A 288358-nucleotide genomic window follows, 5' to 3' on the forward strand; every position below is an offset into this window, starting at 1 on the left:
TGTAAATTTAAATAATTTATTTCCTGTAGCGGGTTGTGGGTTTATAGGGGAATAGGGTGGGAAGTAATTTAATTATAATTAATTAAATATGTAAATTTAATAATTGGTAGTAATATTTAATTAATTGTTAATTAAAAATATGTGTTAATTAATTAAAATGTAATTGGTAATTAATTTAATTTAATTGATTAATTGCTAATTATGTTAAATTAAAGGGGTATTTTTAGGGTTCAGGGTCAGTTTTTGGTTTTTGGGTAAAGGGGTATTTTTAGGGTTCAGGGTCAGTTTTTAGTTTTTGGGTAAAGGGGTATTTTTAGGGTTCAGGGTCAGTTTTTAGTTTTTGGGTTAAGGGGTATTTTTAGGGTTCAGGGTCAGTTTTGGGTTTTTGGGTAAAGGGGTATTTTTAGGGTCCAGGGTCAGTTTTTAGTTTTTGGGTAAAGGGGTATTTTTAGAGTTCAGGGTCAGTTTTGTGGTTTTGGGTAAAGGGTTTTTTTAGGGTTCAGGGTCAGTTTTGGGTTTTTGGGGTACAGGGGTACAGTGTAAAAATAAAGTAAAATTAAATTTACATTAATTTAATTTAATGAAATGAAATTAAATTAAATTATATTAAATTAATTTTAAATAATTTAAATTATAAAAATTATTATATACTTACCAATACTTACGTTGTAATGGTAGTGCGTTGTAAAAGTTGCGTTGTAACGTCATATATCCACTGTTGCACTCCTTGGAGTGGGAATAGTAATTTTAACCCCTACGCTATCCAACGCTTTCCCTACTGTTGCACCCACTGGAGTGGGAATAGTAATTTTTACTCTTTTGTATTTGTACGTTAATAATATTGGCTATTATTTAATAAAATTTTGTTACTATATATATATATGTTTTAAGAAATATGATTAAAAAAATATTCTTTTTTTACTTTCATTAATTATTTAATTATTAAAAGTTATTTTAAGTATTGTTAAGTATATTTTAGTAATTAATTTTTTATATTAATGTAATTAAACATTGTTTTTATTAAAGTCGATATTTTTTACAACTATATATTTGTAAACGATATTTTTAACTCGATATTTTTGTACTTACCTGTTTGTAGATAGAAACTCGATATTTTGTCTCTCGATATTTTGTCAACGATATTTTTGCTGGTCGATATTCTGTCCCTCGATATTATTTCAGTGATCCAACTGGAACATCAATCCGCCTACCCGACAGGTAACACACAAACCAAGTCACCTCCTCATAAAAAACCCTTCACTGGATAGCTTCTGTAATGCTTCAATCTTTATTCCGCATCCTCATTTGTGCAAGCCAGCACCTGAGAACTCATTGGATTCATCAGTCCCAGCAACTTCAATACCCCAGTGGCAGGAGGGCTTAATATTGTAGTGTAGTTCCTATATTCCCAATAGGCTCTGCGCATTGGAATAATATATCCTATAGATGTGACATAGGACTTATGTCTACTAGGTCTCTATCGAATATATTAAACTTAATTGTGAGTACCAGCTAGATCAGAGGTCACTAGAAACGTTCTCAAATTCACAAGAAGGGAATCGTTTCTGACAACCGCATAAACATGACAACTTTGTTTCCCCAAGATAAAACTGATCTTCAGAGTCGTGGAAACAATAGATAGATATTTTACTCAGTCATTCGTGCATGCTTCGTTTCATCAGAGGTGCAGAGAAAATAGAAAGACGGACGTTTTCAATAAAAAGTATTTATTGAACAGTCTCATGCAGAAGAAATGAACTGCTACAATCGTAATACTGATTGTAAAGTATAATGCGTACAGCAAGAAGAGTATTATAAAATAATACTGTAAAAGCATGGTATGGTTTCTAAGTCATAAAATACATACATAAATAAATAAAGACTAAAAGTACTCAACTGGTGCTTCTCAGTCATTCGTGCATGCTTCGTTTCATCAGAGGTGCAGAGAAAATAGAAAGACGGGCGTTTTCAATAAAAAGTATTTATTGAACAGTCTCATGTAGAAGAAATGAACTGCTACAATCGTAATACTGGCTGTAAAGTATAATGCGTACAGCAAGAAGAGTATTATAGAATAATACTGTAAAAGCATGGTTTCTAAGCCATAAAATACATACATAAATGAATTAAGACTAAAAGTACTCAACTGGTGCTTCTAAAATACGCCTACCCCGATGTACCTAACCCAAGTCTAGCACGAGGGAAGTAGTAAGTGTGGTGTAGCATAAGTTTAGTATTCTTTTGCCAAGAATCTATCCAAGATTTCTCTTAGGGTCAAATCAGCTCCGTACCTTGGCTTAGAATGAAGGAGGTCTGGTATCTCTCTGTCTCATGTAAAATCAGTCTTGACACTGTTCCAATAGGAACAATCCAAGCACAAACTACCAAGCTAGGCCATCCCTGAGCTGGAACACAAGCAACCAAGATCGGTTTCTCCCCGATTGAGACTCATCAGTTGGGTGAAGTTTGGTTCCGCTGGCACAGTGAGCACAGGACCCAAATCTGGGCATACCCTTCCCACTTAGCACAATATAAGTACTGACTGTAGTTGCAAGGGTATGCTCATACATGTGTACCATGCTCACTGCACCACTGAAAAAAGCTACACCCAACTGATGAGCCTCAATCACGGCAAAACTGGTTTTAATTTTCTTGTGTCCAGGTTCAGAGAAGATCTGGCCTAGCAGTACGGGCTGGACTGTAGGGTCAAGGATGATTTGCATATGGCTGGGTCTTAACTGAGGTGGCATGTTGGGCAACATAATGATGGTTTGTATTGCTATCCTAAGTGACTGCCTGTGGTTAGGCAAATTGTAAGCTTTCATCTCATTACCTCTTTTGTGTTAATGATATGGGGTGACTTGCAGCCAAAGATCAGCGTTCTGTGTAAGGTTGGCACAGCTGACATAACCAGCCATTCGGACCAGAGATATCGCTGTGGGAGTGTGATGGAGATGAGTAGTATTTGGTGGACTCAGTGGAATGTGAAGCTCTCCAGGCGGCAATGTAGGCAGAGTAGAGAAGAGTGTCTGTGGGGCTCAGCAAAGAAAGTCATAAAAATGTGGAAGTTCAAATAACTGACAAAACAGTTCATTGAGCAGAGTGTCAGGGGGGCTCAGCAAGGAAAGTCATAAAATGTGGAAATTTCAAACAACTGGCAAAACTGTACATTGAAGGCTTATTTATTTAGAATCTCTCAGTGGAGACCTCACAGCATAGAACCAGCTTTGCTCTTACGGTCAATTATCGACAAAAGTTGACCCTGAAACAAGGGATAATAACAAAGGTAAATAATAGGACATAACTCACAAGACATAAACAGAGCATGGGAATACCAATGTAACCACAAGCACTCAAGGACACAAGACAAACACATAAAGAAAACATCTAGACTTAAAACAAGAATGACATGCTGCAACACAGTGGCCTTAAGGCCTAATTACGAGTCTAGTGGTCTGAGGACTGCAAGACTTACTGGGCTGCGCCGGAGCCAGCCCAGCCACTGCCACACCGGTGCTCCGACTGTCCAATTACAACTTTGGCAGTTGAATCACCATTGCACCACCTTGGTGGTGCAGTGGTCAGGGGCTCAGCAGTATGCTGGTGGTGTCGCAGCAGCACTGTCATGCATATTACGAGTTTCAGGACTGCCAGTGGTGTCAGGGAGGTCTTTACTCCATGAAAAGGCTGGCGGTTCTGAAACAAAGGAGGCCCTACAGGACCCCCATTTGCCCATGTGAATTGGGATGTATACAAGGGGGCGCAACTAGTGCCCCCATGTGCATGCACCCTAGGTCCTGCACGGCATGATCTTTACAGCCCATGACATGCAGGAACTATTTTTGATGCTTCCATTGTGGTGCCCATTTTCAGAGGCAATATCGTGGGACCGCCGAAAAAACTTGCCCAACATCAGGAAACTCGTAATCTGGCAGGCAGTGGACATGTGTTTGGAGGTGTGGAAGCGGGCCACCGGGTGGCGGTCCACTCCTGCACTGCCAAACTCGTAATCAGGCTTGATGTCTTTTGTGCTTGTGTGTTTGTGTAAGCATGTCCCTCAATAACCCCTCCTTAAATGTTCTTAAATCCCTTCCATTTAGCTGGAGGTATTCCCCATTTTCCAGCCAGTTCCTCTTGCCCATCCCCATTCACAACAAAAGTTAATACTTACGTTGGCAGAGATCACTGCCATCTCGGTAGAGATCTCAGCACAGAAAAGATAGGAGAGGTGGATAAAGAAATATCCAGCAGTAGGTTTGTGAATTGCATTTTGTACTACAGTAGTACTGTAGTGCTACATCATGTACTAGAAATTGCAGTTTGTAAATCGAGTCCACTCTATCTTCCAGACGATATGTTTACTAATGATGTTGTCACATAATTTACTTCATAGCTTTCTCTCTCCATAGACAGTCAATGTAAAACTTATCCGGCATTTGGGTATTTCCCTTTCATCAATATTTCAATTATGAGTTATAATCTTTGTACCAGTAATAACACATTTTCTACATTTCTGCAAAACAGGTTGTAACTACTCAGTGTATATCAAATGTTTTAAATCTTTAACTTGAACATTTGGAAAGAAACAGTCTGTAGCTAAAGCCAGATTTCAGCATAGAGGCTCTCCATTTCTAAACCAGAGAGCAAAAATAGATGTCAATATTTCATCATCAGTAGGGCAGTCAATTAACACATATTTCGCGGATGGTTACCTAAACCTAACCACAATGTTTCATAGCAACCATCTTTGATTGCAGTTCCAAAGAGAAAATCCTCATGGACAAAAAGGCTGCAGCGCACCACATATTGTGCCTCCAGAATTCACACATGGACACGTATTTCTCTTTAATGTGTGCTTCAGAGACATCAGTGGCAGTTTATTGAAACTGAAAAGCAAAAAACATGTTTTTTCAATGTGAATAAAGGTATTTGCAGATTTTTCACTTTGTGGTATATTCCATGTTAAACCAATTAGATTATCACATCATACCACACTAAAAGTCAAAGAACTCAATTCAAATAGCACCATGTTTCATTCTCATAAAAGTCGAAGACCCACTTTAATGCGTGAAAAGAAAAGCGCAAAGGCCAAGACATCACTCGCAACTAAAAGTTACTTCCTTGCAAAATTTCAATTACTTTCCAATTTTCTAATTTACTCTTCAATATATAAATTATCAGTATAGCCCATTTCGCAATAGTGGATTATAGCAAATCAGTTTTCATAGTAGCAGACGTTTTCCGGAGTTTCAATTAACTCAAATCTATTTGAAGTTCATCATTTCAAATATGGAGCGGTCCCCATAGAATTGTCTCATCCAACCCCAGCCTGGCACAGTCACGTCCATGTTCTCCAGTTAATATTAATAGAAGACAGTGCTACCTCATCCCAAAAACTATTTCTTTAAAGGTCACCAAGGATGCAAATGAATGTGTAATATCTATGGTTTTCGTTTAACACTGGTACTGAAGTACTATGGAACAGAATTTCACGCAACACAAAGTAGCAAGATACATTGCTGTGCTGTATGAAAGGGAGAAGGCAGGAATGCACCATATCTACCAAGATGTGTTACATTACGGTCCTGTGCCTAAACTGGGGAACAATCTGCAGGCTAGTGGTAGTGCAGAAGTCCTTGCACCTTGGACCAAGTGTGCCTTTGTTACAGGCAGAATGTATTCGTACAGGAAGGGGCACCTTTGAACAGAAAAGCAATCCTTAGATGCATTTACCTCTTTCTAAGAAAAAAGGAAACAAGGAAAAATGAAGATATATCTCCTTGTTGCATCTCTGGTGAGAAGGCGTATGATTCTGAAGCATTCCCAGGTCTACCAGTGTTAATAAATCTGGGTATGCTTCAAAATACATGAGTGGATGCATGGGATCACCGATGCTTCACCCCAGTAATGCACTCACCACGCAGATTAACGCAAGGTAGTCACTTGCGCTGTATTATGCTACTCAGGTTTTACCAATCCACTCAGTGAGTGGTCTTGCGTGTCTTGGTAAATCTCATTCTAGGTTTTGTGACACCATGCATCCCCTTACGTGGCACAAGGGCAGCACAAAATCTTTATAAATATGTGCCATGCTACTCTAATTGGTTAGCCAAGCTCAGCCCCCCCCTTTGAGTACCTAACTTGGCAGTGGTGGCATGGTCATGTAGTCAAGGCTTATTCCAGCAGGTGGTAATCACTTGGAAATCATATGACACAGTAACCACATATTAAACAGTAAATATCCACCCTGCTTAATACCTCATACAAATAATAGTTCTTTATTTACATATGAGAATAGCCATAGTAAGAAGCTTTACAGAAAAGCATATAGCACTGACAACTTCTTGAGCCAAGGTACACCCCAAGCATTATTCTGGATCTTAGAAAGCACTATCATAAAATAACTGAAATCTCTGAAGGATGAAGGTTAGGATGTGTAAACTGATCTTAAACTATGAATATGACTCACTCATATTACACTGCAGTGACCTATGCTCCGAATGGCATCAAGTTTATTAACAGAGGATTATGAGTTACCTTGCAGGCAATTAACCCCTTCGCTGCTAGACCTTTTCCCCTCCTGTGCTAAGCCATTTTTTGGCAATTTGGATCAGTGCGCGGTTTGGCCCCTGTAACCTTTTGACTACATGAGGTATCCATGCCAAATTTGCATCCTTTTCAACATCATGGGGATTCTAAAGATACCCAGGGTTTGTGGATTCCCTTGGAGGGGTCCCAGAAAGTAATCAAAATACAGTAAAAATGTTGGTTTTTTTCAGAAAAATGGGGGAAATGGGTTACAAATGAAAACCTCTGGGGTTTTCCCTGCAAATGTTATCAAAAAAGGGTTTCTGGGGCTGAAATCAGTATTTTCTCAGCTTTTAGGAAATGACAGTCTTTTGTCAGAGAACCAACATTTTTCACACAGTTTTGGCATTTTTCTGGGACATAGCCTATTTTTGCTATTTTTAGTGCTTTCAACCTCCTTCCAGTTACTGGTAGAAATAAGTTTGAACGCAATAATGGATCCTGGAAAGCTATACATTTTAGAACAGTAGACAACATTCTGAATTTAGAAAGGGGTCATTTGTCTAAATCCATGAAGGTTTCTTTATAGAAACTAACAGTTAAATATTGGAAAAATTGAAATTTAGTTGAAAAAAACAGCCTTTTGTCTCAACGTTTTCACCTGTAACTTCTTGTAATTTTGTCAGCTGTTTGAAAGCAATATACAGTTACATCCGGTAGACCTTCCTGGTTGTGGGGATATACAGGACTTGTAGTTTTGCCAAGAACCCGACGAACCCAAAGCCAAAAACTGAGCAGTAACTTGCAATGGTTTTTTATTATGTACCGGGTATAGAGCAATTATTCTGGGAAAATGTATACATGGAAAAATCGGTATGAAAAACACCTATGTATTTCTGAATTGGGGACAAGTTATAGAGTTTAGAAACAGTATATATTTCCACATTTTCAAAATTGGGAATACTCATTCTAGCATGAGAAATAATGGTCATTTTTCAAAATGATTTTTTTTTTACACAATGTCTTTCATTTTGAAGGGCGAAATGCATGAAAACTCAATAGGTAATAACAGTTGATTTACAAATCTGAATTACCATAAGTCTCCCGATAGAAACTGTACCTCACTTGTGTTGGTCAGCCTTGTGCCTGCGACAGGAAACGGGGCACAAATGCAACGTGGTCATACCTCTATTTCGCAGTTAAAAATTGACCCTTTTTTGGCAAAGTGCCTACTTGTAGTTTTTGCACCCTAGCTCTGTCGGCACCTAGGGAAACCTAGCAAACCTATACATTTCTGAAAAGTAGACACCCTGGGGAATCCATGATGGGATGACTTGACTGCTTCACACCAGGTTCTGTTACCCAGAATTCCTTGCAAACCTAAACAAGTGTACAAAAAAACACAATTTTCCCATATTTCTGTGGTGGAAACTTCTGGAATCTGAGTGGATCCACAGATTTCCTACCATTATGCGTTCCCCAAAGTCTTCTGAGTAAAATGGAACCCCACTTGTGTGGTTCGGCCTAGTGCCTGCAACAGGAAACAACGCAAAACGCAACGTGGTCACACCTCAGGGACAAATGACCATGTTTTGGTAAAGTGACTAGCTGTAGATTTTGAACCCTAGCTCTGCCGGCACCTAGGGAAACCTAGCAAACCTAAACATTTTTGGAAAGTAGAACCCCAGGGGAATTCAGGATGGGGTGACTCGACTGCCTCCCACCAGGTTCTGTTACCCAGAATCCCTTGCAAAGCTAAAAAATTGACAAAAAAACGCATTTTCCTCACATTTCTGTGGTAGAAAATTCTGGAATCTGCGTGGATCAACAAATTTCCTCACACCCGCGTTCCCCAAAGTCTTCTGAGAAAAATGGTACCTCACTTCGTGGGTCTGCATAGTGCCTGCCTCAGGAAATGGCGCAAAACGCAACGTGGTCGCACCTCAATTTCGCAGTGAAAAATGGGCCTTTTTTGGCAAAGTGCCTACCTGTCATTTTTTAACCCTAGCTCTGCCGGCACCTAGGGAAACCTAGCAAACCTATACATTTTTGAAAACTACACACGCAGGGAAATTCAGGATGGGGTGACTCGACTGCCTCCCACCAGGGTCTGTTACACAGAATCCCTTGCAAAGCTAAAAAATTGACCCAAAAAACGCATTTTCCTCACATTTCTGTGGTGGAAAATTCTGGAATCTGCGTGGATCAACAAATTTCCACCCACCCCGCGTTCCCTAAAGTCTTTTTGAGAAAAATGGTACATCACTTGCGTGGGTCTGCCTTGTGCCTGCGTCAGGAAACGGCGCAAAATGCAACGTGGTTGCACCTCAATTTCGCAGTGAAAAATTGGCCTTTTTGGGCAAAGTGCCTACTTGTCGTTTTTGAACCCTAGCTCTGCCGGCACCTAAAGAAACCTAGCAAACCTATACATTTTTAAAAACTACACACCCAGGGGAATCAAGGATGGGGTGACTCGACTACCTCCCACCAGGTTATGTTACCCAGAATCCCTTACAAAGCTAAAAAATTGACCAAAAACGCATTTTCCTCACATTTCTGTGGTAGAAAGTTCTGGAATCTGCGTGGATCAACAAATTTCCTCACACCCCGCGTTCCCCCAATGTCGCCGGAAAAAAATGGTACCTCACTTGCGTTGGTCTGCCTAGTGCCTGCATCAGGAAAGGGCGCAAAACACAACGTGGTCGCACCTCAATTTCGCAGTGAAAAATGGGCCTTTTTTGTCAAAGTGCCTACCTGTCGTTTTTGAACCCTAGCTCTGCCAGCACCTAGAGAAACCTAGCAAACCTATACATTTTTAAAAACTAGACACCCAGGGAAATTCAGGATGGGGTGACTCCACTGCCTCCCACCTGGTTCTGTTACCCAGACAGGAAACGGCGCAAAATGCAACGTGGTCGCACCTCAATTTCGCAAGTGAAAACTAGCCCTTTTTTGGCAAAGTGCCTACCTGTAGTTTAAGTTTTTGAACCCTAGCTCTCCCGGCACCTATGGAAACCTAGCAAACCTATACATTTTTTAAAACTAGACACCCAGGGGAATTCAGGATGGGGTGACTCCACTGCCTCCCACCAGGTTGTATTACCCAGAATACCTTGCAAACATAAACAATTGGCAAAAAAATGCATTTTCCTCACATTTCTGTGGTGGAAAGTTCTGGAATCTGTGTGTATCAACAAATTGCAACCCACCCCGCGTTTTCCAAAGTCTTATGAGAAAAATGGTATCTCACTTGCCTGGGTCTGCCTAGTGCCTGCGACAGGAAACGGCGCAAAATGCAACGTGGTCGCACCTCAATTTCGCAAGTGAAAACTAGCCCTTTTTTGGCAAAGTGCCTACCTGTAGTTTTCGAACCCTAGCTCTGCCGGCACCTATGGAAACCTAGTAAACCTATACATTTTTGAAACCTAGACACCCAGGGAAATTCAGGATGGGGTGAGTCCACTGCCTCCCACCAGGTTGTATTACCCAGAATCCCTTGCAAACCTAAACAATTGGCAAAAAAAACGCATTTTCCTCACATTTCTGTGGTGAAAAGTTCTGGAATCTGTGTGGATCAACAAATTTCCACCCACTCCGCGTTCCCCAAGGTCTTCTGAGAAAAATGGTACCTCACTTGCGTGTGTCTGCCTAGTGCCTGCATCAGGACACGGCGAAAATGCAACGTGGTCGCACATCAATTTCGCAGTGAAAATGGGCCTTTTTTGGCAAAGTGCCTACCTGTCATTTTTTAACCCTAGCTCTGCCGGCACCTAGCAAACCTATACATTTTTTAAAACTAGACACCCAGGGAAATTAAGGATGGGGTGACTCAACTGCCTCCCACCAGGTTCTGTTACCCAGAATCCCTTGCAAATCTAGAAAATTGACAAAAAAACGCATTTTCCTCACGTTTCTGTGGTAGAAAAGTTCTGGAATCTGTGTGGACCAACAAATTTCCTCACACCCCGCGTTCCCCAAAGTCTTCTGAAAAAAATGGTACCTCACTTGCATTGGTCTGCCTAGTGCCTGCATCAGGAAAGGGCGCAAAACACAATGTGGTCGCACCTCAATTTGGCAGTGAAAAATGGGACTTTTTTGTCAAAGTGCCTACCTGTCGTTTCTGAACCCTAGCTCTGTCGGCACCTAGAGAAACCTAGCAAACCTATACATTTTTAAAAACTAGACACCCAGGGAAATTCAGGATGGGGAACTCCACTGCCTCCCACCAGTTTCTGTTACCCAGAATCCCTTGCAAAGCTAAAAAATTGACAAAAAAATGCATTTTCCACACATTTCTGTGGTGGAAAGTTCTGAAATCTGTGTGGATCAACAAATTTCCTCCCACTCCGTGTTCCCCCAAGTCTTCTGAGAAAAATGGTACCTAACTTGCGTGGGTCTGCCTAGTGCCTGCGCCAGGAATGGGCACAAAACGCAACGTGGGTGCACCTCACTTTCGAAGTGAAAAATTGACCTTTTTTGGCAAAGTGTCTACCTGTAGCTTTAGAACTCTAGCTCTGCCGGCACCTAGGGAAACCTAGCAAACCTATACATTTTTGAAAACTAGACACCTAGGGGAATTCAGGATTGGGCGACTCCACTGCCTCCAACCTGGTTCTGATACCCAGCATCCCTTGCAAATCTAAACAATTGGCAAAAAAACGCATTTTCCTCACATTTCTGTGGTGGAAAGTACTGGAATCTGTGTGGATCAACAAATTGCAACCCACCCCGCGTTCCCCAAAGTCTTATGAGAAAAATGGTATCTCACTTGCCTGGGTCTGCCTAGTGCCTGCGACAGGAAACGGCGCAAAATGCAACGTGGTCGCACCTCAATTTCGCAAGTGAAAACTAGCCCTTTTTTGGCAAAGTGCCTACCTGTAGTTTAAGTTTTTGAACCCTAGCTCTCCCGGCACCTATGGAAACCTAGTAAACCTATACATTTTTGAAAACTAGACACCCAGGGGAATTCAGGATGGGGTGACTCCACTGCCTCCCACCAGGTTGTATTACCCAGAATACCTTGCAAACATAAACAATTGGCAAAAAAACACATTTTCCTCACATTTCTGTGGTGGAAAGTTCTGGAATCTGTGTGGATCAACAAATTTCCACCCACTCCGCGTTCACCAAAGTCTTCTGAGAGAAATGGTACCTCACTTGCTTGGGTCTGCCTAGTGCCTGCATCAGGAAACGGAGCAAAATGCAACGTGGTCGCACATCAATTTCGCAGTGAAAACGGGGCTTTTTTGGCAAAGTGCCTACCTGTTGTTTTTTAACCCTAGCTCTGCCGGCACCTAGCAAACCTATACATTTTTTAAAACTAGACACCCAGGGAAATTAAGGATGGGGTGACTTGAGTGCCTCCCACCAGGTTCTGTTACCCAGAATCCCTTGCAAAGCAAAAAAATTGACAAAAAACGCTTTTCCTCACGTTTCTGTGGTAGAAAATTCTGGAATCTGCGTGGATCAACAAATTTCCTCACACCCGCGTTCCCCAAAGTCTTCTGAGAAAAATGGTACCTCACTTGCATGGGTCTGCCTAGTGCCTGCGTCAGGAAAGGGCGCAAAACACAACGTGGGTGCACCTCACTTTAGAAATGAAAAATTGACCTTTTTTGGCAAAGTGTCTACCTGTAGTTTTGAACCCTAGCTCTGCCGGCACCTAGGGAAACCTAGCAAACCTATACATTTTTGAAAACTAGACACCCAGGGGAATTCAGGATGGGGTGACTCCACTGCCTTCAACCAGGTTCTGTTACCCAGCATCCCTTGCAAACCTAAAAAATTGGCAAAAAAAACGCATTTTCCTAACATTTCTCTGGCGGAAAATTCTGGAATCTGCGTGGATCAACAAATTGCCACGGACCCCGCGTTCCCCAAAGTCTTATGAAAAAAATGGTATCTCACTTGCCTGGGTCTGCCTAGTGCCTGCGACAGGAACCGGCACAAAACGCAACGTGGTCGCACCTCAATTTCGCAAGTGAAAACTGGCCCTTTTTTGACAAAGCGCCTACCTGTCGTTTTTTAACCCTAGCTCTGCCGGCACCTAGCAAACCTATACAATTTTTAAAACTAGACACCCAGGGGAATTAAGGATGGGGTGACTCGACTCCCTCCCACCAGGTTCTGTTACCCAGAATCCCTTGCAAAGCTAAAACATTGACCAAAAAAACGCATTTTCCTCACATTTCTGTGGTAGAAAGTTCTGGAATCTGCGTGGATCAACAAATTTCCACCCACCGCGCGTTCCCCAAAGTCTTCTGAGAAAAATGGTACCTCACTAGCGTGGGTCTGCCTAGTGCATGCGTCAGGAAACGGCACAAAACACAACGTGGTCGCACCTCAATTTTGCAGTGAAAAATGGCCCTTTTTTGGCAAAGTGCCTACCTATTGATTTTTAACTCTAGCTCTGCCGGCACCTAGGGAAACCTAGCAAACCTATACATTTATGAAAACTAAACACCCAGGGGAATTTAGGATGGCATGACTCTACTGCCTCCCACCAGGTTCTGTTACCCAGAATCCCTTGCAAAGCTAAACAATTGGCAAAAAAACGCATTTTCCTCACATTTCTGTGGTGGAAAATTCTGGAATCGGCGTGGATCAACACATTTCCACCCACCCCACATTCCCCAAAGTCTTTTGTGAAAAATGGTACATCACTTGCGTGGGTCTGCCTTGTGCCTGCGTCAGGAAACGGCGCAAAATGCAACGTGGTTGCACCTCAATTTCGCAGTAAAAAATGGGCCTTTTTTGGCAAAGTGCCTACCTGTCGTTTTTTAACCCTAGCTCTGCCGGCACCTAGAAAAACCTAGCAAACCTATACATTTTTAAAAACTAGACACCCAGTGGAATTAAGGATGGGGTGACAAATCTGCCTCCCACCAAGTTCTATTACCCAGAATCCCTTGCAAATTTGTAAAAAAAAACAAGTTTTCCTCAAGTTTCTGTGGTAGAAAGTTCTGGATTCTACGTGGATCAACAAATTTACTCACACCCCCGTTCCCCAAAGTCTTCTGAGAAAAATGGTACCTCACTTGCCTGGGTCTGCCTAGTGCCTGCGACAGGAAACGGCGCAAAATGCAACGTGGTCGCACCTCAATTTCGCAAGTGAAAACTAGCCCTTTTTTGGCAAAGTGCCTACCTGTAGTTTAAGTTTTTGAACCCTAGCTCTCCCGGCACCTATGGAAACCTAGTAAACCTATACATTTTTGAAAACTAGACACCCAGGGGAATTCAGGATGGGGTGACTCCACTGCCTCCCACCATGTTGTATTACCCAGAATACCTTGCAAACATAAACAATTGGCAAAAAAACACATTTCCCTCACATTTCTGTGGTGGAAAGTTCTGGAATCTGTGTGGATCAACAAATTTCCACCCACTACGCGTTCACCAAAGTCTTCTGAGAGAAATGGTACCTCACTTGCTTGGGTCTGCCTAGTGCCTGCATCAGGAAACGGAGCAAAATGCAACATGGTCGCACATCAATTTCGCAGTGAAAACGGGGATTTTTTGGCAAAGTGCCTACCTGTTGTTTTTTAACCCTAGCTCTGCCGGCACCTAGCAAACCTATACATTTTTTAAAACTAGACACCCAGGGAAATTAAGGATGGGGTGACTTGAGTGCCTCCCACCAGGTTCTGTTACCCAGAATCCCTTGCAAAGCAAAAAAATTGACAAAAAACGCTTTTCCTCACGTTTCTGTGGTAGAAAATTCTGGAATCTGCGTGGATCAACAAATTTCCTCTCACCCGCGTTCCCCAAAGTCTTCTGAGAAAAATGGTACCTCACTTGCGTGGGTCTGCCTAGTGCCTGCATCAGGAAAGGGCGCAAAACACAACGTGGGTGCACCTCACTTTAGAAATGAAAAATTCACCTTTTTTGGCAAAGTGTCTACCTGTAGTTTTGAACCCTAGCTCTGCCGGCACCTAGGGAAACCTAGCAAACCTATACATTTTTGAAAACTAGACACCCAGGGGAATTCAGGATGGGGTGACTCCACTGCCTTCAACCAGGTTCTGTTACCCAGCATCCCTTGCAAACCTAAAAAATTGGCAAAAAAAACGGATTTTCCTAACATTTCTCTGGCGGAAAATTCTGGAATCTGCGTGGATCAACAAATTGCCACGGACCCCGCGTTCCCCAAAGTCTTATGAAAAAAATGGTATCTCACTTGCCTGGGTCTGCCTAGTGCCTGCGACAGGAACCGGCACAAAACGCAACGTGGTCGCACCTCAATTTCGCAGTGAAAACTGGCCCTTTTTTGACAAAGCGCCTACCTGTTGTTTTTTAACCCTAGCTCTGCCGGCACCTAGCAAACCTATACAATTTTTAAAACTAGACACCCAGGGGAATTAAGGATGGGGTGACTCGACTCCCTCCCACCAGGTTCTGTTACCCAGAATCCCTTGCAAAGCTAAAACATTGACCAAAAACCGCATTTTCCTCACATTTCTGTGGTAGAAAGTTCTGGAATCTGCGTGGATCAACAAATTTCCACCCACCGCGCGTTCCCCAAATTCTTCTGAGAAAAATGGTACCTCACTAGCGTGGGTCTGCCTAGTGCATGCGTCAGGAAACGGCACAAAACACAACGTGGTCGCACCTCAATTTTGCAGTGAAAAATGGCCCTTTTTTGGCAAAGTGCCTACCTATTGTTTTTTAACTCTAGCTCTGCCGGCACCTAGGGAAACCTAGCAAACCTATACATTTATGAAAACTAAACACCCAGGGGAATTTAGGATGGCATGACTCTACTGCCTCCCACCAGGTTCTGTTACCCAGAATCCCTTGCAAAGCTAAACAATTGGCAAAAAAACGCATTTTCCTCACATTTCTGTGGTGGAAAATTCTGGAATCGGCGTGGATCAACACATTTCCACCCACCCCACATTCCCCAAAGTCTTTTGTGAAAAATGGTACATCACTTGCGTGGGTCTGCCTTGTGCCTGCGTCAGGAAACGGCGCAAAATGCAACGTGGTTGCACCTCAATTTCGCAGTAAAAAATGGGCCTTTTTTGGCAAAGTGCCTACCTGTCGTTTTTGAACCCTAGCTCTGCCGGCACCTAGAAAAACCTAGCAAACCTATACATTTTTAAAAACTAGACACCCAGTGGAATTAAGGATGGGGTGACAAATCTGCCTCCCACCAAGTTCTATTACCCAGAATCCCTTGCAAATTTGTCAAAAAAAACAAGTTTTCCTCAAGTTTCTGTGGTAGAAAGTTCTGCATTCTACGTGGATCAACAAATTTACTCACACCCCCCGTTCCCCAAAGTCTTCTGAGAAAAATGGTACCTCACTTGCGTTGGTCTGCCTAGTGCCTGCATCAGGAAAGGGCGCAAAACACAACGTGGTCACACCTCAATTTCGCAGTGAAAAATTGGCCTTTTTTTGGCAAAGTGATTACCTGTTGTTTTTTAACCCTAGCTCTGCCGGCACCTAGGGAAACCTAGCAAACCTATACATTTTTAAAAACTCTACACCCAGGGGAATTTAGGATGGGGGACTCCACTGCCTCCCACCAGGTTCTGTTACCCAGAATCCCTTGCAAACCTAAAAAATTGACAAAAAAATGCATTTTCCACACATTTCTGTTGTGGAAAGATCTGAAATCTGTGTGGATCAACAAATTTCCTCCCACCCCGCGTCCCCCAAAGTCTTCTGAGAAAAATGGTACCTCACTTGCGTGGGTCTGCCTAGTGCCTGCGTCAGGAAAGGGCGCAAAACACAACGTGGGTGCACCTCACTTTAGAAGTGAAAAATTGACCTTTTTTGGCAAAGTGTCTACCTGTAGTTTTGAACCCTAGCTCTGCCGGCACCTAGGGAAACCTAGCAAACCTATACATTTTGAAAACTAGACACCCAGGGGAATTCAGGATGGGGTGACTCCACTGCCTCCCACCAGGTTCTGTTACCCAGAATCCCTTGCAAAGCTAAAGAATTGACAAAGAAATGCATTTTCCACACATTTCTGTGGTGGAAAGTTCTGAAATCTGTGTGGATCAACAAATGTCCTCCCACCCCGCGTTCCCCAAGTCTTCTGAGAAAAATGGTACCTCACTTGCGTGGGTCTGCCTAGTGCCTGCGTCAGGAAAGGGCGCAAAACGCAACGTGGGTGCACCTCACTTTCGAAGTGAAAAATTGACCTTTTTTGGCAAAGTGTCTACCTGTGGTGTTTTAACCCTAGCTCTGCCGGCACCTAGGCAAACCTAGCAAACCTAAACATTTTTGAAAACTAGACACCCAGGGGAATTCAGGATGGGGTGACTCCACTGCCTCCAACCAGGTTCTGTTACCCAGCATCCCTTGCAAACTTAAAAAATTGGCAAAATAAATGCATTTTCCTCACATTTCTGTGGTGGATAGTTCTGGAATCTGCATGGATCAACAAATTGCCACCCACCCCACGTTTCCCAAAGCCTTATGAAAAAAATGGTATCTCACTTACCTGGGTCTTCCTAGTGCCTGCGACAGGAAACGGCGCAAAACGCAACATGGTCGCACCTCAATTTCACAGTGAAAACTGGCCCTTTTATGGCAAAGTGCCTACCTGTAGTTTTTGAACCCTAGCTCTGCTGGCACCTAGGGAAACCTAGTAAACCTATACATTTCTGAAAACTAGACACCCAGGGAAATTCAGGATGGGGTGACTCCACTGCCACCCACTAGGTTCTGTTACCCAGAATCCCTTAAAACCTAAAAATTGGGGAAAAACGCATTTTTCTCACATTTCTGTGGTGCAAAGTTCTGGAATCTGCGTGGATCAACAAATTGCCACCCACCCCACGTTCCCCAAAGTCTTATGGAAAAAATGGTATCTCACAGCACTTACCTGGGTCTGCTTAGTGCCTGCATCAGGAAACGGCGCAAAATGCAACGTGGTCGCACCTCAATTTTGCAGGGAAAAATGGGCTTTTTTTGGCAAAGTGCCTTGCTGTCGTTTTTTAACCCTAGCTCTGCCAGCACCTAGAGAAACCTAGCAAACCTATAATTTTTTTTAAAACTAGACACCCAGGGAAATTCAGGATGGGGTGACTCGACTGCCTCCCACCAAGTTCTGTTACCCAGAATCCCTTGCAAACCTAAACAATTTGGAAAAAAATCACATTTTCCTCACATTTCTGTGGTGGAAAGTTCTGGAATCTGCGTGGATCAACAAATAGGATCTCAGTGACGACACAAATGTCCTACCACACAGCGTTCCCCTTGTTCTCCCGAGTAAAATGATACCTCACATGTGTGGGTGGGCCAAAGGCCTGTGACTAGGATGACCCCAAAACAGTCGAATTCTCGGTGCTTTCTAATAAATACCGAATGCTACAATTCTTTAAAAATACATTTTTGGCCTGTTCTGCTTTGGCCCACCCACACAAGTGACGTATCATTTTACTCGGGAGAACAAGGGAGCACTGAGTGGTAGGACATTAGTGCCAGCACGGAGATCCAAGGCAAAAATGTATGGAAAAGTTTTTTTTTTAACCAAATTTTAAGGTTTGCAGGGATTTCTGGGTAGGAAAACATTGGGGGACCCACTCATGCCATACCTCGCTGGACTTCCCCGGGTGTCTAGTTTTCAGAGCTGTTTGGGTTTGGTAGTTTACAAAGATGGCCACCGAGCACGGGGCAAAAAACTCAGGTGCCCCCCCCAAAATTAGGTCATTTTGCTATAGTTAATATTTAAGTCGCCAGCGTACAATTTGGGCCTTTTCCTGTTGCAGCCACTATGCCTACCCACGCAAGTGAGGTACCATCTTTATTGAGAGACCTGGGGGAACGCTGGGTGGGAGGAAATTTGAGGATCCATGCAGATTCCAAAACTTTACCACACAAAAATGTGAGAAAAAAGCGTTTCTTTTTGCAAAACTTGAGCTTTGCAGTGGATTCTGGGTAGGAGAGTGATGAGGGACCCACGCAAGCCATACCTCGCAGGAGTCCCCCGGGTGTCTAGTTTCCAGAAATGTATGGGTTAGGTAGGTTTCCCTACATGGCTGCCGAGCCCCGGCCAAAAACTCATGGGAATCCCCTTGCAAAACCAGTTTGCTTTGTGATAGGTCATTTTGATGTTGCCTCATTAGGTTTTGGGCCCTTGCCTGTTGCGGGTCCTTGAATCACACACGCAAGTGAGGTACCATTTTTATCAGGAGACCTGGGGGAACGCTGGTTGGGTGGAAATTTGTGCGAGCCCAGTGATGCCACACTTTTACACACAAAAATGTGTGATTTTTTTTTTCACCTACATTTAAGGTTTGCTAGGGATTCTGTGAAAAGGAACGTTGGCGGATCCTCGCAAGCCCTACCCCCTTGAAAGCCCCCGGGTGTCTCCTATCCAGAAATGTGTGGGTTTGCTAGGTTTCCCTAGAAGGCGACCGAGGAAGGAGTGAAAAACCCATGTGACCCCCCTAGCTAAACCAATTCGTTTTGACAAAATTAGTTGTTTACTTGTGCAGCGTGAACATTTGGGCGCAATATGGCAAGGAAAATATGACGGACATTGTGAGTTTTGCAGGATATTGTGGACAAAATTAATTGTTAGATTTCACCAGAGAGACATCACCGTGTACTCCCATGGGTTTTCAACAATGTCTACAATTGGTAGGTTATTCGTAGTTGGAATGTACACCTTGGCAGAGAGACTAAAAAAAACAAGATCCCTGCACAGCCATCTATTCCTCAAACACACACACATACTGGTTGGATTTGGCACGAGGGTGAGTGATGGTTCAGTATATATAATTTTATTAACAAGAGATTTCACAAAAACGAAATGCACTGTCAATTACATGGACAAAAAAACTGAACCAATGACTCGCAGCTCGTGAGCCGTAAAGCCACTTCAAGGCACCAATCGCTTTACAGGACATTCACACACCTTTCATACCTGACACACAGAAGACCATTCACACCACCAGGCACAAAATTAACACAACACAACATTTACAAAAAAGTGACAAGGTGCGCCCTGCTTAAAAAAAAACTATTACTACACAGACATCAAGTCCTCAAACACACACACATACTGGTTGGATTTGGCACAAGGGTGAGTGATGGTTCAGTATATATAATTTTATTAACAAGAGATTTCACAAAAATGAAATGCACTGTCAATTACATGGACAAAAAAACTGAACCAATGACTCGCAGCTCGTGAGCCTTAAAGCCACTTCAAGGCACCAATCGCTTTACAGGACATTCACACACCTTTCATACCTGACACACAGAAGACCATTCACACCACCAGGCACAAAAGTAACACAACACAACATTTACAAAAAAGTGACAAGGTGCGCCCTGCTTAAAAAAAACAATTACTACACAGACATCAAGTCCTCAAACACACACACATACTGGTTGGATTTGGCACAAGGGTGAGTGATGGTTCAGAATATACCATTGTATTAGCAAGTGATTTCACAAAAAGTGAAATACACTGTTAATAACGGAAAGGACGAGAAACTGAACCATTGACTCACAGCTTGTGAGCTGTAAAGCGACGACAAGGCACCAACCTCCTTACAGGCCATTCATACACCTTTCATACATGTGACACATACAAAATATTCACACCGCCAGCCGCGGACCCATCACATTACTACACTTTCACCAGCAGACAACGCCAATCAAGGGCCCATCACTTTCACATGTTCACATTCCTGACACAGCAACTACACAAACTCATGGATTGCATGGAGTGGCGCTCAGCTAGCACTGTGTGTAGTAACCAGCATTAAGTCACTTCCCACATACCGCCAGCCGAGCACCAGTCCACGCACACCACCAGCCAAGCACCAGACAACACACACCGCCAGTCAAGCACCAGACCACCAGACCGCCAGCCAAGCACCAGTCCACACACACCACCAGGCAAGCACCACTCCACACACACTGCCAGCCAAGCACCAGTACACACACACAGCCAGCCAAGCACCAGTCCACAGACACCGCCGGCCAATCACCAGTCCAGGCACACCACCAGCCAAGCACCAATCAGAACACACCACCAGGCAAGCGCAAGACCACACACACCGCCAACCAAACACCAGACCACGCACACCACCAGCCAAGCACCAGTCCACACACACCACCAGGCAAGCGCCACTCCACACACACCGCCAGCTAAGCACCAGCCCAGGCACACCACCAGCCAAGCACCAATCCCAACACACCACCAGGCAAGGGCAAGACAACGCACACCGCCAACCAAGCACCAGACCACGCACACTGTCAGCCAAGCACCAGTCCACTCACACTGCCAGCCAAGCACCAGTCAACAGACACCGCCAGCCAAGCACCAGTCCACAGACACCGCCAGCCAAGCGCCAAACCTTGCACACCGTCAGACAATCGACACCACACGCAAACCAACATCATACTTTAGTTTTTTTTCAATATAAATAAAAAACAAAAACAAATTTCAAATTGATACAAATTTACTAACACACCAACTAAAACTAAATACACTGCACAAAAGCAAACTTTGAAACCGAACAAAAAGTTTTAAAGAATAGAGACCAGGCAGTTCACTTTACCACTCATGGATGCTCCCAACAACTACTTTGCGTGTGGTACATTCTAAAACAAGCAGGTACGCACAGCCCAGGGTTAGAAGGACAGTCAGGCAGTACATACGAACCAAAATATAACAAAAGGGGGGAGAGAGAGAAAAGTGGATCCAGTCTCCCTAGGCATCATGAATAAACAAAATAGAATCCACTTGGAGGGTGGCAGTGGTCCCTAATGTGATGGGGAGCACACAGTGTTGTTTAAATGCCCCTCACACACCAACAGGCCCCTTGGTGTCATGCTTCATCATCGGGGCCTTCGCACCCCTCTACGGGATGTGGCGTGCTGCGACAAACGACTACGTAGGAGCACTTGGTAGTGAACTATGTGAGGGTGTGTGTATAATCAAGGGTGTGAGTGAGGTGAGGTGAAAAAGGTGAGTAAAAAATACCTGGCACACAGGAAACAAATATTTATTCTATCCTTGGCTGGTATTAATAAAAGGTGCAGATTCTGGTTGAAAAAATACGTGCTAGGGTATATCAACCATTAACAGTGTCAATATGTTTCGGAGCACAAGGCTCCTTCTTCAGGACGAGGATATGCACTATTATCCTCACCTTACTCACATGAAATGTGAAAGTGTTCGAAAAAGTTAATAAAAATTCAATGTGTAATGTACCTATCAATGTTTATATGAAAAGGTATGTTCGTTGCGCCCAATTGGCGTTTGAAAAAATTTATGTTCAAAAACTCGGAAGGCCTCATGAGCCTATGCGTGGTATTGGGGGTATCTCTCTTCGTTGCCCAGTAAACAACGGTGACTGCATGGATCAATCTCCTGCCTTCCCCTCAACGCTGCTCCGGAGCAACGAAGAGAGATACCCCCAATACCACGCATAGGCTCATGAGGCCTTCCGAGTTTTTGAACATAAGTTTTTTCAAACGCCAATTGGGCGTAACGAACATACCTTTTCATATAAACATTGATAGGTACATTACACATTGAATTTTTATTAACTTTTTCGAACACTTTCACATTTCATGTGAGTAAGGTGAGGATAATAGTGCATATCCTCGTCCTGAAGAAGGAGCCTTGTGCTCCGAAACATGTTGACACTGTTAATGGTTGATATACCCTAGCACGTATTTTTTCAACCAGATTCTGCACCTTTTATTAATACCAGCCAAGGATAGAATAAATATTTGTTTCCTGTGTGCCAGGTATTTTTTACTCACCTTTTTCACCTCACCTCACTCACACCCTTGATTATACACACACCCTCACATAGTTCACTACCAAGTGCTCCTACGTAGTCGTTTGTCGCAGCACGCCGCATCCCGTAGAGGGGTGCGAAGGCCCCAATGATGAAGCATGACACCAAGGGGCCTGTTGGTGTGTGAGGGGCATTTAAACAACACTGTGTGCTCCCCATCACATTAGGGACCACTGCCACCCTCCAAGTGGATTCTATTTTGTTTATTCACAGTACATACGAACCTCCTTCCGCAAACCTCTTCTCCAAAAGACTCTACATCTCCGACTGGGAAAGTCTTTTGAGGATGTAGGAGGAATTTGATCAGGAAAGTGGCGATCTTTCAATCTGGCAGCATCCTCCACCACTCCAACTCTAGGAACACTTGCCTGTTCCACTAAAACAAGGCTGCCTATTACAGACTCCTGAAACTTTACAAAAGTCATCTTTGACTGAGGACAAGATTGCTAGAACACAACAAAAGCATTAAAGGTTGCCAAGTGGAAAAGATGGATAGCCAACTTCTTGTACCAAATGTAAGCCTTACGAAGAGCAGCATACGGTTCCAACCTCTGATCTACTCTGTTAACACCACCCATGTGCCTATTATAGTCTAAAATGCACACAGGTTTGCCAGCTTCTGCAACCTGACCCCATACAGTCACCGGTTCAGTGCTTTCATCATGTATGGAAGTCAACATGTAGACATCTCTCCTGTCTGAAAACTTCACAGCTGAAAGCTCCTCACAATGCAATGCACTGCACTGTCCCCGAGCAAGCTTTTGACAAATAAGTTATTTTTGGAAACCTTTACGGTTAGAGCGGATTGTGCCACAAGCAACAGTGTCCACTTTGGCCAATTCCCTGAACAACCGCACACCAGTGTAGAAGTTATCTACATAAAAATGATGGCCTTTGTTAAAAAATCCCCTACCAAGTTCCCACACAATTTTCTCAGTCACTCCAAAAGTGGACGGACAACCAGGGGGTTTAATCCTGGATTCCTTACCGGTGTACACCCTGAAATTAGAGACATATCCAGTCCGACTGTCACACAGCATATACAGCTTAATTCCATAGCGTGCCCTCTTACTAGGAATGTATTGACTAAATACCAAGCGGACCGTGAACAACAAAAAAAAGACTCATCCAATGCAATTTCTTTCCCAGGAGCAAAGATCTCAGGAAATCGATCAACAAAGTGATCAATAACCAGCCTAATCTTGAAAAGACTGTCACAATCAGGATGATCTTGTGGCAAAGCTAAACCACTATCGACAAAATGCATCATCCGAAGCTGAAGCAAATACCTATCATGACTCATGACTGCCGGAAATATAGCAGTTGCCATCAAGGGACTAGTAGACCAATATGAAGCCATTGATGGTTTCCTAAGCAAGCCCATCAAAAAAGTTAAACCCAAAAACGTTTTCATCTCTTCCAAATTTGTGGGAGTCCACCGGGTAGCTCTAGCGTGGAGCTTAAGGCTGGCACTGTTCTCCCTCAAAAACTGTTCTACATACAAATTAGTCTGCTCAACAATCTCTGCCAAAAACACATCATCCATAAACAACTGAAAAAAATCATTTGGCAAAAAGTTTTCAGTGTTCACCCTACACCCTGGAAAACCAGTAAAGTCTGGCAATGCCGGCTGCACCATGCCTGGGGCAACCCAGAGGTCAGAACTTTCAACGGGAAGACTCGCAGCCCCCTGCTGCCACCCAGCTGCCTCTTGCCTCACTATACCAACAGGAAGTCTTGCAGCACCAGGCTGCACCCCAGATGCCTCTTGCCGCACTATTGGCACAGCAATGTCCTCCTCTAACACAGGCACTTTATCCACACCAAGAGTATCTTCATCATCAGACGATGCCATGTGGAGAGAAAACTCACTACCAGAAACTTCACCTCCCACCTCTGCCTCAGAATCAGAGGCAGTCTCTGGACCATGGTCAGAGGAAGAATCAAAAAGCATTCCAACAACTTGCTGAGCAGTAATCCGGCCGCTAGCCATTATCTTTACTAAGAAAGGAGACTGCACAAACAACTCAACAACCAACACTGTGCAAAGTAGGTAAAAAATGTGTGCCTTTATCACAAAGATCTATATACTGAAAAACTATACAATTCACTTAATAGAGACAGCTACACTCACCAGCACCTACTCTACAAAGACACAGCAAATAGTCAACAATATCCAACTAGAAAGAAGAAAAAAAAACATAAATGTACAGAAAAAAAATACACATCAAGCACAAATGCAAAACATGTTTTACAATCACAAAAAACAGAAGCCAAACATACTGGTATTATTACACACTTTGCAAAAAACACATTTACAATAAAATAGTACAAAAAAGGTCTCTTACCAAACACATGCAACTACACAAACAGCAGAACCACCAGTAACGAAACCGCACACTCCAACAGTCTAAAGAGCAAAATCCTTGAACAAAAACAAAAAAAGGGAAAATTAAACATTACACTTTACAAGAAAAACAATTCATATTATAACAAGCTATGTCATAGGCTATGTCACTACACAAATGGGGTAGAAAGGCTGATTACACATAAACAAATATATGTCCCCTGGAAGCAAGCACAATATTTATTTTTACATCCCTGGCACTAGTGGTCTGGGGCCAGAAAAGGCCCAAAAAATCAGGCTGTCTGTCCCCAGGGGGTATATATTTTCAAATTGGGCCCCCAGGAAGCGACCCTTGCCCAAGAGGTCGTTTCCATTTAAAACTCAAAGAATTCCCTGGTGTCTAGTGGGGTTTTCTGCCCCTCCTGGGAGCAGAAAGACAAAATTAAAAAACCAATCTGCCCCCAGAGGGGGCAGAATATACTTTAAAAAAAATGTGGGCCCAAGGAAGCGACCCTTGCCCAAGGGGTCGCTTCCGATTTTACAACAACAAAAAAATTCCTGGCTCTAGTGAACTTTTCTACCCCCTGGGTTCAGAATCGGCCAAAAAAACGGCCAATCTGTCTCTAGGGAGGGCAGAAAAGTCTGAAAATAAATTTGCCCCCTTAGGAACCGACCCTTGCCCAAGGGGTCGCTTCCAATTTTCATAAAAACAAATTCCCTGGCTCTAGTGGGTTTTTCTACCCTCCCCCTGGGTTCAGAATCGGCCAAAAAAATGGGCGATCTGTCCCCAGGGAGGGCAGAAAAGTCTGGAAAAAAAATTGCCCCCTTAGGAAGCGACCCTTGCCCAAGGGGTCGCTTCCGATTTTGAATAAAAAGAAAATCCCTGGCTCCAGTGGGCTTTTCTGCCCCCCTCGCCCCCCCCCCGGGTGTAGATCGGACAAAAAAATGGCCAATCAGCCCCAGGGGGGGGGCAGAAAAGTCTGAAAATGTATTTGCCCCCCTTAGGAAGCGACCCTTGCCCAAGGGGTTGCTTCCTGTGCACACATTTCATCTAAAAAACAAATCCCTGGTGTCTAGTGGGGCATTCCTGGTGCACGATCGCGACGCTGTGCGCGACCGTGCACCAGGAATGCCCTGCATTGTGACATCAGGGGAGAGGAAACACTGTTTCGTCCCCCCCGAGGCCTCAAGGCACTGAAAAACGGGCCCCCCGCCCCACCGGAGGCCAAAACCTACCTCCTCTCGCTGGACGTGCTGGAAAGAAATGGCTTCCAGCGCGTCCAGCACTTCCTGATGATGTCGGTGTGCGATGTGCGCGCTGACGTCATCAGGAAGCGTGGGGGGCCCGGGGGTGGCAGCGGAAACTCTTCAGCTGCCACCCCTGCTTAACGATGCCCCAGGGGGGAGCGCCAGCGCTCCCCCCGGGGGCTGTGCTGATGAGGGAGCGGTTCCGTCATTAGTACAGCCCGACCGATGCTGATGACGGAACCGCTCCTTTATCAGCATCGAACGGGTTAATAAGTATAATGTGTAGAGAACACTAGAGTATATAGGGTCTGAACCAATGATTTGGGGCCTGCGGCAAAGCCCAGTTGCAGAATACTCACAATTGAAATAAGGATCCCAGACCACAGAACCGTGGGGAGGTGCTTGTCAATACATTGGAAAATACAAATAAAGTCTTCAGTCAATGACTGTCCGGTATAACATTGTTTTCTGCTCCAGTGGTAGCAAAGGGAAGCACCTCCCTAAACCGTTCAATAATTGTGCTCCACCAGTCATGTGGGAATCAGGGGGATGAGAAACCACCTCACCCTGAGCCCTGAAGTGAGCTGAACCCAGAGACCCTGATTCTCCTCCTACTGGCTGATGTTCACCCCTAAAATGAGTAGGTGGGAACTTAAATTGACTGAGGGCTGTGGCAGTCCCTGCCTCACAGCTGTTGCATCCAATTTACATCTGCTGTGCAACCTGTATCTTAGTGTATAAGCCCCAGTAGCTGCTCTTCACATACCTTGGCCTCTCATCTCAGTCCACAAACCTTTTCTTTTACCCTAAGTCCAGAAACCTATTATTAATATTTTTATGACCTCCTAACAGCTCCGAAGACAGAGATTTGCAGTAAACAAAACTCTCTGCCACATCAGCCCTAGATAGGTACAGCTTCACTTGGATAGGTGGTTACCTGGGAATACAACACACCCATCCCATGACCAGCTACAGCCTCAGAGATGCATGTGTACTTGTGTGTGTGTAGCTTTGGGTTACTATCCTTGTAGGGATTCAGGTGTGACAACACACTCACATTGCTGGGGACTTGATTGCACTGTGGGGTACTGAACCCAACTCCCCACAAGGTAATGTGTTCAAAATAATAAAAAACTATTTCAATAACATCTGTGCCAATTTGTACAACTTAAAAAAATTGCCTTGTGGAGACCTGTGTTTCACCATGTGTGTTTATATCTGTGCTCAGCCCTACTGCTGTAGACAGGAGGCATCCTTAAAGACACCAAGGATTTTGAACACACTTCAGTAATATCATCTACCAGTCAGCTGCTAAAAGGGCAGTCATTTTGAAATAAAGTAGCATAAACATGAGTAAATAAATAAATCAAGTGAATTTCTATTTTCCTCAATTTCAAAAATGTTCACTTTGTGTTACTTTGATGCATAATTGTAAACATGTCTGTCCATATGTTTTGCATTGCAAGCACTTATGCACAGATGTAGGTCAGCATTCTAGTTTTTACCCACATTTGACCATAAAAAGACACGCTGGTGTGGCCGTGCAGTAGATGTGCGCAGGAGGCGCATGCAACGGGCGCGCCAAAGGCAAGCCCGTCTGCGCCCGTCCACGCACCAGCTGCACACAGCGCCAGCCTTGCTAACCGATTGGGGAACAAAGCGATACAAAAGGGGATGATGGACGGAGTGTTTGAGCAAATCAAACACTCACCCCCAGTCAACTGATCTGGGTTTAATCCATCACCATTCTTTAGCCCACTCAGCCACCCCATTTCAGACATGGCTATATGCAAATCAGTCTGACCCTGTGCCTCATGGGAACAGTCCAGCCCGAACTGCCAAGCCATGTCTTCCATGGACCGGAAACAAGCATCCTGGGACCGGTTTCGGATTCATAATCCTCATCAGCCAGGCTATCTTGAGTCCAGTGGCCAAGTGAGCAAGGGACTCACGTCTGAGCATACCCTGCCACACTTAGGGTGAACAAAGCGATACAAAAGGGGATGATGGACGGAGTGTTTGAGCAAATCAAACACTCACCCCCAGTCAACTGATCTGGGTTTAATCCATCACCATTCTTTAGCCCACTCAGCCACCCCATTTCAGACATGGCTATATGCAAATCAGTCTGACCCTGTGCCTCATGGGAACAGTCCAGCCCGAACTGCCAAGCCATGTCTTCCATGGACCGGAAACAAGCATCCTGGGACCGGTTTCGGATTCATAATCCTCATCAGCCAGGCTATCTTGAGTCCAGTGGCCAAGTGAGCAAGGGACTCACGTCTGAGCATACCTGCCACACTTAGGGTGAACAAAGCGATACAAAAGGGGATGATGGACGGAGTGTTTGAGCAAATCAAACACTCACCCCCAGTCAACTGATCTGGGTTTAATCCATCACCATTCTTTAGCCCACTCAGCCACCCCATTTCAGACATGGCTATATGCAAATCAGTCTGACCCTGTGCCTCATGGGAACAGTCCAGCCCAAACTGCCAAGCCATGTCTTCCATGGACCGGAAACAAGCATCCTGGGACCGGTTTCGGATTCATAATCCTCATCAGCCAGGCTATCTTGAATCCAGTGGCCAAGTGAGCAAGGGACTCACGTCTGAGCATACCCTGCCACACTTAGGGCGAACCAAGTGATACAAAAGGGGATGATGGACGGATTGGGGAGGCATTTGGCAGCTAACAAAGGATATCGCCATGCTAGTTATACAGGCAAAGAACTTCGGGATATAGGTGAGATTGGAGGTGTGGTGGGAGAATATAAGCTTGAGGAGACTTTGTCAGAAGGGATATCCTTATGTGTGGTCTGATTAACATTAGATCCTTGTCTAAGCATCACTTGGAGTCTCAATTGTTATTGGAAACTCAGGACCTGGATGCACTGTTTATGACAGAAACATGGACACACCCTGACTCAGATTTTGAGCCAGGGCTTGCTTGTCCACTGGGATATAAAGTATTCCATAAACCGCAAATTAGTGGCAGGGGAGGTGGAGTAGGGATTATTTTTAAAGAGGTATGGAACTTTGCCCCAATGGATATTGATGAGCTAGAGGGCATTGAACTATTAGGATTTTCGGTGAAGGATCCAAAGGGACATGTGGTGATGTATGCTATAGGCCTTCTGGGGCAGTCAGCCCTCAACAAAAGCAGGCACTTATTGAGGTCCTTAGTGATATGACAATTACCCACTCTAAATTGCTCATCTTGGGAGACTTTAACTTGTGGTTATATGGGAATCTGGACTCAGGCTGCAATAACCCCCTCTAATCCTGCAAAAGCCTAAACCTGCAACAATGAGTCACAGAGCCAACACACAAGGGAGGACATGTACTAGATTTAATTTTCTCCAAAAAGCAGGTGATAGGAGCAGTGGACATCCTGCCAGTGGGTTGGTCCGACCACCAACCGATTACATTTAGGGTACATAACACTAGGATGTACATCTCGACCACTAGTGTTGTGAGGACTTTTCTGAGTAGGGACTGGAAAGGGCTCCTGAAAAAGGCAGCAATATCCCCTGTATTTTCCCCTTAATGGGTGCTTTGGTGTAGACAAGCAGGTGGAAGAGAACTGTGCGGCCCTCTGTGAACAGATACACATTAGACTGGACCAGACTGCCCTTTAAAAAGCCATAAAAAACAGAAAGACTTTCAGCCCCATGGTATAATGAAAAACTAAAAAACTTGAAACAGAGATGCAAGCAGGCAGAGAGGAAGTGAGAAAGGTCTATGTAGACGAGGATAAAACCGTCTGGAAGGCGGCAATAGTTAATTACAAAAAATAGGTTTTTATAGCAAAAACAGTGTACTTTGCAGACACCATTTTGAAAGCGCCTAACAGCACTAGAAGTATTTTTAAAATAATGAGTGATATCGCCAACCCGGATTGTTCTAAAAACAAGATTCATCCTATTCAGGATCTCTGTGATAGACTAGCGTCCTATTGCGAGGACAAATTCAGAAAAATCCTTGATGGACTCAAAATGGGCAATATGATTGAGGCAGAAGATCACATTGGTAGCGGTAGAAGTTCAATACATGCAAAAAAGACCAGATGGGCAGGGGCGGAGAACCTGAGCTCCTTAGACCACTTTGGGATACTCTTGGTGGAGGAATTTAATAGAGTGGCGCTAAGTATCTCCTCAGGATCACCTATGGACCAACTACCACACAAAATTTGGAAGGATTTGGGTCTAGAACCTTTCCCAATACTCCAGCAGATCTATAATCAATCCTTGACTACTAAGCATGCTCTACTAATTCACAGAGGAGGTGACAGAATGAAGAGATTACGGAAACGGGAGTCCCGGTACATAGTAGACATGCAGACTAAGGTCCCAGGGGGTCTGAATAGTGGGGAGAAGTTGGCAGTCCATTTGGGCAGTTGAGGAAGCAATAGGCAGGCACTGTGAATTAGTAGAGCATGGGAGAATATATACTGTGCAACTTGCTCTAAAATGCGATTGAGTAACACTCTTGTTATTGACTTTGGTTTTCGTTAACATATATATTTTTTCAATATTTGGGGATCACGTTTTTTGAAATGATGTAGTGTTGAAATAATGATTGGATTGGATCAGCGACCCGCTGATAGATCACTCATATATTTTAAACAGTCTGGGTTGTACTTGATCAATTGAGAATTGTATTCACTTTGAGGGGTTGGGGCAACCTTTAGGGGTTGCCATAGCCGATCCACGGCAAGAATAGAACATGACTAAATTGTCACTGTCGAGCAAAATATCTGAATATGACTGGACTATATAGCATTATAAAGTAAAATGAAGATATATGTTATGCTCAATGTGATGTAAGCATTTTCATGATACTTGCAACATGGCGCCCATCATTGTGCGACGCGCTGAATGCCCCTCGTTTGTTTTGATTATGTAGTGTCTGTTATTAAGATGGCGCCGCACAGCGCGTTACCTTTAGACACTGAGGAAGGGAGTTTTCCCGAAACGTGTCTGTCTTTAAAATAAAATATTGCTTTTCTGAAATTCCCGTGGGTGCTGCTTTCCTTCCCGAGGATTTGGAGAGGATATGTGAGCTGTATATATATATATATATATACATATATATATATATATATGTATATATATGTATATGTAAATGTATTACTACTGGCGGTCGCCGGTAGGTAGTTATAGTTAGACCTAGTTTCCATATGTGGAATAACTTTGGCGCCGGTTGACGAATCATCGCAAGAAGATGGGGCACTTTGCTCTGCTCCTATCCTGAAAGTTTCGGAGTGATTCGTCAAGCGGGGGCCAAGAAAAAAGGGGGTCCCAAAACGTGTTTTCCCCATGCAATTTTCCATAGGGACGTTTAAGCGCAGCTACAGCCCGAATTGCTGAACGGAATTACACCAAATTTGGCAAAAAGGCAGAGTTTGGTTCACAGATCACACTTTTTGTTAAATGGTGTAAATCTGTGTAGTAGGTCCTGAGAAAATCAAAAGTAAAATCATGGATATATCTATGGGCGCAGAGGGTACGCGTATCGTCCGAGGATCGAGCACGAGCTGCATGCTAATTGGCTGTCAACTGTCTGTTGACACTCCAAACCAGGAAGTGTTGGCAGCCATCTTGTCTCTCGGTAGAACCGATGCACAAGAAAACTGAAAAAGAAATGCTTAAAAGACGCAAAGGGGGCAGGGTAGAAATACCCTGACCCTCTATGCCTGCTCAGGGGGTCCCACATGGACCCCCAAGGCCAAATAAATCGTGGGATACACGTAGGATACGCGTATTGCGTGGAAAAAAATGAAGCCTGCTTTTTTTTAGGGGGCTAAATCCCAGGGGCAATGTATTTCATTATAATGGGGGCCCAGATGGGCCTCCCAGCCCCGGGGACCGCCTCCCCCGGGGCTTCCCGGGGCTTCTTTTTTTATAATAAAGGGAGGCCCAGATGGGCCCACCAACCCTGGGGACGGCCACCCACCGTTGCTTATGTATCTGGGGGGCTGACGGCCCCCCCCAGCCCCGGGGACTGCCCCCCCCGGGGCTTCCGTACTTTTAAATTAAAAAACTTGTGTGGGGGTGCTCAAGCCCCCTCACACGCCCCTGGGAGCGCCACCTCCCCCGGGCACTACGTTTTTAAATTGGGGGGTCCGTGACAGACCCCTCAGCCCCAGGGACCACCACCCCCGGGGTTTTTAAATGTTAGGAGGGGGCTGCATGGCCCCCCTCTTGGAGTCTTGTGGTGCCCCTGGGGACCGCCACTCCCCAGGGCTGGCTCCTGCAGTGTCCCGGGATGCCTACTCCCAGGACACTGTAGTTTGCTATGGTTTTTAGAAGAAAGAGCAGGAAACCTGCTCTCTCTTCCAAAAACCAAAGACTATTGCTTTTCTACATGGGGAGCAGCATGTTAGCTGCTCCCCAAGTAGAAAAGCAATGCCTGCTCCCGCTGGACTCGGGGAGCCGGCAGGAACCGTAAGGGGATTGGGGACCCCCCCACGGTCCCCAACAAAGAGGGCCAGCCCCTGGGGATGGGGTCCCAGGGGCTACAAGTGGCCACGCCGCCCCCCTCCCCATTTTTTTATATTAAAAAAAGGGGGCAAGCCCTGGGGCACTAAATATTTAAATTACGGGCAGATTATTTTTTGGGGGTGGTATAATTAGGATACGCTTATCAAGCGCTGTGCTCAGCGCGACCTCCGGTGTGCACGCGTTAGGTACGCGTATCGTACCGCGTATGCTGCTCGATTTCTAAGGCGTCCGGTATACGTATCCAAGCCAGAAAAATAAAAATATTTTTGAGATATCTATCAGGCTTTTGTGTTTAGATGTTGGGTGGCTCTAAAACGAGCCCTTGTGTTTATTGAGAGATTTTAGTACCTACAAGTAAGTACAGATGCAGAGTCTAAAGTTCAAGAGGACTCAGGGGCATATTACCAACAAGTAGCGATATTTATCGCTAAATAGGCTTAGCGATGATTTTTTTATCGCTGAGCATCGCCGGAATTTATCCCTGAGATAACGTGGATTAGGATGTACCATATTGGTGAACTTTAAGTTATACTTATTTTTATTCAGTTCAATCACAAACTTGTTGGCTTTGTTCTCCGTTCCCTTCCAAATACAAAACATGTCATCTGTAAACCTCACAGAGAGGACAACATTCAGGGAAAAGGCACGGATTTTACTGGCCACCTGCTCCTCCCACCAGCCAAGGTACAAACCTGCGTAGCTGGGGGCGAAGCAGGTTCCCATAGTTGTTCCCTGGGTTTGGCAATAGACAACATGATTGAATAGAAAGTAATTATTAGATAAACAGGTTTCGATCATAGACAGTAGCATTTTTGTATGTTTCAAATACATTAACTCACGTTTTTTCGAAAAGTGATTTGAAGCCTTAGTTCCTAACTTGTCTGGGATGCAAGTATAAAGACTATTGACATCTAATGTCATGAGCAGCATGTCATCTGACCAATGCACCTGATCAATTACATTCAGGAAATCTCGAGTATCTTGAATATAGGATGGCGGAGAATGTACAAAAGGCCTCAAGAAATAGTCGATATATTTCGATGTGTTCTCATATGTACTGCCTATTGAGGAACTGATAGGGCGGCCTGGAGGGATGGGGTTATTCTTATGTATCTTAGGCAATAAATACATGACTGGCAATTTGGGGTTATTCACAGCGTAAATATTTATACTCATCATCGGACAGCAACTTATCTCGCTGCCAGTTCAATAACCTGGCTTGAAATTACTTTTCTCATAATTGAGTCTGTTGCTAATCTGGCAACTTTCAGTATCATCCAACTTTCGTTTGCCCTCCTCCAGATACAATTGCCTCTGCCACACCACCACGTCTCCGCTCTTATCTGATTTCTTTATGAATATCGACTTATTGTCTTGAGGTTTATATATATATATATATATTCACTGAAAAAACCATAGGTTATAGACCATATATAGTTAGGAATTTGCATTTACAAAACCTTGAAAATTCACTGAAAAAACCATAGGTTAGAGACCATATATAGTTAGCTGGACATTTTATTGACATAAAACCAATGAAATTCCATATATAGTTAGTTGCACTAACTATATATCGCGCACCCGCAATCCACTGCTGATGATGTCACATATTACATCATTCATGACATGGTCAGTGACATCACTGATGACATCACTGATGACATCTCAAATGACATCACTGATGACATCACTGATGACATCTCAAATGACATCACTGATGACATCATCTAGTGTCTGTGTGTTTTTGTAAAGTTTAAATATGTTTTACATATTGAAGAATGAGTGGATGTATGGAAGACTGAGTGTGTGTGTGGCTGGCTGGGAGGTGTGTGACTCTGTGCATATCAATGTGAACTTGTATCAGTGATTGTATAAGAGAGTAAGTATGTGTTAGTATATGTGTGAAAAGTATGGTGTTCTGTGTTTAACTGTATAGATGAGGAAATCGAAGTGTGATTGATTCTTCACAGGACTGACTAGGTGTATGAGTGCATATGATAGTGTTGTAATAATGAGTGACTGTATGCATGAGTGATTGTATGGGTGAATGAGTGAATGTGTGTGTAGACGTAGGAATCAGTGAGTGCGTATGTAGTAACTGGTATTGGTGTGTCATGATGTCATCAGTGATGTCATTTGAGATGTCATCAGTGATGTCATTTGAGATGTCATCAGTGATGTCATCAGTGATGTCACTGAAGTATGGTGTTCTGTGTTTAACTGTATAGATGAGGAAATGGAAGTGTGATTGATTCTTTACAGGACTGACTAGGTGTGTGAGTAACTCCATGGATGAGTGGCAGTGTGTGAGTGTCTGCATAGGTGTATGAGTGCATATGATAGTGTTGTAATAATGAGTGACTGTATGTATAAGTGATTGTATGGGTGAATGAGTGAATGTGTGTGTAGACGTAGGAATCAGTGAGTGCGTATGTAGTAACTGGTATTGGTGTGTCATGATGTCATCAATGATGTCATTTGAGATGTCATCAGTGATGTCATCAGTGATATCATTTGAGATGTCATCAGTGATGTCATCAGTGATGTCACTGACCATGTCATGAATGATGTAATATGTGACATCATCAGCAGTGGATTGCGGGTGCGCGATATATAGTTAGTGCAACTAACTATATATGGAATTTCATTGGTTTTATGTCAATAAAATGTTCAGCTAACTATATATGGTCTCTAACCTATGGTTTTTTCAGTGAATTTTCAAGGTTTTGTAAATGCAAATTCCTAACTATATATGGTCTATAACCTATGGTTTTTTCAGTGAATTTCATTGGTTTTTTAAAAGCTAATATCTATAGCTGTAAAATATATTCTTTATTACGTGACGTATCACGTAGCCACGTGAGACGCCTCATGGCGCGTCGCATAGCCGTGACGTATCGGCTCTGCAACGCAAACAAAACCCGTAACGTAAGCGTGCCGGAGCACGCTTACAGATATATATATATATTTTAACCTTAATTAGACAAAATCCACACGTGCACATATCTTGAGGCCTTGCAAAGGCACATCAAACAAACAGTCCCTACAATTTTGCCAAGTTTGCTGGAAATCTATTCCCTTAATTTTTTTTTACTGTTTCTCTTGGTTTTCCCCTTGTTACGCTTACCGGGACGCTACCCGGTACGCGAACCGGACGCTCCAAAAACACAAGATGGCGGACTCCCGTTACGCTGCCGGTTAGCTGCCCGGTTCGCGTACCGGGAAGCGCCTCTACCGCGAAAAATCGCGGGGGACTTTAATATCCCCCTCATCAATCCTAGGGGGTCAGGAGGGGTTTACCTTGCCCCCTTTCCTTCATTTCCCCCTTCTTTTTTCACCACATCTTGTCTCTCGAACCTACCGAGAGACAAGATGGCGGCCGCTCCGGACTGTTTACAATGTTGACAGCTACGCTGCCGGTTAGCTGCCCGGTGAGCTGCCCGGTGAGCTGCCCGGTGAGCTGCCCGGTGAGCTGCCCGGTTCGCGTACCGGGACGCGCCTCTACGGCGTAAAATCGCAAAAAATTTTTTTTATTTTTTTTTGCCCCGCGGGGCACTTTAATATCCCCCTCATCAATCCTAGGGGGTCAGGAGTTGTCTACCTTGCCCCCTTTCCTTCATTTCCCCCTTCGTTTTTCACCACATCTTGTCTCTCGATCGTACCGAGAGACAAGATGGCGGCCGCTCCGGACTGTTTAGAATGTTGACAGACACCGGAGAGCCAATCAGCTTCACTTCGCGAAGTTCCGTTACGCGTCAGGTACGCGAACCGGGGCGCTAACCGGAGCGCTGTCACAGATATATATATTTTTTTAAACGTTAATTTCTCAAAATCCACTGGAGCACATATATTGAGACATAGCAAAGGCACGTCGGGCAAACCATATCTACAATTTTGCCAAGTTTCATGTAAATCTATTCAGCCGTTCGAGCTAAAAGTGAGTCCAACCGCCCTATGGAAAAATTTATGGAAAAAACGCGTTTTGGGACCCCCTTTTTTCTCGGCCCCCCCTTGACGAAACCCCCCCCAAATTTTCAGGGGCTGCTCAGAAACAAAATGTGCCATTTTCCTGAAAATTTCAGCCAATTCCGTCCACAAACGCCAAAGTTATTAGACATAGAATTTTCAGAAATCCCATAGAGAAAAAATCCTAACTATATATACCCACTGGCTATCGCCAGTAGGTAATATACATATATAAACATATATAATCTGCATATCTATATAAATATAAATGCATGCATACATATACATATATGCATACATATGCATGTTATTTACATGAAAGTTTTAAAAACACTAATAAAAGCAAAGCTAAAAAGCCACCTCATTACAAACAGAATGGCTTTAACTTAAACGAGGGCGAGATCTATTGCATTAACAATGCTTGTTTACTTTGGTTCTACCAAGAAGGCATTCAGATGTGTCACACATTTGCCATAAATTCTGAATGTTAGCACTCTAGTTGCTCATTAGATCACTGTAGTAAAGCTAGTGCTCACCAGGGAAGTCTGCTGCTAATCATGGTTTGCAGCCATTTTCCCGCATTTTTTATCCCGCAGACTTTCAGTCCGCATACCATTATCCCGCAAGGTCATTGACCTCGCATACCATTATCCCGCATTGTTTCAAAATGCATGTGCATTTATCGCGCATGCTTTTACAAAGAATTACGTTTTAAAGGCATGTATGGTAAATGCATTTGCGTTGTGAAAACCACGATGACGAGAGAGGTAAGTGGGTTTGTGTTAATTTTTTCGTGGGTTAGTGATTGTGTAGTGTAGTGTAGTGTTGTGTAGTGTAGTGTTGTGTTAGTGTAGTGTAGAGTTATGGTGGTTGTTTAGTGTAGGGTCATGCTGGGGGTAGTGTTTTAGGGTTTAGGGTTGTGTTGTAGTGTTTGCGTAGTGTAGGGTCATGCTGGGGGTAGTGTTTTAGGGTTTAGGGTAGTGTTGTAGTGTTTGCGTAGTGTAGGGTCATGCTGGGGGTAGTGTTTTAGGGTTTAGGGTTGTGTTGTAGTGTTTGCGTAGTGTAGGGTCATGCTGGGGCTAGTGTTTTAGGGTTTAGGGTAGTGTTGTAGTGTTTGCGTAGTGTAGGGTCATGCTGGGCGTAGTGTTTTAGGGTTTAGGATAGTGTTGTGTTTGCGTAGTGTAGGGTCATGCTGGGGGTAGTGTTTTAGGGTTTTGGGTAGTGTTGTAGTGTTTGCGTAGTGTAGGGTCATGCTGGGGTGTAATATTTTAGGGTTTAGGGTAGTGTTGTAGTGTTTGCGTAGTGTAGGGTCATGCTGGGGGTAGTGTTTTAGGGTTTTGGGTAGTGTTGTAGTGTTTGCGTAGTGTAGGGTCATGCTGGGGGTAGTGTTTTAGGGTTTTGGGTAGTGTTGTAGTGTTTGCGTAGTGTAGGGTCATGCTGGGGTGTAGTGTTTTAGGGTTTTGGGTAGTGTTGTAGTGTTTGCGTAGTGTAGGGTCATGCTGGGGTGTAGTGTTTTAGGGTTTTGGGTAGTGTTGTAGTGTTTGCGTAGTGTAGGGTCATGCTGGGGGTAGTGTTTTAGGGTTTTGGGTAGTGTTGTAGTGTTTGCGTAGTGTAGGGTCATGCTGGGGGTAGTGTTTTAGGGTTTTGGGTAGTGTTGTAGTGTTTGCGTAGTGTAGGGTCATGCTGGGGGGTAGTGTTTTAGGGTTTTGGGTAGTGTTGTAGTGTTTGCGTAGTGTAGGGTCATGCTGGGGGTAGTGTTTTAGGGTTTTGGGTAGTGTTGTAGTGTTTGCGTAGTGTAGGGTCATGCTGGGGGTAGTGTTTTAGGGTTTAGGGTAGTGTTGTAGTGTTTGCGTAGTGTAGGGTCATGCTGGGGGTAGTGTTTTAGGGTTTAGGGTAGTGTTGTAGTGTTTGCGTAGTGTAGGGTCATGCTGGGGGTAGTGTTTTAGGGTTTAGGGTAGTGTTGTAGTGTTTGCGTAGTGTAGGGTCATGCTGGGGGTAGTGTTTTAGGGTTTAGGGTAGTGTTGTAGTGTTTGCGTAGTGTAGGGTCATGCTGGGGTGTAGTTTTTAGGGTTTTGGGTAGTGTTGTAGTGTTTGCGTAGTGTAGGGTCATGCTGGGGGTAGTGTTTTAGGGTTTAGGGTAGTGTTGTAGTGTTTGCGTAGTGTAGGGTCATGCTGGGGTGTAGTGTTTTAGGGTTTTGGGTAGTGTTGTAGTGTTTGCGTAGTGTAGGGTCATGCTGGGGGTAGTGTTTTAGGGTTTACGGTAGTGTTGTAGTGTTTGCGTAGTGTAGGGTCATGCTGGGGGTAGTGGTTTAGGGTTGTGTTGTAGTGTTTGCGTAGTGTAGGGTCATGCTGGGGGTAGTGTTTTAGGGTTTAGGGTTGTGTTGTAGTGTTTGTGTAGTGTAGGGTCATGCTGGGGGTAGTGTTTTAGGGTTTAGGGTGGTGTTGTAGTGTTTGCGTAGTGTAGGGTCATGCTGGGGTGTAGTGTTTTAGGGTTTTGGGTAGTGTTGTAGTGTTTGCGTAGTGTGGGGTCATGCTGGGGGTAGTGTTTTAGGGTTTAGGGTAGTGTTGTAGTGTTTGTGTAGTGTAGGGTCATGCTGGGGGTAGTGTTTTAGGGTTTAGGGTAGTGTTGTACTGTTTGTGTAGTGTAGGGTCATGCTGGGGGTAGTGTTTTAGGGTTTAGGGTAGTTTAGTTGTTTAGTGTATGCTAAAGGCATATTCAATCTAAAAGTTTTCGTTATTTTAATTTGCGGCCTAATAGTACATGCGGGATTTCGTCATATATTCGCTAATCATACTTTCTATGGCAAAATGAACCCCCTCATTTTGTTCCTTTTTAAATTAAATGTTTTAAGAGTTACCACTTTATTCCAATCAAGATGGCTTCATGTGTGCCATACCTTTGTAATAAGTAGGACTGTTAGCACTCTAGTTGTTCTTTAGAACACTCTGGGACATTCTGTCATTGGGCTATAGTTGGGCTACATCTGGCTGATATTTGGGCTACATTTGTTTTTTTGTCTCTGGTGGCCATCTTTGGGCTACATTGGGCTACATTGGGCTACATTGGGCTACATTGGGCTACATTTGGGCTCCAACATATATATAGCCCAATGTAGCCCAATATATATTTTTCAAAGTTAATTTTCGTAAAAACCACTGGAGCCTATATCTTGAGACATAGCAAAGGCACATCGGGCTACCAGTCCCTACAATTTTGCCAAGTTTGGTGTAAATCCATTCAGCCGTTCAGGCTAAAAGTGAGGCCAACCGCCCTATGGAAAATTGCATGGGAAAAACACGTTTTGGGACCCCCCTTTTTTCTCGACCCCCCCTTGACGAAACCCCCCAAATTTTCAGGGGCTGCTCAGAAACAAAATGTTCCATTTTCCTGAAAATTTCAGCCAATTCTGTCCTCAAACGCCAAAGTTATTCGACATAGAATTTTCAAAAATCCCATAGGAAAAAAATCCTAACTATATATACCTACTGGCTATCGCCAGTAGGTAATATATATGTGTGTGTATATATATATATATATATATATATATATATATATATATATGTGTGTGTGTGAGTATATATATATATATATATATATATATATATATATATATATATATATATGTGTGTTTGTGTGTTTCACCAGTAGGTAGTTATAGTTAGGACCTATTTTCCATAGCAAATCCACAACATTTTATTTGGAATAACGTTGGCGCTGGTTGACGAATATTCGTGAAATTTTCAAAACTAGTGGGGCGGTCCGGTCCGTTCCTATCCTGAAGTCTTGGGTTGATTCATGAAGCGGGGCTGAGAAAAAAGGGGGGATCCCAAAACGTGTCTTCCCCATGCAATTTTCCATAGGAACCGTCCATTCTGGCTACTGCCTGATCTGTTGAACGGAATTACACCAAATTTGGCAAAGAGGTAGTTCTTGGGTCAGACTCGTGCCTTTTGCTTAAATGGTGTAAATCTATTCAGTAGTACCTGAGAAAATCACAATTAAATGTCCTTATATATCTACGGCAGCGCTGGATCCGCGCATCCTGAGCGCACCCTAAGCGCACCGTCCCAATCAAGCGCTGAATGCTAATTGGCTTATATATAAACAAAAGGGGTATACCCAAATGACCCTTTAATACCTAGGTATGGGACGTAGTTTTATACAAATAAAAAGGTATCAAATGAAACAATACTCAACACTATTTTTCTGTCAAGTGGTTGTAAACATTCGAAACCCGGAAGTGTTGGCAGCCATTTTGTGCCTTTGTAGAAGCGAGGGTCTAGAAATCAGTGGAATTAAGTGTTCAAAATGTTTAAAGGGGGCAGGTTAGAAATATATGGACCCTCTAGACCTGCTTAGGGGGTCCCACAAGGACCCCTAGGGCCCTACCAAATTTTTATTTATTTTAAAACTGAGAAATGTGCGCACGAGTGCGTTGATCCGCCGTAAAAAAAATACAAATGAAGCGCGGGCTCCTGTGTTTGTTTAAAAATTAGGTACCTGGGGGGCCAAATCCCAGCGTCTAAAATATTAAATTTGACGGGGGTCCAGATCGGCCCTGTAGCCCGGGGACCGCCATCCCTTGGTGCTACAAAATTAACGGGTGGGGGGGCCCAAAGGTACTCCCCTAGTAAAATACTTGTCTCCCTCTAAGCCCTGGTGATCACCACCCTCAGGGGCTTTTTATATTGTGGGAAAGGGGTGGCGTGGCCCCCATTCTGGAGCAGTCGAGGGCCCTGTGGAACACCACTCCCCAGGGCCGGCTCCTGCTGTGTCTTGGGGTGCGTACCCCGGGGATACTGCTGTTTGGTATGGCATGGCAGAAGTCGAAGTTCCCGCTCTGTCATAGCAAACTTGAGGGCATATTAACAAGGGCTATTTTGTCGTATTTTTAAAAAAAGGCAAAAATGTGGTGAAAATTATATCACCTTTTTTACTGTTTAGGCGTATATACAAGGTTTGGGACCGTGGGTGGAGCCCCAATGTCTCTATGGTCCTAGCCAGCTCCCCGCGTCCTTCTGAAGCCGCAATTACTTTTCCACATGGAGACCTGCTAATATGCAGCTCCCCGTGGGCAAAAGATATCTGCTTTGCATTTTAAAGAGTGAGCAGGTTTCCATGTTCTCTCTTTCAAAATCCAAACCAAGGGGTAATTAAAAGCATTTTTTCTACGAAATGATCTCACGCCTAACAATGAAGTAACAGGCCTTAGAAACAAATCATCTTTTTGGCCGCCACTGAATACCATTTCCAAAGTGGTGATAACTTTGAACACACAGTGTTATTAGCCCTTCAGGACATGAAAAAGAAAAGAAACTATGTAGAACAATCCATCTCTAAAGTACAAAGGACAGCATTGACTACATTAAGAAAGATTCTTAAATCATAATGAAGCTAGCGGCCAAAGGCGGGGCAATTATTGTTTTGCCCATTGAAGATTATAAAGCAGAAGGGGAAAAACATATATTAAATAAGGTATTGTACCCAAAACTTCAAGGAGTTCCACAAAAGAATTTCATGGAAAATTACAGAAATACTAAAACAAAGTTTTGATCAAGGCATCAATGGACCAAAAGAATAGGAGTTTTTGAAAAACAAATCCATATGTACCAGTACTGTATATACTTTCAAAAGTGCACAAACATCAAACAGCCTCCACCTCCCAGGCATCCAATAGTTTACGGATGTGATTCTGTGCTTAAACCTATAGCCAAGTACATAGACAGATTTTATAAGAAGTCCCTTATAATGTAAGAGGCACCATGGATTTCATCAACAAGGTGGAAGGCCTAGATATTTGTACTCAAAGCCAAAGACTTGTCACGTTTGACGTTGTTTCATTGTATACTCAGGTACCTCAAGTAGATGGACTGGTGGCAATTGAATCGTTTTTGGACACTAGACCTAGACCACATCAGGTTCCTACAAAGTCCATCATGGAATTAGCCAGATAAAAAAGAACTATTTTAAATTTGGTGAAGACTTTTTCTTCCAGGTAACAGGGACCGCCATGGGCTGTTCCTTTGCACAGGAGCTAGCTGTTTTGTACATGGCTAAATTTGAAGAATATTACATTTTTTAGAATAATCCTTTTCAAAATCAGATTTCCAAATGGGTATGATTTATCAATTATATTTTTTTCATTTGTACAGGACAAGAAGTACTACTCCATCCATTTCATTGTTGGCTTAATGAAAGGACTTCTGATATTAATTTCAGTTTACATCAGGATTCCTCCAAAATCACATTTCTGGACATGGAAGTGATCATATCAAATGGACAACTAAGGACTACATTACATTCCAAGCCAACAGACAGAAATAAGGCCCTGCACTATTTAAGTCATCATCCTCGAAGTCTCCGTGATAATTTGTCATTTGGCCAATCATTAAAGATCAGGGGCCCGATGTAGGTAGGCCGTTACCGATCGGTAACGGCCGAAAATACCGATTTAGGGCCCTTACCGATCGGTATACTGGCATTGAGATGTAGGGCTAAAAAAAAAGTACAAATCGGAGCCAAAACCGAATCGGAATGATTACCGAATGTAAAAGAATCCGATACGTACATACCGAAAATCGGATACTGTACGAATCGGTAACACACCGAATCGGATGCAAACACCGAATCGGTGCATGTACCGAATCGGTAGTGACACCGAATCGGACATAAGCCGATTCGGTGCATGTACCGAATCGGTAGTGACACCGATTCGGACATAAGCCGAATCGGTGCATGTACCGAATCGGTAGTGACACCGATTCGGACATAAGCCGAATCGGTCCATGTACCGATTCGGTAGAGACACCGAATCGGACAGAAGCCAAATCGGAGAACCTACCAATTCGGTAGAATCACCGATCGGGAAAATCCCCGCTTCGGACAGATGGGGAGATGTAGGGAGGCACAGAAACACCGATTTTGGCTCAAAATCGGTAGAATCCACTCGGTAATTACCATGGATTACGATCAGGTGGTAACCAACTCCAACCCATAAAAACAGCCCCAAAATGCATTGCAACTTGCAGGATGGCAGCTTTTTATGTCATAGCGAGGCGGCTACGGCTACAGCAGCAAGGAGAGAGGGAATGGCAAAGAGAGGAGCAGGTATACAGACAGCGTATCACCCTGGTCATGCTGACAGATGCAGAGATCCTACTGCGGTACAGGCTGGACTCAGAGACCATCACAGACCTCATTAGGGACCTCCAACCCCTGTTGCAGCACCCCACCCCAAGGGCACACGCAATCCCTGTGCAGGTGCAGGTGCTATGCTGCCTACACCTGCTGGCGTCTGGCAGCTATCAAAGTGTAGTCGCTGTGGCAGGAGGGGTGACCCAGAGCAGCCTGTCAAGGTTCTTCCACAAGTTCCTTGATGCCATGATCCAGAGGATGGCCCACTACATTTCCTTCCCTGCAACCCAGGCAGAACTGGTACAGACCAAAGCAGACTTCTACCAGATGGCAAGATTCCCCCACATCATTGGCTGCATAGACGGCACACACATTCCGATTTGCCCACCATCTGACACAGAATACATCTACCGCAATCGGAAGTCCACTCACACCATCAACGTACAGGTGATCTGCAATGCGAAATGCACCATCACAGACCTGGTAGCAAAATTTCCGGGTAGTACCCACGACTCCTACATTTTCCAACAGAGCGGCATCTATGCACGGCTGATGGCTGGGGAATTTGGAGAAGGATACCTCCTAGGTGAGACACATCATCAGCCCCCCATAACCAAAAACAGCAAAGTGAAATACATGTATGCATGTAAGTAATTTTACCCCTTTTCCTTCTAGGCGACAGTGCATATGCCCTCCGCTCATTCATTCTCACCCCCTACCTCAACCCCTCTACACCCAGCCAAAGGAGGTATAACCGTGCCCACAAAAGCACCAGGAATGTTGTGGAAAGGACATTCGGCATCTGGAAAAGCAGGTTTAGATGCCTGCACAAGAGTGGAGGTGCAAGGCAGTATACCCCCATCACCTGTTGCAAAATCATAGCTGTCTCTGCAATGTTACACAACCTTGCGGTGAAGAAGGGCACTGAGGTGGAGTTGAGTGACTACGAGGACCATGATGACGACGAAGCTGTGCCACTAACACAGCCAGCTGGGGTGTGTACGCCAAGTGATGGCAGATATAGACGTGAGGAGATAACAGCAAACTATTTCTGAGTGAGTACAAATGCACAGACAGGTGAATGGTTGTGTTGAATAAGCAATTTTTAATACTGTTGCTACACAGTTACTGCACTGATGTGCAACAAAAAAAAGGTGTAATAGCAATGAAAACAAAAGTCTAGGGTCCAGGTTGCCTCACCCGCCCTTGCTAGGCTATTTCTTTGAGCGCTTTACAGCCCCACTGTGGTGTCCCTCACCCCCTTCAGAATGACCAGCGGCATCTGCGGAGCGCCTGGTGCTCCTGCGTGGCTCTGACGCAGCGCTGGCCGGGCTGCTGCGGCTGCTGCTGTCCCCAGCATCCCCCAGGTCCAGGGCAGGATTTGCGGCAGTGGTAGAGATGATCAAGGCCTCCATTGCTGTTGTGATGCGGGCCATTCCCCTTGTCAAATCTGCGGTATTTTGTGCCAGACTAGACTCCATGTTGGCACCGCGCTGACAGAGTTGTGCCGTTGCTGCAGCAAGGCGGCTTATGGAGCGGTTCTGCACCCGGGCATCCCGCCTGCGCATCACCTCTTGCTCCTCCAGTCTGCCACATAACTGTGTGATGGCAGTGGTTAGCCTGCCTAAACCTGCTACTGCCTCCTTGTTGGAATCCACAAAGGCCTGAAATCCTTTCACCATTTCCCCCATCTGCAGGTTGTGCTGCAGGAGCTGGCGTTGGCATGCCATGATGGATTTCGCCTGCTGCCTTTGGATCTTCACCATATTACCTTCGAGGCCCCGGAACACACTGGCCTCCCGTGCTGGTTCTGCAGTGGTGGGAATGGCACGGCGCCGGGTACTGCTGCTGCCCGCCTGCTGAGTGGGCTGGGGTGCCACTGGTGGGGGTGTGGTGCTGGCCGGGGCCTGAGCCCCTGCTCCCAGGACAGGGTGTACTGGAGCCACAGTGGCAGGAGCTGGTGTAGGTGGAAAGAGCTCCCTTGTCGGAGAGTTCTCTGGGGAGAACTGCAAGGGGGGTGTGCTTTGCATTAGTGGGGAGTGAAGTGCATCAAAGTCAATTGCCAGGTCTCCCTCAATACCCAGCCCTATGGTGTTTTCCTCCTCCTCCTCCTCGGCAGCCTGACTCGTGCTTGGCCCTGCGAGTGCAGTGGTAGATGGTGCTGCTGCCTCCTTTGGCAGTGGTTGTCCGCCTGATGGAGCCCCTAGGTACAAAGAAGCATTTGTAAATAGTGTGCCGATGTATTACAGTCAGTACAATTAAAGCATTCCACATGTCCTAGCATCTCCGTAGAATGTGTTCCACTGTTTCATGTCTTGTGATTCTGCACTGCCATATTTTGATACCTTCTGCTGACTGGATGTACCATGATGCTTGTCTCTTGTATGTTGGTTACAGTACTGTGCTGGGGTTTGGCTATGCATTGTGTCTAATGGGGAGGTGTCTGGTAGGGTGTGTCCTGATGCGCATGCCTCTTACCTGTAGCTGTAGCTCTGGCTGAGCTGTCCAGGGTCCCAATTCCGGTCACGCTCTCCCTCTCAATGGTGCTGGAGACCAGTTCCTCCAGCTCGGTGAGGGGTGGCGCCGGGTTCCTGCCACCACCAGTGACTCCAGCCTGCTTCTGGATCTCTGCCATCTTCCGTTTGGTCAGGCTGCGGATGTCGTAGAAGCGCTTCTTCAGCTCATCCAGGGACCTGGGGGTGACACCCACAGCGTTGACCTTTTGGGCGATTTCGCTCCAGAGCCTCCTCTTGGTGCTGTCTGGCACATTGAGGGACAGCTTTCCGAATAGCTGCCGGTGCACCCTCACCACCTCCTCAACCAACACCTGCAGCTCGGTGCTGCTGAACTTAGGCTTCCTCTTCTGGCTGGACTTCTGGCTCTCACTCTGGTTTGCCATCTTGCTCTGAACAGTTCACTACCTCCTACTCCCACTGCTGCTAACTGTGACTGCTCAGCTCAGGCTGGCTCTCCAGAAAGTTCTTAATTGGCTGCACCTGCCAGGGTTGCCACTCCCTGTTTGGGTGGGGGAGGGGGAGCCACCTCATTGGCTGAAGCGGCTTTTACCGAATCGGCTGTATCCGAATCGGATATTACCGAATCGGTATCATCCGATTCGGATTTTACCGATTCGGTTTCTTCAATGCATTCCTATGGGCTTTTTGGCCATGGGTGTGTTTTCATACCTCCGATTCGGTAATTGCCGATTCTGATTTTACCGACTCGGCTATTTCCGATTCGGTGGTAGCCGATTCGGCTAGTTCCGATTCGGTGGTAGGCGATTCGGTACTTTCCGAATCGGTCCATGCCGATTCGGTACGTACCGATTCACATTACCGATGCCGACCGATTCCCTATTATTTCGCTGTTTGTTTGCTACATCTCGTTTTCCGATTTCAGAATACCGATTCGGCCCGCCTCGGTATTTTGAAATCGGAAATTCCCTTTTACCTACATCGGGCCCCAGATGCAGTAAATCAAATTATTTTTTTCATGCCAACAATCTGATTGATAAGTTGAAAGGTGGTGGATATCTCTAAAAATTGTTGAAACCTTCAATGAAGAGATCTTGCTGAACTCGGTGAGAGGAATTATTACTCAAAAAAGAACAGTCCAAAGTCAGAACGCCTAGTGCTTTTATTGACGTTTTGTACTAAAACTAACTATCCTAAAAGGATTATCAACCAAAATTGCCATTTGATTTCTAATTTAGATCAATCTTTCACAAAACCACTATTTGGCTAAAAAACTAGCACAATATAGGAAGTCATATAGTCTGTGCATCATTCCTGTCAAAACCACCAAAACGTACTTTAAGACAACTTTGGAACCTTCTGCCAATTGAAGGACATCACAAATGTGGAACGTGCATCTGTTGCAACCAGACGATAGAGGGATCTGAATTTATACGCAAAAATGTAATTTGGAAACACAATACTTTTACAAATTGTAAAGCTAAAAATGTCCTTGTGGCAAATTATATATTAGAAAAACAAATCAAGAAGTGAGTCAAAGGATAACCCAACAGAAATAACGGATTGGAAGAAAATATCCTACAGCTCCCTTGGTCAATCATTGCATTACTCAAAAACCTTCAGGAAATAATTTACTTTGGCCTGTGTTGTCAGTAATCTGTCCAGATCCTCGTGGTGGAGATTTTGAAAGACGATTGATTCAGAGAGAAGCTCAAGAGAAGATCTTGGCTGACTATATGCGTTGTCTGGGGATAGAGGATACAGCGTTAGATCACTTCCAATCCTTCCTGGCTAAAAGAGTACATACTGCGACGATGGGCAAGTTTACATCTAGGCCTTTCTCCCTGCCTTGTGGAGTTGCCCAGGGATCAGCATAGAGTCCAACACTATTCATCCTTTATGTCACGCCACTTTCGACAATTATCAAAAATGATGGTTTCCTCCTGGCGTCTTGATGACACCAAAATTGTGGTGTCACTGGCAAAACCTGAAAGTAACTCTGGCATGGCATTCAGAACATGCATGAGCAATGTGAGCAAGTGGATGGACAACAATTGCCTTAAATTAAATTAAGCTAAAACTGAGGTAATCCTCTTTGGTAACAACCCCTCATTTTGGACGCCGAATCGGTGGCCACCTGAATTAGACTCAATTCCTCAACCCTCAAACAAAGTAAAAAATGTAGACGTCCTGGTAGATAAAGAACTGAAGTTCAAGGACCAAGTAAATAAAACTACATCAGCCTCATTTTGCTCCTTAAGGCTTATAAAAAAGATAAAATATTCTTGCCTCCTGAACTTCTGAGAACTGCTAACATTGCATTGGTACTTACAAAGATCGACGATTGCAATAGTCTCTATCTTACTCTTCCAGCGTGTCTCGTGAAGAGGCTTTAGACGTTGCAAAAGATTGCTGCCGGTTTCATTTTTAAAATTCCTAAACATGAATCGGCTAGATGATCCATCAGTAAACTACACTGGTTGTCAGTTAGACAACAATGTAGGTTTAAGACTCTCCGTCTGGCCTATAAATCATTGCATGGACTGGGGCCAGCCCACTTCAAGGAGAAACTCAAATGGTACTTCCCATTGAGGACGCTTCGCTCAGGCTCTGCCATGAACCTGACTGTTCCCCTATTTAGGAGGAACAACTGGGGTGGGAAGAGCTTTCTCAGGTCCACAGCTGTGCTCTGGTATAGCCTACCACTGACATTAAAATCTGCTCCCTCTTTACTTACTTTAAGAAAGGCCTTAAAGACCTGGCTTTTCATGCAGGATTAGAAGGCATCTGGTCATTGGCCTGACTCGCTTCTGACATCTTCTGTAGCTATCCTCGTTTTCTATAGTGCCAAGATGCCCCTGGGCATAAGTTGCTCTTTATTAATTATATTCATTCATATTAATTCATTCATCAAATTGTTACATTTAATATGGTAAAAATGCTTTAAATGAAATGACTGAAGTTCAAAATCTAAAATCTTATACACCTAGTTGCTCCCCAGTTTGACCTAGATTTTATCTCTTACAAAACTTGTGACTAGTTCAACAATCACCAGAAAAACGGATCAATCAAAATACAGTAGAGGTCTTGCATTTTGTTGTGACACAGATCCCAAAATGCTCGAGCTCCACTTGAAATAGTACTGTAATTTCTGTATAAATAAACAAACGGCGAAGGCTTGACATATAAACCACAACTCCCAGAAAGCCATGCATGAGCAACATTATGTACGACTCAACATTGTAGCACCATCGTATCTGGAAAGTTAAATAACACTGTTCCTATTTCATAAATTAAACATCCGGCAAAGGTATCCAAAAGAAAAGTACTAATCCCAGAATGCCATGCATTCGTAACATCGTATATGGTATACATGGCAGCACACAATTTATAGAAAATGCAATTGGAGTGTGTTGTTTGTGTCATGCCAACAATGATTTATTGATTGTGCAACGCGTGAAGTTGATTATTGATCATATCTTTGTTTTGGGTTAAATTGACCAAGAAGAAGTGCCGTTCTAAGGCTGTGGAGTAGCAAGCAAGTCAACTGTGCGGAATAGAGACACTGCGAAGAAGACTTCCATTAGGGAAAATAATTCAAAAGAAGGTATGGACTGTGGTCTAACTTTTTACATAACAAATAACACAATACCATGTTTTATCCACATACCAATAACAAAATATTAATGACAACTATTTCACGATCGTGCTCTGGTTTTTGCAAAAGTGAACCAGTGGTTCAACAGCCACATGGCTCTGATGGTTACAGCAACTCACAGAAATGATTGCATTTGGGATTTTGGATAAGAGAGGAGTTTTTTGTCGCCTATGCATATTTTGATGATTGCTTGATTTTTATTTCAGAATTGTTTTTGATAAAAGTAGCTTTTTGACTATTGCAGGTTCATTACAAGGTTATTTCAGAATGGATGCCTCCCCATGTGGATGCTTTTAAAAGATAAAAAAAGCCTCCTGTGATAAAAGTGAGTCATTTTGCAGGTGATATTCGATGTTTTTTCCTATCAATTTCAGTTTAGTTAACAAAATTGGGTGCCATTTGCATTGTTGCAGGATGAGCCCTGGCTGATTAATGGGTTTAGTATTACCTACAGTTAGGGTTAGTCCTGCAGTGAAAGTTGACATGAGACTAATCTTAAGAGGTAATGTGTTGAGTGGTTGGATACGTAGCGTGTGTTCCTTCACATATTGGCATATGCAGAAAAAGTTACCAAAAGAGTTTTTATTTACTATTTCACAGTGCTCAAATATTTTGAGTCCTGAGGAGAACACCCCCAAAAAAATAAAGGGTTTGACACGCTTCAACAGTTGGTACACCAGACAAGTACATTTCAAAGAAGTACCACTGGACCTTAGTGCCACTAGAATTATAGGAGTTTCATAGAGACACTGTTTGGTCATGGCCGACTCTATTAGGAGCTAGAAATTTAAGAAAATACAGTAAGCTCCTTAAGTGCATTTAAAAAGTCAGAACTTAGTCTCAAGAAATTCTTTGTATGACAATTTTTTGTGGTGAATTGTCTAATTATATTGTTGGGTTGAACATGTGCGATGCTGGTCAGATGACCGTCCAACCGGCATCGTGTCGGAATGGAAACCGACCGACTTGTAGTCAGCTGTTTCATCCAACAAATTTGGATGTGACTGCCCATGAGGCAGTCGTAAACATCCATTTTCCTAATGCGGCTTGCACAGCATGCGGAATAAGGCTGCTGCACAGCTCCCATTGGGAAAATGGAGGTTTACAAACATCCATGCATCATGAGCCAGACACCATGTGGTACCTGGCATGCAGGGTATCGATGTTTTGGGGGGCACCACAAGTGCCCCCCTGGCCTCTTTGTGGAGGCAGGGGTGAGATGGGGCTCTGCTAGCAGCCCCCAAAGCTCATTTCTGACACCCTTTCAATGAAAGTCAGACCGCCATTGAAAGGCTGCCTGAAATGTGCATCGTAATCCCTATGGCAATGCCTGAGCAGGTACCGCCCCATTGCAGGGTATTACTTTCTTCCCACTGCCCTGACGGGCTCCTGAAGCCTGTCTGATAGGCAGCGGTCTGTCCCTCCGCCCCATGCCTCCAATGGCTGCATCATAATGTGGTGGCTGTACAGCATGCAAAGATAGCGGACGGATCGCAACCAACAGGCCCTGGGTTGCAATTCGACCCACATCGTAGTATTTTTTATTTATTATGTACATACATAAAACTGTTCTCTGATTGTGTTTGTTTTGTATAAGTAAAAGCATTGAAATTGCTTGTAATTTTGTCTAATAGATTATTTAAAAAAATCCTTTCAAAATTGATTAAGTAAATGGTGATCACAATAATTAAGGTGTAATCACAAATGGAAGAAAATGTGTGAGAATATGTCCTACTGGCATTTTTTTTTTTTATGTTTGATTGGGTCTCGCCTTAGTGACTATGGGCCCAAACATGTAGAGTTTGTACACTTTCTAAAAGTGGCATTAATAAAATAGTAATGAAAATTCCACCTTTATCAATAAGCAGGATTTATCACCACTATTCCAAATATACCATATATGGCACTGCTACCTCTTTCAGATCAAGAATTGCCACTCCATACCTATCAGGGAATTCCCAATGCAAATCTTTGAGAGGAGCAGCACTCACAGCAGTAAGAAAGCAAATAGGCTGTTTGTCATTCCCAGGACATGCCACACAACAAAAACACATGTCCTCCCTTTTACCTACACAGCACCCTCCCCATAGGGCTACCTAGGACATACCTTAAAGGTGACATATGTATTAAAAGATAGTTTCAGGCTTATTGAGTAACTTTAAATGCCAAGTTACTGTGGCAGTAAACTGCGCACACAGGCCCTGAGTGGCAGAGGCCTGAGACAGGTTTAAAAGCTACTTCTGTGGGTGGCGCAAGCAGCACTGGAGGTCCACTAGTAGCATTTAATTTACAGGACCTGGATATCTAGGATACCACTGTACAAGGACATACAGGTAAATTAGATATGCCAAACAGGTGTAGACCAATCATACCAAGTTAAAAGGAGAGAGCACATGCATGCTAGCACTGAGCAGCTGTGGTAAAGTGTCTAGAGCCCTAAAGCCAACATAACCAGGTTGGAACAAATACAGGCGGAAGGCAAAACATTTGGGAATAACCCTGCAAAAAGGGCCAGATCCAACATTCACTGCTTTATGCTTACTCTTTCCCCATTTCTTGCGTGCTTTTTCCTTGCTGCCCCCTCATTTTCACTACGTTCTACTTGCTTTTCCCCTGTTTTTTGAGTGCCTTCTTCTTGCTTTTCCCTCATTTTCACTGGCTTTGCCTTGCTTTTTCCCCGTTTTTTATTGCCTTTTCCTTGCTTTTCCTTTGTTTTTACTGCTTTCTCCTTGCTTTTCCCCCATTTTTTGAGTGCCTTCTCTTTGCTTTTCCCTAATTTTTGGTGCTTTCTCTTTGTTTTCTTGTCTTTTGAGTACCTTCTTCTTGTTATTCCCTTATTTTCACCACTTTCTCCTAGCTTTTTCCCCTGTTATTGAGTGCCTTCTCCTCCCTGTCCCTCGTTTTCACTGCTTTGTCCTTGTTCTCCTATAAAGACCTGTCTGTTCGAATGAGCCTCCAGTACCTGCAAGCGCCTGGAAACCCTGTTGGGTGATTAGCCATGCTTTACAAATCCATATTTATGGATATGATCAGCAATATTGATTCTCAGCCCACGTGCAGTAAGAACCCCATCAAATTGCAGACTAAGGCATGTAAAAATGAAAAAAAAAATAGACCGCAGACATTTTACATCTACGCACCTAAGATCAAGAAAAACACCGCTTTATCCTTCAGGACGGACTAAGGCTCAAATTTATGAAAGAGTTGAGGACTCACTTCTTTAAAGAACACTACATCACAGTGCAATAACAGTCTGAACCCCAGCTTCCTCTCCGATAACTAATTGACTATACCCTTGTCTTTGTCCATACTTTGTGGATAGCATCGCACTATAGAAATACTATATACACACAGGGTCGGCTTTTGGGATAGGCAAGCTGGGCACAGACCTGGGCCGGCTACAGATAGAGAGGGGCACATACAGATCACATTCCACCAAGGTGCCATTAATAATGCCTCATGGGCAGTCTCATCCAAATTCGTTGGATGAAACAGCTAACTACAAGTCGATTGGTTTCCATTCCGACACGATGCCGGTCGGATGGTCATCTGACCAGGATCGCAATTAGGGCCTACATGTTCAACACAACAATACAATTGCAGGCAGCAGTTCCTTTAGCTACCTCTGGAGTGCAGGTTCTATTCTTTAATTATCCTCCTCCTATTACCTTTCCCCAACGCCCCATTTATTCTCCTTCACCCCCTTCCCATGGACTCTCAACTCCAGTTTAGCAACTGAAAAGGTGAACATGGTGTGGGTACAAGGGTTAAATGTGTGTCCCCTGGTCTGACGTATTCAGGCAGGACTGACCTAAGAGCACAAAAGGGCCTCCACCAGGATCACCAATGGGAGGGGGGAGTTAGGGAAAGGGTGGGGGAGAAGGATCAGATGGGGCAGAAAATGTAGTTGTGCACAGAGAGCTATCTGAGGAAAGGCCTGCCCTGTATACACATATACATGCATTTGTTATAGTTTCTAGCCATTGAGTCTGTTACACTGCTGTTTTATTTTTTTCTGAGAAACATGACTACATGTGTTCCTACTGATTGACACTATTTGAAAATGTGAAAAAATACAAAAATATTCTAGACAATTCGATTTAGATAGCTTTAAAGGCAAGGCTACTCAATCAAAGATAAAGGTAAACGTCTAAGAAGCTAATAAAGGCGTTGTCGAAACTGGAAGTGTGCAGACAACTTTTTTTCCAGTATAACAGCAGTATTATTCATTACCCATTACTCATTAGGTATTTCTATGGTTGCAGTGTATTGGCTCTATATTGCATCAGGGCTGCTCGACAATTATTTCCGTGTTTGTAGAGCCTGTGGGGAAAAGCACATCAGAAAATAATTTAAAAGATTGCAATTCTTTCCTTTATTAAGCTGGTGCCTTTCTCACGCGTGTTTCTATTACCGCAGTTTCTGCACGACAACACCTATTGTTGTGCACCTATGCTGATTACTTGCATTATTATATATGAGATACGTGCCGTATGAAAGAAATATGCTAATTAGAGCCCGTTGCTGCTTGCAGAAAAAATAGCTCTGTGAAATAAGGAAAAAAAGCTGTAATGAGCCAGCCATTCAAATTTGAATGACATATGCAATTTAGCGATGATCAAAGAAAAAAAAAACATGATAAATGAGTCTGTGATTTATTCTTTGTTTAAGAAGGGGTGAGATACTTTTGAGCACCGTAAAGCTGCCCTAGAGGTTTGTCCTTAGAATATCTTATCTGATGTGTGACATAAACAGTTCAACACAAATTAAAAGGAGAAAAAAACAGCGATTTAGCAAATTGGTATGCTTAGTGACACATTGGATATTTATGAAACGGAGATGAGAAATCTTTGGCCTGCTCTATACAGGGAACCAACCAATTAAAGGTGAGGGGGGATTACATAATCAGCTAGTGAGAGGTGACCTGGAACGGCGTTTAATCCTCTACATTTCCTTTGATATCCTTGCGTTAGAAGCCTAATTATCGCCAGTTTTGCTGATACTGAGAGCAACACTATATCAAGCAGTGAATCTTAAGTTAAGAGGGTATTTTGTTTTCTAATATGTAGGCAATGCCTTTATACTGTATGACTGTTTCTGTCTATGTTTTAGCCGCAAGCTATGGAAATAACTTTTATCACTAGTTTCCTGGCATCAAAGGGTCCGACTTTGGCTCCGTATCCACTCTTAAGTGTGTACTTTCACTTTTTTTTTTAAAGCTCAGATGAGGTTCTGTTGCTTGACATAAACTGAGCCAAAAAGTGCTTCTTGCTGTCAGGAATGTTAAAATGATTCCAACTAGATCTATTATGCCCAATTACCCGGAGACAGAGACATAGGGGCACTGGAGGGGGCAAAGGTAGACCTGTGAGTTGACTAGGCAGCTGACAAATAGGGGAGAGTGACAGAAACGAACTCGAACACGGACATTGAGACAAACAGGGGCCAACCAAGGACACGAGGACAAAGTGGAACATGCATCGCACAGGGGATCAAAGAGGCACCCATAGGCATCGGGACTGAGACAGTCATTTGGCTGTCCTATGATTAGACCAGGGACATCTTAAGGATTTTTGGGGCTCTGGGCCAAAAGTAATGTGGGGGGCCTTGCACGGAACAGCTTTGAATTCATGATGCATTTCAGCTCTTTCATGCCCAGGTTACTGACAGTGCACAAGTACACTGGTCCACATTCTAATTATGTTCACATTTAATAATCAAGCATAGTGAGGTGTGTTTGAAATATTATTATACAGCAGCTGCTTACTAATAATATTGTTGCTAATCTTTGTGACCTCCCACTCATTTTTCATGTTTGAGGTTCAGTTTTTTTAAAAGTTTGATTTATTGAAAGATAGCAAAAGAAACCAACATCAATAAAAGTGACAAAATCCATTCTATTTAACAATAAAATGATTAAATAACATAAGAAGAAAATATAGTAATTAACTTTATACCTATAGATAAAGAAGAGAAAAATATTTTGGGAGAACAAAAAGGGGGAAAAGGGGAGGGAGGGAGGCACAAAAGGGGGAGGGAACATAAGCTATCAATATAAAAAGTTAGAACATCATATAACTATACAGATAATATATCATTGTAAGCATGGCAGTGAATGAAAAAGTGAAGAGAATACTGTAATAAACTTTCAATAATTAAGAAGAATCAATTAAACAGACAAGCCTAAAAAGGCAAAGCGAGCAAAATTAAGGTGGTTTTCGAACTTCACCAGATATATTTTTAAGGGCAATAAAAGAGGAGGCAAATTGAGATAAATAAGTTGTTCAGGGGAGTCATAACAGATCTATTTTAATTGCTAGGGGTATGGGAGAAACATAAGTAGTATCTAGTCTGTGATGAAAACAAACTGCATTCCACCATGCTCTAAAGGTGACCTTATTGGCCTGTTTCCAATTGGAAGTTATTAAATGAAAGGCAATAGCTATTAATAAATCCAAACGTTTAAAACTTAGTGGTGTTTGAGGCCATTGGGGAGATGGAGTACCTAAAAATATACTTGTAAAGGAAAAAGGGATTTGGACCTTAAACATTACCTAAATGAGGCAGCAGACTAATTGCTAAATCTCATGGATTGAGGGACACTCAAATAACATATGTTTTAAATCTGCAGTGGGGCAGGGACTGGACCAGCATGCACAGGATGAGTCTGATGAAAAAAACATAGGGGAGAATAATAATCTGTGGTAAATGAAAAAAGGGTTTGTGTGATATTTGCAGCTCGAGAAGTCTTATGGAGTGTACACCAAATGTTATCCCAAATAGCAACAGGACACTCTTGAGAAAAGTCCTTTTCCCACATCCTCTCAGTTTTTGATTTAAGCCTTTCTGAGGAGAGTAGTAAACATAATTAAATTTTAGATGCTGAAGGAAAACCTTCTAGAGTTGAGAGTAGAGATTCAGGAGATATAGGAGAGTCAGGAGAAGTAGGTAAATTTGGGAGAAAATGGATGAGGGAAAGATGGAGAGCATTATATCGTGATCTAAAGGATGGCAGTAAAGAAAATTTAGATTTAGATATAAATTGTGAAATCCAGCATAAGCCTCTAGAATGCCATGTTTTCCAATATATAGAGCAGTTACGAATCCGTAATGATTTATGATGCCAAATAGGTTGATTATGAAGGGAGGTAATGTAGCGATATGATGAAAAAACAGGGAAGATAAGAGTTTACGAAAGTGAGAAATGACCGAAGAGCGCAAAGAAGCAATTTTGACAGTAAAAGTTAAAATTTCTTGAAAGCCAAAAGGAGTAATAAGATCTTTTTCTAATTGTAGCCAGAGAGGTGGATGTAAGGGAAGCTCCTTAGAAATCCATTTAGCAGTTTGTTTTATTGAGAAAGCAGAATGATAAGTCTTAAAGTCGGGGAACTTGAGGCTGCCACTAGGTCTATCCTTCTTGAGAGAAGATAAAGCTATACGTGAAGATTTTCCATTCCATAAAAACTTTATTGAAATGGAATCAATTCTTTTGAAATAAAATTGAGGGATATGAATAGGAATCATCGAAATAATATATAGCAGCAGAGGGGAAAGCATCATCTTAATAGAGTCTAACCGACCCCACCAAGAGAGAAAAAGAGGATGCCAACGGCTAATATTATCATTTAATTTTTTAATAATGTAATCAAAATGTACTTTAAGCATGTTGGATAATGAAGGTGTGAACCATAAACCAAGGTATTTTATTTTGATGGGCTGCCAGGAAAAACCAGATGAATCAAAGAGATGTTTTTGACAAAGAAAATTTAAAGGCAAAATTTCGCATTTATCAGCATTTAAACGGTAGCCAGAGAGTTTAGAAAATGAGGATACCTGCTGTAGAAAAGGAATAAGGAAAGTTTCAGGATTAGAGCAATAGAGAAGAATATCATCAGCATAAACTGACAACTTAACTTGATGAGAATCAGATTGGAATCCTGTGATACGATCATCTTGTCTAATTTTAGTTGGGAAAGGTTCCAGGACTATGACAAATAATAAGGGAGACAGAGTGCAACCTTGTCTCACCCCCCTATGAAGTGAGAAGTAGTCAGAAGTGTTGCTATTAGCTAATATGGAAGCTTGGGGTCTGAGTATAATAAAGTAATTAAAGTTATCAGTTTAGGAGGAAAACGGGCCCACCTTAAAGCTTGAAACATAAAGTCCCAGCGAATACTGTCAAAAGATTTCTCAGCATCTAGGGAAATTGCTGCAATTGGATGATCCAAGGAAGAGGCTCTGCTTAGAATATTGAAAAAGACTGGTGAATTGTCAGAAGAAAGTCGTCCTTTGAAAAAACCTGCTTGCTCAGGACCAATAAGATCAGGCAAAATAGGATCAATACGTAAGGCCAGAATCCTTGCAAAATGTTTTGAATCAGTGTTAACTAATGGTTGCCGAACTAGGTCGGCCGATAGCTACTGCTGTCCCCGCAGAGTCAGGGACCCACCGCCATCTTCTGCGGGTGCTAGCCACAGCCCAAGGTTCAATTTTAATCTAAAAGGAACTTTGCTTATGGATGATGGATAGTGTTGAAAAACATAAAGATTTCTCTGCAAAATGTCTCTGATAGACTGCCATCTATCAGCCAGATTAAAAATAAACTAACGTAAAACGATATTTAGAACAATCTTTTTAAAGAATTACTAAAGGCCATCAGGGCAAGGGGCTCTGCAGAACAGAGCTGGCTCTATCAAGGGCCTCCTTCTAAGGCATGGGCCCTGGGCCAGAGCACACTTTGCCCATGCCTTAAAACGTCTCTGAATAAGACGCCATGAAGAAGGCAATGAAGTGCTTTACAACTACTACCTAACAATTTGGATTAATGCTGACCGGAATGGCCACAGCAGCATGATGCAACGCCACAAATCTCACATGATAAACCAAATGAATATTTAAACAGAATTCTCAAGAGTCCCTTCAACAACATCACACTAGAAAAATGTCATCTGTAATGAATCTGTACACACTTTTTCCCCCTGCATCATAGAAACTGCTGACAACTTAAGCAACTGCTCTAATTCAAATACTGTTATCTTCAACCCATTTGTACCCATTTCTCTATAGTCTACTAACTGAGCCTAGCCCCCTGGAGTATGAAAAACTTGAGCTATAGCAAAAGACTTATAACAAACCTAAGAAAAAAAACTGAAATAAACCACAATTCGCTAAATTATAATTTCCATTTATAAAGCAAAAGTATAGTCAGGCAACTGAAAACACATGCTCTTGTGGCTTACCTTAATTTAAATCAAAATTGGACTCCGGTGTAGTGACCGGTTGGTCACTGTTCTAGTTTTCCAAATTAAATGTTTGTACCTGCCACTCCCGAGGGCTAGTTTACACTACCACCCCACACCCTTCCACAACAAATGTCACAGAAAATGTGACCCTGCGAATAAAAGGAGCCGGGTGCACATGCCCTAGGCCAGTTCCAGATACTAAGAATATAAGTCTCTGACACTATTATCCGTGTATGGGGGCCTAGGGCCCCACCATTTACGTTGGCGATGAGCGGGTGGACCCACGTGTGCAGCTGCCTCGATGTGGGGAAAGGGAGAGAGTGTAGCCTGTGTTGAGGGCAACCCCTGCCAGGGGTTGTAAGCAGTGCTTGGTTGCCCACAGGGCATGGGGTGATCCTGTGGGGTAAAAGAGATGTTGCAGAACTGTGGCGGTCCCCCGTCGAAAGAAGGGGTGGAGTGCCAGGTCTGGTGCTAGAGCTGATTGGGAGCCCACCCTTCATTCAAAGTGCCAGCTGCAGGTGAGGTGCCCATGATAGTGAGGAGTGGCAGGAGGAGGCACTCGACAGTGAAGAAAGAGAGTGGCTGTATGGTAGCAGTGCAAGCCACAAACATCTGCCATGAGTAGCAAGCGACTGTAGGGGTGGACTCGAGGTGGACAGGGAGCAGCATGCAGCCCAAGTAAGGACTGTGCCTGCAAAATTAAGGCGTGGCCCACAGTGGGAGAAAAGCTGCAGCAACCCAGAGGAGTGATGGTGCTACAGGAAGGCAGGCGTGGCCCGCAGGGAGTAAGTGACAGCTGCAGCCTAGACACAAAAAACTGATCTGTTAGTTCCCCCGAGACAAAGTACTCGCCCGGTCTGGATTGAGGAAAACCGAAGGAGTGAACTAGCATGAGGTGCTCTGTACTCGATGGGTACTGGTTGTGATAGCAGAAGCTCCCTGTCAACAGATAAAGAGAGGGAATGGCCAGCAGCAGGGGGAAAGTAAAAGCACCTAAGAGCTTCCCTCTGCCTGCCTCCTGGGTGCCAGGTAGACAGGCTGTATGGGGGAGCACTAGGGAGGAAGGAACATGGTGTCAGCGTTGGAGAATAGTTGCAAGGCCCATAGCATGACGAGAGCTGTCGCAGCCTCCTGAACTGAGCATAGTCTCCAGCCGGTGGTAGTCACACTGAGCCCCTGCCGTAATGTCCCGTAAACATGGTGCATGGCACGATAAGGGGCTTATTTTGTGCATATGGACTGCCCCTGAGCATGTGAGGAGTAAAGCCATGTGTTTGCAGGGTCCCGTGAGTGGGGAAGTGGCACCAAGAGCTGGACTGTCATAGCAGGGAGAGAATAGAGCTGCAGTGCCAACCGCTGGCCAATGGTGGTCACTACAGCAGCCAATGACATGTTGTACAGAGGAATGATAGTAAGCAGGAGAAGCCTGCTGGGATCCTAATGGTCATGGTGGCAGCACCCTGAAGCCTTCACCATGAAAGGCGAGTGAGACTGTAAAACCCTGCAGTTGGAAAATTTAAGACTACCCCTAGCAAAGACCCAGCAGTACCAATAGCCCTGAAACAGAGGAGACAAAACCAGCAGTGGAAAGAGGGTTACTATGTCCTGAACTGCAGTGGGGGTAGCACCACGAAAGCATGAACTGGAAAAGAGACTCAGCAAGAGTGTGCCCATGCCATCCCAAAGAGGGGACTGTTGTGAGAAGAGATGGTGCAGTGACCCCTGGTACCACAGCAGTGTTCAGCCAAGGAACAGTCAGGTAATTTGAAAAGGAAGAGGGTCCATGTTGTTACAGAGAGTGTCAGACCATGTGAAGCCTACCTGACTAGAAGCAGAAGAGTGCCACAGTGGCATTACCTTGAAGGGCAAAGGGTGCATCCTCAAGTGATGACAAAGAAACGGTCGAGAGTTCGGCAAAGGTACCTGTGAGAGGTCAGAGATGAGACATGTGAGAGGTAGGAGAAGAGAACTCTGAGAGGTCAGAGAAAAGATCTGCAAGAGGTTGAAGAAGAGACCTGGGAGAGGACAAAGAGGAGACCTGTGAGAGGTCAGAAAAGAGAACTGTGGGTGGTTGGAGCGAAGACCTACGAGAGGTCAGAGAAGATGACCTGTGAGAGTTCAGAGAAGATGACCTATGAGAGGTCGGAGAAGATGACCTGTGAGAGGTCAGAGAGGAAGACCTGTGAGAAGTAGGAGAGAAGGTTTGCGAGACTTCAAAAGAAGAAGACTAGGAGAGGTCATGAAATGACGGAGGTCACTACGAACGGTCTGGTCAGTTGACGAGGAGAAGGTTCAGTCCTAGGGGTATGACATGGCCAGAGAGATGCATGTGAAGTGCACGTCACATGGAGAAGCCTGGTCAGAAAATGAAAGATAATAAGGCAAGATGGGACCAGACCACTTCATGAAGAAGAAGAAGGGTAGAAGTGGCACAATGTAACAAGTCTCAATCAAGAGAGAAAAGAGAAGAAGAAGAGAATGGTGTGGGGTAGACACCTAGCACCCCACATACTGTGAGTGTTGTTGAGTTCATGTGCATCTCCAAGAACAACTCAGGAGCTGCTGGACATCATGAGTGAACTGCTCCAATGTAACACCCAAAGGTCAGTGAGGCATGTGTGGCACCATGTGAGGCTGTCTGTCTAGAAGTCTTCAGTTACATCAAGCATACCTGAAGCCTACAAAAGAGAGCAAGCTGGACAATTTGTACCATCTACCTTTGGGGTCACACTTGTGACTGAGTTTTGGTCCTGCTCAGACATCCTGAGATGAGCTCAGTCATGGGGTCTAAAAGAGTATCTGACCAATCTACACCAGTCCGTGGAGATCCAGGAGCAAGGGCATCAGAGATCACTGGTGAGAGTGGAATCCTGACATAAGAGATGTGTCTGCCGCAGCTCCACCACAGATTTCAGGAAGCATGAAGACCTCTTGGTGGAAGCTGGTTACCCAAAAGACTGGTCTGTCAATGCCGGTGCACCAGAGTCAGGAGGACATGAGTACACAGGCCTGAAAACAACTACCCTTTAGGTGGAGCGAGTGAATCGAAGGTGGGACTCATAGCGAATCGTCCATGGGCCCATAGTGCAGCTTTAGAGTGATGCAGTGAAGTCCACACAGTCCTGTCGAAGATTGGTGAGGAGGATGTCAGAGGACTCCTGTGAAAGAAGAATCCTGGTATGAGAGGGGAATCCTGGTGAGAGAAGGATATAGCAAATTGCTCCACCATCAGGAACCTCAAACCACTGCAGAATCCAAGGAAGACTCTTCAACAATAACCAGGATGTAATCCGTCTGAGGAGGCTTGATGTTCATGAAGCCAGGACGTCTTTCGAAAATGTAACATCCACAGACTTCACTATCGCTTCACATGCATTGTCAGAGCAAACAGTGTATATAGACATTGTGTATAGACTTCCATGCATTGAGTCTAGGGAGTACAGGATATAATATATGAATAATTTGAACTTGGAGATTGGACTACATTAGAGTCTTTTGGTGCCAAGGAATATGCTGTAGCTGATCGCAGGAGTATCTGGTTAGTAATGCGTAGTTAAGCAGGCTGATACAGGCTGTATCTGTGTCCTCCAATTGCAACCAAGATTCCACAGATCGTTTCATGCATTACATACCGGCCCCTTTGATTATGAGGGATCAACACATGAAATATGAAATTGCATGGTTTGCATTGGGACACTCGTAGGAGTTTTAAATCCCACAATAACACTATATAACAGGATGATACAGATAAAACCATTTCAAGAATGGGAGGACCATCACAAAGTCTAGAGTTACAGTCCACCAACATGTGTTTAGAGGGAAAAGGAGGGCAAACGTTGTTTACTATGTGTATGTTGTGTAGGGGTCATTGTTTACAGTCCTCTGTTTCATCAGTGATGATGCAGATTTTCAGGTATCGTGTGGCAGAAAGTACTTTTAATACTGTTAGGAAAAGGATATCTTATGGTTTGAATGGCATACTTATTAAATCCCCTACATCTGTCAATGTCATTGCATGGCTATGTTGGCCAGAAGTCTACAGGTTAGGAAGGTCACTTGTGTCTGTATTCTGGGTTTGCACAGCAAAACACACAAGATGATGGATGGAATGTTGCACAATGGCAAAACATTCACCCCCAGTCACAGATCTGGGTTTAATCCATCGTTATGTTGCTCACCAGGTCAGCCCAGTTCAGACATGGCCATATGCAAATCAGTCTAGACCCTGTGCCTCATGGGAACAGTCCAGACCAAACTGCCGAGCCATGTCTTCCCTGGACTGGAATCAAGCATCCTAGGACCGGTTTCTTGCTATCAGCCTTCATCAGCCAGGATAGCTTGACTCCAGTGGCGCAGTGAGCACGGGAACCATGTTTCGGCATAACCTTCCCACATAGGGTGAACAGCAAAACACACAAGATAATGGACGGAATGTTGTACAATGGCAAAACATTCACCCCTAGTCACAGTTCTGGGTTTAATCCATCGTTATTTTTCTCACCAAGCACCCCAGTTCAGACATGGCCATATGCAAATCAGTCTTGACCCTGTGCCTCATGGGAACAGTCCAGACCGAACTGCCAAGCCATGTCTTCCATTGACCGGAATCAAGCATCCTAGGACCTGTTTTTCTGGCTATCAGCCTTCATCAGCCAGGATAGCTTGACTCCAGTGGCGTAGTGATCACGGGACCCACGTCTGGGCATACCCTTCCCACATAGGGTGAACAGCAAAACACACAAGATGATGGACGAAATGTTGCACAATGGCAAAACATTCACCCCTAGTCACAGTTCTGGGTTTAATCTATCGTTATTTTGCTCACCAAGCACCCCAGTTCAGACATGGCCATATGCAAATCAGTCTTGACCCTGTGCCTCATGGGAACAGTCCAGACCGAACTGCCAAGCCATGTCTTCTCTGGACCGGAATCAAGCATCCTAGGAACCGTTTCTGGCTATCAGCCTTCATCAGCCAGGATAGCTTGACTCCAGTGGCAAAGTGAGCACGGGACCCACGTCTGGGCATACCATTCCCACATAGGGTGAACAGCAAAACACACAAGATGATGGACGGAATGTTGCACAATGGCCAAACATTCACCCCCAGTCACAGATCTGGGTTTAATTCATCGTTATTTTGCTCACCAATCCACCCCAGTTCAGACATGGCCATATGCAAATCAGTCTAGACCCTGTGCCTCATGGGAACAGTCCAGACCGAACTGCCAAGCCATGTCTTCCCTGGACCGGAATCAAGAATCCTAGGACCGGTTTCTGGTTATCAGCATTCATCAGCCAGGATAGATTGACTCCAGTGGCGTAGTGAGCACAGGACCCACGTTTGGGCATACCCTTCCCACATAGGGTGAACAGCAAAATACACAAGATGATGGACGGAATGTTGCACAATGGCAAAACATTCACCCTCAGTCGCAGATCTGGGTTTAATCCATTGTTAATTTGCTCACCAAACCACCCTAGTTCAGACATGACCATATGCAAATCAGTTTTGACCCTGTGCCTCATGGGAACAGTCCAGACCGAACTGCCAAGCCATGTCTTCCCTGGACCGAAATCAAGCATCCTAGGACCGGTTTCTGGCTATCAGCCTTCATCAGCCAGGATAGCTTGACTCCAGTGGCGTAGTGAGCACAGGACCCACGTCTGGGCATACCCTTCCCACTTAGGGTGAACAGCAAAACACACATGATGATGGACGGAATGTTGCACAATGGCAAAACATTCACCCCCAGTCACATATCTGGGTTTAATCCATTGTTATTTTGCTCATCAAGCCACCCCAGTTCAGACATGGCCATATGCAAATCAGTCTTGACCCACCTCATGGGAACAGTCCAGACCGTGGGGTGGCTTGGTGAGCTTGGTGAGCAAAATAATGATGGATTAAACCCAGATCTTTGACTGGGGTGAATGTTTTGCCATTGTGCAACATTCCCTCTATCATCTTGTGTGTTTTGCTGTATTCTTGGTGTGGTCTGATGGTTGCTACTATTCCATAATTCAAGAAAGCAGGGTTTATCACTCAAAGTTCTATTCTAGGGTCAGCGGTTTTACCTCTCTTATTTAAATGCTCTGGGATGCTTCAAACTTTGGCCAGCAATGAATTTTGGAGCTTGGTTGGCTTGCACTGAGAAAGTAAAACAAAAAAAGAATTTGTTATTGCTTATATATTTACAACAAGAGCTTGGTCAGCATATTGCCAGCTTATTGTCAAGTTTCTGAACAAATACCGAGAAGCCCTTGCAAACATCAAACTTTGATAAAAAAAACACACTTTACTCACATTTTTGGGAGGTAAAGTTCTTGAATCTGAAGGAAACAACAAATTTCCTAACACCTACCGTTACCCTAGATTTCCCAATAAAAATGGTGCCACACTTGCGTGGGTAAGGTTAGTGCCTTCTTCAAGAAAGACCTCAAAACGCAACATTGACACATCTCATTTTTCCCCTAAAACCTGGACATTTTTTGCCATGTGGCTAGCTGTGGATTTTGAGCCCAGGTCCAGCTGACACCTAGGGAAACCTAGCAAACCTGCCTACTCGAACTTTGAACTTTGACTAAAAACACATTTTCCTCACATTTTTGTGATGGAAAGTTCTGGAATGTGAAGAGAGTAACAGATTTTCTACCACCTATCATTTCCCCAAGTCTCCCAATAAAAACAATACCACACTTGTGTGGGTAGGGCTAGTTGCCACAACACGATAGGCCCCAAAATGCAACATGGACACATCACATTATTCTAATAAAAATAGACCCTTTTTTTTGCAATGAGGCTAGCAGCAGATTTTGGGCTCTAGCTGACCTTAGCAAACCTGCACACTAGACACCCGGGGACACCCGGGGAGAATCCAGGGTGACTTGACTTGTTTGGCTTTCACAAGGTTTTCTTACCCAGAAGCCAATGCAAACTTATAAACTTGACTAAAAAATAATGTTTCGGCACATTACCATGATGGAAATTTTGGAATCTACACATTTCCTAGCATCTCCAAGGTTTCCTGATAAAAATGGTACCACACTTGCGTGGATAAGGCTAGTAGCTGCAACAGGAAAGACACCAAAATGCAACATGGACACATTACATTTCGCCACTGAAAACTGACCCTGTTTTTACAATGTGGCTAGCTGTGGATGTCGGGCCTTAGCTCAGCTGGCACCAAGGGAAACCTAGCAATCCTGCTAATTTTGGCTCTCATCGTGTTTTCTTACTCAGAAGCCCGAGCAAACATCAAACTTTGATTAAAAACCCATTTTCCCCACATTTCTGGGATGGTAACTTCTAGAATCAACAATATTTTTATTACCTACCATTCCCCCAACCCTCCTGATAAAAACGGTACCTCACTTGTGTGGCTGGGGCTAGTGCCCTTGAGAGGGATAAATCAAACCAAGGTTAATAAGTGTCCCCTCGCAAGGACTCCAATTGACCATTTACAATTCCTGTCACGGGCACTAGGACCACCCAAGCAAGTGACTGATTTGAGATCTCTCACTGGTCTCCCACAGACCAAGCCAGGCTGGTAGCCGGTAGTGAGGAGGTATCATGATTTTTTTCCCCTGAGCATAATCACATTGATTCTACAGGCGGGTCACTGTGATGTCTGCCAGTGGATGATTTATGTTCACCCTGCTGAGGTAAACAATGGGTTGCCTGATTTAATCTGGCTCTTGATTTTGGTGAGTGACAACGCTCCAGTTATGCTGTCTACCCATACACCTTTTCTTAACAGCAATTAAGAGGCCGCAAAAGTTCCGACAGTCTACAGATTGAGTTGTTGGAGCACATTTTTTTCTATGTTCCATGTTCTTTTTCTTCTTCCTTTGTAATGAAGAGGCCTGAATGGATGGGTCAAAATGTGTCTACTTCCTGGATTTGCAAGAGTCCTATTGTCAGCAAATGAACTGGGACACAGTCTATGACAGTTACAAGCAAAACCTTAGTTAGGTTTATTAAAAAGCCCTCACTCACCACTAATTGGTGACATGCTTCATCATAGGGCCCCACCGGGAGTGGCTGAATGCCACCCCAGTATGCTGCGACGCCAGAAGTTACTGCGGAGCTGGTTCTTGTTTGTGATAGTGAAGTGAAGGTTTAAAGTGCCACAATTAGGTTAAAAAATGAATTTTATTAATTTGCCAATTGGAGAGAGTACAAATAGTGAAGGATAAAGGACCAGATTTATAGGTCCAAGATTACCCTTAAGTGTGGTTATCAGGTCAACATGTTTCTGCCTATGTGATGTAATTAATCAGGCATTCGTCAGGACCAATGTGGGAGTGATTTGTGTTATGTAAGAATCCTGGCGGTATAGGCGCACTAAGGCCCACCCTAACCTGGGGTTACTTGTGTGAAAAATAAAAGGTTTGTAAAATTCCGACTTAATAGAGTGGAACCGAGTTTATTAAGGGGCGCTAAAGTTCAAAGCGCCATGGATCTCGGGGGGGAGGGTGGATAGCGAAATGGCACATCGCTTCCTTAGCTAGGCACCCATTATTGAACCTGCATGCCCCTGCCCCGGACCCCGAAGACTGTGATTATACATCTTTGTATGTAGAGTGCAATAATAAGTTGCCTTATGTTGTTAATGTCCTATTTGTTTGCTTGATGATACACATCCATAAACTAGAAGATTTGGTTTTTTTCTTGTTATTGAAGTCAAAAAAATGATGGTGTGTATAGTTGTATAGAGTACCTATGACTAATTGATATTTTCACGATTCTATTTGTTTCTACATCTTAACAATTTTTTGTATGCTGTATCTTGAGCCCAGCTTGTGGTGGGATCATCAGTCCAAACCCCCAGGTTTTTGGGATCCAGCCAAACTGGTGAGGCAGCATTTTCAGCAGTAGAAGTGCAGGAAGGCTGGGTGGTAAGAAGTTTATGGAGTCCTTGTGATTCTGGAAAAATATGTCACAAAAAGGCAAGGAAAATGTGCAATTTTAGGCAAAGTTTGCGATTTGAAGGGCGTTGTTGGTAAGAAATCATTGCGTGATCCATACAAGGCACACCTCCTTGTGGTCCCCTGAGTGTATAGTTTTCAGAAATGCCTAAGTTTGGTAGTTTCTCACAGGTGGCCGCTGAGCCCAGACCCAAAACATGCAGCTACGACTTTTGTTTATGTTGCCACATTACTTCTCGGTCCCACCCACACAAGTAAAGTACCATTTTTGAGAGAGACATGTGGGAACTCTAGGTGGCAGGAAATGTGTGACTCCCCATATATTCCAGTACCTTGAATGAGAGAAATATGAAGATATTAGTCAATGTTTTTAGAGTGCAAGGGATTCAGGGTATGAAAACGTTATGGGATCCACCTGAGAAACACCACCCTGGAGTCCTCCTGATATCTAGTTTATTAAAATATTTGGGGCTTTCAGATTTTATGTTGAGACAATGTACATCGTGTCTGAGAAAGAGTGAAAAGACAAATATGACTGCACCACCATCTGCTACTGAAGTACCTGCACATATTTAATTTGGCATGAGGCTGAGTGAAAAGTTCAAAATATACATTTTCTGAATAAAAGATTTCACAAAAATAAAATGTGCAAATCACAGTTAATAAGGAAATTTAAAGTTAGTACTATTAAATGAGTGACTCACAGCTAAGGAGCTGTAAAGCCATAACAAGGCACCAACCACTTTACAGGCCATTCACACACCTTTCATACGTCTTACTCACAAAATTATTCACACTGCCAGCCGCAGGCCGAGCACATTACAACACTTAAATCAACAAACTACGCCATTCCATATGCCTACAGCAATCACACCGCCTGGCAGTGGGCGGAGTGTATGGACTGACGTTTGGTTGTCAGTGTCAGTGTAGTGACTAGCAGCAAGCCACTACTTACACTCACACCACCATCCAGACGCCAGCCACACATACTGCCTGCCAGAGGCAATTTCGGAGACTGCAATCACACCTCATTGCAGCTAGCGGAATCTGTGGATTGGCATTCCGGTGACAGTGTGTGCGTAGTGACTTGCTGCTGGTCACTACACACACACTGTTAGCCAAATGGCACTCCACACAGACAGCTAGCCAGATGGCGGCAACACACACCCCCAGCCAACTGCCACTCAGACATCACCATAAAGCTCTACACTACTTCTATTTCCAAAACACTTTAACAATGAACAGATTACACACTCAAAGTACAAACAGGTAATCAATAAAACATCAAACTAAAAACTGCAGGTTGTTTTCAAATAGAAAGAACCAACTTACTGGTAGAATATGAAACACCAACTATGCCTGCATACACAGACAATCTATTGCCAACCAGGTTTTTAAACAGAAAATAAATAGTAATACAGACAACATTTGTTCCCTTTTACTGTCATGGTTGCGCCCAATACTTTTTTTTTTTGAAGACCTTTGGGGTTGCGCCCAATACTTTAGTTGTGTATGGAACAATGTAAAAAATGTTGGCACACATAGGTCAGGATTAGAAAGACACTCAGGCAGTACAAACAACTCTCCTTTCATACGCCTCTTCAGGCATAGACTACACCTCCAACAAGGAAAGTCTTTTTGGGCATTGAAGCAATGTATTCAGGAAACTGACAATCTTTCAATCTAGCCACATCCCTCACCACTCTGACTCTAGAAATACTTGCTGGCTCTGCTGCAACAAGGCTGCCAGTTACAGACTGCAGAAACTCTATAAAACCCTCTGTGATTCTGGAGAACGAATCATTAAAGTATGCAAAATGAAATAGATGACCGACCAACTTCTTGTACCAGATACAGGATTTTTGACTAGCATTTTAAGGCTCCAACCTTTGATCTACTCTATCTACTCCTCTCATATGCTTGTTGTCATCTAGCATGCACACTGTCATCTAGAATGCTTACTGATTTGTGCACTTCAGTAACCTGACTCCAAACAATCATCAGTACTTTCATCAGTAATAGGTATGAGCATGGGTACGTCTCTTCTGTTTAAATATTTCACAGCAAGAAGTTCATTACCATGCAAACCACTGCTCTGGTCCCCTTTCAAGTTTTTCACTCACTCTCTTTAGGGAAACCTTTACGGTTAGAGCGGATTGCGCCACATGCCACAGTGCCCACTTTGAAGGATTCTTTAAATAATTGCATGCCTGCGTAGAAATTGTTCTCTTATAAATGGTGACACTTGCAAAAGGTGTGCTGGCAAGTTGCCATACAATTTTCTCACTGAATCCAAAAGTGGAGGGAAAACCGGGGAATCCAACTGAAGAATCCCTAAAAGTGTACACTGTAAAATTATACAAATATCCATTTGCACTTTCATACAGTATAAACAGCTTAAAATCATAACATGCTTTTTTGATCGTAATGTATTGCCTGAAAACCAAAAAGACCTTGCAGAAGAACAAAGACGTGTCCACAAATATATCTTTCCCTGGAACATAGATCTCTGTGAAACAATCTAATAAAATGGTCAAGCGCAGGCCATATCTTGAATTTAGCAGTCAATCAGAGGGGGCCCCTAAAGCGAATAAGGTAGAGAAAAATCAGGGGAAAAGAGCAAGCCACTCAAAACAGAAATTCTCTACCACAGTAAATAACATGCGCTATAAATCGCTAAAATATATATACACCAAGGGAGCTGGCCAAAAGACAAAGGCATGTCACAATGTAAAATTTTGAAACATCAAAATGTATTAATAATTAATTAACAACGATTGATTATAAATAGACATATCACATCCACGCCACACTCACTCACACATTCACACCAACAGTTTCATGCCAACAGATTCATACTCTCACATACCAACACGTTCTGAAATTCAGGAGTTCAACCATACTCATAACAACAGTGAAAGAAATAAGAACAAATGGACCATTTTAACAAGTGGAAATGACAATGATAATAATCTATGAATAGATAAATCCTCTAACGTTTATGTGGCCCCAAATATATACAGGGCCATCCAATTGCATTTAAGTTAAGGTGATAACCACAAGTATGGATCACGTTTTAAATATGGTCCATAGAGTAAAGACAACGCTGACGTGCATTTCGGTGTTCGACCCAGTGTGGGTCTCACCTTCCTCAGGGCGAGGGAGTGTGAGGACGTGGTTGCGGGAATAACCTATTATAAATACAAACCATCTAAAATACAATGTTCGAAAATGTTTTTTTTCAAAACAATGGAAACAATACACATGATGGTACGTGTATTAAATACATTCCTTAATTGTCTTGGAGGCTTAGCTACCGATAGGGTAAGTTCAAATAACAAGGTACCCAAAATACACGAGGAAGGACATGCTTAATAGAATGTAAATGTAAATCCGTATTTGTAAAGCGCAAACTACTCACCCTTACGGGTCTCAAAGTGCTGGGGGCCATCGTGGAAATTAAGTGAGCTATTGCCCAGTCACATGGTGCTGAGCTGAGCGGCCACTGGAGCCGGAGATCGAACCGTGAACCCTGTGTTCCAAAGGCACCTGCCCTGGCCGCTACACCACACATTTCCAATGCACAATTTAGACAGAGTGCAGCATAGTAAGAAAGAACAACAACCAGTGTCTCTGGATGAAGATAAAGGTGTGAAACAGAATACCATAAATGATGCAGGTCAAAAGGTATGACAGAATCCAGTATGACCAGAACACCCAATGAACCAACACAACAGTGTGATGTAAATGACCAAGAAAAAGAAGAAAACGAGACATGCTCAAAAAAAGAATAAACTATGGCAATAATTAGCTAAACCTGATATCCGGCTAGAAGCTCCTGAATTGAGAAGAACAAGAGGCCAGGATCAAGGTAAAATAATTGTCCATAGAAAAGACTAGGAAAGTAAAAAGAAAATTAAAAGGTTTCAGTGAACATCAGGCAAAAGGGACAATGTAGAAAATAGGAATCTAGTAAGAACACACGAGTCTTACCCTAAATAAAAATACGGGAATCAAGACAAATAAGAGTTCTCCGGGGCCGCTAAATATAAGCAATAAACAAAAAAGAAAGTTGTTTAAGCGCTGTGCGTCCGTTCAGGGACAGGCCAAGGAACAGAAATAATAAGGGCGTCAGTCAACCTAAGACCAGGGAGGCTGGACAAACAGACTCACCGAAGAGCATCTGTCAAATCGTCCATCAATGAAGCATGCCCGCGTCGGAAGAAGTCTTCATATACAAGACAGCGTGACTTTTAAATGCTGGGCCAGACGAAGGAAAGATGAAACCATGCCTCCGTTGTTAACAGCTGATTCATGACGAAAATGGAGCTCGTCAGGATATAAGGGATCCTCTGAAAATAACAAGGCCCAAAATTATAGCACTAGATAACAGAGTGAAGGGAGGATCAAGGGATCCTCTCTAAACAATACAACTCTAGAGGTCCAAGGCCCAAGGGATCCTCTAAAAATAGTAAAGCCTGAGATTTTGCCACTAGATAGAAAAATGAAGGGAGGATCAAGGGATCCTCTCTGGAATGTACAATTCTAGCCATGAGGTTACAGTGGGGATCACGAAGGACGAAGAGAAAGTTTGGGTGGGTTGGGAATAGGGTTGATTTGAACATTCTGATAGGAGAATAGGAAAGAAAAGAGAAGACCCTGGTTAAAGAATAGAAAAAAGTTATAAAAACAGATAAGATATGAGGGAAAGACCTCACAAAAGATGACTTCCTAATGACGTCAAGAACAATACAGGCGGTTGGAGCCCCAAACCGCAACCGAAATCGAGTTCAAATAATGGCATTGTCCCAAGGGAGAGTCTCATTAAGGGCCAGATGTAGGAAGGCCATTACCGGTCCGTAATGGCCGAAATCGTCCATTACCGACCGGTAATAGGCTTTTCCTATGTAGGTGGCAAATTTACCGATTCTGTAAATATGGAATCGGTATTTACCGATTCGGTATTTACCGAATCATCCGAATCGGTAAATGAAATGTAGGAAGCACTTTGAAGAGTGCTTCTGTGCTTACAGGATTCGTTATTTACCACCAACTATTAGTTGGTGGTAAATAACAAATACCTCTGTAAATGCAAATCTGTGCATTTACACCTGTGCCATGTGACAGACATACATGCCCTTAGGGCATGTATGTGTGCCACATGTGCACACAAGCACTATTCAGGGGTGCAACAGGGTGTCAAAGTGACACCCTACCACCCTTGACTCTTTCCCTATTTTACCGAATCGATTCCTATGGGCCTCCAGGCCCATAGGAATGAATGGCAATTACCGAATCGGTAATTACCGAATCTTAACGATTCGGTACTTTTTACCGACTTTTTATCTACATAGCATTTACCGATTCAAAAATACCAAATCGGTAAAATTCGGTATTTTCGAATCAGTAAATTTAAATTACCTACATCTAGCCCCAAGTCCTTTGTCTTTCATATTGAGAGTGTAAATCCAAAACACCTCTCCCTTTTTGTGTATAGCAGTGCCATCTGTGCCATTTGGGACATGGATCTTCTCCAAGATCGTCCAGCGTATTTCAGCTTCAGTATGGTGGGCCTCACTCCAATGATTCACAAAAGGGGAAACTTGTTTCCGTAGTCTAACATTGGATTTGTGTTCGCCGATGCGTTTTCTCCACTCCCTGCCAGTCTCTCTGCAAGTCCGCAGGGGCATAGGATAGTGTAGATGACATTGGAAGACCGGCAGTTGATCATATTTTCAAGAAATACTGGGCATCCATTGATAATAATCTGATCTTTAACAATCTCATTGGGGCAAGCTTGACAAGTACCACACTTGTGGTTGCCCATGATAGGCGAACTCCCTGTGATGGATTTTTTTGTGAAGCTGTTAGCATTCTGTCCCTTAGCCCTCACAAAGAGATTTCTAAGGTTTTTATTTAGCTTGAAGGCAAAGAGGGGCTTCTGCATGATCGATTGTGACATGCCTTTGTCTTTGGGCCAGCTCCCTGGATGTATATATATTAGCGACTTAAAGCGCATGTTATTTACTGTGGTACAGAATTTCTGTTTTGAGTAGCCAAATCTTGAATTTACAGTCACAGTCAAGGTGATCGTGTGGCAATGCTGTAGCATCATCCACAAAATGCAGCATCTGTGTAAAAAGCAAATACTGATCTCAACTCATAGTTGCTAAAATTATAGCAGTTGCCATCAACGAACTAGTAGTCCAGTGGTTCCCAAACTTATTTGACCCACGGGTCCCTTGACCTATTAGCCATTGGCCGCGACTCCCCATATGTACCTTTTTTTGGTGGGTGGGGGTATGTAAGCTCAGCCTTGGAAGTTCTTACATTTTTCACCCTGAAAATATTTAGGATGAAGCCAATGCAGGTGCTATAATCATAGATGATATAACAAATAAAAAATATAACAATTATTTATTAAAAAATGCAATTGGTTATGTCAGAAAAAATACTTTTCAGCAGTGGGGTCTGCATATGGATTTTTTTTTTTTTTTTTTAAATGTTGTTTTAAAAAAATTGTCTTTAGAGCGAGGGGCTCACTCCTAGAAACCAAGTGGAGAAGGAGATGGACGGGGGACTAAATAAATATTTCTCAGTGGCACCTTTCGCGAGATCACATTAATGTGCCAATGCATCCCTGCTGGAGTAGAGTGTACATAGAGTAGTATAGTCATTCATTAATTAGTCATGCAGTTCAATGCACGCATTCAAGTGAACATGATCGATACATTTAAAAAGCCAAAAGCGCTAGTTAGCAATAATATAGAATAGCTGCATCTTCATTAACAATTTTTCTTTTTGTCCTGAAAAAGACAAAAAGGAAATGGTTGTAACTTTCTAACTTTCTGTACATGTGCCTACAATTGTTTTTTAAATATTGCCCAAAAGCATGTAGAAACTGTGTGAATAAATTGACAAACTGTCTAATTATTACAGACATATGAACCAACTCTACTTCCCAGGGTGTCAAACCAAAATGTACTGAAATTTGAAGTGCCACTTTGTTCCCATTTACAAAACCAGTTCAATATATTTTAGTCAGGGAATGGAATAATCTCATGAAAGAACTATACTCTACTATACATCTGTTCCCATTTGCAATACTCATTAAACAAACTTGTTTAACCTTTGTTATTAACTTGTGTGGGCTCTGCCCCCTCTGCATGTTTGTCACCAAGACACTTCTGTAAAGCTGTGGTTCAAACAATAATGAATTCAAAAAGCACCGATTTAAATCTTTAGCTTTAAATAGCTACCAGGAACTGGAAATGTTGAGGCACACAAAAACCTGCAAGCCCGGGGTCTTTTGTGGTATTTAAAGTTTGAAAGGAATTACTAACAATTCAAAAGTAAGGAAATGGCATAGTAACCATATTAAACCTTGTTCAGTGGTGCCCCCTAAAAATGTAAAACATCAATCCTGATGATGCGTGTGACCAGCTCTGCCATTCTGGAGGATAACTTTTAATTTAACCGTGAGTACAGCAACAGTTTTCACAATTTCCCCACATAAAAAGTTGTTTGTGTGTTGTATTTCCTGCCAGTCAGACCTTTGTGCTTACAGAACTGTTCAGTTAGGCAGTCAGCTGGCTTCTAAGAGTTTGTGCTGGAGGATTTACGCCTGTGATTTATGCTCATGGCTCCCAATCTGTTTGTGGCGCCCCCAGCTTCATTTGATGGCGCACCAGGGTGCCACAGAGCACATATTGGGAACCACTGTAGTAGTCCATAAAGACATAAAGACAGTAATGGCCTCCTTTTCTGTCCCATCAGGAAAGTTGAACCCCAGATTTGATTGATCTCATGTAGTTTGGTGGGAGTCCAGTGAGTAGCTCTGAAGTGGGTCTTCTGTGTGGCACTGATGTCCCTCAAAAACTGCTTTGCCTGCAAATTAACCTGCTGACCAATATCATCCAAAAACATATCATCAATAAACAGTTGAAAGAAACTGATAGTCAAAATGTTCTCAGCATTGACTCTACACCCTGAAATACCACTACAGGCAGAGAAAAAAGGCTGCACCATGTAAGGGGCAACCCATGGTTCAGAACATCCAAACGGAAGCCTTCCAGTTCCTGGCTGCAGTACAGCTTGCTATTGAATATCCCTGTCCTCCTCTAAAAGTGGCACTTCATCAGCATTATACCTCTTGGACAGAATATTAACTCTCAAAATCTTCAACTTGGTACTCTGCGTTAGATGCAGAGTCAACCTCAGAGCCATGTTCAGAGTCAGATTAATAAAGCAATTCTATAACCTGCTGGGCATTCAGCCCATTGGCAGGCATAAATCTAACTTATGAAACTAACACAAGAAGCAACACAAAAGTAGACAATGCTGTGTCTAAATTTTAACTCAACAAACTCAGCTGTATCAAACAATAAATATAACTATTGACATATAATGATCTGGCAAAATCTATCAATACAGTACACACAATGAACTAGATACTCTAAAAATATACCTCTCACTTGTTAAAGGCAGCTAGACTGAGGATCAACTGCACCTACTCTGCACAGACACATCAAGTACCAAAGATATCCCACTATGGGGCCAATTACGATGCGAATAGGAAAGCATTCCCACTTAGGGCCCGATTGCGATGCAGTTAGGAAGGCCTCCTAATGGCATTTTCTCCTTCCAAATCAGATAGGGAATGTGTCTTCCCGAATGAGGGCCAGATTATGGTACGGTTAGGAACATAGGCTCCCATAGAAGTCAATGGGAGTCAAACCAAATCGTATCTGCCCTATCAGGCCCTAGAAAGGAAAAACAAAAATAATTACACAAAAGATAAACACAAAACAAAACAAATCTTGCACCAATCTAAACGTGAATTAAATAAAATCCTAAACTAAATATGCTACAATCAAGTCTCACGAAATCCACTCGCCACCCGCTATAGTGAGTAAGATGTTATCAGGGCAAGCTATTTTTAGGGACTGCTGGCACGGTCTGGTGAGAGACTCCAGCTGACAAAGATAATACGTTTTTTTTATATTTAAGAAAAGTGAAAAAAATATATATGCCTTTAAATCGTGTTACCTTTGCTGTGCATTCAAAGAGAAAGGTCAGATGTCAGGTTGTCTTCTTACAAATTATTCTTTATTTTGTCCTGGAGAACATGTTCACTGACACAACATCGATGTAAAAAATATCGAATAAAATTATATACACAACAAAAATATTGACTCGTATACTTAAAAAGGTATGTAAAAAAATATTGACATTTATATAAATATAAAATCAAATAATATATATTAAATGTATTAAAAAATAAATATAATTTTCACAAAATAAAATACATGTTATATACATTTTAATAAAACATAAATAAACCCTAATAAAAAAGAAACACACAGAAATAATGATTTATACATATATATTTACTCTAAAACAATGAATACACTATTATTTTAATTCATGTTAAAAGTTTAACATAAGATTCAAAATAACAATATATATTAATGATTTGAAATATAAAAAAATCCATAACAAATGAAAACATTAAACTATTAAAAAATATTTAAACTTAATTTTCACAATACAAGTGTTGGATAGCAGAGGGATACATTTACTTTTCTCACTCCAATGAGAGCAACAGTAGGGAAAGTGTTGAATAGAGGAGGGGAAAAAATTAAGATTCCCAATCCAAAGAGTGCAACGGTAGTGAAAGTGTTAGATAGCGGAGGGATAAAAATTACTAGTCCCACTCCATAGACTGCTACAGTAGGATAAGTGTTGGATTGCGAAGGGGTAAAAATTACAATACCCACTCCAGTGAGTGCAACAGAAGGATAAGTATTGGATAGCGGAGGGGTTAAAATTACTATTCCCACTCCAGTGAGTGCAACAGTAGGGAAAGTGTTGGATAGCGAAGGGGGTAAAAATGACTATTCCAACTCCAGTGAGTGCAACAGTAGGGAAAGTGTTGGATAGCAAAGGGGTAAAATGTACTGTTCCCACTCCAGTGAGAGCAACAATAGGGAAAGTGTTGGATAGCGGTGGGTCAAAAATTACTATACCCACTCCAAAGAGTGCAAGAACAGAGAAAGTGATGGATAGCAGAGGGGTAAAAATTACTATTCCCCCTCCACTGAATGCAACAGTAGATGAGGGTCGGATAGTGGAGGGGTAAAAATGTGTATTCCCTCTTCGGTGAGTGCAACAGTAGGGAAAGTGTTGGATAGCAGAGGGGTAAAAATTACTATCACCACTCCAGTGAGTGCAACAGTAGGGAAAGTGTTAGATAGCGGAGGGGTAAAAATAATGATTCCCTCTCCAGTGAGTGCAACAGTAGAGTGAGGGGCCTATTCCGATGTCGGACGGACCTGAGTCCGTCTAACATCGGCCAGGAGCTGTAACCGACAGACCTGCTGTCGTCGGTAACAGCTCTGCTAGTACGATGTGACCGAACAGGGTTCGGTCGCATTCGTATACTTTACAATGCAGGCATGCATGCCTGCATTGTAGAAAGCAGGGGTGCAGTTCATCCCTGCACCCTGTAGCCGGCACCCCAAGGTGCCTGCCACCGGGTGCAGGAATCAACGGAGGCACACCATAGGTGCTCCCAGGCCGCCATTTGGTGGCCTCACACCCATGGGGGCCCTGCTGGGGGCCCCCAGAGACAGCTTCTGACTGCCTTTTCATGCCGCACAGACCGGCACAAAAAGACAGTAAAATGCTGCCATCGTACTCCCTCGGTCGCAAAGAGGCGAACAGGGGAGTACTTAGGGATTTCCTGACTGCGGACAGGCTCTCCGAGCCTGTCGTCCGCAATCTGGACATCCGAGTCGGATTCCTTTCCGACCGAGCCCATCGGAATGGCTCAGCCAGAAAGTAATCCGGCCGGCAGTAACCGATTCGGTCGGAAGGATAGCGGATGGGTAAAAATTTATAATTTCAACTCCAGTGAGTTTAAGAGTAGGGAAAGTGCTAGACAGCAGAGAGGTAAAAATTACTATTCCCACTCTAGTGAGTGCAACATTAGGAAAAGTGTTGGATAGTAGAGAGACAAGAATTACAATTCTCAATCAAACAGTTAAAACAAAAATAAAAAATATTAAAAATTAAAAACAATAAAAAAATAAAAAAACAATATTTAAAAAATGAAAAATCAAATATATTACATATATAATATTAATTACATATAACAAAAAACTACAAAAATTACTCTCATACTGCAACCTTGCCCCTAGGGAATTCTTCTTAATTGTATTTAATTGTTTCATTTCATTGCACAAAAATTGTCAGTTTTCACAGTCCTTTTCAATAGTTCAGTTCAGAATAACTTAATTGTTCAGGGAGTTAATTATTGTTGAATTGAACCAGTCAGATATTAAGTGTCGAACTTAATAATGATATTCTTTCAAGGGATTGAATCATAAGTTAATTTGGATCATAGGCTGCCCATCATTTTGCAAGTTTTTAAGAACCTGATCGGGTGAGTAAGTCTGCTGGACATCACGCCTCTGGTCCTTGAGGACATACAGACACAGGAGGTCACAAACCTGCCTCAAATGTTGTCACCTTCTAAAGTGGACACCTCACCCTCTGAGTGTGCAAGGCATTTATCCAAATACGGATCTGACCACATTTCACAGCAGTGTTGGTAATCAGGATCCCCTGATAGGGCCCCTCCACTTTGGCTCCAAAATAGAATTGTAAAAAATGCTTTTTAATTAGGACCCAGTCACCAGGGCTAAGTTTTGTAATACTGCTCCTGACTTGGGATGGCAGTAGAAGTTCCAACCTGCTGGAAGACAGAACTCTCCACATCAGCCAACCCCATGCAGTAGTCAAGAATCATGTAATCTGTGAGAGCCAGAAACACATTTTCAGGCACATTAGGCAGTCACATGGCATGTCCCATCAGTATCCCATGTAGTGCCAATCCTGATCTGTGATACCGACTACTTAGACCTTCTTTCTCAAGACAGAGGCTTTCGCTGTTCTAATAGTGGAATGGGTAGCTCCAGTGTCAATTGAAAATGACACTTGTTGGCCATTTACCTCACCTTCTACAAAGGGATCACTCTAGTGTACCTATAAGACTGTGCCAAGCATGCAATCTTCCTCCTCCCACAGACAACGTCATTGTGATTTGTCTGAGTCAAAACTCTTGTTGTCAAACGGGGAATTTGTGAAAGGATTCTGATTCTAGAAATGATTTGATTTGGAAGTGTTCTTTGGGCTTGATTCATATTAAATCTAGGATTTCTCATGTCCTCTGGGGCCATGGGAGCTTGTGGGATCAACATCATAGGTGCTTGGGACTGTCTTTTTGGCTTTTGTTGAACTGGGACCTGAACTGGGGCATTCTACATTTGAGTTGGATTCACACTTTGCATTTTCCCATCACCAGTTACTCAATTAGGATTTTGACTGCACTCCCTTTTCCAATGCCCAAGCTTGTAACTACAATGACAAGGAATTGACCTCTTCAACATAGCAATATCTACTTATGAATTTAGATCAGCCAAAACACATTCCTTGTAAAACACCAATTACACCCTGCACTATTTCACCTCCACTCTGGTAACCAATACCTTGCATTATACCAACATTTCACTTGCTCTCTAATCTGTCAAAATCGCTCCACTTCCGAATGCATTTAACCAATTCAGCAATTTGCAACTTCATTCCTGAAGATCACATAGTGACAGTCACCTCATCATCTAATTGTTCCCTGAAACCTTTTATTAAAGGAATACTATTAGAGAGATCTACTTCATATTTCTCTGCAAATTCTCTCACATTTTCATGTGTTGTAGCTGCAATCCTTGTAATTTCCTAATTCGGGTACATCAGCTGATATTCCTTGTGTTGATTCCATTGTGAAATGTCTAAACATTTCCAAATGATTTCTTCCAATTTTACCTTCAATTTTGGTACAAGGGTTTTTCCCAATCTCTCTTTTTATCTCCTGTTACTCTATTCTCATGAGTTTCCTCGAACAATGGGGACAAAATCTCACAATCAAATGGTTCATTTCACACGGTGCAATTGGAGTTGTAAAAACAATCTTTTTCCTTTCTCCTAAAGTTTGAACATTCTCTTGTATGGTCCAGGCAGCAATTTATGAGTTTTACAATGCTAGGATAAATGCTGTTTTGGCTCTACCTACAGCCTTCCGGGGCAGTAGAATTTGGAGCAATATTTAATTGTGCAGATACAACAGGAACTGCCATTGTCTGAGCTGATATAACTTGTGAACTGTTATAATATAAGCTAAAATACCTGGTGAGATTACAGCAGTGGCTGCTTCAGGAGGTGCAACTGCAATTGAAAGAGTTGGGAATGAACTTCATGTGGGTCAGCACGGACTGGTGGGACTGTACCGCTAGATGTGGTAGCTCTTTCTGAATCTAATGATGGGGCAACATGAGGAGGTGGACATGAGGACGACAGAGCATCCAAAATGGCATCCTCAGAATCACTATCAGTATCTATTTTTACTTTCCTTGCTTTCAACTCTTTCAGGCATTTCTGTTTTCAATGCAGGGTAAATTCTAGCTCCTTCAACTTAACATTTCCTCCATCTATGCTGTTATTTATCCCACTGAGCATCAGCATAATAATGCAGTGCTCTTTTTGCTCTATTCTCAAACCTTTCTTTGTCTTTGGTATGAGTTGCATTCTCGCAAGTTTCATGCTTCATGCTTCATATTGTACAGGTCGAGGAGGTGGTTTTATTTCATATACATTTTCTCTTAAATGTTCAATGGCCTTTAAATCAAACGTGCCATATTGTGGAAATCTTAATGCCCCCTCCTTTTCAGTGATCTTTTGCAACTGAAGAAGACACAAACAAGTATAAAGCCCTACGTTTGTCACCATATAATGACCTGGCATGATAACAACAATTCAGCAATAAATAAGTAAAGTCAATTCAAGTATACTCTATGTTTTTTTTCAAATCGCAGTTCAATACAGATTAATTTGAACCCAACGCAGTTCTTTCCTTTGTAAACCAATCACAACACAACACATGATGGTTCGCCAACTAATAACAGCACAGCACTTTGCACCAGTTGCCTTATCCAAGCATGTGTCTCTCTGAAGCAATTCTCACCCCTACAGATGTTCACCCTCCTTTACAATTTTCTCATACACTAAATTCCACAACTTAAGCAAGCACGATAAATACATAACTCTTGTCTGCTACACAAAGGAGATCAAAGTAGTTCATTCATACAAGTCTTGGCCAGAAATATACTGACAACATACACACATACACACACAAACACAGACACACAAACACACACAGATGAAATGTAGACCTGTGAAAATCACCTTGACTGATGTAGTTACCCTTTGCACAATAGGTTCTACTAACACCAATTGCTATCAGTACAACCACAACAATCTGATGGTACCTCACAAACAACACCACAAAATGTAGAGAAGACTGGGTTCTGCCTGCACACATTCGTATGTTAGCATAAGCGTATTAGAAGTTTAAATGCCATTTTGCCACTTTGCTGCTTTTGCACACAACACTACATGTATCTGGTGTTGTGAGTTAAACTGCTTGCTGTTCTTCACATGAGAACGGTCTGCTTTCCACATCCCTAGACTTACACAGCGACCTGTCTGTACACTTTGTGCAGAAGTCTAGAAGGTCGAATAACAATGTATGCTGTTGATTCAGGTCGATCGGCCCAGGCACACAGCTGCGAATAGCTGAACCCCGAGTGCCTTTAATATTGCAATGCATGCATGTTTTCAGGCACTTGGAGAAAACCTTTCCACTACAGAGAGCGCTGCAGATCCTGTGATGTGATTCACCTCAGCTGATCTTGGAGGTATGGGGTTCCCCGTTTAAACGTAGAGACCTTCTATTATTATAAAACCTAGCTCCTACCCAGGGGAGGGTGATACACAAGGCGCTATAAGACCTGTTTCCACTATCATTATAACATGATTTCTCCCTTTGTATTTTATGGAATTGTAACAATGCTGATTGTTTTATTTTTAATCATATGCCTGCTTCTGTTAGCCAGAATACTGCATCTTAGAGTGCGTAGTTAAAATAAACATTTTAAACTTTACTGTGTCATGTTGTGGACTTGTATGAGAATAAAAACGAAAGAGTGTTCTTGATTCTCACTATTCCTGAGAGTACCCTAAGTTGCTTGTTCTGGGTTGTGTAATCATTGGTAGCTTCGCTGTAGAATGGAGAACGAATGAGACACTGATGCTAGTCAGATAGGGGTCCTGGGTACTGAGGTGAGTTTTTTGTTACACCACAACTCACTGAAGTCTTGGTATCCTGCGGATAGTTCGGTGCATGAGCAGAATCCCTGCAACAAAAACCTTGGCAGATAAGTAATATCACAATAGCTGACCTTTATCCGGTGATCTTGGATTGTGCTGATTCAGATAACAACTTCAACTATTCAGCGTTAAATGCATATGCAGATTTATACAATTAAAGCATAGATATCTTTAAAACCCAAGACACATAACTACAACACAATAACATAAGTTCACCATATACCGTTGCAATGCAAAGCCTTATTGATTATCACACTTTCACCACTGCAAACACCTTCGGAACAGCCAACCTCCTTTAATCTTCAAGGTTGGGCTATGGATTTTCGGGGACATGGGCACCAGTCAAAGAGGACGTGGACACTTTGATACCTTGGATGTTTCTTTGAGAGGGTGGATGAAGTTATTGTTAAAGAGATGCAGTTTGCCAAGAGACGTCTTTCCTCTAGTCTAGATACAGCAGAAGCATACTTAGCAACTATGTGTTTCTGTGCTTCTACAGTAACTGAGGTGGATGAAGCAGGGTTGACTTTAGGGCAGTGCAACTGGTGCGGTTGCACTGGGCTCTGATCTGGAGAGGGGTGCGCTGACCTCCGCGGTGATGCTGTGTTTAGCAATAATTTACAATTTTAAAACATCTGTGGCAGGGTTCCTTGTGCATCTAGCTTTCAGGCAGCAAGGAAAATGTCAAAATAACTCTTGTGAATAATGTTCCTGCTAGAGAGAGAGATTGGAGTTTTGTCTAGTGGAAGTTTTGACTCACCATAAAGTAGTGCAGAGGTTTAATATGTCTGCTGCGGAGAACGCGTACCGTGCAGATCACGGATCAGGGTTTTATGTTGATAGCTGAGAGGATTACAGATTTTGTCCCAGAGATTCTTTTGTTACCGCAGTTCATAAGATAAAACCCTAATATAGAACAGTGACTTTTACAAAGTGGCTTCAAAGAGCTGAAGCAAATTGGATAACTTAGGACGTTAGTTTTTTCCCCCAGGCTGTCATTATCTATTCCTAATTCCAAAATTGGACTGTCACACTGGGCGCCACCAGAGTTAAAGCCGGCCCTGGGTTGAAGAGTCTGGTTCTTTTTCTGTCTGGAACATTGGCGAGATTCTGCCTATTACAGTGGACAATGCAGCTGTTTTATCACAGCTCCAAACTACAGTACCCTCTGCAAAGTGGCAAAAGTGAAGAAATACCCTGAGACACTCAGTGGATAAGTTGGTGGTGATGGCCTCACAATTTTAGCCACATCCCGTAAGTCCCTCCTCGCTGGGATCTTCTAAGAGCAAGTTTATTTCCAAAATCTATGTATGCGTGTATAGATGCAACTGAGCAGGATTTATCCTCCCAGGGAGCAATTGGGCCTAGGTCTTCCGGTTCCTCAACTAACATTGCAAATCATACGGCGATCAAGACTTCTAGTCTAACTAATGGTGTATCTGCAGAAGCTTCCAGGTCTGGAATCACAACTGAAATATTGCCAGAAAGTTGCAAGTGCACGCTCTGCTGATCCAGCATTAAATGCTGGGGAAAGGAGCCTTTCCTGTTAACCCCGTGCCCCTTGAAGGGCTGAAAGTGACATCATCTGTTCTCTACCTCAAGTGGCTGACCCATACATGTTGATTCTGACTAATGTTCCTAGAGTAAACCAGTATGGTACTTAATTCATGGGACCTGTGATGAATAAAGTCATGCACTGGTTTCATGCCCATGTTAAGTGTAACGTTTTGCTGTTTGATTATATTCTGTTTGCTCGCAGAGGTGATTGGGGGGGCCCGATGACTAGAGAGTTCAAGGAAGACTGTATTGAATGAAATGAAATGAATGAAATGAAATGAAAAAGAAACTTGCTAAAGCGCACTGCGGCCACGCGGCTTCCTGGCGCTGAGGATATGAACCAGAATCTACAAAGCATCCAAGAGGGCTAACAAGGGAAGGCCTGGGAAAAAAGGAGGGTTTTCAGGGCTTTACGAAAAGAGGGATAAGTAGGGATAGAACGAATGGACAACGGAAGGCTGTTCCAGAACTGGGGGGCCAGAACCGAAAAACGGGTGCCACCAGTTTGGGATTTACGGAAACGGGGCACTTGGAGAAGAGAGAGGGATGAGGAGCGGAGAGTGCGAGCTGGGGTGTAGGGAGTGATTAAGGAGACAATAAAAAGGGGGGCAGAATGGGTATAAGCCAGGAAGGCTAGACAGGCCAGTTTAAAAAATGATCTAAAGTGCACAGGGAGCCAATGAAGAGACTTAAGTACAGGCGTGATGTGAGAGGATTTGGGGAGGTAAAAAACGAGAAGGGCTGCCTGATATTGAATGGCCTGTAACCGTCGTGTTTCAAAGGCCGGGATGCCCACATAAAGGCCATTCCCATAGTCAAGGCGGGAGGTGATAAGGGCCATGACAATGGATTTGAGGGCGTTCGTGGAAAAAAAACGGGATATTTTTCGGATGAGACGGAGGGATAAAATACAAGATGAGACGACGGAACTGACTTGGGCATGCATGGAAAGGTCATTGCTGACCTTGATGCCCAGGGTGCGGACGGAGGGAACTGGTAGGGGAGGGGGGCCAAAGGAAAGGGGCCAATGAGTCGGGGACCAGGGATTGGAGGGACCACCCGTCAGGACAAGCTCCGTCTTATCCGGGTTCAACTTAAGATGGTTCATGGTCATCCATTCCGAGATAAAGACTAACGTAGAGCTGAGAAAAAGAGGGGAGTCAGAGGTAGAAAGATCAAAGATGAGCTGAAGATCATCCGCGTAGTTATACACGGCGACCCCCTGCTCGCGGAGAGAAAGGATGAGAGGATAGATATAAAGATTGAAAAGAAGGGGAGAAAGAGAGGAACCTTGGGGGACCCCACACACAAGAGGGCAGGGGCTGGGGCGGAAAATCCTGCAAGATGAACAGCCTGGGACCTGCCTTGAAGAAAGGACGCTAGCCAAGAGAGTGCCACTCCCCTGATGCCGGCTGTGCTGACATGGTCGAGAAGAATAGCATGGTCGACCGTGTCAAATGCAGCCGACAGGTCGAGAAGCACCAGGGCTTGGGGAAGATTAAAATCCGCTTTCCCCTTGAGCTCGTCCAAGACAGCAGTGACCACGGTCTCAGTGGAGTGGCCCGGGCGAAAGCCCGCCTGATGGGCGGCCAAGAGGCAGTGTTCCTCGATGTGTGAGGACAGGCAAGATGTTACGTGGCTTTCCAAAATCTTCCCGAAGTAGGGAAGGAGGGAGATAGGCCTGAAATTAGAGGGGGAAGAGGGATCCAGACCAGGTTTTTTGATAATGGGGAAAACTATAGCGGTTTTAAAAGAAGAAGGGACGGAACCAAAAACCAACGAGGAATTGAGCAGGGTAAGAGGGGGTACAGGGCAACTGGTGAAGAGGGTTTTAAGGATCCGGGCCGGAGCGCAGTCGGCCGGAGAGCCGGACTTGACTTTAGCAAGCAAGTGAAGAAATCTTTCAATGGAGATAGGAGGAAAGTGATCCAGCAAAGAAGGCGGTGGCGGGAGGGGGGGGATGGCTCGGGGTTGAGAAACTACGGGGATGTTAGCTTTAATGTTGGCAATCTTGTCGATGAAATAATTGTTAAGTGCAAGACAGAAGGATTGGGTGGGGGCGGAGCTGGTGTTCGTGCGATCGGAGGTGGCAAGCTGCTGAACAAGGGAAAAAATCTCACGGGGTTTGTTTTCAGAGAGAGCAACTTTCTCTGTAAAGTAATTTGTTTTGGCCGACAAGATTGCTTTCTTATAGCTGTTAAGCAGAAGTTTATATTTGGCGCGGAGCAGAGGACAATAATTTCGCCTCCAGTGGCGCTCCGAGCGCCTGAGACTGAGTTTAAGATTTTTAAGTTCACTCGTGAACCATCTATGTGCGTCATGTGGTCGGACAGATTTGACTTTCTTAAGGGGGGCGACGATATCACAGGAGGAAGAGAGCCAAATGCTGATGGCGTCAGCTTGAGATTCGAGGGAGAGATCCGTCAAATCAGTCGCTGAGGAGGTCAGGGAAGAGGAGAGAAGAATAAGGTCCATCTGGTTCCAGCTACGGGCTAACATGTTCTTGGGAAGAGGGGGTTTAGCAGAAGAAGCAGAAAAAATACTAAAGGAAATAATAAAGTGATCCGACCAAATGCACGGGAAGATGGAGGGAGGAGAAACTTCGCGACGCAATGACCAAATTTGGTCCAAGGTGTGGCCCTTGTCATGGGTGGGGGCAGCAATGTGAGAAATGAAATTTAGAGACTGAAGAGTAGCAGAGAAGTCTTTAGATGCGGAACTTTGTCTGGGATCATCAGGCCAATAATTAAAATCCCCAAGTAGGACAACTGACGAGTTATTTACCGCCAGGGTGGCCAAAAGGTCCTGTAGTGAGGGAACAAACTGAGACATGGGCAAGGGAGGACGATACATGAGAACAAAAGTGAGGGGATCTATAAGGTTAATGGACCGAGCTACAAGGTAATCCACGTTGGGTATAGGTGAGTGGTCGAGAAGCTGGAATTTGAGAGTGGAACGAAGGATCATTGCCACACCGCCTCCGGCTTTTCCGATTCTGATCAATTTCAGAAATCCTACTTTAATAAGGGATTTGGTGCAAATCCTATCCCTGGGCCTGACCAATGTTACCAAGACAAAAGTATTTCCTTTAGGCTTATTCTCTAAAGTCCACATACCATCCCCACTGGAGTTCCCTTACAACATCCCCTCTGTGCTCCCCATTGCACAGCATAGCTTGATTCAAGTGCAACATTGATATTCTGGGATTTTAAATTTACCCAATAATGACTTTCAGCTAGGATCACATCATTCGAAGAACCCTGTAGGCTGGTGCTGCCCTCCGATTTGATTCTCCTAGCTCTAACAGTGCTATCTGTATGTGAGGGTAATATTTTAGCCACACTTGTAAGATTGATTGTGGCCCTGCAGTCACATGTATCCACTGTCCTCCTTACCATGGAAGCAACAGCTTAAAACTCAATCAAATGATTCAGTTGGAATATTGCTAGTATAAACACAAACATGGAGGTAGACGCTTGGGCCATTACTGACATCTTCTGTGAAGGTTTTATTTGTTACTCTTTTACAGCCACCACTCTAGTGCTGGTAGAGTTATGGCTGTCCTTACCCCCTGGTATAAAATATTTGTGAATTGTACCATACTCCATTTAGACCAAAGCTTTGAGCTCATTCAAGCGTTTAGGTTATGTTGGGAGAGGAATTTAAATGGTTTTATTATTGACTATCATAATGTTCCTTTTAACTGTAGGGACAATCTGAATTATATTTTACTTTTTGACCTTATAGGGGAATGTGAATGTAAATATTCTATTCAGGGAAAGGGCTCAATCTGATTGCATGTGGGGGATTTAAATGCTAAACTGGGGAATATTCTTTTAGCCATGAAGGTCGATTAGTGTGAGTCAGCCTGTTCAGATGTCGTAATGTTGGGTATGGATTGTAGGGAATGTATGCTTTATTCCCACTTGCTTTGCTTTGATCCTTCTAGTGTCTTTGAGGTTGGCATACCTCCCTTTTCTTCAGCTGCCACCTATAGTGGGAGGTAGTGCTACCATCATTGATTATGTTTTTGTACCTAGGGCCCCATCTACCTAGATTAGTAATATGTGTCATTTTAGCCCCGTATATTTAGTGATCACAACTCCCTGACCATTACTTTATGAGGGAGGTGGGATAGGAAAGAAAATAAAATGTGTGGGATTAGGTACTATTTCCCTTAGAGTTAATTATAGTAGACTAGTATGTTGTACAGCGAACATGGCTGAGTTACTTCAAAATCTATGCGACAGCCATTTGGTACTGATACTTACCTATCCTGGGTCCAAACTGAAAATCTCCAAGGCCTCTAATCTGTTTTAGTGTGTGTTCTTTTCTGAAGCATGCTTTAGGACACAGGAAATTGCATACGTTTCAAATTCGTTGGGTTTTATGTTGTGTATCCTATTTTGTATGGATTGTTGTACTATCATGTTTGTTCGTACGATCTAATGTTCTTAATATTAATATTTATATGTTCCTATTTATATTTGCATGTGCTTTTATGATTAGCTTTGTATGATTGAATAAATGTTATTGCTGTGGTTGGTGGCATCCCTGTAAGTCTTGCAAAACCAACTAATTTGGGCATGATTAGTTGAGTTGGGTGACAACAGAATCGAATACCTTATAAAATGACCCAAGTTAAGCATCAATAATGATTTTGCGTATGTTGATGTAGTCTTCGAGGGCCAGATGTAGATAGTCAGCATTTACAGATTCTAAAATACCGAAATATACCGATTCGGTATTTTAGAATCTGTAAATGTTATGTAGGTATCCAATTGGTAAATTTTACCGAATCTGTAAAATTCGGTATTTCACATTTATTCCTATAGGAATGTATGGGAATTACCGAATCGGTAAATACCGATTCAGCTTATAATGTTTATGCACAATGGGACATCACCTTCCTTAGCTTGTTATTGTAGAGAAAGTCACCTCTTGAGGTGGAAGAAAAAAGGGGGGAAACATTGAAGGGTGGCAGGGTGTCACTTTGACACCCTGTTGCATCCCTGAATTGTGTATGGGTGCACATGTGGCACACATACATGCCCTATGGGCATGTATGTCTGCCACATGGCACTGTTATTATTTGCATAAATTTGCATTTTTTAGGGTTTTCAACATTTTCCATCAACTTGTGGTTGGTGGTAAATAGCGAATCCTAACATGGGTAAATCACTCATTTGAGTGTTCCCTACATATCAGGATTCGGTAATTTACCCAATCGGTATTTAAGAATTCGGTAATTTACCGAATCCTTAAATTACCGATTCGGTAAATTACCGAATCCTTAATTTAGGCCCCTACATATGAAAAGCCTAATTCCGGTCGGTAATGGTCGAAATTCTGTAATTTCGGCTGTTACCGTCTGGAATTAGGCTTCCTACATCTGGCTCCTGGTCACTCATTTACTAGTGCTGCATTTTCCTTAATGGTGGTCATAAAAATAGCTGGAATGTTGGCACCTTTCCATCGCAACCTCATACCGTTGTTCCTACCTAATATTTCTGTGATGCCTTTTTGATTTGTGCTTTGATTATTCCTGGTAAAGGTATTCCCAGAACATTTGTGTTGTTATCACTACATACTATAGCCACAGAACACTCTGACTGTACATAAGTGGTCAATGATTTTCGATCAAATAAGCAAATCAGATCGAGTACAGGAAGAGCACAGGAAGACGGCGAAGTGGGTACAGAGTAAAAGGAATACACATTCAAGGATATTGCATCCAGTTGTAACTTGATAATGAAAAACTTCCTAATAAATATCAGCTAATTCTCATAAATATTTGTAGTTGCAATACCTAATATATTCCAGCTTATAATGTTTATCCACAATGGGACATCACCTTCCTTAGCTTGTCATTGTAGAGAAAGTCATCTATTGAGGTGGAAGAAAAAATTGCCCATCAAACCTCTATTTCTAAATCTAATGATCCCTTGTGGATTTCATGTCAGCTGATCTGCTTCAAATCTGTCAAAATCTAAAAAGGATTTTAAAATAGGAAGTGATCTGCTGACATGAAAAGTTGTTAAAATGACTGTGATCATTGATTATTAAATTGCAAGTGGATTGCTGTATGCTGATGGCAGTAAAAAACAACAATAGGATCCTGTTACAGTTTGCTTGCCTATTTTCTATATAATATTGTTGTGGTAACAGTGCTGCTATGCAGAGAATGAATTTCCCTGATGAACAGCAAGGAAAAATAATTGGGGCCTTTTTACAAATATGTTGCTATGAGTAGGTGAGACTTATACTTATAGTAAACCTTATTACTACTGAATTTGAGCAGTGAAAAAATGATTCCGCTTGGCTTAATTGTGGATGTCACAAATAAACCAAAAGTACTACAGGGGTAACTCACAGCACAATCTTGTGAATTTGGCCCTAAATATCCATATCGCAGGGCAAACATTCCTAGTTAAACAGCTTAATATCAATGTATGTGTCTAGAAGGGATGTTACCAGATGAATTTCTAGCACAATCTATAGTCTATCTTAATTTCCGAATTTAACATTTACTAAAAACATAGTACAGTATTTCAAAAAAAGCTTTGTAAAAACAGATTCCAACATAGTGGTTTGAAAAAAAGAGAACATTTAAACAAATGATAATCATTATATGCAAGACGATTTTACACAGAAACATCACATGACATAAATGTGGCATCCTTTATACCAATATATCTTCCATTGGCTGTAGAATTGTTTTTATTTTCTCCAATTGGGCAATATTTTTGTACAGAATATTTTGATCACAATAGTCATGTCAGGCGATATTTTGACAACGATATTCTGATACCACACATAAATTCACAGACTGTGGAGTAGAGAGAGTTTAATATCTTGAATCAGCTGATTGGAGTTTTTTAAAATAATGTTTTCAGAAGGCGGTTCTTCAGAGAAAACAACGTTGAACAAATGAATAGTACATGCTCTAACGCATGTATTCTGAACCACAAGTGGCATAGGTCCTTTTTTGGTATTTAACCTTATTTAGTGTCCGAGGATACTTACAATTACAAGTCCACCATTTTAAAATTTATCATAGTAACGTAACCATGGTGTTCATTCTTATTTTCATGTAAATTTGGAATCTTTGTGTGCAGGCTGTTTCACAAACCAATGTCAATAAAGATAAAGAGACTGCACACCATTAAGTTAATATATTTACGTGATTCTTTAGGGTCCATTACACAATCATGCATAAAAATTGTGTGTGCTGTTATTGTGCCACCCATGCACAGAACTGAAGAAAGTGCAATAGAAAATGTGGCATCAGTTTATTTCCAGCAAACAGTACACTATGAATAATCTACTCTGTAGGCAGTTTCTGAATTTACCATTGGTAAAGTTGTATTTTAATTACACCATCTGTATTGCCTATTATGTGTCAATGTACATGAATTCAGGAATTAGATCATCCGATCTTTTATGTATAATGGAAGCAACTCAGCTACCCAACACATTTCAAAGCTTAAGGCCCCATCGTCAGGAGACATCTGCCATCTTCTATTACAATTATCAACAAGAAACTATGAAGCCAACATTTGTTTTATAGCAGCATGCATTCATTTAAGTTATTTATATGTTTACTTACCTCTAATCAGCCATAATCCGTAGTTTAGTAAATCCCCACCGTGCCCCTCCCCTGTCCCACATCAGGGCCCAGCAGCACTCCCACCACGGGCGGCTACTGTGTATAATAATTAATGATACATGTTTACCAAAGTTGTTTGCTAGCAATCGTTTAAACCCTGCAACAATATTCTCAATGGTCTGTTTTTGATAATACCCCAACATTACCTCTACATCATATAAACACATTTCTTATCTAACACGAACACCTTATAAGATTCTGTAAGATCTGCAAAGTTTCAGGAAACATAAAACCACAAAACAGACAAAACAACCTTGTGACAATTGGGTCCTCCTGGAGATATTGTGTCAACTGGACACCAGTATTGCTCTGTCTCCTTCCCTGGGTATTTGTTTGATATGACCCTCCACCTAGAATCTCATTTGAGAAACAGTTGCTTTATTCCTGTCAAATATCTTGCCAAGTGTGATTCTTCCAATGTAGGTTTAATATTGGACTTCTTTGAATTCTATCTTATATATTATGTGTGTGTTGTTTTCCCATAATATATTAAACACTAGACTCTTAATAGCATAGATGACACACTAAAGCTTTATCTGATACAAATTGGAGACCTTATCGAATTCAAAAGTGAGGAAATATGTTTATTTCTCAGAAATTTCTTGGCAGGTCAGTCCAAGAGAATTTTTTTTTTACATGGATAAAACATTGAAATTCACTAGATTTTGGATTTGAAAAAGTTATTGTACTTTTTGGCTACAATGGATTGATTCCTACCTGGGACTGGCTTCCAGGTATTTTAAACTCCTCTTCTGAATCTAATAGTTCTAATAAAAGAATGTAGCACTAGTTTTAATATAGGGAGTTGGAATTTCCTGAGCCTTCATAAATGCAAAACAAGAATAAAATGCCTATGGAATACCTTGGATCTGGCTATTATATGCTGACAAGCACAATTTGTCATTGGAACCAGCCTAATTTATTATATTATACATAAACTGTAGCCTCTATTTAAGTCTGCTCTTTGTGGTAGCCTTTCTATTTGTATTATCTCTCAAATTAATTGGAATTATGCATCATGCCCCACTTCTTCAAATGTTATTAAAACATTTTATATTGTCGCTAATTGTATTACACTATAAAAGCCATAGCAGTTTCTTTTTTGTGCAATAATCATTTATCCCCAGGAAAACATTGTGATCACCTTTTAAAGGAAGTATGTCAAGACTAGGAAGTGAGTATACTTTAAAATCTAAATTGATAATAGTAGGTGATTTCAATGCTAAAACCACTAGTACCTTCTGTAGTGCACTAAGAGAGGCTAAACAAATGTGTCCAGATTTGATACCTGAATCTTCTCTTTGCCTACTACATCAGATCCTGGTGGAAGGTACTTGTTTCAATTTTAACTTTACTGGACTGCATAATCTAAATGGTAGAACAGAAGAGAATACCCTAATTTGGTAGTAGCAATGAGAGATTTAGGATATCATAGTATACTAATTTTCACACTTGAAGAGAATCCTTTATAGTAACATAAAAGTGTTTTTCAGCCGAGGAACTGCTAGTAGATAGAAGTAATTCCAGTATAAACTCCTCAGAATGTTGTAGATGATACTAAGGGCCTCTTTATGAGTTTGGCGGTCCTGGGACCCCATACTCACAATGACAGTCTGACCACCGCGGTCTACCCGCCATATTACAAGTGCGGTGGTAGGACCACCAGCAGCAAACTACAACACCACCCCGGTGCTGGCAGTGTGTGGAATGAGGAGGAATGGAGGCAGTGCCAATCCCGGAACTGTTGATCATATTACGATTGCCTTTCCGCAAGCTTTTTCATGGTGGTGCTTCTGTAATGACAAAGCTGGCAGAAGTGCAAGGAGGGGGGACCCCAAAAGGTTCCCAGGGCAAATCTGCCCATGGGGGTTGGTGCTGGGGGCACATGATGTGCCCCCCCACAAGTGTATGGTCATGCGCGCACTGTGTGGCATGCACAACATGGTGCATGCCACACTGTGCACTGATGAGCATTAGGCGCTGTCACTGCGGCGGTATGCTGTATAGGCTCTACGATGAGCCAAACATACCTGCTGCCATGAAACCACTGCCACATCATCCACGTGCCCTGGATTAGACTCATAATCTGGCAGGTGGGTGCACCAAGAGTTTGGCAGTCTTCCTGTAACCACAGCAGTGGTGGTTCCAGGCAAAGACCGCCAAACTCGGAATAAGGTCCTAAATCTAACTTAAAATAATAATAGCATGTAGGTAGTAAAACTGTTTAACTTGCTGCTTACATACATTCACCTCATACAATTTCAAACATAAGGCATTTATAAAAAAAAATACCCTTAACAAAGCTAATACTGTTTTAATGACAACGATTAAATCAATAATGCCAGGTGACATAAAAAAAAGAAACCAATACCATAACAGCATTGGGTTGAAAATACAAGCATTATACACTGTTCACCAAACGGTGTCCTCGCAATCCCAAAAACAGAGGTGGAGATCCTTCCATGAATTGAACTCGAATTTTCTTTCATTTTTATGGCCAGCTATGATCTAGGCAAGATACCCAATTCCTGTAAAAGGAGTACTACTGTACCAACTCTTTATCACAGGCCTAGCAGTAATCTAGTTTTCAAATCATCCATAAAGTCCCACTATGTGATTTTGCACTGTAGCAGATCCTAGCACAGTAGGGGAAAGGAGAAGTGCATTGAAAGAAGGATAAAGCTGTGGTGCGGTGTCTTCCAGGGCATTTTCCAGCCAGAGTTGACCTTTGGTCTTCATTTTGTTTTACGCGTCATTATGCATGGATTTTTCTATTTGCTGTAATGCAAAGCACACATTAATCTCCTGACTAAATTCCCTAGTATACTTCTAGATTATTTCTCCTGATTGCATCCAGTTGACATCTGCTTTTACCTACCTAGATTTCTCTCTGATACACGCCTTTAAGGTTAAGGTTCTTCTTTGGCTTTATCTGGAGGTCTGGCTCCTAAAAATGAGGTGTAATAACGAGAGAGGGTCCTTACATTCTCTGAATGACTCCTTCATTTTATTCCAATTCTTTTCTTAACCTTTACCTGCTCCAAGTCCTTTATTCTGGTGAAAATAGCACTGTTTAATTTCCTTAATCAGTTCTTGCCACTGACCGTTTTAGTGTTGACTGCGCTTTGTAAAATTGTTTATGTTCTTGGCGAAACACCTTTTACCAACTTCTCTTTAAGATTTGTTATTTTACTTGTAAGCAAAGTCAGTAACGGTCGGTGGTGGGAGTATCTGCCGGGTGGTGATGTGGGGAGGGGAAGGGGCAGGGTAGGGGCTAGTAATCTATAGATTATGGAGGATTACAGGTAAACATATAAATACATAAAATGAATTTCGTTGCGTGCACTGCATCGCATTTGGGGATGCAGTGTGCTTCCCCTCCCCACGTCACCGCCCCGCAGCTACTCCCACCACCGACCGCTACTGAGCAAAGTTATCCATTTGACATAGGATTGCATTTTGTAAGATGCGCTTTTTCTCAAAGTGAATTCCAGTATTTAAACCCAAGTTCAACATTCACATTAGTAGATTCATAGCAAACCAAATTTGTAATAACATGTATCTCTTTTCTGAGACAGATCCTGCCACTAGTGCTCAATTTGAAAACTGCTGGTAAGCATTCATAAGTGTAGGCACCTGTTTTAAACCTCAGTTCTCTTGTTTGGGTCTCAATTCTCATCACCAGTCTTTTCCCTGGTTTCTCCTCAAGTTGCTTCAGCTTAGGATTTGGTGTGGAGGCAAGAGATGGCTCCCAACCAAGAAAGAACATGTAACAGCTTGCAAACCTTTGCAGAACTCCTGCTCCCTTTGGGGTTTTGGTAGAGCAAGCACAGATGGCTGTTTTAGCATGACTTACATAACATTGTCATGCTTAAGATGGCCACCACGCATCGAGGCGGCCCTCCAGCAATTCATCATTGGGGCACTTCAAGCTCTAAACACACAGGTATTCATGCACCTGTTCAACACTTGACCCCAGGGTATGCCTGTTCCCAAAAACACAGGCACAGCTTCTACACCTCCAGGTCTGGGTCATAACACTCTGCATTTGTCCTATAGCACCTCCAGCCATAGATGCAAAATGAGAACCTTCTCCTTCTGGATCAAATAGGATTCCAGTATTTAAACCCACGTTCAACATTCATATCAAACCAAACTTGTAATAACATTTATCTCTTTTCAGATGCAGGTCTTGCAATTAGTACTCAGATTGAAAACTGCTGGTAAGTATTCATATACGCAGGCACATGCGCTTTACCTAATTTCTCCTGTTTTGGTCTCAATTATTACCACCAGTCTTCTTTCCTGGTTTCTCCCCAAGTTGCTGCAATTCAGCATACATTTCCCCAGCTGTTAGTAATAAAACATTGTTACAATCTCATGTCACTGATGTGTTGCTAATGGACTTAACTCTGAGAAGTGATTTTTGATTATAATGTATGGTTAGAAATCACCCTCCTAAAGCTTAAGTTGGTACCTGTGTTCTGAAAACTTATAGAAAGTGTTGTCATATAATTGGTGTCATACTTTCTCACAACATTAATTTTAATCTTTACATTGAACTTTACTGGGCCTAATAACAGACTGTATTTTGTGGTATCTTTAGTTGTACTATAATAGTACTACTCGTATACCACAAAGTGCTTTTTACCAACCTATGACTGGAGGTCTCCACTGCCGCCTTTCCTATCTGTTATGTGTGAAGATCATCTCCCTGATTGATGTGATGTCTACACACTTACATAGGCCTATGTTTTAGTAGTAAATGTGGGCAGGCTGGAAGGAGAGTCTGGAAAATGAGGAATACCTATTACTTAATGAGACAGCTTGGGGAGATTTACAGAGTGGTTGAGAGATGGATCTCCACCCACCCATGAAGCCATTGTTATACACTAACTGCACTTCTATGGTTACTGCAGCCATAAACAACCCAATAGAGTTGTGAATGTACTCCACATCAGACCTGCAGTAAGTCCAGCCCCACACATGGCCAGCTACTGTCACTACAACATCATCCCACAGAAAAAAAATATATGTAGGAACTCAAGAAAGTTCCCCATAGGGAATGCAAAAAAGAATCAAAGTAAATTGTTTAAGAATACATTTAATTTAATGTTAAACATCATAATACATAAATAACATTCCTAATTATCATAGACAATAAAAAAATGTAATTGCAAAATATTTGAATAATTCAAATCTAAATATAAATCTAGCTTAATATTTTTTTAAATCAGTTAATTCTATACATAACTGTTAGTAAGTTTGAATACATAATAAATAAATATAAACATTTAACTTTAGTCTAGCATTTTTCTAAATAAATGCTTCGTAAAATGTATTCAATATAATTAAATATATTTAAATGAATTAAGTATTTAATTCAAAATCAACTTAGTAGTGCTGTATCATTTTCTATATTGTTCTACAGTCAAAATAAATTTATAAAATGTTTACTATCTTTTTTTTAAAAGTTTCATACATTTTGTACCATAGGAAAATCTTCCCAGTGGCAAAGTTCTCTTTCTATGTGTGACACATTATTAGTTATGAAAACAAAAAGAACAATTGATGGACACAATGCTGAACAATGCAAACATTCACCCCAGTTACAAGGATCTGGGTATGCTCCATCATTCTTTTGCAACATATTTCTTTTGCTCCCCACACCACCCCAGTTTGGACCCAGCCATATGCAAATCAGTCTTGATCCTGCTCCTCATAGGAACAGTCCAGTGTGAACTGCCAGGTCCTTCGTGGACAGCAAAAAAGCATCCTGGGACCAGTTTTGGGGTATCACCCCACATCAGCCAGGCTACCTTGAAATCACGGGTGCAGTGAGCATGGGACCCATGTCTGGGCATTCACTTTTCACGTAGGGTGACAAAAACAAAAAAAAGCAAATGAGGGGTGGAATGCTGAAAAATACAAACATTCACCCCCCAGTCACAATGATCTAAGTTTAATCTATCATTCTTTTGCTCACCACGCTACCCAAGTTTGGACCCTGCCAAATGTAAATCCGTCTTGAACCTGATGCAATGGGTAGCAAACAAACAGTGGATTTAGACCCAGATCTCTGCAACGGGGTGAATGTTTGACATTGGTCGGCATTCTCTCCATCAATTGTTCTTTTTACATTTGACACCCCAAGTGGGACGGGAATGCCCGGACGTGGGACCCTTGCTCTCCATGACACTGGGGTCAAGCAAGCCTGGCTGATGATAGGCGACACCTCAAAACCAGTTCCAGGATGCCTGGCCTGCAGTACAGGCTGGACCGCTCTCATTATGGCAGGGACAAGACTGATTTGTATATGGCTGGGTTTAAACTGGAATGGCATAGGGAGCAAAATAGCAACAGATTTATGATCAGATCTCTGTATTGGGGTAAATGTTTGACATTGTTCAGCATTCTGTTAATCAATTGTTCTTTGCACATTATTAGTAATTAATACACTTGTAATAAGTTACACTTATAGATTGCTCTGCACCCCCTCAGTTCAGGGGCTGGAGACAGGTAAATCTATACTACACAATAGGTATATGCCCTGAACGTTTGTAATGTAAAAGTCCCCTTAACCATCACATAAGGACTAGACTGTATTTCCATTTGCAAATACATTTTCCTAATAGAAAGAAAGGCAAGATTATAAGACCTTTAAGAATCGTTTGCCAAAGTATTCCTGTCTATCTAATGTGACTGAAACTAAGTCTCATTATGTGCACATGTAAAGCCAGTAGTTCTAATTTAAGGTGGGGTGTCATAAAATTTGCAGTTCTCCACCACATTGTTTAGGAGTTGTGATTAAACATGAAGTTGTGACGAATGAATAAAGAGGGTCATGTTATGGAAACATTTGGTTCATTGATTTGGACAATGTGATTCCATGCCACCAAACATGGCAATTGCCCTTTCATTTTCCTAAAATTGACTATAGCTTCATATTCAAACTCAATTGACATCATTGATAATTTCTCTTTGGAGTTCATGGTAATTGCTTTCTCAGAGAAGATGAACCCTAGGAATGTCACAGACTGAACTTCAAATAAACTCTTCGTCAACAGATTTTCAAATCTTGAAAAATATCAAAATTTCATCAAAATAAATAATGACAAACATCCAAAATGTCTCTACATATGTTGTTCACCAGTGTTAAAACGAGGCTTGAACATTGCATTGGCCAAAAGGCATGACCACATATTCAAAAGAGACCAAACCTCTTATTAAAAGCAGTTTTCCATTTGTTCCCAGCTCTTCTTTAGAACAAACTGTAAGGTCTTCATAAGTCTAACTTGGTGAATATGTTGGTGTTGCGGACATGCTCTTAAGGTATGGAAAGCATTGGCAAATGAATATTTACTGTGTTGATATTCACTGCTTGAAAACCCATGCACATTTTCTGCCAGGGACTCTGGGAAGGACTGGTGGCATGTGTAGCGTCCTCCCCAGCCCAGTACATGTAAATGATCACACCACACACAAACCTTGGGATTACACATCTTTATTCTTCAGAGTGTAACCATTACTGGCCGTACTACGTCATACATTTTCTTGAGTACACCCAATCACTTACATGACTATTCAACAGAGTCTGTCGGGGACCAGAGGGGTCCTGTTATCTTTAAAATACACAACACTACATCTCCCCCTTGTTAAATAAAAAGTGCACCCAAAGAAAACACATGTATATCATAACTCCTCAATGAGCCTTTGAGGGGCTTGAATCAATCGTCCAGATTCTGCTGCATATGGTTGAGGAGAAAAAAGAGACATTGGAGAGGCATCCACTGTCAGGTGACAGGTGACACAGGGCACAGGTGCAGTCTTTGGGTCTACTTACTCACCAGATAGAAGGGTCTCACTCTGAATGGTTGGAGTAATTGAACTTTGAGGCAGGTGTTTGAAATAAGAAGAATTTCTTGTGATGGGCTTTTCAGGACAAAGAGCAATCAGCATGTGTCCTTTGCTAGTCTCAAATCTCAGTGAGCTACCATGAAAAAGAGAATCAGACTTGCCCTCCATTTGTATCAGACAATGAGTTGGCTTCCTCGTTTGAACACAGTATACTGAGCACAGCGCCGTCTATCCGCATATGTCTTGAAATTCTTGACTGTTGAAAGGTGAGCCAATGTCACCCAAAACGCAAAGGAACACCCAAGTATGTACAAATACTTTCTAGTCCCCCAATGACTCTGTTGTGAGTGGTTGAAAGAAGATCTTCTATAAGGGTAAAACGGGATTATTCATCCACAACTACTGGTAGATGACGACCATTATCAAGAGGTCCAAAGAAATTCATTGCAATTTTCTCTCATGCATACTTTGGAAGATCAGCCATGTTTGACAGATGCAGGTTTGTCTCGGATGACAAGCAGCTGCACAAATGACATGCCTTTTACTCTTTTTCAACTCTTTCATAAAGACGAGGGAACCACACTCGGTCCCATAGAGCTCATTTGGTGGCAACAACTCCATGATCTGTTTCATGGGACCGTATAATAACTTGTCTCAGGCCCTCTGGTATGACAATTCTCAAACGCTCGTAAGATGATGCCTTCTTGGGTAAATTAAAGCATTTCCTGCACATTTTTGGATTTCTGGTATTCAAGGTCATCATGATGATGTTGGTATGTTTTCGTCACTATTGATGTGTAATAATGTCTTTGAGTTTCAGCAAATCTCTGCACTTTTGGTAGCAATGATTTGTTCCAATGGTATTTCAGCAGAGGCACTGGACTTCATGATGAAGTTCACATACGCATCAACCACTTTTTACATAGTTCCATGACACTGATGGGCACAAGTGAGAAGTTGTCAGCAGAGTTTTGCTCTTTTCCTGGACGATGCACAATCATATAATCATATTCCTGTAATCGCATACCCCGCCTCACAGTAAAGGGTGTAATTTTGACTTTTGGATTTCTGAAAACGGTAAAAAATGCTTTGTGATCGGTGATAACCGTTAAATGCTTTCCATATAAGAGCACATGAAAATGCTCACAAGCCCACACCACAGCTAGGCTTTAATTTTCAGGTTGTGAATAGGCCAGTTCAGTCGATGACAAACTTCAGCTGAAATAAGCCACAATCTGCTTTGGGCCATTGGGATGTCCAGATAGCTAGTCAATGATGGCACCTAAACACACTGGGTTTGCATCAACAGCAACCTCCGTCTGTAACTTTGGGTCAAGGAATGCCATTTCAGCAGCATTCTCAATTGCATGCTTGATTTTCTTGAAGCTTTGTTCAGATTTACTTGACCATCAAAATAGAGCATTTCATTTAGTTACGCCTCACTCACAATGGCAAAGTCGCTTTTGTACCTTGAACAGGTACTGGCATCACTGTAGTTGAAGTCATTTGTGACTGGCTGTATTATGCAATGAGTTACATCCTGAAAAATGTTTTGCAGCTGTAGATACTTTAAGAGTTAGCCTTTTATATCTAAATGAAACAACATACGTCAAAAAGGTGATAATGTACATGCAATTCTCTTCCAGTTTGAGCTGTTGATGCTCTTTGTTTAAATCAAGGCGGGAAATGACTTTACCTCTATTCAGCTGTGTAATCATGTCATCAATGTGCAGTTCTGGATGTCATTCTCTTTCAATCGCCTTGTTTACTTGGCGCATATCAAAGCAGATGCACACAGCTCCACCATTATTGTTTTTTGCCATTACCACTATGGGGATACCCATGACATCTGACAAAAGGATCGCTCAATGATGTCGTGCTCAAGTTCTTTCTCAACAGTCTCTTCTAAATGAAATGCAATATGACCATGTTGTTGAGCAACAGGATTGATGTCCTCATTATTGTAAAGTTGCACGTTCATGGTCTTAAGTCTTCCTAGTCTATGAAAGAAGGATGGAAACTGATTCAATATTTCATGGTAGGCATTGAAATAGTAGGTTACAGAAATCAGCCCTAAGTCAGCAGTAGTACTGAAACTTAGTAAACATGCACTTGATGAGGTGCCTGGCAAAAATTAAATTGGTGCTTGTACTTTTGTCTTTTTATGCTTCACAGTTGCTATGAATGAACTTTGACTCTGCAGTGGTCTTGAAGCAGGCCACATATAATCTTTAGTTTAGACTTTTACATGAAGAATTTAACGGCAATCAACGTCATTCAGTTTCTACTTGCCTCAACTGGTAATGCCACTTGGCCTTGAGGGCGTGATTGGAATGTCTCTGGAAGTTTCTAGCATCAATTTTGTTTTCTCAGTTTAGGAGTAGTAAAGTTAGGACTCCTAACTTTAGGACTCCTAAATTGAGAAAAATCCTAACTTTAAGACTTTCGGTATTGCCAGAAGGCATTTAGGAGTCCTAAAGTTAGGAGTCCTAACTTTACTACTCCTAAACTGAGAAAAATCCTAACTTTAAGACTTTCGGTATTCACAGAAGGCATTTAGGTGTCCTAAAGTTAGGACTCCTAACTTCTGTGAATACCGAAATGAGTAAGTGCATTATGTGAATACCAAAATGAGTAAGTGCCTTCTGTGAATACCAAAATGGTAATAAGTTTATAATTTTGCCTTAAGTTAGTTCTGTGAATTGGGCCCAATGATTGTTTCTCCCTGTACTATGACCAGGAGACCACCAGAATATTTGTGTTCCTCCCTTCTGATTCTGCAGATAATTCTCTTTTGTATTTCCTGGAAGCTAACTGGGAAGTTGCATTTATCTTGCTCAGCCATCTTCTTTTCACATTCATAATGAATTGGTCACTCCTAATGGAATCTGTAGATTTCTTGTTCCTCTTCAGGCAGGTGTGTATGGGCTGTAACTTCTTTATTCTGCAACTTTGTGAGCTTTGCCCGTCCTGAGGATGGGTTTGAGATCTGTAGGTCACCAGCGGCAGCCCCAAGGTGATGTATCCTTTCCAAAAGAGGGGGGAGGAGTTGGCCTAACAGCTAGGGCGGGCAACCTTAATTCTTGGGAACTGGGTTTGAGTCTCTGCAATGACGCTGAACATCCTGTGATTCTGGGCAAATCACTTAATCTTCCAGTGCCTAACAAAAATGAATGTGTCCTTATGTAGCGCAACGGGTGCTATGTAAAGCGCTCTGATACCCGATACCTTTGGGTCAAGATCGCACTATATAAAAACTCTGTATAAAGTAAAATCACAACATCTTTCTTGTATGTGTACAACTTGAAGCAGTTGGGCGTCATCCACGTAGCCACTTTGGTCATGAAGCTTGTGAATTTAGTTCTTGCATTGGTGGGTTTCTTCAAGAGGGGCTGTGTAAGTTGCATATTGTCTGCGTAGGAAAGGATGTTGGTGTTGTCGGGGTGGATGATTTGACCGGTGGGGTCACACAGATGTTCAAAAGGGTAGGGCTGAGTGAGGAGTCCTGAGGTATTTTGCAGATGAGTTCAGTGGAGTATGGCAGAAGGTTGATCGTTTCAGTGGTTCCGGTTAAGAATGAACAGATCCATTAAAGAGCAGGTACCTGAATGAAGTTATGGACATTGGAAATACAGTCCTCTCCACTACCACAAGCCTAAAACATTTTGAATGGATTATGTATGGTGTTCATTCATTTAGCTATACTGCAACATCCTGTATCACTGTGGCTCTATGAGACCATTGTGCCTGCAAGACATATCCTTATTGAAAATGAGTGGAGGAGAGAAGAAAGAAGAGGAGGGAAGAGGAGAGAAGAGAAGATGGTAGGAGTGGAGAGGAAAGGAGAGAGAATGGAGGAGAAGAGAGGAGAGGGCAGGCGGGGAGGGGAGGGAAGAGGAGGGGAGAGGAGAGAAGAGGAGAGTTGAGGAGAGGAGAGGAGAGGAGGGTAGGGGGGAGGGGAGGGGAGGATAGGAGAGGGCAGTCACTATTACACATGGGGTTTTTATTTCAATCATAAGTCTTTGAAAGGTTTCACAAATGTGGGGAGGATGTATTTTGTTATTTCTGATACCCATGGGAGAATGCCCTCTCTGGAAACAGTTTCATATTGATTTCAGGGATTAACACTGCAAATCAAATAAATAAAATCATAATGGGATGAAGAAGGTGAATCTGAGTAGTGGGGAGTTATTAAAGGCAATAGTTGAACATTGAAAAACAAAAATGAAAAAATCATCCAATTTTACCTACAAAATATGCTACTGGCCAGCAAAATAGCCAGTTCTCTGAAAGCCAATGTTTTTATTAAGATCAGTGAAGTTATGCAGCTTTTTTAACTGCATACTAGAAAGAATTAAAAAGTAGATTATTTACTGCTCAGTATTTTTTCTGTTTCATTCAATAGCCTACTACATATGAATAGTACTATCGTTATACAGTTTCATTTATTACCTTCATTCTGTGACTTTGTATCTTTTTCTTCATTTTTAAATAATGGCATTACTGTAGCTTATTCACTTTTGTACAAAATGTCCTATCCAATATTTAATTTCATTATGCTGTTAGCTAGAATATATGTACTGTGGGTTGATATAACAAAGTGAAGTATTTCTTTCCACTGTGGAGTGTGATGTGCCAATGAAAAAGCAATATAATAAAAAGGGAGTTTGTGGAACATTTCGTATGCAGTAAAATTGGATTTTGCATGCAAACCCTTTTCTTAACGCATCATACATAAAAATCTGAGAGCAAGGTTATTGGAGAGCGCCCAACATATATTAAAACTATAATTCTTAATAAGCATAATAAAAAAAGTTTGTAAATAACTAGTGTTAGAATAAAAGAATCATAAAACTGCAGGCAACCAAAATATGTTTGCAACTATCAAATAAATATTCAAATGCATTTTTACCAGGCATATGTTCACAATTATCGCTGACTTTGTAAAAGTTTTGGGGTTTATTAATCAGCTATTCTGCACACAAAAATAACTTGTCAAAATGTCCTTTCAATATTGAATAGCTGTGAAAGTTAACATGGAAATACATATTACATTACCCTCAATGCATCTACATATATGGTTTATGCTATGGCAATCTGTCATATGTCATTGTTTTAAAAAATATTTGGAACCAAAACCAGGGACAATGGTTATGTTTGTGTGTTAAGGTAAAAACACATTGAAGAAAGCTGTTGACTACAAGGAGAGTTGCTTCCCTGTTAACGTCATTGTAAGTTCCAATCTGTGAGACATTAAAGACTGCTTTTTTATGTGTAGTGTGGGCATAATGTGGAATTTGCCATTTGCACTCCAGTAATAAATGTGTAGTTCATTTAGTGGCACAGTTATTCTATATAATGTGTTACTTGGACATCATTTATTTTCACTGTAATTATATAAATAATGCACAAGCAGATGCTCAGAGTGGAATATACTATTTACCATTGCTAAGTGTGGGGCAGGAGCATGACTCATGAGACCACAGAAACATTGCATTTGGTGTGTGTGTTAAAATTCCCATGACTGTTATGTGAGTTATGGATTGTGAACCTCATCACAACTTGCTAATTTCAATGCTTTTTACTTTAAATTCATGAAAATAACTTCACTGTAAATGTGTGTTTGTAAGTGACTTGAACAAAGTTATCCATGACTTTATTCTTGGTTCTTTCAGTGAATTTCAGCAAACTTTCAACATATAAAATAACAATTCATTTCAGGACCTTGGACCAGGAGCCAGTTAATACTCCTGCTGCCCTCTTATGACACCTTTATTTTTATTTTTCAGGGTGTGGGGCGTGAGAATTTGAATGCTCTATTTGCTACAAAGAGAGTGGCATGCTTAACCTAGAAATTATAGTTACTAATATAGAAAGCTAAAATGAGGGCACAATTTCAATGAGTTCTCAAATATCTTCATCACGCATTTCCTTAGAACATTCTGACATGCAGAGTCAAAGATGCACTTCCAGCAGCAGACTGGCAGTTAGCTCCTTCGCAATGAACTACAGTGTCACCAGGAGTTCTACTGAAGAACTAGATTGCTAACATTTTTATTGAAAATAAAAGTGAGGCACTCCCAAGAAACATTTTGTGAGAATAGGAGCTGTTGATTTCAAAGCCATTCCTAAAGAGCAGGCTGGAGTAAATAAGCACTGAGGTGGCAGTGCAGGCATGAAACCAGAAGGTTAAAATGTGATGGGGAATGTGTTTTAGTAATTTGAGGCAGAATGGCTTTTCAAAAGGGATAAAGGTAGTTAAAGAGAAAGACATCTGCAAAGATATAGCATCCCCTTTCCAAATCTGTTCACTCAACCTATCTATCTTCCTAATGACATAACAGCTCTCTAATTTAAAAATAGTGATATTTTTGTAGATTTTAGTTGGTTTACTGAGAAGAAGGAAAGCTGAAAGAGATGTCGTGACTTAGGGGCTGATTAAGATATTAGTCGGTTTGCAATCCCACCGCCCGATGATGATGTCGGGTCTCGGAGTCTTCTGGGCGGTCTGAACTGTTGGCATTACGATTTTGGTGTCCTACAGCATTCCGTGCTGGTCTTTCAAATATGGAAACTCTGTCAGAAAGCGACTTTGGTGGCCCCTAGCAGGTTCCCCTTGCCTCCGCGGTCTACAGTTGGTGGTCGAGGGGGTACCCAGGCTACCACCCTGTACTGTGTGGCAAGCACAATGGGGTGCCTGCCACACAGTACACGGTTTTACACAAACACACATTTCTCTATAGGAGCCTATATTACTGGTGGTTTACAACAATGACAAAGGGCCCCATAGGAAAAAGTGGGAATCTGCCCGAACTTAGGGGCAGATTAGGATACCCGTTTTTCCGTATCCTCCGGGCAGGCGGAAGCCACCGCCGGCCAGGAGGATATGGAAAAACCTCAGCGGACCCACCAAAGACCCACCGCCACATTAGGATGGCTGGTGGGTCCAGGTTTACGTCCGCAGCTTTTCCGCCGCGGTTGGCTTACAACCGCGGTGGAAAAGCCCTAATATGGTGGCGGTGTCTCTCAGACACCGCCAGCCATATTAGGATGCCCAAAAAGAAATGCTTTTCCACGGTGGGTTTTCCGCCGTGGAAAAGCATACAGAGCTTCACTGCGGGGGCCCGTTGCAGGCCCCCTGGGTGAAGGGGGGTGCACATGGGGGGTACCCATGGTACGCCCTGCATTTGTATACAGTAATCGGCAGGCACCGCGCGGTGCCTGCCGCTTTCTGCATACAAATGCAATGTATGCATTTTTAACATTGCGGCGGATGCAGCTTGAAGCTGCACCCGCCGAAATGTTAAAAATAGAGGAGAGACCATGCGGAGGGCCCCTCCTCCTCGATGGTCGCGGACGGACTCAAGTCCGTCCGCGATCATAATGAGCCCCAGAGTTCGGTCGCATCGTTATCTGGCGGTCTGAACTGCCGACCTCAGGACGTGAAATAAGATAAAACTAACCATTAAAAACACAAAAACTCTTAAATAAACCAGTTATAGTTTACTCCCACCATGAACTGTTTAAGACCTCACATATTACATCCTTTGCTACATGTAAAATGGCATAATTGATGTTACACTTTTGGAGTAAGTTTACTGAAAAGTGTAAATTACTCAAAAGTGTAAGGTACCTTTTTGAATCAGGCCCAGTGTTTTTAAAATGTAGTGTAATGTTTAAAAGTAAAAAAAAATATTTGTTTTTACATTTTTCTGTTTTGAATGGTTTTAAATTAAGCTGTAGAATATGAATGGATTTGAGATTCTTTTTAGGAGGTCAGGTGTTAAGGTTCTCTCCTGCCAAATACAGATATACTTCTGAATGTTTTTGGCTTTATTGGAGCAGTTCCATACCTTTTTGGTAAGTGATTTTGGGCTTCGGATAATTTAGACACTCAATTGTGAAATTGAATGGAGATGAGGCCTTATTTTAAAAAAAAAAAGAAAAGGAGTGTTAGAGGTCTACCCAACAAAAAAACACACTTACTTTATTTTTTCATTTTCCAAAAATGCGTTATTGGTTTGATTTCTCTGTTTTCCATTTTGGATGGGTAGGACTATGGAATAAGGAACTGGATGGAGTCAGGCTGATGAGGGGTGATACCCCGAAACTGGTCCTAGGATGCTTGTTTCCGGTCCAAGGAGCACCTGGCTTGACAGTTTGGGTTGGGCTGTTCCGATGAGGGGTAGGGTCCAGACTGATTCACTGGGGTGGCGTAGTGGGCAAATAAATTATGAATTAAACCCAGATCCTTGACTGGAACTGAATGTTTGCATTGTTCAGCATTCTGTCTATCACCTTTCCTTTTTGCTTTTGTCACCCTAAGTGTGAAGTGTATGCCCGGAAGTGGGACTTGGCTGATGATGGGTGATAATCTGAAACGGATCCCAGGATGCTTTTTTCCGGTCCAGTGAGGACCTGGCTTGGCAGCTCAGGCTGGACTGTTCCCATGAGGAGCAGGGTCAAGATTGATTTGCATATGGCGGGGTCCAAACTGAGGTGGGTGGAGAGCAAAAAAAGATGGACTAAACCCAGATCTGTGACTGTAGGTGAATGTTTGCATTGTTCAGCAGTCTATCCATCATCTGTTCTTTTTGCTTTTGTCGCCTTAGGTGGGAAGGGTATGCTCAGACATGGGTCCTGTGATCACTGTTTCACTGGATTCAAGCCAGTCTGGCTGATTAGGGGTGATACCCCGAAAAGGGTCACATCTATGACTGGGAGTGAATGTTTGCATTGTTCAGCATTCTGTCCATCATCTTTTCTTTTTGCTTTTGTCACCCTAAGTGGGAAGGGTTGCCCAGACTTGGGACTTGGCTGATGAGGGGTGAAAACTTGAAATCAGTCCCAGGATACATGTTTCCTGTCCAGTGAGGACCTGGCTTGGCAATTTGGTCAGGAATGTTCCTTTAAAGAGTTGGGGCATGACCGATTTACATATGACTGAACCCTAACTAAGGTGGTGTGGTGAGCAAAAAACAATGGATTAAACCCAGATCTGCTAAGCCAGGTCCAGTGAGGACCTGGCTTGGCAGCTCAGGCTGTACTGTTCCCATGAGGAGCAGGGTCAAGATTGATTTGCATATGGCGGGGTCCAAACTGAGGTGGCGTGGAGAGCAAAAAAAGATGGACTAAACCCAGATCTGTGACTGTAGGTGAATGTTTGCATTGTTCAGTAGTCTGTCCATCATCTGTTCTTTTTGCTTTTGTCGCCTTAAGTGGGAAGGGTATGTTAAGACATAGGTCCTGTGATCACTGTTTCACTGGATTCAAGCTAGTCTAGCTGATTAGGGGTGATACCCCGAAAAGGGTCACATCTATGACTTTGAGTGAATGTTTGCATTGTTCAGCATTCTGTCCATCATCTTTTCTTTTTGCTTTTGTCACCCTAAGTGAGAAGGGGTTGCCCAGACTTGGGACCTGGCTGATAAGGGGTGAAAACTTGAAATCAGTCCCAGGATACATGTTTCTGGTCCAGTGAGGACCTGGCTTGGCAATTTGGTCAGGAATGTTCCTATAAAGAGTTGGGGCATGACCGAGTTACATATGACTGAACCCAAACTAGGTGGCGTGGTGAGCAAAAAACAATCGATTAACCCCAGATCTGTGATTGGGAGTGGATATTTGCATTGTTCAGTATTCCTTCCACCATCTGTTCTTTTTGCTTTTGCCACCTTAAGTGGGAAGGGTAGGCTCAGACGTGGGTCCCGTGCTCACTGTGCAACTAGTTTCAAGATAGTATGACTCTGTTCCCATGAGGAACAGAGTCAAGAATGATTTGCATATGGCCGGCTCCAAAATGGTGAGCAAACAAATAATGGATTGTGACTGGTGGTTAATGTTTGCTTTGTCGAGCATTCCATCCATCATCTGGTCTTTTTGTGGATGGAGTCAAGGCACTTAGATTTCAGTGGAAGTGAGGGGTCTGATTAGGGTTTCCCACATAAATCATCTCTCTGTCTATGAAGGTCAAAGTCTCCTAAAGGTACATTTTAAACATGTTTTCTCTTTTTGGATTGGTATTTTGAATGTTCTAATTATTTCCCAAAAGGTTTAGAAGTTTGGGTACGGTTTTGAGTATGTTTTTCTTTAATATCTTTTTTTCATGGCAAGTGAGTAGGAATTTAGTTGTGCAAATAGATTAGCTGTCAAGAATGAAGACAACTAGCTCAATTGAGTCTATCCCCGAACATGTTCTGAATTGCTGCAGTTTAGAGAGTAATTGCACATTATTTCCTTTATTTTTCTACGTCCTCTGCTGCTGACTACAAGAGAAACATTTCTGGAAACTTAGTTCATTTTTCAAAATGTCCTTAAAATGAATCAATGAGGTATGTAGCTTGCTAATTGTACATGCAAAGGATGTATTACAACCCTCTATGGCATTGTTAGTCTTTGATTAGAACGTGATTCCAGTGGGTCACTGGGACCATCCCTGAGAGAACACGCAGTTCTCCTCTTCGTACATAAGAGGATTCCACACAGATTTTTCAATGTTGTTGAAACGATTTGTTCATTCTTTATAATGTTTTTCAAAAAAAGTTCATTTTAAATATCTCATGTTTCGTAAATGAGGCATCATTATATTATTATCATATCCAATGCATTTCGGGCTTGTGTATAGCCCTTCATCAGGGAATAATACTGCTGAAAAAATAAAGATATAACATGTTTGCGGTCGTTGGTAAATTGGTGGAAAAACCATATGACAGTTATATACATTGTACTATATTAGCCATTTGATCTCTAATATCGAAAACATGGTGAGAATCATTACAGCGAAATCATGTAACACTTAAATGCGTTCTTTGTACACTCGTGGTAGACATCCATCCAAATGATAACAAAATAAGACTAAAGACTTACATGCCTGTTCTTGTTCGTTATTGCTTAAACGCTAAAATGAAAAGGAAAAGAGGGCTTGTGGCTATCTAAAGTGCACGAGCCATCGTGTAGATGGTATCAAGTGTTAGTCTTTGTACACACTCTAAGCATGTTGTGTAACAGCTCCACCTTTCAATATTGCCACATAGAAGTATTCTATGACATGAACTGCTTAGATGACCAACATAGACAATTTGTCTTCGTTATTAACATGGTAGTCACCTTGATTTATCACAGTAAAATGTTTGTCTGCTTGCTTTGGGGTGCCAGGCTAAGGATTTCTTATTACAAATGTTGTCATTTATAATTAGACATGTAGTATTCTGAAAGGAATACTTTTAAATTGTAAATCAGTCTGCCTAGGAAAAGTGTAAAAATGCCTGAGTCTTCACTTTGGGTTGATTGTTTTAGTAAGTAAAGTCATTGTCAATTCAAAATCGATTAGTAATTTCCCATTAGTTATTTTTTTTTTTTCATTTATTACCATTACAATTACAATGCATTGTTGCCCTGAGTGCCAACACTGTGAGCACCAACACTCACGCACTTCCGCCACAACGTGGTCTAGTGTTCACCGGGACATCAGCTGCTGCACAGCAGGGCTGATTGGTGGGGTGGGCCGAGGAAACTGCTCCTTAGTCGGGCTGGGTTAGATGTGCAGGCAAAGAGAAATGCACTAAACCACACCAGTTGGTTTGGGACTATGTGTGGTAAAAGCTTCCCTTTTACACTGTTTTAAAATTGAATATGTGTGCTACATTGTGTGCTACATTGTGTGTTTAAAAACATATCATAGCATTTTCGCACTGATCACCTTCCTGCTTATTTGTGCCGACAATCAGGGCACCAACACTCACGCACTTCCACCACGACGCGGTCTAGTGTTCACCGGGACATCAGCTGCTGCACAGCAGGACTGATTGGTGGGGTGGGCGGAGGGAACTGCTCATTAGAAGGCTGGAGTAGGTGCGCAGGCAAAGAGATGCGCTAAACCACACCAGATGGTTTGACACTACGAGCAGTAAAAGCTTCATTTTTAGACTGTTTTCAAATTGAATATGTGTGCTACATTGTGTGTTTGAAAACCTACCTTACCATTTTTACGCTGATGGCCTTCCTGCTCATTTGTGCCAACACTCAGATCACCAACACTCACGCACTTCTGCCGCAATGCAGTCTAGTGTTCACGGGGACATCAGCTACTGCAGAGTAGGGTTGATTGGTGGGGTGGGCGGAGGGAACTGCTCAATAGCCGGGCTGGAGCGGACTTGCACAGCAGGCAAACCGCTGGCACGCCAAAGGCAAGCACTTCTGCACCTATCCGCGTCAGACCGGGACCAGGGACCAGGACCCCAGGTCAATTCCAGGCATACTCAGCAGAGGAGCTACGGACACTAGCGCATCTAGATTACCCACAGAACAAGCAGGTGGAAAACACACTGAGATCAGTGGACATACTTGCGACACAAAGGGGAGGATGGAGCACGGCCATGCAGCCCCATTTCCCTAAAGGTGTGAAGATAGGCAACCCCCAGGGATTAAAGGTAGCAGTTTTAAACACCCGATCTCTTCAGAAACACAGTCTAGAGATCTTCACACTCCTCCAGGAAGACACCCCGGACATCCTAGCTGTAACAGAAACTTAGCTAGGCTCAGGACTGGATATTGTAGCAGCTCTTCCCATGGAATATGATATCCTTTGGCACAACAGGCAAGAAGAGTACAGAGGGGGGGTGGCAATGTTCTATAACAAACAGTTATCAGAAGATAAGCTTGTTGCAGAGAGCCTCGACGGCACAGATATTTTAAGGGGCAAACCTTAGCTCCAAATCCTCATGCCTGGCACTACTGGTGGTATACTGCCCCCCTCGATTGACTCCCCGGTTTAACGAGCTACTCACAGAATTAGTCAGTGACCTACACTCATAATACCAATGACTCCTGGTGGTGGGGGATTTCAACTACCACTGGGACCAGTCACCCAGAGAGTCACACGCCAGCCAGTTGGAGGAGGCCATGACCTCAATGGGGCCACAACAGCTTGTAGACTCAATCACCCATGACAAGGAATATATCCTTGACCTCATTTGGACAACTCAGCCACCAGCCAGCCTGATGGACGTCAGATATTGCGGTTGGTTAGACCACTATGTGATCAGGTGTTGGGTCCCTCTGGCCAGTTGGCCCGTAAAACGACCCCCTGGAATGGAGAGTGGTGCTAAGGTGGAATAAAATTGAGGCAGGCAGCCTAGTGGATACTCTGTGCAGAGGCACCTGACGGGGAACCTTGATCAGAAAAGTGAGTCCCTCACTAGCAGGCTGAGGGAGGCCATCGATAATGTGGCACCTGCTTGGAGCGAAAGAGCTAGGAATTAGGGCAAAGGGATCCCCTGTTTCACTGAGGACCTGATGGGAAAGAAACAAACCCTAAGCCAACACGAGAGGTACTGGTGCAAATCATACGAACCAGAGGCACTCGTAGAATACAAAGCCATGTTAGTCACATACAAAAAAAAACATCATGACTAGGAAGGCTGAATATTATGAGGCCAAAATCACAGACTCCGATAATAAGCAGAAAGAAACCTTCAGAATATTAAAGGTACTCAGTAAAAAAACAAGAGCAGAAATCCATTGCCAGCCCGGAAGACTGCAATAAGTTCCAGTCTTTCTTCCTTCACAAAGGCAGGGCTATCTTAACTAACATACACAACACACCTACCAACCAAAACCCCCTGGTTGAAGAACCAGCGTCTTGTGCCCACGGCGAGTCTCTCTCCACCTATCCAAAGTTAGACCGAGACTCCTTGTCCCACTTGACGGATCCTATCAGTTCAGGATTGCCAGCGTACTCCTGCCCACCAAGGGTGTTCAGACTGGCCCTACCTAGGGTAGAGAGGGAGGTCATTGACCTGATCAATTGATCATTGGAGATGGGTGGGGATCCCACTAACTTCAAGGAAGCCAGGGTCACCCCCTGCTGAAAAAGTCTGGGGCAGATGCAGCCAGTCTCAAGAACTATAGGCCCATCTCCCAGCTTCCCTTACTGGCAAAAGTAGTGGAACGACATGTCCTCAAAACCCTATCACTCTTCATTGAGGAACAATAGCTACTCCAGGTGTGGCAGGCAGACTTTAGGGCGCACCACATCACAGAGCTGGTAATGCTGGCAGTGCTGGACGAGCTCAGACTAACAGCCGACAGCAGGACGCCGTGTGCCCTAGTTCTGCTAAACCTCACATCAGCGTTTGACTCAGTCAATCATGACCAACTAGTGTCCTGGATCTCCGAGTTGGGTATCTGTGGGCTGGCACATCAATGGATTGCTGCCTTCGTGAGAGATCGAACACAAAAGATCCAACTGGCAGACCGTGTGCCCAGTATTGGTGCACTAACCTGCGGAGTCCCCCAGGGTTCGGCGCTGTCCACCCCTTCTCTTTAACATCTATTATCGGCCACTTGTGGCTGCCCTGGCCTGTACGAACTGCCAGGTGTTCAACTACGCAGATGACACACAATTAATCCTTTAGATTGACAACTCGTCCCAAGCCCACATATGTGTGCAAAATATACTTAGGTACACAGTCAACTGGATGACAGCCAACCCGCTTAAAATCAACCCCAACAAAACAGAGATCTTAGCCATTACCACAGGTAGCAACCCTGGACTGACCTCTTTTGGCCACAAGAGCTGGGTACCACCCCTAAGCCAGTCCCTGTCGTAAAGAGCGTGGGCATCAAAATAGATGCCCATCTCACCATGTCAAACCAAGTGCCCACCGTGGTCAGGGCCTGCGTGGGCTTACTGAGACATCTGTGGAAACTGGCACCCTTCCTCTCATATGCCATGATGTAGTGTGGGCTGGGCCTTGTTACAAACATTGTTAAGTTAGCATAGGCTTATTGGAAGTTTAAACGCCATTTTACCTTTTTGCTGCTTTTGCACACAACACTGCATATAACTGTTATTGTAAGTCAGGCTGCGTGAAATGCTTCACATGAGAATGGCTTGTTTTGAGCATCCCTAGACTTACATTGTGACTCTAGTCTGCACACTGACTTCTAAAGCATACAAGGTCATCATAACAAAGTAGCTGTTGTTCGAGCTGATCGGCTCACGTTCTAACCATAACATATATGCAGCTGCAGCCAACGTGATTCTGGCGCCTTTAATATCACACTGTAAGCATGATTTCAGGCACTTGGAAGAAGCCCATTTTTCCAGAGAGACAGAGAGCTTTTGCAGATCCTGATGTGATTCACACCTGCTGATCTTGGAGGTATGGGTTCCCCCAAACAAGCCTAAGAGACCTTCTATATTTTATAAAACATAGTTCCTAGCTAGGGAGGGTGATTCACTAGGTGCTATAGGACCTATTTTCACCATCATTGTAATATGATTTCTCCCTTTGTGTTTTATGGAATTGTAATAATGCTGATCATATTATTTCTAATCATATGTCTGCTTATGTTAGCAAAGATACTGCAACTTAGAGCACGTCGTTAAAATACATACTTGGCATGTTTAAAAATGTTGTTATTCTAAGATATATGTAGCGATTTCAGATTATGCTTACCATTTTCAAACATGCATGGCAGTTCTTTGTTGTTTTTACAGAGATCACTTTAGTACATCTGCACTGGTCAGAGGTCTCCTCTAGAGCGTACCCTAACATGATGAACACTGTTTTAGACATATGGAAAAAATACGTGCTTTTATCTATGAAAAGTGTAGATTATTTTTGCATGAAATTAATTGTATTTGATTTGCATCTTTTTAAAATATGTAATGTTCTTGAATGCAGGTAAGTTATCTCCTTCTTATATAGCTAAGAAATACAATGTAATTTTAAATACACCCAGAACAGAAAAAACAATAATAATATAGAATACATTATTTATTCAGGTCTAGTTTCAAAATAGAATACTTTCTAAAACGCAAAATGAGAAACAGAGCAATGTGATGTAAAGATATTCAATAGATTCATTTAAATAGTGATGTAAATGCAACATTATTGGTACACATGGTAAAGTAAGGCAAAGTAAAGTAGCGCAATATAGTGACTGGCATTCACTAAAAAACTGCCTAGACATGCTTCTTTTCAGGGCAACTGTCACCTTGTGGCTGGTTTAAGTTTTCCGTAAAGGTTTTCTGTACTGCTTTACAAGCATACCAACACCAATTTATTTTATTTAAATTACGTCCTTAGCATTAACCCCTTCCATGCGGCCGCGATTCTGCGCCTGTGCGGCAGAATCGCGAGTGGGCGGATTCATGACGAATCCCAGCCGTCATCAGCACACGAGCACCGTAGTGCATGACGTCTGGGGTTCGTCATCAGCATGGAAGGGGTTAAACTTTTAGGGGACAATATTTAACTCTTTTATGTAGAATTTTGTGCAGAACATAGTCATTCTGAGTGAAATAAGAATGAAAGACCTTACAAATATAAATGGTAATTTTCTTTTCTCTTGTAAGTTACATTAAGATATAACATATCTGGGTAATTAACACTGGAAACTTTAATCATTGGAAACAAAATCAATGAAAAATACATATAAGCATTATGGTTTTTACATAAAGGTAAAAGCCACTGATAGGCATGCGAAGATGGGCTCCTACGGAAACAGTAAATAATAATACATTAAATAATAAATGGACTGGATAGTCTTATGGATGTGACAGCAAAATGACAGATCAGATGATTAGGACACAACAAACTACCACCTTTAGAAAATATATCATGTTTTAGCTATATTTTCTCATACATGAAACAAGTCTCAAAGATCAGCGAAATATCATTAAACAACTCTACAATATTTAACTAAGTGCAATGTATCACCAGTGTCAAAGTCACGGTATTTTGTGTTACTACAATCAGAAGATGTGCAAGGAGTTTGTCATGGTAACAGACAACTTCAAATACATCTCTTACGTGAGAATAGACACATATCCTGTCTGTCTGGTTCAATAATATGTAAATGACCTTCCGACCCCTGGTTAGAAGGCCCCACAATGCCCAGATGCCCTGAAACCACAGACAGTGGCTAGCACAATCCAACCACATGTGCAGAAATAGGCCTTATTATAGCTGATTTGCTGGAGAGCCTTGCTTCCTTCAAAAGAGAATTAAGAGAGGAGGCAAATGCAGACTTTTCAAAGGGTCCTAAAAATCTAAGATTGGAATGATACTCCAGAATAGACATGCTTGGGACTGATGAGGACTCTGTGGGAACAGGTATAGTCACAATGTACTCTGATGTTACTTGAATGGTTCTACCTGCTTAAATGTACTACCTGATGCCCTGCCCCATAAATGCCATGACCCATAAAATAGACTAACATGTGACAACATACACATCAGGTACTTTGCGGAGGGGGCAGAGGGCCTGAATCTAGAGGACTGTTTTTGTTCAGGTTTTGAAAGATCCACATGCGGCTCTAAACACTGAGAAGGCTCCCATAATTGGACCCAGATGACCGTGAAGATTGACCAGAACCTGAGATGTTTTGGGGAAGTTCTTCAGCTTCAAAACTAAGGAATGCATACTCTAGTTAGATTGAATTGCTTTTCAGTGCTGTACGTGTGGAGTATATTAAGCTATCCTGCCACTTCCACAGACAGGCATTCAGACCAATTGCGATGGGGTAATATAAAATATCACTAGTTGTTTCCATTTTGCATCTCACTTGATTGACTGGGGAGAAACTAGGGACATATTACCAACCTACAGTGATATTTATTGCTAAATAGGGTTAGCAGTAATATTTTTAACGCCGCCTTTCACCTGTTTTTATCGCTGAGATAACTTGCTATTAGCAAGGTTTATCTCAAAAGCGATAAAAATCAGGCGAAATGCGTGAATATCGCTGTCAATACAGCGATAATCACGCATCAGCGTGACAATGCTCTTAGCCATGTTATCCACCTCCCATTGGATAACATGGCTAAGAACGGGTCAGAGCAGGCGTTAGCCTTTGGAGATATTCGCGCTTAGCGCAAATATTCCCAAAACTACGCCTGTGTTGATCATAGGCGATAGCGATGTTAGCGACTGTTTTCAGTCACTAACATTTTGGCACGCCCACTTTGCATGTCATTAGCAATAAATATCGCAGACATGCAAAGTTGGCCCCAAAATGCTTGCTATCGCCTACAAGCTGTCGCTAACTGGTGTTAGCGACAGCTTGGTAATTGGGCGAGAAAATTATCGCCGCTTTAGCGGGAAAAAGTCCCGCTAAAGCGGCGATATGGGCCCTTGGTAATATGCCCCCTACTTCTTTATGAGTCGAGATTAAGGGCCAGATGTAGGTGGTCAATTACCGGTCGGTAACGGCCGAATTCGGCCGTTACCGACCGGTAATTGGATTTTGAGATGTAGGGGGAAGGAAACAGGCATTTTCGGTAATTTTACCGAGTCGGTAAATATACCGGTCGGTAAAATTACTGAAAATACATTTTCGGTATGTAGGTGCCAAGTTGCACATTGACACAGGGCTTTGAAGATCGGTATTTTACCATGCAATACAATTGCATGGTAAAATACCGATGCAGGTGTACATGCACATCTGTGCATGTACACCTGTGACATGTGGCACACATACATGCCCTTAGGGCATGTATGTGTGCCACATGTCACACAAGCCTAAAACAGGGTTGCCAGAGGGTGTCAAAGTGACACCCCCTGCACCCTTGCTAAAATCGGTATTTACCGATTCTGTAATTGCAGAATCGGTATTGCCCATTGATTCCTATGGGCTTCACAGCCCATAGGAATCAATAGGAAATACCGATCGGTATTTCCAGATTCGGTAAATACCGAATCTTAACGATTCGGTATTTCCACATCTGGAAATACCTACATCTCCCCCCTTCATATTTACCACTTCTTAAATACCGAATCGGTAAAATTCGGTATTTAAGAAGTGGTAAATATGAATTACCTACATCTGGCCCTAAGTGGCTCAACTCTTGAACATTCAACCTTTAGATGAGGATGAGGATGGGCAGAATTGAATGCAGGTGAAGGCTCTACTTTGGACTGCAACCAATCATATGCACGGCAGTATCCTTGCACTTGACAACAATGGCAAAATACTGCTAGACCTAAACCGAGACAAGTTGCAGTTAAATCTAAAAAATCTCACTGAATTGTGTGACCTGAGATGTATGTGTAGCATGCCCTTACCTTTCACTGTGGTTCAATTTACGGTCTCCATCGACCCTATTACACTTCCTGGTAATATTGTTCATCTTATTCAATATCATGTTATGAGGGGGATTAGATGCTTGGGGGACTCGGAGAGGACTATTTCTCTCAACACATACAGATGCTGTTAACGTCATACCTTCACATTGTCGATTACAGTGGGATAGACCTTCCATTTAAAAATGGGTAGACCTTAGAAAGGACTAGCAGCCTGAATTAGGGCTTAACATTACTGTAACCAATCCAAGATGTGTTCAGCATGTTCGGGTCCTCTTGGGTTTGCCCACATCAATTACACTGTTTCTTACTCTCCTAGGTATATTTTTTGTTTCATTTAGTACTTATATGTTCCTAGTTTTTTCTGTGTTTTTGTTTATTGTATGAAGGAGTTTGACAGGATGCATATACTAGGCTACTGACAAAAGTAGTCAAGAAAAGCAGATTTTGTCATAGATCTAGGAATCATAAAAGAAATAGCCTTACAAAACTTGCTCCAACAGTTTCTCCCAATTGACCCATAAATTGAAATGATTACGTGTTGTTCTTTGAACACCAATCGCTTAAATACCCCTAATAAGCACACCAAGTTACTTTGAGAGGCTGATATGATGTAAGGACACTGAAAAAAAAAAACCTTATATGTCAGGAAGACTATACAATGAAGCTCAAGCAATACCTCGGCACATTCCAAGCATCCCCAAACAGAATGGTGTAGCCTCTTTTCCTTATAGTTCTGGGTGCTCTGGCACATTAATTTGACAAAGAAGCAGGTATAAAATGGATACTGCATATTGCACAGGAGGCCCTTTATTGTGACTTTGCTATGAGCTCCAACCCATTACAAGTTTTATTTTCATTAATATTATTTTTTAAATTCATACAGTTTATATTAATAATCAAATAGATATAATAACAATCAAGAAATAATACATTGGAACATCTTAATAATCTTGACAAAGAGTAGTGTCATAAAAAGATGAACTAATTATAAAATCGTTACATAAGCATTATTAAATAAATAAATTAGATACAATGAAACGAATTATAAAAGTGTAAATGAGAAGAAAAGGAGAATAACGTTAAAGTATAATAGAATAATGGAAAAGTGTGAAAGAAGTGGAAGATGTGGAGAGGTGGAGAACTGGAGAATGGAGCCAGGATACGTAGAGACAGGGAAGGATAAAAGAGGATAAAGAAATTTATTGAGATACAAATTTGTTTGTTCTAATTTGTTGTATTGGTAGCAGTAGAAACATTGTTAATAATATCATCATTCGATTTTAGGAAGGGTGACCAAATCTGAAGAAAACTTTCAGTTTGATCAAGTAGATTATATATCACTCATTCATGTGATGCAGTTTGCATCATGACTATCAACCATTCTTCCTGTGTAGGGAGGGGAGGATGATTTCCAATGGCGTAGTATACATATTTTAGCTGTAGCCAGTGCGGTATGGAAAAGGCGATGTTGAGGTTTTACAGTTTTGCGGAGTTTTGCAGATCATGTAGGAGGATGCTGGCAGACGTAAGTGGGAGAGATAAAGGCATATTGGAGTGCAACATGTCTCATTTTTGTTTTGTTTTTTAGACATACTAATGGGATTTGCCAAAGGGAACATCATTCTAACTGGGAAATTAAATGCAATGTAGTCTGGATCCCCCTTTGGACAGAAGTGCTTGTACACTGGCTTATCAAGGAACATTTTGAAAAATTGTCATGTGTTAAAAGATATTGGTCTTAGAGACCCATGGCGGGAAAACCATTCAGGTACTCAAAATTACACCTTTTTCTCTCATTGCTCAAATTCCAGGATTGCTTGCATACTACCCAGTAATGCCTCATGCAATGGGTGTTTGACATCCTAATACTGTTCAGTTCACTTTCTTGACCTGCGCAAGAACCCTTAGAACACAGTCTGCTGCTGCGGCATGCTGTCTACTCCACAAAAATGCTTTTATGCACCTGGAAGGACTTATTTGCTGTCTGGAGCTGACCTTGATTGCTCAGAAGCCTGCCCTTCTGCATGTGCCCTGCATCTGCAATTGAATCTAGGACTACCAGAATTACTCCAAGGGCTAATTTGCTGGCCTCCTGTTTGGAGCCACAGGGACATAACAGGCTCACACAATCTTGAACTTGCACCTGGATCTAGACTGAGTGAGTCCTAAACTCCAAGGATGCCTCTCCAGTCCTAGACCCATGACTGTGGTGTTAGTGGTATCCAGATAGCCAAAAGCCAAATTTGGGGTTCAGAATTTGTTGGGCTAAAAAGTGCTCTGAGAACCAGTGGATGACTGGGACCATCCTGCTCATCGATCCACCTGAGGTGCATCACCAGTCTGTTTGACTTTGGGGTAGCTTTTGCTACGCTTTTCTCCACAGCAGCAAATGCTGTTCAGCGATCCCTCAGTGAAAGGGTATTCGGCCTCCTCAAACTGTAGTCAGCTAACGCCCCCAGCTTTATCCTAAAGAAGAATTTCAACTCCCAGAAAAATGCTGGAGGGTCTATGGATGATAGTCTGTCCCAGTGCCCCCTTTCTTCATCAGATTTTTCCACTTGAGTCGATGGTGCCATAGACAAAGCAGCTGAGGGAGTCTAGCCAAGATTTCTACCCAGCCAATCAGGCTATGCCTTCCTGCCGAACAACTGTGGAGGGTAAACTTCCACACCGCGGAGTCAAAGGGATATAAGATAAAAACTTACCTTTTTTTCTATTTACACTTCCATTTCCAACATGAACCACATCATCCAAGTCCTTCCTTTGCTGCTGCTACTTGACCATGAAGCTAATCAACCCTGTTGTCACAGGAATCGAAGTTAAGCTTCATTTTATTTACTTGTTTCTTTTTGCATTAGCTCTGGACTCGTGCATTTTGAAATCTTTCTTACAAGCAATATTTTACTAATGTGCAATGCATATGTGTGTAATGTTGTCATTTTGAGAAATTTAAAGAAACACATCTGTATTATAAAATTTTAAGTTCAAAATTGGTACTCGCGGCATCATGAATATGGACACTTAAACAAAAATGTATGTTAATCAAATATTCATAATGTTTGAGACAAAGGAATGGGTTATTTTATGGTCGATCAGATATGGCGCCTCCAGTGTGTAACCTAAATGTATAACTAGAACAATTAATCAGACGGTGCCACAGAAAGGAGGAGAACCCACAACCTCCAATAGGGACCAAGATCCACAAACAAGTGATACAACAGGGATCTGTGCACACGTCTACTTATCGCAGTGTAAATGCTGTAAGTAATTGTACAAAACAAAATAACAGTAAATGAAGAGAAGATGTTGATTGAAGTATTTCTTCAATTCAGATTTAAGCACGACGCCCAGCCAACACGTGTTTCGTCAGGGTAATTTACGCACGACTGCATCAGGGCTCCAATGGGCAGTAGCTTAAGAATGTTGCCGCAATGGCTGTATGCTCTCCGCCGGTTATACTTCCGTCCCGGCTGTAGGGTAATGTGGGTGATCTTGCTAAGAATTATAAGGAGTCCGCGTGTGTATGTGGAAGTCGACTTCCGCATACACACGCGGACACGCTAGAAGGCAGCGGGACTCGAGCTGCTTCGCAGGAGAACACGTTTTTCGGTGCTCTTTACGAAGTGGTAATGACCACCCTATGAACTCCTTATAATTCTTAGCAAGATCACCCACATTACCCTACAGCCGGGACGGAAGTATAACCGGCGGAGAGCACACAGCCATTGCGGCAACATTCTTGAGCTACTGCACATTTGAGCCCTGATGAAGTCGTGGCTAAATTACCCTGACGAAACACGTGTTGGCTGGGCGTCGTGAATAAATCTGAATTGAAGAAACACATCAATCAACATCTTCTCTTCATTTACTGTTATTCTGTTTTGTACAATTACTTACAGCATTTAGACTGCGATAAGTAGACGTGTGCACAGATCCCTGTTGTATCAAATATTCATAATGTGTCCATGTAGGTGTGTTCAATTATTTTTCACAAACTATCAAATTATAAACATATGCATTACACATTATTGAAATAATTCAAATTTAATATAATGTAGAAATTGCACTAGACAAGGTAAATGTTTTTTTTTTTTAAATAAAGGCCTTATTATGAGTATGGCGGTCTGCAGGACCACTGTACTCACTGTGGTGGTTCAACCACCGCCACTACTGCAGGCCATGTGTGGTGGAGTTGCACCAACATTCCTGCATTGTAAGGCATGTGAAACATGATGCATACCACACTGTGCAGGAATGTGCTGCAGATGCTGTCACAAGACCTGCCTTGGCAGTTCGGTTTGGACCGTTCCCATGAGGCACAGGGTCAAACTGATTTGCTTATGCCTGGGTCTAAACTGGGGTGGCATGGTGAGCAAAAGAATGATGGATTTTACTCAGATCTCTTGACTGGGGGTGAATGTATGATTTATTCAGCATTCCGCCCATCATTTGTTTGCATAGCACTTTTCACCCTAAGAGGAATGTGTATGCCCAGACATGGGTCCCTTGCTCACTGTGCTACTGGATTCAAGCTAGCCTGGCTGATGAAAGGTAATACCCAAAAACCAGTCCCAGGAGGCTTGTTTCCGGTCCAGGAACGACCTGGCTTGGCAGTTCGGTTTGGACAGTTCCCATGAGGCACAGGGTCAAAACTGATTTGTCTAGGCTGGGTCTAAACTGGGGTGGCATGGTAAGCAAAAAAACGATGGATTTAACCAACATCTCTTGACTGGGATGAATGTATTATCTTTCAGCATTCCGTCCATCATTTGTTTGCGTAGCACTTTTCACCCGAAGTGGGCTAGGTATGCCCAGACGTGGGTCCCTTGCTCACTGTGCCACTGGATACAAGCTAGCATGGCTGATGAAGGGTAATACCCAGGTAACCAGTCACAGGATTCTTGTTTCCGGTCCACGGAGGACCTGGCTTGGCAGTTTTATTTGGACTGTTCCCATGACGCACAGGGTCAAAACTGATTTGCATATGGCTGGGTTTGAACTGGGGTGCATGGTGAGCAAAAGACTGATGGATTTAACCCAGATCACTTGACTGGGGGTGAATGTATGATTTAAGCAGCATTCCGTCCATCATTTGTTTGCATAGCACTTTTCACCCTAAGTGGGATGGGTATGCCCAGACGTGGGTCACTTGCTCACTGTGCCACTGGATTCATGCTAGCCTGGTTGATGGAGGGTAATGCCCAGACACTGATCCCAGGATGCGTGTTTCTGGTCCAAGGAGGACCTGGCTTGGTAGTTTGGTTGGGACTGTTCCCATGAGGCACAGGGTAAAAACTGATTTGCATATAGCTAGGTCTAAACTTGGGTGACATGGTGAGCAAAAGAATGATGGATTTAACCAGATCTCTTGAATGGGGCTGAATGTATGATTTATTTAGCATTCCGTCTATCATTTGTTTGCGTAGCACAGCAGCTATTGGCATTAAGGCTCTCCTATAAGCCTTAAAAAGCCACCGTTGTGAGGTCGCCGCAGCACCGCCCACGTGCCTGCCCTGGATTACAGTCATAATCTGGCAGGCAGGTGCGTGACGAGCTTGGCAGTTCGCCTGTTTACGCAGTGGTGGTGGGACAACAGGAGGACTGCCAAACACGTAATAAAGCCCTAGATGTAAAATCAATGTTAGTTTTAAATTTAAATAATTTCATATATTTATAAATGAAACATTTCCCCTTGTCTGGTACATTTTCTGTATTTTTTCAAATTTAAATTTTCTCTTTATTTTTTTTAAAGTGTAATGCATCTGTGTTGATCACTTATCCAGGTAAAATAAACACACCTGTGTTACTACTTACATTTTTTTTAACATATTGCTTTATTTGGTGTAAGAGTACATTATTATGATGAATGCTTGCACCAAAATGTTAATATCCATTACAAAACTATTATCACCAATGTTTGGACTGTACAAATATGTAATTAAAAAAACTTTTGTGTTTTCTCTCATAAAAGGTCAATAAGATTACGTATTTCACGCTTCATCATTGACATTTTAAATAATCATCCACTTGTAAATGAATAATAATGGTAGAACAATCTTGGTAAAATCAAAATCTTTTTATTCATATATGAAATAATGCTCTCAAAGATTTATTCAACACAATAACACAAAAGGAGAACTAAAGGGTTTCCAAGTCCAACAGGCTGTGGTTCTGTAGACCATAACTTGCCCCCTAAACATACTGGTAAAGGATAACCTCCTCAGGAAGGGGCATCGATTGGGCACAGAGCAGTCACCTCAAGGATCTTTATTGAGAGGGTTAGGTTTGGGTTTGACAGGGATTAAGGACAGGTAAGAGGTGAAATCAGGAGGAGGAGAAAGGGTAAGAGATGTGGTAGTGGATTGGGTTTTGGAGGTAGAGGGAAATGGAGTGCGTGTGTCTACATGTTTGACAGCTACATGTTGGTCTGGTGTAAGTTGTGTATGTTTGGATGTGTGTTGTTGGGTGGTGTTTAGTATTTGGGTGAGTTTGTGCATTTGGTTTTGATTGATGTTGTTTTGGGTATAGTTGTGCTTTTGTGCGAGTGTGTTTCTTTTAATGAGTGTGCTGTTTAGGTGGTTGATGTGATTATGGTGTGTTTTGGTGTGAGGATGCTTGTGGGTGTGGTGGTGGTTGTGGTGCGTGTGGGTATAGTGGTCATTATGGGTGTGCTCTGGTTGTTGTGCTTGTGAGTGCACTGGTTGTAAGGGGTGTGGTGGTAGTTGTGAGTGTGGTGGCGGTTATGGTGGTTGTGGGTATGGTGGTAGTTGTGGGTGTGGTTTTGGTTATGCGGATATTGAGTTTTGTGTCAATAATGTGTGTTCGCGTTTATATATGTCTGTTGGAGTGGATGCCTGTAAGAGGTGAGTGTGCTTGGGGTGGGAGTTGGGATTTGGATTCAATTGGGGCACAAGGTTGGGCTGGTTGGGAGTTTGGGGTGAGTGAGGAGGCTATTTTGTCAAGATATATTTGCATGTCAGACATTGAAGTGTGAATCACATCCAGAAATGCAACTATTTGCTGCATTTGGCCACTAAGGCCCTGTATTCCACGCAAGCTCAAGGTCTGACCTACAGAGATGCTGCCTAAGAAGTCAACAGACCTCCTCACTCACCGTAGCCGGGGTGACAGTGGCAGGGGGTGAAGTGTCTGTGGTGAAGGAGACACCAGCCCTTATAGGGGGCTGAGTTTGGCCAACTGGGAGAGCCCGAGGGGAGGTGGAAATAGGTCTATGGGTGATGGTCAAAGATGAAGTTGATACAGTTCCTGTAGGGTCCTTCACCACTAGAGATATGCCTCAGTAAATGATAACAAACTGGTGGCCTCCATTCCAGTCCCCTCACCTTCCATGCCACTTTGTCCATTGGTGTCAGATGATTCAGCAACAGTGTCCAGCTGCTTCCCTGCCTTCTTGAGCCATGTCACATTTGCTTGCTTCTGAAGATGCTGTAAAGACATATACAATAGTTTTATTGTACCTGGGTACACATATCTGATCATGAATTTATTTCTCAAAACTTTTTCCACATTTTTTAGATTTCACCTGTTTCAAGCCGTTTAAACTTTGCTTTATTTTAATCATTATCCCCTGCATATAGGGATCTTCTTCAGAAACCATATCTTATTTTTGAGCATTTCTCTTAACCATTTTCACTTCTCTCCAGGAACAGTTTAACACCTCTGAAATGTTCTGATTTGTTGTTTTGAATAGTGAACATATGTCACATAAATGAATATAAAGCAAAAATCCCTTTTCACTTAGTGTGTACAAGGCAAAAAAACATATTTTCTTATTTGTGAAAATAAAAACATGAATCACTGTGTGTTAATATTTGCAGCAATGTTATACCAATCTTTGTAAAAACTGAAATCTTGCTTCTTTTGTTTGGGCATTTCACAATGGTAACTGTTCCGTCACGTAACTTAAGTATTTATTAATTTTTAAAAATAATTTCATGGATTCAGTACTTAAGTTGTTTTCTAATGTATCATGCCCTAAGCTTTTACTTGTGCTGTTGAAGAAATGTAATAATAATGTTTTTGTTAGTTTAAAATTACTTCTACAGTATAAGTAAATTCATAGGGCTTCATACTTTTATAATCCACTTTAGTAGAGAGCTAAAAATATATATATTTCACTCCAACATTTTTTAAGTTAGTTTTACTATTGTGAACAATAAAATTTAAATACACTGATTCATGTAAATAAATAATCAAATCACATTACTAAAAAGGTCAAACCTTGATGTATTTCAAAAATGTCCTAAACTGGAAAATTTGTGCCTTATATTGAGTTTTCCAAATGGGTTACCCCAACGTATATGTGATGGAACATTTCGTATGCAAAAGTTATTTTAAGTAATCCATTTTTGTTTATTGTTCCTTTATCACCTGGACCTAACAAAGGACATCAAATTAATGTTTTTGGCTATGTGTAACTCTGTCAGCAATGTCTTCACATTCCTGCCTCTTTTTTAAAAAACGTCCGCTTCTCATATTTTACAAAACAAACTGCCTCACATGAACATTTATGAAGGAGTAACACATCATACAAATCTGTCACTTTTAACAAAAATTAAAAGGCATTTTTTTTGTTTATTACATTTTACATAGCATAGCTCTCTATATCACAGCAAGTTCCACATTATAACTGATGTACAGAACAAAAACAAAAAACATTTTGCATGCACAAATAAGCACAACCCACTGTGGAAGACAAGCCCTTTTTCTTATTGAACGTGATACATCTTCAGTGGTACCAACATCTTATATAACAAGTACAGGGTGAATCCTTTTTCCTGTGTATGTACAGTTCAGCGCGCAGACCAACAACCCTGCCAAGTATCACGCATGAGGCGTGAGAATGTCGCATTTCAGTGTGGTGGTCCGCATCACCACACTGAAATGCCAAGTCATGCATAATAGGCTGTGAAGTCCTAGCGCTACTAATCATGCACCATTAATGCTGATTGAAAATAAAGCTGAAGACGGCAGCACACAGGGCTTGCAGACTTGGGGACGACTGGCTGAGAACTGCTACAATTGTAGCAATAGGATTCACCCAGCATTCCCGATTGATTATATCATGAGAGAGTACGGCTGCGCAAGCGGGTATGTGCAGTTCATGAAGTTAGGTTGTGGGAGGCTGCAGCCAGTGGCAATGCCAGCGCAGCTTGCACTCAGTATATTTTCTTTAAGACAATGGGAACGATCTCTGCGACCAGACCGGACCAAACCCCAACTCCATGGACCGCTTTACAGTGCAGCTCCTGCTGTTGAGCCTGAGAGTCATGGCATGGAGAAGCAGGCGAGGCTTCGTAGGTGCTCTTTGACATCTCCTTTTCTAGTACTTGCAGCCGCTATTGCTTGCCGGGCTTTGCAGCTCCTGGGGGACGCTCTGGCCAATGGGCCCATGCTGCCGTTCACGCTGGATTTCCGGTCACGGTGAGTGCGCACCCTGCCTCCCTTATTCCTCGCTGGTTCTCTGCTATAGGGTCAGGCGGCCTTTCTATCAACTTGCAGCCCTTCCTGATATGCAGCCCTGGTGCACGCATCGGCCCGCTGTTGAGGCTTGATGGCCACCTGCTTTCCCACTAGTATTCCGGTCAGCCTGACTCCTGCTCTTGCTATCCTCCGAGGCCCCCATTAATGCCCCTGCTATTACTGCCCAAAGCTATTCCAAATCTCGATGGGCACCTGAGACTCAGTCTTCCTCTTTATGATACCTCCTGTCAGCTCCTCCCCTATGAGAGGGGTGATGTCTTGCTGGTAGTGACCTGACTGGAGCAACTATAGAGGACTGGCCCTAGTGGTGGCTGTAGAGAGATTTGGGTGTCCTGGCTGGCTGTTACCTTTTCAGAAGTGACGGTTTTCTTTTATGTTCGTTTCTTCGAGAACTGCATGAAACATGCTACAGTGGTGAAAGGGGTGGCACAAAAATGAAGACAGATAAACTGTGTTTAGTAGTAACGACTGATCTCGCTTTGCGGTGGGAATGTACCCACCTGTTTTTGCACATTTACTGGCCTTGGTGAGGTGCACTAACCTCATGTCAGCTACTATCACATGCCCGCCGATGTATCTGGCATGCACATTCCAGTGACCCCATGTATAGACTACAACATGACTAACAGACACGTGCTCTCAAAGTGGCCACGTGGTGTTAGTCTGGTTCTGCTCAGATCCTCTTTGAGCCTTTGTGATTCTAGTTTGACCCGTTGGAGCTCACATGCCTATTGGATCCTGCTAGGACACAGGAGGGAGTAAGCAGCAGGGCAGCACTATTTAGAGCTCTGAGGCCTGGAACTGCCAGGCTTTCATTAGAACACACACTAACCCATGTCTCTGGCGGCTGATGGCACCTAATTGAGTTCATTATAAACCCAGTCTTCCTTTTTCAGGTAGTTTTTATAACTATTTCAATGAGTTTTCAGAGCTTCTTATTGCTCAAATGAATGTGTAATGTCTGATATTTTTCTCTTTCTGTGCATTTCATTGCTTGATTTTACTTGTGAAAAAATGTCACTCAGAGTTGTTGATATATCTCTCATAATTACACTGGAATTATGAAAATGTCACACATAGCAGTCTGAAACCTTGGCAGCTATGGAAAAATAGAACGTCTGGGGGTCAATGCATTCAAACCATATTAGTTTACATTCTTAACATTGTGAACAGTCCCCTCAGCTGGGGAATGCAGACTTAGAGGTGGTTGATTCTTTCCTCATCGCCTTTTAGCTCTCCCATCTCTTTCCCAATCAGATATTGATGGTATATACCCCAGTAACCCTTGGGACGACTCTGTGGTGGAAGGAGTTCATTATATGCATCAAATTGTGTGCTGCAATAGAGCATATCTGTATTCCATTCAGTGATTCGTGTAGTGGAGCCCTTTGCCCGGCGCATGGCAACTCTACGTTTTGCGAAATGCAGCCCAGTACCATTCCCATTGCCAATAGTTTCCTGCTGATGGATGCTATCTCCTGGTCGTACCCCAGCAGCGTGACCAGGGAGCTAGGTACCAACCGCTAACGTGCAACATCGCTCAATATCAAAAATACTTTCCCCCAGAATGTTAACATACTGGGACATTGCCATGCCACATGGAGGAACCCAGCTTCCTGCTCCCTGTGTCTGTTGCATTTTACTGGGTACCGCAACCTGTAGCAAAACAATCTGTTGGGAGTGTAATATAATATACTCTATTGATATACTTAAAGTGTATAAGGCGGTGCCTGCCATTCAGAGACACATGCCTCATCACTTTCCAGCAATATGTCCAGCATTTGCTATTTCTTATCATGTCAAGGTCCCTCTGCCATTAATGTCCTGCTCTGTGCAGCTGTGTTTTCCTGGGTTCCTGAGCTAGGGAATATAACGCTGTGATTAGTTTTGCTGGGGAGGTTGCTTTCATAATATGGAAAAGTGCTGTAAGTGTACTAGGCTCTTGCATATCCTCTCCCAGTAGGTCCTGCCATGCATGCCTGGCCCTGTAATATGGAAAACTATCCAATGGCGTGAGACCCTGTGTTCCTTCGGTCAAGTCGTCCCAGCTTTGCACCACCCCCTCTTGGAAGAAGTCTCCCAATGTGTGTATACCCACGTGTTTCCTTGTGCAGAGCACATCGCGTTCCATACCTGTTGAAAACCAGGAGTACCCATCCAGCGGTATTAGCGGAGAATACATGAGCACACCCGTCCAGGCATCTAGCAGTTTGTGCCATGCGTGTGCAGTGGAATTAAGGGAGTCCAATACACTGTGTCGCTGAATTGGGGACTTTAGTAGGATCTGCGATAGTGTGTGGGAGTCTGCAGCGTCTTGCTCAATAAACTGATGTGGCAAATCTGGGGTACTTGAATCTAAGTGTATGCATGAGAGGACTGAGCCACCCTCTAGTATAACTCTAAGTCTGGTGCACCCAGTCCCCTGGCAACGTATGGAAGGGTCAGTATGTCCCATCGAATCCTCGGCTGCTTTTCTGCCCAAGCAAGTTTAGTCAAGAGCTGGCACAACTTGGCAAACACAGACCACGGCAACAGTATAGGGATGTTAACAAACAGAAATAAGATGAGGGGAGGATCACCATCTTCATTACAGAGATGCGCCCTATCAGGGAGAGGGGAAGCCTTATCCATTGGTTGATGTCATCCTCTATTCTTGAAATTTACCTCCCATAGTTCTTCACAATCACCACTGATGGGTCAGTAAATATCTTTATTCCTACGTAACGAATCGGGTCTGAAGCCCATTGCATAGTAAAGTCTATCTGAATGGGGGTTGTCACCAGAGTTAGCGGTACGATTAACAATTTCATCTAGTTGATATTAAGTCTGGATAGCCTCCTGAACTGTACCACCTCTGACAATACTGGATTAAGATTGGTCTCGGGGTCTCAGACATACAACAAGGTATCGTCCGCATAAGCTGAGATTATTAGTTGATGTCCCGGGAAACATAGCCCTCTGTGTTTGTGGTATTTCCGCAGCACACAAGCCAGTGGCTCATCTATCAGTGCTTAGAGGAGAGGCGTCAGTAGTCAACTCCGGGGGGCGTGGCTTGGCGCCCGATGGTGATGGCGGCGCTGGCGTGAGGCTCCGCGGACGCCAGGGAGCTTTCCTGATTTCCACGCCGTTTCTTCCTGCTGGACCGGCATTTTCCAGCGTCGGAACCTCCCTGGATGCTGGCGCGGCTGTTCCCGACACGTCGAGCTGCATTGAAGGGACAATTTGTATAGATGCAGTTCTCCTCGCATCAGGTATGACACGGCCGCCATTTTAGGTGGGCTTGCGTCTCCGTATTTTCCGCCGCTTCACGGAGCTTCCTCAATGACTCACACTTATGCCTGACAGTTACTTCAAGCTGCAATTTACCTCATCCAGGGCTTTTGTTTGGTCGCACTGTATTTTCCTGCCCTCTAAGTGCCGATATTAAGCATGGATTTTCAAGTTTCTGCGTTTCCTGCCCGCCATTTTGAATAACTCCTGGCAATGTTCTCAAACAGCTTGGCTGTGTGAGTGACTAGTGGTGGCTATCTTCTCCTCAAGGCTTCCAGCAGAGTGTTTGCTTTTCCACCCCCTATGTCTAGGTGATTTACTACCTCGTTCTTCAAATGTTGCTGCTACCAGCCTTCTTTTGATGTAACATTTTCTTTTGTCCTGCCTTACTGAATATATAGTTAAAGACAAAAATGGTTCTGTCGGGTGAACAAATTGCTTTTGCGTGAAGGCTAGATTAGCTCATAACAAAATATAATCAATAAAATGAGAAGACCTCTCTGACAACAAATACAGTTCAAAACTTTTTTATGAAAAAGCAAAGTCACATTAAAACACAGGAATTACTTCATTCCATTTCAGTTTCAATTATAAGTGAAAGGTGACTATTAGTGAGCAATGTGAATAGTGCAACAAATATAGTGACATATATTTACAAATTATATACACAATTTATACAAGGGAGAATGGACGGGGGGAGGAGTTTTTTGCGGTCAGAGTTCTAAGTTAGTACTCCAAGGAGACAGATGATGACTATGCCCGTTCCTGGAGGATTCTTGACCAATATTGTGCGTCGACGTTTCGATCCTGATGTGCCCCGATTGGTGGTCACGCGGATCTTTATCAAGACAGAGGGGGGGGGGGTGGAGGTCTGGAAAGAGAGGTAGGTTTGTGTCAGAGAGGAGGAACAAATATTTGTACCGAAGCAGTCCGGTGAGTGCATTATACTCACATGAGGAAGGGGGGACGGGGTTGTGTAGATTTTCGGATACACAGGAGGCAAATGTCACACACTGTGGGAAGGCCAATAGGTCAATCTGGGGAGAGATGGAACCAATCCATTTTCAATAACTGCCAAGTCAAGCGCAATGTAATGATTACATGCAGGGAGTGCTCAGAAATCCAACGATGTCCTGACCCCAAACGTGTTGTTTATATCAATGCAAGGGGCGGCACTAGAACTACCCTTAACCAGAACCAGCACTCGGGGCACGCCGTAGGAGTAACAACATATACAAATGGCATGCAAGGTGAAGCGTTTAATGGTGCTTAAGGTTTAAGTTACAACCTACAAGCCTACCTACATCTGGCCCTTTGCGCCCTTTCATGGAGGAAACCAATATCAAGCTCCAGGCCCTTCTGACAATTGGTCTCAAATTGAAACTAGAGTATCCACGGTTGAACAATCTGTCGTCTCCTTCCAGGAAACTAGCACTAAAGTATCTCATCTGACCTCACAGGTGGATGTCCTCCAGAAGCAAGTGGAGGAGTTGGAAAATAGAAATAGGAGGAATAATCTCCGCATTTATGGCTTGGCAGAGAATATTGAGGGCTCAGATTCCATCGCCTTTTTCAAATCCTTCCTTCCTAAATTACTCCGCTTCCCAGAAGGCACGACTCTGAATATCCAACGTGCTCATCGCCTTCCTCTTCACCAGCACAACGACCAAGAGGCATTATTCTCTTTTTTCTGGAGTACACGGATCTTTTGAAAGTTATGGACGCTGCCAAAGCATCTCCCAAGTTGACCTGGTCTGGATCAACCCTGTTCTTTGCTCAGGACTACGCGAAGGCGACTGCAAATCGCCGAAAGGCTTTCTTGAATATGAGAGAGGATCTTCGTTCTATGGGTGCTAGATATGAACTTTACCATCCTTGTCTGTTTAAAGTCACCTATAATAATAAGACAATTACATATGAAGACCCGGTTCGCCTGCAGAGCTTCATCAACGCCCACAAGACTACTTCCATGGACTCTTCTGGGGCCTCCTCCTCTCGTCCTGGCTGAGCTGTTGCATTATGTACACTTATGTTGTTTTTCTTATGGTCATGTTTTGCCTTTTTTGCTGCATTATTATATCTTGCCTGTTGCTTACCTTGAGTTGAATTGTTGTTCTTGGTTGTTCCCTGTTCATTGTTGATGTACCCTTGTAATGTGCTGTTCTTTTTTTTTTTTTCTTTCTCCGTTTTTGCTTCTGCAGGAATTCTTTCCCCTTGACGATGTCTCCCTGGTTTCCCGCCTGGCCGATCCCAGATGTGTTGCCTTGCCTTTGTGGTTCCTTCCCTCCCCAGTTCCTTCTCATCTCCTTCCCTTGTAGGTACGTTCACCTTCCATTCCTTCTTCTCCTTTTGTTTTCTTTTGTTGTTTCTCGTGCCCCCCCCTGGTTCACATTCCCATGTTCGTGTAGACCCTGCAATTTCTGCTTTTCAAGATGCATTTACTTCTCTATTTTTCACTTCTCTTCATATATTTCTCCTGATCTTATCTTTTTCTCATATTTCTTCCCTTCTTCCTGCTCATTCTTTCGTTCCTATTCATTCCTGCCCTCTTCCTCTTCTCGCTATTTTATTTTGCTTTTCTTCTTCTTCCTTTCTCTTCACTCCTTTTCATGGGTCTTTATCTTACTTCTGTTTTTCGCATATTTTATCTGGTTTTCTATTTAAATTATGTCATTGAACATTGTATCGTGGAATGTTAAGGGTATTAATTCTCCGATTAAGCGTCAACGTATTCTGTCACATCCCACTAAATTGAATGTTGATGTTGCGTTCCTCCAGGAAACCCACCTTTCTGATATAGAATCTGCTAAGCTTAAACGAGGTTGGGTAGGTGAGGTTTTTTATTCACAAGGAGATGGTAAACGTAATGGTGTTGCAATTTTGTGTCGTAGATCTCTCCCCCTTACGATTATTTCCCAAGAATCAGATACTCATGGCAGATGGACACACGTCAGACTATTGCTTAGAGGTGTTCCAATTTCCCTCCTTAATGTTTATGCTCCCACTAATGGTGATCCTCTTTTTTGGGCTGTGTTCTCTCAACGGATCACCCAATTTATGGAAGACCACTTTATCCTAGCTGGGGACTGCAACCATCCCCTAGATCCTTTCATTGATAGGAACTCCGACGCCACTTATGTTCCCAATAAATCCCACAAGCTTTTCTCCCAAGCCATTTCCCAACATAAGCTCGTCGATTCCTGGCGACTTTGCAATCCAACCTTAAGGGAGTTTACTTTTTACTCACCATCTCATCGCTCCCAGTCGCGGATTGACAATATTTTTGTATCTCACACTCTCGCTCAAACACTCACCGCTGCTGAAATTGGTCCGATTCTCCTCTCAGATCATGCCCCTGTTGTAATCAGCGTTGCTCTGCTTCCTAAGATCGATGGGCCCAAGAGATGGCGCTTCAATAACGCTCTTCTCCTGGATCCTAAATTTACTGCCTCCTTCACTACCTTTTTTGATGAATATTTCTTATTTAATGATACCCCCTCCCTCCCGAAACACACCATTTGGGATGCTTTCAAGGCTGCAGCACGCAACTTTATCATTGAATATGTTGCAAAGAAGCGTAGGACTGCTCGCCTGTACACTAAAAATCTCCTATGTGACATTAAGAGATTGGAGCATGTCTACTTTACTTCACACTCAAACGATAGTCTGACTGCCCTTGTCGCTGCCAAGATGAAATGTAATGAAAAGTCCACGGAAGATGCCTCCTTGTACTTGCTAAAATCTAGTGCTAAGTTTTACGGTGGGAGAAATAAAGCTGGGAAAATTCTTGCTAATTATTTGAAGGTCAAGCATAACAGAATGAATATTGAATCCATTTACGACACCAACTCTACCTTACAACATAAAGATGCTGACATTCTCACAGAATTTTCTCGTTTTTACAAAACCCTATACACCTCTGAAACCCAACCCTCTACCCAATCTTTCACACATTTCTTTTCTAATATACAAAAACCTGTACACTTTCCTATTGATCTTTCCTCCTTGGAGAATGACATCTCGCAAAAGGAATTGACTACTGCACTCAAACGTCTTAAGCTTAATAAAGCCCCTGGACCAGATGGCTTTACCGTTGAGTTCTACCTCCACTTTTCCAACTTGTTAATCCCGAAGCTACATTCTCTCCTCACCACTTTTGTTGATTTAGGTACCTCTTCAGGCACCTTCTCTGACGCACATATCTGTTTAATACCCAAAGAGGGAAAGGATGCACAACATTGCAAAAATTACAGACCCATTTCCCTCGTTAATATTGATTACAAACTCTTCGCCAAGGCGTTGGCGATAAGATTGGATCATTTACTTCCTGATCTGTTAGGTGAAGAGCAGTCTGGTTTTGTTAAGGGTCGATATATTCCTGACAATACCAGACTTTTATTCAATATATTGTCAAAATCGTCACACCTTCAGAGTTCCCTGGCAGCGATCGCCCTAGATGCCGAGAAGGCTTTCGATAGGGTCGAGTGGCCATATCTTTTCCACACTCTCAGATGGTTTGGCTTTGGCCCTAAATTCACTTCCCTAGTCTCCTTATTATACTCTCGACCACGGGCTGCGGTCTATGCAAATGGTCAGATCTCCTCCTACTTTGACCTAGGTAGAGGCGTCCGACAGGGCTGCCCCCTTTCACCTTTCCTCTTCAACCTTGCTTTAGAACCCTTTTTGTCCAAGCTTCGCCAGAATCCCAACATACATGGTTTTCAAACTGTGGAATCCCCCATCAAACTTGCTGCCTATGCAGATGACATTTTACTCTTCATCTCTAACCCCACAGAATCCATTCCCGCTTTCCTGGAAGAAGTGCGGAATTATTCTTCAATCTCTGGCTACAAACTCAATAGTGACAAGAGTGAGATTTTGCCCTTGACGAAATGTACCTTTAAACCCGACTTCAATGCCTCCAATTTCACCTGGAGTCTCTCTCACATTAAATATTTAGGCTTGCATATCACTCCTTCCATCCCAGACACCATCTCCCTCTGCTTGACCAAGTGCTCTCAGAAAATATCCGACCTTACAGCTAGATGGCATCCCCTATATTTGTCTTGGTGGGGTCGCCTGGACACCATCAAGATGATGTTGTCTCCTATAATTCTTTACACAATTTCCAATATCCCTGTTTCTATCCCAGCCAAATTGTTTAAAAAGATTAACTCGATCCTCTCCTCTTTCTTATGGCATAATAAGAAACCAAGAAAGTCCCTTGTCAGACTCATACGCCCCGCTCTTGAAGGTGGAGTCAATTTTACGGACTTTTTAGCGTATCACAAAGCCTTTTTGCTACGTCAAGCTTCCTTCTGGCTCCAAGATCCCGCCTCACCCTGCCCTCTGTGGACTAAACTTGAACGTCTTCTCCTTTCCCCATTCTCCTTTGCTGAATATATTTCCTTCTCACGTAAGCCCTCCTTGATTCCTACTCCTATTCATAAATTCACTGTCAAGCTCCTCTTATACTCCAACCCTCCTCCCCCTATGACTGTAGCTGAATTCCTCTCATCCACTATTTGGCATAACAAATATCTTTTAATACATTACAAACCCTTTTACTGGAAATCCTGGAGGGCCAGAGGGTTGCTCTGGATTTCGCAGTTGTTCTCCCATTCTACCTTTCTACCTTTCCACACTCTTTCTTCTTCCTTTGATTTGCCCTTCTCCTTTGCCCCCAAATACCTTCTACTTAAAACAGCTGTAATGGAGGTCTACACACGACTCATTCAGGCATCGCCTTCCTCCACTTCTTCTGACCATGCCCTCCGACTTCATTCTCTCTTGCATACCACTCCTAAAGCTTCCATCATTTACAAGCATCTTCATGCTCACGCATCTGCTAGACCTAAGTCTAAAGTTGAGGAGCAGTGGGAACAGGACCTTGCCGTATCTTGGCCAATATCCTTGTGGGACAAGATGTGGACAAAGGTTCGTAAAACGTCTAGAGCAGCGTCCTTGACGCAATCCTTATTTTTCATCTACAACAGGTTGCTCCATACGCCTTTCACCCTTAACAAAAGGTTCTCCACTGTCTCAGACGTTTGCTGGTCCTGCTCCTCAGCTCACGCTACTCTGTTTCATATGCTCTTTCTTTGTAAACATGTGCATGATTTTTGGTTGCAGGTTTGGGCCCAAATTAATGTGATTTTCCATACGTGTATTCCCTTTTCTCACACACATATCTTTCTAGGGAGCCTCTCTCCCTGTTGGAAGGAGACTGAATTACATGTTCGTATTGTTGATTTGCTCCTGGCTGTTGCATTCCAACAGATTACTATCAATTGGAAGACTTCCTCTGCCATTTCTTTTAAAGCATGGTGGTATAATGTTTGCCATAACCATAGACTTGATACTGCTTTTGTTTTTCCTGCCCAGTTGGCAACCAAGCGTGCAGAGCTATGGCTCCCTGTTACAATGTATTTGGATAATTGTGTAACCCGTTCTTTTTGTCCGCGACCTGCTCAGCAGGAGGTTCCTAAGCCCCCCTGATACCCTTTTCATTTCCTGTATTTTTCTGCATTATTATCTGCTTTGTCCTTATTTGCTCCTGTTTTTGATGCATAATTATTGTACTTCTTAATTTTTATTCTTATTGCCCATGATACACTTTCTTTCTTTGTCCCCCATCCCCCCTTCTCTCCTTCATTTCTCTTGCTTTATTATGTACTGTTACCTTATTTCATGATTAATACAATTTTCTCGAACTTAAAAAAAAAGTAGGCAACTCCGACGAATCTCCCTGGAGATAACTATAGGGGCTGTGGCCTATTTGCCCAGTCGTATCCTATCCGTGGGCAGGGTGTAAAGTGTTGTGACTAATTGGATAAAACATTCCCCCACTCAAATTCTCCTCAATACTCCCCTCATGAAGGCCCACTCTATGGAATCAAATGCCTTTTCAGCATCCAAGAGGAATGCAGCAGCCTTGACTCCTAGATCTTGTCTTTGAATAGTACCAAAAATGGTTAGTAGATTTAAGGTTAGGTTACGCCCGGGTACAAACCTCACCTGCTCTTGTCGCACCACAAGTGGCACAAATGGGGCTAGGCGATTAGCCAATAATTTAGTGTATATCTTGGTATCAACATTTAACAAGGAAAGGGTTCTGTAGGATGAACAAGCTTGAGGTGGCTTACCTGGTTTCAGTATCATAATTATCAGCGCTTCTCTCATTGAGGTAGGCATTTTTCCTGACTGTGCCATGTGTTTAAATAATGTCATTAGGTGAGGAAGAAGGTGGTCCTGAAAGACCCTGTAGGATGCAACTGTAAGCCTGTCTATGCCCAGAGCGCTACCAGTGCGCATAGACTTAATTGCTGCTTTGACCTCACCCGGAGTGAGCGGAGACATAAGGGGGCAGATTTACAAGCCCCTTGCGCCACTTTTGCGTCCCTTTTTACATGGGGAAAAGTGACGCAAAAGTGACGCAAAAGTGGCGCAAGGGGCTTGTAAATCTGCCCCTAGGTATTCTCCGTCTGAATAGCATTGTCCTCAAGAGTGGATTGGGAGGTGTAAAGTTGAGATTAGTAAAACACACAAGATGATGGACGGAATGTTGCACATTGGCAAAATATTCAACCCCAGTAACAGATCTGGGTTTAATCCATCGTTATTTTGCTCACCACGCCACCCCAGTTCAGGCATGGCCATATGCAAATAAGTCTTGACGATGTGCCTCATGGGATCAGTCCAGCCCAAACTGCCAAGCCATGTCTTCCCTGAACCGGAATCAAGCATCCTAGGACCGGTTTCTGGCTATCAGCCATCATCAGCCAGGATTGCTTGACTCCAGTGGCGTAGTGAGCACGGGACCCACGTCGGGGCATACCCGTCCCACATAGGGCGAACAGCAAAACACACAAGATGATGGATGGAAGTTGCACATTGGCAAAATATTGAGCCCCAGTCACAGATCTGGGTTTAATCCATCGTTATTTTGCTCACCACTCCACCCCAGTTCAGACATGGTCATATGCAAATCAGTCTTGACCCTGTGCCTTATGGGAACAGTTCAACCCGAACTGCCAAGCCATGTCTTCCCTTGACCGGAATCAAGCATCCTAGGACTGGTTTCTGGCTGCCAGCCGTCATCAGCCAGGTTAGCTTGACTCCAATGGCATAGTGAGCACGGGACCCACGTCTGGGCATACCCTTCCCACATAGGGCAAACAGCAAAACACACAAGATGATGGACAGAATGTTGCACATTGGCAAAACATTCACCCCCAGTCACAGACCTGGGTTTAATCCATTGTTATTTTGCTCACCATGCCACCCTAGTTCAGACATGGCCATATGCAAATCAGTCTTGACCCTGTGCCTCATGGGAACAGTCCAGCCCAAACGGCCAAGCCATGTCTTCCCCGGACCGGAATCAAGCATCCTAGGACCAATTTCTGGCTATCAGCCGTCATCTGCCAGGATAGCTTGACTCCAGTGGCGTAGTGAGCATGGGACCCACGTCTGGGCATACCCTTCCCACTTAGGGTGAACGGCAAAACACAAAAGATGAGGTTAGTATCTATAGAATCTGTTTGCTATATTTTTTTGATTGTGAAGCTGGAGACCCTACTCTTCTAGTATGTCTGTGATGAGGCCCACTTCTCGCCATGGGCACATCAAGGCGGCTAAGGTGGCTCCCGATCATTCCTCCTCATATTAGAACCTGTCCACGGCATATTTGCCAAGATGTTTTACTTCCCTGTCTGCTGTATCCAGAAATTACTCCAGCACAACTTTTATATCCCCAAATGCCTTAGCATCCCCTATCCTTTGGAAGGTTTGTTCGAATGCTAGAATATCCTTCTCCAAGTGCGCGAGTCAGCCCCTCAGTGACCGGAGCACTCCAGCATGCTTAAAAATAACTATACCATGGATATAAACTCTGAAGGCCTCCCAGATGGTGGCAAAACTGTATACAGACCCCAATTTGTTTCCAAAGTATACCTCTATCACTGTTGCAATTTCTACAGTGAATACAGGGTTCATTAATGAGTATGTGGGGAATCTCCAAAGAAATGCTAGGAGCTGTTTGATGGGGCATTGTAAGTCCAATTGCACAGGAGCTAGATTTGAATAAGTGCTAGGGTGCACGTCTCCACCTGTGCGGATAGCCTCCTAGATGTGAGCCAGTAATCAATCCACATGTGTATTTTGTGGGAGGCAGAGTAGTGTGTGAACCCAGCAATATCAGGGAAGCTTTGCCTCCACACATCTACCAGGTCTAAGTTCTTGATGAGGTCTACGCTGGCTCCAGTCTAGGCCAAGCCGAGGCCTGTAGGTCCCTTGGAGCGATCTCTGAGTGGATCTAGGATTCAATTAAGATTCCCGCCTATTATTAGTGGGATATCCCTGTAGAGCAGCAAGACAGCACCAAGACTGTGATAATAGTGTGGGACATTTGGTTTCCGCGCTTAGGTCATGTAAAGTTAATAGCATCTGGGCATCAGATGCTAAAAGGTTGCTGTTGGTAGTTTTGTCATTTGTTTCTCTTCGTTCAACTTGTCTTTGTCTTCTGTTACTGTATTATATATATATTACCTATTGGCAGTCACCAGTAGGTAGTTATAGTTAGAACCTAGTTTCCATAGTAAAATAATTTTTTGATTTGCTAATAACTTAAGCTTCATTTGACGAATGTTCGCGAAATTCTCCAAATGAAAGGTCTATCCAGGTCAGGTCCTATCCTGAGAGTTTGGGGGTGATTCCTCAAGTGGGGGCTGTGAAAAAAGGGGGTCCTAAAAAGAGTTTTCTCCATATTAATTTCCTTAGGAAACTTTAGCCAAGGCTACAGCCCAAACTGTTGAATGGAATTACAGCAAATTTGGCAAAAAGGTACGGCTTCGTTCAGAAAGTGACCTTTTTTTTTAAATGATGTAAATCTGTTCTGTAGTTGTTGAGAAATTCAAAAAATAAAAGTCTGAAAATCAATTTCCCATCGGGAACTTTAGCCAAGGCTACAGCCCGAACTGCTGAACAGAATTACACCAAAATTGACAAAAAGGTAGTTCTGGTATCAGAAAGCGTGCTTTTTAAAAAAATTGTGTAAATACGTTCAGTAGTTGCTGAGAAAATCAAAAACTAAAAATATCGATATCTATTGAGCGGGGCTCCCCCACTTCATTTAAATGAGCCCCCAGGTGGGCCAGGTTCCGGGGGCGATCTTATAATTATACCGCCACCTCCTCGGGGCTATGTAAATTAGGTGCGGGAGGGCACCCTAGTGTGAACACGAAGGGTGCACGGCTCATCAGTAATGTCATTTGAGATGTCATCAGTGATGTCATGAGTGATGTAAAATGTGACGTCATCAGCAGTGCATTGTGGGGGCACGAGTTATAGTTAGCTCTACTAACTATAACAGCCGAATTTCTCTGGTTTTGTATGAGGGAAATGTCCAACTAACTATAATGTCCTTGAAACCTATGTTTTTTTCAGTGAATTTTTAAGGTTTTTTAAATACTAATTTCTAACGATAACGTCCCTGACACCTATGGTTTTTCAGTGAATATATATATGTATGTAAATATATTTATGTATATATATATATATTTTAATTAGTAATAAAAGATGATATATTCTCAAAAATTAACAAATGTGAACTTTGTTGATTTTAATTGAAATTATTAAATATACCTATATATCGAAATACACAGCAAAAATAAAAAATAAATGGTGTCAAACACACAACACATACTTACGACACCAAAAGTGAAATGAATGGCTGTGCTCCATCTTGTGGCAACCTGATCCTTCCAATACACTTTTGCAGTATCTGGTGCAATGTCACAACCAATTTTCAGTGCTATGCTGCAAGAAGTTCTTTTTTCAATTTTGGGATCCATCAACAGCTTCATACAGTTTCCATGAAATGCCGAAATTGCCAATATGAAGGAGATTTCTATGTTTTGAGTCACCTACTACATGTGTTTGGAGCAATTGATGGCAGATATATTGCCTTGGTGCCACCACACGACAAATAACATGTCTGCCACAATCAGAAAAACTTCCATTCAATCAATGTGCAAATTGTGTGCTTACGAGATTTGTACCTCACAAGGTTTGTTAATGTTTTCCAAGATCAACACATGATTCCTTTGTACTACAGAACAGCACCATATCCCTACAAATGTTGCAACTTAGACTTGAGAGGGCCTGATGTGTTGGTATGTTCAATCGGTCTATACATTTTTTGTTAATTTCAATTCATTGATCTAAAATAGTATATAAAATGTTGGCTCCTGTTTTATTTCATTTCACATAGGTACTAGCTTATCCTAACCATCGATGGTTGTTGGCATCATTGAGGAATCTAAGAATGCCAGGGAAAGTCTGCTTCAATTAGTCCCATTGAAGAACGGGGACACCAGTGGAACGTGCTTTTGGGCTCCTAAAGGCCAGATTTTGATGTCTGAATAAGACTGGTGGAACCCTCTTCTACTCATCCAATAAGGTATGCAAAATCACCATGGCATGCTGCATGTTACACAACATAGTCCTGCGAAGGAACATCCCATACATTGCAGAGGAAGTAGACTATAATGAGCCACTGGGTGAAGATGTTGAAATGCCAAATGAAGAAGATAGTGGTGACGAGAAAGGAATTGACTCACGCCAAGATGTTATTGAACACTTGTTCAATGAGTATATAGATTCACATATATCAGCATTACATATAAAGCCAAATTTTAATCAAATGAGATTAAAAGTCTGTGTTAGACATTTTTGTGAAAGGGCAACTTAACCCCTTGCATGCTTGCGGGTGCTGTCACGCGTCACAGTAGGTGTGTGCGGAGGACGGTCCCAGGCTGTCCGAATCACGCCCACTAATTAAAATCCATGCCGAGCGCAAAAATTTGCGCCGCGCGCAAGGAGTTAAGGTACGTCCAGGGCAAAGATGTCTGTTGATTTAAGTTTTGCCACATCCACAGATGTGTTTATTTACATTATTCAATTTTGATTGCTTTTAGAAACTGCGTCGTCAAAATGTGTTATTTGTAATTTATCTATTTTTTAAAGTTATGTAAATAGATTTGTTTTGTTTTAAATCTGTTTTATTTTTCTTTACCATGTCATCTTCATTTTGACATTTTAACGGTGTGGCATTTGCAGTTATATGCTGCTGTTGTGAAGTACAAAGGGAACATGATTTGATCCTATTAAAAACAAACACTTTGAATTTACAGATCTTGTACAACAACATCTTGCACAGTGATTGAATTTTATTTGTTAAGATTGCTCTAGGCTTGTTGTCTGTTGATTGTTTCCACCAAGTCAATATGTGCTGCTTAAAGTCCTCAACTCACATGTGGTTGGCAACCCAAAGCATATAAATCTCCCTTCACATAGGCAAAATCCGCAGTTTGTGTTAAATGTATGTAGCTGTTATGTGTTTCATCACTGAAGGAAGAACTTCTTATAGCACACCACTTAAAGTTGAATGTGACATTCCGCGAGATACTGCAACAGTCTATTGTATTGAGCCTATATATCCACGAAAGGGAGTACTGACATTATTTTTTCTATTGATGTTGGTTTCCTATTGTGAGGCAGAAGATCTGGCTTCAGACATCCATCACTAAGAGTTTGCCTATTTAATTTGATTTTACTGATAATATCCAATACTTATATGCTTTCAAGGTCTAAAACTGTAAATGTAAATATTTCATGAGATTTTTGGAATATGCATGGTTTATATTGTATTCGTAAAATATGAGACACCTTCCTTTATTCCAGTTAAATCATATACTAGTTTTTGTCCTTTTCTGTCATCTTTTAAACAATGTGAAAAATGTACATGGAATGTATTTGTCAATAAACAATCTTTTTTAATTTACCTTTTTAAAATGTATCATGTAAATATAAAAAGTGAACAAAATGAGAAAAGACATACAACATCAGGCTTTTTTTGTACTTTTATTCAACAAAACCAACTAAAATAAAATAGGTTAAAAACAACAAATCGAACAAAAGAACCTAATGTATCAATCATGGTGAATGAAACTAATATTAAAGAGCCAAATTTGTAGGTATATGTGTCCAGAAAATAGTCCACAGAGTGAATGGTTGTCACGCGCTGGATGAAATTAGGTTCTGAATCTCTTGCTGGTTGGGGTCTTGCCATACTCTCCTGGTGGTCCTGATGAACGTTCCCTCCTAAGAGGAACTGCTAGATCCACAGTTGCAGGTCTTAGGTGGGTGTAAGTGTTTCCTCTTGTGGCAGGGACTCCTTTTCTGTGGCTGAGACAGATATAGTAGGCCTAGATGTAGTGGGGCCACAGAAAGAAAAAGATTTTGCTGGAAAAGCCCTGCCCATATGGGTCAAACAAGCCTGCAGCACCCCAGTCAGGAATTCCAAATTTGAATTTAGATCTTGCATCTGAATATTGTGTCCTCTCTCTATTTGCTTCATCTCTCAGAGCACTGTAGGACCCAGTCCATCATGTCTTGCGGCTGATTAAGAGATCCCAAAACTTTTTCTATGGTGGCTTGGGTGACAATGAACCCAGTGGCCTCAATATGCTGACCCACAGATTTCCTCCTGCTCCCTCCACTTACTACACAGTGCCTTGACCCAGTAAGGCTCATCCCACTGGTTCATTGCTGAAATGGAGATGGTAGTGTTGATGGTATTGGATCAACAGCAGCCAGGACTGGGGGGCACATGAATGAAGTGGAGGTATCTAAAGACTACGGGTTGATTGCGATGGCAGGTGGATCGCCACGGCCAGCACGATACCCATGGTGCCCCCCTCCACTTCCATGCACAAGGTGGCAGGCACCTCGCGGTGCCTGCCACGTAGTGCATGGAAATGCACAACATGGCAATTTATCAGTGCGGCGGGTGCAGCTGTAAGCAGCACCCGCTGCAATGTAAAACTGCGGAATGCGACCGCCAGGGTGGCAGTCGCATCCTAACTCACGGTGCAGGACCGCCGCTTGTCTGGTAGCCGGTCAGAACACCGTGAGGAAGGCGGGCAGGCTCAGGTCCGTCCGCCATTCTATTCGACCCCTTAGTTGCAGTAACAGCTGAAGTGGCAGTTGTAGGTTAGGGGCAAGTGAGACTCACTGTAGCTGTCTGCCCAGGTAGAACAGACAGACCTGCCTGTTCGACATCATCCAGACTTGCAGGAGTCGGTTCCTCAGTGAAGGCTTGTTCCGGGTCTGGAGTGGAGGTATCTTTAGTAGTAGTGGCAGATGGTTGTCCTTGTACTCTGGGTGTTGGACCTATCATAAATAACAATAACAAAGATGTAAAAAATCTGGATTATACATTAATGATTTAGAAGCAACCTACAATGAAAAATGTAATTCATATAATGAATGTACCTTTCAGTAGTATTGGAATACATTACAAATCAAAGCTACTTCTAAAAAATCAGTAAAAAGATGTCTTGAATTGGAAACAAAATAGGAAATATACATAACATTTTGCAAACATTCAACTTATTAAAGTAGTGCAGGATAAATAGCATTAGTCATCATACAAACATATAAACATTGCAACATACATTTATCATCAAACAAACTATATGCAACATAAGACATAACATACATTTACATTTTAGACAACTTACTTTGATTTGTGAATCAAAGCACATCAATTCAATTAAATACCAAATGAGTGACAACATACAATATTAAGCAATGACAGTCATTTTAAACCCAACATCAAATGGAGATAACACTTCAAAATATGTAAAAATATGTAAGAAAAGAGAGAATAACCATAATAACATTGCAATATTATTTTCACAAAACAAAAACATGGTAGTTGTAGTAATTTCAATTACACATTAACAACACTTACAAAATTGTAAGTTGAATATACATAGTAAAATATATACAGTGAAATTGAACAGACATTTACAATATGAAACACGTATGTAATATGTTAAGTAAAAAAACACTTACAAGCACCATAACTTCATGTGAGATTGAATGGAAATTGCAACCTGTAATCTTAAGTACAACAAAAGAAATTCTTACAAACAGAGATACGAGACAAAACAAAAAATGCAACATGAAGAAAAACACACATATTGATAACACATACTAACAATTAATAAAACAAGAGAAACAACAATATTGCTACAAAATATCACGCAATAAATTGAAAGAAATTAATTTATGTATGGGTTTATATATTTAAAAAAGGTGCAAATCAACAGCAAAATTTAAAGCAAAATGGACATTTAGTTTATTGACAGTTTCAAAAGTCTGACTTACCTACCTCCTATCCACCACAGATTCCTGTCAAGCCTTCAGGATGTATGACTGCAAGACCTTCTCCTCCCAGAGAAAACATTGTAAGGGGGGCCGAGAGAACCACCACCAGTGCTTTGAGGATCCAGGTGACACTTGGAGATTAGAGAACGTACTCTTCACCACATGTCATTCCACCTTTCCTCATTTCATCCTCTGTGCACAGGTTGTTTGCTACCACAATCAATCAATCAATCAATCATGACACTTGTATAGCGCGCTACTCACCCGGAAGGGTCTCAAGGCGCTTCGGGAAGGGGTCCGCTACTGCTCGAACAGCCAGGTCTTGAGTTGTCTCCTGAAGGTGAGGTGGTCCTGGGTCAGCCGAAGGTGGATGGGGAGGGAGTTCCATGTCTTGGCTGCCAGGTAGGAGAAGGATCTGCCTCCGGCGGTGGTTCTTCGGATGCGTGGTACGGCGGTGAGGGCGAGGCTAGCAGACCGTAGCTGGCGGGTGGGCGTGTGGAAGGTCAGGCGGTCGTTGAGGTACTTGGGGCCCAGGTCGTGGAGAGACTTGTGTGCGTGGGTGACGAGCCTGAACGTGATCCTCTTGTTGACGGGGAGCCAGTGCAGGTCCCTCAGGTGGCCGGAGATGTGGCTGTGTCGGAGGATGTCCAGGATGAGTCGGGCGGAGGAGTTCTGGATGCGTTGGAGTCTTCTCTGTAGCTTGGCTGTGGTTCCGGCGTAGAGGGTGTTTCCGTAGTCCAGCCGGCTGGTGACGAGGGCCTGGGTGACCGTCTTCCTGGTTTCGGTCGGGATCCATCGGAAGATCTTGCGGAGCATGCGGAGGGTGTGAAAGCATGAAGAGGAGACGGTGTTTACTTGTCTGGTCATCGAAAGGGAGGAGTCCAGGATGAAGCCCAGGTTGCGTGCGTGGTCTGTTGGCTTGGGGCAGTGCCCAGGGCAGGAGGCCACCAGGAGTCGTCCCAGGCAGAGGGTGATGGTCCCAGGATGAGGACTTTTGTCTTGTCTGAGTTCAGTTTCAGACGGCTGTTCTTCATCCACTCGGCGACGTCTTTCATCCCTTCGTGGAGGCTGGTTCTGGCGGTGTCGGGGTCTCTGGTGAGGGAGAGGATCAGCTGGGTGTCGTCGGCATAAGAGATGATGTTGAGGTTGTGTTGGCGTGTTGGCGTGCGATGGTCGCGAAAGGTCTCATGTAGACGTTGAAGAGGGTGGGGCTGAGTGATGATCCTTGCGGGACGCCGCAGATGACTTCGGTGGTCTCGGATCGAAACGGGGGGAGGCGGACTCTCTGTGTTCTTCCGGCAAGGAACGAGGTGATCCACTTCAGTGCCTTCTCTTGGATGCCGGTGTTGTTGAGGCGTTGGACTAGGGTGCGGTGGCAGACAGTGTCGAATGCTGCGGAGTGGTCCAGGAGGATGAGTGCCGCTGTTTCCCCGTTGTCGAGAAGGGCTCGGATGTCGTCGGTGGCTGCGATGAGGGCGGTCTCGGTGCTGTGGTTGGCTCTGAAACCGGACTGTGAGGGGTCGAGGGAACCATTCGTCTCGAGGAAGGCGGCAAGTTGTCTGTTGGCGATCTTCTCGATTGGTTAGTCGAAACAAAATAGCTGAACATAACCTATAACGCAGTGGCCATATTTTTATCTAAAATTGTGTTTCATTCTGTTTAGAAAAAGTGGCTGAACATTCTAAAGTCCTGATGAAGACAAAAGACGCGTTGACACACACAGCCCAAGTCTACCAATATTTGAAGAAATATTTTTAAAAGAACAATTTTATTATTAATTACCCTTTCTTTCCTGGTTTTAACAATGTATCATGGAATTGTCACAGACAATTAACGGACACACACAGCCCAAGTCTACCAATATTTGAAGAAATATTTTTAAAAGAACAATTTTATTATTAATTACCCTTTCTTTCCTGGTTTTAACAATGTATCATGGAATTGTCACAGACAATTAACGTATCAAATGTTCTATTGTATATATCCAATACACAAAGTGATATTTATTAACTCTTTTTTAAACATCAAAATTAAAAAATAATTTTTTTTGATATCATATCAGTCTATTGCACTATTTGTTGTTTATTCTTTGTTTATTCTTCATTTGTAGTTCAATATATGTGTTGCTAAATAGCCAGTTTCTTGTAGCTAGAGTCTGCCTGGGCGTATACTTTTTCAAAAAAATTTTGTTTCCCTGACCCAGGAGTCGATCCTTAACAGGGGGTCCCTGATACTTACATAAGGCGATCTTCTCGATGACTTTGGCAGGAAAAGGGAGGAGCGAGATGGGGCGACGTTTTTGAGGTCGGTGGGGTCCGCTGTTGGTTTCTTCAGTAGGGCGCTGAGCTCGGCGTGCTTCCAGCTCTCCGGGAAGGTGGCGGTGTCGAAGGAGGTGTTGATGACGTCTCGGAGTTGGGGTGCGATGGTGGAGTCGGCCTTGTTGAAGACGTGGTGGGGGCAGGGGTCAGTTGGAGATCCGGAGTGGATGGTGTTCATCGCGCGGGTTGTGTCTTCGGTGGTCACCATGGTCCAGGTGCGGAGGGTGGCGGTAGGGTGCGTTGGTTCGATGGTTGGGTGCGTGGATGGTGCGCCAAAGCTGTTGTGGATGTCGGCAATCTTGCGGTGGAAGAACGAGGCGAGGGAGTCGCAGAGATCTTGTGAAGGGGTGATGTCGTTGTTGTCGGTGCTGGGGTTGGAGAACTCCTTGACGATGCTGAAGAGTTCCTTGCTGTCGTGGGCGTTGTTGTCCAGTCGATCCTTCAGAGATTTGTTCTTGGTGGTGCGGATGAGCTGGTGGTGCTTGCGGGTCGCGTATTTGAGGGCGGTCATGTTGTCAGTGGTCCGGTCGAGGAGCCAGGCTTTCTAGAGGGTGCGGCAGGTCTTCTTGGAGTCCTTGAGTTCGTTGGTGAACCAGGGAGCCTTCTTGCTTCTGGGTTTGCTGGGAGGGTTCTTCAATGGTGCGAGGTCGTCGGCGCAGGCGGTCAGCCACTGCGTGAAGTTGCGGGCTGCTTCGTTGGGGTCCGGTGTGCTGGCAGGAGGGTTCTGGCTGAGGGAGGTGGTGAGCTGGTCGGCGGTGATCTTGCTCCAGCTTCTGTGAGGGACCTGTTGCGGGTGGTGGTGGGTGGTGGTTTTTCTGAAGCTGAAGTGGACGCAGCTGTGGTCGGTCCAGTGGAGTCCGGTGGAGTGGCTGAAGGCGATGTGCTTGCTGGATGAGAAGACAGGATCAAGCGTAGTGGGTGGGGGTGTTGACCAGTTGCTTGAGTCCAAGGTTGGCGAGGTTGTCCAGCAGGGTGACGGTGTTGCGGTCCTTGTTGTTTTCCAGGTGGAAGTACCACATTCACTCAGTCAACTAATCCGGTCCTTTTCTAAGCTGTAGTTCTATTTTATACTTGGGCTCAAAACAATTGTGGGTCTACTATTATAATTTCATCCACCATGACTGACAATTCTCCCTCTGTAAAAGGTGGCTTTATGCTCCCTGCCATTACAAAATGAAATACTAAAATTATTTTAATAACCCACAAGATATTTAAAAAGGAAAGCCAAATGAACAAGTAGCAGAGAAATTGCAGTCCCTCTCACCCTAAAGGCTATGGAGAATCGTCATCCCACAAAGGAGTCTACTGCACCGATAGCAGAGAATCATTTATGCAAAGGTAAACAGTCTGTCAAAGAGGATGGTGGATCAGAAAACTCACTTGTAAACTCAGCCATGGAGGGGCGACAGGAGTCCTGCCAAGATCTAAATCAGGCCCTAAGTCTGAATGGACAAATCTTCACTGCAACTTCATCCAGTGGCTCCCCAAACTTTACCTTCTCAGGAAATGTTCTTCCAAATTTCTTCTCTAAGTCTGAATGTAAGTGCTGATATAGCCCAATCCACTTCTTGTATTCTACCCATGCTCCAGTGCGAACAGCTATACTTTTCGCCTATGACCGTGTCTTGTGTGACTATTTTTCTGCAGTTTGCATTTTGATCTTTAGGTGCTAGTTTTTGCTAAAAAGTTAAAACATTTATAACTCTGGTTCTACAGCATGTTTTTTGTTGTTTTGCTATCTAATAATGTACTCTATGTTTTTCTAAATTGTTGTGGGATTTTTTTGTGTTGTGTTTTCTATTATTACTGTTTGTGGCCTGCATAAACTCTTTACACATTTCCTCTAAGTTAGACCTCATTGTTTTTATGCCAAGGACCAGAGGCTTAAGTACAGTTTAATTTAGTGACTTTTGTGGTTCACCCTTACAGGGATTGTGGTTGTTGATTGAACAGGTGTCACTCCCCATTCAACCAACAATCCAATTTTTCAGTGTAACTAAAAAGGCAAGAGTAGAAATCAGGTAATAGTGAAGGTGGCATATTTGTAGTAAGGGTAAAGTTATTGGGTTAGTTGATCTTGGGTGTTCTACCCATTTCTGAAATAGTTAATAAAACCATTCTTAAAAAAAAAAAAACTTAAAAAATTAAAATTATGATTTTAAATGAAAATCGCTTACGTTCTTCAAAAAGCACTAAAATAGGACTCTGAAATTAAGGTGAAAATATTGTCTTTCAGGACACATTAGACTAAGTCCAAAAATATCAACAGCCAAAATATTATTTATCTAAAAGGATTAAAATATTAGCAACAAAAATATGGAACAGATGAAAGTTGACTTAAGGCCTGATTACGACTTTGGTGGTCATGGCACTGCCACCCAAACGGAGTCTGAATCACCGCCTTAACCTTGGCAGTCCAAAAACTCTATTATGATGCTTCAGTTCAATAAATGAAAGACCGCTGCGGTCCCACTGCCAGGAAATCTTGACTGGAGTGGTTGCAGGATAGGCTAATGCATCTGTTGGAGGGCTGACCACCAGTGTTACCGCCGGCCCAATTGCGATATGACTTTCCTCCATTGTGACTGTGGCGGTCTAACCACCACATCTAACCTGGCGAAAGGGGAAGATCTAAAGCTGAAACTCACATGTGCTCAGCTTAACACGTCCTCTGCAACCATGGAGCTGATGGTACATGTCCTGCCGATGCTGTTCCTGCTTGATGATATCCAAAACTGATACCGCGGTGGATGCAATGGACGGTAAGCTATACGCATACCCATTTCCATCAACTCTTCAGCAAATAGATTCCCTGTTATGGACCATGCAAGGGTTTTGGGGTCACTGGGCCAAACACATTTAATGGCCCCTGTTCAGAATAATTCTCAACCTATGATCCAATTACAGCTCTATGATGACCTCTTTGACCAGGTCACTGACACTGCACAGGCACACGCTACTAAAATTGACATGTGTTCACATCTCATAATCAGGGATAGGGGTGTGTGCATTAAATTATGCCACAAAACAGCACCTCCTCTTCAATATCACACATATTAATCTTTGTGACACCCTCACATTGCCCACATCCTAGGTCCTGTTGTGATTTTAAAGATACATCTGTTTGGATGTGTCATGAAACTAAAACATACCTTCTCTCCTAAATCTATGTAATGGATTCTCACACATCAACCACATTAAAAGTTAATGTCAGGTAAATGGTATTCCAAATAATCAGTGTGAGAAGCATTCAAAAGGCACAATGTAAAGACTCACTGCAGAATAGGTATGCCTTTACCAGGGACATCTCTGAAAGGCAAGGGCCCTCAGCCACAGTCCACTTTTCACATGCCTCCAATAGGCATAGGACCTGTGAATTTAACTATAACAGGGACAACCAATAGCATAACTAAGTGCTATGCATACGTGGGAAATGTATAAGTGCAAGTCATGAAAGCAAACACAGCAGTAGCATTTTTTTCACACATTTAGATACATTAGGTGTAAGGTACACACACAAAAATGAACATGTCCAAAAAATGTATACCAAGGTATAACAATTTAACACCCTTCATGCGTGAATAAACAAACATCTAACATTCATATATCAACACATATTCAACCTACATCATAGGGGGAGATGCAAGCTAAATGATGTTGACATTGGTCAAGCAAACCTGAAATACCATATGAAATTCTAACCAATGCGATATCAGCCCTAATTGGAATTCATCCCAGATACCCATCCAATTAAACATTTATCCTTGTCCTGAGTGACTTCAGCACTAGTTCTAAGGTCAGATCATACTAACCACTTCAAATGGATCATCAATCAGGGTGAAACAAACACAACCGGAGTCACACATCCCAAAGTATCCAATCACATCAAATAGTTAGAAAAGTAATGGCATGATTTATGTCTTATATACCAATCAAAAATGTTTATTTCTCAAAAATAACTAGATGGAGCAATCCGAAGGCCAATGGCCAGTCCATTGACACATTGTGTGCTTCAGCACACTTCTGTGCCACTAAACCTGCCCTTCATGACACTGTCAGGGAATGTCCTCACAAAGGGTCATCCATTGGGCATGGCAGGCACCTAGAAGGTGTTACTTGGGGAGGTTTGGGTTGGTATTGGGAGAGGTGGGTTTGGTTTGGGGAGGGGTGGTCCTGACTTTGGGAGGAGTGACTTTGGTTTTGGGAGGGGTTTTAGTGTTCTTACAGGTACGGCTGGATTTGGTGGTTAGGGGATCAGGTTCCTTAGGGGCGGATTAGGATGTGGAAGGGGCGAGTTGGGTTGTGGAATAAGTACTTTTGACTTTGGGAGTGGGATTGGCTTTGACAGGGATAAGGGCAAAAGCAAATAACACACTTTCCGGGAGGGAGTAGGGTTTGAGAGGTAGAGGGAGTGGAAGTGTCAGGAGTGTGGAAGTGTGTTGTTGGTGCAGGTGTCTATGTGTCTGATGTATCAAATTTGTGATTTTTCGTTGTCTGTTGTGTGGGTGAGTGTGTGCACTTTTTTTGGGGTGGGGGTGATGTGTACATGCTGGGTATGCTTGGTGTTGTAGATGGGTCTGGTGGTGCAAGTGTGGTGTCTGTGAGAATTCTGGGGTGGTTGATGGGTCTGATGGTGCACATGTGGTTTCTTGGGGAATGTTGTCGCGTAGTTCCTATAAACCTATATAGGATCTGCACGTTTAGACAACATATACTTTAGGATTGGAGTCAGACTGATTCTAGACCCCCCTACCAATTATGCTAACCTGTATACCAGCTAGCTCACAGTGCCACTAGAAAACACCTCTTACCAAGCAGAGAATAGTTCTTGGCAACTATCGAGCATGACAACCCTGATCTCTCAGGGCCATGGAAACAGTGCAATACTTTTCGCTCAGTCACCCGTGCTCACTTTGTCTCAGTGAGATACACAGAATAAAAGATATGGACGTTTTTCAATAAACATCTACTGAAAAGTTGTTATTCTAGTGTAAAATAGGTGTGCTGTAACAACCACTAGACAGAAACAGATACAAATGATTAGAAGCACTAGGAAAGTAAAAGGCTTCCTTGTAAGCCAGAGAGCTGAATGTGGGCCATGGTCACAATGTAATGTGCCAAATGCATATATCTCTATAAAGACTTGCAAATCTTTGATAAAAGTTAGAGCATCAGCGGAGCGCTGAGACCATACCCATAGGAACGTCAAGCAGGAATCCACTGCAACCATAATGTACTTGTAAGTCCCTTCAGGTTGTAAGGGGAAGCAGTGGTCCAAATAGACACACGCAAGTGGTCTGTCTGATTTCAATAATGGGGTCTGCCCAGGACGAACTACGGTAGAACCCTTCATCTGCTGGCAGATGTTGCATTTTAAGACATAGTCTTTGGTCTGTTTTGTTAACCCTGGCCACCAGTAGCATTATTTCAGTAAAGAAACGTTGCAGTAACTCCCGCATGTGCAGAACCCAGACCCTCGTGTGCCGCTAGTATTAACCCCAATCTGCGATCCACATTTAGTATTACCCTATCCCCCTCTCCTGGAATCTGAGCAAAAAGAACGTTATTTGCAAATAACTAGTAGGAATACTTGAGTCAAAACTTTTCGGCAGCGCATTGTTGTCTTTGCATGAAGCAATGACAGCTACCATTATCTGTCCGTCTATTCTCGCTTTAGAACAAGTGATTGCAGCTATGGAAGCAGTTTGTACTGCTTCCTTCGCGGCTTCATCAGTCAATGAATTCCCTTCAACGTGAACGACATCACGTTGATGACTCAGATTGTGTCCCATGTGGACTCTTGGTAGTGCGCTTTTCAACTCAGCTACTTGTTCCCATAGCATTTTATGCTTAATTGTGCCACCTTTTGAGTCCTTGAACCCATTTTGTCCCCAATAGTGAAGAAATTCATTGTATGACAGGACACAGTCAAAAGAATCACACACAATTGGTGTGGGGAATTTGCGATCCGTACTTATCAGTGCCAGTAACAGAGCTTTCAAATCTGCCAACTGTGCCTTGCAGCCCTCTAAACACTGTGTTTTTGTACAGCTTGGATAGAACTTGCCATCCTGTATACAAACCTTTACAATCGCACATGCAGCGCTGCATTGTTGTTAACTTCCAATGGACGGGTGAGCAGATCCATCCGTGTAAATTATGTATTCACACTGATCCAGCGCCATTATTTAATTTGGTCTAGGATATTTTTGTTCATATTGCAGGAAATCTTGTGTTTTCAGACTTGGTTCATATCTGTATTCTAGATCCGTTGCAGGGAGAGAATTAGCCCATTGTATCCATCTCAGATGTAAGACTTTTGCATTTGGAATGCTTGCCTTTGTAGCAGACTTTAAGGCCAGTACCGAGTCATGACAATTATTTGTTTCCCCTGAGCTAGTGTGCTTTCTCCTACTACAGCAGTTTGTACTGCTGTTAGATTATTTTCGGTGGAAGCAAAACTCATCTCTGCGTTTGTGTACAAATGTGATTTATAGGTTAAGGGTACCGTTTCGCCTTCATTGTATGTGAGGTAAGTGTACCCAGACTGACCCCCAATTATACAGATCACCAGGTTGCAGACATTTACGCATGTCTGTAAGTGTTTAGATGCTATCATGTCAGCTTGTAAGGAAAGAAGTATATCTGTGTGTTCCTGTGTCCATTGCCTAACTGAAAAATCAGGTCTCATGAGGTCGTAGAATGGTTTAACCCTCTCTGCATAATCCAAAATATATGTTCTACCAAAATTCAGGAATCCCAGTATGGATTGAAAATTTTCCAATGATTTTGGAGGTTGGAGAGGCACACACTTTTAAAAAAGTTTTCTACCAAGCACTTGCCTTTACTTGAAAACTCATATCCCAAAAGTAGGACATTGAGATGGGCTATTTTTGATTTTTTAAAGTTTAATTTGTAGCCCTTAGAGGCGAATCCCAAAACTATGGTGCTCACCGTGGTCAAGTATCCTCTAGGTCATCATTCGTCAGATAAATATCATCTACATAGGATAATGCCTCCTCAACCTGACTCCGAAGTAACTCGGTTACAATAGCTGAGAACAACCCTGGGCTGTTTTTATACCCCTGGGGGAGTTGACAAAATTGACGTTGGGACCTCAGCACTGAGAATGCTGTCAAATATGAGCTCTCAGGCGGTATATTTTGGCAAAAAACTCCATTTGAGACATCTAGTGTTGTTTTGTAATTTTTCCGCACAATGTTATTCATCAATGTGGCACTGTGTGCATTCTGCACTGCAAATTTTTTGTGCATGTGTTCAGATGTCTGTAGTCTAAAACTAGATAATATGTATTGTCAGGTTTCATTATGAGAAACAAAGGATTATCCATTAAAGAGGTGCAAGTTTCAATTACACCCTGGTATTCAAGTTGACCTAAGATCTCCCTGACCTGTTTTTTCGCTTCCTGTTTTATTGGATACTGTCTCTGTGGAGTTGGAGTACATTTTAATGGTATCACATGGTAAGTTGACTCTTCATCCTATCCAAAATCGTTGCAAAATCGTGCAGGTGCAAGGGCTACCGCCCACTCCTGCTCCGATGTGTGTTTTAAATGTATGGGAATGAGGTCAGCAAAGGCTGGAAAAATTACTGTTTCTCCCTTTGGGCAATCCATAACAATAGCAGGCAGCCAATCTCTTTCAGCTAAAAGAATGTCATAACCAAAGGTTAAGTTCTTCCAAAAAAGGCCCTTTCATTTTTCTGGGCTTGTCCCCCTCCATTTGGAGTGTTATTTCATGTAACCTATGTGGGTTGCTCACGCTAGTGTCAGGTGTTTCCACCATGATATGTTCATTCAGTTCCGCTGTCACCAGAAATTTCATCAGGCTCTGGTGAACTATTGTTACTTCTGCTGCACTGTCTAGTACCGTCAGAGCCCTTTACCCGTTCAGTAGTTGAGTCCTCAGAATTCTGGGCAGGTCTGATATTAAAACCTGCTTTCTTCTTTTTAAATTGAGGTTTTGATTTAGGTTTTTCTTCTTTCTTTGAAGTGTATTCAGGAGTGCATTGCATATTTTTGGACTTTATGTGCTTGTCTTGTCTGTGTTCTGACTGTCCTTCCCTCGCGGAGTTTTTTTAATGGACCCTGAAAGGAACGAGAGGAACGAGAGGAACATGTATCAGTGTCCTGATACCGCCAGGTTTTCTAATGTTATCACTATTCTTAAGGTTATACCTTTTTTCAGAGGGCTCCTGTTGAGACCTACCTCTGGTTTGAGATCTATTCTCTCTAATCTTTTTGTTTTAATTGTCATTATCCAATTTCTTCTCAGAAGAATCAGGTGCTTGCTTTGTGTTATCCCCCTCAGAGCCACTCATCAGTAGAGATTTTACTGTGCAAGCTCCCAAACCATCTCTCCCTAATTCTGCATATGCTGTTTCAATAATTCTCATTCCTGTTGTCAAGGAGTGAAATACCCCAGGCATTATTGTATTGCCACCACTGCTCCCTCCCCTTTAATATTCGCCAATATTAAAGCTGATACCTGGACAAAATTATCTAGTAATTTCATCCCTAAGTTCAAAACAGGTTCTGCTCCATACTCGTTCTGTATTTGTCTTAATACATCTGGTATTACTGCTAATAAAGGGATTCCATGAGTCCTGGTATATATGGCAGCAACGACTGTACCCCAAGTGGTACAGTCCTCTATCTGGGGAGTTATCCCCATGGGCAAGCAGACTGTTAACATTCTGTGTTTTTCATGTGGGCTGGTGTGTGGAAATACTGCCTCTAGCTGTGTTATTTTTTATGCTACCCAGAAAGGCATTTCTTTGGGTTTATTGGGCATCTTGCCCATGACTGTGTGTAATGTTTGTGATCTTATTTTAGTTGTGGATGTTTGATTTGGTCCTGTTGGTATAGCCATGGCTGGCTAAAGTGTGAGTGTTCTCATCACAAAATGTGTCATGTTTCTTTAAAGTCTTATAAGTACTTTATGAAGCGTACGTGGGTCTCCTACTGGCATTGTGTAAATGTCAGGATGTGGTATATAGGCAGTTAGTATTGGCCATGTTGCTCATCTCTTCTGAGCGGATCTAGTCTTACTTTATCTCTTGTATGGGGAAGGGCACCTTTAAACCAGTTTATGTGCTCCTGGTAGGTGAGCGAAACGTCAATGTCTTAATACTGACAATATTTGTTCGGTATGTCATCTTCCTTGCAGTAATAAACGGTGTTTGTTTGTTCATCTGCTTGCGGGAATCTAACCTATGAATAGAATACCTCTGTTCTATATTATTCATGTGCCTCAATCACAAAAGTTGCTGGCCCAACCCTGGCTGTTAAGCCATATGCTGCTAGTTTTAGGATGATGGCATTTCTAACATGTTCTGGAATTTGCATTGCATCGACATTTACTACATCTTGTACTGTGACATGTAGTGGATGAACAACATCTTCCTGCTCAGTCATTGTTTTTAGTATGAAGATTTTTCCAAGGAACTGAGATAAGGTTTTATGCACAGTAGGAACAATGTACCCTCAAGCTTGATTAACCAACAGCCAATACATAGGATTCGCCGACTCAGCTGTGGCGTATTTTGTTCCCTCCTACTCCAGATCTCTCTGGGGAAATGTGAGTAGGGATCTCTGAGAATAGCACAAATGTACTATTCAGATTTGACAGTTAAATAAGTATCAAAACAATGTGTGCAGCACCATGTCGTGTAGTTCCTATAAACCCATATAGAATCTGCGCATTTAGACAACATATACTGTAAGATTGGAGTGAAAATGATTTTAGACACCCCTACTCAATATGTTAGCCTGTGTACCAGCTAACTCACAGTGCCAGCAGAAACCCCTCTTACCAAGGAAAGAATAGTTCTTGGCAACTATCGAACATGACAACCCTGATCTCTCAGGATCATGGAAACAGTGCAATACATTTTGCTCAGTCACTCGTGCTCACTTTGTCTCAGAGAGATACACAGAATAAACTATATGAACATTTTTCAATAAGCATTTATTGAACAAACAGTTGTTATTCTAGTAAAAAATAGGTGTGCTGAAACAACCACTAGACAGAAACAGATACCAATGATTAGAAGCATTAGGAAAGTAAGGATGGTAGATGTCTACCATTATGCTAAAACCATGAATACAGGCAGGTATCTGAAATTCATGACAATAGAATGTGTACTTCTATAATGCAATCCTAACTAGATGTACCTAAGTGTACCTAGCATGTATGTAGGTGTTAAGCCAGGAATCCTTCTACGATAAAGTCAACCCCATTACCTGAAGTGAGAGACTATGGGACCCTGTCTTTATCGCGAGTGTAACACCCCACAAGGGATGTTAGACCACTGCGAGCTGGAGTAACTGCATGCAGGAGCCTCAGCATCTCGCGTCAGTGTGTTGGCATGGAAGTCCTAGTTCTTCTCTGTCTATCTCAGCAAGATGTGATGTTTATATACCCAAAGGTTTCCCAAGGGGTTCTACCTTGCTGTACCATTGTCAGACTTAGGATGACTGTGGGAATTAGCCTTGTACATAGTTATTATGCAGGAGATGATGGTCCTGCTGAGCTTCCAAAAATTCTCATGCATAATGTATGAGGCTTTTACTAGAGAAAAACCAGCATTCTGTGTGCAGTGTTGTATCTATGTAAAAGGTCAGTCCCTAAGAACCATTATTTTTGTATTGTAGGAGAGAATATAGGTGAAAGATTAGGATGTTACCTGAGCCTATGTTGGGTACCTATATATCGCAGTACCATTATTATGCAAGTCATTACAACGACTTGCTCTAAATGGTGCTCTAAACTAAGGAATAGTATAATTCACTATTCCAACACCTTCCCTACTGTTGCACACACTGGAGTTGGAATACTAAATTATACTATTCCTAAGTCCAGCGCGCCATCTAGAGAAAGTTGTTGTAGCAACTTGGATTGTAATGGTACTGTGATGTAACAATACAGTAGTTGTAGCAACTGTTCTAATCGCATGCGTTGTAAACACGTGAAATGTAATGGTACATATTCTGTCTGGGGGTATGTTGGGGTGGTGGTGAGGGGGGTGAGTGAGTGTCATGTGAGTGGTTGTGTGTTTTCTGATGTTTGTTTCCATGTGCTGCTTGGGGCTGCTGAAATTTGTGCATGCATATGTGTGAGTATGCTTGAAACAGCCATGGGCAAAAGGAAATCAGATGTGGAATAGGCAGGAGGTGGGATGGAAGTTTGGGATGGGTGAAAGGTTGTTGTGAGGGAGGAGGCCAAAGCCTGCTAATATTTCTGTAGGACAGAGATAGCACTGTGGAAGCCTTCCAGGTAGGCCACCATCTCTTGCAAATGGCTTGCCCTGCCACTGGATGGCATGCAGTAGTGCTGTCTGACCCACAAGGATGTTTTAGGAGGTAAATAGCTTCCTCACTCAGTGCAGTGGGGGTAACAGGAGCAGGTGTTGAGGTGCCTGGAATGAAGGAGACAGCTCAGCTCTTAGGGTAGCAGGCTCGGCAATTGGGTGGAAAGCAATAGGAAGGGTGGAGATGGAACCAGGGTTGGTGGACAAGGACAAAGGTGGAACTAATCCTGGGGGGTCCACACCCACTCTGGAATGTCAACTGGAGGATGACTGATGAAAGCTTATGTCCTCTGTGGCACTCCCCAGACCTTGTTGGTCACTGGGTCCCGCCATGTCTGTACTTCCATGACTGGAAATACTGTCCCCAACAATGTTGCCCCTTCTACTTCACTTTCCCTGCATGAATCTGAACTCACATACAATTAATGTATTGCAACAACATCACCAAACCTGAACATCAGATATCAACCCAAAAGATTTCTAATGTGCACAGATCACAGCAGCAACATGGTTCACTGCATAGGCTCCAACATTAGCATGATCACATGCATACATGGTAGATGATCTGTAGACAGTTGCTCCCAGTGACGTCATAATGAGAGGGGGCTCTAAGTGAGTTTGCCTGATTTCCATCCTCATGTATCTAGTAGGATACTTTACCACCTATAGGTTGGCTCTTGTAGTGTACATTAGTAACCTGATGTGATCAAATAGGATTCTTACAGATTCCACACAATCAGCAAATGGTCATATAGCTAATACCACATCATGATGAAATTATGGTCAACTAATATAGCACCAATATTTACAGTAGCAGGAAGAAGGCAACACGGAAATGCTATTTTATACTATTGATACTTCTTAATAGAAACTTCCTCACATGTACACTGTTAGAATAGTCCCATGAATGTTGTACTTCACTGTGTGTCATATGTAGCACGGAAAAGTAGATTGGAGATAATCTGGCAAAAATATATGGGAGATTTGCCTGCAAAAATCCACAGTACAATGAATCAGCTGTTCCTAGGGACAGCCCCAGTCCAGATTGGTACTGGTGAAAACACCATTCTTACATTGCATACCTGAAAGCCAATAGACCATTAAATGATATTGAGGCTCAGGGAATCTCCATTACATTAAGAGGTGGTTTACCCTGTGTCCTAATGGGAAGCAACATCACAGTACCCTTTTGTCTCACAAACAGTGTATTACTGAGTGTAGACACTCACATATTATCCCTACATTTCTGCATGATGTAAGTCACCAGTCAGTGAAGGAACATTGACAAATCCACATCTGCAATTCACATTACTGGCATGGAAAACCACATTGTGAGGAATTACTTTAAGCCTGCTTGTCATTTTCTTCATTGCTACATCAATTGGACGTGGCTAATGAAAATAAGTAAAGACTTAGGGTGTGTGTGACCCACCCACCAATGCCTACGCATTTATATTTGTGGTAACACATTAACTATATACCGACCACAAATTACTATTTTCTAATACAGATTGGCCTACATAAACGTGATGGAATCAGATAATCAACATATGAAGACACATAGATTATATATGAAACATAAGCACAGATGATACTACAACAGGGATAGGTACACATGCCAACATGTAGGCACCAAAACTGATGACACCAGTGATGTTTGCTATCTCATGTTGCTGTATATTCCCCTCTTACCAAGGGAAATTATTGCTCAGTAACTGCATCCAAAGTACACTGCATGCTATGTCACATGTACAAGGGCCACCATCACATGAGACACAGTAGTGATGGAGCATCACTCCTGACACATTGTAGACAAGTGGCCTGTTTGGAAAAATTATCACCCACAACATCAAACAACATGAGCTGATTAATCACTTTACTCAGCCATGTGTGAAGACAGTAAATTAGTAGTGGACTGCACTCTGCTGTGTTCCTGGTCAGAAAGACATTATGAACAACACATCAGTATTTACCTACTATCAGACCTACACAACCAATAACTTTTCTTGTGCATCACACATGCTCCACTCCCAATATTAATGTGGAAATGCCTGGCTGTAACACACAAAGTTGGCAATGTAATATGTATGACCCTGAACAGAACTTACACCTGTGTAGCCACTGTTGGGTCCTCAATTCTCCATCAAGCTCGGGCACTCCACCTCAAGTATGCAGGCCTTTAGGGGGGGTCAGGGTCCAGCATGTGTCCTGTCCATGTTGGGAGGGCAAATCCTGCGGGACCTCCTTGATCTTCTGGGCCCAGCCCCTCGGGGCCTCCTAGCTTTCCTGCAATGAACTCTGCACTAGTGATAAACCCCCCAGGGTCTGCATTTACCAGGTTATGGCTTTCCAAATGGATTGCTTCTGATCAGTGTTGAGCTAGATGGATGCAAAAGATGAAGAAAAAGATTAGTACTTCAAGTTTTAGGATATCTGTTATGTTGACACACATTTTGTATACACCTAGCACAAGCATTAATCAATAGTTAACATACTACGTGTGTAATTTTCACATGCTAAGCACTACAAATGAATACACACTTTAGTAGTCATCAGCTGACTTTACTCAACGCTGGTCATGACCTACACTGACAAAGTCAGGCCACTAACATCATGTAGCCCAGGGTCATCCACCTTGAACTGTGATGTGAGCTACTCTGAAACACAACACACCATTGTGACCTTCTGAAAGGTACACTACTTGTGCATGACTGTACAGACACCTTTACGGCCAGGCTCATTGACTCTATGCATATGGCCCATACAGGCTGGTACCATAATATAAACTGCATCCTAAGACTTAGGTCAGAATGAAAGAGCTGGCATGCGCTTCCTCTCTGGGGAAGTATGGACATGCAAACTACATAATGGCATATGTTATGTTATGTTATGTTATGTTATATTAATTTATTATGCGCGCAGATACTCCAGCCAAGGAGCGTCCCGGCGCAGAGACAAGGTAGTACATATCATACTACATCTGATTGAGTTTGAGTGGTAGGTACTGCCATCATAGGACACACCTTTTGCCATATGTGGCACTGTTACAGGGATGATATTCAACACACCATTGTATGTCTTGTTTGATTTAAGAAAGCTGGTGATTCATATATCAAAATCACTTCAGAAGGAATCATCCTGCCTGCACTGTAAATGTGCCACATGTGCAATGGGCCTGTACAATGCAAGCATGACTTATACAAAATGACAAAGACTTGTGGAAGTAAGGGGCTTGTCATAAGTAAATGTCACACATTGACAACCTGGGTCAGTGGAAACAAGTATCACCTCAGGTGTTACCTCAGTCACCATTCCAAATGTAGTCCATGTAAAAGCAATCAGGGCTGATACTGGTCCAGAAAACTCATTTTGGGAGCATCCAAGGATGAGCAGGTCAACAGGGAGATTAGTATGTGCATCAGTTGTATTGCCACACTAACTCTGCCCCAGCCTGGACCATAGGACTAGGCACAAGTACTTGTCAGGCCTTGCTCTCTGCAGGCTGAGCATACTGATCCCACATAAACATCACATTTCCACCAGTTCAATCCATAAAAATAGATCTTGCGGCCATCCAATAGGTGACCTCAAGGTTGTGCGGCACTCTGAAGGGCTTTGTGATGTATAGATTGCTCCCAGACACCAGTTTGGCAAGCCCTGATGTGATCTGAGTGATATGTGAGACTGTACACCTAGCTATCATCCTCAACTGCTTCTTTCATTATACATACACAGCTCATGCTGTAAAGCCTATACATTTCTTTGCACATTTACTTGATACATTAAATGTATGTATACATGCATAGATATGTTCATGTAAGACAAGTAGGATCTAGGGCTTATCACACATAACAATGGTGATGCTAAATACACAAAGTACAGTGCACCACATTCCATTGCATGAATGTCCTATGTGGGGACCACAAAATGTTTCAACAGTAATTTGAGTTCACTCTGGGACTCAGAGGCAAATTGTAGCCTGTGGGAATTGAAACGATGGAGCTGAACAGAGTAAATATGTATGTGAGATAGTTATCTGTTCCTCTGGTGAGCCATGGAGCTCCCCATACAGGGGAAGGACCTCTTCAACAAGTTTCTTCAGTTCCTCTGGAGAGACGGCAGGGGCCTTCACACCTCCTTGGCCTGGCATTATTGCTCCCAGAGGTGGTAAACAGCAGCTAAAGTAGAGGATATGTTGATAGCAGTGCCAGGAGTCAAGTGAGTTATTTTCCAATCTGCAGTGTACATGTATGCCATCTACGTGGAAATCAGCGTAAAAGGACACAGTGACTGGGCCACAACCATCACAATCACCATCATTAGCCTATGCCTGTGTCCACAGTGAATGAAACCGCCCACCGCACGGTTGACTCTCGCCAGAGGCAGTAGCCTCTGAATGTCTTATATGCGAGGTCAGGCATCTGCCATTTTTGGGGTTGAAACTACAGTATTGGTGACTGTTAAGTGCATCACCACCCTCCAAAGGAGGGCTCATATATTTACATATGGACTTCTCCCGCATTCTTTGTATTGTTGCTTAAACATAAAATGTGCGTGTGCACTGTACACCAAGGATGATGGTTTCTGGTGTAAAATGTCCTAAAATAAACATTATTTTGGTAAGAATACATTTCTTAATATATAATTCGCAAATTTATGTTAAAGACACATGTGAAGGCCACATTGGGGATTATTGGTGGACGTTGGCTAGCAGACAATTATCATGAGGGTAATGTGTAATGCTTTCTGAAGTAGTTATGCATTGTCATATGTTGTTTGGCTTACTCTTCATATATGTTACTGTGGACACTGTGAACAATGTTCACAATTGATGTCACTCTGGGCAAAGGTACACTGGCAGAGGGAGGAGATGACAGCCTCCAGTGTACTACTTCCCTGGCCTCCAGATCTTGGAAGAAAGGGATGTGATCAAGAAGTTTTGTTTTAATAGACAAACAATACAGAGTTTATGTCATCATTTGGAGCCTGACCTCTTCCTCAAAACACTAATCCCTCATGTATCCCAACTATTGTGAGACTTATGGCAGTATTGTATTTTCTGGACACAGGTTCCTTTCAATACACTGTGGCGATATCTGGTGGTATGTCCCAACCAATATTCATTGGTGTACTACAAGAAGTGCTTTCAGGAATGATGAGACACATTGACAACTACATCAAGTTCCCCAGACATAAGGAGTTAACCAATGTGAAGGTTGACTTCTGTGGATTTGGTTGCATTCCACATTTGTTTGGAGCCATTGATGGCACCCATATTGCCTTAGTGCCACCACACACCACGGGACAAGTTTACTGTAACAGGAAGCGATTCCATTCTGTTAACATGCAAGTTGTATGCTTAAGAGATTTGTACATCTCCAAAGTCTGTGTCCGGTTCTCAGGATAAGCCCATAATTTCTTCATACTGCGGAACAGCACCATACCCTTGAAGTCACAACTACTACTGGAGAGGGCCTGGCTTGTTGATAAGTTTGTTTGATCTGTCCTTACTTTGTGTGGGTGATGTCAGGTAGTATGATCAGAAAGTCCATAAGTTATTGTTGCACCTATATGTATACCATCTAGAAGGCTCAGCATATCCCAACGATCCTTGGTTGTTGGCACTGCTGAGGAATTCAACAATATCAGGGGACGTCCGCCACAATGTGACCCATGGAACAACACGGCGGACACTGGATCGGGCTTTTGAGCTCCTGAAGGCCAGATTCAGATGTCTGGACAAGATTGGGGGAGCTCTTCTCTACCCACCCAGGAAGGTTTGTCAAATCACAGTGGCCTGCTGCATGCTCCACATCATCGCCCTGCAACTAAACCTCCCTTTCTATCTTAGATGATGGAGACCAGAAACTGCCACTGGTGAGGATCCTGATATGCCAAGGAATGATAGTGGTGAAGAGGAAGGAGCTGATTTGTGTCACAACCTCATTGGCAACTTCATCTCTTGAGTGTAATTATGTTGTGAAATGTCACGACTTTAACTATTAAAGCAAGTCTTGTTGTGATGATGTGACAAGTATGTTTAGTGAAAATATAGGGAAGCTAACAGCCGCGGCCGGTAATGGGAGTACCGGCCGGGCGGTGACGTGGGGAGGGGGAGGGGGTAGTAATGTATGGATTACTGACTTTTAAAGGTAAGTAAACATAAAAATAAATAAAACGAATTTCGTTGCACACACTGCATCACCAAATGCGATGCAGTGTTTGCAACAAAATTAGTTTTTTTTTTTTTTAATGTTTACTTACCTTTTAAAAATCATTAATCCATACATTACTACCCCCCACCCTGCCCCTCGCCCTCCCCACGTCACCGCCCGGCCGGTACTCCCACTACCGGCCGCGGCTGGAAGCTAAAGCTCTGGCAAATTCTGGTGAGAGGTGTTCGTGAAGGAATGTTCTGACACATAGTAATTTTGTTAGTGTTGTTGTGCTTAGCTTATATTTATGTCATGGACTTCCAATCTAATGTCTTTGTTTTGGTCTAATTTAGGTACCTTCATCATGGTACCTTTATTTTGACATTTTAGAATTGTGACATTAGCAAGGATATGATTCTTTTTGGACCTACGAAGTAGACCAGGATTGTTCCTAGTAATGTCTGTCACAGACTTAGGTTGTACAAAGCCTGTAACAAGACACCTTACACAGCAATATGATAGAAGCTAAGAGACATTTAATAGACTGTTCCTTGTCTTGTGGTGGTCCTACTCCAATATGTGTGCCATCATGTGCTCCAACAAACTGTTATTGTGGGCCTAAGTCATGCTAGGCGCCCTCCACATTGGCTAAATACTCATTGTATATAAACTGTATGTACCTGATGATGTGTCTCCTCATTGTAGGCTCATTGTAGGCCAAAGTACCTGTGGCACATCACTGACATTTGTTTGTGACATTTCACCAAATGCAGCAACACTGGATTGGAATGACTCTGTGATCTGAAACCTTTGTGCAGCCATGTGTCTGTTTATTGATTTCAATGATGTGGTATACCTTTTATGAAGTAGGCGATATGGCTCCAGTTGATATCATAGACCAATGTTATTTTGCATATTCTATAGCACATTATCTGATGTGTCACCTCCTTTCATGTTGTTAAGGTGTGCATCTGATCACTAACACAGACTATTTGAGTCATGTTTGATTTGCTATTTCTGACATCATGCCAGCCTATGATTTGAATAATGGAATAAAGATGTCGTAAGACAAGATGCTTGTATGGATGTGTGACATGGTTGTGAGCTAAACATTGTGTACATGCTACATATCCATGCTTACACAAGAAGCTTTTTTGGCATAGTAAAGTTCGCATGGAAAAGGATGTGATCTAATGGCAAGAGGGGTCAACCTCAAAGCTGGGGAACTGGGCTTGAGTCACAGAAACAACGCTCAACATCCTGTAATTCTGGGCAAATCACATAAGCCCTGATTATGATGTCTCTCGGAGTTGCCTCCAACCTATACTATTTTAGTGAAGGAACAGCTCGATTATAGGTCAGTGGTTCTGCACACCAAATTATGATCTGACTGCAAATAGTGAAGTCAGAAACTCCCATTTATCAATGGGAGCTTGTAAGGCTGACGGAAACCGCCCACAGCACAAGCTCCCATTGAGAAATGGGAGTTTGTGAACAACTGTGTATCAGGCACCTGATGCGGAGGGCCAGGCAGAAATGGGGCCCTGCTAGGGGCCCCCAATGTTGTTTTCTGACAGCCTTTCCATGTCGGAAATGCAGACATGGAAAGGCTGTCCGAAACCAACATCATAAGCCTCAAGGCAGAAACGCTGTCCTTAGGGGATTATGGTGAGTTTCTGACAAACCGATGGGCTTGGAAAGAGTTGGTCAGTCCCTCCGACTGCTGCCTCAAACTGCACGCATCATAATGCGTTAGTCAGACCGCAGCAGTAGATGCAGTTCGGACTACAACTCACAAGCCATCAGTTTCGGTTTGAACCACATTGTAATGAGGCCTTTAATCTTCTTATGTCTAGCCCAAAAATATTTATGTGTCTGTCTGTAACTTAACTGGTGCTCATATAAAGCCCTCTGATACCTTTGGGTCGAGTTTGCGCTACATAAAACATCCCCAAAAAGTTGACATGTAACTACATATATACATTGGTAGATGTTAGTTTTACTACAGCAGATAATGGGTTTATGACGTGTATTTATTAAAGTGGTGAAGTTGAAGAGATACATTGTGCAAAAACAAACATAATAAAAAAGTGAAGTAGTTAGTCATGGTGAATGAAACCACTGGAGCAAATTGAGGTAGAGATTTCTTGCGGGCAGTGGTGGGTGTCTTGCCATCCGCACCTCCCAGATTTTTGCATTGACATCTCTGCTGTGAATGCAGGGTAGATCCACTGCTGCAGAGACATGGATGGCTTAATACGTGTCATCCTCTGATGGCCCTGATGTAGTTGGACCACAGAAAGAGGTAGATGATGGTGGAAAAGCCCTGCACAGGGTTTTGTTGATGTCCTGTAGAACCCTAATGACCTGGCCCATGTTGGTGCTGTGGGTGGTTAGCTCCTGGTGTATGTCCCTCTGCAGCTGTTTCATCTCTTGGATTTTCATCAATACCTGGCCCATCACTTCTTGGGAGACTATGAGACCATCATGTGAGTCATCCCAGTGACCGCGCTCAGTAGGCCCCCAGTACCCCTGACACAAATCCTACACCCATGGGCCTGGGCCCTTTGCCCGGAATGCACTCTCTTACTGTTTCCTCTGTGACTGGGTTGGTAATTGTCACCTTGGAATCCAGGATTGGGGGCACAGGATGGTAGTGACTGTGCTAGGTACACAGGATGGGGAGACTGGGGTTGCCTGTGGTGTTGCAGCTGGGGGAGGTGTTGGTGTGGGCACAGTAACATTCAGTGTCTGCCAAGACTGACCAGATGTGCCAACACCATCATCCACGTCCACATGTCCAGGAGTGTCATCACCTAGGGATTCATTTGGGGGTTTAGTGGGTGTCTGTTCGATGGCCACTCTCTGTCTAGGTGCTGTGCCAGATCGACCTGTTGTGAAATGGAGAACATTTTTATTAGTGGAACTGGCGGTCTTCTTGGGACCGCGGCCGCAGCAGTACAGTGGTAAGACCGGTCAACTCTTAAGCGGGCCCTAAGTCAAAACATCGATTTTAATGTTAGAAGGTTGGGAGGTCTATTGAAGGCAATGGAATGGCTTGGGCTTATAATGGCTGGCATATGCCGTATGCTCCAACATTCAAATATTTGCCTTTCTGTTTCTTCCTTTTTAATTAAGAACATTCCACCCTTAGTGAGTGGAATGATCTAATAGCCTTATAGCCCTTCTGCCTCGGGCTATACCAGTTGCAAAAGGGCCTCTCCCTTATCATAGGCACTCTCCTGCGGCTCAGGCTGACAATCCGGGTTCAGGGCCTCTAACAACTGGTATAGCCCTCAGCAGTGGGCTATAATGCTATCATATAGTGTAAAAAATATATTTTTAGAAAATTAAACCCCTTCAATAAAATTGAAATGTAAGTTAATATTTATTTTAGCAAAATTTAACTTTACTGACAAATAACAATCATTTACTTTTCTAAACCTGCAAATTACATTAAAATATCCAAGTATATCATGATTATTTTAATAGATATAGTTTAAAAATAGAATTGCTTAAAAAAGTACATTTATTTTAAATTGCATTATAGCTATACATGTATAGGGGGCGTGGCTTGACTCCAATGTAGAAGGGAGCAAACCTCGAACCTCCGGCCCTGGGTTTCCCTGTTCGGCAATATCCTGAGCCTCAAAAAATGGAGGAACCGGCTGCTCTCCCCGGGAACCACGAGCGCGAGGGGGTGTGGCAGTTTGTGGTGAATCACCGGGAAACATTGAGTCCGGCGACACGAAGGTCCCGAGGCGTGGTGCACAAAATGGCACAGCATTGCAAGCCGGTGTCTGAAGTCCGGCACCTGGAAAAGGAGGGTGGTAAGGAGCAGCCTGCAGAGAACGCTGGTGGCACAATACTGAGCGGACACTGGAGGTGGCAGTTGGCATTACCTGGACTGCAGAATATCCAACTGCACTACAGCCTAGAGGCAGAGACAGCGAGGTGCAGGGCATGCACGGCGGAGAGAGGGCCAGGCAGCCGCATCAGATCATGACAAGAAGTGGCCGCGCACAGGCGGTAAGACGGAGTGAGCTGAGGGAGAAGTGAGCGTCCGCCCGGCATCCCCTTCAGTGTAAAAGACTTGAGTCCTGAGGAGGGTGCAGGGACACAAGAGGCCATGCCAGCGACTGGGACCATGAAAGTAAATGCTGGGTCCCTCTGAGTGAAGTCATATCAAAGGGGAGACAGGCCTTGGGACACATCTGCACAGAGTAGTAGGAGGGAGTTCAGGCCCTCAGGGGAAACAAGCTGTGGAGATGTTGAATACAAGAGGGGCATTGTCTGTGACCTAGAGGGATAAGAACGCCCTACAAGCAGCAAGAGGGAGCATCAAGGCCCCTGAGGAAGGAAGGGGCAGAAATCTGTAAGGGAGGAAGAGCTGGACCAAGAAAGGCATGCATGGTGAATCACTATAGTGCATGGATGAGTGAAGGAGGCCCAACTATGTAGGCCACCATTTTGAGTACGCGGGGAGGCTATGGATGCGCCATCTTGCTGGGAACTCTGGGAGACGGACATCAGTGAGATAACACACTGGAGGTTGGCTGAACACAAGCTGCAGTAACCCATGTGAAGAGAACCAGAGCGGACGACTGCAATGGGGAAAGTCCCCAGAGAGGACAAAGCACTGTGACAGTGGGGGGTGGGGGCACCCAAAGAGATGAATAGGATGATACCCCGGTCCCAGGAAAGGATATGTCTACCTCAAATCCCTCATTAGCAGACATAATGGAGGCTATCACAGCATCCAGCGAAGTGCTTGAAACCAAAATAGACTCTATTGGAACCGACCTTAGCCTCCTGAAGGACTGTGGTAGAATGGGTCACTTGCATGGAGAAAGTGCATGCGGACATCCCCTCTGAGGTTACAGATCTCAAGAAATCTCTCACGGAGGTAGCGGCAAAAGTAAAAATCCTTGAGGTACGTGCCGAAGATAGTGAAGGGAGGTCACGCTGCATTCATATGCGCATAGTTGGGGTGCCTGAAAAGGAGGAAGGTGATGATATGGTGCAGTACTTGGAGAATTGGATCCAGAAAGAAGTGGCGCCAGAAGGACTGTCACGGTTTTATGCAATTGAAAGGGTGCATGGGGTAACGGCTGGGCCTCCCAAACCTGGGGCACTGTTGAGACCAATCATAGCTCATCTGCTCCATTTCAGAAACAGAGACCATATACTTACGCAGGCTCGGCAGATAAAGGCCCATAATTAGGAAACAGCAAGGTGATGGTGTAGCTGGATTTTATCAGATAGGTACGGAGGCAAAGGTCTACGTTCCTAGCTGTGAAAAGAAAGCTACGACAAATGCAGCTCCCATATGCAATGCTATTCCCAGCCAGGTTGGGAGATGTTGGGCCCAAAGGCACACTGTTCTTCCAGATGCCACAGGAGGCCTAGGATTGGCTGCATACTGTTTCAGGACGGAGATCAGTAGGCAGCTCACCAAGATGGATGGCATGAGATGGTGGAGTAAGTCATGGACAACGGAGAGTGCCGACCTTGACAGAAGCCCAAATCTAACAGAACAAGGTCATCAGGGCAGTGGTGGAACTCAGTCAAACGGGGTCCATGCCTAGGTCAACGAGGAGCGATCAGGAGGATGGCAGATCGGAGAGCTCTCCAATACTGAGTGCAGCTGAAGATTCAGACACGAGATGCCTAACGTAACGCCCCACACCACGGATAAGCTGGGCTGATTTTGAAGATCCAGAGCTCAGGGACTGCAACTATTGGCAAACTATATCCTTTTGGATGAATGCATACCAGGGACTGTCTGGAGCAGTGGCTTACAGCAGACAATGCTAAAGACTCATGGGATGAGGGGTTGGGGGTACCAATAGTTTTGATTTGGGGGCCCCGGGTGGAAGGTGTTCTGAAGCTGGGCGACAGTCACCACACCCACATAATCAACATTGTTGAACAGTTTGGATGGGAGGGGGGTCACTTCTGTCTGTCCTGAGGAAAGGGAGTTGGGTAGTTAAGCGGCAGATGTATCAAGAATTACTTTTGCAATTCTTAAATAGCGCATTTTAGCAATTCGATATTTAAAAGCAGCAAAATGCAATGTAAGTAGGATTTGTTAAAAATATAGCGAATCCTACATGTTCCTTAAAAGCTAATCGCAAATTGCGATTCGCTATTAAGGACTACCTTCCTATTCATTCCTGTGGGCCTAGAGGCCCATAGGAATGAATAGGATTGCATTCGCAATAGGTATTCGCAAATTGCGCATGCAATTTCAAGGGTGCAAGGGTGTCAAAAAGAAACCCTATTGCATCCCTGAAATATGCATGTGTGCACATGTGGCACACATACATGCTATGCCCTAAGGGCATGTATGTGCGCCACATGCTACTTCGACAAATGCTCTAGAGTGCATTTTTCTAGGTAATCGCGAATTACCACCAACTTGAAGTTGATGGTAATCTGCGATTTCTTATGGCAAATTTGCACAACTTGTGTGCTTCCAGAATTACATTTAAGGAATCGCAATTCCCGATTCCTTGAATGCATTCGCAAAATAGGGAATCGCAAATTTTGCCATTCCCTTTTTAGCGATGGCCTTTTGGGATGATACATCCCAAAAGGCTTTTTCCTGCTCACAAATGGGAAAAGGCCTTGATACATAGGCCCCCAATTTGTTTTGGGAATGTTCAATAGGGATCAGGCGTGTCTGGGGAAAATGTTTAAACACATCTAGCTCACTGTCTTTTCAATGGGATCCAACATAGAATTTAAGTGTATCTCCTGGAATGAACGTGGGATGCACTCCATGACAAAGCGGTACAAAGTGCATGCATTTCCAGTGTGCAGTGGAGTGCAAATTGCATTATTACAGGAGGCACATATCAATGCAAAAGAGGGGGCCGATATGAAGCGACGTTGGCATGGACTACTATTTTATACAAACTATTTGGCATTTGCCAGGGGAGGGTTGGTGTGGATGAGAGCAGGGATCCCCTTCCAATGCACCAGGGAAAATATAGACTCAGAAGGGAGATATGCGGTGGTGATGGGTAAAGTGGATGGGAGGTATATCACAATAGGGAGCATATATGCCACGAGTATCGAACAAGCTTCATTCTTAGCATATTTATCTAGGTCACTGGCGCATGCACTGACTTGGTTGGTACTCCTGGGAGGAGACTACAATAGTGTTGAGGATGTAGGGCTTGATCAATCGCACCCCCCACTCTATTACTCATCTCCTTACAGGGCAGCAAGGGTGCACGGAAACTGGCAACAACAATGGGGATTGATAGACTCTTGGAGGACACAGCTTCCCGGGGACTGGGACTACTCATTGTTCTCCCCTATTCATTAATTGCACGTCAGACTGGATGCCATTTTATGCATTCCTGATGTGCATGGGTATGTACAGACTAACGAGTACCTGGCATGCATGGTCTTGGACCACAATCCCTTGCTGGTCTGTCTCAGCTGGTCCAGGGTTAAAACAAGTATTCTCACATGTTGTCTTAGACCAGAGACCTTGGGGGATCAGGTATACCAGGCCGAGATCCGTACAGCCATTGAGCAATACTTCACTGAGAACACTGGACAGCCTCAAACCTCATGATGGACTGGGAGGCATTAAAGGTGGTGCTTAGGGGTAGATGCATCTCTGAAGCGGTAGAAGTCAGGAGAACTCTTCTAAGGGAAACACTAAATGCAGAGCAGAGGCTGCGACATATTGAACATGAAAGTGTTATATGGCCCTTAAGGGACTTGTCGACATTGCTAAGTTAGGATGAGTTTTGCTGCCATGATGCAGCTTTTGCTCATGTTACTACATGACTTTATTATTGCAAGCCTCTGTTTATACCTTTCACATTGGAACTGTCTGCTTTCCGCATTCTCTGACTTTCCTGGAGTTTTGTCTGAACGCGATGTGCAAGGTCGATAAACAATGCCCCTTGTTATTCTGTTCTGGTCAGTCCCATGCTCCACACAGCTGCAGTGCTGAAGACTCGTGCTCACAGGCCAGGTCGCTCACCCACCGCGTCAGCATCCCCCTTGCTGCCTCTGTTGATTCCAGCTTTTTTACCGCCGTTTCTTGTGCTATCCCGCTCCCGCTGCTGCCTCCCCTGCGGCCCCGCCCCTGTGACTGACTCGACACCCGCTCCCCCTCCCAGCTGCTCCTCCCTCCCTCGCCCCCTTCTTAATGGAGGCTGCTGCGCACTAAGGGAGCGACCCTCGACCCTGTTCACAGGCCAGGTCGCTCCCCCACCGCGTCAGCATCCCCCTAGCTGCCTCTGTTGATTCCTGCTTTTTTCCCACCGTTTCTTGCGCTTTCCTGCTCCCGACGCTGCCTCCCCTGCTGCCCCGCCCCCGCGCCTAATTCGACACCCGCTCCCTCTCCCAGCTGCTCCTCCCTCCCTCGCCCCCTTCTTAATGGAGGCCGCTGCGCACTAAGGGAGCGACCCTCGACCCTGTTCACAGGTCAGGTCGCTCCCCCACCGTGTCAGCATCCCCCTTGCTGCCTCTGTTGATTCCTGCTTTTTTCCCGCCTAAGGCAAGCCCGTCTGTGCCCGTACGCGCCTGGACCGCGCCCAGCGCCAGAACCCCTGGACCCCACGCTCGCCACGACGCCAGACTCAGATACGACGCCGACTCCCTCCACGCACTCAACGCCAGCCAACACAACACCTGCTTCCAGGCCGCCCCGAAATTGACCTACGGACCCTTCTCCTGCCGCACCTGCAGCTTCACCTGAGACAGACCCACCAAACCTCCTAGAACTAGACCCAACCACCTCCACTGCATTCTGCTCAACACCCGCTCCGCACGCAAACACGTCATAGAGCTCTGCGACCTGCTCGACACCTTCGCCCCAGACGTGGCCTTCCTCACCGAGACCTGGTGGAATGACTCCTCGGCACCCAACATCGCCATTGCCATCCCGGACGGCTACAAGATCACCCGCAGGGACCGCGCCAATGGAGCCAGAGGAGGAATAGCAATCGTCTACAAGCCCACCCGCAAGGTCACCACCCACGCAGATGACACCCTCAACACCGCCGAACACCTGCACTTCCGGATCCACACCGACCCCAACACCACCCTCAGAGGAACACTCGTCTACAGACCCGCCGGACCCCGGACTCAGTTTAGTGACTCCATCGCTGACCTCGCCAGCACCCACGCACTCGCCTCCACGGACTACATCCTCCTCTGGGACCTGAATTTCCACCTCGAGAACAACAACGATACCAACTCCGCCACTCTCGGCCTCAGACGACTCGTCACCGCACCCACCCACGCCGCAGGCCACACGCTGGATGCCGTCTTCTCCACAAGCACCCACGTCACCTTCGACCACACCTCTGAACCCCACTGTACCAACCACCGCTGCATCCACTTCACCTTCAAAAAACCAACCACGCACCATCGCACCCAACAGCTGCCGCTCCGCTGCCGGAACAAAGTCACCGAAGACCAGCTGACCACCACCCTCGCCCAGAACCCACCCATCGACACCATCTGCCCTGACGCCGCAGCCCGCGACCTCAGACAGTGGATCGACGACTGTGCCAACACCCTCGCCCCACTCAAGAGACCATCCAACAGCCATGCCAGCAGGAGAGCCACCTGGTTCACAGACGAGCTACTGACCTCCAAATGCACCTGCCGTAAGCTGAAAAGTAAATGGCTTCACAAACGAACGCCAGAAAACCATGCAGCCCACAAGGACGCCACCTGCAGACATCACCACCTCATCAGACTAGCCAAGGATCCTCCTTCACAGACCGCCTGGATAACAACGCACACAACAGCAAAGAGCTCTTCCGCATCGTCAAAGAACTCTCCAATCCCGACGCCAGCGCCAACGACATCCCGCCCTCACAAGAACTGTGCGACTCACTGGCCATCTTCTTCCACCACAAGATCGCTGACATCCATGACAGCTTCAACTCCACAACCGCACCAATGATGCACGACTCCACCACCCCCGCCATCACAAACAGTGCCAACACCTGACCTCCTGGACCAACACCAATGACGACGAGACACGCAAGATCATGAACTCCATCCACTCAGGATCTCCTTCAGACCCATACCCACACCACGTATTTAACAAAGCAGACGCGGCCATGGCACCCCAACTACGGAAGGTCATCAACATCTCCTTTGAAAAAGCGACATTTCCGGAAAGCTGAAAACACGCCGAAATCAACGCCCTCCTCAAAAAGCCCAAGGCGGACCCCAAGGACCTCAAGAACTACCGACCCATCTCCCTGCTCACGTTCCCGACAAAGGTCATCGAGAAAATCGTCAACATTCAACTGACCCACCACCTCGAAGACAACAACATCCTGGACCTGTCCCAATACAGATTCAGACGAAACCACAGCACCGAGACAGCCTTCATCGCCACCACAGACGACATCAGACGCCAACTGGACAACAGCGAAACATCAGCCCTCATCCTCCTGGACCTGTCAGCCACATTCAACACGGTCTGCCACCGCACCCTAAAGACATCCAAGTAGCCGGAATCCAAGAGAAGGCCCTTGACTGGACCACGTCCTTCCTCTCCGGCAGAACTCAGAGCGTCTGCCTCCCACCTTTCCGGTCAGAAGCCACCGACATCATCTGCGGCGTCCCCCAGGGCTCATCCCTCAGCCCGACACTGTTCAACATCTACATGGCCCCCCTCGCACAAGTGGCCCACCACCACAACCTCAACATCATCTCCTACGCCGACGACACCCAGCTCTTCCTCTCCCTCACCAAGGACCCCCACACCGCCAAAACTACCATTCACGAGGGCATGAAGGCCATCGCCGACTGGATAAGGAGCAGCCGTCTGAAACTGAACTCGGACAAGACGGAGGTCCTCATCCTCGAACCCACCCCCTCAACCTGGGGCGACTCCTGGTGGCCGACCGCTCTAGGGACAGCACCGACACCAACCGACTATGCATGCAACCTAGGATTCATCCTCGACTCCTCCCTCTCCATGTCCAAGCAAGTCAACGCCGTCTCCTCCTCCTGCTACAACACCCTACGCTTGCTCCGCCGGATCTACAAATGGATCCCGACCGAAACAAGAAGAACAGTGACACAGGCCCTCGTCAGCAGCAGACTGGACTACGGCAACACACTCTATGCAGGAATCCAGCCAAACACCAACGGCGGCTACAACTCATCCAAAACGCCTCCGCCTGACTGATCGTCAACGCTCCCCACCGCAGCCACATCACCCCCCTCCTGAGAGACCTGCACTGGCTCCCCATCGACAAGAGGATCACCTTCAAGCTCCTCACCCACGCACACAAAGCACTCCACCACGCCGGACCAGCCCACCTGAACAGCAGACTCAGCTTCTACACCTCCACCTGCCAGCTCCGCTCCGCCAGCCTCGCCCTCGCAGATGTCCCCCGCATCCAACGTATGACCGCCGGCGGCAGATCCTTCTCTTCCCTCTCCGCTAAAACCTGGAACACCCTCCCAACCCACCTACGCCAGACCCAATACCTACTCGCCTTCAGAAGACTCCTAAAGACCTGGCTCTTCCAGCAGTAGCGGCACCCCCCTCCCCTCAGCGCCTTGAGACCCTCACTGGTATGTAGCGTGCTTTACAAGTACCCTGATTGATTGATGTGATTGATTGATTTGATATTAAGTTGTTGTATGTTGTTTTAACACACTTGGAGAAAGCCGGTCCATGGAGAAGAGCTCCGCTGTTCCTATGATGTAAACATTACATCCAGGCTTTAAGGTAAGGGGTCTGCTGTCAAAGCCCAGAGATCTTCCTTTACATAAAATAAACTTCTTCTAGTCAAGGGGAGGGTGGTTAGGCCTAACAATGCTAACTGTGCTGAGTTTATGCATTTTGCTGCTGGTAGTGGTTTGCATACTGTATTGTAGAGCATGAAAATTAAAATAAACTTTTTGAACTATTTACAGTGACTCTGTCTATTCTCATTGTGGACAAGAATGAGTGAGTAAGCGAAAGAGTAGGTCTTGCTCCCACAATTCCTGAGAGAGTCGGGAGTGTTGTGTTCTGGGTTGTGTAATCATTTGCAGCTTTTTGATATTTGGAGGAGAAAGAATGAGACACTATAGGTAGTCGGTATTGGAATTTGGGCCACTAATGTGGTTGGTTGGTACACCCCTATACACTGAGGTCTGTTTTCCTCCACATAGTTCTGTGTATGTACAGAATCCCTGCAACAAAATGCCAGAGAATGTAGAAAAGCAGAGGGAAATACAGGAGGACAGGAAGTGGGTATGGGACACTTAGAAAGATTGCACTCCTTTGATTATAAGAATTATATGTTGAGGGCTCATGCAGAGCGAGATAATGCTGCGGCTCTGTTGGCATACCTGGCCGATCCGGCTAAGAGTGGATCAATTATTTTAGAAATAGTAGGTCACCAGGGGGGTGTATGGCACCGCCGGCTGGATATCAATCAGCACTTCTGTGACTATTACACCAAACTTTATAAAAGTAAAGCTTCCCCCTTGACGACTTAATGGAACATGTTGAATTGCCAACAATAACCGAGGAAGAGGCAGAAGTTTTAGGAGGGAGATAGAGCTGAGCGAGGTCAATGACAAAGTTAAGACCATGGCCAGGAGCAAGACACCAGGAACGGATGGGTTCCCCATAGAATTTGATGCTACATATATAGACTTGATGGGTCCCCGACTGGTAGCCCTGTATAATCAGACAAAACAGGAGGGGAACCTTACGGGGACCACTAGGGAGGCCCTGATTGTTCCATTATTAAAGTCAGGAAAGCATAGTGGCCACTGTCAGTACTCTATCTTGACTATAAATTCTTGAGCAGGTTATTGGCCACACAACTATTGCCGCACATGATGCATCTCATACACTGGGACCAGGCTGGTTTCATACGATCTCGCAATACAGCAATGAATGTGCATAGATTGCTAAGAGTATTGGAAGCGGACTCCTATTGTAAAGAGAAGGCTACTATCTTGGCATTAGACTTTGAAAAGGCTTTCGATGATCTCGAATGGCCGTATTTATTCCGAGTGATGCGAGCCTTCAGGTTGGGGCAGGAGTTTGGAGCATGGACAGCCCTATTATAGAGACTTCACAGCTTGGGTTCGGACAGCAAAGCACATATCAGACAGATATGAGGTAGAGAGAGGAACGTGACAGAGATGCCCGCTGTCACCTCTGCTGTTTACAATGGCTATGGAGGCACTGGTCGCTAAAGCCAAATTAGGAAATTGGTACCACGGGCTAGAAGTAGAGGGGCATGTACACCATATAGCCTTGTATGCAGACAATCAGATTCTGTTACTCAGAAATACGGATCAGAACTTGAGGAAGATAAAGAACTGCTGTTAGCCCTGGAGAGAGTAGCAGGCCTAAAAGTGAACTAGAGAAAGTCATGTTCAAACCGCAGGTGGTGGAAGAGATCGAGTGGGAAGAGAGATGCATCCCATATTTAGGGGTGCAAATATATCACAACAGAGTGCATCTCCTGGAGGGAAATGTGGGAAAGGTCATAAGGGGAACAAAACCAATTTCAAATATTGGGGAACCTTCCCACTGTCGCTAGCTGACAGGGTGTCATTACTAAAGATGGTGAATCTCCCGAGGCTCCTGTACATCTTCGGAGTTCTGCCGGTATTGATACCAGTGGAGAGGTTTCAGCAGCTCCGGACAATGGTGACAGAATTCTTGTGGGGGCTGGAAGGCGGAGAGTGGCTTTAAAGACCTTAATGAGGCCCAAGACGGAAGGGGGACTGGTGGTGCCAGATTTTGAATACTAATATATTGCAGCTCAACTGCAATGGCTGACGAAAAGTGTGGCAACCCAGCTGCAAGGGACGATGCAGCAGAGTGACAGATGTCAAGCCCCAGGCCTCCTATCTAGAATAGTGCTAAGGTTACCTGTACCAGAAAGGTATATGTCTACAGAAATATATGTGGCTCATAAATGTTGGGTCAGACCTTTGCAGAGGGCTAAGTTGGAATGCCCCTATGTGCCGGAGATAACGTTAAAGTATTGCATGGCATTACCACATGGGGCAGGTTTAAGGAGGCTGGGGGGGGTGATGGGGGAGGTAGGAGTGCTCACCATGGGGCAGTTGTTTGAAGATGGCATGTTACTACCATTTGAAGCATTTACACCCACATGCATCATTGTTCCATTTTGCAATTCCTTAATTGCGAAAATTAAGGAATCGCAAGTAAGGAATTGTAAAATGCAATTCATTAAGAAATTCGCAAAAAAATTGCGATTTCTTAAAATTCCTTAATTGCGATTCTCTAATTGAGAATCGCAATTAAGGAATTTCTACACATTCATTCCTATGGGCCTAGAGGCCTAGAGGCCCATAGGAATGAATGGGAGGGCATTCTCAATTTGCAATTCATCATTGTGAATTCGCAAATTGAGAATGTAATTTCAAGGGTGCAGGGGTGTCCAAAAGACACCCTGTTGCACCCCTGAAATTTGCTTTTGGATACATCTTACACACACACATGCCCCAAGGGCACGTGTGTGTGTAACATGTAACAAAGAAAAATACATTTAAAAGCATTTTTCTAGATTTTTGCAAATTACCATGAAGGTCAACGTTATGGTAATTTGCATTTCTAATTTCCAAATTCGCAATTTCTAAAAGTACGATGAATTGCATTTAAGGAATCTCAAATTGATATTCCTTAAATGCATTCGCAATTTAAGAAATCGCAATTGTGCAATTTCTTAAATTGCGAATTTCTGAAAAAGGTTGGTGCATCCCTAATCAGGAAATTGCATTCGCAAACGGCCGAAAAATGCGATTCGCACCGTTTGCGAATGCAATTTACCTTGATGCATGTGGGCATTAGTGAGAACAACAAGATACTAGGGGGTGACTTTTTGCTCCGTGCAGCCTTTAATACAGAAATCCGTAAACACTGGGGGAGCAGAATGACTGAACCTTCTCTAGATGAAGGATGCCAATATGTGGTATCGGCAGCGGGGACATTTAAGACAGTTACCTGCTTATAAAGGAGGCTGAGCCGGGTGACACTCCTTCCACTGAATGAGCTGCAACAGAAATGGGAAGGGGATCTAAGGGAGCCTACAGAGGAAAAAGCAAGGGGAGAGCTAACAGAGAGGGTCAGTAGGGTCACCAGGAATGCTAGATTCCAACTGGTAAACTTTTATGTATTTAATAGGGAGTACCTTACCCCAGGGCGCCTCAATAAGAACTTCAACATGATAACGGCAGCTTGTCCCAGATGTGGAGAGGTAGGGGTGGAGTTCCGGGATATGTTTTGGGGCTTCCCTGAGATAGGACATTTCTGGAGGGAGGTGACGGAAATATTAGCAGAAATTACCAAAAAAGAAGTGCACATGACTCCAGGAAACTGCTTACTACACAGATTTCCACATACTTCCAAGAGCAAGGTTAACAAGAAATTTCAGAGCCTGGGATTAATATTAGCGAAGCGAGATATTACGAGACATTGGAAGGCAAGGGGAGGTCCTAGCATAGGCAGATGGAGGAGAAAGTTTGAGCATTGTGTAGGCTATGAGGGAACGGCAGGATTAGGAGATGCTAGGCGTAATGGGAATGAGAAGACTTTAGAAGCAGCTAGTGCTTGGGAATCTCTGACCAAACACGTTAAGCAGCTCAATGACATTTCAGAAGAGGGACACCGGGAAGTACCGCACGATGATGGTTCGTAAAATACATTGCATGGGAAAAAGGGAATGCTGCAGAGTGCTCAATCAGCAGTCCTAAAGGGGCCATAGAGCCCATGATGATCAGATAGAAGTCCCTGTAAAGGGTCACTGAGCAAATTACCTGAGTATAATAATCCTAGACATGCCTAGGGGGAGTGTTAGGGGGAGTGTTAGGGGGAAGGGCGTGGGGGAGGCCATTTGGCGGAGGGTGGAAGATTAAGTCCACCATTACACCAATTATTGACGTGATGTGAGCCTACTTGCTATTGCAGCTCTTGAGGACGCATTGAGCGAATATAGATGTCAATACAGTAGTAACGAGAGACATATACATCAAGCGTGTATTCACAATTGCTCACATGATCATGCAAATGTGTGTACTGTACTAGTACATGTCTTATATATACCCAAAGAAGTTTGTTTACTAAAAAATAGCTATACATATATAGCTATACCTGTTTATTTAACAATAAATGTTTTTTTATAACTAAACATGTTTATTATAATGACTTATATGTGCAAACTACCTATAAACATATATTTTAAAATTATCATTGAAATAAAGTAAATATTAAACATATACTCTGTAAAATGGATTAATGGTATATACATGTTTCAATGTTTACATTAGAAGTTATCATAGAAAATTAATTTTAATTAAATATAACAGGAAACATGTTAAACACATCAATAAATACCTTAAATAATGTTTAAATATATCTAGTAAATGACTCTAAAAAGTGAGCTCATAACCCACAAATCTCAAAACAGAAAATACATCTAATGGTCATTGGTTTACTGTATTAATAACTTTGAAATAAACTTTACAAACGTTAACAGGCAATAGAGGCAAACTTACTGTTTGAACACCAGCCCTAAAACATTGAGGAGCATGCATATTTTTTTTTTTGGAGGGGGGGTCTGGTGCGTAGTCCAAGATACCATTTTAACTCTTAGATTGGAAAAAAACACATATTTTGGTTTGCTTCAGATTTATTATTAGGAAGTAGGGACACCATGACTACTTATTTTTGAGAAATGTCATATTTGTGGGCAAAGATTCATTCTTCTACTTGGTCTATTACCTCTTATTTCTAGGGCATATTTTAAGGGATAATGGGGCATATGTTCAATGAGTTAATGCCGTGTTAGGGGCACTTTTCTGCCGCTAATGCGGCAATATTTTTATCGCCCTTTTAACAAGCTGTCGCTAACGGCTGTTAGCGACAGCTTTCTGGCGATACCTGCCACTTTCAGCATCGCCACCCATCTTTTGCAGATCCTGATGTGATTTACTCCTTCTGATTTTGGAGGTATGGGGTCCCCCACACAAGCCTAAGAGACCCTCTATATTTTATAAAACATAGTTCCTAGCTAGGGAGGGTGATTCATTAGGCAGTAGAAGACCTGTTTCACCATCATTGTAATATGATTTCTCCTTTTGTGTTTTATGGAATTGTAACAATGCTGATCATATTATTTCTAATCATATGTCTGCTTATGTTAGCAAATATACTGCAACTTAGAGCACGTCGTAAAAATAAATATTTTAACCTTTCCCGTGTCTCTTTTTACTCCTGTTGTGGACTAGTATGAGAATACCAAACAAAAGAGTGTTCTTACTTCCCACCAAAATATAACCTAAGTCACATGTTCTGGGTTGTCTAATCATTGGTTCCTTTGCTATAGGACGAAGAGCTAATGTGACACAGATGCTAGTCGGTTAGGGTTTCTAGGTACTGAGGTGAGTTTTTTGGTCCACCACAATTCACCGAGGTCCTGGGTCTCTGAGCACAGTTCTGTGTAGGAGCAGAATCCCTGCAACACCACCTAAGTGGGAACAGTAATGCTAACAACTCCGCAATCCAACACCTTTCCTACACCTGCCTAGTGTTAGTATGCATTGTAATGGAATGCGATATACACACCTTTGGCACACCAGTGGTACGCCCGCTGCGCATGGCCTCACAGCGGCCGACATTGAAAAGTGCTGCGGGGGGCTGGACAGCTAGGAGGTGGTAATCACCGCAAAGAACACTGGATGGGGCATGGACGCGGGGTGTGTGTGTGAGAGGGCATTGTAAATATTTTAATGAGGAAAGTTTTACCTCAAAGCCGGGTTCTGTGTCTTCATTGCTACTGATCTCCTGCATCTGCTTCCAGGAACAGGAGGTAGGCAGCCAGGCTCCCTCCCCTGAGTCAATCACGATGCTCTGATGTGGCAGTGGGATTAGTAATTGACAACGGGAAAAGGCATGCAGCCAGGGGCTGGAGGGGTGGGTATTTTTTCCATGCAGGCTGTAATGCAGCCTGCATTATGAACAGGGAAGTGCACATGACTACTTTGGGCGCACTTGAGTGGGCATGCCAATCTGCCTATGTCCTGCTCCATGCTTGGAGCAGTCCTACCCACCCTCCTACCGCAAAGGAAACATAGCACGATTACATCAGTAAGTTATCATCATGCGATGATTGTTCCTCTTCTGCACTGCTTGAAAGCAGTGAGGCGACACTCTTCCGCCATAGCTGATGAGCAAGCACTGGTGGTGCATCATCTACATGTGCTAGGCCTGTGTGACTCGACCCCCAGGCATCCTATGCTACTCATCCCACCTTCACCTTATCTGGACATTGACACCGTGGTGCAACCGCTGCCCTCTCTCCGAGTCTGTGACTCAGCCATTAGGAGTCTCAGCCAGGTGTGATTTCACAAGTCTGGCTACAGCTGTCACCGCCAAGTCCACTGGTGAACCTTCTGATGCAGTTGATGCAGCAGGGCACCCTTGGGCGTGAAGTTTCAGCTCCCTCCCCACACAAGTTCAGTGCAGCTCAGGGGCCTCCCCTTCCACAGCGTCCGGCCAGCCCAACATCTTCCGGCCTGTGATGCAGAGAGGTGGCACCCACCATTGTTAATACTCTCCATGCAGCCTAGTCTAACTTCTGCCCTACTAACTAGGGGTGGGCGGAATTTGCATAATCGCTTTACGCAAATCTCAGCGAAACTGTAAAAAATCTCCGCGAACACGCAGAAATTCCGCGAACGCGTGAAATTGCTTGTTCGGAATGCCTTTTTCCTGTTCGCAATCGCTGTTTGCGTGCTCGAGGCAAAAAATCTCGCGTACACGCACTTTGAGAACACAAACAAGCAAAACATTTCACAAAGTCGCGGAACACAGAATTTTGGGCAATTTCGCGTTCTCCGCGGAACGCGAACTTACTCAAATTCTGCAAATTCCACGAACGGAACGGAATTTACCGCCCAGGCCTACTACTAACATAGGGGAAAGTGCAGAAATGTGGGAAGCAGCACGATTTACTAGTCTATCTCCATTATGACTACTATTGGGAAATTGTATACTATTCTAAATCCATTACCACAAATATTGTTGATTGTACATGTGTTTGGGAAAGTAATAAGGAGGAGACTTACAAATATAAGTACTGTTCTATTAACATTGGGGAAAGAGCGTCTATTTGGGTAGTGATATTTGCCGGGCCAACAACTGTCCTACTAACATTGGAGAAAGTGTATATATTAAGACGGGTCAGATTTACCATTCTAGCTCCAGTCTGACTTACATTGATGAATTTTCATCTATTTAAGAGGTGGTGGTTAGATTTATTACTCATAACTCAAAACTCACAGATTGCTGAAGAAAATGCATATATTTGGGATATCTGAATTACAAATGTAATTCCTCGCTTACTAACAATCAGGAAAAGGAAAATATAAATATTAGGATAGCAGATTCTGATTCGCTATCACAGTTTAAAATAAGAAATCTTTTAAGTAATAATACATGTTAAATGCACTTAAGAAAATATGAAAGTGACAAAAATAAAATGATTAAGTAAACAATGCATATTATTAAAATAAATTCTTCTAATCCTACATTTTAAATGCAATATTTTCAAACATGTTTACATTTAAAATAAAAAGTTATGGTTTAGAAGAAACTATATATTAACTTAAATACTGAAACCCAAAATAATGTAGTCAATAATATTTTTTGCAATTACAGTGCTAATTTATGAAACAAGTAATGTTACTTAAATCTCAGTATATATCAGTAATTGATTTTTACTAAAATTTATAAACTACACATCAAAAACGAAAAACTATTTTCGTAATGTTTACATTTTAAAAAAACACATTAATCATAGTGCCTCTAAATACATCTGCAATGTATTCAAACGTTTTTAAATAAGATGTTATTTAAATTAAATTAATTAAGTACTTTTTCATTATTAATATCATATCACTCAATATATCATTAATATAAAACACTGCATAGTCACTTCTCCAATAAAACTCACAATTCAAAAACAATTATATTTTTTAAAAAATGTACATTCAAATCAATCATTAACAATAACAATTTAAATTATCATTAAATAAATATGTATTTCGTATTAAATATTACATATTACTATGTTTTTAAATAAATAAGTACCCACAAAATACCTCAAAAAAATCTAAAATGACATAAAATAAATTATTATACATCAATAATGCAATCATATGAAAGGATTTATCTGACATTTTTTGCTGTCTCATTAAAATAATACTCACAGATGCCCCACTGAATGCACAAACTGAAAACATTATTTGTAAACAAACCCTAAAACATTTTAAAATGCAAAACCAATATAGTAGTTGTATCTCATTACATAAATGAGCACTGGCTACAAAATATTTATTTGTGTGGTGTGAATATAGGGAAATGCTAAGATATATAAAAAGTATGTAACATATTTATTTATTCCTTATAAACTACTACTTTCAATGATAATTACATAAAACATATTTTAAAATAATTAACTTTGCAATCAAACAAAACAATGGGGGTGCTGTTTCAAAACAGATTGTAAAACGCTCATACTCCATTCTCTTTTCAGAAATTGGAAACACCTATTCAGAGGCTTGTAAAATTCTTGAACTTGCAGCTGCAGAGATAAGAAATATTGTCATGTGCATATTCAACTTTCTGTACAGGAAAATGAATGAATCTATAGTTGTCTTTTCCAGCACGGTGTCCTAAATTTGGCCAGATTTACAAATATTTTGTGTTGTGATTACATCACAAAATTAAGCAAACCAGTAAAAATTGTTTATTTTGTTATTTATGTACCAGTGCAAAACTTGTTTTGAGCTGGAAATTGCTTAAAAGGGATGCAAAGTAGCATCAAGCACTGCTTTGATTTACATTGTGTCAAGGGGCCATTACATGAGTGTTCCCATGCAACTACCCACGCTTTTTGATTCAAAACCCTATCTACAAAAAATATGAGTCAGGATTTTGTGTAAAAAATTAACACCATTTGAAAGCAGGTGGTAAAAGGAGAAATGTTTTCCTTTCTCCTTTCTTCTCTCCGACTTTGCATGTGTTCTGCACTGTACAGCAAATATACAAAGTAGGAAAAGTTGTAAAATTGTCTAGTCATAGTATTTGCTACTGGAAGGCAACTCTTCCATTAAAAAACCTATGCTAGACTCTAGCACTATGGCGCAAAGGTGTGCGCATGGCGCATGGCAGCAAATTCTACACCAGCACTAGGGAGAGGGGACAAGAGATCAATTGATCTGTAGATATGGCACTCTCTTGCTCTCTCCGTTTCATGCAATGTAGCGCAGCATTTTTGGCTGTGGGGTTGCAATGGGTGACACTTTGATAAATCTAGCCCTTTGTGAGCTAAATGAATTTTTTTTATCTTTATTAGAACCCTGTGATCTTCATAGACAGTGTTGTGGGAAGAAGGTGTAGTGAGATGTGGATTGATACACTAGTATGCCATGTCTTGGGCAATAGCTAAGAACCTCCTCAGAAGATACTGACTGACAAGAAGCCAGTCACAGCTGGCATGTCTCACTGGGTTTGCACAGGGAGGAGGAGTCATGCGGGGGGTATCATTGAACAATAAAAAACAATAGACTTACCTTTCCGCCGGCCATGTCCCTAGTCTTCTCGGCTGCTGTTCCTGTTCTCCTACCCCCGGCAGGAACATGAAGCAAGCAGCCAGGCTCCCTCCCCTAGGCCAATCTCAATGCTGCATGCAGCGTTTTGATTAGTGAGGACGCCGCCCAGCCAGCGGCCTATGGGGAGGCCATGTTCTTCATGCAGGCTGCATTGCAGCCTGCATTGAGAAGATCAGAGTGCGCATGGCTGGTTTGGGCCGTCCCAGAAGGCTTACCAAACAGTCATTGCAGCCTCAGGAGTGGGCACACCACTCCTCCACTGTCCTGGCCTCTAGCAGAGCAGCCCTGCCCACAACCAAGCATAAAATGGTAATAACTGAAATTTATATTACAATTTTATGTGTCTGCTTCTTGCACTGCCCTAGTCGAGGAGACGCCCCTGCAAGAAGCCAATCAAAATTCTTCATATTTGGCAGCGTACAGTTGTGTGATTTGCAATTTTGGAAATATTCTGATGAAAACTGTAACTTTGAAGGTAAACTCATTGGACTACTTTGAAGTTTGATTTGAATTTAGTCCATCAAAGCTATTAAAACTTATTGTGTTTGACTATTGTCTTTTGTTTCATTCAGTTTGATTTTCATTCTAGTACTGCAACAAAGTTAGCTAGAATAATAAGCATGTTTTAATGCGCAGTGGCGGTTTCCACAGTGTAGCTATAGTTAGGTCAGTGTTTCCATAGAAAGAGCATTTTTTGTTTCGCTAAGAACTTTGACATAATTTCAAACCTTCCTCACCTCATATCCTTCCTGGAAGTTTTGGAATAATCTTTCAAGGATGGAACTAAGAAAAAGGGGGTCATAAAAAATTGTTTCCCCATGATATTTTACAGAAGCTACAGAGAAAATGGCTGAAATGAATTACACTAAATTTGGCAAAAAGTTAGAACTTTACTAAGTAAGTGTTGCGTTCAAAGAGGTGCTCAAGGTGCTCATGAAGGGGTTGAAGTGTTAGGTATATCTGGATTGTTCTTGCCCATGTATGCTCTGAATGGCTACTTTAGAGTGCCAAGTCAATCCTGATTGGCTGGCCACAGACTGAACAATATTTTATGGCAGCCACACAGGACTCAGGGACATGGTCCCCGCATCCTTAAAATGAATTAAAAAAATAAGGGAGCAAGGTGAAAATGCGAACACAAGGAGATGATGGCCAGAGTGCCGAAACCTTTCAGATACTGACCCCCAGTCATGGGTCTGGGATTAATCCATCATCATTATTTAGCTCACTTTGTAACCCCAGTTCAGAATCAAGGTGAAAATGCCTTGACCTCAGAAAGAATGTGGGGGGATCACAGAGGCCACAACATGGACAACATTTCCTGGGATCCTTTACAGACCCTGGAGGCCTCATCACAATTGAACATGCATTGCAGTTAATGCCAGGCTTTGATGGTCACAAACAGTAGCACATATGTAGGATGAATAGATTTAAACCACAATGTAAATTATTAGTTGGTGGTACCATACTGGTTTTAGGAATTGTGGTGAGTTCTGAGGTTATATAACCCTGTGAATAATGATGATCCTCTGCTGAGATTAGATGAACTATGCTTGAGAGAAATCAGGTCAGTCTCGTACTTTTCTCATTGAGGTTATGGAAGGGGATCCAGGGTTGAAATAATAGCACATTTTCAATAATTGCATACTATCTTTCTTACATGTTTGGGAACAAAGTCTGATATTAAGTACAAGATGTACTTCTGCCATTTGATTCCTGAGTGTTCTACTGCAACCTCCCACTGTGTTCTAATGAAAAACTAGCTAGCATTTTATATACATGAAAGAAGTGTTGCACACCTGAAAAATCTTGATGGATTTAAAGCTGCAACACCTAAAGCATATCGTTTAGAAGTAAGCAAAAAGGAGGGTTTGTTTTGTCATAGAAATTATGATTAGTGCCCTAGGAAGCTAAATGAGATCGTATTTTCCCTGCGTTTTCAAATATATTTCTTATCCACTGGGGGAATTTGACCTTGTTTAATGAAAATTATTTTCTAATATGTTGAGTAAAACATGTTCTTCCAACTGTAGAAGAGGTCTGTCAGTTAATTTCCCACTGTTCTACTGCAGCTTCCCACAGAGTTCTAGTAAACAACTTGAGCTCTAAATTTTTCATTTGTGACAACACTGAACCACAATTGAAGACCTCTTGATAGAAACAAAGCTGTGAAAGCTTAAGCATCTCCTCTGTAACTGACCAAAATGCGGCGGTTATTTTTGTCATAGAAAATATGGGTAGTTCTCAAAGATCTTTCTCATCCATTTCAGTGAAACATTCTGACATAGAGTCAACTATGCACTTCCAACACTAGCAACAGCCTGTCAGTTTTCGCCCTAGTATTCAACTCCAGTTTCCTACAGTGTTCTAATGAATAACTAAAGTGCTAACATACTGGACCTGATTTACAAAGTAAGATACACTTTTGAGTAATTTATACTTTGGAGTAAGTTTGCTAGCTTTTACAAAATCTAAGCCTAAGATAATACAAACAATAGTAAGTCCAATACCACTCATTGCCTACCACCGGTATTGCAAGGCACTCCCATAAAAAATAATGGAGGCAAGAAATGCCATTAGAAATTATGCTGAAATGAAAAAAGTTCAAAACATTGTCACTGAAAAAACAGAGGTTAGAGTTTCATTATAGATACGTATGCTAATAGCATCTTAACTTGCATTAAAAAAATCCCAAGAAATTCCCTGAAAAAGATTAGTTAAAGTGACATTATAGTTAGGTTTTGAAATATGACAAAACTAACTAAAAAATGTAACACGTAATGAATGATGTAATGTAAGCGGTCATTAGCAGTGCATGGCAGGGGCTCAGTTTATAGTCCGCTCAGAAAAGTATGAATGGTGAATTTTCGAGATTTTTTGTTTTTTTTATCATTTCTTTTTACCTTCTTATTTCAACACCTGACTATAAAGTCACATTAACCTTTGTTTTCTTCAGTAGTTCTGCAGTAAATATTTTCAGCCATTTTACACATACATTTATTTTCAATTAAGCCATTTGAACATTTTGTTGTAGTATTCCACATACATAAATACAACTGTCTGATTCTATTTCTTGTCATGGCACTATTGCATGTGCACTGTAAATGCTCCCTGCCCTTGTTTGGATATTCGCATTTAGCTGAAAGGCATTCCATTTTGCTAAGAAGTTCTGTTTCATTGTAAGACATTGTTGACACACATCAAATGTGAAAAAAATGAGTTAGCACACAACTAAACCTAATTTCTGTTGTTAGCAGACTACAATTCCATTAAGATGTAGATAACACAGCCTCAAAAAATATAAAAGTCCATGAGTTTATGATTACGAATAAATAGTCTCCCTTTTTTAGAAGAATTTTTCTATAAGTGTATTTTATGTTTGCTAGTCAGATTTGAGCTAAATTCGTCCTGACAGATTTTTAGCCTTTGGACTTGCTTCATAATACGCTTATGTTTCTCTTCTTGGTGGGAAACTAGTATGCATGTTCAATCAATCATGTCAAGCGGCAGAAAATATTAAGAATGCCATCCGGGCTTGAACAAAGTTACCCACTCACAAAGCATGACAGCAACTTTCTCTCCAGCAATAAAAGAATTCATCTATTTACAGGAAATCCTGCAGTGCGTATAATAGAATAAAGCGTGGTGTGGTTCTGTCGATTAGTAATGGCTATGTCGCATCTACTAAGAAAATATACTGTCTGTGTAATTGAAGTATCATTTCGGATCTGCTTGATGCAGTAGCTATATATATATTGCAATAGCACAGTGTGTTTTGCAAGTTGTTGCAATATTGCTCACAGTTACCCATATTTAGGAAGGGGAACATCGTATTTCATCTTAGCAGAGGTGGCATCTCAACTTCTGCCTGCAGTGCCTGTATTGTGCATTTATCATACTATGGCCCTTATGTACAATTGCGACAAATAACAATTCGCAAATTGCGATTCCTTAAATGGAATGCAAAAAATGAACTTGTTAGAAGTAGTTGCAGTTTGCACACTGACTTCTAATGAATCCACTGGTGTTTTGAGAGCCAACCTATATATTAATAGGTTGGTTCCCAAAATACAGATTCGTAGTGGGTCGCAACTTGACCTGCCTCCTCAATATACATGAAGTAGGTCATATTCAATTCAATTCAATTTTATTTATTATGTTTTGGCTCTCAAAGAGGGCCACATAAATTACACAAAAATACAGAGAATAAAACAAAACACATGCATTTACAAATACACAAGAAAAATCTACCCTTTACATCAATAAAGATTAAATACCAAGCTAACATACAAGTCACTACTACACAAACATCGGAAAATCAAAGCATCATCCAGGACATATTAATAAATAGCTAAAAATCCTTTAAAAAAATTAAAAATATAGAAGCAGAACATTTCATTAGGAGGGCAATAAAGTGCATGCAAAAAATCATTTAAAGTGACAATGCCGAGGCGGAGACAAATAACTTTTAACCATCTAGCGCGCAATTTACGCAACATAGGACAGATCAATAAGACATGCGTACAGTCCTGAATATTCAATTTACATAAGTTGCACAAAGCAGAGGAGCCATACCACTTGGATAACAGTAGATTTAGAGGGATTAAGTCATAACGTAAAAGAAACCAAAATCTACGGATACCATGCGGCAGGTTCCATGTAGCATAGGTTTGAGGTTGCTTCATCACATATGAGTCAAGAAGAAAATCTACCTTCCTTTTACCGCAGATAAGCTTTTTGTCTGATTGAAAACTTAAGTCCCAAGAGGCAGCCTTCAACGCAAGTTTTAACTGCGGGGGAGAATACGAAAACAAAACGTTTTCATCTAATTTTAGTAGGGCTGCCGCTTTTCTGAAGTTATATACCAGTTGGGAAAACTCATTAAAATTACCCAGTAGTTCACTACGGATAAGAGCTCTTATCGTCCCTTCTTTTGCTCTAGCAAGGCAGGCCACCCATCTCACCAGGGCACATAATCCCTGTACCCAACTACTCCTAATGCCAAAGTCAAGTCTACAGGCGGCCAAAGAGCATGCAGTATTAAGAGAAGAGAGAGCTCTAAGGAGTTTCCCCTCAATCTTATGGCAAAAGGCCCAATTTTTCACTTCTATAAGTTCAATACCATACAGAATTGTTGCGGGGATTTTTGATCTATATACCTCCAATAAACTCTGGAAGTGTCGCTTCCCCGTTGCCAGGTATAGAGACTTGAGACCTCTGCCATGAGCTAGAGCTTTGCGCGTGCAATGCTCAATATGGAGCCTCTCACTTAAATTAGCCATGATGATTTTTCCCAGGAAAGTATAGGACTTCACAACCTCCAGTTTATTGCCCCCAATGTGCCAGTGATAATCTACAGAGCGGCACTTCTTTTTACCGGCTATACACATCACCTTGCTTTTGGCAATGTTAATTTTCATGCAATGGGCTACAGCAAAAGCATGAAGGGCATGTAACCGATTTGCAAGTCCTTTAGGAGTCAGATCAAGCATAAGGACGTCATCGGCATACATCAAACAAGATATGGAGGTCCCCCCCACCACCGGAGCGATGCCCTCACTAACGGACACAGCAGCGGGTAAATCTGCTGTGTACAAGGAGAACAAGAGGGGCGCCAATAAGCATCCTTGCTTCAATCCATTCTTAGATGGGATTACAGAAGAAATTCCCCTCTCGCCCCCCATCAGGACCCTGCACCAAGTCTCAGTATGCAGAGCCCGCACCAACTCCAATAAATAGGGTGGGAGACCAAGTGCTGCCAATTTTCTCCACAGCGTTCCACGATCAACTTTGTCGAACGCTGTGGAGAAATCAATAAAGGCAGCATACACGACCCCTCCTCGCACCTGGACATATTTATCTGTCACCACATGCAGCGCGGTGAGATTGTCCAACGTACCGTGATCCCTACGGAAGCCCGTCTGTTCAAGGGGCAGAATGTTATACTCCTCCACCCAATCGGAAAGGGATTGCAGGAGACATTTCGCAAAAACCTTTCCGATAGAGTCGAGGAGAGCAATCAGCCGATAGTTACTAGGGCTATCCCTTGTTCCCTTCTTAAAGATAGGGACCAGGATACTTCCCCTCCAGGAGGCAGGTACCATATTAGACAAAAAACAGGCTCTAAACAAGGGATACAGAATTTTACTCCACCTTGCAGGATCCTGTTTCAGGACCGTCATGGGGAGTTCGTCAGGGCCCATTGCCCCAGAGACGCGCATCTTTTTTATTGCCATCTCAATTTCTCCTTCTGTGGGGTAACAAATGAGTCCGTCAGGAGTGACATCTAGAACGATATCATCACCTGGAATCCCGTTCCCCGCATACAAGTCCTGAATATAAGAAATCCATACCTCTTCTGCTATAGGGATAGGGGAGGGACTTAGTCTAGAGCCACATCCCTTACTGATTATTGCCCAAAAAATCTCTAATCCTGCCCTGAGTGACAGATTCCCTCAAATTGATCCAGACCTCGTCCTGACTTGCCTTTTTAATTTTTAACTTAAGTCTCGATCTCTTTCTCTTTAGCCTGGAAATTTCATTTCCACGTTCCGTGACTCTATCTACGTATTGTTGTCGGACTAGATTATTTATTTCCTTATTCAGGATACGCAATGTACTAGGGACCACTACCCTTGTGCTAGATCGGGGAGTTTTTTTGGCAAAAGAGATGATGTTTCGCATAAATTTTTCAAAATATTCTATTTCATTACCACGCCACTCACTTAACACCACTAGAGTATCAGATAAAAACTCCTGTATCCCATTAATGGCGGAAGAATTCCAGACACACCTTCCCGATGAAGTATGGAAGGCAACATCACTGCCATTAAGGGACCAGGGTACAGAGGACATGGGATTTAAAGAAATAGTTATAAACATTATGCTGTGGTCACTCATAGAAGTAGGTATGATTTTAAGATCCTGGATAAAGGGAAACAAACCATAGTCAGCAATAGCATAGTCCAAGATAGACGACCCAAAAGGGGATTTGTGCGTATATTTAGCGGGCACGTCAGAAGGGAATCTCCCATTTAAAATAAGGCCATCTACGGCCGCTAATTCTTTTAACAGGATCTTCCCTCTTTTATTGGTCACTTGCTTATCAGGAAAGAGTATTTGAGGAACCAAGTGCACCTCTTCTTTACATTTATTCCTAAATAGTTTTAAGCTGGCGTTAGAGATTTTACAGTTCAAATCTCCCACAAGTATAATTTCGGGAGGAATTGAAACATTTTTAATTTTCTCAATGTAACCAAATAACTGCTTCAATATCAGATTAAAACGCTCTTCTGGGGGAATGTACACATTTATAATTACAATAGGCGATTTAATGCCGTTGCTAAAAATGTTTTCAATAGTTATCGCCTGAAAAAGTTTACTAGGATCAGTGTAATGGGCGAATCTCCACTGCAAATTGTTAGATAATAAACACGCTATTCCCCCCCTAGCATGACCTTTCTTAGAGGGGGCAGCAGGGACTTCCAGGACATAAAAATCCTTAGAGACAGCCAACATACCAATACACCAAGTTTCCTGTAAACAAATCACATTTGCTCCTAATGAAAATAGGAGCGCAAATTTCTCCGGACTACTGTGAATCCCTGCCGCGTTCCAGGAGATGATCTTTAATGAGGTGTTAAAGATGATGAAACAATCTGGGATTATCCCTAGTTTTGGTAACTAAGGCGCTGTGGAGCCAATTCCACTGATCACCATCCTCTAAGGATGGATGCTGGATCAGCGGGAGAGGCCTCACATGCGAGACCAAACGTTTTCCCCTAGAGACCCAAATCTTCAGGTCTGTAAGGGGAAACGAAGTCCCATTTTGCTCATCCCTACTACATACCTCCCCAGAAGGAGGGGTTATATTACAAAGGTTATACAACGGGAGAATATCAATACCAATTCGTTGAAACTTCTCCGCTTGCTGCAATATCAGATTTACAATAATTTGAGAATAAAATTTCACCCTTATACTTGAGACCCTAACTTCACCCATCAGGGACACTAACTCAATGTCCCTAGTTTGGATATGGCGAAGACTTTCTATCTCGCTAAAACACTTAAGAAGCCAGGCTCTATTTAAAGGTAAATCAACGTCAAATAATGGTAAAAATTCTAGCACAAGAGTGTCCACTGGAGTTTTTAAAGATGATAAGCGACGGTCCGAGAAGGGGCGGTCACCAGTCTCCAAGGCTGTCAGAAACGGGGGTGCCAAGGGGTTGAGAGCCCCAATTGGGTATTCGATAGAAGCTCCAAACGTTGTAGGTAGTTGAAAACCTGTAGAGGGGCCCCCCATTTGTTGCACAACTTCCGAGGGCATTAGCGGAAGTAACTCATCAGTGCCCTCTAGAGGTGTGGAAATAATCGAATTCAATACAATTTCAGCCTTAGGAGATATGGAAATAGGATCCAAGTCGTTTTCTTCATTCTCCATAGCTGCCAGAGAGTTTTGAAAGATTATCCGACGCTGTCTTTTTTTCATATATTTTCGAATTGTTTTTCTTTTATTCCCTTTCTTGTTTCTGAGTTTACCATTTTTTACCTTTGCCTCATGTTTATAGTCCAAAAGTTCTTGTTTATTTTCAGACATAAAGATAGGGAATAGTTCTTGCACCACTTTTGGGCCAGGAGTAGATATATTGACCTCCTCGATCTCGAGAACTGAGTTCTTGATACAGTTAGGCACTGCAGTTAAGGGGATAGATGTAATATGAGATTTCAGCCCTGTTGTTACAGCCTTCATGGCAGAATCCGCTGGTTGCTCATGTGTTTTCCCCTTAAACAAACTAGATTCCATCACAGGGGGGGGAACACTCCCTGTATCAGACGACTTTTGTAGCAGTGCCTTTAGTATTTGAGTAACTGACTCTAAGATACAGTCCGAGTTACCTACGAATTTCCCCAAAAGTGCTAAGATGGAAGCTAACAATTGTTCCAAGGCAATCATGGATTCTGAGATTGGCTTATCACACGCTTCCACGGGACGGCAGATCCCAGAGAGGATAAGACCCGGACTCCCAGAGACATCTAACAGGTCGGACATATCCTGTCCGTTTAGAGAAGGGGTGCTACTATACAACAATAGCCCAGATGGGGTAGCGCCCCCTACATGCTTGGTAGGGTCTAGAGTCTCTACTTTAGCTGTATCGACATATCGGCCACAAAGTTCAAGATCAATAAATAAAGAAGACTGATCACCCCCCAACCTATCCGTCACCGCCGCTTGAGGCAAAGTAGGTTTATTCAAGCATTTCCTATCGGCTAGCAGCGGGTCAGAGTTAATACATTCCTTCCCTTTAGGGGAGACACGGGAGGGCGACACCGCTGCCGCGGGTTGTTGAGAAATAGGCTGCACGGGGGGAGACAAAGGATCTATAATGGCTTGTGTATGAGGCTCTTGACCCATAACTCCAAGTGATTTCTTTATTGCAATGTTCGATTTCTTAGAAGAAGACATGTCCCAAAGCTCAAAAAGCTGACATTGACCCTTCAGCGGAGGATTATTTACAGATTTATTCCTTGTCCGGGTTTTCTCTTTTTCAGCACCAGGAGTGCCTCCTACTTCCCTTCCTGAACGTAGTTTTTTAGACATCCTCAGTATGGGGATTCAACAGATGTTTAATGTGCAAAAAGAAGCTTCAGGCCAGAAGAGATATCACTAAAAATGGCACAAAATGCAACCAGGATAATGTATTGCAAATAAAATAATAAATAAGAATTATAGTCCTGGGTGAGCAAAAATGATTAACCGATGGTAGAGTGAGAGGAGGCAACCGGTAAAAAAAACCAGTAGATGGTTCTACCTCCAACTGACAAGCGAATCAATGTTAGCTGGATACGAAACAATGTCACAAACAAAATTAAAATAGTAAAAAGATAATGACCGAAAATAACCGGGCCCAGCCCAGCCTACCTCGGCCACTGAGGGCCACAGAGGGCCCGCCCTTTGCCCGGGCTTAGCCCGGCGTCCCGCTCGCGTCCCGCGAGACGGGGGTGACTCTGTATTTGAGCGCCTCCTGGCGCGCGTTTGGCGCGATTAGCGCCGCTAGGGCAGCTGGGTATTGTAGTTTTGCTGCTCCTCTACCGCACTCCACACGGCTGCAAGACCCAGAGATGGAGCAGGGGTCGGCGGCGGGAGGCGGGAGGACGAAGGCACCAGAGTCAGCTGCTGCAGGTAGGTTCAGGGGCAGCCAGGGGTCCACACAGCGTCAGTTTCTGTAAGCAAAGAGTCGCCCCCTCGACCGGGGTGACTCTGTATTTGAGCGCCTCCTGGCGCGCGTTTGGCGCGATTAGCGCCGCTAGGGCAGCTGGGTATTGTAGTTTTGCTGCTCCTCTACCGCACTCCACACGGCTGCAAGACCCAGAGATGGAGCAGGGGTCGGCGGCGGGAGGCGGGAGGACGAAGGCACCAGAGTCAGCTGCTGCAGGTAGGTTCAGGGGCAGCCAGGGGTCCACACAGCGTCAGTTTCTGTAAGCAAAGAGTAGGTCATACATTGTGACTACAATTGGCGACAATTACAGGCTTGGTACCCTGCTGGGGTCAGTAGACCAGTGTCTGTGATTGCTTTTCAATAAAGCAATGTTCTTTTTCCAAATGTAGCCGATTTTCCTTGAAGAAAAACGTGGTGTGTTTAACACCGAAAAATAAAAATGCACAAACCGTTTTCATGGGCATGCAGTGGTTTTGGTGGACATTCAGAAAGGGGATGGGGGCAGTTAGGGACCCCTTCCCATTGGCAAATGGCTTACCACCTCCTTTGAGAAGGTGTTAAAACATTAATGTTTTGCTAGAAATTTCTGTCTCAAAAAATGAATACGTAGCTTAAAGATTAGGGGCCTCATTTATGAGGCCCCTTGCACCATCGGAAAGTCACTTTTTGTGACGTTCCGTGGCGCAGAAGCCTGCGTGATATTTATCAGGCAGCACTAAGCCACTTCTTTGGGCTTAATGCTGCCTGATAAATATCAGTCCCTTTAGCTCAGTGTTCTGCGTTAAAGGGGTGTGCAATGGGTGCTGCTGAGGGCGTTCCCAGCAACATCCATGGCCTTTTGACACTGCCCCAGATTTACGAGAAATCCTAAATCTGAGGCAGTGCCAAAAGCTTACGCCACCCCAGGGGAGGCGTAGGGGAGGCGCAACGGGGAGAAATATCTTCATTTCTCCTCGTTTTTCCTTTTTCTATGTGTGCTGCATTCTGCAGAACACATCGAAAGAGGAAAAGCCTCTTGTGATTATTTTTGTACAGGAAGGTTTCCCTTCCTGCACAAAAACGATCACCCCCGCAATGTAGGCACCCTTGCACCATTGTGCAAAGGTGCCTGCACTGGCGCACGCAGCTTATTGTGTGCTGGCGCAGGGGAAAAGGACAGAAATGCGCCGTATCTTATAAATACGGCGCATTCCTGCCTTTTTCTTTTGCCATAGGGAAGCGCAGCAGGAAGGCCTGCTGCGCTTCCCTACGGCAAAACCTTATAAATGAGGCCCTAGTTATCTGGAAGGGACGACCTTAACACCCCCTTCCAAATACTGAATCTGTATTTATTCCCAAATTCAATTAACCATTTGGTAAGATTCGCTAACATTACGGAATCGATATTTGGGTCTGCTGAATGAAAAAATGGTATTTGTGTTAGTGAAGGTTCAGATTTTCAGATACTGAGCCTTATTGACCGTAAAATGGTTTGCTACATTAGGGCCTATGATTTCATTCTATTTCATGTTTAAATTGAAGTAAAAATTAGCAGCCAGATTCATGAAAGACAATTCGGCTCGCAAAGGGCCAGATTCTGCGAATCTGGCCCTTTGCGAGCGCAATTTTTGCATTTGGGATTCATCATCCCAAATGCAAAAATCGCTATTAGCGAAATCGCATATTTGCGAGGGATTGCATTTAAGGAATCTCTATTTGAGATTCCTTAAATGCAATTCATTAACCATTTTTAAATTGCGATTTCGCAATTTTTGGTCGCTATTTACCACGAAGTCTGACTTCGTGGTAAATTGCGAAAAAATAGAAAAAAGCACTTTAGTGCATTTTTTTCAATTGCATGTTACACACACACACATGTCCTTTGGACATGTGTGTGCGCAACACCTGTGTAAATTTGCTTTTCAGCGGTGCTACAGGGTGTCCTTTGGACACACCTGGCACCCTTGAATTCGCATCCTTATTTGCGATTAGCTAATTGCCTTTAGGCCCATAGGTATGAATAGGGAGTTATTTCTTATTTGCGATTAGCAATTAGCTAATCGCAAATAAGGAAGCTGTAGGAATCGCAATAAATATTGCGATTCCTACATGAATCCCGTTTTGCGAGTCTGTAATAGCGATTCCTTATGAATCGCTATTAAAGACTCGCAAAACGGGTCTTTGATGAATCTAGCTGTAGATCTTTGATTTTTCCTTTATGGGCCTTTTTGTTGGGGCTGGCTTTTTCGGCAGTTTTAGAGTCTGAATTACCTCAAGCCATCAGTATTTCAAAAATGTGCAATACGTCTCTGAGCAGAGAGAAAAATAGAAAGTGGGCTTTGCGTCAGCTCATTTCATCACTGGGTTTTGTGGATTTTTTCTTTGTTTTGCCATTGGTTGGTTGGCCCTGTACAAGAAAACCATGACATTTCCTTGATTATTACAATGGCACGTTCGTTTGTATCCCCGTTACCATTTGGTGTTGTAGCATATGTAATGTGTTGGTAAAACTGTAAATGCAACATGACAGCTGAAACTAGAATGTGCTGCTTGCACAACAACATTTTAATTGCATATTTATGGCTGTTTTGATTAAGAAGGAAGTCCTGTAACGGTAATTTAGCTTGTTATAACCCACAGTTGTATTCGCTAATCATCTTAGTCTGTTAACTTATTTGCTGTGTTGCTATGATAAAAACGTTATTAAAGTTTCTTGTTGACAAAGTTAAGACATGAAAAACATAGACTTTCTTAAAGATGATGAACAAATTCTGGACTTTTATATAAGGTCAACTGCTACTCCAATTTGACAAAACAAAAGTCATGTGTATATATAGGATTTCTTCAAGGGAGAGGTGTGGCGCAGTGGCTAGTGTGGCTGACTCCGGAGTACTGGCTCACGGTTCAAAACTCACCGGCAGCTCAGGCCAGCATCATGTGACTTTGTTCAATAGCTTGCTTAATCTTCCCGATGGCCCCCGGCGCCATAAGACCTTATATGGGTGATTATTTTGCGCTTTACAAATCCTGGTTGTATTAATTAATTTGCAACACAAATACTTTTGCTTTATCTATGTTCCACTGCTATTGCCATACTGTTTTGTTTCACAACCAGACTTTTTGATTTATTTTAGGCTACAAACGACAAATACAGGTCAAATACAGGTCCTAGTACGATTGTTTCTCCCTGTACATATTAATCAAGGCATGTTACAATCTGTGCACCATTTGCACCTATCTTTTGGCGCTTTTCGGGCAGCCTCTGGCCAAGTAAATGCTTTCTTCAACCTAGGCGCTGGCATCTATTGCAATACGTCAGTTACCAAAGGGTGGAGTGGAGACAGTCAGTCATCACATTGTATTCAGCTACTATGAGCCATAAAAGTGCATATATTAAACAAAATACATTTACAAGAACAATCAATAAAAACATTAAATAGCATGTACAGTAACAGATACAATAACAAAATCAATGTGGCCTATACAAGTCAGTATCTCTTTCTAATTAAGAAAGAAGATTTCATAAAATTGATTGTCGCATTATAGACCTCGTGGCTCCTTAGTTGATGTAAAAAACGCAAAGGCCATCTTATGGATCTCATGTTAGATTCACATAAAAAAATTGAAAAAGAAAATGCTTCCTTTGATAAGTGTAAAGTGTACAGAATATTATAAAGTGCATTGTGCTTTGTATGTAACTGCCATCACAAGGACATGAAGGGTTTGCTACAAACCTTGGAACGAGGAAAGGAAGCAGAAAGTGAAGTAAATAAAACGTACCCCTCGTAAGGAGAAATTTGTCCCACTCATTAGAAATGACTTGGGGGTAAAATGCTGGGTTTGAGCTTACAGTAGCTTTCCAAGGGGGTACCTAAATCCTTTGCATACAGAACTGCCCTATGCCCATTGTAACACTTCTTATAATATTGGCCAGATTCAGAAAGTTCCCTGGGTTTGAAAACAGCTCAGGAATTTACAGATCACTGAAACTTTTCTTAACATTAGACAACAAAGGTATACCCACCACATTGTCTAGAGTAAGGCAATCCAATAATACGGCTCTGGTAAGATTCACGTCTGGGTTCCTCCAGATTCTTAACCATTATAACAACGGGTTGTAGTTTGATGTAATCCTCCACAAAATTGAGGCCTACCTCAGTGTGCGCATGCATTTTTTTCTACCTTTTGTTTGGAGCAGGCATTGGCGTAACTCTACACTTCCACATGTGCCAATAGAGAGGCACTTACTTTTAAAAATATGAATATGAACTAGTTCCTTCACCGGTTTATGCCCTAGCCTTTTGGCAAAATGTATCTTTATTTCTTCTTTTCCATGTAAAGAGGAAAATGCCTCAGATCATTGCTTTTGTGCAGGAAGGTACCCCTTCCTGCACAAAAACAATCCTGTCTGCACTTCTTTGGTTTTATTTACTTGACTGAGGTACCTAACACAGCAGAGACACATCATGGCACATTCCAACCACCACCAAGGGCTTAGGGTGTTCTCTCTAACTAAGGACGCTCATCCTGGTCCTCTCAACTAGCTAAAAATGTAGTGGCATATTTATGAGAGCAAACCTTGTGGTTTTTGACTCATTCCCAGATTTACCAAACCTGGTAATATGCAAAGAATATAAGGCGTAACAATGTTAAATATTTTTACTTCTTGTCTTTTCCTCTTTCTGCAGCACACATAGAAAGAGGAAATTCCTGTATACAACAGAGGAAAACATGCACCATGGTGCAAGGGTGACTGTATTGGAACCAGGCTGCTGAAACAGTACCAGTGCAGGAGGAAAGGACAGGAATGCACCATATTGGATACCTTCAGCACATTCCTGCCCTTTCCCTGTAATGCAGGGCAACGCAGCATGGTAAAATGTGCCCTGTAATGCCTCATAACATATGTAGAACTCTCAGGGAGGAAAATTACCTTTAAAAGCCCACTGTTGGGATCTAATTTAGAGAAGTGTGCGTGGAATTGTAGAATGTGGGCATTATGATGTAGGTAGATGGATAGTGTGTATTTGTAAACGGACCAGGAAGTTGCTGTGAGCCTGCATTGCTGCCAGTGCACATACGAAGATACACTGAATAAAATGCATATTTATTCAGTATTACCTTGCGGACCTATCTTTTTATTGGCGACAAGCAGAGTGGCAGAGTCCCACTTTGTGTTGCTTGGCTTCTTGATTTCTGGATTGCACTTGGAGGGAATGCTCCTGCATTGAGAGACTTTCTTCTCTTTTTTCTGTGACCTGTCCTGCTCTGAGTTTGGGTGTCCAGACGAGATTCCGGTGCTGGACGTGGAATGTTCAGCACTGTTTTCTAGGGCTGATTGTGGAGTATGCAGCTTTGATTTCTGGGTCTGTTGGTGGTGTCGTTTTGAAGCAGACCAGCTTGCCTGGTGGAGTCCAGATGCGGCGTGCCTGGCTGTTGTGGCAGGCGCGATGGCTGACGTGTGCCTGCCAATTGTTGAGAATCTGCATTGCCTAACGGTGTCCGAACACGATGTGTATGACTGATGTAGGCCTGCCTCACGTGCAGAAGGAAGCCCATACGCAACATGCTTCAAGTACGGAAGGCAGCAGCCTCCCAGCACAGGAGACATTTTTAGGTGACAGAGTTTCCTTGGAGCGGTAGACAACATCACCTTTCGTGTTTTCATGTGCTGCTGCCTAGGACACTCCTCCACCATAGCAGAGGAGCCGCTACTGCTTATATGGATGCCACAGATGCAGATGACTTTAAGCATAAGAAAAACTATGCCTTTTTGAGACAATGCTTAACTTCAAATGAAGGTTAAAACATTTACCATGGCAAGTTGAGTTAGAAGAGAGAGATGTGGAGGATGAGTATGCATCCACATTCAAAAGGACTGATGGTCGATTTAAACCACACTACATCTATAGCCCACATGAACCCTTTGTCCTTTCTACTAATAAAGGCTGAGTGGATGAAACGGGGGACGCGTCAGAACATAACCTCCAGGGCTCACATGAGATTGTTCCTTCTGTGTTGCAAGACTTAATAATAACATTTGATCCTTTAGATCTATCTTGTAGCCAAACCTTGAACTGTACACCTGATATTGACCCGTTCAAATGCCCACAGCAATTAGAAATACTGTCATGGAACGTGGCAGGGCTAGCAATAATACTCCCACATTGGAACAACTTGATCGAGGATCATGATATCTGTCTATTTAAGAAAACTTGGAGCCTGGTCCCACTATACAAATCCGGTTACACTTGTTATTGTCTCCCAGCTACTACCAAAGGTAGAGGGCGACCGTCAGGTGGGCTGATAATTTGGGTGAGCATAGTTCTTGACTGCACAATCACGGTCCAGCCAACTCAGAACCTAGACATTTTGAGACTTACTATCATAGGAACTAGGGGAGAGGGTACCTTGGAGCTGTTTACTGTTTATATCAGAGGCACCAAGGGAGGCCAAACATCACCTATTGTCAGAATCCTAAAATTTTGTCTATCCAGTTGCTCACCCCATGCTAAAACTATAGTTGCAGGTGATTTTAACTGCACTTTCGAGCCTCTGAGTTCAGAGGATATGTTGGAGTTGGAGGATCGGGATTCTAAATGGGCGGTACCCCTATTAAATATTCCACCAATTAGCAAATAGACCTCGATTGCAATCCAACTCAACACACTGACTATTGAACATGACCTTAGAGCAGCTACTGGTAGAACCCTCTCAGACACCCAGGGGGCAAATACTTTCAATAGCGTAGGCTCCCCTTCCCATATAGACTACATCCTAGTGGATGTTAAACTATGGGACAAAATGGTAGACATGTACATGGGCACAACTATTGATAGTGATCACAAATCCCTATGCATGACACTAAAATCTCCTTGGACCCTATTAACCCCCCTTCAGATTAGCATGGCCCCTACTTCCATCATAGACATCGTCTCCTCGAATTGTAAAAGACATCTGAAATCGAATAAGGTTTCATCCCAAGAAATTAAACTAATTGACATCAGGGATGTTGTCATGACTAGTTCATTAGAGCAATGGCAACCCTGCTGGTCACTGAGTCCTGTGTAAGAGCTTCCCTAGTTCATTCTTGCACCATAGCACAGCTAAGCACTTTCTTTTTAGCCACTGATAACCATACTAAACCCAAGGCCCCCCCAAAAAAGGCAACACCTGTGGTTCACTAAGAAATCCAGGTTAAAAAGGCGAGCTCTAACTGTTGCGATCAGGACTAAGCATCGTAAACTAGTTATATCAGCAAGAAAAGAGTTTAAGGTTGCCCTCCATCATGCCAAAATTGAGTGGGATAAATCATACTGGCAGGGTTTGAAAGCTACTAGTCTGGAGAAAAATAAGAACCTGTTTTGGTCCTTAGTAAGCAAGGGCAACACTAGAGATTCCCCCACTCTATCTAACCACATTACCAGTCAAGAGCGGTACGACCATTTCAGGAAACTATATTCCGCTCCCATTGACGGATGTCTGGAGGAGTTAAGCGACTCCAGAGACACCCCTCTGGTAGGGAATACTAGAAAAGCATTTTCTATGGCCGAAATTGAAATGGCTATAACAAAAATAGTTCCTGAAAAGGCTCCTGGACCGGGTGGTCTTCCTAGCGACCTCTTTCTGGCTGCTCCAACAAACTGGTCGCGCTACATCCAACTCTTGATGAACGCCATAGTTAATGGATGCCAAATCCCGGATTCCTGGAAAGGTGCGACGGTGGTCCCGATATTCAAGAAGGGGGAAAGGGAAGACCCATCAAACTACAGGTCAATAACCTTAATCGATGCTATGCAAAAACTGGTAGGTAGGGTCCTCCTCCCTAGAATAAAGACTTGGGCTGAAGAGGAAGATATCCTTTCACAGGCCGGGTTCAGGTCTAATACAGGAACAATCAGCCAAGTTTTTAGATTATTACTCACATATAAGAAGGTCATTGTCATTGGCAAGGGTAGCCTTTACCTTGCATTCATCGACTTGAAAACCGCTTTTGACCTTGTACCCAGGCTAAGATTATGGGAGACATTGAGGGATTTGAGTATTCCTACCCTAGTCCTCAATTTCTTTATCCGCCTACATGAAGGAAATTATGCCCAAGTGTAATGAGGGCACCAAGGGGAAGTCACTGAGAAGATCCCAGTCGGCAGAGGAGTCCGCCAGGGCTGCGTCCTGGCACCCACCCTGTTCTCCTTATATATCAATGAGAGTGGGATTTCTCCAGGAAGTCTCTGCAGATGTGGCAATCCTGGCGGGCAACAAAGTCCCAACCCTCTTGTTTACCGACGACACCCCGTTGGTGTCAAAAACTCCATCTGGGTTACAAAAATTGCTAAACAGGTACCAATTATTTTGTGACTCTCAGGGTTTTGCTACAAACACCACTAAAAAAATGTATGGCTTTTAATCCACATAAGTCTTTTAAAAACAACCTAATGCTAAATTACACCTTACTGGAGAGAGTAACTATGTTTGATTTTTTGGGTATAAGGCTTTCTGACAAAGTGCATTCGAAGCCCCACTTAGCTAAGATGCTCATGAACCATAAACGCGTAGTCGGGGCTTTAAGTCAAAAACACCAGTCCTCGTACAGTAGGTGGGTTGCACCAGCCCTCGCAATTTACGATGCCAAAGCATTCAGCTCCGAACTGTTTGGTGCGGAGCTCTGGGGCTTTGAAAACATTGAGGATCTCTCCAGATCCGAGCACAAGTTCCTTCCTGAGGGACCTGGGGATGCTTCCTCTCAATACCCCTCTAATTCCCTTAATGTTTGACATGGATAGACGGCCGCTCAGGGATATTGCTAAGTTGCGCCCATTGCTCTTTTGGGCTCACGTAATGCACACTCCTGAGCTTGCAAATTATGCTGCTGCCCTGATTGAGGTGACTAATCTAGATGTGGTGCACAGGATCAAGTGGATATCCAATGTTAGAAAAACGCTGACTAAGCTGGGTCTTTCAGACTCATGGGAAACACGAGCCCCCCCAAACAAGCTAGAGCTGAAGCATATCTATTGAAACTGGGTTGATTCCAATGAACTAAACAAATTTGAGGAGATTGACAGATGAGTTATTCAGTCATAAACAGTGCGGAGCCCTAGAACCTTACTTGGATGTTATCCAGGTTCCACGCGAGAGGCTGTTATACACCCAATTTAGGCTAGGCACACTCCCAGTACATGCAATAACATCTAAATGGAGCACTCACGAACATCGAATCGAGGCTTGCCCTTGTTATAGAGCCCCGTCGGAAAGTGTGTTCCACGTTTTATTTGCATGCCCGGCTTATTCCACTGCTAGGTCAAACTGGATAAAAGCAATTTGTAAATCCATGGGCACACGTGACCACACGGTCGCCCTGCGTATTCTTAAAACCGACTCAAGCACGATTTTTACCTGTGGGGTGGCCAAGTTTTTGAGTTGTGCCTGGAACATCAGACACACTGCTTTGAAGGCCTCTCACATGCTGAGTGAAAAGTAACAATGGCAGCTCCTCTCTCATCCCAGATCTATCATAATATGTTGAGGAGCCCACTAATTTTGAACCCTTTGTGGAAAGAACACATTTAAAAAATAAAAAAACAATGTCTAATATTGATATACATTCCCCTTGTTTGTGAGGGTTCATCTATAGTTGGTACATATTTATGTCTTACATATTACTGTTTGGTGGTGTTTTAATGCCTCTCCTTCAACTGTTTTATTCATTCTTGTTTTTACAATTTTAACAAAAGGAAAAATCATTACTCAGGGCCTCTTTTTCCTTACTAGTATCCTCCCTTATTACATTACCTTTCATAAATTTAGCAACTCGAAAACTCAGTTTAATCATGTTTTAACCCCCGCAGATTTTTTTATGTTTTTGTATGTTTGTTACATATTGCTTTTATGATACAAAGTGCTCGAAAAAAGCATTATTTGATTTGTATACTAATAAGTTTTGCTTATGGAGGCTACGATACATGTAAAGATAGAAAAACTCACTGACATTTAAACGCACAATTGCACAAAAAATAAAACATAAAGTTAGCTCTGTCTCTGGCCTAATTAAGTGGTTATAAAAAGAACCATTTTTTGGTATGGATTTTTTCACTAAGTTTTATATTTTTTTCAATGTTTTCTTTGGGATCAAAAATAGCCGGGGTAGTAAAAAGGAGAAGGGAAGGCAACTTGAAGCAAGCAACTGGCTTCAATCTTTGCAAACAAGAGAATGTGGACCAGGGAGCATAAAAAGAGACTTAGCAGGTATGGTTAATACCAGCATCCATGTACTCAGCCGCAGAAGACAAATTGAGTCCAACAGGCATGTGATATTTTCCGCAATGAGTCACCATCTCCGAAGGTTTTTGAGAATATCCAAGGATAGTGATCTTGTCTTCGGGTGCTGATGGTTGTCCAGATGTTCCTGCTGCTGATGATGCTCCACCCCCTTTTATTTCCCTGTAATCCTGTCATATGTGTGCTGATGTATTGTCTTCAAATGGATGCAGTTCCATGGGAATACTTTTTTCCTGTTCCACGTGACAATTTGTTTTGACAGATGTTATATTGCACAATTTTAGCCATCACCTTTTTTCGCCAAACAGAATTGAATTTTTTTTCCATGCCTCAGACTCCTTCTTGGGAACTTTTTCGTCATCTTCAGGTCGATAAGGGTCACTTCTCTCTTTTGAATGAAGTCATAGTTGTTTTTCAACAATGTAGTTTTCGAAGGAATGCAAAAAAGGTATATCTGTGTTTCAATGTTTTCTAAAGAAATTTGAAAGCCAAACGATTTACTTAGGGTGTGATTTGTAACGTGCATAGGTGGAGAGTTAATGTAGGTAATCAGAAATGTAGGTTTTGGTATATACCAGGCATCACAGCAGATCTGCCATTCCATCCTGTGGATCCGTGGATTTGCTGAACTCGTAAAACTCAACAAGTCGGTTTTAAAACACACATAGTCTTCGAAATTTCAAATTATGGATATATTTTTTCTTAAGTCAGTGTTACATTTTGAGTGGTCTCCATATGATATTTATTTAACGTTTCGCTGAATGTATGGATCTGAATCAACGGATGTGCTGCAGTGTCATCACCGAAACTAGTTGCCAAAGAGTACCCCTACAGGCTCCCTCAGCGTATTCATGGTGAATCCATAAATTGATTTAGGAAAAAACTTGTTTTATTATATTTAGAAAAAACACTAAATAAGTTACATTACCTAAATTTGTTTTTTTTACTTTTAAAATGTATAATAAGAATAAATGTCAGAAAATTTGTTTATAAACCTGTAAAAATGTATATAACTAAATTGAACTTATAGCTGCAATTATAGTACAATTTATATTAGAAATAAACCGATGAAATTCACTAAAAAACAAAGGTTACAGGGACGTTATAGTTAAGGGATCGCATTACAAAGCTTAGAACTTCACCGAAAAAAACAAAGCTTCCAGGGACATTATAGTTAGGAAATGGAGTTAAAAATCCTTAGAGATTCACTGGAAAAACCAAAGGTTATAGGGACATTATAGTTGGGCTCAGAATTTACACACACAAAACCATGTAAATTAGGCAGCTATAGTTTCCAGAGCTAATAACCTGTGCCCCCTACAATGCACAGATAATGACCTAACATATTACATCACTCGTGACATGGCCAGTGACATCACTAATGAAGGCACTGTTAACATCAATGATGGCATCTCTTATGACATCATCCACAGAACAACTCACATACCCACTCACACCCACATGCAGCATCTCTCTCGTATGTCTACTCACACAGCCACACAATTCACATACTCATTCACAGACCTAAACCAATGCTCACACACCCACTCACTCCTCCATAGAGTCACTCACATACCCACTCACTACCTCATATAGCCAATCATACAATCAATTACTCACCCATGCAGCTACTCATACTATCAGTCACTCACTCATAAAACCAATCACATAGCCACACTTACTTATACATCTACCCACACATCCACTTCTTTACCTACACAGTCACCTACATACCCACTCACTCACCCCTATAGCCTCTCAACACAGCCACTCACTCACCTATACAAGCACAACACACCCACATAATCACTTACATAACCATTCATGCATCCATGAAAGCACTCACACATCCGCTCACTCACCCATACAGCCATTCACACAGACACTCACTCTCCAATACAGCCACTCACACCCCCCTTACCTAAACAAACACCCACTCAGCCACTCACTCACCTATTCAGCTACTTATACATGGAGTCACTTACTCAAAAAGCCATTCAAATATCTACTCAGCCATACAGTCACTTAACATCCACTTACCCACCCATAGAGCCACTCACACTGCCACTCACTCACCCATACAGCCACTGACACACCCACTCGCTCACCAATAAAGCGACTCACACAGCATCTCACTCACCCACACACCTACTCACAAACTCACCTACTTATACACCCATACAGCCACTCATCCATACAAATAGGGATAAATACAGTCATACAGTCAATCACATGATATATGTTAGAATTAGTATCACTCAGTAGTAGTACACCTAGTATACTAATTTTACGTTTGCAGACGGGTAGTGTCATCAGTAACATCATCAGTGATGCCATTTGAGATGTCATCAGTAAAGTCATCAGTGATGTCTTTGAACTTATCATGAGTGATTCAATGTGAGAAATCATGAGCAGTGCATTGAGGGGGTGCGAATTATAGTTAGCTCAGCTAACTATATCTGCTGAAATATTCTGGTTTTGTATGAGTGAATTGTAAGCTTAACTATAATGTCCCTGTAACCTTTATTGTTTTCAGTGAATTTCAAAGGTTTTTCAAAATCTATTTCATAACTTTAACGTCCTTGTAAACTTAGTTTTTTCAGTAATTTTCTAAGGTTTTTTTAAATTCTATTTTATAATTATAATGTCCTTGTTTTTTTCTAATATTAAATAGTGAGCATTGCATCTGCACGGTGCAGCACCTATTGTTGTATGTATCATCTATTTACTTGAAAAGTACATTATTATTATTATTTCAAGATATTTTGGTGTTTGCAAACATGTCGCAATCTTCTCAGACACAGTGCGAATGTCGCACATTTTTGACAAAGTGTAGAAGACACATATATATAAACATATTTTACATAAACTTTCAGTCTAGCTGTGTAGTGAGATATTGATTTAACTTCCCCTTTTGTTTTTTTGCTATTTTTTATTTCAATCCATGATAAGACAAGTACACACCATAATTCATTAACACAGTCTTAATAAAAGCTGGTAAAAGAAGATACAAAGACAAAAATTCCTCCGACGCTTAAAAGTAGACAAAAAAGATGTTACATATATATGAATAAATATACCATACATAGCTATTAACAATAGGTACTCAGTCCTTCATATGTGCAACCATGGGGCCCCATATCTGCATGCTCACCTTTCTCCTACTAGAGCCTTTGAGAGCTTATAACCTGAACTCAATATTGAAAATGGTATATATTCTGGCTCTCCACAGCTCAAAGGTAGGTTATGTAGCGATGCCTGTATGATGGGTGCCTCACCTGCACGTTTGCCTCCATCCCTAAAAGTTTGGCAGAGGCTGAAATATTTATGAGTGCCCCAGTTATGCTCCATAAAATTAGACAAGCACCCACATGTATAAAATATGTGTACAATATCTGCCGCATCCACCCCACACCGAAAACACTTCCCATCGTTAGCTGCTCCTCATTTTAGCATTTTGACAGGGGTACGTACAGATTAAACACAGTCTTATAGTGCTGTGACCGTAGATTAGATGATAATAATATCTTCCCGCCACATCAATAGATTGCTCAACACTAATGCCCTGGCATACTAGCCTGTTGTACCATTGGATAATTTTGGCCTCTAAATCATCCTTCTGAGTATCAAACAAGATGTTGTATAAGATCCCAATGCAGGATTTTTTTCGAATAACCTCGACAACAGGATATGGCCCGAGTATCCACCGCTTTTTCCATAAAAAGTCCTGAATTTGAAGAATAATCAGTCTTAGGCAACTGATGTTTATCTGCTAACATAGCATATGATGCTAAACTTCCATTAGTATAAAAATCACCAACATGCGGGATCCCTTTGTTCTCCATCTGTCCATAGTTCTATCCCAAAAGATTGCTGGGAGTAAATCCGAGGTGGATCTGGGAATGTAGTACAAGATACCCTCAATTTGATAATATTTCCAGATAATCTTCCAAACCTTATGAGCGGGGCTTAACACCTTGAATCGAGTTTTATAATAATAGCTGCATTCCAACATCACAAATAGTCGGTTCTTAGCATCAGAACCCAACAGCATTTGATAGATAGATGGTAATTCAGCAAAATTAGAAACCTCTTCTCCCGTTAATAAAATTTGCATATTCTGAAGAATACAGGACTTTCGACCCTGCTCCCAGGGAGAGCGCTCCCCACGCTACTGTACTGCCCCGGTCGGTGTTTGCCCTTCGCTGCGGCTGCATTGTGTTGATTTAATTGCCCTTTGCTGCTGCTGCATTGTGTTGATTTATTTGCCCATTGCTGCTGCTGCATTGTGTTGATTTAATTTGTAATTTTGCTTGTCTGCTGTGCTGTATTTCTCCATTTAACCCGCTTTTTCTCCCCTCTTGCCTTTTTTATTAATTTCACTGTGCCCTGTCTCTGCCTCCTTTTTTCCACCATCCTCACCCGCTCCTTCCCGCTGCTGCGTTCCTGTGGCCCGGCCCCCCTTGCTGCCCATCTGCCAACCCGCTCCCGCCTCCCAGCTGCTCCTCCCTCCTAACTCCCCTGATATGGAGGCCATGCAGCCCATCTGCGCCCGCCCGTGCTGGACCGTGCCCAGGGCCAGGAACCCTGGACCCCACGAATGCCGCAATGCCCGCCTCTGCTACGACTCCAGCACCCTTCACGCACTCAACACTGGACGATCACGCACCTGCTGCCTAGTCGCCCCGAAGCGCACTCAAGGACCCTTCTCCTGCCAGAGCTACAGTTTCACCAGCAGACGACTCGCCAACCCACCTACCAAAGAACCCAACTACCTCAGATGCATCCTTCTCAACACCCGCTCTGCATGCAAACATGCCGTGGAACTCTGGGACCTACTGGACTCCAAGACCCCAGACGTCGCCTTCCTGATGGAGACCTGGCTTAACCCCTCCTCAACATCCAACATCACCATAGCCCTCCGGGAAGGCTACAAGATCACCCGCAGGGACCACACCAATGGAGTCGGAGGAGGAATCGCCATCGTCCACAGGAACACTCTCAAAGTCACAACCAACACCGAGGACACCCTCAGCACCGCTGAACACATGCACTTCCAGATTCACGCCGATCTCAACACTACCCTCAGAGGAACCCTCGTCTACCGGCCACCCAGACCCTGAGCACAGTTCAGCGATTCCATCACTGACCTCATCAGCACACACGCCCTCGCCTCTATGGACACCATACATCAGCTCCACCACCCTGATCGACAACCTCACCAACCTTGGACTCAGACAACTAGTCACCACACCCACCCACTCCGCCGGCCACACGCTTGACCCCATCATCTCCCACAAACTCCCACATCTCCTTCAACCACACCACCGAGCTTCACTGGACCGATCACCGCTGCATCCACTTCACCTTCAGGAAACCCACCACGTACCACCACCCCCCAACAGTTACTGCGCTGCTGCTGGAGCAAAGTCACCGAAGACCAGCTCTCCACCATCCTCGCCCGGAGCTCACCCGCAGACCTGACCGACCCCAACACTGCCGCTCGCAACCTCAGACTTTGGATCAATGACTGTGTGAACACCCTTGCCCCGCTCAAGAAGTCCTCCAACAACCACACATTCAAGAAAGCCAGTTGGTTCACTGAAGACCTCCAGACCTCCAATCGAACCCGCCGAAAACTAAAAAAAAACTGGAGCCGTGAACGACCTCTGGAAATCTGCACAGTCCACAAGAACGCCACCCGCAGACACCACCACCTCATCAGATCCGCCAAAAGGACCGTCTTCAAAAACTGCCTAGGCAACAACACACACAACAGCAAAGAGCTCTTCAACATCGTGAAGGAACTCTCCAACCCCAGCTGCAACACCAACAACATCCCACCATCGCAAGACCTGTGCGACTCGCTGGCCACCTTCTTCCACCGCAAGATCGCAGACATCCACAACAGCTTAATCACCGGCACCACCCCGGCAACCACGGAGACCCTCGCCCCCACGACCACCAACCGCACCAGCCGCCTGCTCGCCCGGACCAACATCAACGACAACAACACCATCAAGATCATGAACAGCATCCACTCCGGATCCCCGGAAGACCCCTGCCCACACCACATCTTCAATAAAGTCAGCAGCACCATCGCACCCCACCTCTGAAAAACCATCAACATCTCCTTCGAGACAGCAACCTTCCCAAAGAGCTGGAAGCACACAGAGATCAATACCTTACTCAAGAAACCCAAGGTGGACCACAAGGACCTCAAGAACTTCCGACCCATCTCCCTGGTCCCGTTCCCGGCGAAGGTCATCGAAAAGGCCGTCAACAAACAACTGACCAACTTCCTCGAGGAGAACGGCATCCTGGACCCATCCCAGTCCGGGTTCCACAGCATCACAGCACCAAAACTGCCCTCATCGCCGCCACCAACGACATCAGGACCATGCTAGACAACGGACACACCGTGGCCCTCATCCTCCTGAACCTGTAAGCCACCTTCGACACAGTCTGCCACCGCACACTACAAACACGCCTCTTCGATGCCGGAATCCAAGAGAAGGCTCTGGACTGGCCCTCCTCCTTCCTCTCTGGCAGAACACAGAGCATCCGCCTCCCCCTTCCGCTCCAAAGCCACAGGGATCATCTGCGGCGTACCCCAAGGCTCATCCCTCAGCCCGTTATTCAACGCCTACATGGCACCGCTTGCCCACGTCGTATGACGGCACAACCTCAACATCATCTCCTATGCCGATGACACCCTGCTGACCCTCTCCCTTACCAAGGACCCCCACACCATCAAAAGCAACCTCCACGAAGGAATGAAAGCCGTCGCCGACTGGATGAGGAACAGCCGACTGAAACTGAACTCGGACAAGACAGAGGTCCTCATCCTCGGATCCACCCACTTGGCCTGGGATGACTCCTGGTAGCCGACTCCACTAGAAACACCCACTGACCACGCAAGCAATCTAGGGGTCATCCTTGACTCTACCCTCTCCATGACGAAGCAGATCAACGCTCCTCCTGCTTCAACACCCTCCGCATGCTTTGCAGGATCTTCAAATGGATCCCCACCGAAACGAGAAGGACGGACACCCAGGCCCTCATCAGCAGCAGACTGGACTACGGAAATGCACTCTACGCGGGAGCCCCGGCCAAACTCCTGAATTGGCTCCAACGCATCCAGAACACCTCCACACGCCTGATCCTCAACATCCCTCGCCGCAACCACATCACACCCCACCTAAGAGGCCTGCACAGGCTCCCTGTCAACAAGAGGATAACCTTCGAACACCTCACCCACGCACACAAGGCACTCCACAACACCGGACCAGCGTACCTCAACAGCCGACTCAGCCTCTACACCCCCACCCGCTAGCTCCGCTCCGCAGACCGCGCCCTCGCCAAGGTCCCCTGCATCTAAAGAGTGACCGGCGGCAGCAGATCATTATCCCACCTTGCCGCCAAGACATGGGACACCCTCCTTACCCGCTTAAGGCAGACTAAAGACCATCTGACCTTCAGAAGACTTCTCAAGACCTGGCTCTTTAAATAGTAGCTTCCCCCCCCCCCCCAACACCTTGACACCCTCACAGGTATGTAGTGCGCTTTACAAATGCTATGATTGATTGATTGATAGTAATACAGCGTATCATCCAGAACTGCCCTCTCACCATTCTCCCGGGGTGGCGTCATTAAGCGCATTGCTCTTCGGGATTTCCCTTGGGCCCATAAAAATCTAGCACAGATTGACTGAAGTGATTGCAGCTGAAGGCGGGTGAGTTCTAATGGGACTGATCTAAAATAATATAAAACCAGAGGTAAAATCATCATTCTAGGAATTTTACAGCGCCTGACCAGCGACAAGTGTAAACATTCAAAGCGATCTAGTTGTTGTTTGACTGTTGTTAAGATAGACCACCAATAAACCTCCACTAGTGCCGTCAAGCATGTCCTTAATTTAATACCCAGATATGATACCTCGTCCATAACCCTAGGATCATTGCTGCAGTCTTGATTTATGCACAAGATCTTTGTTTTAGACACATTAATTATATACCCTTAAACCGAGCATATCTCTGTGCTAGCTGTTCTATCTCAGGCATAGTAGCACTAGGGTTAGATGTTACCACCGCTATATCATCTGCATACACAAGAGCCTGATACTGCCTTTGTCTACAAATAACGGATTCAATCCTCAAACTTTGCTCTATCATAATTAAAAAGGGAATCAATATACAATGAGAGCAACAAAGGGGAGCACGGACATCCCTGTCTTGTACCTCTGGTGATGTAAACAGGTTCAGACTCCATGCCCATTATACAGACTTTAGCCGTAGGAGTTCGGTATAAAACCTGTATCGCTTTCACAAAACCGGGATGAAAACCAAACCGTCATAAAATTACCCATAAGAATCCCACACGACCCGGTCAAATGCCTTTTCCACGTCTAAAAGAATGAAACTAAATGTATTACCCTGAGTGTTAGCCGCATCTAGTAGAGTTATCACCCTATGAATATGGTTAACAGTACTCCTCCCAGGTATAAACCTGTGTTGCTGAATTGTGCCTTAATACAAATGCAATGCAAAATGTATGCCTTAATACTCGTGACCCGGTAGGCGAAAATTATAACTTCCCCTTTTGTATATATTTTCTTTAAAACTACATCTGAATTACATTTTCCTTGTTTGCAGTAACACCGGTAGTCTTGATTTCATCGGTAGTCACGACTACTGCGTGATAGAGTGTACATCATATATAGGGACATATTTTACATTAAGTTTGACTAGAGCTGTTTATTAAGATAATAATTTAAGTTTCTCTTTTGTATTTTTTTGTTGAAAAAAGTTGATTTCAAATGCATTTGCCTCGTTCACGGTAACATTGGACATCACAATGACATCGGTAGTCTCAAAACATATACAAAGACATATTTTACATTAAGTTGAGCTCTACCTGTTTAGTAAGATATTGATTTAAGTTTCTCTCTTGCAGGTATTTATACATTTTCCTCGTTAGCAATGACACTGAAAGTCACGATTCCATTGGCAATCGTGACTACTGAATGCTTTTGAGTGCAAAATACATATAGAGACATACTTTTTATTAAGTTTAACTCTAGCTATTTAGTAAGATATTCATTTAACTTTCTCTTTTCAATGTATTTTTTAGAAAAAGACATTTTAAAATACATGCTCTTGTTCACGGTGATACTGGAAGTTGCAGGGCTATTGATAACTGTGACTACGGCATGTTTTCGACAAAGTGTAAAAAACGTATATAGACATATTTATATAAAATTTCCATGTACCTGTGCAGTGATATATTGTTTTAAATGTATTTTGCAAGCGCATTTTTCAAAAAGAGAACTTTTTAAAAATAAGTGTTTGTTTCCACGGTGATGCCGGAAGTCGCGACAACACCGGCACTCACAACTAGCGCATGACTTAGAAATAAATACATTTGATTGCCTTGTAGAGTTTCCTTCATGAAAGTAAGTACACACCCATTCCTCTCTTCTTGAACTTTTCAGGTACTGGCTGCTTCATTTTAGGAGGACCCCCAAATTGTTATTGCAAATGCATCTGAGCAACCAGAGGAAGGCTTTCAAGTGGTTAAAGTTGTTCAAGAGCAAGAGCTCCAAGCTGCACAATAAGACTCTTCAGATGAAAAACCCAAAATTAAAAAGCAAAGCATAGCTTGTGATTTTTTCACAATTCCATCAGGTGAATTGAAGACCACAGCTACATTGGTGAGGTGCAGGTTGTGTGAGAAGGTATTATCTCAAGGCAGCAGCAAAAAAAATATTCATGTGGTACAACAAATATGTTGTACCAATTAAAAACGCATCACAAGAGGCAACTTAAACGTGAACAGAGATAGAGGAGAGAGAAGAAGAGGGGTCAGCAGTCTCCAGACCTCTAACCTCTACTGATGAAAACAACATTCCACCTGAAATGCAAAAGAGATGCAGTAAATTGTCACCAGATCTGATCGAAGACCACAGAGAAACTGGTGAGGTGGAGCTTGTGTGAAAAGACATTATCTCGAGGTACAGCAAAAAAAGTATTCTTGTTGTACAACAAGTATTTTGTGCCACTTAAAAACGTATCACAAGAGGCAAACTACAACTGCACAGAGAGAAAAGGAGAGGGATCATCAGCCTCCAGGCCTCGAGCCTCTGCTGCTGGCATCAAAGTGACACCTGAAGTGCAAAAGAGATGCAGTGAAATGTCGCCATACCTGAAACATTTTGCTATTTTCTGCATGGACTGCAACACTATCATAGCAGTAGCTGTCTCTAGATGTTATTTTACAGAATGTGAAAAGCCATAATTGTTTATTTCTTTTGCTTTTCTGTACAGCACATTAAAGACAATTTTTAGTTAGTACTTACTGTTTTGTTTTTGTTGCAATTTGTTTTATAAATAACAAAAAAACTAAAATAAGAAAAAACAAAAAAACAAAACTAGTTTCAAAAAAGAAAAAGATGGTTCTTTTCAGAACTGCCTTTTCTTGTTTAAAAAAAATAAAAGTTGAATGAGTGCATCAGCACTTCATAAATGTTAGAATGAGGACATGGGCAATGCATGGATGAATAAATGAGTGCATAAGCATTGTGTGGATGATAGATTGAGTTCAAGAGTGGTGTCTTTGTGCTTCTATGAGGACATGGGTAGTGCATGGATGATTGAATGAGTGCATAAGTGTTGTGATGATGTTATAATGAGTGCAGGAGTGGTGTCTTTGTAATTCTATAAGTGTCTGGGTAGGGCGTTGGTAATTGTATGTCTGCATCAGTTGACTTGGAAGATTGGATGAGTGCATAGGTACTGCCTTTGTAATTAGAGGACTGCATGGTTAGTACCTGGGTGATTTTATGAGTGTATAGTTACTGTCTGGTTGATTGTATGAGTCTATGTGTAGTGCCAGGGTGATTGTATGAGTGTATGGGTAGAGCCTGCTTGAATGGATGAGTTTCATGCGTAATACCTGACTGATTGGATGAGTGCATGTTTAGTGCGAGGGTGATTGTATGAGTGTATGGGTAGTGCCAGGGATTGGATGAGTGCATGCATAATACCTGACTGATTGCATGAGTGCATTGGTATTGCCTGGGTGATTAGATGAGTATATGGGTAGTGCCAGAATGATTGAATTAGTGCATGGGTAGTGCCTGGTTGATTGAATGAGTGCATGCATGATATCTGACTGATTGCATGAGTGCATGGGTACTGCCTGAGTGATTGTATGAGTGTATGGTCAGTGCCTGGATGATTGGATGAGTGTATGGATAGTGCCAGGATGATTGAATTAGTGCATGGGTAGCGCCTGGTTAATTGAATGAGTGTATGGGTAGTACCTGGATGATTGAATGAGTGTATGGGTAGTCACTGAGTATTTGGATGAGAGCATTGGTAGTGCCTGGGGATTATATGATTGCATGAGTAGTGCCTGGATGAATGCATGAGTGCATGGTTAGAGCTTCAGTGATTGGATTAGTACATGGGTACTACCAGGATGATTGGAAGAGTACATTTGTTAGTGCCTGGATGATTGCAGGAGTGCATGTGTTGTGCTTCGATGATTGGATGACTGTGTGGGTACTACCAGGGTGATTGGGTGAGTGTATGGAAAGTGCCATTTCTAAAAAGAAGTTTCACAACTATAGCAAACATATTTCATGAAGGATTTAATATAACCTCTAAAAACTATAGAATATATTAAGGGTGTCAAAAAGGATGGACAGAGTGCAATGACATAAATAAGTCACTCAAACACTGACACACTGACACACCCACTTACACCCCATAAAAACATATCAAACACCCACTGCCACACAATTATTAACAAACTCATTCACAGATCCCATACAAACACTCACACATCTTGTCACTGATCCATACAGCCCATAACACATAAAATCACCTACAGAGCCACAAACAGAACCAGAAACTCACATATACAGACACTCATGGACCTACTCACTTACCAGTACAGCCGGTCACAGAGCCAGTTATAGAGACATAGACACACTTGCAAATCCAGTCATATACCCATACAGCTACAGACAGAGTAAATGAGTTAATCATATATCTACTCACACACCTACTCACTCACCCATACAGTCAGTCATGCAGCCACTAACTCACCCATACAATTATTTAGACAGCGACTCAGTTACATATACATATACTAATATATATAATCACCATTCATCTATACAGTGACTGAGAGAACTACACACATTTCTAGACAATCTCTCTTATACTCATTTACTCACCCATACACCCTTACACATCCATTGATGCAACATCCATTCAGCCACTCTTGCACCCTCTCATTCAACACTTAAAATCACTAATACACCAACCCAGTCAACTATACAGATATTCACACAGCCACTCATGCGTGCACTGACACAACCACTCACTCATTTATACAAAAATACACACACCCACTATCTCATATATTCAGTCTTTTATATACCCAGGCATTCTTCTATAAACCACTTGCACACTCACCCACTTACCCATACAGGCATTTCCAGGGTGTGTTACCTTAGTATACATGTTCATCACTCAGTAGCTTTTAGAAAAACACTCACAGTCACTGGATGATGTCACCAGTGATGTCATCAGTGATCGTATTTCAGATGTCTTCAGTGATGTCATCAGTGATGTCACTGACCATGTCATGAATGATGTAATATCTGATGTCCTTGGGAGCCAACTACCCCTCTTGTTACCTCCAGTAAGTCCCAAACAACAGGCTTGCTGAGGGGTTGTTGGAGGCTACGCCCCTTTTCTCCACCACTCTGCAAATGTACCTACTGGTACACTACTAGTTGGGGAATGAAGTCCCCATGGCTATTGAGGGCTCTTGGGAGCCAGCGACACCTCCTGTTTCCTCTAACCAGTCCCACACAGTGGGTTTGCTGAGAGGTTGTCGGTGGCCAAGCCCCCTTTTTCCACCACTCTGCAAATGCACCTCCTGGCACACTACTGGTTGGGGGAAGAAGCCCACTTTATTTCTAAGACCCTTAGGTGCAGGCAGGGTAAAAAAAGCAGGAAATGTTGGCAGCCATCTTGGGATTCGACTTGAAATAGACTCTCACAAAAAAGTCAAAGATAAAGAAAAGGGGGCAGGGTAGGAATACTCTGACCCCCAAATATAGTTGTGGGGTCCACACGCAGACCGCACTGGGCATTAAAAAGAGATTTATTTTTCAGTTTTGCTGCAAATTCATTGGTGGATCCGTTGATTTGCTGTAGAATTGAAAAAAGCTAGCATGATATCCCACTATTCATTTAAAGGAAGCCCCTGTGTGGGCCAAATCCCAGGGGCATTTGAAAAATAAAGGAGGAGGCACATGGGGTCCACCTCCTAGGGTTTACTGGAACTCCAGGAAGCACCTCTATCCAGGGGGTTTTGTTTTAAATGATGTGTGGAGGGCCTTCACCCCCAGGGCCAGCGGTCACCCCCCCTGTTTTTTTTTTACCTATTTAATCAGGGGCCCCACCACCACCTCCCGTTACTGCTTTTTTCAGCAGCCCCTTCACAGGCCTGGAAGAAGCGAAATGCGTGACTCATTAGCTAGATGCAACGGCGCATCAGATGTGCTGTGTAAAGTAAAATCGAATGAGCAGCAAAGCCCTGCTGGAAGTAAGGACAGAGGTCAAGTGAGCTGAGGGTCATATTGTCTTTAAACCACCTTCAATTTGAATAAAAGTGTCTCTTTTGTCACTGCTGAGTGTAACTTCCCTTATATTGTAGCACCTTCTCTTCTTTTCCAAACAAACTTTGAAAACCTACATTACCCCTGCCCCATCACTGCATGTCCTGGTGCCGGTCAACCCGCTGTTCCTGTTGTGTTGACTGTGCAAAGATAGATCTGTACCGGGCACATCCTTGAGACCTAGATTCACGTTAAGAGGTGGGTAAAATGTCTGCCAGGCTAGGTTGCCTGAGGCTGCAAGCAACAACTCTATGCTGTGAGAGAGAGAGAAATGTGCTGTACAATGGTGAGCATGATTTTTCACACCCTCCCTTTCCTTGACCAAGTCTTTGATCAAGGTTCTGTTTCACTTCAGATTAGCTACAAGGGCACACTTTTCAATAAAGCAAAATATGTTGCGGAAATATCCAAGATTGCATCTGAAAGCTACATAAAGAAAATCCCTGTAATTTAGGGGTGTAGCACAGGTATGGAATACTGTAAAAGTTAGCTTTTGCTTTTGGATCACAACAGAGACATACCACCAGCTCTAGTATTGTGTATCCCCAACCCTGCATGGCAGCTGATTTAGACTGCACTCTTTAATTGTCTATGAGATGGGAGTCTCTGAGCAGGGGTCTTCATTACATTCTGCTGGGGACCCCATCATGTTGTGTTACACCATTAGTGGATACCCTTGTTTTATCAATATTGGTTATGTTGGTGACTATAAGCGAGCCAACCAGTATCCTTCTCACCTTAGTGCCAATGCACACCCTCACTTATCAAGTGTGTTCACTCAGACTTTACTTTTAAGGTTTCTACACAAGCATTTTGAATCAAGCCTGGGGCTAGTCCTGATTGACCTATGAAGGGGCATAATGCAGGACCTTGCACCCTCTTTAGCATGAGGGCAGTCCACCCTTCCGGGTTCCCTCATTCAGTCTAAAACCTGCAAATATTTGTGACTTATGGAAGTATATGGTGTTCTTCCTCAAATTTTGCCATCCATGGCCTCCTCCGTTTGCTCTGCTGTAAGAGTTGTCTTGAAACCATAGAGATTCCTGTCACTGTGTCTGGACTAATTTCTTTTTTTTAATATATTTTTATTATCAGCACAAAGAGTAAACATGACAAAAATATCCCTAATGAATCAATCATGACATAAAATATACAGATAAATACATACAGAATGGCAGACCATAATTTCAGCTAAAAGAATATAAACAAACTATACCATACCATTTAAGAGATCCAAATTTAAATAAAGGTACCCCATATATTCTCAAATTTATGTAAAGACCTAACACCTCTGATTCGAGCCAAGGCCGCCTCCATGCCATGAATTTCATTAACCAAAGACCACCATTGTGTGATATGAGGTGGTTGTGGGGAGATCCAGGCTCGTGCTATAATAGGTTTGGCGCAAGATAGTAATATAGTAATTAAAGCCTGCTGAGGAAAGGCAGCATCATGTGCATCTAAAAGTACAGTTAGAGCAGAAAGTAACGAGGGTTTCACTAATTTCATATTCAGCACCTTATCCACAGCAAGCCAAAACTCCCTTAACGATGGACATGAAAATAACATATGTTCTATGTTGGCACCTACGGTATCACATTTAGGACATTTAGTACGATCATAATATAAAACATTTGAAGACCACTTGAGAATCACTTCGGGAGAATGATATAACAAACACGAAGTTTTAAATTGTTGCAATCTAAGACTCGCTGATTGGACTACATTATTAATTTTTGAAAGAGAATGAGCAATTTGTTCTGAGTATATAGTCAGCCCCAGTTTGGAACTCCATTTCTCTGCAAATTTAGAACAATACGGCTTTATATAAGAAATCAAGCAGCTATATCCTGTACTTATTGATGATTTCATATTAGAAGAGTAAAAACACTCCCATATGTCAGAATCTGAAATCTTCATAACTTTCATCCGAGAGATCAGATAATCGTATATTTGAATATATTTAAACCTCATGACCTCAGTTAAATGATATAAATTTTTAAGTGCCCCAAATTTTAGAAAGCCATCACCACCATAAAGATCACCCAATGTTAAAATACCGTAAGTAGACCAAGCGTTAGTCCAGCCGTCATTAAATATCCCAGGAAGCCCTGGATTTCCCCAAATTCGTAATTTAGCATGAAAAAAGGTGGTTTTGCAAAAAAATAAAATATTAAACCAGATCTTGGTTATGTCTCTCGCGGTCTTAAATTTGACTCTTTTGAAGTAGTTTGGGTCATTCCATCTAAACAAAATCATTCTCGCATCTAATTTTAACATAATGGTATGATAAAAAAATTGTAGATCAGGATTGAGCAGGGAACGGATGCGGCCAATAAAGGTAGCCCAAAAATACAGTTTAAAATCTGGGAAATTAAGTCCCCCTGTCTCTACTGATCCTTTCAAATTAGCCAAGGATCTTCACACTTTCCGATATCCCCAGATAAAACTGCAGAAAATTCCGTCGAGCTTTTTAAAAAAAACATTATTAAGTGCCAAAGGAATAGAACGAAATAGGTAGAGAAATTTCGGCAAGATTTTCATTTTAATCAAATTAATTCTACTAATAATGTTCAGGGGGAGTTTATGCCATTTTTTTAGTTGCACCTCAGTTGTTTTTATAAGCACATCGTAATTTAAAGGGATTATATCCTTGATTTTAGCTGAAATCTTTACACCAAAGTAATTGGCAGCCCTACATATCCCAGAAACATCTCCCAAAGGTTTGAAGTTAACCACTATTTGGGTTTTATTCGTATTTAATTTATAGTCGGAGACATTTCCAAATCTATTGGCTTCAACCATTATACCCTCCAATGCTGTTGTGATATCGGTGGAATATATCGCGATATCATCCGCATAAGCGGTAATTTTCAGCCGATGAAGCCCAGACTGAAATGGAATAATCCTGGGTTGAGCCTGGAGTGCAGAAAGAAAAGGCTCCATTGACAAAGCAAAGAGCAGGGGTGACAATGGGCACCCCTGCCGGGTACCCTGAGAGATTGTAAAGGAAAAAGATGACAAACCGGCGTAGCTGATCTTATCCGTGGGTTGATCGTATAGGGCCTGGATCCAACTAAAGATTTTACCCCTGAAACCAAAAAAAGACAGCACAGACCAGAGATAATCCCACCCCACTCGGTCGAAAGCCTTTTCTGCATCTAATAAAATCATACCGAGTGGGGTGAATTCCGTCTCAGCCATATCAAAAACTGTAATAGCTGTGTTGATGTGCGTCATAGTATCCCAGCCTAGTACAAATCCGTGTTGTTGTACGTTTACAATTTCCGGTATAATCGGGGCCAACCTATTTGCCAAAATTTTAGCAAAAATCTTAGCATCTGTAGTGATCAAAGATATGGGTCTGTACGAACCACATTCATCTGCTGGTTTGTCTTTTTTAAGAATATTTTCGCAATATTCCAAGAATTTGGAGCAATCCCGGTTACCCCTATAGATTGAATTACTAATAAGAAGAGTTGAATTATTTCTTCGATACAGCTTTTATAAATTTCTGCCGGGATAGAATCTTCCCCTGAAGCTTTTCCGATAGGTACAGATAAGATAGCTTATCTTACCTCTAACTCAGTAATGTCATCTGATAAATGCTCTAAACCTGGTAAATTGATTTTTTCCTTTATATTACTTTCCAAATAATCTAAACGATCAGGAGCAGAGGTTTGATTCTCGGGGGTATACAGGGTACGGTAATACTCCGCAAATTGCGCCAATATCTACGCTGGTTGATTATAAATAGTTTGATTTGGGCCCTTAATATATTTAATGAGAGTCTGTGCTCTGTCGTCAGCTAATTTGAAGGCCAGTATTTTACCAATTTTGTCCCCTCCTTCATAATGCAGAATTTTAGATTTATGTAGCTTGGCGCAGCTCTTTTCAATCAAAGTTGACTTGAGATTAGGCTTAAGAGATCCTAGTTTTAGCCCAATTTCTAACGTATCTGGGGAGCATATTCCTAGTGCCTCAGCCAATAACGTTTCTTGTGCCGTAATATCCGATATCAATTTATTATTGGCAATCCGGCGTTCAGAGTTTTGTTTGAGTATATATTGTCGTGCATGACCTCTAATGCTGGCCTTGCAAGTATCCCAAACAAGTATATGGGATGCCAAATTAAGATTAATTTTAATAAATTCACCCAAGTGGAGTTTAAGCTGAGAGATATAAACAGCATCTGATAATAAATAACGGGGAAAAGAAAACAATCTTGGAGTAGTTTGGCTTTCTATATAATCAAATATCAGTAAAATAGGATAGTCCGAGGATACGCGGGGGCATATTTCTATAGTGCTGTTAGAAATTATTTAATCAGTTGCCCAAACCATATCAATGCGGGAGCAAAGTTTGTGAGGCGCTGAATAATATGTGTATCCAGGTATGTCAGGATGAAGAGAGCGCCATACGTCTTTTACATTATGTACCCGGCTAATGTCCAAAATTGCAGCACGCACTTTGCGCATACGCTGAAAGGCTTCCTGTCTTGTCGTGTCCAACTGGTAATCCATAATACAGTTAAAATCCCTCATAATAATAAGTTCCCCTTCCTACCCCAATAGTTCCATATTCAAATCATCAAAAACAGAAGTATCATCAAAATTGGACCCGTAAATCCCGCATAATACAAATTTATGGTTGCCTATCATTACTTGCGCAATTACCCACCGGCCTAAATTATCTGTAGCAGTTTTAATTGTTTCAGATCTGCATCATTTATCTTTTAATAGGTCAACTCCTCTAAGTGAGATCTGTTGTGATGAACAAATTATAATTTCATAACCCAACTGATTAAGTAATTTTCTATCCTTATATGAAGACTAACGGAGGATTATAAAGTTTAAGCTCTTCAGAAACTATTTTTCTTTTATTCTTGCTATTAAGGCCAGGAACGTTCCATGCTAGACATTTCAATTTATACATTTCAATCCATAATTATCCTTATCTCTGCCATACTGTATGCTGTTAACCAAGACAAAAATAAAAGGCTTATCGCAATTTATTTTACCACGTTGTGCTGAATTTTTTATCCTTTTTACCCCACCCAAGACATCCCACCCTCGGAGAACCTGGGCCCGCCCCCCACCCTCCCTCATCCCAGTACTAGAGGGAAACCCCCGCGTGAAGCGGCAGCTCAGAGTGCAGCAGCGCGAGGACCACCAGACCACTCTACCTTCTTTTATGTTTCTATTAGATAAAGAGAGACCCTGGGTACAAAAATAAACCCAGAAACACCCATCATAATCCCTACCCACAAAAGTTATGGCTCATCACTTAACCCAACTTAGATAGCAAATTCTCTGCTTCCTTCTCGTCTGACAAATGATACGTATGACCTCCCTTCATGACTTTGAGGCGGGCAGGTTCCTGCAGAAATGCTTCCCCCCCCAATCTTTTTAAAAGGATCAATGAATTTTCTCAACCTCCATCTCCTATCCATGGTGGGTTTACTCAAATCAGATCGAAAAAATAGAGACATATTCTCAACTAACATGGGAGAGTTAGGGCGAGCTTTTAAAGCCACAGCCTGCCTCAAAAGAAAATTTCCAAAATAAATAATAAAAGGCCCAGGAAATTTACTCTCCCTATTCTTCTGAAATGGGGGAAGACGGTGGGCTCTCTGGATCTGAGAGTCCCAGTCCCAATCAGCTAAATCTGGTAAAGCTTTCTGCATTAATTTCACCAAATAGACCCTGGTGTCTGGCCCCTCCACGCCCTCCGGTATGCCAAAAAGTCTAACAGCTAGATTCATGAAAGACCCGTTTTGCGAGTCTATAATAGCGAATCATAAGGAATCGCTATTACAGACTCGCAAAACAGGATTCATGTAGGAATCGCAATATTTATTGCGATTCCCACTGATTCCTTATTTGCGACTAGCTAATTGCTAATCGCAAATAAGGAATAACTCCCCATTCATTCCTATGGGTCTAAAGGCCCATAGGAATGCATGGGGAGTTATTCCATATTTGCGATTAGCAATTAGCTAATCGCAAATAAGATTGCGATTTCAAGGGTGCCAGGGTGTCCAAAGGACACCCTGTAGCACCCCGGAAATGTAAATTTACACAGGTGTTGCGCACACACATGTCCAAAGGACATGTGTGTGTGTAACATGCAATTGAGAAAAATGCACTAAAGTGGTTTTTTCTATTTTTTCGCTATTTACCACGAAGTCAGACCTCGTGGTAAATAGCGACCAAAAATTGCGAATTCGCAATGTAGAAATGGTTAATGAATTGCATTTAAGGAATCTCAAATAGAGATTCCTTAAATTAATTTCCTCACAAATGTGCGAATTCTTTATTAGCGAATTTTGCATTTGAGATGATGAATCCCAAATGCAAAAATTGCACTCGCAAAGGGCCAGATTCTCAGAATCTGGCCCTTTGCGAGCGCAATTGAGCTTGATGAATCTAGCTGTAAGATTCGAACGGCGTTGGCGATTCTCTAAGTCCTCGACCTTCAGTTGTAGAGCTATAATCTGAATGTCATGTTGCTTCAGAGAGAGCTCAGTGCGATCGACATTTTCTTCGATAAAAACAACTCTTTGCTGAAGGTCTCCAATTTCCTGTGACATCCCGCCTAGTTTAGATGTCATCTCTGATAACAAATTCTGAAGTTTAGAAATATCTTCACGGAGTTGAAGAAAATGTTCCTGTGCTTCTGCGCGATGGTTAGTTAATGTTTGTAGTATGACCTCAAAAGGCGATAGCACATGTTCCTGTGTTCCAAAGTCGTTTAGTGAGTGTTTATAAAGGGGGACTGAGTCTGGATGATCCAAAGACACACAATTTGTTAAATCAGAAGCAGATCCAAGTACTTCCACGCAAGCAGGGGAAGATTCCACTCCTGTAGATGTCATATCTGCCAGCTCAGCTAGAGGCCTTAAAGATGCCGAGTCCGGCCCCGAGGATGAAAGCAGAAGAGGAGGTGTAGACTCCACACCCATAGTTGATGAGGCCGAACAATCATCATGGGGGTCAGTGACAGGAAAGTTGTTACCAGACAGTCGGAGAGTCATGTTCTTAACAAGCCCTTTAGCCTGAATCCACTTCCTAGGAGGACTTTTATCCAAGTAAAGAGGCCTCTTCGGTACAGATGTGGAATTAATTGTTGATAGACCTTCAATTGGGGTTTTTCTCCCTTTCTTATTCTTGATTTTCTTTTTTTGTTTAGCTTTACCCCTTCGTTCGGCCATAAACTTAGCAGTATATGAAGAAGCAGCCTGAGATCTAAGCCCCGATTCTAGTACCTCTCGTTCCTCTGTCTCTTCATATTCATATTCATAATCTTCAGTGGAGCAGTCCCCTCCCCCATCTGCCTCTTGGTCCCCTCTACAGTAGGTGAAGCAATATTTGTATCACACTGAGTGTTTATCACAATAAGTTCTGGGGAGTTTACTTGTTCTGCCTCTGACCCCTCACCAACATTCTTATTGCCCCCTTTCGCTGTAGGGGTCTCCAACTCTCGTGAGGCAGTAACCGAGTCCCCTACCCCCACTGCTTCCTCGGGTTGGGCAGGTTGGGCAATAGTAATAACAGTCTGCTCTTTAGGGCGGATAGGCATTATGTTAGTTCCATCCTGCTCAGTGGCTGGCATCCTCAAACTGTTTCCCTCTGCCCCAAACCCATCTTTTTGTCTGCTTCCTTAGGGACTTCAGGCAGAACTAGATTAGGGAGATTGGAAACCGTATCATCCATCATTATCAATGTTCGTGGGCGCAGTACCTGTTTGCGGAGTCCTGTGGTTCCCGGGGGTGACCTTACTGGGAGAGAGGTAGAAGGCGCAAGTAGTACAACCTCCCTTGTTCCCGTTGTTCCCATTGTTCCCGCAGTTAAGATAGGTATAGCCCCCGGTACCACGTTCACTGTCGATGCTGTTAGACCCCTCGGGGCCGAAGACACTGCTGCTGGATCCGCCGCCGGAGCTTTGTTGGCGCGGGTGGACCTGGGCACATTCTTCGGGGCCATGTTTGCCTTTGGAGCCGTTTCTGACCTCGCCTTGCCATTTGCGGAGGTCCGGGACGCCCTGACGAGCCGCGCACAGAGCCGCGGATGAGGAGAGTCAGGCGGGGAATTGATTGCAGCACCAGCTGTCGGGACAGTCAGATCCACGGCATTCGGCGTTTTCTAGGATGTTTTCTTCCCCGATACGTAGAAAAAAACAAAACAAAAGGCAGCGGAAAGTCGCGGATCTCCTCGCAGCCTGTCCACTTATTTTCGCCGGCGTTCCACACAGAGGCAGATCCTGGGCGTCTTAGTAAGTATCTTGCTGATCGGTGATCCGGGGGTTTGAAATGTCAATCCGGGAGAGCAATCGAAAAAAAAAGACCCGGGATTACTTCATCTAATCTTTCCGATACGCATAATGAGCCGAGGAGGGTGGGTCAGTAGGAGCTCTGACGGCTGCTGCACTCTCGGACACCCTCACTCCGCCATCTTTGGACTAATTGCATACCTTCATTTATACCCTTGATCAGTTAGAGCCTGTTCACACCTCAACTCTGAAGAGAAAGCTCAGGAATTTGATTTATAAAATATGCAGAGTAACTTTATTACATTTTATGGCATTAATAGAATAATGTGACTGTATAGCCTAAGGTAGCCTGTAATTGAACTGCGACCTAGACTTGCATGTGCATTAACAAGGTATACATTCACAAAAAGAATCTATCAGCAACACTTTATTACAGAAAGAGGGATCAGCAGAGAGGCCAGTCGCTCCACAAACTATATAATGCATGCCCATCATCTGAGAGAGAGTCTTTAAAGGAGAGCCCAGTCCCTCTCCACACCCTGCTATGCACACCTTTCATTACAGAGAGAGGTCCTAGCAGAGGGCCAGTCCTTATACACACCCTACTATCCACACCTCTGATCTGAGAGAGCAGTCTGAAGAAGAGGGAACTTCAACTCCACACCATACTTGACACACACATAATCCAAGAGAGGGGTATCAGCAGAGAGTCCAGTCCATTTACACACCGACTATAATCACCCAACATCTGCGAGAGAATTGTCAGGAAACAGGTCAGTACCTCCTACACACTACTATGTATATTGGTCACCCTGAAAAGAGGTGTCCTCAGAAAGGTCACTATCTACATTCACCCTACTATACACTCCTGTCTGGAAAGCTATGAGTGGAGAGGCCACTTTTTTCCCATTAGCTAGTAGTGGGATCTATAAATTATTAGTTCTGTAATGAAAGAGTGAAATCTCTACCCCAAAAAATGTTTGCCTCTCGCGAGACACTCGCAGGATCATAAAAATGTAGGTAGGGGTAGAGAAAATCTGTCTGAAGAGACAGTTCTCAGCCAAGCGGCCTTTGTGTTTGCAAACTATACCACGCTCACCAAAGAAAACAGAGCAGTTATCCATGAATCATAGTCTTGCAAGACTCAGAGAAATATACAGGTGGAGGCAGGCATTTGTTTTCTCCTGCTCTCCTGAAAGTCTTGCAAGAGTCCTTTACAAGCTTTCACAGAAGGCGGTCTCATACGATCCTGTGGTCCTCTCACAAGAGTAATGACATCTCAAAGAATGATTGCTGGTGACATGTCTTGATATCAAAGTTACAAAAACTGAGCAAATAAACAATTTCTATGGAATATTTATCTGTTTAATACTCACACATATATTGCAAAGATTTTGCAAACTTTAAACTTCAAACTATATCCAATAAAAAAGGAACATTCTCTCACTAAAATGATGTCAGAACACAACATATATTAGAAAGTCCTTCTACCATACATACACTCACAAAAATATTTCACTCACTTAAAAAGCAAAAATGAGAAATTCACTGAAAAAAACAAAGGGTAATGTTACATTATAGTTAGGTGTAATAAAAATACCTGTTTTCATTTTTATCAAATCATAGAAATTTACTAAAAAAAACAAAGGATAAAGTAACGCTAGAGTTAGGTGAATCTCTCAGTGAAAAGATTAAGGCTTTAAACTAAAAAAAACACAGAAAATCAGCAGTTGTAGTTAGCAGGACTAGCTATAACTTGCACCCTTGCCATGCACTGCTTATGACTCCACATATGACATCACTCATGACATGATCTATGACCTCATTTATGACCACTGATGATATCTACAATGACATCATTGAAGACATCACTGTTGAGTGAAATGATAAAGTAACAGTACAGCTAGGTATTGAAATTGGCTAAAAAGTAACATTTATAAATCAAAAACAAGAACATTGAAATTAAAAGGCTAGTTAGAATACACCTCTACTAGCCCTTAGTCTGTGCTCATCCTTCAACTGGAGTCGAAGAGCTTTGAAAGGTCTCCCAGAAGCAAAAAATAGGCTACCCGAAGTGGCAGAAATTACACCTTTAAACTCCGCAGAATAATAGGATGTGTGGCTCTGGGCATCACATTACACTACAAGGTGCCGTTCCTGCACAAAAACAATCCTGCATACAACACAGGTACCCTTACACCATGCTGCAAGGATGCTTGCACTGGCGCTAGGCTGCCGACATGGCATCAGCACTGGGAGTAAGGACACAAATGCACCGTATTGCATAAATGCAGTGCATTCCTGCCCTTTCACTTTGGCACAGAGCAGCACAGCAAAGTGACTTGCTGAGCTGCCCTATGCCAAATCCCCAATAATGAGGTCCAAAGTATCATTTGGCTGAAATCCTAAATGGCTATAAGGAGACAACAAGCTGCAAGAGGCAGTTTCCTGGAACTGACCATTGGAAACTGGTCTTGAAATTTGCCCTTAACAACAAAGGGAGAGGTAGGGAGAAGGAGACACTCTCTTAGTCCCCAGTCAGTTATGCAAAAACAAGAAAAGAGAGGTCAGATCAAACACTTGGTCAATCTAAGTGAAATCTCTACAGACCACAATTCAAGGAGTCAAAACAGGAATAACCACATCCGATTAGGAGTCAAAACAGGATTACCACATCCGATTTGGGTGGTAAAGAAAGCCCTCACACACTGACCTGGTCAGTGTCATGCTTCATCATCGGGCCCCACCGAAAGAGGCAGAATGCCTCTTCGGTGTGCTACGACGCCAGAAAGACTGCGGAGCTGGTTTGTGTGTGGAGGGCGTGCTCTTGTTTACAGTGAAATATTAAAAGTGCCTAAAAAAAGGGTATCAAAAACAAATTTTAATGAGTGATCCCTGAGGCACAAAGCAAAGAGTATTATGTGTCTGTATTTACTTGCCAAGGTTCAGGATTGGTAAAATACAGGATATACTCAAGTTCTATTAGTCAACATGTTTCAGCCTTAAGGGTGGTATATTACAGAGGCATTCTTCAGGACTAAACCCCGGCGGTATGGGCTCTCTAATCACCCACCCTAACCTGGGGACGTGAAAGTAAAAATTATAAAAGTGAAAAAAGTGCGTAAAAATGTTGGAAGAGTAAAATACTCAATTCCAAAAAATACTCCGTAAATTTGGAGTGTCACTGCACTTTCAAAAGGGGCGCTACTAGCACCATGGGTCTCGGGAGGGGATCGGAGCGACCTGGCACATCGCCCTCAGCGCTCTCGACCCGCTGCAAACCTGGTTGTCGCCTCAATGTCGGACCCCGAAGATAGTATTATATCTTCGGGGTCCGACATTAATTACCACCCTTAAGGCTGAAACATGTTGACTAATAGAACTTGAGTATATCCTTTTTTTAGGCACTTTTAATATTTCACTGTAAACAAGAGCACGCCCTCCACACACAAACCAGCTCCGCAGTCTTTCTGGCATCGTAGCACACCGAAGAGGCATTCGGCCTCTTTCGGTGGGGCCCGATGATGAAGCATGACACTGACCAGGTCAGTGTGTGAGGGCTTTCTTTACCACCCAAATCGGATGTGGTAATCCTGTTTTGACTCCTAATCGGATGTGGTTATTCCTGTTTTGACTCCTTGAATTGTGGTCTGTAGAGATTTCACTTAGATTGACCAAGTGTTTGATCTGACCTCTCTTTTCTTGTTCTTGAAATTTGCCCTGCAAGCGGCCTCTTTTGGACACCCTGTGAATCTTTAAGTGCCCACCTGAGGACTTGGAAGGCTTTACAAGTGCACTCCTGTGGTCAATTGGGACTTAACAAACTAAGGGCCCGATTACACTTGTGGCGGATGGGATTCTCCGTCACAAATGTGATGGATATTCTGATGGCTCTATTCCCAGTTCCATAGGATATAATGGTACTTGGAATACAGTGAATGGGATATCCGTCACGTTTCTGATGGAGTATCCCATCTGCCAAACTCATAATCAGGCCTTAAATCAGAATGCAAAATCTTTCACTGGGGTGAACTTACTGTGTCCGATCCACGTTCCATTGTGGACAGCCTGAAATTCAGCCTAAGTCCCAGTTTACATATTGCCTTAAGTGACACCTTTGTATTCTAATCAATCCTAAACAGGGGTTTGAGCTTAGGTTAATTTAATGACTATAAGGGTTTACCCTGACAAGAGTTGTGATTACACTTTGAGGTGGGCAGTCGCCTAACCCAAACAATAATCCAATTTTTGATATGTTCCCTTTACAATTTTGAATTTCTTTCCACTTTCTCCATAGGCTGCTTATCTATGTACATCGGGCCTCATTCAAAAGTCCAATACGTCGCTGGTGCATCACTTTTTTTAATACAGCGGCAGCGCAATGGGCTTGCCCATATTTACAAGGCCACATAAAGTTACCCTGCATGACTTTTCATGGCCTTCGAAATATGGGCCCCTTTCAAGCATTACTCTGTGTGAAAAGGGGTGTTCCATGGCTGTTCCTGTGGGTATTTCCACACAAAATCCATGGAACCTGACACATTTCTAAATTTACAACAGTTTAGTAAAGCGGGAATGAATCAGAATCCAACGCCTCACTAGAGAAGACATTGGAGTGTGCAGCAGAGGAAAATGCGTTCAATTATTGTTTTTGTGCAGGAAGGTGTTCCTTCCTGCACAAAAACAATCATCACCCAATGCAGGAAGCTTTGCAACATAATGCACGGGCGCCTGCGCTGACACATGGCAGCCAAGTGTGTGCCAGCACAGGTAAAACACACGGATTCGTCGTATTGTTGTTAATATGACGTATCCCTGTGCTTTTAAAATGATGCATCTCGTCACAGCAAAATGGCTTGCGTTGACGCACTGTGTCATTTTGTAGTAAATAAGGCCCACTGAACTTTCCTCAAACTCACTACACCACATTCTTCCTCTCAGACTCTTGGTGTTGCTCCTTGTAGTCTTTGCGCAACATCTTGCTTCATTCTTTTGGTCCCGTGATGCCCAAATTGTGCAAATCTGCCCTTCTTAGAACTTGTTATTTTATGGTATGTTATGGTGTGTTGTTGCTTTGGAATATAACTGCTTACATACGTTTTAAATTGCACCTTCCCTTGCCACCAAGATAAAATCGTCTCTTTTGAATCAATTTTCATTTACCACAGCTTAAATTAAAGAGTTAAGCATTCTATGTGTTCCTATGCAATATCTTAAAAAATACAATTTAACAGCCACAAAATGGGGCATGACTGCCCATTTCATTAATTCAAAGCTGTGAGGGAAAATAACCATGCATTAAATCTAAACATTTAATATAATTATTTGATAAACTGCTACCTTTACGGAAAATGGCATTTCCTTCTATCTCGTATTCTCTCGCGACCAACTAAATCTTGCTTTTGCTACCCTTTCAGTGGAAATATAATGGAAAATGTCTGCATTTCAAACTAAATTTATATAGGATTTCATCTTCCACGGCAGTAGGAGATGCAAAAAGAGCAGCAATGTAGAAGGAACAATCTAGCACATTTCTCAAAGGCTTTTACCGTAAACACTTTTAAAAGATGGATTGCATTCTTGTGGAGCAGTTTTAAAATATATTGCATTTCATAAATCTCTGTCACCGGCCATCATACGGCACGGACTTTTGTTAAATGAGTGGAGTTTATATATGTGGGTAAATTTAGACAATGGATGATGAAAACTGGTGCAAATAATAAGTGATGTGTTTCGGGAAATGCTATAATTTCCTCAGTTCCTTCCATGCTGCTCTACTCTGCAAAAATGGGTATACACCATCGTTTATTTTCAACAAACTACGCAGGCATTAAATATTTATTCCCGCGAAGCCTCGTTTTTCGCATCCTTCCTCGGGCCATTCATCAGCTCGCTTAGGGCAAATGTTCCTGCAGATAGATAAGTAGATAATGATGGCCGACCGTGGGAGCTCACCTCATGAAGATTGATGGCATTTGAAAGAGCCACAGGTGCAGACAGACACGAGCCATTGGAAACCACAACAGATGTCTTCACCAATATAAATGAGTGGTGCGTTGCTCTTAAATGAATCATTCGTTCAAGTAAATAATGTACACGTTGTCTTTGAAATGCCTATGAGGAGTAATGAGACAGGGGCTACAATCTTTTTTTTTTTCAATATTATTTTTTAATTTGTTTTGGACTTTACCATTTCTGCAAGGTTATTCCCAAACTTTTTGCCTTTACTCCTCCTGTTTTTGCTGAAATCTTTTTGTTGGCCTTACAACTATGTGCACTTTACCACTGCTAACCAGTGCTAAAATGCTTGTGCTTGCTCCCTAATACATGGTAGAATTGGCTTATGCCCAATTGGCATATTTAAATTACTTGTAAGTCCCTAGTAAAGTGGCACTACATGTGCCCAGGGCCTGTAAATTAAATGCTACTAGTTGGCCTGCAACACTGATTGTGCCACCCACTTAAATAGCCCTTTGAACATGTCTCAGGCATGCTACTGCAGCCTACGTCTGCAGTTTTTACACTGCCATCTTGACCTGGCAAAGGAAACCTTTTGAAAGGTCCAAACCTTCTTTTTTACATATACGTAACCCCTAGGGTAGGCCCTGGAGAGACCAAAGGTAGGGTTAAAGGTATTTAAGAAGTAGTACATGCACTATTTATTTTTCGCTACTGCAAGGTCTACCTCTCCCACAGGAGAACATTGGAGTTACCTAATTACCTTTTATAAGTGTAATTTCCAAATGGGACCAGGTGATCAGTTCATGTTCGGTGCTTCTGTAATTGTAATGACAAATCCTAACTTATGGTGAAGTTGGATTTTAAATTGCAATTTTGAAAATAGCACTATTTGACATTTGCCATTTTCCTGCCTTGCAATTTGGAGCCTGTATCCTGTCTCTGAGTGACATGACTGGGTGAAGTTGACAATTTGGCTTTGTCTATTCCTCCTAAACAGCCATACACAATGGGAAGCTTAGGTTTGACTGGATATACCATCACTAGCAGGATGGGAGGGACCAAGAAGGCAGGGCACCTGTGTACTTCAAGGCATGACTCTAAAAGCTTCTTCCGACTTCAAAGGCACAACTATGTATAAATGCTGGACCTGATACACCAACTCTTCAGTACACTTCTGGACCGATGGATACTCTGCAAGGAAGAATGACTTCTTTGCTGCTGAAAGGCCTGCTACTCTGCTGGACTGTTGCTATGACGGAACTGCTGACTGCTGTGCTGACCTGCTGCTCTCTTGCCTGGGTGAAAAGAGAAGTGGACTCCACCATGAACAGTACTCTTGGCACGGATGTGAGAAGGTAAACTTTAAACCAACCTGCGCTCCATCGAGGTCGGCCCAAAAGTGAGATTTTGACCCAATCTAGCAAGACCAGATATCCCAATTTGGCTTTAAAAGTCTTTAAGGAAACCTCAATGCTAGCCTATAAGAGTAGTAGGCTTCACAGGAGTGAAAAATAGATTTAGCTGTGTGTGCCTACCAGGACAGGCAAAGCTTACAAGTATGTGTCCTACCTTTTAGTTACACTCACCCTGCCCTTAGACCTACCTTAAAGGTGACTTTTGTGCAATAAAAGTGGAGTTTTTTAAGTCTTAGAAAGTATTTTTTATAAGCCAAGTCAAAGTGTCAGTAAACTGCACACACAGGCCTTGCAATGGCAGTTGTGAGACAGGTTAGAAACGCTACTTGTGTGGGTGGCACAACCAGTGCTGAAGGCCCACTAATAGCATTTCATTTACAGGCTCTGGGCATATGGTATACCACTTTAGAAGAGTCTTACAAGTAAACTAAATATGCCACTTGAGTATACACTAATGTTACCATGTTTAAGGGAGAAGCACATGCACTTTAGCACTAGGTAGCAGAGCCCTAAGGCCTACAAAAAGATACAGCAAAAAGAGGAGGTAAGCAGGCAACAAGTTTGGGGAAAGACAACCCTAAAGATGACGGGTCTAACAACAGTTAACATGTGTATTGTAGCAGGGGCACATTGAACAGAAATATATGCTTGTGGGGTCTGGTTGAAACCAGATTACAGATTTTCAGCTCCCTAGAATATTTTCAAACCAGATTTATTAGTCCGGTGCTGAAATATGCATTCTTTCTTACAAATCTCTCTTGCCTTTCATTTTGCATTGGCCTGCTTATTTCATAGAGAATTGTGCAATCTCCCTACAATTGATTTTGCTATAGAAATATTACCCACCACTGCAATTTGTGGCCTGGACTGATTTGCCCAGTCACAATATTTTAGTCAATTGGATACGGCAGAATTAGAACCCAGGTTTCAGTGATGCATATAAAGTACTAGAACTCAGTGACTTGAAGGAGATGCAAAGCTACAAGTATCTCATTAAAAACATCAAGATGTCATTGACTGTTTTTTTAGAGTAAATGACCCAGGGGAATGATAAAACTCATCATAATAAGATAACATCAGTTATTCGCCTCTGCAGATGACGTTAACAGTAGTTAACCCCCACAATGATGTGGACAATAAAACTAGTAGCATTTGACCTACTAATCTCATTCAACACATTCAGGCAAACAAATGGCCTCACCTGCCCTTTTTCTCTGCTTTACAATCTCTTAGGAAGCAGCTATTCACAAGTGGGAAGAGCCACCATTCTTATTGGTTGAGCCTATCCAAGCTTTGCGATCAGGGTGCTAATACATTAAATTTGCTTGAAGTAATTTTTTGTATATGGTGATAAACGTGGGGGAATTTTTTTGAACTTCTCATCCTCCATTGTAAAGTTATCCTTCAAACTTTATGAACTTTAACGTGAAATGATGTGCAAAGAATATGGGGTCTTAAACAGGATTACTGAAACTGAGATGTGTTGGGGAGGAGGTGCAAACATATAATTTAAGCAGTGCTACACAACACACTGTGTAATTCTATTTTTACATTGCACTTGATCGCATTACTTCACACAATTATAATTTTAGGTCTTTAGGAATATATTTTAGATTCATAGGTGTACCAAATGCAGAGGAAGCTTTGCAGTTACTAAGCTCCACACCAAAGCAGCTAGCATTGATGATGTATTTTGCCTCTTCTGAAAGTTAATCCATGTACTACAGGTGTGGCAAATTTAAAATATTATGATTGATAAGCTGATTTTTATTAATCCATGCAGCAAGAAGTAGAAACCATTGGATATGCTAGTGTATGAATTGCATAAATGATTTTCCGGGTTAAATTGCATTGCTATTTAACGCAGTGCTCTATTGTCTGCCCAGATCTTAGTACTTAGTACCTCATGATAAGAACCATGTCACCCACCTCTAGGGTAGGGGCCTTCGCTTTTTTATCATATCGCTGTTTCTGTTATGACTGGGCTTTTTCCCAGTAGTTTTGAACGATCTCCCTTACTTGAGTAAGGTGGGCCGTAGACTAGAGATGTACTCTAGAATTGGTTTTGAGTCGTCTTTCTCTTCTTCCCATTTCTCTCTGGCCCTATTCAGGAGGGTCCTGGGCTGGGGTACTAACGGCTGGTTGGGCAGGTTTTTCCCTCCCTTTTGATACAACAAGCATTTCTGTACAAAAAACTGGGGACCTGCGAGGTGTAGAACCGGGTTATTTAATACCCAGCGGCGCCAGGGGCACGCCCAAAGTCTTCGGGTTCTACCTGTCTTAGAATACAGAGACACGGGACTCTTCTTGGTGGCGTCAAAGATCAAATTTATTGGCTGCAGCCAGTAACAGAAGTCCTAGAAATCATCACGGTATGAGTTCTCAGGAGACTGCTCAATTTTACAAAGCAAGTCATCCCTTTTTATGCCAAAAATCACATTCCAGACGAATACCTTACATTTACCAACTGTCCAATCACATGTATCCACACCAGAGGTATCGCGTGACGGTAAAACCCACTTTTCAGTTGCCCAGCCCATGATCAATCATCGGTCAAACCCAACATTCTTCTTTAGACAGGTCAAACGAACCCATAATAAAAAAGGGCACATCCCCATCGTAAATAGACCATAAAGAAAGGAGCAGAAACAGGTGAGAGTAGGATAAGGCATATTTGTGTGCAATAAAGTTTTACGATGTCCTGTGCTCTGATCCTTAATCTTGATCAGCTAAAGGGCAGGAACTGGTTTAACAAGGTCGGCTACAGGCAACAGGGTCAGTTCACTCAGGTCAAACAAGAGTCAGCACGAACTGGAGCTAGGGTGTACATGTACTTAAAAGACTTGTTCAGCCACAGTCATTGGCCTATGTGAGGGCAACCACAAAATGGCTGCCATACACAAAATGGAACCCAAGGATTCAGAACGAAATCCCTAAATACGTCGTGAAACCATTAGTCTAACATGACGAAAACACTCATACTTGCCGCACTAACTAGTTATGGTTCGCTAATATCAAATTCATAACGAAACCATGACCTTTATGGAACGGGTTCAGAATTCACGGAACCTCAGCCCCTCCTTTTGCCTTACACAGGCAATAACCTAAACTCACGTCAATCTGAATCCAGGTCTATATTCATCAGATCATCAAGATGTTGCTGGAGCATAATCCTATTACTTAGTACCTCCCTTGGGACAGGTCTCCTTGCACACGTAGTAGCACAGAGGCCACATATAGCAGGAGCGCACTGCACACAAAGACAGAACAGGAAAAGAATCGCTAAAGCCATCCCAATGATCACCAGAATCTTCCATCCCCAGGTCGATAACAGTTCCCAAAACCATCCAATCAACGACCAATCTCCTTTATCCACATTTATAGACTCAGAGATCTTATGTAACTTAGAAATGGCCTGGTATACTGTAGGAGCATTGTCTGGTATGAAAACGCAGCAACTCGATTGGATCACTTTACATACCCCACCTCGATCTGCAAGTATGACGTCTAAAACCATTCGATTCTGTAACGTCATAAGGCGATCCGCTTGAAGCTCAGCGGTCAGATTACTAAGGGCACCGGCAGTTTCATATATGGTAGATTCAACCACTCTTGTTAATTGCCGTAAGTTTCTACTGTTTGCCATAGGTCCCCAAAACGGTATGAAAACCCTTAAAAAAAGTCTCCCACTTCTTGTCCAGTGGTATCTTCCTTACTGAAGACACCCCTAACGACTCTCGTTCTGTGGTAATCTACGGCAGCAGTGTACGTAGGAGTAAGCATGAGCGCAAAATCCGCTCCGATCGCGGATTTTGCGGATTTTCGGTAAATCCGCGATCCGCGAACTCTCGCGAATTTACCGAGAATCCGCAATCCGCGATCGGAGCGGATTTTGCGGTCAAAAGTTCAAGCCTAATGCATAATTTACGATGGCGCCGGCAAGCTGCCAACGCCATCCTCAAATGGTTACTTAATTAGCTTCGACAGGAAGCTCTAACAGATAAGACAAAGCAGGGGCTCGAGCGCCTGCTTTATTTTATCAGTTGGAGCTTCCTGTTGAAGCTAATTAAGTAACTTTTGCAGGATGGCGCTGGCAGCTTGCCGGCGCCATCGTAAATTATTTACATGGTGTCTTCTTGAATAAATATGAAGGGCAGGGTTCATTCTGGCACGACGGTCCTGGCACAAAAAATAAACCTCAACAGGAAACACTTGCAGATATCAATAACGCATGTGCCCTAGTTGAAGCTTAAATTCAGTGACTCATTCATCAGCCCAAAAATAATCGTGAGCGTTGTGGAGGCTGGGCAGGTGTGCCTTGTTCCCAAATATACCATCGAAAATCCGCTGTGATGCTGGTCTCTGACCTTTTATACACACAAGAGGCATGTGCGCTCGCATGGAAGCCCCGTCCGTTTGGCCCCGCCCACATACTCGAGGTGTGCACCGTCTTCCCGCCATTTACCCACTATGATGGACATTTCACTCAAGAGACCCCTGCGCACTTCGGCGCGATTGCATAGTAACACACACTTGGTCGCTGGAACTAGTTGAAGCGCAAATGCAGTGACTCATTCATCAGCCCAAAAAAAATAGTGAGCGTTGGGAGGCTGGGCAGATGTGCCTTCTTCCCAAATATACCATCGAAAATCCGCTGTGATGCTGGCCAGAGGCATTTGCATCTTTGACTTTTACGAGCGCAATCCCAGTGCTGTTCCTGTGACCAGGGGCTTCTGTCTCTTAATCTGCTGCTCTGATCGGTCTCTGACCTTTTATACACACAAGAGGCATGTGCGCTCGCATGGAAGCCCCGTCCGTTTGGCCCCGCCCACACACTCGAGGAAGCCCCGCCCCCAAATCCGCAGATCCGCTAAATCCGCGGATTTTGCGGATCCACGATCCGTGAATCCGCAAATTCGTGAATCGTGGATCCGCAAAATCCGCCCATGCTTACGTAGGAGGCAACAAATATGCAACATAACATGTTCCCGAAAAATCGGGGGGCAACCATGTATATGCTCTATCATAGCAGACAAAATATGTGCCCTTAGCTGCTAAAAACGGTTGGGAAGTTTGGGACGCAAAGACATACATCTGAGTACAAACACTCTTCCCTAACTGAGCTCTCGGATTCTTGCCTTTCCCTTGCACACAAAAATGACCACGATGGGGTACAATCCAAATCGGAGGTGACCTTTTTCGCCTCTGCTTCTCACCCAGACTAATACTATATCCAGTTGCATTCCAACCAACATATGCTAGTAACTCATCCTTGGGAATAGTCTCATACGTTTCGATATCTCTACTCATATCTGTAATTCCCTTCACCAAGGCTTTATTACTTGAGTTATGTCTCATGGAACGCAGGGGATAGATTTCGATGGCATAAATAAACATCGTCTGATATGCCCATACGGACCCATTGTAACTGAATGGCAGAACCAGATAAGGAATACCTCTATGCATAGTATGTAGCATAAGACCACACACCCAACAATTAGTGGTGTTTACTACTAACTGGTGTTGATGGAGAAGTTGTACAAAAGAATTATTCACAAATTCCGACCTTGTAATCTGTTCGTGTTCAGGTAAAGTATGAAAAGAATGCAAAGAAGTAGTAGTAGGAAAAGACATAGGTTGCGAGGTGGGTGCAGAAGTCAATTGGGAAGAAAAAACAAGATATCCCACTAGGAACATCGTTATGCTAAGTAACATTAAAAGACATGTTATCAAAAAAACATTTGCTACTCATTAGTTTACACAGTTTCATTTTCAAGTTCTTTTTCTTGGCAGTTCTCTCAGTCTCAAAAAACTCTATCCTCTAACCAATGGCGTTCACGGCGGTTGGTTTCTTCTGCTAAAAAAATGCTTCTGTCAGCCCAGAGAACTCCCTTAGACCAACGAGAACCATCGACCTTGTGTCTTCGGCTTGCCCTCTCTAGTCTTTGCACCGTGACCCTACAGCTGCACCCGGATGGTGGTTCACAAAAATATTCCAAAAAAGTTCAATTCCTGAGAGAGTTCAGTTCCAAAAATCAAAAAAAGGAATTTATTTATTGTATTAGTTCATTGTCCCTAGGTCGTAGATTATAACGGTCTTTTCCAGGCTTCGTTTGACTTTGGAATAATAGTTCAGGTTCAGTAGTGTCTAATCTTAGAGACAAAGGCACAGCTTCTTGAAGGACATCGCCATCTTCCTTTTCGGAGCTTCTCCACACCAACTCTGCGTCGCTAAACGGTGCAAACTTCGGCACCCATTCAGTCTCTGAATCTGCAATACCTTCACGGACCCACTGGTCGTACGGCAGAGGCAACGGCGCCCTCTTACAATGTACGCCGTGGATCCTGTTTTTCTTCCCGAAAACCTTTACTGAAGTCCTCGTAGATAGCAGGACTTGGTACGGTCCATTCCAGCGGGGCTGATCATTCTTAGTCCGCTGAAAATTTTTCACCAGGACCCAGTCACCTGGATTGAGGATGTGACCTGGGTCCGCAGAAGCTGGCGGCAATTTATCATGAACCTGTTGATGTAAGACACGCAATTTAGTTGTCAAGTCATACAAGTAGTCCACTAGCATAGGATAATCGATGTCACTGAACTTCGTTGGCCTCGGCACTCCCCACACATTTGCCGGACGGCCCAAAACTATCTCATAGGGACTAAGGCCTATCCGGGAATGCACTGTAGTTCTAGTCGAGAAAAGTGCCAACGGTAAAGCATCAGGCCATTGAAGACCAGTGCTCGCTTGAATCTTAGCCAGCTTTAACTTTAACGTGCCATTATAGCACTCAACTAGACCATATGATTGGGGATGATTCTCAGCGTGGAATTTCTGGTGAATTCCCAACCCTTCACACACTCTCTTCATCACCTTCCCCACGAATTCACTTCCGTTATCACTCCATACCATCCTTGGCAATCCAAACCTAGGGAAATATTCTTTGACCAGGACTTTAGCAGTGGACGAGGCAGTATTATCTTTTAGGGGGTATGCTTCTACCCATTTAGAAAAGGCACAAACAACTACAAGGACGTATTTCAGGTTGTTACACCTTTCCATATGGATAAAATCCAATAGCAGAACCTCAAACGGATACGTCGGAGGCGCAAAGTGACCAGCTGGAGTTGGAGTTCCCTTGCCAGGATTATACATTAAACACACCATGCAATTCTTTACCACATTCTCCACACACTTGGGAATTCCAGCATTCTGCCATACTGGAGCCAACAACCTACAAATCCCTTTCACACTGATGTGAGACAAACCATGTGCCATAGTAACCACTGCAAGCACATACGCATCTGGCAACATCCATCTTTGGTGTTCTGATAACTCAACCCAACAACCAGTCGAATCCAATCTACCCGTAGTTTCTCTCCACACGCTCTTTTCACTTTCAGTAGCTTCAGCTTGGATTGATTTCACACTTTCAATCGTATCTTCTCTCCACAAACGCCCAAAACTGTGAGCAACACCAAACGCATACTGACTATCGGTATACACACTCTCTTTCCTTCAGACAAAACACACGCTCTAGTCAGTGCAATCAACTCTGCTGCTTGCGCAGAATTCTGTGGTATATGTGCTGTCTCAACAACTGTATTTAAAGTTGTGATAGCATACGCTGCAGTCATCTCACCATTCGGAAGCTTAAAACACGAACCATCAACCCACAGCGTACCATCCACATTCTCAAAAGGAGTGTCTTTTAGATCCACTCTAGCTTTTGTTTCTTCCTCTGTACGAAGAAAACAATCATACTGTTCTTGAGCATCCATCTCTGTAGAGATCGGCAATAACGTAGCTGGATTCAACACGTTACATCTTCTGATGTGGACGTGGCTAGCCAACAGTGTCAACTCGTAGCCTGAAAGACGTGCACTAGTAAGGTGCTGTGTCTTAGTCCTGTTTAATAAGGTACCCACTGCATGCGGAACCATCACAATCAACGTATTATCCATCACCAGTCCAGCAGACTGTCGGATAGAAACAGCCGCTGCCGCTGTAGCTCTCAGGCAACTCGGCAACGCTCTAGCTACCGGATCTAACGTTGATGAAAAATACGCGCATGGACGCTGCTTGTCCCCAAAAGATTGTGTCAACACTGACAACGCACATCCCTCTCTCTCGTGCACATACAACGTGAAAGGCTTGTTATAGTCTGGAGTACCCAGCACAGGAGCAGAACACAATGCATCACGCAACTCAGAAAAACTTTTCTGACAATCGTCAGACCACGGAAGAGGATTCGGTGTATCTTTACAAGTCAAAGCCAACTGAGGTTTTGCCAATAGAGAGAAATTTGGAATCCACTGTCTACAATACGACGTGATATCCAAGAAAGCACGCACTTCTCTCTGTGTGCTTGGTACAGTCATTTGCGCAATCTCTTGAATTCGTTCTGGGGTCAACCTTCTTCCCTCCTTTGACAAGAGATGACCTAAGTAGGTCACTTCTTGGCAACAATACTGCAACTTAGAAGATGACACTTTATGATGCAAGTCCGACAAATGTCGCAACAAAGAAAGAGTAGCTTCTTTACAAGTTTTCCCATCATCAGTGGCCACTAACAGATCGTCCACATACTGAATAAGAGCAGCACCAGCAGGCAACACAAGAGTATCAAGTTGAGTCTTCAAAGCCTGGCTATAAAGAGAAGGACTTTCGCAATAGCCTTGGGGAGCTCTCTTAAACCGGAAGCTTCGTCCTCCTAATGAGAAGCCAAAAATATCCCTACTTTCCTCGGCAATTGGAATGCTGAAGAAAGCATTTTTCAAGTCTATGACTGAAAACCAGGCAGTTGAAGCAGGAATCAAAGTCAACAAATCAGTAATATCCGGAACAACTGGAAACTGTGGCACGACAATCTTGTTGACCTCTCTAAGATCGATCACAAACCTATAAACAGGTGGCTGAGAAGAGTCAGTGCGTTTCAGGACAGGCAAAACAGGACTGTTACACACATTGCCTCTAGTTTCTTCAATCACATCTTTCTCAATCAAATCATAGATGATCGCTAAAAGCGCTCTTTCACCATCGCTAGAAATCCTATATTGGGGGATGCACGGCAATTAAACATTCGCTTTAAGTGTTACAACGTAAGGTGGAATCTCCAAAAGACCCACATCATTAGGACCAGTAGCTCAAAGAGTATCAGGGAGAGAACGCAATTCTGGTGGAAGCCGATCTTTAGACAAATACATCGGAGAGATCACTCTCTTACCCAATGTAAGCTGTACTCCCGAAGGAGAACAACGCAATGTTGCATGCAACCTTTTCAACAAATCCAAACCCAACAAATTCTCACCACAACCTGCCGTTAAAATGAGAGGTGCTTCCAATTCACAAGGCCCTATAGAAAGAGACAAGGGACTAGAAACTGGGTTACGAACTGGGGCGCCAGAGAATCCTACTGAAACATTAGTTAAGCCAGACAAAGGTGCGCCAGGGAGTTTAGAGTGCATGATAGAACCCTTCGCTGCACCAGTAGCCAAAAGAAAAGGCTCTACCACACCCGATGTGGCTACTGCAACATAAGGCCCACTCTGATCTACTGGAACCTACACTACTCCCTCTCTTTGTCCATGGCTGTCCTAGCAATCATTATAATCAGCATTCTCACTCTCAACATAATAGTCATCAGCATAGTACTGAGTCGACTGACCAGATGCAATTTTCTGTTGATCAAAACAATTCATAGAATTCTGTGGGGGAAAGGAACGTTCGTTCTGAGGAAACGCACCACGTCCTCTACCCCTAGACACTTGCTGAAAACCACCACGGCCTCTCAGGCCGTCATACCACTCGCGCGCTGTCGCAACACAGGGCACTCATTTTTATAATGACCTTCCTCCCTACAATACGCACACTGATTTAAACCCAAGGGTGGTCTTGGAGGAAAATACCCAGCGTTCTGTTGCGGTCTCTGAAACTGTGGAGGTTGCTGAAACTGTGGGCGTTGCTGTGACTCTTGCTGATTCGAGCGAGGCGGATGCGCCTGCTGCAAAAGAACCTTTGTCTTTAAGTCTTTGGTCTTTTTCTCTACTCTTTCTTTCTCGACCTTGTCCCTATTCTGTTAGTACTGTGCAGTCGCCAATATCTGGGCCGACGATGAAACAGCCCAAGAACTTTCAGAATCTTTCAACTTATTAGAAAGTTCAGGGAGCAAATTAAAGACAAATTTGTCCACAAATAATCTTTGCCCACCTTCCGTACTCATGTCCTCACCACTATGATCTATCAATGTTTCTTCAAATCTAGTGAAGAAATCAGATACACTTTCGTCCTTCTTCCGCTTACATGCTGCTAACTTGTCCCAATTTACTCGTAACGCTGGCATCATCGTCTTCATTAAATTAATAATTCTACCTGGCAATTCCGTAACCAAAGGTTCAGGTTTAGCACCTCCCTGTTGTCTACCATCTGCAGCAATAATATTTGCTCAAGTATCTCCTAATTCTACCGCATGATTCTCATGACGAATCTTTGCCCATAGAGATTGAGGTACTACATTACCCAACAGCATATCTATGTCTGCCAAAGTCATGATGCATGCGTCAACTGTCTGGGACAATTCTTTGTAATAGCCAGCAGGATTCTTACGGGGATCAGGTAAGGTCTGCTTAAGAGCCAAGACCTCTGCTCTCTTCCAAGGGACATGTACCCATACTCGCTGAAAATGAGGCAGAATAGCTGGATTAGCGTTTGGGTCCCATTCCTTCCAAAGTGGGGGAACTTCTCTCATGGGATAATGTCTCACTTTCCTCCTAACTGCGGAATCAGGTTCAAACAGTCGCTGAGAAGGGAAATCGCTCCTTAACGCAAGTACCATCGCAACTGCATTCTCAATTCCGTGACCCACTATCGTCCCTTTCGCAAACTCAGACTGGACATTTAGCAATTCTACAGGGACTGAACCCAAATCATTATCTTCCCATTCCTCACGAAGGAAAGTACACATAACTTCAAAAACATACCTTTGCTTGGGTGCTTCCCACTGCTGGAAAACATCCTTAACTGACTCTGTTATACCTCGAAACATTCGAAACCCATCTGCGAGCCAAGAGATCTAACACTGCCCGTTCTTCGGGACCAGGTACCTGACTACGCATTTGTTTACGTGCAGAAACAGGGGTCATACTCAATGACCCAAAGAAAGGAGAAAAAAGACCAGTAACAGTATCAGTCATTCGTTGTCGAGCAGAAGGAGAAGCTGTCATAAGGACAGGAGACAAAATATTTTGAGGTGATAGAAACGTAGAGTTAGTAGCAAGAGAAGTTGAAGGTACAGGAGAATAAGGCAAAGTAGTTCCAGACAAAACCGATAGCAAAGTCGGCGGCCCCGGAGGAGGCTGCGCCGTAAAAGGAAGAACCAGCTGAGGAGGAGCCGGTGGCGGAACAGCAACAGGAGGTTGTGCAACTGAAGGTTGCGAAGGTGCCGTAGTCTGTGCATAAGGGGGTGGTAATCTCAACAAATGTGACATCAAATGATCCTTCTCAGGGTCCTTCGTTGCATTCTCAAGAAGAGATGGCAAAGCTGGATAACATTTATCAATAGCCATATTATGTTGCCTATCTGACACCTCAATTGCTTTATCTTCTTCGTTTTCTTTAAACTGCCTAGCAGCTTGCATTATTGATACATCCTTTTCTCTTTTATCTCTTTTAGCTTGTTTAATTTCTTGTTGTCTGGCTTCTTTACGCCAAAGGTGAAAGGAGTCAAACAATACCGGCCGGGCTTTCTTCCTAAATAATTTAACTTCCAAATTATCTAGAATCTCTGTGTCATAGCTACCATGATGTGGCCATTTTAAAACACTGTCTTTCCTAGTGTAACGGACCCATACTTAATTAAACATAATGGGGCCCACGCCGTGTTTAGAATAGAGCTCATAAGTCGGAGTTCCAACCGGAGGTATCGGACACGAATCCTCCAATCGGGAATCCCTGTTGCAACCACAACCAAACCAAGTACCAAATTTGCTACGATTAGGCATCTTCGCTCACTAATCGAGCTTCAAACTTCAAGGGATTATCTCTACCGATACACTTGTAAATATGCAAGACCCTCGGCTTTGGAAATTGCAATTTTCAAATCAAAACTAAGGACCAAACAAACTAAGAACCAAAGGACCAAAAACTAAGGACTGGGAGCGACCCACTTATACTTAACTGAGGTATCAGTCACGCCACCAGAAGACCCGTCTATCGTCTCGCCTTACAAAGCATCACAAATGGGTCCAAGACAGGGCGACAGTCAGGGCGGCAGTCCTTCGTAGCCGTCAGGAAAGCGGGAAGCCTCGCAGAAAAGACCTTCAGTCCACGTTCGACATGCCGGGGTCGATGAAGTGGTGGCCGTCCTCCAGAGTTTCCTCACGAAGCTCCTCACGATCTTCAGGCTTGGACCGGTACCGCTGAAGTCGCTCCACGTTGGGCGCCAACGGAAGAACCGGGTTATTTAATACCCAGCAGCGCCAGGGGCACGCCCAAAGTCTTCGGGTTCCACCTGTCTTAGAATACAGAGACGCAGGACTCTTCTTGGTGGCGTCAAAGATCAAATTTATTGCCTGCAGCCAGTAACAGAAGTCCTAGAAATCATCACGGTATGAGTTCTCAGGAGACTGCTCAATTTTACAAAGCAAGTCATCCCTTTTTATGCCAAAAATCACATTCCAGACAAATACCTTACATTTACAAACTGTCCAATCACATGTATCCACACCAGAGGTATCGCATGACGGTAAAACCCACTTTTCAGTTGCCCAGCCCATGATCAATCATCGGTCAAACCCAACATTCTTCTTTAGACAGGACAAACGAACCCATAATAAAAAAGGGCACATCCCCATCATAAATAGACCATAAAGAAAGGAGCAGAAACAGGTGAGAGTAGGATAAGGCATATTTGTGTGCAAAAAAGTTTTACGATGTCCTCTGCTCTGATCCTTAATCTTGATCAGCTAAAGGGCAGGAACTGGTTTAACAAGGTCGGCTTCAGGCAACAGGGTCAGTTAACTCAGGTCAAACAGGAGTCAGCACGAACTGGAGCTAGGGTGTACATGTACTTAAAAGACTTGTTCAGCCACAGTCATCGACCTATGTGACGGCAACCACAAAATGGCTGCCATACACAAAATGGAACCCAAGGGTTCAGAACGAAATCCCTAAATACATAGTGAATCCATCAGTCTAACATGACGAAAACACTCATACTTGCCGCACTAACTAGTTACGGTTCGCTAATATCAAATTCATATCGAAACCATGACCTTTATGGAACGGGTTCAGAATTCACGGAACCTCAGAGGTGGGGGTCTACCTGACTTGCTCCTTGTCGCCAGGCTTCATGAAGAGTGGGGTCTTCTCGTTGGGCAGAATGGAAACTTTGATCATAATTCTATAGCTCATGGCCCGTGTTGCTTAGGACCAATGAGGTCCAGTGTTTCTTTTCCTTAATTCTCTGCTTTCGACTCTTCCAATCTTTGCCTTTGTTCAGTTCAGGTTCTGGGTCTTGGGAAAAAGGAGCAGTCTTCCTCCATTCAGTACCTTCCTTCCATGACTCTTGGAGGAGTTTGTCAATATGTGGGTAATTGTTTCCCAAAACCAGAGGCTCAGGCAATTTTGGGATTAAACCTACAGGTCAGACGTGTGGGTGTTGGACCATTACATCAGTTACGGGATACAGTTTGTTGTCACCATGAACACATTGGATGTGTATGACCCCTGTTGTCTGAGTAACTCCCCTTGGGACCTCTTGGGGTCGCATAACACTTTGTAAGCATCCCGTGTCAACCAAGGCCTTCCTTGGTTCCCCATTGACCAGTATTCTTCGATGGAAGGACGATTCTTCTCCCTCCGGATTGCAGTAAAGGGCTCGGGCATATCCCACCTCCATTGGCTCTTCTTTTGTGGGCAGGAGCGGGCGATATGGCCGAAAGCACCACAGTGAAAGCATTGGGGCCCCAATGCAAGGGTTGGTCACTGTGGTGTAGGTACAGGTCCTGGAACCAAAGTCACTGTTTCGGTTTCCGGGGAGTGTGGTGTATCTTGGCGGGTCTCGTTGGTGCTCCACCCGCTGGTTTCCATAAGGACTCATCTCTTCCCCTAGGCAGTTCGTGGGCCCGGTAAAACGCCATTGCAATGTCCACCGCTCTGTCCAGATTAAGGTCTGCATGCTGTCTAACCCATCTCTGTATGGGTGGGTGTAATGATTGCAGACACTGTTCCAGACAGATTTTCTCTACTATTTCCTCTTTGGGGGAACTTAATCAATTGAGCCATCTCTCTACCATATCTATTACCCTGAAATAACGGGCTCTTGGGTTTTCCTGTGGCCCTTCCTTGATCTGGCATGGCTTGATACTATATGTATCCTCGTCTATGCCCATGCGTTCTAAGATACTATGTTTCACATCAAGTTAGGGGGAGGTACCAAGAGAATTGTCCGCCTGATAGGCTGCGTGTAATTCACCTGTCAGACGAGGGCCTAGATATTGTCCCCATTTATCCTCTAGCCACATGAATGCCGTTGCCATCCTCTCAAAGTTCGAGAAGAAGAAATCAGGGACTTGACCTGGAACATATTTTTGTAGGACCACTGAAGGCAATGAGGTGTGGCCACGTGGCTGTCCGAGTGCTTCCGCCAACTTTCCAATCACAGATCCTTGTGACTGATTCTGTTCAGTAAGGGTTTTATGTAGGGTCTCTCAATCTGCCTCCGCTACCTCTAAGAATCATCCCATGATCTTCTCCAGGCGCTCTTGTCCTTCCAAAATCTCAGATACAACGACCTCCATTTCCCTTGATCCCACTTCTGACACCAACTGTCGGAGGGATGGGTGGAAACAGAAGTGAGGAGGCCATATGGGGTTAATAGTGATGCTTTATTAATCAAGAGAATATCAGGTGTATGCAGGTTGTGGAGATCAAAATGTCTCTACAGAATGCTTTATCTGTGCTTCAATAAGGAAAAGGGCATTTCTTCACATTTTCCTCTCCTTTGTTTCTTCTCAGGTGCACAGTTTCTGGAATATGGGATCCCAGGAGGCTTACAGGGGCAGAACAACACAAAAAAGAGAGGCAATAAGTATTCTCCTAATGATGTTCTTAACCTTTTACCACACCCGGGTGTGGCAAACAGGGACTAATGTGGTAAGGAAAATAAAAGAAAGTGCTTTACTATACACACCCCTCTGTGGGGCTCTTTTACTGCAATTCCCCACCGTTGGCAGACCGTACTCTAAACGGGTACACTAAGGCTCTGCTTCGGATAGGGAGGGGTGTATTTGGCACAGTAACCGAAAATAACTGTGAACGGAAAGAAAAAGAAAGGAAAAACAAAGCATCACAGGCTTCAAGTGCAAGTATTTGTCAAGGTAGAGGCTGGCGTGCTATGACTTGCTTTGTAACCCGCCACCCACACGTAACCCAGGTGCCCGTAGCACGTCCCGCCTTATGCTGCGGCTCCTTCACTTCCTGCGGAGACCACTACTCTTCCCACCATACGTCAGGGGCCTCTCTGACCTCGTCTTCCTCGGCAGCAGCGTTGTCCAGGGCAGCAGAGTAGTTGTGGGCAGCAGCGTCCTGACTGACAGTCTCCTCGAGTCCTGTCTCAGCTCTCACCAACTCCCTTTTGACATAGTTCCTTGTTCCTTTTGCATTTTCATCATTTTCGCCTGCAATCTTTCTTGAGCCTTCTGTCTTTCTCCAAGCCTCTTCTGGAATGTTGTCTTTGTCCCTCTTCTCTGTCTCCTTTTCTCCTCCGTCTCTAGTCAGGGATTGGTTCTTGTGGCTCACATGATTGTCCAGGGGTTGGTCCCGCTCCCGGCTCACTGACTCTCCGCCATGTAGAAGAAAACAACAGTCCTTCGTTAATGTTGACATTCTCTTCCAGGGCTCATCGTCTGCATTGGAATCCAGGATGTATGGACCCCATGGCTGAGAAGTTGGAGGTAAGTTGGGGTTTCAAGGAGGTGTCTACGGTAGTTCCTCTTATGTATATATGTGTTAATGTGTGAATATGGCACAGCACCAAGTAGCCATTTGCAAGAACTCAGAAAAATATGTCTTATTAATATTACTAAGGCAGAATGCAGTCTACAAATGCTTATGTACAACTGCAATCTGCAGAGATGTATCACTGAAAGGAACACCATACCTCTGTTCCACCTTCACATTTCAGGGCCATAACAGCGGCCTCTGCAGTCCATGCAGTGTGTGGGGCTACAGCCTTTCTGTGGGCCGACAGCAGTGTTGTGACAATAGTAGACCTGTGTGGAGAGGCCTGGAACAAAAGGCACTCCAGGATCTCACAATGAAACTTAGCACTGGAGTGCAGAAAGAAACAGTCAAGAGAGTGGCGACCAGAAGAAGGTCAAAAGGCAGAGCAAAGGAAGAAGCAATACAGAGAGACTGTTGAGAGAGCAAAGGTGTGTGTGTGCACGCAGAGGGGCATTACACACCCCAAATCCCCCCTCCCCCCACGGTGCAGGAGGCCCCCAGGACCCCTCAGCCATGCACACCCTGCATCAGACAGCAGCCTCTTGTGGTATATCTACAGAGAGAGTGCAACAGGTTGGTTAACACTGCTCTACAAAAATGTAAGCACCAAGTCATTTTTACATTTTTAGAAGCCACAGGATGTGCAGAAAACTAGGCCTGGTCTTTTTTATTGCAGGACTTTATGAAGGGCTCTTACAGAAAAGCTGGATGGATGAATGAAGGCAGAATTTAGTGTTTGAGTGTGGACCCTCTCACATCCAGCCTGCCTCCCCATTCAGCGAACAACATCTGAGCCAGACTACAAGCAGAAAATATCAAAAGAGATGTGTTTGGGTTTCACACATCCTACTATTGCATCAGCCTTCTCCCAGGCCTTGTTGACAGTGTCCAGCCACCTGAGGACTGTAATGCCTAAGGAATAAAGAAGTAGTAAGACTGGTGCTGGACCAATCGGTGTCCACAAACAGGTGAGTTTCCAACAACATCCCTTTTCTTTTGGCTTGAAGTAACAATGGGAGGCATGGTGTGACGATATACCAAGGAGGTTTTATGCCCATAACACACATCCATTGCTTATGCCGCACCACCTGGTCACCACCAGACTTAACCAAAACCCCACCAGCCAACACAGTATCAGGCAGAAGCATTGTTCACTGGGGCAAGCACTAAGCAAGTTATTGCCGAAAAAGGGGGGTGAAAATGGCTCCTTAGAGTTCACCTGGGAGATATACCTATTTAGTAAACATAGAACAAGTACATGCAGTACATAAAAGGGAAGGGTGTTCACCCAACATCCAGAGATTAGAGCCCCGCACAAGGTTCTATGCAAGCACATATACACCTACATGGCACACACAATTTTATATTCAACAGTATTAGTAAAAATTCAGTCTTCGATTGATGTTTTTTCCTCTCAGTCTTGCTCTTTATGAGTGCTTTATTTTATTCCATAATATTCTCCAAATTAGCAGACATTTGTTTCATCGTAATCACAACTTCCTCAGGGCTAAAGATGCCAAAGGAATAACGAATATTGTCTCATCTCAAATAATTACATGGATGACTTCTATACCACCACTAGTGGCTTCAAATTGACATATTTTTCTCAAGTATACACAATGAGTATACTGTGAGCCTTTTTTAATCCAAGGCACATTTTCCCTATTTAAATCCACAGTAAATTATTACACTGGGCATTTGTGGTAGGCGTTCCACCGCAACACCCATTGATATTTACGCTGCCCCCTATTCACAAGGGCAGCGTAAATAGCAGCTAACGGCAAACTTAAGACAAGGAAAACCGTGGGCTTAAGTTGGCGATGATGGCACGGGATTACCAGCTCAGTTTACCATACTCACCTGGGCCCATAAACAGTCACACGTTGAACCGATAATCCAACTTTTCTTCCTGCCTATCAGAATTTGTATCTACCTTTAGGACTTATACCTGTACACCATGACTTACCAATCCTTGTCACTTGTGCTCTAAGTCCTAAATCTAAGGATCAAAGTAGTTAGAATAATAGGTAGTGAATAACATTTACCTTAATGAAATACCCACAGACACAGGCAAGTTTAAACACTTTATCGATGCAATATTTTGTGAGTCAGAAACCACAGTTGTGAAATTAGGGACTTTTCAAGTAAGAAAATAGTTATTAAAGCCTAAATTCTGCAAGATTTTATAGAAATACTTTTAGACAATGGTACCTGGGAAGGGTGAACAAGGGAAACAGTACAAGGACACACCACACAGATTGATATTTACCTAGAATGGTCCGAGGACCAACCCTGGCCACGGGCTGGGACAAGAAGAGGCTCCAGACTAATCAGGTGCCAACAGGACAGGTGCAGGACAGTACAGGCAACCTCAGCTAAGTGCAACGCCAGAGTCACACCACTCTCTGCGGCTACACTCGGACACTAACTGGGTAGATTGATTCTTCTCCCTCAGTAAACCCGATTCTTCTGACAGAGTGCTCGACCAGCCCTCTGATTCTCCTTCAGCATACATTGGGTCAGTGACAGGTCTGTGACAAGTCGGACAATCTAACTAACTGAACCTACCTTAGATATACCATTTTCCAGGGTAATGTACCACCCACCAGTGTTGCAAATTCGTGTATTCCCTTCATTTAATTGGTCAGAAAGGTGAGGAGAGGTCATCACACCATACCATTATGAGATAATTTCCATTCAATAAAGTTGATCAATGTTACCGCCCATAATTTACTTTCCCATGCTTTATTGATCCCAGAAATATTTGTTTCAAATCATACAATGTATTGAATACAGTCCATATTTCTCCTCATCTGCGCAGACGCAGCCTTTTCAAAATGGAGTTTGGGACACCCTTCAGGCCCAAATACGAGCTAACATTAAAGTCAAAGAGAGACATGTTAAAATACGGAAATAAATTAATGTACTGTATACCACTTATTTCGACTCTAACACCCATTACTTTATTTTAACTATAGCATTAATAATTAAGCCAGACATACAAAGTTTAATTCAAGCAGTAGCATGTGCATTAGTATGTAAAGCAGGAAGCGGCCATCTTTATTACTAGTGCGCAGCTGCAAGAATTCCCACCAAAAGCTTGGATATGTCACACCACATAGATGTGGCAGACGCATGGGCAGAAAAGTTCCCGCGTTTTCGGCGGCCATTTTAAGACACTCCGTTACTGTTAGTAAAAGCACATAGTCAAGCTTTCCCTCAATACTAAAATGTTGTGTAATGCAATTGTTAGTACTACGAAACATGTTGGTTGATAAATGACATGTTATTTCGAGAGGATTGAATACAAGCAAGTCTCTTTACGTATGAAACCTTGCTCCATCAGTGATATGAGGAGAAATGCTTTATTTCTCCTCGTTTTTGCATTTTCCATGTGTGCTGCTTTGTGCAGCACACATGGAATGCCATGGTTTGTTTCTGTACAGGAAGGTGTCCCCTCATGTACATAAACAAACCTTTTTTTGAAAATGCCGTTTTGTAACTTACATGTGTGCTGCATGAAGCAGCACACATGTAAGTTACAAACTGGCATTTTAGGTTTGTTTATGCGCAAGAAAGGACACCTTCCTGTACACAAACAAACCTCCCTGCTTGTAGACACCCTTGCATTCTGGTGCAAGTGTGCCGGCGTTGGCGCTAACTAGTGAAACTTAGCGCCATCGCAGGGGGAAAAGCAAGGCTGCACAATGTCCTTGTGAATACGGTGCAGCCTTGCTTTTCAGAAGTGGCAGAGAGAGGCGTTAAGCCGAGAAGGCTAACGCCTCTCTCTGCCACTTCCTTGTGAATATCCTCCTCTGTCTTTGATTACATCATCTCACATCCTCTTTCAGTCTCTCTTTCCTCTTATACATCCTTTATCACCTCCTGTCACTCGTTCTTAGAGCACTCTTATTGTCTTTCTCTCCTCAAGTATTGCTACTTATCAACGATGATCACTCCCTCCTTCCTGTCTCCACATTTTCTACAGATGCCTCCTCTTTATTAATGTCTTTGGTCTAACTATGTTTCTTACTCATTCTTATGCACCCCAACACATCCTACTCTATGTTCCCTTACTATTTATACTTTGTCTCCCCACTCTTTTCTCTTGCAATAGTCTCAATGGCTATTCAAATATATGGTTTGAGGGTTGCTGGTTAAATGAGTGTGCCATTTGACTGTGCCTTTTTTGATGATTAGTGGAAGTCAACTCTGAAAGAAGGAACTGTACATAGTGGAAGTGACGTTGGAAAATGTTTATTTACATGTATGCCTGGCACCTGTCATATAGTTTTATGCACACACCTAGCTCTTTCTTTTGAGTATTTTATGGGAACGATTAAAAATGCTGTGGTGTTAAATTGTTTGGATGAGGTCAGCTGACAGCACATAGGTGACAAGGTCATGAAACGTTTCTGTATGGTCCTCTTCAAAGCTCAGATCTTGATTCTATGCATCAGTTTATTTTCATTTTTCCCTGATAGAATGACAAGCAGTGATCATGTGATGGCAGTGGAAAAATGCATCTTTACCCACAGTGTTAAAAACCCTCTGCTTGGTCTGACTTGTGGTCCCTGAAGACACCTTAGTACCATTTATTAATTTCTCATACAGAGCCCACACTAGTACATATACAAAGACAAGTCTATCCTACATGCAATCATCTTACCTTCCTTCCTTTTATAAGAACAGACTAGGCTGGCATACCTGTCTGTATGCTTCTGAACCTTTTCCTTTTCTTCCTTGACTTCCACTAACCCACTGTCTCTCCCTGAAGCGCCTTGTGTGTATGTGTGTGAAACCGATTGTGCATGTGCATTTACGCGGGTTAAAAGTGTAAAAATGTGTGTGAAAGTGTGAACAAAAGTGTATGTGAGAAACCGTGTTCAAATGTATTAGTGCGCACTGTCCATGTTTGTTTGTAAATATTTATGTGTTGATGAGTAGGCATATGTGTGACAATGTGTGTGTTTTTGTAACTGCAAGGATGTGTGAAGTGCATCTACGAGAGATTAGGAGACAAAGCTTGCAAGAGGCAGTGCAAGACCTGCAACTCATCACGTGCAACGGTCTACTTTGCATATTTGCAAATGGTAGCTGGCAACCTATACTTTGCAGTGAGACGTGCAGAACTGTCCTCCCCCATCACCACTATGTCACTTTTTAAGTTGACTGCTATGCAGTTCAACGATCTATTTTGCACATTTTTTTAAAGGGCCCTTGAATGAGATCTCCCCAAAACTTCCTGTAATTGTCATATTTAAGACCGATCTGGCTTTGGTCAGTTTTGCTCCCTAACGTAATTGAGCTAAACAATAGGTGACATATTTTTTCAATAAAAAGACACCTTAACCCATCTCTAAAGCCAGTCTTTAAATTGTGTCAGTTTCAAAGTGCTTTCTAAAATAATTTCTACCCATACGTAATGTATATCAGAATTTATATGATGCAAACTTCCTTTTCAGCTGAGGGCTATTGAGATTTTTTGCATGCAGGGGAGGACAAGTAGACATACCAAAATTCAGCGTTTGAAGTGCATACATTTCTGAAGTCCCTACCCATATCCTTCAGCGATGCCCATCCCTCTTGTTACAGCACTGCAAGCAACACAGTTGGGACAATATGCCAAAAGACAGACTAACCTAGTGTTAAGCGATGGTCTGGCTGTGGTTGCATGATGGAGAAGCAACCACTTGGTTAAAGGGTATAAATGCTTCTATATTGATGCAAAGTAGCCATATTCAAAAAGATTATTTACCTTAACGTGAAAGGTTATAGGGGCAGGAGAAACACCGTGTTAAAATAAACCAGAGAGCTAATGTGCCTCAAGGAGAGTTCTGTGTACAAGTCTTCTTCCCTCTCCTTCATGTTATTCAGAAAGCATTCAGGATTCCTTCTGAAACTTGATCATTTCAAACAAGCTTGGTAGACACCCCTCCCTGAGCTTTTGTCAATGTAACAGCAGGGAATGGCATAAGAAAAAGGGCACTGTCAGTTCGAGGAGTAAAGGAGTTTATTCTGTATAAATCCTGCAGCTTAAAATCCCTTGCATAACTGCAATTTTGGAAGATAATGCAACTGAGGTATGAGGAGAAGAAGGGTTTTGTACAGGATCACACAATTTGTTTGCGAATGGAAGTCAGGAACTTTTACCTATGACAGCAATGTCTGGGCCTTTGTCTTCATGACTGGTTGATATGGAAACCTGCCTTTTCAGTTGTAGTGAAATTTATGGAATTAGGCATATTCTTCAAGACTGTGTTAACCAAAATGTAGAGAGGAAATATGAGTCAGTGCCTCTGATACATGATAGAAGATGACTATACTCAGTAAGGAATCAAATTATATTCAAGTGGTATGTTTCTTCTAAAATTGTCTTATGCTTGAAATATGAAAGTGATTTGATTATTTTTAAACGAATTATGCTATATTTTGACTCTGCCTACCTGTACATTTGAGAATAAAAGGAAATGCTTATAGAACGTAGAATAGAACTTGTGTTTGAAAGATTCCTAAATATACAGGTCAATAAAAATAAATGTGACCCAAAGACACGCTTTGCCCAATTTATAAAGGAAACCTGAGAAGAAAGTCTAACTTTATGACTTTTGATATTCACAGATGTCATTTATGAGTCGTATCTTTACGTCCATGATATACCACACTCAGTGTTGACTGTAGTGTTACAACAAACTTTGGTGCAACACTACAGTCAACCCTGAGGGGAGCACACATTGTGGACTGCATGTACCATGATGCAAAATCGCAAACATTTCTGGGATGTGATGTAGTGTCGGGGCACACCCTTTTCCCTGCCCAAACTGATTTTCATGACCTCTTCTACATGTATCTCATGTTCCTAATGTTCCTTTTTGTAAAAATTGCTTTCCGGCCCATTTATTACACTTCATTCGACCTGAGCAAGAGATTCTGCTCCACGTGCGGAGGGTACGGCCCGAGTCAGAGATTCCATCCCGACTGCGGATGTACAGATACGACTCGTAAATGACCTCTGTGAATACCAAAAGTCATAAAATTAGACTTTTGTCTCAGATTGCCTTTGTGAATCGGGCCCGTTATTTGAAGCAGCTGTATTAAGAAATCCACATTTCTCCATTTATCACCACTGTTGATGATAGAACCATTTTAAAGCCTTTGGGGGTCATTAGGATAGCGTGCGGAAAACCACCCTGACCGCCATGGAGGCGGAAACCAACCGCCCGCCTGCACCGCGGAAACACCGGCGGGCACATTAGGATCAACTGCCACAAAAGACCGACCGCGGCGGTAGCGGGCCAAGCAAAACTGTCTGACGCGGTCGGTGACGGCTAAAAACTGACCACGGCGGTCGGAAAAGCAGAGGAAAAGAACAAGCCACCCCAAGGACAGCGGACACACCGCACGGGAAATTAAGATACAGTTGATTATACGCAGCTGACACAATACTTGCACAGTGCCCAACACTGACCATTCCCCATCTACTCCACAGGTGATGAAGAACTCACTGCTGAGGACCACACCAACGACCAGCAGAGCCAGTCTCCACCCCCGGCACATGGACTCTCAGATGTGGACTTCCAGGACAGTTTGGACGATGATCTCCAGTCCGGCCCATCTGGTGTGCCACAGATCCAGAGGTATATGCTAACAGTAGGGAGAGCAAGGGATCGTGTTCACTGAAAGTGAACGGAGCGTACTCCTGTTCCCCTGTGGAAGGACTAGATAAACAAAAAGAGGAGTACCATCATTTGGAAGGTCAAGAGAGAGACTCCTAATGTGGCGGTAGGCAAACAAAAGGAAAGAATTTATCCTTTTGTTAAAAACCCCTCACTCACCAACCTGGTGGTGACATGCTTCATCATCGGGGTCCACCCTGGTGGCCTAGCGTCACCAGGGTGTGCTACGACACCTGAATTACAGTGGAGCAGGTAGTGAATGTAGGTGCAGAAAAAAGTGTGTTAAAAATTGTCCTGGTTTAACTTTGTGGCAGATAAATTTTATTGACAAGTAACTGGACAATGTTAAAAAAGTGGGGCGAGATACTGTGAGGGTATATTAAGGCCAAGAGTATCTCTTATATGTGTTGTGGTCTACATGTTTCAACCGTGCATGGGATATACCAGGTTTTCATCAGGACCGGGTTGACAGGGAACTGGGCGGTATGTACCCCCTGAAAGGCACACCTTATCCTCGTTCTCTGTATTCCAAAAGAGCAAAAATCGCTCAATGGTAAAAAGCAGACTCTAGCCGCATTGGGTGAGTCAAAAACATGAAAAAGACTACTATTCTGGAGTCTTATCACATCAGAGGGCGGGAGGGGGTATCCCCACTACTTAACCAAATTAGTTCCTTCGTCGCGGAAATGCCGATTACCTATGCTAATCCTCCGCTGCCCTGCTAGCACCCAACTCACCCAATGCGGCTAGAGTCTGCTTTTTACCATTGAGCCATTGAGCACCTGTCTGTTGGACTGGGTCACCACATCCATGTGGACTCTACTCTTGCATCTCATCGAACAGGACTGTCAACTCACTGCTCATTCTCCACTGTCATGTAAATATTCCAGCACAAATCACATGTACACTGTCAAAATAAAATACCTGACGCACCAGATTTTGTGCAGTATCGTTTTTAGTGCAATATTTACAATGTTGACAAGGTCCATGAGGTGTCCAAATGATGTACAGTATGTAGTGCATGATTTGTCTGTAGCATACATACATACACAAAAGTTCATTCGATTACCAGTCGGGTCCTGCCATGGGCGTCATTGTAGCGGATGTCAGCCGGGGTCCTGGGATTCCTGAGGGGGCTCAACAGCCATGGCCGACTGGGATATGCAGAGTCACCTGTGAATGACAAACACCTATTGCAATGTTGCACAGCCAGAGCGCAGCAGGTAACACACAGCACACCATATCAGTAGGCATACTCACCCACAATCCAAGCACGCTCGGGATGCAGATTCTCCATCATCCGTGGGACCATGCTGTTCCTCATGATGTACGAATCATGCACCGAGCCAGGATACTTTGCACACACATGAGAAATGGTCATGTCCGCAAGGCACACCACCTGCAGATTGATGGAATGATAATGTTTGCGGTTCCTATATATGTGCTCCGTCGCCTGTGGTGCCACCAGACCTACATGAGTGCAATCGATGGCACCAACAACATGTGGGATGCGCCCAAAGGGATAGAAGTCCCCCTTCACGGCAACCAATTCTCCTCACCGAGGGAAATGGATGTAGCGATTCCGATAGAGCATCATGGCTACAAGAACATCCCTCAGCACCATGCTGAACATGGGCTGTGACATCCCTCCAGCGCTAGCCACAGTCTCCTGGAAGGAACCTGTGGCAAAAAAAGTGGAGTGCTGCCATTACCTTGTATGTGGGTGTAAATGCCATCGGATAGTGACGGCGAGGCTGCAGGTGGGGCTCCAATAGATCACACAGGATCTTCAGTGTTTGTCTATCCAGGCGGAACTTCCGGATTATTGCTTCATTCTCCATGTCCTCAAGCACTGTCAGGTGACGTAGGAGATTCGGCCTCCTCCTAGTTGAGATGTAAATTAGAAAATGTCAGTGACAACCATCATGAGATGGCCACAGCACATACCATCAATGATGTCATGGAAAAACAAAGACTGCCTGAGAGACGCATGGCACACCAGGTTACATGGGTGGCCTTTTGATACACACAGAGGGCACACCTCTCCACTGACAATACACAAGTGCCACAAACACATTGGGGAATGTGAATGCGCACATACTGGAGAACACAATTCACATATGCAGGCAAGGTGCTGCAACATCTGCCAATGTTTTGTAAATTACCATGTCTGTATCATACCCATCTGCTGTACCTGTCACACCTCAATGCATCATGTAATCTCTGCACACATCCATCTACACAATGATCACAGCAGCAGGAAAACGTTCCGTTGTGTGCATGAGCTGTTGTGAAAGCACCAGTCAGGTACGCTACAATGCAGTGACACAAGCCTTGTCAAGGTCAGCACTGACCCACAACAAATTGGTTTATACTACTTCATTAACACCAGCTCGAGTGTCAAGCATCATCAGCCATCATATGCATAACTAACATGGCAGGGACCACAGACCAAAGTGTGTCACACTGAATGTGCGTACACCTGTGGATGACATGGAAGTATGGCATTGTGTGTACAATGATGTGCCCTTCACCATGTTGCTGATGGTTACTGATACAGTGTTCTTGATTGACATCGCCATTAATGGTTACGAAAATAGTGGTACCTACCGCCTGGCCCCGGCGGTGTGACACCAGCACCACCCCCTTCACAAGTGCGGAAGCCATTGGCATATGGACATGTGTAGATGGCGGTGGGCATGCTCCGCCAGCGCGTAGGCGGTCATTGGATGCATTTGAATGAGGCACCATCGCGGTAGCGCACCCCGGGCACCCGCGGTGCATCACCGCCATGGACCATTGCCTACAGTCAATGGGAGCGATGATCGCGGTGGCTTGATGCAGATTTGAAAATGTGAAAGGGGTGCTCTGCCAGCGCGTAGGCGGTCATTGGATGCATTTGAAGGGTGCACCATCGCGGTAGCGCACCCCGGGCACCTGCGGTGCATCACCGCCATGGACCATTGCCTACAGCCAATGGGAGCGATGATCGCGGTGGCATGATGTAGATTTGAAAAATGCAGAAGGTGTGCTCCGCCAGCACGTAGGTGGTCTTTGGATGCATTTGAATGATATACCATCGCGGTAGCGCACCCCGGGCACCCGCGGTGCATCACCGCCATGGACCATTGCCTACAGCCAATGGGAGCGATGATCGCGGTGGCATGATGCAGATTTGAAAAACGCAGAAGGTGTGTACCGCCACCGCGTAGGCGGCATTGGATGATTTTGAAAGAGGTAGACCTGGACAACCAATTGGTGCAGCTTTGCAGCTTACAGACGACCCCAGGGGGATATAAGTTTGTGGGAGTGAGCCTCACATTTCCACTGCTCACAGAGCCTGCTGCCTGGGACCCTCTCCTGCTGCTGCCTCCTGAGCCTACTGCCTGGTACCCTCTCCTGCTGCTGCCTCCTGAGCCTGCTGCCTGGGACCCTCTCCTGCTGCTGCCTCCTGAGCCTGCTGCCTGGGACCCTCTCCTTCTGCTGCATCCTGAGACTGCTGCCTGGGACCCCTCACCACTCACTTCCGCCACATGTGTTCCATGTCCACAGGGATGGCAAGGACAGAGAAGATCCATGCCAGTCCATTCACCAGCGAGGAGCTAGAGGTCCTAGTGGACGAGGTGCTGGCACAGTACCCAAGGCTATTTGGTGGTCCCAATGTCGTGGTAAGTCACCATGAAGGTACCTGTCGGGCAGGGGGGTGTCAGACGTGTAGTTGTGCTAATGCAGTATATGCCTGAGGGTGTGGGGTTGTGTCAAACACTGACAGACAAGCTGTCTCCAGGGCGAGGGACTATGTGTGTCACAATGTCCCTCTTTTCCATGCCTGCACCTGTATGTGTGAGTGGGGAGTGTTACATTGTCAGCCATACAGAGCCACCAAATGTTTGCCATGTAGGTGCCATGACAGTAATTGCTTGTGTGAATATTTCTGTGTGCCCCTGTTGTCTGACTCAGTGTGACCCAGAGGGTCGGACCAGTGGCTGTCCACCCAAACGAAAAAACACCACCAGACTTACATGGTCCTTGCACTAGTTCCTTCCCACTGAATAGTAGATATGCCCCATCTGTGCCCTGCGTAATTGCAAACTTACACACTTCTGTCGATGCATCCTGCATTTGTGAGATTATCCTGGACCCTCTACGCCCCAATATGTGCATGCAATCACATATGTGTGGGCCATGCAAAGTACTCTTGTGAGGGGTCCCCCAGTTTGGGATGGAGGGAGGTTACAATAGGTCCTGAGTCTGGGTCTTGCTACTGTACTGATAGATGTTGGTACCTGACATTGTGGAACTGGTCATTTACCCTTCTTTTCTCTCATACCTGCAGCTCAAGGTAAACCAGCGTAAGGCTGTGTGGAGGGCCATTGCGGCAAAGGTGCGAGACCTGGGGGTATCCAACCGCCGACGCACACACTGCCACAAGAGGTGGGACGACATCAGTCGGCTTGCAAAAACCGCGGCTGAGAAGACATTGGGGATGCTACCACGCACAGGGTGTATGGCACGGCGCAGCATGACTCGAGTGATGGGCCGCATCTTGGCAGTGACTCATCCAGATCTGGATGCACGTCTTAAGAAGCATGGCAAGCAAGGCAGGGCTGGTGAGTATCTGGGGAGCGTGACTTTTGCTTGGAGTGGATGCATGTGTACAGGGCCTGTGGCAGCGGTGAGCCATGTGATGTGCATGTGTTGCTTTGCTGTGCTGTGTCATGTGAGTGGCTGCTGTGATGTGTGCTTATATCAGGTATTGTGCCACCCTGGCCTTACTGAGCAGCTACTCCCTGCTGTACTTTCCCATTGCCAGATGTGTTGGGCTCCACATGGTCATTCAGCGTTGGGATGGTGTGGGTAATCTGTTATGAGGTGAACAGCAGTGTCCACTTGCTGAGTGTGAATTCATGTATGCCTACTTTGCCTGCACCATGATCGTTGGTGCCCCAACATCTACAAATAATGTGCCCCAGATTACCACATGGTGCTTGCTATGGCCTACTTGGCATTGGGGACTGTGATGTCCTAATAGGTGTGTGTGTTGTCCCCTCCTGTTCCCTGAAGGTCTGTTAGTGGTAACAAGTGTTGTACCCTCATCATGTCCCAAAGTATAGGCAGGCCAAGTTGTGTGTGTGGTACACTTCATCTACGGGCAGGATGTAGTGCTGTGTGGCATCAACATGGTTCACACATGGCAGATATTCAGTGTTACGAGAACTGTTGTGGTCTATGTTGTGTGTAGCTACACAGTGATTGCAGGGTGTGGTGGTTACTATGTAGATTTGGGCCTCTCCTGTAGTGCATTGTTTTGAATTCGTGTGACCAGATGATGACACTTACACAACCCTGTATCTCTCTCTCATGCTGATTCGCAAGAGACCACGGAGGAACATGAGCCCGAACCCAGTGGTGGTGAGAGTAGCACTACAGCTGCAGCGGAGGCCAGTGACACAGAGCCCACCAGCGCATATGAGGGGGACAGAAGTATGCAGGAGGAATCCGTGGCTGAGACACAGAGTACCACATCATCTGATGCCAGTGGGGATGCATCCATGTTGGCAGGCACAGGGGATGGGGAGTCTGCATCATCATCTACCACCCAGCGGCCAGTGCCCACCCTCCCATCCACTTGCTCTGGTGCTGCCCGTATCCGTGTCACTAAGAGGGGACGAGTCACATTCACACCTGGCACCGCTGCCCCTGCACCTGTCCCCCCTGCTGCCCTCAGTGCAGAGTGTGTAGAGCTCCTGCGCCAACTCTGTGTGGGCCAGACCGCCCTGCTCAATGCCTTCAGTGACCATGACAATAAATTAGGCCAGGTGGTTGCATACATGGAGGGCATACACTCTGACTTGGGTGGGCTACGCCCTACAGTCCAGGCGCTGTCATCCACAGTGACGTCAGCCCTTCAACAGCCACTTGCTCCCATTGCAGCTCAGGTGCCTTTGTCCACCCCCAGTCAGTGGCCACATCAGGTGACAGTGACCAATGTTCGTCTGCGTCACCAAAAAGATACAGCAAAAGGAGCACGCAACAGACACAACCCAGGCACTCCCGCCCACAGACACCATCCCCACTGAAGAGCAGGGCCACCCCACAATGCACAGACAAGAGCCAGTCAGGGAAGATCAAGACCAGGAGATCAATGAGGCAGACATCAGGCTCACATGCCGCAGAGGCATCACCAGCAAAAGACTCTCCTGTCACTAAAACTTCACACAGACCTACCCATGCAGTGTCTGTGTCCACTGAGGAGGTGTTGCATATCAGGGGTACACCTAGGAAGAGCACAGGGACACATCCACCCACCACATCTACCCCAATTCCTAGTCCATTGAAGCAGGTGGAGGAGGGCACTGTAGAGACCACCCCTGGCAAAAAGGCAAAGGAGGGCACTGTGGGGGAACACCTGGCAAGAAGGCAAAGGAGGTCACAGTAGAGACCACCCCTGGCAAGAAGTCAAAGGAGGACACTGTAGAGAGAACACCTGGCAAGAAGTCAAAGGAGGGCACTGTAGAGACCACCCCTGGCAAGAAGTCTAAGGAGGGAACTGTAGAGACCACCCCTGGCAAGAAGGCAAAGGAGGACACTGTAGACACCACCCCTGGCAAAAAGGCAAAGCAGGGCACTGTGGAGACCACCCCTGGCAAAAAGGCAAAGGAGGGCACTGTAGACACCACCCTAGCAAAAAGGCAAGGCAGGGCACTCTAGGGGGTACACAAGGCAAAGAGGGGAAGGAGGTCCAGAGGCGTAGCCAGACCAAGCGTTCAGCAGGATCCAGCACATCACCAGAGGTAGTGCCAGTGTCTGCACCTGATGTGGGACAGTTGGTGTGTGTGCCTGTTGTGTCATCAACACTTCCCATCAACCCCAAGACAGGAAAGCCAATTCATATTCCCAAAAAGTGGAAGGGCACCCCTCCAACCTCTCCCACCCACACTGTGTCAGAAGTCTGCATGACTCCACCTCCACGTGCCACTATGCCATCTGGTCCACACAGCCCTCCAGCTTGCCAAGCCACTGTTAGCCCCACATCACCTGGGGCTCTGTCACCCCAGTTAAGTGGGCCTGCTGTCCCCGACACACAGCCAGGTCCAAGTCTGCATGACTGCCAGGAGTGAGTTGACATCCCCCTCATGCGCCTGTGCCTCATACAGGTGTGCTAGTCCTGACCATTGTTTACAAGCATGGACACTGGCCCTGTTGCTCTGCTGTGTCGTGCTCTCACCTGTGCCTTGGACACTGGCCATGTTGCCCTGCTGTGCTGTACTCTCCCCTGTGCAGCCTCTTATGTACTTGCTGTTTGACCTGCCTTGGACACTGGCCCTGTTGCTCGGCTGTGCTGTACTCTCCCCTGTGCAGCCTCTCATGTACTTGCTGTTTGACCTTCCTTGGACACTGGCCCTGTTGCTCTGCTGTGTCGTGCTCTCACCTGTGCCTTGGACACAGACCCTGTTGCTCTGCTGTGCTATACTCTCCTCTGTGCAGCCTCTCATGTACTTGCTGTTTGACATGCTTTGGACACTGGCCCTGTTGCTCTGCTGTGCTGTAAATTCCCCTGTGTAGCCTCTCATGTACTTGCTGTTTGACCTGCCTTGGACACTGGCCCTGTTGCTCTGCTGTGCTGTACTCTCCCCTGTGCAGCCTCTCATGTACTTGCTGTTTGACCTGCCTTGGACACTGGGCCTGTTGGTCTGCTGTGCTGTACTCTCCCCTGTGCAGCCTCTCATGTACTTGCTGTTTGACCTGCCTTGGACACTGACCCTGTTGCTCTGCTGTGTCATGCTCTCACCTGTGTCTTGGACACTGGCCCTGTTGCTCTGCTGTGCTGTACTCTCCCTTGTGCAGCCTCTCATGTACTTGCTGTTTGACCTGCCTTGGACACTGGCCCTGTTGCTCTGCTGTGCTGTACTCTCCCCTGTGCCATGGACACTGGCCTTCCTGTTTGTGTTTCACCTGTGCATGGTATATAGCATGTTTGCATCATTTTGAGCCTTGCTGTTGTCTACTATTGTTGTACCACTGCATCTGTGCAATATGTGAATAAATACATTTACTTCTGGTGTGTGTTTTGTCGGTGTCCTTGCTGATTAAAGTTCTGTTTCTTGTTCGCATTTGATTGCCTGTGCACCATGCTCCATGTATCACTTTAACATTGCAAGGCTCTTTGCAGCCATCATATTTTTGGGCAGGTGTGACAGGGTCTTAAGTCCATTCTGAGCCTGCAAATTGTGTGATCTGTGATGGCTATTTTACCTGGCATGCAGTCATCTTGTTAGTGATTTGCTGTTATTGCCTACACTGTTCACATGTCTGGTTTGGGGACACTGCCAGCACATGGTGTGATGGTGTGCAAATGTTTCGAAGCTGGCTGGGATATGTAATGAAGTATGTGTGTGGATTGCTTTCTGTGTGCCCAGCCTTGTATGTGTATGGTCATCTTGTGTTGGCCCTTGGTCCTGGCGCCATGGCCTACATGAGATGCGAGGTGTTAGGTGTAGCAGAGGTGTGCAGTGTAAAGTGTGTCAGTTTGTAGTGGATGTGTGTGTGCCCCTGTATTGTGTGAGACACACATGTGTCACCCAGGAGTTGTATGCCTGTTGTTTGTTTTGTCTTGCCCTGGATAGAGGATTGTATGCACTTGTGTGAGCTGTTTGTAGTGCACTGTGCTGTGTGTTGGTGTGTCCATGGTGTTGTGTGTGACTCCTCCTTGTTGTGTTTGTAAGTTTGAAGTGTACAAAATGTGTGAGTTGCACATCAGTGTTGTGTTTGATTGATCCTCAATGTGTCTTGGGTGTTTTTGTGTGAACTGTGTGGCCCTGCTGCTCCACACTGGCATTGTGATTGTGTTTGTCATGCATTGCAGGCACATGGTGGTTTTTCCACTCCTGTATGGCATGGTGTGTGTGGTTTCAGGCCATCCCCTATGTGTGCCACTTGTGCCTGGCCATTGTGGGTGTTCCGTCCCTCTATTTGTGTGTGGTACACCCCTTACATATCTGCTACTGACATGCAGGCTGTTTAACTTTGATGTCAGCTTTCCCCTTGGTTTCCATGTGTGTGTGCCTTCCCATCACTTCATATGTGGGCTTGTGCTTTGTGGTGCAGTTCTTGGGCCATAAGTGTTGTTCCACTCTGGACATTGCCCCGATGGTTTATGTGTGCTGTCCTTGTGCTATTGGTCATTCTGTAGTGGTCATGTGCACTTCAGCTGTGTGTGCTGGCCAGTGCTCTGGTGGAGGTGGCTGTGCTCTTGTATCCCAGAGTGGTGCATGTGTAGTTGTTGTGTTGTATGTGTGGATGTAGGGTGTTCTATTGCTTCAGTTCCTGGGTGTGGTGTTGTACTTGTGCAGTGCTGGTGTGTGTGATGTGGTTGTGTCAATCATGCCTGTTATGCAGACACTGCTTGTTGTGCATGCAGTGATGTGTGTATGTGGCCTTGGCATTGCCTGATGTGCATCCCCTGATGTCTTGTGGTGTTTGTTGATTGAGGCTTCATGTGCATCTGTGATGGGTTTGATGTGGCAGTGTGTGTTGGTCCAGATGCACTTCTTGTGTGATTTGTGTTATGGTGTGTGTGTTTTGTTCCTGAGTGATGTTGTTGTGTACTCCTGTTGTGTCTGTGCTCCCATTGATTTTCCCCAGTTTGGCTGACATGGTATGTGTGTTTCTGTTGAAGTTCAGTATGTGTTCCTGTAGTGTTTGTGTGTTGTTCTTGTGCAGGCATCGGTTGAGGCATCCCTGTGTGTGTGTTGTGTTTGTGGCTACACCCAGGGTGTGTGTTTGTGTGTGTGTGTGTGCTGGCAAGGATTGTGAGCCTTGAGTGTGTGTGGCAGTGGTGTTGTGTGTTCCTTGTCAGCCACTCCTGCAGTGGCTGTCTCCCTGGTTGTGTGTTGTGTGGTGCAGAGAGTGTGTATTGTGCGTGTTGTTGCAGTGCTTGTTGGTGTGCATGGGGGTGCACGGGATGGGCACCTGGCCTGAGGGTTGATGGGGTGTGTTGCTGTGTGGTTAGGGTTTGTATGTCCCTGTGGTGTTTGTGCCCTGCCCATGCCTTGGAGTGGCCCTGCCTTCTGCATAGTGCGCATGTGTTGACCGTGGCGGTGACGTGACCGGGACCGGGACGTTGCTGCTGGTTGGCGGTCGATGTGTGTTCCGGATGCTGAGGGGTGCCTTGTTGTTAGGTGGGTGATGTTTGGGTGCCCGTGTGGATGTGTTGTGTCCCCCAGCATGGTGTCTGTGTGGTGATTGGACCCTGTGTCGGCCTGTGTGTTGTGTGTTGCATATGTGTATTTGCGCACCTGCGGCGGTGTCCGCGGCAGCCCATCTGACGATAGTATTGTAGGAGGAACATCACCTGATGCATATGGAGGGCTGGGTTCATGTCGTTCAGGACCGGGTCTCGGCTATCTTGCTCCGCTGTTGAGTTTCTGCCGGCTCAGGCTGGGCGGTGTCTCCGCTGCGGGGCGTCTGCTTGTTTGGGCCATCCTGATTTGTCGTGCGGGGTGGACGTCATTCGGCACGGCGGGGAGTATCGATTGGCTACTGCCGCCGCGGTGCTGGGTGCACTTTGATGGCGGTGCGCGGCGCTCCGCGGCGGACAGGAATTGACATATGTTTACCTATCCTAATGTGGCGGACGTGAGTTCCGATGCTCGCAGGCGGAAAAAGCTGTTTTTCCGCCCCACCACCACCACAGTGGTGCCACCGCCCGACATCCTAATGGACCCCTTTGTGTCTCTGCAAATTGAGAGACATGCTATCAGCCTCCTACTTTGTAAATCAACCACATAATAATAACTTGGTTTATATGTAGCACTTCATACTGCTGTAAATAACATGTAAAAGAGGAATTTTCTGGAGGCGGAATGGGACAGAACATTGTGAGGGGGCCCCTTCAGTATATCTTGTGGAGGTCTTATGTTTTGTTATGTGTCTATCGCATTCCCAAAGGGCCAGTATTTCAACCTTGTCCACTAAATAGATGTGTTCATAACAAGCTACAAGTGGTTCCATTGAGTGGAGCCAAAAGAAATTACTTTTTTGACTCAAGAAACACTTTTGTAAACACAATGATTAATAGAACCAACTGTTATCAATAGTCACTCTAATTATAAGTAACATATCCAAGAAGATGTACAATGAAGGGATATTCAATTTAAATAATCTCATTCGGATTCCTGGAGCTGTCACTTGATCTTTTTGTCCTGAAGGAGACCCTACAGGATGTATCTATGCATACATACCCTACAGGGTCAAAACGTCGACGTATAGTAGTCTCATGTCCTGGTCCACTATAACTATACACTGAAAGGACATTGCAAGTTATAGTTGGAACCTAAAGAAGGACGCAGAAATCTATGTTAATGTTCTATTTTTGTTTGAATTTGGCATTTTGTTTTCTATTTCACTACTTGTCATTGTAATTACTTACTAATTTCTCTTTTGTGATGTCAGTGTTCCTTTTTTGTTTGTTTGACAGCTAAATCTAATTTGTTTTTGTGAAAAAACACATGTGAGATTCATTCAATTGAATATCCTTTCATTGTACATCTTCTGGGGTTTGTTACTTATATTTAAAGTGACTACTGATAACAATTGGTTCCAATAATCATTGTGTTTACAAAAGTGTTTCTTGAGTCAAAAAAGTAATTTCTTTTGGCTCCACCCAACAGAACCACGTTTAGCTTCTTATGTTCATTACACAGATTCAAAGGGAATCAGGGTTACCCCGTTACTGTTAATGGCACTAAATAGATATGGGCAGCAATACCTAACAAAAATTATATAGAGTGAAAGAGATATGGAGGAGAATACACTACTTCTACCCATGTCCACAACTCCAAGAACCACTCAGTGAGTTTAACACATTTCTGAAAGGGGCAGTGAAAAGCAGGTTGCAAGGAAAGTCTGATCCTCTCAGGAATGACTTAAGCTGAGAATTGTGGTATTGGTATCACACTTATTCCAAATACTATTATTATTATTATTATAATATTTGGCAACACACAATTCTGTCATACTCATATTTTTACAGTGCTTAAAAATATCATTACTATATAAAAAGAAAATATTATTATTGTTTTTGTGAATAGGAATAAGTGAAATAATATAACAAAACAATGCCAGCTGTCCCCTTAGCAATCACAAAGCATTAATAGTAGGGCTTCAGCTGAGCAGTTTTTTAGAAGAGAAACATTTTTGGAGAGGTGTTGAGGAAGATTTGGTGTTTTGGTGCAATGAGAAGGAACTCGGCATTTTGATGGTTGAATTTAAGATGGTGAAAATCCATCCAAGACTGTATTTTGTCAAGTGCACAGGCCAGCCTGGACATGTCAGCTGGTGATTAGACTTTAAGGTAGAGCTGCATGTTATTCACAATTTTGTGGTAGCATAGTCTGGAGTACTTGATGAGATCACACATGATAATGATGCAGAGACTGAACAAGGCCGGTGCTAGAAGGAAGCCCTGAGGAAGGCCCAGGGAGATAGTGACAGAGTTTGAGAGTGCATGATTCATTTTGGTGACTTGTGTGTGTTTTTTGAGGAAGGACTTGAACCATTTCCAGACTTCCCCATCAAAACACATGCACAAATGTAGTGTTTTAATAGAGATTTCAGGATTCCTAGTGTCAATGGTCAATGAAAACCCAAGTAGAGCACGGAGACATATGTCACCCTTACCCAAGATTATGAGGGTGTCATCAGATAATTGCTGGATGCCTGTTTCTGTATTTAGGTGTACTCAGAAACAGATTGGAATTCATCCAGCAAGTTGTTGTCATAACCAGACTGTTTAAATTGAATACAGGCCCAGTTTTCCAAGATTTGGGCCAGGGAAAAATGGCAGGAGATTCAGCAGTAATTGTTCATTCTTCCAGATTGTCTGTTGGTTTTTATGAATGAGGATATTGGTCTGATTATCATGCATTCAGGGAAAATGCCCATGAAGGTGAGAGATTTATAGGATGCAAGCAGTGCATCATAAGATGCTCCACATCTCTTTAGCAAGATTGGCCAGTAGAGTATCATGGAAGTCACTAGGTAGGTTTATGTTGAACATGGTGTTTTTTTAGTTCCGACTCTGAGATATCTCAAAAACTGCACCAGGTATTCATTGATTTCTTGTCTATCCTAGAACATGAGCAGGAAAGATATGTGGGAGTGTTGGTTCAAGATTGTTGATGAATTTTTACACAATTATTAATCAATTAACTAATTAATTAAAAAGAATTTCTATTTGTAAATTAAGTATTTCTTAATTAACGTCTTACCCTATACTTCTACAAACCTAGAAACCCAAATTATAACTATAGTAAATCAATATTACATAATGTACATAATCAATTATCAATCAAAGAATTAATAAGTAATGAACTGCTAATTCATTATTTCTTAACATCCCATCCTTGCCCCTACAAACCAAGCAACCCACTATGACACTGTACATCACTGTTAGCAATTAAAGTAAGAATAAAAAAATCTCTTAAAATTACAAGCCATATTTAAAAATATTATAAACAAATATACGAACAATAATATATACATTAATATATGAACTAAAATACAGTAAGATGAAGAAAATTATATTTTTGCAACTATATTATTGAAATAGTATTAACAACAATGATATTCTTAACAACAACATTATCTGAACAAAAACTATATTCTTGACAACAATATTTCTGCATCACGATATGTTTGAATCACAATCATTTCTTTCTGATATTTTTGTCTCCCGATATTTCCAACTCAATATTTTGTCCGAATGACTCTTGAGTAGGTGTGATTGATTGTATCAATGAGGCTTGTTCAAGGGGTGATGCACCGTTACATCGCAACTTTTACAACGGGAGTCTTTTACAACGGAACTTTTACAACGCAGGATCCATTACATCGGATGCCATTACAACGCATGGCATTACATAGCAGATGCTATTACAACGCATGACATTACATCGTAAGTATAGGTAAGTATTTAATTTTTTTTTATTTTATTAATATTAATTATAATTAAATATATTTATTTATGTTTTTTAATATTATTAATTTATTATTTATTATATTAATTAAAGTAATTTTTAAAATAAGTACAGGTGTACAGGGGTGTTTTTAGGTTTCAGGGTAGGGTTTGGGTTATGGGGTACAGGGGTGTTTTTAGGTTTCAGGGTAGGGTTTGGGTTTTGGGGTACAGGGGTGTTTTTAGGTTTCAGGGTAGGGTTTGGGTTTTGGGGTACAGGGGTGTTTTTAGGTTTCAGGGTAGGGTTTGGGTTTTGGGGTACAGGGGTGTTTTTAGGTTTCAGGGCAGGGTTAGGGTTTTGGGGTACAGGGGTGTTTTTAGGTTTTAGGGTTGGGTTTGGGTTTTGGGGTACAGGGGTGGTTTAGGGTTCAGGGTTGGGTTTGTGCTTAGGGCTAATTAAATTATATTTACCATTTATAAATTAATTAAAATATATTTATTAAATTAAATTAATTATATTATATTAATTACATTTTTTAATTAAATTAATTAAATTAAATAAATTATTTTAATTAATTTAATTTAATTACAATTTTAAAAATATTTAAATTAAATTAATTTCATTATATTAATTAATTAAAATTAATTAAAATTTTTATTAAAATTAAATTAAATAAATAGATTTAAATCTATTAAATTAAATTAATTACTATTTTAAAATGTATTTTAATTAAATTAATTAAATTAAATTAATTAAATTAACTTAATTACATTTTTTTTAAAAAGGTATACTTACCTATACTTACGATGTAATGCCATGCGTTGTAATAGCATCTGCTATGTAATGCCATGCGTTGTAATGGCATCCGATGTAATGGATCCTGCGTTGTAAAAATTCCGATGTAACGGAATGCGTTGTAAAAAACCGCGTTGTAGTGACACCAATCCGTTCAAGGATATCTTGTTCATTTGTGGGTGGATCTGAAATGACTTTCCTGTACCACTTCACTATTTTCTTCTTGTCACAGCCATTTTGTTGTAGATATTCTAATGTTGATGTCCCACTCATGGTAAACTTGAACATTTGTTCCTTGGTAGTAAAATTCCTAGTACATAATATTTCATGTTTGGAACATAAAGCTCTGGCCTACCACACACACGGCACCAATGTGTGTCACACAATATCATCGCTCATCATTCGGACACCAGGTAAGGAGCCGATATCAAAAGATGATTTGGAATCCCCCGAATGCAGTGGGTTTCCATCTCATGTTTGTGACTAATGCACAGCCAATGTCCATTACAAGATGTGAAAACATCTCAGGCCATCAGTGGTAGACTGAAAAGATTTTGGATGTTTTGGGGGGCAGAGAAAGAGAGTAGAAATACCTCACAAATAGTGCTCATCATTGAGCCCCGTCCCTCCTTGACACTGATTTCCTCTCACATGGTGAAGAATGGATGTATGACGTTACAACGCAGGCTATTACAACGCCTGCCTTTACAACGCGGTTTTTACATCGCATACCATTACAACGCATAGCGCTTTTGGGTGTTGGATAGTGAATAGTTTAATTTACTATTCCAACTCCAGTCCCCGTGGACACTAGGGAAGGTTATTGGATAGTAAATTAACCTATTCCCTATCCTAGAGCACCCCCCAGCGCAATGCGTTGTAATAGTTTGCGTTGTAATGACCGTGTTGTAATGGTAGTGCGTTGTAAAAGTTTTGTTGTAAGTGATGTTTACCGTGAAAAATGTTTAAAAGTTGGCAGGTCTGAAAAGTACAGTCCAATCCTGCTGACCATATTTAAAGTGAACGTAGAGACAGAAGGCTATAGAATTAAATATGTCATTCCATAGCCATAGTAAGCCAGACTTACTCTTCTTTCACGCAACGGAACACAGCAAGGGAGTGTGCTGCCCTGTGTTGCATTTGTGTTTTTTTTACTAAGCCACACAAAGCCAAGCAAATCATGCTTTGCATGGCTTAGTAAATTCAGAGAAGACACAGCCCTGATGCAAAATGTTAGTAAATCTGGGCACTCATCTACTTAAGTTAGATAATGATCCACCTGTACCTGCGTGTATGTGCGAAAAGCAGTTGTAGGAGTGTTAGAATATTATGGTGGCATGCACTGGCTACCAGCTTGTGAGATCTTGTGCAGATAAGAAAACTAGGGAGGGTGAATGCTCATCTTATTTTGCAAAAGATAATTTTCTAACCTAAAGTTTTTTTAAGGCTCTACTTTATAAAGGATAACGTTGAATTTCTGTGTTTCCCAGTTGTGTTTTAGAGCCAGTCTTTTTATTTATTTGTTTAGTTTTATATAGCGCAAACTTGACCCGAAGGTATCGGGTATCAGAGAGCTTTACATACCACCAGTTGCGTTACGTGAGAACACATTCATTTTTGCTGGGCACGGGGAGATTAAGTGATTTTCCCAGAATCACAGGATGTTCAGCATCATTGCCAAGACTCGAAACCCGGTTCCCCAGATTCGAGGTCGACCGCCCTTGCCAACTCCTCTCCCATTTGGCTTAAACAAAGGACCTCTTTACATTAAGAAACAACTTTGCAGAACAGTATTTTACACTATATACCTATAGTGTAAGTCTCCTTGTGTGGAGGGTGCTAAAAAGCAAGTACTGGCTGAAAATATCAGATGTGACAATGAGCCCTGTGGCAGTTATTTGTGTTCTCTGCAATAGATCAGTCTCACTTAAGCCGCTTGGGTCAAACCTGCACAGGCAAACATGCTACGTCGGACTGGCTTAGATGTATATCGGAGGAGGAGGGTTTACATTTACATTTTGAGTTGGGTGCTGTTTGAGCAAAAGCTTTCCTTGAGTACTAGTACTGATGTGCAGACTAACCGAAGCACCTGTTTTAGAATTTTTAAGTTTTAAAGCACTAGTTTGGAACTACTAAATATATTACGTGTCTTTCCTTGTCAATCATTTGTTATTGGCTAAAAAAACTATAAGAAAGTTACTCAGTGTTAAGAAAGCAGGCTGGGGCAAGATTCTGATGCCAGATAGGCAGCATTTAATTTGACCTAGTGGCTGCTGATGGATTCCTCCACTATTCATTTTTGGGTACCAAAACTTTACTATCCCTTATCAAACTTTCACACAGAGCAAGAGTGTGAAAAATATGAAAGGGGGAAAAAGGAGGAAGACAAAGACAGAATAAAAGTAACAAAGGGAGACTGCAGGAACCTGAAATAATGAGCTAAAGGGGCAAGTATGTCTTGTAGTGGATTAAAAGGGCATAGAGCTGATTCAAGAACACGGATTGTGGTGCACTCACAATTAATAGCGTTGGCCACGGGCTTCTGAGGATAGGTTGGCCACATGCATTCATTCTTTTACAAATTATGCACTGTTGATAGGGCATGGCATCAGAGCGGGACTTGGTTAAGAAAGGCAAGGGCCAGCGTTGGGACCTTCATAGAAACAGACCTCTGACAAATGCATTTTAAGACCACGTATTGGTAAAACACTGTACAAAATGGAAGATAATGGTTAATCACCTGCCACATATAATCATCACTGAAATGCAAAATAAATGCCACTGTAGAAATGCACGTAAATTATCAGTTCTGAAGAATGCATGGGATTTTCAAGTTTCAATGCACTACTATAGAGTTCTTGTTATATGTATTGATGACGTCTGTATATTGATGTGTATGTGTATATAGGCTATCGGTGTAATTGTTGGTTTATGTTTGCCTTAATGTAAAAAGACAATATTTGTATAAACATATTTTTTGCACGTGTATTTATGTAAATATGTTTATATTTTATTTGTGATGTTCTGATGGCAAAGCGAAACACATGGCTGAGCTCAAAAAGTGGATTTTAGATCTCTTTCTTCACTAAAGCCTCACGAGAAGAGAAACCTTTGTCCTAATTGTTATTCCTAAACTCATTACAGAAATCAAATATGGGAGAATACTATTTATATTTGGATTATTGCAAAAGAAGAAATTTACTTGGAGTGATGTTCCGCCTCGTCTTCAGTTTTGTAGTGGATAACAACAGTATGATTGAGCAGGTTTACTCAGTGTTATGCTTGCTCTTCGCCGGCTGTGTGTGATGGCACTCTAGTTATTCAATTTGAAGCAGATATAGTGGCAGCTAGGATAGGTGGTATCACTAGATGCTAAGAAAAGATTTATTTCTTGACATAACAGGGAAGAATGGACAATATGGCTGCGACTGCCTCTCCAAGTGAAATGGATTTACAGTTAATTAAAACTGTTACTTACAGGGCAATAAGACAAACTGAATATGAAGGTACAACGACATGTAAGCAGCCTCTGAAAATTAAAATAACGAAATTTTGTAAAAGAATGTTAAAAACAGGGCAAACAGTATACAATATTAGTCCAAAGTGTAAACGATCATAGTTAAAGTAAGAATTCTGTGGAATCAAGTTAAAACCTAGGTTTCCAATATATATGTTAATAAAAAACATTGGAGTAAGTTCACATCCCCGTTTGAGGCCTCTATGTTTGTAGATCTTATTGGCCATAGAATGATTAGTGCAGAGATTAACATTAACCCAGGTGCCTGAATAAAACATCTGGATGGTGAAAAGAAGGTGTGAGGAAATATGACTGCTGGCTAGTTTTTTCCATAGGTGGTTTCTGTTGGCATGGTGGACTCGAAAGCCACACTAAAGCCAACAAAGCAGGTGTACAATATAGCTTTCTTGTTTAAAGACTTCTCAATCAGCATAGAGGTAGAAATCAAGTTATCAGTGGCATTTGCCACAGCATGAAACCCAATTGGTTTAATGGTATGAACTTAATGGTCCCACCCCAAGCCTCCAAATCCTTCAGGAACAGGTTAACAAAATACTTAGGCCTGATTCTCAAAGGTCCTCCGCACTCAAGGTTGAGCCCCCTGCAGGGGTGGGGGAGCCTTCGCCTTTGGGGTGGAATCTCCGTATTCTCACTGGGGGGATTCCAACCGAGTATGGAGACTCCCCCACGACCGTGGGGCCTCTGCCACGGGTGCGGAGGTCCTTTGAGAATCAGGCTCTTGGACACCACATCCAGCAGCACTGTTAACCTATACTTTCTTGGATGCGAGGTGGAACCTTTTTTAAATATGGGTTGGAGCAATGAGCCGTGCAAGGAGTCCGGGATGGTCATTGAGCCTAGGCACTTTGAGAATAGGCAACCAAAGCTCGCAGCCCAGGGCTCAATGTCATGCAACATGGGAACATCATTTCTGTGCACTTAAGTTTGACCTTTTTCAGACCAATGTATTAACTGCCAGAATGTACGCTTGTTTTTGACTGAGCAGGCGGAGAGCAACTTTATAGAGTCATTATCTTCCTTGCTCTCTTTGGACTCCCAGTTGAGTTTTTTTGTAGTCCTTCCGAAGTGAATTAAACTTCTACAACTGGGTGGCATCATTTATATTTTTATGTAGTAGCTTTAAATCCTGGTGTAAAGTTGCCTTCTTTCCTGCAGAGTTTTAGTATACCAACGATTTTCTCGTTTGATGTTAACCCATTACATGCTTTTGGTGCCCCTCCCTAGGCACAAATTAGTTAGGAGCTAATTCTGAATTCGCTCTTATGGTGTCAGGCTCAGAATCTTTTAACATAATAAATGGCATCTTCCTTGCGCGATAACGATTTACAGATTTGAAGTTCCAACTTATTTTTCTCAAGCTATCCTGTCCTTCACGCGATCCTGCTCCGAGCAACTTTTTCTTTGTATTATTCGAATGAGTAACATCTATTGTCTGAGAGAGATGATTGCTTCCAAATCTTTTTTTTTTTTTTTTTTTAATCCTCATTAGCCTTTTCGCCACCCATATTCAAAAAACGACACGGTATCCTCCATGGGCTTTTTATCTCATATACCAGCTTTACAGACCAAGGCTTGTGCAGCTCACCAACAAATACTAAGCCTCTCAATTCGTACTATCCGAGAACTCCGAGGCCACGACCCCCTGGCGGCCGCTACCTTGTCTGTATAACCCTCTTAAAGGAGGGAAAACCGCCGGCAAGATAGGCCAAGACCTTAATCATTGGATTATTTTTAACAGGCCTTATTCCCTACTCTATTTCCCCCCCTTAACCAAAGTGCTGTAAAAAAGATATCCAAAATCTATGCTTTCTCCTTTTCTGATCCATAGAGTCTAATTTAGCAAAATATCTCATACCTTTCACCCATTCCAAAAGTGTTGGGGATATAGGCGACACCCATAATTTACAAATTTCTCTGAGGGCAAGCAAGACTCCATAAAACACCAGCTTAACGTTATCATTAATGTTCTTGCTCTGTAAATCATATCTTCCAGTAATAATTAGTTCAGGGCTTACCTCAATATTCAGGTCAACCGCCCGTGACAAGCTTTTACTTACGGCCTCCCAGAACTCCCTAATGTTTGGACAGTCCACAAACATATGCAAATCATCCGCGTTGATACTTCTGCATTTAGGACATTCCACCAAGCCGCCAGCCTTAAATTTCGAGTGTCTACGGGGAGACCAGTATGCTCTGTGGATAGTGAACAAAAGATTTTGCCTTAAATTTGCAGACTTAACTATTTTATATAGCATAGTCATCGTTACTTGCCATTGATCTTCCGTGGCGATGTCCGGCAAGCAATCACCCCACAGAGCCTCCGGAAGCAGAAATAGGCCATCCTCCGTCTCCAACATTGCCCAATACTATAGAGCAACTTCTTTCTTGTAGACTTGATTTGAAAAGAGTTTATCTTCGAAATCGTTCTGGAGGCCAACAACAACATCTGTTTTACTTGCCCAGCTTTGTATCTGTAAATACTTACATTTTGAAAACCCCCTCCCCCAGGTGGCTTCCCCTTGTCCCCAGTCAATCAATTTTCCGTCCGGGAATAGATTTTCCCAACACTCTAAACCTGCTGCTCTAAGCGGCGTAGCCAATGCATCCTGAGACCAGGGGGGTGAGCCTGGGGCGTCCCAAATAGGAGCCCTATATCCACAATAGGAAATCTTTAGAACTCTCCTGATTTTGTACCAGAGCTCTGCCGCTTCCCGCAAGATTTTCAACCTTACTTTCTTGAAAAACTTAGGATCAGAAAATTTACACAAAAAACCGTCCTCGTTGTAATTACTTTTCTTTAGCATAGCCAAAAACATACTGCCAATAGCTGTGGCCATCGGGACAGCCAGTAATATCCTGAAGTTCTTTAACTGAAAAGCCCATGAGTACAACATAAAGTCTGGGGCCGCCAAACCACCTTTAGACCATCTTCCTCTGAGTTTCTTCCAGGACAGACGGGACCCTTTCGATGCCCAAATAAAAGAGCAAATCTCGCTTTGTAGCTTCCAAATCTTTTGATTATATTATAGTTTATGATGTTTAACCCCTTGCGTGCAAGCTTTGGCCAACGGCCGTCGCAAGCACTACCTCTGTAGTGCTGCGCACGTCCTTTGGCTGACGTGGCCCCGCCCACTCTTCAGAACTCCCCCACCGCGGCGGAATTTGCGCTGCGGTAAAGAAGTTAAGAATAACTAAATTGACGTTAAAGTGTGGTCCAGAACTGCTAATATTTTGATTGAATTGTGAATATATGACATTGGTTGGCCCAGCTGGAATCAGCGGTTTAGTTGTATAGAAAGGAGAAGAACAAGGCACTTAGTGGATATTTTCTCTAAGGGCTGGGCACAGGTAGACTGTGACAAATTAAAGAGATTATCATAAAGGATTTATGTGGGACCTGTCAGCTTTAGGGTGTTCTTCCTCCAAACCTTTGGACTACTTACATCCATTTTTGTTGCTGAAAGTCATTTTTATTGGCATCAGGACTCTGTGCACGTTACCACTGCTAACCAGTGCTAAAGTGGTTGTACCCACTCCCATAAACATTGTTTAATTTTCTTACACCAGATTGGCATATTTAATTTACTTATGAATCCCCTGTAGGGTGGTATCCCATATACCCAGGGCCTGTAAATCAAATGCTATCAGTGGGTCTTCAGCATTTATTGTGCCACCCACTGAGGTAGCACTTTAAAACATGGTCCAAGCTTTTAGAAAGTTGGCATTTTCCTGTCCTTAGCCTTTTGGTGCTTGCAGCTTGTCTTAGGTCACATTAATGTGTGTAACACAGAGTTTGTGAATTCTTCCCAGACATTCACACAAGAGAGGGATTAGGTGTTCCTGAATGGGCCACTGGCTGGCAGGATGAGGGGACAGAGCTGAGCAGAGCCCAACTTGCAACTGAAAAGACTGTGCTCTGAATTCACACAAAGCACTTATGACCTCCACTTTGTCACCGCAGCAAGCTTGGACCCAGGGCACGGGAGACAGGAAATTCCATGCACTTCAAAGAAAAAAACCTCTAGAAAATTCTCCCCACTTCAAAGGAGGCACTGGGTATAAAAATAGGGTCCTCAAAACCACTCCTCAGTTTACTTTCTGGACCTGCGAAGGACCCTCAGTGGACTGCCTGCTGCTGTGCACTCTGCCAGTCTGCTTTGCTGTACCTGGAAAAACAGCATTGCTGCTGCCTGGAATCTGCCTTAAACTTTCAGAGGCCAGCTCTGCTACTTTAGACCAGCATCTTCACCTAAAACCAGAACTACCAGAGTGACTCTAACAACTGGTTTGTTGGCCTCCTTTTCAATGTAACAGAATCATAAAAGGTTACCACCACCTTGAACCTGCAACTGAACCTAGCCTACATGAGTCCTGAGCAGCCAAGAGATGTTCCACCTATCCAGGACCATTGGTTGTATTGATAAAGGTGTTCAGATACCCAAATTCCTAAAATGAGGATGTTTTGGCTAAAAACTGCACTGAGAACTGAGGGGAAACGGGGACCACTCTTCTCATCTATCTGCCCAAGGTGTATCGTCAGGCGCACCAACACGAGAGCCATCTGGTTCAACACTGACCTCCAGACTTCCAAGCAAACCTGCTGAAGACTCGAGAAGCAGTGGTGCCACGACCAGACATCAGACAACCACACAGCCCTCAAGAATGCTAGCCGCAAGCACCACCAACTCATCCAATCCACCAAAAGGACCTCCTTCAAGGAGCACATCGAGAACAACGCACACAACAGCAAAAGTGCTCTTCACCATCGTGAATTAAGTCACCAGCCCCAGCTCCAATGACATCCCGCTGTCGGCAAGAACTCTGCGACTCCCTGGCTAATTGCTTCCACCGCAAGATCGCAGACATCCACAACAGCTTCAACACCCAGACTCCGACGACAGACGCCGACACCCCGGACTCAACGCCAACCAAACACACCAACCTCCTGCTCTAATGAAACAATGCCAATGACGAAGACACCTTCAAAACCATGAACACCAGCCAATCCGGCTCACCTTCCGACCCCTGTCCCCACCACATCTTCAATAAAGCAAGTTTCATCATCGCAACCCAACTCTGGAAGATCATCAATAGCTACTTCGAGACAGCTACCTTCCTGGAGAGCTGGAAACACGCCGAGATCAACGTCCTACTCAAGAAACCCAAGGCGGACCCAAAGGACCTTAAGAACTTTTGACCCATCTCCCTCCTCCTGTTCCTGGCGTAAGTCATTGAGAAGACCACCAACAAACAACAACTGACCCTCTATCATCGAGGAGAATAACATCCTGGACTCTTCCCAATCCGGTTTCCGAAGTAATCACAGCACCGAAACTGCCCTCTTCGCTGCCACCGACGACATAAGGCCCCTGCTGGACAATGGCGAAACCATGGCCCTCATCCTCCTGGACCTCTCGGCAGTCTTCAACACCATCTGGCACCTCACCCTGCAGACATGCCTCCACAACGCAGGGATCCGCAACAAAACCCTGAACTGGATCACCTCCTTCCTCACCGGCAGAACCCAGAGATTCAGCCTCCCCATTCTGATCCGAAGCGACCACGATCACCTGCGGCGTACGCCAATGATCATTCCTCAGGCCAACCCTTCTCAATGTCTACATGGCATCTCTCAACAAACATCGTCTGAGCGCACCACCTCAACATCATCTCGTACGCTGACCACACCCAGCTGATCTTCTCCCTCACCAAGGACCCAGACACCGCCAAATCCAAACTCCACGAGGGAATGAAAGTCATCGCAGAGTGGATGCCACCTGAAACAGAACTCTGACATGACAAAAGCCCTCATCCTCAGCTCCACCCCCTCCGAATGGGACAGCTCCTGGTGGCCGGCCACGCTGGGAACTCCCCCGACACCCATCAACTACGCTCGCAACCTGGGGTTCATCCTGGATTCAACGCTCTCTATGACCCAGAAAGTCATCGTAGTCTCCTCCTCCTGCTTCAACACCCTCTGCATGCTCCGCAAGACATACAGATGAATCCCCACCGAAACCAGAAGGACAGTCACTCAAGCCCTCGTCAGCAGCAGTCTGAACTACTGCAACGCCCTCTACACGGGAACCAGGGCAAAACTCCAAAAAAGACTTCAACGCATACAAAACGCCTCCACACGCCTCATCCTCGGAATCCCTTGCCTCAGCCACATCACCTTCAAGCTCCTCTCCCACACTCACAAAGCACTCCACAATGCCAAAATAGCAAACAAACGACTCACCTTCTACACCCCAAACCTCCAGCTTTGCGCCGCTGACCTCGCCCTTGCCACCATCCCACGCATCGGCTGAACGACCACCAGAGGCAAATCATTCTCCCACCTCGCTGCCAAGACATGAAACACCCTCCTTACCCACCTGTGACAGACCCAGGACCTGCTGACCTTCAGCAGACTTCTCATGACTTGGCTGTTGGATCAGTAGCTACTCCCCCCCCCTCCAACGCCTTGAGACCCTCACAGGTGAGTAGCACGCTTTACAAATGTTTGATTGATTGATTGATTGATCCTTCCTTATCAGCTGCTCCCGCTACATTCTTTTCCATAGCAGGAAATCCTGTTCAGCAATTCCACGCCAAAGGGGTATCTGCGCATCTGGAATTATCTTCGGCTACAGTCTCTTATTGTAACATTGGAGATTTTCGACTTACAGAAAAAAGACAAGTCCCAACGCAGAAATCTTCACTGTGGCTTCGACACAAGGTTTCCCAACTACAACGCTTCTTCCTTGGACACCGCCTGCCAACTTGCCCCACTGAACGTAACCTTCTCAGAACCTTTTCTTCAAAATGTCTTCTAAATTCCAAGGTAAGCACCAGCCAGGTCCATTCCACTTCTTGTATCTGACCCATGCTCCATCTCAGTTTGCTATATTTTTTTATTTTTTTATTTTGACCGGTTGTTATGCGGCTAGATGTCCATGGTTGGTGCTTTTTAGGCACTAGTTTTTCAAAAACCGTAAAAATTCCTAACACCTGTTCTACTGATTGGATGTTTGTTGTTTCGTTATCAAATAATTTATAAAAAATGACTCTATACCAAATTGGTGTGGGATTTTTCTTGTGTTTCACTGTATTACTGTTTGTGTGCTGCATAAATACTGTACACGTTGCCTCTAAGTTAAGCCTTACTGCTTTTTGTTACAAGCTACCTAGGGTTAAGCACAGATTAATTTAATGAGTTTTTGGGTTCACCCCGCCAGGGGTTGTGGTGATTGCTTGACCAGGGCTCACACCTAAGTCAACCGACAATGTCATTTCTCACAGTTCCAATTCAGAATGCACTTTGACAGGAATGTGTCTTGACCTTCCCTCTTTTGCTTGTATATCTGGCAGATTTACCTGCAGTTTTAAAATGATGAAAATGTTTTTCATCTAACGTAGGCGAAATGTATGTCCTATGCAGACAATATGATTATGATAGATTATACCCCCCTTGGCTTGCAAAGTAAACTGGAGTACCATGACGACAATAGTAAAAAGAACTCATTAAAAATCAACTTAGAGAAAACTAAGATAATGGTTTTGGGAAAGAAGTGACCAAGCTTAGATGGATTTGAACTCTGTACTGGTTGAAATGGTGGACTTTTTACAAGAACTTAAAAAGAATGTCCATATGGAGAGTGTTATGTCTAGACCCATGTTACAAGCAGGATGCCTAGCCTTGTTAAATCAGAGATATGGAGGCTTGCTACATGCCCGCCTTATGAAAGCTTATGAAGGGAAAATACCTCCCCTTGCCCTGTATGGGTATAGGGTTGAGAGTATTGCACTCGTAATGTCTTTTTTTTTTTTCGTCCTCATTA

Source organism: Lissotriton helveticus, chromosome 4_1, assembly GCF_964261635.1.
Source record: "Lissotriton helveticus chromosome 4_1, aLisHel1.1, whole genome shotgun sequence".
NCBI lineage: Eukaryota > Metazoa > Chordata > Amphibia > Caudata > Salamandridae > Lissotriton > Lissotriton helveticus.